Source organism: Nelumbo nucifera, chromosome 5, assembly GCF_055504915.1.
Source record: "Nelumbo nucifera cultivar China Antique chromosome 5, China Antique-T2T, whole genome shotgun sequence".
NCBI lineage: Eukaryota > Viridiplantae > Streptophyta > Magnoliopsida > Proteales > Nelumbonaceae > Nelumbo > Nelumbo nucifera.
Window position 1 is genome coordinate 46614649 of NC_142653.1, and position 288358 is coordinate 46903006.

The 288358-nt window shown below is 37.8% G+C and overlaps 6 protein-coding genes, 2 long non-coding RNA genes and 2 pseudogenes across 15 annotated transcripts; 4 read left to right on the top strand and 6 right to left on the bottom strand.

Annotated features, from left to right (window-relative positions):
- The first annotated feature begins 3449 nt into the window (after nt 1-3449).
- LOC104589333 (uncharacterized) lies at nt 3450-18758 on the top strand. The gene is made up of 3 exons (XR_016075894.1): nt 3450-3607; nt 3695-3864; nt 17965-18758. It is a non-coding gene; the product is annotated as an uncharacterized LOC104589333 (long non-coding RNA).
- Nucleotides 18759-24485: 5727 nt separating this feature from the next.
- On the top strand, nt 24486-30664 carry LOC104589332 (bifunctional dihydroflavonol 4-reductase/flavanone 4-reductase-like). The gene is made up of 6 exons (XM_010247612.3): nt 24486-24720; nt 24831-25000; nt 28142-28336; nt 29182-29341; nt 29490-29682; nt 30210-30664. Exons 1-6 carry the CDS (start codon nt 24597-24599, stop codon nt 30397-30399), a joined length of 1032 nt encoding a protein of 343 aa, XP_010245914.1. The 5' UTR covers nt 24486-24596; the 3' UTR covers nt 30400-30664.
- A 1613-nt stretch (nt 30665-32277) lies between these two features.
- On the bottom strand, nt 32278-43797 carry LOC104589334 (MDIS1-interacting receptor like kinase 2-like). 2 transcript variants are annotated; one of them, XM_010247614.2, is made up of 3 exons: nt 42928-43797; nt 33890-34283; nt 32278-32520 (listed from the first exon to the last, which is right to left on the bottom strand). In XM_010247614.2, the coding sequence occupies exons 1-2, from the start codon at nt 43652-43654 to the stop codon at nt 33913-33915; spliced, it is 1098 nt and encodes a 365-aa protein (XP_010245916.1). In that variant the 5' UTR covers nt 43655-43797; the 3' UTR covers nt 32278-32520; nt 33890-33912. The 2 variants fall into 2 exon arrangements, with proteins under 2 accessions (XP_010245916.1, XP_088744788.1); XM_088888662.1 differs by lacking the exon at nt 32278-32520 and having other exon boundaries at nt 33664-34283.
- A 641-nt stretch (nt 43798-44438) lies between these two features.
- On the top strand, nt 44439-48310 carry LOC148791516 (uncharacterized). Its single transcript, XR_016076021.1, has 2 exons — nt 44439-45145; nt 47278-48310. It is a non-coding gene; the product is annotated as an uncharacterized LOC148791516 (long non-coding RNA).
- A 24201-nt stretch (nt 48311-72511) lies between these two features.
- On the bottom strand, nt 72512-73342 carry LOC148791517 (uncharacterized). Its single transcript, XM_088888208.1, has 2 exons — nt 73196-73342; nt 72512-73063 (listed from the first exon to the last, which is right to left on the bottom strand). Exons 1-2 carry the CDS (start codon nt 73340-73342, stop codon nt 72512-72514), a joined length of 699 nt encoding a protein of 232 aa, XP_088744334.1.
- Nucleotides 73343-75467: 2125 nt separating this feature from the next.
- Nucleotides 75468-143423, top strand: ESP (separase). 6 transcript variants are annotated; one of them, XM_010247615.3, is made up of 29 exons: nt 75468-76242; nt 76367-76544; nt 76660-76767; nt 81567-81725; nt 83288-83793; nt 84136-84244; nt 84393-84518; nt 92332-92622; nt 92711-92830; nt 92927-93148; nt 93827-93937; nt 94051-94191; nt 94313-94681; nt 94781-94870; nt 96485-96751; nt 96838-96961; nt 97140-97573; nt 97653-97848; nt 98100-98337; nt 98596-98698; nt 110717-110842; nt 126623-126823; nt 137151-137206; nt 137333-137559; nt 139298-139556; nt 139836-140232; nt 141335-141574; nt 141806-141893; nt 142525-143423. In XM_010247615.3, the coding sequence occupies exons 1-29, from the start codon at nt 75536-75538 to the stop codon at nt 143037-143039; spliced, it is 6708 nt and encodes a 2235-aa protein (XP_010245917.1). In that variant the 5' UTR covers nt 75468-75535; the 3' UTR covers nt 143040-143423. The 6 variants fall into 6 exon arrangements, with proteins under 6 accessions (XP_010245917.1, XP_010245918.1, XP_010245919.1 ...); XM_010247616.3 differs by having other exon boundaries at nt 83291-83793; XM_010247617.2 differs by having other exon boundaries at nt 81567-81698.
- A 4071-nt stretch (nt 143424-147494) lies between these two features.
- Nucleotides 147495-163020, bottom strand: LOC104589337 (uncharacterized). Of its 2 annotated transcripts, XM_010247619.3 has the most exons (3): nt 162634-163020; nt 158760-158814; nt 147495-148935 (listed from the first exon to the last, which is right to left on the bottom strand). In XM_010247619.3, the coding sequence occupies exon 3, from the start codon at nt 148920-148922 to the stop codon at nt 147858-147860; it is 1065 nt and encodes a 354-aa protein (XP_010245921.1). In that variant the 5' UTR covers nt 148923-148935; nt 158760-158814; nt 162634-163020; the 3' UTR covers nt 147495-147857. The 2 variants fall into 2 exon arrangements, with proteins under 2 accessions (XP_010245921.1, XP_010245923.1); XM_010247621.3 differs by lacking the exon at nt 158760-158814 and having other exon boundaries at nt 162634-162941.
- Nucleotides 163021-180432: 17412 nt separating this feature from the next.
- LOC104589347 (uncharacterized) lies at nt 180433-218101 on the bottom strand. The gene is made up of 9 exons (XM_088888209.1): nt 217124-218101; nt 211931-212089; nt 208923-209771; nt 203300-203470; nt 201375-202569; nt 183821-184800; nt 183437-183598; nt 182469-183314; nt 180433-181939 (listed from the first exon to the last, which is right to left on the bottom strand). The coding sequence occupies exons 1-9, from the start codon at nt 218019-218021 to the stop codon at nt 180741-180743; spliced, it is 6459 nt and encodes a 2152-aa protein (XP_088744335.1). The 5' UTR covers nt 218022-218101; the 3' UTR covers nt 180433-180740.
- Nucleotides 218102-240514: 22413 nt separating this feature from the next.
- LOC148791518 (putative wall-associated receptor kinase-like 16 pseudogene) lies at nt 240515-241364 on the bottom strand (annotated as a pseudogene).
- Nucleotides 241365-264249: 22885 nt separating this feature from the next.
- On the bottom strand, nt 264250-275481 carry LOC148791519 (pentatricopeptide repeat-containing protein At3g21470 pseudogene; annotated as a pseudogene).
- Nucleotides 275482-288358: the final 12877 nt, after the last annotated feature.

The following is a 288358-nucleotide window of genomic DNA, read 5'->3' on the forward strand; positions in this document are numbered from 1 at the left end:
TCAATCAAAACCCACCCATGAATTTTAATAAAGGGTAAATTACAAAGAACCCCCTATACTATGACTGTGAGACAAAAACCCCTTCCGTTAGCCTTCCGTTGAAATCTGTCGTTGCAATATTTTTTAATCCCCATACTACCCTTGTAATACCTGTTCGAAGAAAAACACTGTTCATCTTCTCTGACCTCGCAATACATGAACAGAAACGGTGGTAGCTGTTGTAGTGGCAACGAACTTCCGAAGTCCTCCCTCTCTCTCTCCCCTGGTCTCTCTTCTTCCCCTTCCCCTTTCTCTCCCCAAAAGACCGTGTTTGTATGACAAGAAGGTCTTCTTCTTCAACTCCTTAGATACTACCCACTTCACTGTGTAATGCAACTCGTGAGTTGAAACTGAAACTGACCCTCTTCTGAAGTCCTCCCTCATCACTGGTCCCGTGAGATTATTGTCGTTCAGGAACAACATCCTCAATGAAGGTTGCTAATGGCAGGCGATATCATCCCTGATAATTGTTGCTTCCCTAGGTTGATCACAATAACATTTCTCTGTGAATCGCAAGTAACAAAGACCTAACCATGACATGTGTTATTACCAACCCAAGCTTCCGCGAAGCTCATGGGGCACTTGAAGCCGCCGGCCATAGCGAGCAATACCGTCACCTAAGGATCACAAGGACCAGGCGTTTTACTACAGAAATGATTGCCCGAGCCAAGATTAACCTCCACATTGGACTTGAACTGGGGCAATGGACACTAAAACATATTGCTCGATAATGACATGTGAAGCAAGTTGGGCATCAACATCAATGTCTCGGGCATGACTCCGATGAATCGATTGTCACGGAGCTAAAGATCGAATAGCACTATGCCCTTAGAAAGATCTGGGATCGGACCCGTGAACTTATTTGATTGAGCCACACCTGGGAGATCTACGTCATTGTTCTGAGAACCTCAATAGTTCCAACTAACCCAGATGCCTAATGGTCAAGCCACAGGTTCTGGATCTTAGTACCACCTAAAGAAGGAGGCAGAGGACCCATTAGGCTATTGTAAGTAGGGGTGTCCATGGTTTGGTTAACCGAACTGATGGTGCACGATCTAGATACTCCTAGCTGGAAGATGATCCAATCTCCAGTTGTGCGGCGAGTTGGACCAATCTGCAGAATAGTAGATCAGAGAATCCAGGGTAGCTAACCCAGCAAGGTCGCTCTGATGCTTAAGTCAATACTTATACTATAAATGCGAGCTGAATACTTGAGTGCTTGAATGCTAGTGAGTAAAATAATCACGCGTACCATGTGTCATTGCAGTTGGTGCCTTTATATAGGCATTGTTTGGTATAGGCTTCGCGCACCACATCCAATATTTCTAGGAGGTCGTGCCTTACCGGTCTGAAATCCTCGGAGGTAACTGCTATGCACATTGACCATCCTCCAGAACATTCGGTACGCGGGCCAACTTCAGAGAAACCTAGGAGTGTCGGGGTATGCATGCTGAATTTGTCAGCGAGCACATCTCGCAGGTCCCGCCTGGTCCTCGATTAGGTCGGCAAGCCCTCGAGAGAGATCGTGCCTCACGTCGATGTCACTTCGGCCGGTGACGAGGTGCTATAGGTTGGCCCTGGACGAGGTGCTGCAAGCCGACCTAAGTTGTGGTCGAGGTCGCCAAGTCAGTGATAAAGGCAGGTCGCCAAGTCAGGGCGAAGACAAACTACGATCTAGGACTCCAAATCATCTTTTAGGTGGCATCTGGGTGTCGTCCAACTGTTTCGGGATGCCATGTGTCATGAGGTTATTGGAGGGCCAAATCCGCCCTCATCACGAACCATGGCCCTTTTTTGTAAACCGAACCGATGGTACCGGTTTTACCATTTCACCAAACCGAAACCAAACCGGTACCACCGATTAACTGGTCTACCGGTTCCAATTTTTGATCGGTTCGGTTCTTCAGTTTTTTAGTTTTTTATATTTATAATATATAACATATAAGTATATGTATAATATTATATTATAAATAATAAATGATATGTAATATATTATAAATATTTTAAAAATATATAATATATATAATATATTTATATATAATACATAGAAAATATGTGACATATATTAAAAATATATATAAAATATACATATAAATATATATATCGGTTGATTCGGTTAACCGCCGGTTTATTTTGTAGGTTAACTAAAAACCGAATCAATCCTTTGATTTTTCAAAAAATTTGAACTAAAAATGAACCAATCGGTTCAGTTAACCAAATTTTGCGGTTCGGTTCGGTTTTTCAATTTTTAGGTTTTTCATAGACACCCCTAATTGTAAGATAGCCTGAGAGACAACAAATTCATAAATGAGCCAAAAATGTCTGCTATCATACCCATTATGTTGGCCCTGGTTGCGTAAAATGTGACCAAGGTCGTGGATTGCGCCAAATCAATAGGTATAGACCATGGCGCGAGATCAATGTTGTTATTGATGCTCAACAACTGCAAACTCGTGAGCCCCGTAGAAATGTGTTAGGAATGGAGGTGAATTTATTAGAATTAAGATTAATTTCTATCAAATTTGTGAGGTTGGCTAGAGAAGGCAAGTCACCGGGGATTGCGTTGCCTAACCAGTCTGAAGGGTGCCTAGAAAGCGAAGTGGCGAGCTTTTCCATTATTGCGGCATCATCGACAACGGCTATAGAGATGAGATTGAAGATGGAGAATAGAAGAAAGGGAAGATGAGAAATGTGTTTCCTCCGTCCTCTCATTTCAGAGAGTTGGGAGAGAGAAAGAATGAGAGAGGACGGTGAGGGAGGGGAAAAGAAGAGAAGAAAGGGAAGATGAGAAATGAGTTTCCTCCATCCTCTCATTTGGGAGAGTTGGGAGAGAGAAAGAATGAGGTAGGACGGTGAGGGAGGGGGAAAGAAGAGAAAAAAGGAAAAACAATAAGTTAAACAGGTTTTATGAAAAAAAAGGCAAAAAAGAAAATAGAAAATATTTAATAAGGTATTTTGGTAATTTAATACTTTCCGTCATCTGACTTAACAGGAGTTGTTATCTAACGGTTAAAGTTCAAGGGGTGTTTATAACAAAAAAAAGGTACAGAGGCGACTTTATCACTGACCCCATAATATAAGGGGGGTCTTTGTAATTTATCCTATCCTTTAATAAATAATACTTTATTGACTACCACATTTTATTTATTGGTCAGTTGTTTTTCAAATATCATATATTTTCAATATCATAGTCAAACCCACATGTAAAACAGCTTATCGCATCACATCAAATTAGAATTACTCTCATGTGAATAATGAAGTGTATTAAAGTTTGATTAGTAGGTTAGTAGCTAGGTGGTAATGAAGTTTGTAGAAGTTTGATTGGTAGCTAGGTGGTAAGCTTACCTGCTTATCTTGTAACTAAAATGATCAAGATCAAAATTATTAATTAAGAGCTTTTATATGTCTTTTCAATTTACCTTCTTCCTTCCAAGTTGCAGCCATGGAATGAGAAACAGAACGTGGCAGGGTGTGTGTGACAGGCGCATCTGGTTATACATCGGTTCATGGCTTGTTATGAGGCTTCTCGAGCAGGGTTACATTGTTAGGGCCACTGTGCGCGATCCCAGTTGAGTCGTCTCAAAACCGGTTTCTTCTTTGTTTTCCGTTATTCCATCTTGTTTTGCCATCCCATTCTCAATGAATAATGCTGCAGGCAACATAAACAAAGTGAAGCATCTATTAGATTTCCCAAAAGCTAAGACGCATATGACTCTATGGAAGGCCGATCTTGCCGAAGAGGGAAGCTACAATGAAGCCATCCACGGTTGCACAGGCGTCTTCCATCTCACCACTCCCATCGATTTCGAGTCCAAAGACCCTGAGGTGAGTGCTCTAAGATATGATGAAAACAAGAAAGTATTAATTGCTGAGTTATCGATTATATGATTTCTGTAGTCAATAGAGTTAGAATCATCATAAATGATTCTACTGACTCTAATAGGGAAACTTAAAGTTCAATCCACCTCAGACGGAGTTTTATTAGGTTTTTGAGTTTTATTTACCAACACTATTCCCCTTGAATTTTGATTCATTTTCCTACTTTCCTCAAGTGCAGATTAGGTTTGATTTCAAGGTCTCTGTTACGATCAACAGAAGATCTTACCATCCAACTGATTAACTAACATTTTTCTTGCCAAACATCAGCAAAACTGAACCAGCATTTGCACTCTTATTTGATAGAGTCTTAGGATCCGTTTGGTTTGCAGGAATAAGAGTCTGGAATCGGATTCGGAATGGGCTATTCTGATTACAACTGTTTGGTTGAGCGGAATCGAAATCTCATTTTCATTCCTGTTGGAATGGCATTCCCCATTTGAGGGAATGGCCATTCCCTACCCCTCCCTTGGGAATAAAATCGCATTGCCACTGATTTTAATTCTCATTTCCATATATATATATATATATATAAGAAAAAATATATAAATATATAAACATCTATGTTTTTTGCCAGGACACAGGCTTTGGGCCCGAACTCATGCCGGCCCCCTCCCCCATACTTTCATGCCGTAACGGCATGGCCTGCTGCATTGTATGCCGGTGGTCTACATTCTACAGTATGTTTATATCAGATCCGATAGTCTATTCTACAGGGCCTGGTTAGAACTGGCTCTGCACATTTACATTTTTGTTTGGATAAATTTTAGACTAGACTTGGATTTTACATCTACGAGACCAAGTTCCATCAAGGACCAGGCCCCTTTGTCTATGTTGGGTTAGGTTGAGTTGAAGTCAATCATAAACCAACCCAATGACATGGAGTTTGAATGGGGAGCCAGAACTCCTCTCAACAAAAACCCTTTCAACTTGTTTTAACATGATCTGTATCGAGTCTGGATCACCTGCCAATAAAATACTTTCCAACACCCTACCAATATGATCTGGCACCACACATCTCACACATAGTGCATCCCAGTCTTATGGTGAGGTGCAGTGTTAGATCTTCTTGGTAGGGTGTTGGAATATATTTTGTTGATAGGAAATCCTAATTCATCTATGTCAACACATCTCGTATTGGAATGTGTTGAGACCAAGGTTTTTAAAATCGATTTGGAGAACGAACTGATCAGGGGTCTGATTCCTGGGTCAAAATGGTCCCATCATTCAGACAAAACGGTCAGCCCGTTCTGACAAAAAAATTAAAAAATTAAAAATAAATAAAAAACGATCAAAATTATTTGAACAGTTAATCACCTGGGTCAATGGTTTGTTGACCAAAATCAACAGTTTTTGAGAAAAATCCGATTTTGAAGAAAAACAGAACCAATCACCTAACCGGTTTCCAGTTTTTCCAGTCCAATTTTAAAAATCATGGTTGAGGCGGTTTTTTGTTGAGAGGAGATCCCAACTCCAGATTGGACAATTTATTTCATTTTACCTTTAAAATAATTAAAATAATAGAATTGTTAGGTTTGTCCATGTTTTTCAACGCTGGCCAGATTTTAATTTTATTTTGGGTTGGGGTCGGGGGCTAACCCAGAGTAAGTTGTGCGCAAGGGTATGAATTCTCTTCCTATCTCCTAAACATGCATAGATTATAAATAGAAGACCCAAGCATTTTGAACATGGCCAGATGGCAATTCTATTAATGCCTTCAAATTCAAAATTCAACAATTAAACATAACAAGGAAATCTAAGATTAATCATGGGGTATAAAGCAAACATAGACATTGGAAAGCCAATTCCTTCCACATGGCAGAAATAAGATAGGTGATAAAAGAACAAGATTTACAATTGATCCGATTAAGAAAACCTTTGCCGAGTTTGAGTCTGGTCCTATTCCAAACCAAAAGTATAGAGACTGAACTGGAAAAGGGCTAGTCTAGTTCATCTGACTTACACTTCTATAATACCTAGATAGTAACAACTAATAAGGAATCCATCATCGACTCAGCTGGCAGGACCGGTCAATCCATCATACAACCGGGAATCTGGGTATGTTTAGACCCTAACCCACTTACCTGCTAACAGGTAAGTATTCTTTCTGATCTAATTTAAACCCCTAGACAAGTTTAAAAAGCAAAAAAAAAAAAAAAGAAAAATCGATCAATGACAGTTGAATCATTGACCCATTTGATCAGTTCAACAGATAAATGGTTTTTCCTCTATGATGACATAAGTTCATCCATTAACCCATTAGTAAACATAATTGGTGTTATTTTCTAATCAGAACTCATCTGATGAAATTAAAATTAGTATAAAAGTGAAGCTGCTTTGAGAACCTGATCTTCCATAGGTGATTTTATAGGGCATGAAATAGGTCGGATCTGAGACAAATCCAGCCAAACTCAATCCATATCCTAGATGTAATAGATGTAATAAAAGGATAAGGATGTGGGCTCCGACTCTAGCAGGATCACAAAAGGTGATACATATCTCGTCACTTAATGTGTTCTGGCCAGATCGAGTCGGTGTAAATATTTATTGATGGAATTCAATACCGATTGATTTAAATTGGTTATCGATGTAAAACTCCACTATGAGTGGAATTTATATCAACTTTCGATGTAAAACCATATTCCATCCAAATACCAACAAATACAGATCAGGAATAAAATTTTACACGGATCCGTACTAACATCTAAAACAAGTGCAGCCTAAAAAGGTATTTGGGCTGGTTCAAATGAAAAACATTAGTCCAGCCCAAAAGAGTTGCAGGCCGGATGGGCTGGGCAATCAGAGCTCAGTTAGATAAGGTCACCCATATTTAGAATCCAGATGTTTTAAGAGGATCTATACCCACTAAATGCTAGTATGAAGCAGGGTCAGATCTTGGGTCACCCGATCCATTTCTGGGGCAAAAGTTTTAGCCTTTTAGTCCCTAAACTTGCCTGACCCCAAGTTGTGAGTCTCTCATGACGCTTTATCATCTTGTCTATGTCAGATGTATTTTGCCTCTAAAACATTGGCAGAAAAAGCGGCAATGGAATTTGCTGAACAGAACAATATAGATTTAATCAGTGTCGTACCAACATTTGTGGTTGGGTCATTTATCATGCCATCGATGCCGTCCAGCATGGTCACTGCTCTTGCTTTAATCACTGGCATGTGATATGGTTCCTCGTAGTTACCTCTCTTCTTCCTCCTCCGTTCACAATTCTTCCTTTTAAATATAGTTTTTCTTCATCATGTTTCTTCACAGGAACCGAATCTCATTACTCAATTCTAAAGCAATGTAATTGATGGTGCGTAATCCGGCCGGTCCTATCTGTCAACGATCTTGTCTCGGGCTGGAGCGAAAGGTGCCTGAAACGGTGGAGAAAGCGAGTAATCTCCGGGGAAGAACCCGGTGAGAATGCTCCAAAACTCAAGTTAGTATTTCCTCGAAGGCAAGATAAAAAACCAGATGGCGCAAACTTATCACATACCTCTCTTCTTGAGGGGAAGGGGGCCTTTTATAGCCACTTCGCGTACTCACTCCCAAGTTCCTGTCAGGTCGGGTATCATTACCTCTACCCTTCTGCCAGTTCGGGTGTCATCACCCCTGCTAGGGCAGAACCGCCACTGCTCTCTTTGTCGAAACCGTCTCTGTAACTGGAACTGGCGGTGGCAGGTGGCCGTTGAAGTGTGGCTGTCAAGTGTCAGATCCTAAATCAGTCAGGTGCGCCGCCTCAGGATACAAACTCCTTTGGTGTCAGGTACGGTATGGTTGTTCAGTTCGGCGACCTGGAGACGAAGTGCTGGAGTGGTTTGCGAGGTGAAGTCTTGAGTTCGAATAGAGGTGTGGCCCGAACTGCCCTGGGGCAGGCCAGTTCGGGTTGTTTCCCTTTGTGCTCCTTGTAAGGTTCGGGGTCAAAGGAAGATTTCAGGCTCCTTTTGGGGAGCTCGGACCGCTGGTTCCTCCTTTTGGAGCTCGTGCCTGGGGCGTACTGTCGTGCCGAGCTGTTGCCTCTGCCACGTGTTGAGTGGTTGCGAGGTCGGGCCAAATCTTCCTTCATCAATTGCCACCCACTCCTCGCGCTAAGGGGCTTGCCCTAGTGCGGGGAGTTTGCGAGGTGGTGGGTGGATTTGACCCGTACTTCGGACTGGTGTTACTGATAGCGCGAAGTGCGCGTTCGTCAGGAGTTTTCCGGGTTTCTCGAGTGCCAAAAAGTCAGGAAACATGCCAATCCGTCTATAAATGCTGAAAGACGTGACAACACGCGTTTATTTCAAAATTTAAAAACGCATCGCTGGGAGACGTGACAGCGGACGTTATTTCAAATTTGAAAAATGCGCCGCTGCCGCCTTTAATGCGGGGAGACGTGCATCGGCACTCCTTTAGTTTCAAAAGACGTGCGGCCAGTCACGTCTCGGTCTTAAGAGACGTGCGGCCAGTCACGTCTCGGTCTTAAGAGACGTGCGATCAACACGATCGTGGGCCTTTGGATTTGCCTCGATCAGAACCGTCTGTTTCGGTCACTATGGGTACAAATAGTGGGGGACCCCAGTCGCTTTTCATTGCCATTCTCCTACGTTTTTCTTCTTGAGCTCGCGTCCAAGTTTTAGCTCGCATCCAAGTTTCCGTAGTCCGTTTTCCTTTTTTCTAGGTGAGTCTACTTTCTTCCTGGTATCCTTTTCCTCCCGATGTCTAGCTTGGATAGCTTAGACAGCTCTTCGAGGGGGTCAGATGCAGGTTCTATGAACCGAGTTGTATCCCCCGATAGCCTTAGTGAACCTGAGGTAGAGCCCAAGCTCGAGGAAGAGTTCGAACCCGTAGACCGAATCGCCTCGGGTAGTTTGGCGTCTTCCTCCCGTCAAGGTCAGACGTTAGACAAGTTTGGGCCCTCGACCATGACGCTTGAGGGGCTTTACTCCCTTATCACCCAGTTCAACTTTCCTAGGGAGTACACTTACTTTATACCCTCAGGCGACTTCCCTTGGGAACACGGTCCCGATGAGATCATGATATTCCGGGAGCAGCTCGTCGCTGGGTTGCGCCTACCTTTCCACCCCCTTATCGTCGAGGTTTTGAACCACTTCGGCGTTACCGTCGGCCAGCTTCACCCAAATTCTATTCGTAACTTGGTGGGGACTATCTCCCTCTTTTGCGAACAGATCTTGCCTTTAGACCTGGAGATCTTTTCTTCTATTCTAATGCTTAAGAAGCAAGCGGGTCATACTACCTGTCTCCTCGCCCGGGGTTCAAGCTTTTACACGATCTTCGTAACAAGGTCCCGGCGTGGAAGCAGGACTACTTCGGGGTGCGAAGTGCAATGGGGTGGCCGTTCCAAACCGGGTGGGGGATGACTGCCCCCGATGCCGGTGTCACACTTGATAGGGAGACGGCAAAGGGCCTCCGGGAATGGGCACGGCTTGGACTAAAATGCCACCATTATCTGACAGAGGCCAAGCTCATCGAGGCCGGTTTGAGTTCGGGTAGGTTCCTTGCTCAGAGGCTTGCCTTTTGTTTTGCTTTCCGTTTTTTTGTTTTCCTGATGCCGAGCTCTTTTTGCAGGTGCGGTGGATGCAGAGAAGACTCGCGGTGGGAACCTTTTTCATGTCATGAAGAGGAGGAAGCGAGTCGCCAAGCGGACTCGTGCCGAACTGCCCCGAGATGCGGAGCCCGAGGTACCGGGTTACCCGTCAGTGGATCTGCCCAGGGAGCCTAAGATGGCCCCCCAAGTACAAGAAGTGGCAGGGGCCCCTTACGCCGAGGCTGCTTATACGGGGGCTCCTGCTTACACTGAGTCTGCTTATACGCGAGCTGGGCCTTCAGGCTCGGGAGGCCAAGGCGAGTTCAGGAGCGTGTTGTCGCCGAACCACGCTCTTCAAAAAAGTAGGGAGGCCATTATCCTGAGGAGGTCGCGGCGTGGACCGAGCTTCCTTTGAACAATGTAGCCACGCGTGCTGCCTCTCACATCATGGTGGTAAGTCAGCGACTTCTTGTCGGGCTCCTTGTCATTACCTTTCTTGCTATTGCTCTTTTGAACATTCGTTATTTGTTCTTTTGGTAGGTGAATTCCTCTATCCATGCCTTGGCGACCCAAGCGGAAAGGAGCTCGAGGCGGGCACGAGCTGCCGAAGAGGCTTTCCGCGCTGTCGAGGCGGCTTCTCGGGCTACTGAAGCGGCTTCTCGCGCTGCACAGGCTAGGCTGGCAAGGTCTCAAAGAGACACCGAGGCCATGGGAGTGGTGGTGAAGCATATGGCGGACCTGAGGCTGGACTTGCAGCATCAAGTTGAATACCTTCGAGAGGATATTAGGGAGAGGACAGAGATCTTTTCTCAGGGCATCGAGGATGCCAAGAAGAAGGCCGTCGATGACTATATCGCCTTGCCACGCTTTGATGACCTGATGGTGGGCTCGTACAGAAGGGGCTTTAAACTGAGTCGGTGGATGATCCGAAATACGTACCCCGAGCTCGATATTAGCGCCATAACCACTTCGCGCATTACTCAGGAAATGGCCAATGCTGCTAACGGTGAATCGGATCCTAAGGATGAGGCAGGACCTTCGGGTATCGTTGAAGTGCCTTCTGATGGTGAAGAAGTACCTCCGGGGGCTTGTGAGCTCGCTTCTGTTTTTTTTTTTTGGAAATGTACACAAAGTATTTTGCAATTGAATGATTTTCTTTTGGTTAAGTGTTGGTCACTCTTTCTTCCGAACTGACTGTATTGCCAAACTGACCATATGCCCAATCCGTTTTGCCCGGGATACTGCACTTGTGCTTGCCCATGCCGAGGTCCTTGTTAGCTCGGCATTCTAGCCCTTAGGCTCTGGTAGCGACTTAGTCCACTTCGCTTGGTGATCTTATAGGTAGTATCGTCTCAAGTTAACGACGTTCCACGCTCGGGGTACTTGTTTGCCCTCTAAAGTTTCGAGCTCATATGCCCCCCCGAGCGCTCTCTTTACTCGGTAGGGCCCTTCCCAATTCGGTCCAAGTTTGCCCACGCCGGGCTCGGGTGCCATGATCTTACGGAGAACCAGGTCGCCGATGCGGAAGTTCCGCTTTTTTACTCTAGCTTTGTAGTACCGAGCTACTCTTTGCTGGTAAGCTGCAGTCCGGATGTACGCGAGGTCTCTTACCTCATCCAGTAGGTCGAGGTTGGTACGTAACTCGTCTCCATTTGTTTGATCGCCATATGCTTCTAGTCGCAGTGTAGGTATTTCAATCTCCACCGGGATTACCGCTTTAGTGTCGTAGGTGAGGTTAAAGGGGGTCTCTCTTGTGGCGGTTTTTTCCATAGTTCGGTGAGCCCATAGAACACTTGGTAGCTTGTCCGCCCACAACCCTTTAGCTCGGTCTAGTCGCGCTTTCAGTCCGTGGAGGATAGCTCTGTTCATTACTTTTGCTTAACCGTTTGCCTGCGGGTGCGCGACCGATGTGAAGTTCTGCCGAATCCCCATATCTTGGCACCATTCCTGAAACTTGATGTCCTCGAATTGCTTGCCATTGTCGGAGATCAGTACCCGAGGTAACCCGAAGTGACATACTATGTTTTTCCAAAAGAAGTTCTGTACGTTTCGAGTTGTAACTGTTGCAAGAGGTTCAACTTCTATCCACTTTGTGAAATAATCTACCGCCACCACTATGAACTTCCTCCCACCTGTTGCTGGCGGGAATGGCCCCAGGAGGTCGATGCCCCATTGTGCAAAGGGCCATGGGCTGGTGAGATAGTTGAGGTCGGCGGCAGGCTGATGGTGGATATTGGCATGCTTCTGACATTTGTCGCATTTTCTGACGAGCTCAACAGCCTCTGCCTTCATCGTTGGCTAGTAGTACCCTTGTCGAAGTGCCTTTTGGGCGAGGGCTCTGCCCCCCAAGTGTCCGCTGCACAGACCTTCATGAGTGTCGCAAAGTACGAGCTCGGCTTCGACAGGTCGCAAGCAACGTAGGTAGGGGAGCGTGTAGGACTGTCGGTACAACCGCCCGTCTATTATGACATATTTGGCTACCTAGCGCTGCACCCTTCTGGCTGCATTGCGGTCCGCAGGGAGGGTCCCATCTAGCAAGAAGCTCGCGAGTGGGTCGATCCAGCTCGGCTCTGCTTAAAGGACGGGAGCGACCTCCTCTGCCCCACCGAGAATGCTAGGCCGAGGTAAGTCCTCTATGTACACGGTTCTAATGGCGTTGTGGCTGATACTGGCTAACCGGGACAGGGCATCGGCCTCAGTGTTCTCTGACCTCGGGATTTGCTTGATGAAATGTGACTGGAAGTTGATCAGAGCCTCCTTTACTTTTGCCAAGTAGGCGATCATAGTTAGCTCGCGTGCTTCGTATTCGCCCGTACCCTGGTTGACCACAAGCTGGGAATCGCTGCAGATAACTATGTGTTTTGCTCTTACCTTTTGCGCTAGGTTCAGCCCGGCTATCAATGCCTCATTCTTTGCCTCGTTGTTGGATGCCGTGAACTCAAAGCATAGTGTGTATTCCAATTTCGTGCCACCCGGGCCGTGTAGGACTATTTCAGCTTCGCTGCCCTATTGGTTCGAGGAGCCATCTACGTGAAGGATCCAGGGCTCCCCATCCCAGTTCGCGTTTGGCCTAACTAGGAGAAATGCCACCCTGGCTGCTACTTCACGGGGTTCATACTCTATTGGCTTGGGAGCTCCGGGCTCACCCAAACAGGGGATCTCGGGCTCAATCGGCCTAGGGACTTCGAGGCTGAACGTGCGCTCGACAATAAAATCTGCCAAGGCTTGGGCCTTAATAGCAGTTTGTGGCTTATACTGGAGGTCGTACTCGCTGAGCTCGATGGCCCACTTCGTCAGCCGACCGGAAACCTCGGGCTTGAAAAAGACTTGCCTCAGAGGTTTGTCAGTCAAGACGATGACAGTGTGAGCCTGGAAATGTGGGCGGAGTTTCCGAGCTGCAATTATCAGTGCGTATGCCAGCTTTTCTATCTGCGGGTATCTCGTCTCTGCTCCCTACAGAATTTTACTAACATAATAGATGGGTCGTTGGGCCCGATCTACTTCTTTTACTAGTACCGAACTGACCACCTCGTCGCTTGCCGAGAGGTACAATTCTAAGACATCGCCCTCCTCGGGCCTGTTTAAGATCGGCACACAAGCGAGGTAGTTTTTTAGCTCGTCGAACGCGAGCTGGCAGTCTCGGGTCCATTCGAACCCTTTGCCTTTGATTGCTTTAAAAAAAGGCAGGCAGCGGTCTGCCGACTTGGACATGAAGCGGCTCAAAGCGGCTATGCGGCCGTTTAGCCTCTGAACCTCTTTTACTTTTCAGGGTGGTCTCATATCTAGGATGGCCTTTATCTTGTCCGAGTTGGCCTCAATACCGCGCCGGTTGACGATGTACCCTAGGAACATACCCGAGGTGACACCGAAGACACACTTGTTTGGGTTCAGTTTCATGCTAAATTGACGCAGAATTTGGAAGACAGAATCTAAGTCTTGTATTAATTCCTGTGAAAACTATGTCTTGACGACCATGTCGTATACATAACATTCTATTTTCGTGCCAATTAAGGGCTGAAATAGCTTATTCACAAGTCTTTGGAAGGTCGCCCCAGCATTCTTCAGTCCAAAGGGCATGACCTTGTAGCAGTACAGGCCGAACTCGGTTATGAAGGTGGTTTTTTCCTCATCGGACTGGTCCATCCTGATTTGGTTGTTGCCCGAGTAGGTGTCCAAGAAGCTTAGCAACTCATGTCCCGAGGTCGCGTCCACTAGGCGGTCAATTCTGGGGAGGGGGAAGCAATCTTTCAGGCAAGCTCGGTTCAGGTCGGTGTAGTCGACGCACATGCGCCACTTGCCGTTTGCCTTTTTTACCAGCACTGGGTTGGCTACCCAGCTCGGGTAACGAACTTCCCTTTTGAAGTCTGCTACGAGGAGCTTTTCGACCTCCTCGTCGACCGCCCTCTAGCGCTCTGGGGCTAAGTTGTGTTTCTTCTGTCTAATGGGTCTGACTACAGGGTCAGTATTAAGTTTGTGAGTTATAAGGTTGGGGTCAATACCGGGCATATCGGCCACGGACCATGCAAAAATATCTAAATTTTGAAGTAAGAAACTTACCAGTTTGGATCGTAGAGGTTCTTGGACGGAAGCACCGATCTGTAAAGTCCAAGTTGGGTCTGCAGCTGAAGTTGGGATCGCGACCGTTTCTTCTGTGGGCGCAGCTCGTTCTTCGCCTTGCTCCGTAGGCCGCTCCAGTTCGAAGTCGTCGGCCACCTTGGTTTTTCTCTTTAGGGCGGCAACATAGCACTTGCGGGACTCAAGTTGGTTGCCCCACGCTACCCCCACATCGAAGTCTATAGGAAACTTCATGGCTAAGTAGTAGGTGGAGACCACTGCCCATAGGACATGAGTGATTGGCTGCTTTATTATGGCATTGTATGGAGAGGGGGTTGCGACCACCAGGAAATCGTGGTTGAGTCTGACCGCACAAGGCCACGTGCCGACTTCCACAGGCACTGTTATTTTCCCGAGGGGCCTGACTTCCTCTCCGTTGAAACCCACCAGAGGAGTGTTCGCGGGCTTCAACTCGCTTCTCTGCAACTGAAGCTGGTCAAACGCCAACTTGAAGAGAATGTCCACCGAGCTGCCTGAATCAACAAGTACGCGCCTGACTTCGAAGTCGCTGATCCTCAGCTTTATGACAAGCGCATCATCGTGGGGGTAGTGGACCCCTCGCGCATCGTCTTCCATGAAGGAAATCGGTTCCTCCGTCTTTGGCCTCTTCGGAGGGTTTTGTTCTTCTCGGACAGCTTCGCGAATTGACGTCCAGGCCGCTGCCGAAGTACAACCCGCTACCACCGAACCTCCCACTATCACGTGGATGGTTCCCCGAACTAGCCTCTCTTCCGGAGGCTGTCTTTGCGAAGGTTCGGCCGGCCTGCTGCTGGACTCGGGGGCATCTCAACCGTGCTCCCCCTGCCGACCTATTTTATTATTATTATTATTATTATTATTATTATTATTATTATTATTATTATTATTATTATTATTATTATTATTATGCCATACAAAATTTCTCAAGTACCCGCGACGGATGAGTCCCTCTATCTCGTCCTGGAGATTATTACAATGCTCGGTACTATGACCGTGGTCTCTATGGAAGCTATGTACAAGTTTTTGTTCCTCTCATTTGGGTTCCCTTTTAGGCAAGGTGGCCATTTTACATACGGGGCGTCTTTGATCGTCATCAAGATCTCGGTCCGCTTCATGTTCAAGGGTGTGTAGTCCGCCCGAGCTGCTAAGGGAGCTCGGAACGGATGGCTCGGCTTCGCCTCCCGGGCTAGATCTTTCCTTCTTCTGTCATCTAGGTTGGAGGGCTCACCTTCCCTCTTCCTTTTCTCGATCCCGCTTTCGGTCCTTTGGTTGATCTCCTCCTCGGTTCTCATGAATTTATCCACGAGTTTGAGGAATTCAGCTACGGCCGCGGGCTGGCTAGCTACCATGTGCCACTTGAACTCCATGTGTGTCACTCCTCTCTTGGCTGCCGCAAGCTGCACCATGGGGTCCAGCCGCGGTATCTGCAAGCACGCATCGTTGAACCGCTTGGTGAGGCCCTGGATGGACTCTCCTTCCCTCTGGACTACTCCGAAGATGCTTTCCTCGGTTCTGGGGCACCGCTTGCTGGTAACGAAGTGTGCGGTGAAGACCTGCACGAACTGGGTCCACCTTCTTATTGACTTGGGGGCCAGGTTCCTGTACCAGGTGCGGGCCACCCCCTGAAGGTGGTAGTGAAGGCCACGCACATGCATGATTCACTGGCCCTTGCCAGGTGCATTTGGGACTAGAAGGCATCGACGTGGCCGTTGGGGTCGAATGACCCATCATACTTGTCTAAAGGGGGGAGTTTGAAATCTCTGGGCATGGGGATTGTAAGGAGTTCTGATGAGATGGGGGAAGGGACTGAGAGAATAGGGGCAGCTTTTACCTCGTCCGAGCTTGTCTCTTCTTTACCTCGGAGCTCGGGCAGGACACGGGTGGCAGTTCGGTGACTTCGTCGGCATCTCCGTTGCTGAGTGGGCCTGGTACTGACGCTGTTGGCCTCTGTGTTGCCGAGCTCGATGAGCCCGGACTGTTGGTAGTCCGTCGCTAGGATGCTGAATCGGTTCTCTGTGGGCGGGAGCTCAGACTTGGAGTGTTGAGGTGCTGACTTGGCGAGCGAGGTTCCCGACCCACCAGCGAGCTGCAAGGCGGGGGTGATTTTTCTTTCCCCCTGGCCCGAGGATGAGGCCTGGCTCTTGGGGGGGTTCTGAAGTTGGGAGGCTTCTCCTCAGTGATGGCGTCCGCCCTGAGGGGAGGGCTTAACCGGCTTTGGAGCAGGGTGCCGAGGTGGAAGATGTGGTTGGTTCAGAGGAGGCAGTTGTGGGAATTGCTGCTGATTGTGATACTAAGAGATGTAGTGCAGTACTTGGTGCTACTGGAGCTGATGCTGCTGGAACTGCTGCATTTGGGCTTGCATTGCCCGCATGCACTACATCAAGTCATCAAACTGGTTCTGGCTAGTCGCTAGGGGGACAGCAGTTGGTTCGGTAAATGTTGTCTCGACAGGGAGAGGAAGGGGGACGTTCACAGCGGAACGGTTCACGGGCGCCACTGTTCGTGGCGCATTCAGGCAGGGGATCCCATCCACCGGAAGGGGGATGGTGAACTGTCCGATGCACACCACGGGGACTTGAAGTTGTTCCCCGGGGGCGTTCATCTCCGTGCTACGTCCGGCATTGTTGGAAGAAGTCATGAGTGTTGGGGTTTCTTGGAAAAAGGGGGTTATGAGAGTTTTAGAGGGAGGCTCTTAGAAGCGTTTCCCACAGACGGCGCCAATTGATGGTGCACAATCCGGTCGGTCCTAATTGTCAATGATCTTGCCTCGGGCTGGAGCGAAAGGTGCTTGAAACGGGAGAGAAAGCGAGTAATCTCTGGGGAAGAACCCGGTGAGAATGCTCTGAAGCTCAAGTTAGTATTTCCTCGAAGGCAAGATAAAAAACCAGATGGCGCAAAGTTATCACATACCTCTCTTCTTGGGGGGAAGGGGGCCTTTTATAGCCACTTCGCGCACTCACTTCCAAGCTCCTGTCAAGTCGGGTATCATTACCTCTACCCTTCTGCCAGTTCGGGTGTCATCACCCCTACTGGGGCAAAACCGCCATTGCTCTCTTTGTCGAAGCCGTCTCTGTAACTGGAGCTGGCGGTGGTAGGTGGCCGTTGAAATGCGGCTGTCAAGTGTCAGATCCTAAGTCAGTCAAGTGCGCCGCCTCAGGATACGGACTCCTTTGGTGTCAGGTATAGTACGGTTGTTCAGTTCGGCGACCTAGAGACGAAGTGCTGGAGTGGTGTGCGAGGTGAAGTCTTGAGCTCGGATAGAGGTGTGGCCCGAACTGCCCTGGGGCGGGCCAGTTCAGGTTGTTGCCCTTTGTGCTCCTCGTAAGGTTCGGGGTCAAAGGGAGAGTTCGGGCTCCTTTTGGGGAGCTCGGACCGCTGGTTCCTCCTTTTGGAGCTCGCGCCTGGGGCATACTGTCATGCCGAGCTGTTGCCTCTGCGACGTATTGAGTGGTTACGAGGTTGGGCCAAATCTTCCTTCATCAATAATTATGTGCACCTGGATGACCTCTGCGATGCTCTAATTTATTTGCTTGAGCACACTGAAGCAGTAAAGGGAAGATACATTTGCTCATCTCATGCATCTACTATCACTAGACTTGCAAAAATGTTGAAAGAGAAATTCCCAGAATATGATATCCCAACCAAGTAAGCCACTGGCATTCATCTTCTTCCACATATGAGTAAATCTACTAAACTCTTAATGTATTATCCCAACCAAGTACCACACCAAACTTGAGTTCAAGTGTTAGGTCATGAACTGGGGAAAAGTTCAGCTCAGTTCAGCCTGTTTACACTTTGTAGAGACAAACACGTCATACATATTATATCTACTAAGTTGAACGATCATAGCCATCTCAATTTTTTCTTTGCATATTCTGTTCTATTATGTATGCCCAATTAATTAATGTTGATAATCTCTCATGATAATTATTCACAGATTTAAGGGCGTGGATGAGAGCTTGGAATCTGCCCCTTTATCATCTAATAAACTTTTAGACCTGGGTTTCAAGTACAAGTACAGCTTCGAGGACATGTACAATGGGGCCATTGAATCAGCCAGAGAGAAGAGTCTGATTCCACTTTCCACTGCAAAACAAGGCAAGAGCTGAAGGTGAAATTACAGATGTAAGAATTGGTTTGGTGTGAACCAACTTAATTAAGAAGGGTTTTCAAGAGTTCTTTTCCTTTTCCTTTATGCTGTGTTTGGTTTGAAGGAAAAAGTAGGGAAAGGCAGGGAGACCTTGTATAGGTTTCCCTTCCTTTCCCTACCTTTTCCTTCAAACCAAACATAACCTTAGCCTTATGTTAACAAAAGATACAAACCAGATCTCTATACTCTCTAACGAGTCATTTGGGTGGTATCTACCCATAGGATCCAAATTGAGCTCTACCTTTTGGTGCTATTGGGTGAGCCCCTCGGTTCACAACAAGGCATTCACATTCAAGTCAGAATAAGCTCAAAATTCAGAAATCCATTTGTCGACCATGTTTTATGGTTTGGAAAAGTAAAACAAGCCAGTAGGAATGCGAATGGTATCACTTTATCCAAACTCGAGCGGATTAAGGGTGATCCAAATTTGATCCTTCACAATTGGATCAAATATGGTTCAATTCCATTTAAATATATATGTTTACATGCATTGTTTTAAAAACCAGACAGGATTCATTATTTTTTCATATAATTCAATGGGCATTTTTTTTAATATTTTTAAAAATGGTATAATTTCCAGATTGATATATGAGATATTAAATCTTGTTTTCTCTTTATTAAATAGATCTATATCTAATACTTTTTATAATATAAAATACATTTTAAAAAATGACCAAAAAACAATACCTTCTTCTGTCCATGTGTCAAATTTTAGATACATTATTATTACCATTATCATCATCTAAAATAGTAGCATACAAAATACATACACATCCACCTTAGTTAGTTGAGGGTAGGGATGACAAACGAGAGGGGTATGGGATTGGGCACCCCCTTCCCGTCCCCGATTCAACCCCCATCCGTGACTTGTACTCACCTCGCAACCGATGATCTGGGGATGGATAATCCCCAACATTTCCCCAACTCCAACTTCCTCAAAGTTTTGGGTGTAGAGCCTAATGCCGTTCATTTCACTGTAAAAATAATTTGAAATTATTTCTTTTTCATGCTGATATTTTGAGCTATATTTCTCCTTGTTCTACTACGAAAAACCTTGTTTTCCAACCATTCCTGTCTGTGTTCTTTTGTTTTTTAAAATTAGAAAAAGTTACTCATCCTCCATTAAAATATCATTTTCCAAGAAAATCAATATTTTTACAACCAAATACAGCAGTCCACTCCTAGGCCCTAGCTACAACAAAAGAATCGTCTCATTATCATATTTATTTGAAGATTGAGCTAGCTTCTATTTTGCTTGACCAATGACCAACCATGTCCTGCAACAAATTGTTTCTTTAGTCTTTACTGTGTGGCACCATTTCTGTTTGTTTATAGCTACGATTTGCACTTACCTGATCATACAAGATCTGTACCTTTTCTTCACATTTCCACCCAGCAGACTTCCTATCACACTCCACAAATAACCCCAATTTCTCACAATTTCACAAACAAATAGGACGCATTCAATTCTGAAATAAAAGTAAACCACAATTTCACAAACAAATGGACAATGAGAGTACAAAGAAACACAGGGAAGATGGAAGAACTAAGGAAGACCAGGAAGTCTGCTGCTACAACGACGGCGGCGCCCGGCAGTCGGCAGACGAACGGAGAGCAAACGGAGAGATAAAGAACTGGGCTGTTAGGGTTGTTAGCGTTAGATCTATTACAAACGGAGAGAAGAAGAACTCGGCGGTTCCTCTATGCTACGGCGGTCGGAGGTTCCTCTGTGCTACGGAGGCGGCGGCGGTCGGCGGTCGGCGGACGAATGGAGAGCAAATGGAGAGATGAAGAACTGGGCTGTTAGTGTTAGATCTGTTACAAATGGAGAGAAAAACTCGGCGGTTCCTCTGTGCTACGGTGGCGGCGGCGCCCGACGGCCTGCAGTTATGCAAAGGTTGAAGGAATAGTATAGTGAGACAGTAACCCTAAGTCTCTGTATGTGCGAACTGAGGAAGACAAAATAGGCAGCTTACTCCTAAACCTAATACGTAATACTAATACCTATACCTTAATACATTATATAAGGGTATTAAGGGTATATTTATAATTTACAACCGGGGATTTATAAGTAGACCCCATCCCCGATACAGGGTAAAAGAAAATTCTTCAAACTCGACTCGTATGTATTTGTGATAGGGGAAAATCCGCCCTGTTCGGGGTAGGGCGGGTCGGGTCGGGTCGGGGATCCGGTTTTGTGGGTAAAATTGTCATTCTCATTTGAGAGTGGGAAATGAAGAGGGGGCCACGCTGAATTGGCAACTTATGAGACTTGGGGCTTATTCATTTGCATTGAAGCAAGACATTTGAATGCTTTGAAACTGTAATAATTACTTCTAGAGGTGTATTGGAGTTGGCAAATTTTTTTTTGGTTTTGAAGTCTGAGTATAGTGAATGATATTTAGAAATCTATTTAACCTTAGATATGAGAAAGTTTGTTAAATTATTTAATAAACTAATTAATAATTAATAAATGTAAAATAATTTATAAATAATGGAATTGATAAAAAAAAGTAGAAATAATTAAATATTTTTAAAGAATTGAGCAACTATTAATATTAATAAATATTTAAAATAAACAATTGCACAATTGTTAATTCATTAATTGTGTAACTAATTATTCTTAATTATTATTCATTATTTAATTATAATAGGTATTTTTAAAATAATTATTGATATTAAAACAATTAATTAATAATTAAATATTAAATTATAAATAATTTAATGAATAATAAAATAACTAAATAAGTTATTAAATAATACATAGATAATTAATGAAATAATAACAATTTCTAATTACTACTACTACTACTACTAATACTACTACCACTACTACTACTACTATTATTATTATTATTATTATTATTATTATTAAAAAACAAAAAAAATGAATTATTGGAAAGCAAAAGATAATTGAAACATTAAGTCTGAAGTGCAAAAATGAAACCAAACGCTCTAATTAACATTGAAATCATATGAATGTTTTTCAGCATTCAATGTTAAGAGACAACAAACAAGCCCTTATTAGGAAAGGAATAAGGGAAAAACTCTAAATTTGAGGAATTTGGATCAATTGATCACAACACATTGCTGGCCATGCTCATCCAACCGCACATATGAAACATCGGTTGTGTTATGGTCATCGATGTTCCATATGTGTGGCTTGATGAGCATGGCCAACAATGTGTTGTGGTTAGTAGATCTAGACTCAAATTGGAGGGTTGAATAAGGGAGAAAGGAGATGCCATATGACATTGCCAATTTTATTTTAATAGATACTAATAGCTGGATGTATAATATATACTAATAGATAGATGTGACAAATTTATCAATCCACACTTCCATAGAGTCACTGGTTTCTGTTCTTTTTATGGTAGATAGTCCAATCCTTGTTCAATTTAATTAGTATCAACGGGGACCCATGTGATGCATGGGATTTGTTAAGTTAAAGATAAACAATAGAAATGTGTAAGAGTATACAATTGTTTTATATAATAATTAATAATCATCTATATTTTATATACTACTCTTAATTTTTTTTATAATACAAAAATAACAATAATTAATTTTAGATAGGGTTGTTTATCAAACTTAGGGATGGCTATTTTCCCCATTTGCCCAATCCTCATGGGGATCTGCCTTGAATAGGGTGGGGATGGGGATGATTAATTTCCCCCCTACGGGGACGGAGATGGGGAAATTTTCATCCTTATTGGTGGAGATGGTGCAGGGACGAGGAGAGCACTCCTTGCCCCACGTGGACCCCAATCCCTTCCCCATGGGATCCTTGCTAATATATATGTATATATATGCATACATTTGTATATGTATATATGTTAATATTTTTTAAAAATATGGTTGAATATATTTGAATCTTTTCTAATAGGATTGTAAATTTTAATTATTTTATTTTTTAGTTTTTAAATAAAATAGAAAACAAAAACATTATGGTTGACATTATAAAGAATCACATGGAGTGGGGATTCCCGTGGAGACAGGGATGGGGATAACTTTGTCCTCGTTAGCGGGGATGGGGACAAAGACGTAGATGGGGAGAGGCTCCTCATCCCCACTCCACCCCGTTGCCATTCCAAATCAAACTAATGAAATTGACCAACACGATTTCTAGTATTTCTAGTCGACTTTGATTTCCCAACCCGACTGGGTTGGATCAATTTCACTTTAGCCATTTGTAAACTGACTAAAATTGAACGACCTATATATTAATATTTTTTAATATGGGAAAGCGAAAAAATTCTAATATTTCTTAGGCTAAAATAGTTTTTATCATAAATTTAATTTTTAAAATTATTTTTTAAATAATGCCATTGTATTTTTAATTTTAAATTTAATTTTTTAAGTTTAAATTTTTTAACTGACTGACCAAACCGAAAATTAACCTAAACCGATATAACTTGAGTGACCAACCCCCCAACTTGACCAGGTCGATTTGGTTGGCCAAACAACCTACAATAGAACCAAACCAACCTGTGAACAATAGTTTAATCTCCAATAATTATTAAAAATTTATAGCAAAAATACACAGTAAATTGAATTTTAAAAGCTAAATAATAGTAGCTTAAACCCCAATAATTATTGAAAATTTTCTATTAAATGACAAAAGTAAAATAATTTATACATAACTAGTGAAAATATATTTATAACAAAAAACAATAAACAATTATTGAAATACAATAAATATTAGTTTTAGTATAGATAAATATATAATAAATAAAGATTAAGTTTTAAAATTATTATTAATAAATATTAGTTTTTTGAAAGTTATTTTCTATAATTATTAATAGGTATAAATGAAATGATTTATCTACAATATCATTTATTTATTGAAATAATATCATTACTTAAATTTTAAAATATTAATTATTTTTTGAATTTAATAATCCATAAAATTATAGTACTGCTAAATAATATTTCATTTTTAATGTTAGATTAATATTTCATTTTTAATGTTAGAATTTTATTATTTGAATAAAATTTAGATTGAATAATCCAGAAAAGCATAATTTACATTGTTTGTACATAATTTTGTGATGAATTTTGTAAAAATATATAATTATTAATAATATAAATATTATTAAATCAATTATAATTATTTTTTTGTCTTTTTAATAAATATTTTAAAGTTATTATATAATTTTGTTAGAACATTTAAATAATTCTTAAATTTTTTAATTCAAACTTTCTTTAGACGGATATAGATAAAAAGTGGGGGAGAAGATAAATAAGAATTAAAGATAATTTAGGAGAGAAACTCTATACTAAATTAGAAATAACTTATGAGAAAGTTGGGGATAGTGGGGGAGGTTGTTTAGGAGAAATTTTAGGATACTAAATTATTTAGGCTATTGGAACGTGTGAGAAATAGAAAGATTATTTTTTTTATGGAAAGTAAAATTTCTAATAGGTAGTTTTGAAAATGACATGGATTAAAAAAATTTGAAAATTCAAAAAAGAAGAAACTTCTAAACTTTCTTGTTTTAATATATACTAGCAGGGACTCGTGCGATGCCCGGGATTTGTTAAGGAAAGTTAAACAATACAACACATAAGAGTATACAATTGTTTTATATTTCTAACTTTTTAAATAATGATTAATTATTTATATTTTATAATACTTTTAATAAGTTTTTGCAATACAAAAATAATAATATTTATTTTAACTAAGCTTGTTCATCGAACTGATGAAACCAACCAACTTGAATTGCTCAGTTTCTAATATTTCTTATTGATATTGGGATCAGTTTTGCTATGGCCATTTGTAAATTAACCAAAATCTAATGACCCAATCACAAATATATATTAATATTTTTATATTTTAAATATAATTTTTTAATATTGGAAAGTGAGGAAATTCCCATATTTCTTAGTCTTAAATATTTTATATTATAAATTTATTTTTAATAATGTTAATATAATTTTTAAATTTAAAATTAAGTTTTCAATATAATCTTTTAAACCAATTGAACAAATAAAAAATCAACCCAAACTAATACAACCCAATTTAGTTGGTTTTCACTAATAGTCAATAGATTTCGAGTAACCATTTCCCCAACCCGATTTAATTGATTTTCATTAATAGTCCGTAGATTTCAATAATGATCAGTAATGACCAGTGTATATATATAGATGGATACATATATAGATTGTCTTTTAGTGTAGAGTATCGTACCATGGATAGCTATGTTGTTTAACTTTGTGTAAGTTAATGAGGCCCACGTCATAGTAAAAACGGACCTCAAATGCGTAGGGATATATAAGGATATATAGAAGCTTTAATAATTAAATATTGATCAGACAGAGAGTTGGGACTTGGGTGTGATTGCACTTCATTGTGCTTCTCTATATTGGTATCCTACAAAGAACTTATATCTCTTGTAATTTCCTTCATCTTGTTGGCCATGGAAGCAGAGACTGAACGTGGCACAGTATGTGTAACTGGAGCATCTGGTTACATCGGAGCATGGCTTGTTATGAGGCTTCTCGATCAGGGTTACGTTGTAAAGGCCACCGTGCGCGATCCAAGTTTCGTCTTCAAACCTTAATTTCTTCTTTAATTGTTTTTTATATTTTCATTTCGTGTTACGAGTAATAAGAAATTGATTGTTGCATGGTTTGACACGAGAGTTGTGTAGACAACACAAAGAAGGTGAACCATTTGTTACATTTGCCGAAAGCTAAGACACACTTGACTCTATGGAAGGCCGTCCTTGAGGATGAAGGAAGCTTTGATGAAGCCATCCAAGGTTGCACAGGAGTATTCCATCTCGCCAGTCCCGTGAAAATTGAGTCCGAGGACCCCGAGGTGAGTGAGAGATTTACTACTAAAAGTCTAAAAGTGAGAATGACGATGGACAAAGTAGAAAAGTCCATTTCCATGGTACCAAACCTAAGACCAAGTTGGTCTGTAAATTGGGCTGAATAGATCTGTCCCAAGCCAATTAGTTAAAGCTAGCCCAATAGACCTTGACCTAATTCTAGGTTTTTTTTTTTCGAATGGAACCGTCCTTTGTGGAACAATAGTGGCCTTCGTTTTCCTCTGCGTATCCTCATTCATGGTGTAAATTTCAACTCTAGAGTATGGATTAGGATTACCACCGCACTCGGCCTAAAGATGCATGCACAGAAGGCCTAAGAATTTCCGGCATGGTCATCCAATCATCCATACATTTCTAGACCAAAAAGGTTGGACCTGCCCAAATTAATCCCTCTTTATGGCTTGATAGGGGTATAAACAGTTGAACCGATTAAAAAAACCTTAAACCAACTGTGGGTCTAGATCTGTCTCAAGTTCTCAACCCAAAGTATGGAACTATAGGGTTGGCTGGGCTAGCCCCAATCTGACTTAAACCCCTGTCATAAATGCCCAAATAGCAAAGACATGATCAACTTGGACTCTTTTCGTTTTTCGGTAAATGGGGGTCAGAATTTCTTTCTTTCTTTTTCTTTTTATTTTTGATATGTAAGCAGTAAAATTACTAACAGGAAGAGGATAGAAAGTGTTCTATACAAGCAGCGGATTCACAGAAGATTTATCTAAGTGCATCTGCATGAGCTGGTGTGGGCAGCCCCATTTCGTGTCCTAGGGATAAAATTAAACCGAACGCAACGAAAACAGAGTTTAAAGTTTTAATATCATCCACGCAGATAGAAGAGTTCCAAGAAAGGAAAGGAGAAGCAAAGGAAAATTGTTCAACACATTTTTAGCATCAAACCAAATCAAGTCAAAATAGAATTCCAATTTTTCTGCTTGTTCAACTCCAGAGCCTTTTTGTTCATAGCCAAAACAAAAGCTTCGCATTAACAGGATTTTTTCAAACAAATTTCTCCCTCCCTCTTGCAGAAAAAACGACACATCAACACCACATTGGAAATAGATTGTTCACGGGTCGGGTTGGGTCGATTTATTGATGTTTTTCCAATCGACCCGATTTGGTCAGATTATCTGAAATTAAAATCGAAACCGATTATGTGTTAAATAAAACCGACCTAATTGATTTGAGTTGGTTTGGGTCGGTTTTGGCTCTACTTAGTGGTGACTTAGTTGCTGTACAACTTAACTTAAAGTTAAGTTGTAACTAGGATAGAGACAACTTAATTAAGTAGGAATTAAGTAGGTTGTAACTACTAACTAGGAACTAACTACTAAGTTGGTTCGATTCAGGTCTGTATGAAAACCAAAACCAAACCGAATCATCGGTTTATGATTTTTTATAACCCGAAACCGACCAGTGCTGAAGAAAACCAGGCCTACTCGGGTTGGTCGGTTTGGTCAGGTTAGGTCTTTTTATGAAAAACCCCGATTGGAAAAACGGTGCTCCTGAAAATGCCTATTTGTTTGGAATCGTTTTTCCATAAAAACAGTGCTTTAAGTCACGCCTTGGATATCGGGAAGGCATGGCTTAGATCTCCAAATTTGGCGTTTCCTCGAACTGTAGCTCATTACTGCCAACAGTGACATGAGGTGGCAGTAATAGGGACATGACATAGCACTGGATAATAGGTACCACTACTGAAAACTTTTCCTAGAGCATTGGTCCCAAACATAAAATATTACTGTTGCTCCAGGAAATATCTTACTTGGCAGCAAAATTTCCAAACAAAAAAAAATAATACTTCCAACTCACACATCAATAGAGAAAACAGTGCTGTATCTGTAACATCCACGTCATACATATACTAAAAATTTTAGAAAGATGATAAACACATAAACCAAAGGATAACTCTTCATTTGAAGCAACTCCACCGTCACATTTAACAAGTATTTACATCAAATTAATTAAAAAAGAAGGAACGTTAGGTATGATAGTATATATCATGATTCATAGCTTGACAAGAACCCATGTGACCAACACTAGCTAGTGGGGTCATTCAAATAAGAAATTAGCTATCCTCCTTACCGACAATAAGACCCACTGAACATGAGCATTCTTAATTAAAAAACTAGAGAGCAATGGCAATCCAACAGACTTTGGAATTCAGCTCAGTGGTAGATTGAGAACTATTCAGGATTTTAGAAAGAACATTAACAAAAATAAATAAAATAAACTAAAGCGAATCTAAAACTCCTGATCTCCGGATCTCCTGCCCATAAGAATTTTACCCACGTGTCTATAATATCTTCCTGTGCATTGTATTATATGTAGAAAAATAAGATGTTCTTCATGCATGGCTGTGATGTTATGTTGATAGACATGGACAGAGTTTTTGTGGGCAGAGGTTCGAACTTGATACTACAACCTTGACAAAAGGATAATAACAAAATGAATGAAAGAACAGATTCGAGCTTGAAGTCTGGTTTTTGTGTAAATGAAATTATGTTATTCCTATTGACTAACAATCTTGTGTTCGTTGTTGGTAACGGTATTTGGTGCCATGGTTTTTCGGTAGAAAATGTCCTTGAAAAATGAAGTTAACAAGATAAATTTAATGAAAAAATACAAGTAAACGCATTTACCAAGATAATTGTTACTTAGAAAACACTTACCTGGGTGAGTACATTTAACAAGGTAAGTCAGTTACTAAAATTGAGCAAGGCCTTAGAGTTGATTATTTATGGGAACCTAAGGCTGTATTTAGTTGCACAAATGCATGGGAGTGCAAATGTAAAAAGTGCAAATTCTTGTTTAACCTTGTTTTGGATTTTTCTTTATTCTGCTACATGTCTTAATTTACTTCATCTGTACTGCAATCAAACGAGAAAAGCTAAAATTTGAAATAAAAATAGATCAGAATTTACACTTAAATCATATGCACTGCCATGGTTTTGCATCATTGCAAATTTATTTGCATGGCAACCAAATACACCCTAAGGTTCAATTTGGGAATAATTCAAATACAAACCTTGTATACTGTTTTTTCTGGATCTTGTATTTGCACTCTTCGCAAACCGAAAAGACGATTCTAACTTTGTTACTGCTTTGTAAAATCTGGATGTATTTTGCAGAATGAAGTAATAAAACCAGCCATCAATGGGATTTTGAATGTTATGAGGTCATGTGCCAAGGCAAAAACAGTTAAGAGAATCGTCTTCACTTCATCAATAGCAGCGGTCATGAGGCAAGAACACCCACCTCCCATGTATGATGAGAGCCACTGGAGTGACATAGATTTCGTCAGGAGGACTAAGATGCCTGGATGGGTGAGCATCTCATTTCCTTCAAGCTCTCATAAAAAAATTGACCGACAAGGTCTAAGACTCTAAGTAGGGATTGGTGCTCCCATCAATAGCAGCGGTCTTGGCTCAATTTTGTTTTCCATGGCCCAAAACTCAAAATCAAAAGTTTATTCAAACAAAGCCTAAATCAGGCTGCTCCAAAAAGAATTTCTTTAGTTAATAGGCCATGAAATGGATTGGATCTGAAACGGATCCAACCAATTACAAATCCATATTCATATATGACGAACGAATGCTGCTTGGGATCTATTTGGTTCATGGAATAGGGGTTTTTGGAATCGAACTGTTTAGTTGAGCAGAATCGAAATCCAACTCCCATTCTTGGTGGAACCCCATTTGAGAGAATGACCATTTCCTCCCCCTCCCTTGATAATAAAGATTCATTCCAACCAATTCCGATTTTCATTTGAACAAACAGGCTGGAGAATAGAACATTCCCATTCCGATTCTCACTGCAAATCAATGCATTTTGGGTTCATATCCTGAAGGAAAATGCAAGTACTTGAGTCCACTCAGTCCATTTTACTAATAGTGACAGATGGTCAGATTTATTTTCAAATGTGGATCTTTGAGAGAATGACCCCATCAAAAACAGGTCAACTCAAACCATTTTACGCCAGTGGGGTCATTTCTTTCTGCCTGTTTATTGTTAATTTTCTGCATATAAGACTCAGTTTGGAAAGCGTATAAATACAAATATATAAAATATAAGGTTTTACACTCTACCTATTTGTATTTGTACTCCCTAAGTTCATTTCTAAAGCAAAGTTTAGGTCAATTACAAGTTCAGATGTATTTTCCATGTTCAGATGTATTTTGCCTCTAAAACATTGGCGGAAAAAGCAGCTTGGGAATTTGCTGAGCAAAACAATATAGATCTGATCAGCGTCATAGTAGCCCTTGTGGTTGGGCCAGTTATCGTGCCATGGATGCCAACCGGCATCGCCTTGGCATTTGCTCTGATCACTGGTATGGTTTGTTGTCACCATGAAACATCTTCTTCCCCATTTTCTTCTTCTTTGTTGTCATATGTATAATTCATTGTTACTATTATTATCGGTATATTCTTCTCTTCCTCTTTTCAGCTGTGTAGTTTGCTCATCACAATTCTTCACAGGGACTGAATGTCATTACCCACTTTTAAAGAAATGCTCTTTCGTTCATCCGGATGACCTTTGTAATGCTCTTGTTTACTTGCTTGAGCACCCTGAAGTGAAGGGAAGATATATTTGCTCATCTCACGATTCTACCATAAGTGGACTTGCAAAAATGCTGAAAGAGAAATTTCCAGAATACTATATCCCATCCAAGTAAGTCCTTGATATCTTTTTATACATAGCATGCCTGGCTGGAATATGAGACAATATTCTATATAACTCTAACTTATCATCAATATAAAGACACAGATAGGGCTATAAAATGGCCCAAGCTTTGAGTCTGAATTTGAGCTCATTTGGCTAAACAAACATGAATCAAATTTGAGTGGACTTAGCTAGCTTATATATTATGAGAAATATGATTAGTACTTACAGAAGGTGTTTTTCCCTTTTCTTTTAATTTATATTAATTATGGGCCTCAGAACATGGGCTCTAAATTTGGGGATCAATGGTCCAAACATCCAAATACATAAGCTACTCTTATGGAGTTTGGCACAGCTATATGCGCCAAAAATTTAGTTAGTTGAATTATCAAAAGCCATCTAATTTTATCTTCTGTGTGCTCCTTATTGGTATGAGCTCTATTGAATTTTACATGTTGCTGAGCTTTATTTTAGTGTTTTACCAAAAAAAAAAAAACTTTTAGTGTTATTATTCTAATAAGATGATTATTTTACAGGTTTGAGGATGTGGATGAAAGCTTGGAAGTTGTTCCTTTCTCATCTAAAAAGCTTCAGGACCTAGGTTTCAAGTACAAGTACAATTTAGAAGACATGTACATTGGGGCTATTCAATCGGCCAGAGAGAAGGATTTGATTCCACTTTCCACTACAAAACATACCAAGGACAGTGGACCTGTAGATGAATAAAATTAAAAATAAGAAAACCATTTGAATCAACAAAATTGAGAAGGGTTGTTATTGTGTGTGCTTTTCCTTGTTGTACCTTTTTTCTCCTTGAAGTCAAAGATCAAAATTATTAAGGCCTAATACAATTTCATTCGGACTGGTGAAGAAATATAGGAGTGCAAATGAATTGAATGCAATTTCTGATTTATTTTATTTTGAATTTTACTTTTTGTTTAATTGAAATGTAAACTGAATATATTGTAAAATCTAAAGCAAAATAAAACCTCAAGTAAAAGTGAACTAGAATTTACACTCTCATTGCAAACAAATGGAGCCCAAATAGAATAAAACATGCAAATTTTGTTCCTTGTTTAGACTTTTCTGGATTTTAGGCTGTGAAACCATAGATTCTACCATGGTTGTGAGATTGACGGGTGTGAAACAGAAGATTATGCTCTCCGGGAGTTTCAGTATCAACAACAGGCTCCAAGTTGGCTTGGTGCCCTCTTCTTTAACCAACACAACCCAACGTGAATCAAGACAAGCCATGTGTGATTCTATGACCATGACTTCTCTTACCCATAAGTTCACTTATTGCTGGAAGTTTGTGCCCCGATTCAGAGAAGGAAGATCTTGCCATTAGTTGGAATAAGTGTTTTATTCCCGATCGAGTTGATATTTTCCATAGAAAGGTATCTAACCTTTCTATGTCCAATTCATAAAAATATGGGTGTCAATGGACCAGATTTGGGTTGGATTCTGTCCAAATCAAAATCTATTCATATTAAATCTGGATGGACTGGACGGAGCAATATGATATATTAGATTGGACCTGGTCCATCCATAATAAATTTATATTAGATTAAACCAATATCTGATCCATTGATAGAAGATAAGAATATAGATGTCAATAGACCAGGTTTAAGTTGAACCAATCTAAATTAACAGAAATTTGAACAGATTGAACTGGACCGGATTGAACCAAATCCAATCCAATTGACACCCCGACATAAAAGGGTGAAATTGGGCTTTTCAAATATTATAACAGTCATGTCACATGTAAATAGAATGTGACAAAAGATAATGGGAGGGAGGTATTTGTCCTATTGTTAAAATCTACAAGGCAGTTTAAGCAATTTATTAAACCATAGAGGTATACTATACGTCAAAAACCTCAGGGATAGTTTAAATAATTTTCTTTTATTTTCGGATCTGGCAATAAGTAAAAACAATTTACATTAGAGAACACCTCCTTATTAAACCAATGACCTAGTAGTGGAGATGGTCACAAGGCATCCTACCCTTGACCCCTCCATTTAGCATAAAGAAGGCATATGAGATCAAACCGCAGATCCATAGGTTCTCTACGGTATGACCCATGGTTTTTAAAAACGACCTGGAGACCAAACCGGTCAGGGGTTCGGTTACCAGGTTGAACGGTCTTACCTAACAAAAAAATTAAAAAATAAAAAACGGTAAAAACCATTCGAACGGTTAATCACCCGGGTCGGCGGTTTGCTGACCAAAATCTACGGTTCTGGGCAAATTTTGGATTTTGGGGAAAACCAAAACCAGTCACCTGACTGATTCCCAGTTTTTTCAATCCGACTGTCCAGTCCGATTTGATTTTAAAAACCATGGTATGGCCAATGAGCTTCAGGTGCACCTTGCTCTACCCGCAACCCCCGGTTCCTCTACACCCAAAAAAAGGAATTTAATGATAATATGAAATGCTCTTCTAGGGTTTCAGGGTTTCATAGTTCACGCTCCAATTAATGTTTCCCTTTTTTGATAAATGAAAAATACTATTAGCAGAAAAGCAAGAAACAAATTGTTCAATACACATTAGGGGGCTGCTTCATTCTATAAAATTAACATCCAAAAACTTCATCATTTGAGCAACTGTATGAACAGCCCTATTAAAGTGAGATAACAGAGTTTGTACACAAAAAGTCTACAATAATCTTTGCATTTGAGAGAATACATAGAAGTCCACCCAGCTTCATGAATAAAGATTTATTAGTGTTGAAAATACAAAAACCACAGGAGATACCAGCATTTGGGATTACTCCCCATCACATTTACAAATAACTTTGAAAAGGACCAAAAGAAGGGTCACTGGGGTTGTGTCTAATTGGTTACCTGTGGATCATAGGAGAAGAAACATCAGCAGTGACATTTAGAGCAACTTCCTAAATAAAGCAGTTGATTGAATTCAACTCCACCAAAACAGAAGGAGAATTCTGATTAAGAAATACGTCATTTCGGGTAGACCAAATAAGGTAAAAGCCAAAAGTTAACCAGCTTAAAACACAAGTTAGACTCCTATTATTACTGGAATCATCTAGAATATATTAAATAAAATCACCAATAGAATGAAATTGGCGGTCTACAAATCTAAAACCTTAGGGTGAAGCAAACACCACAACCTTGACAAAGGGACAAGTCACAAAAGGATGCAAGAGATTATCATCCTTTGTCCCACAAAGAGAACAAATAGGATCCACTACAAGAAATATGACCTTTAGCCACGGTTTTGTTCGTAGCTAAAGGTTAAAAAAGTTACGGACAGAAAACCATAACTTATGTTCACGTGGTTATAACTTACAGCTACGATTCAATTAATCTATGGTTATAATCCCTCTATAGCTACGGTATTTATCCATAGCTAAAGGGCAAATGAAAATCATATGAACCTTTAGCCACGGGTTGAACCGTAGCTAAAAAATGTATATAACTACGGTTTTTAAATTGTCCTTAGTTATAATATCCAAATCTATAACCATGGATTTTTATAAAACCATAACTATAATTCTTCTATTTATAGCTACGATTTACTACAAAACCATAGCTAAATGTACTAATCTATAATCACGGTTTTTTTACTAAAACCCAAGTTAAATACTCTAACCTACAACTACAGTTTTTTGACAAACCGTGGCTAAAAGATGCAATATATGCCCACAACTTTTAGCAGCACATTTGTACAACTTTTAGCGACAGAAACCTGATCATTTTATTTTTGTCAAATTCCGTCAGTATAACCACTAAAAAAAGATTTGCCAAAAATGCAATTATTGTATCTTTGTAAAAGAAGCTAAGGCAACATTTATATGTGCAAGCAACATGGTTACTTTATTTATCTTTTGATAATTAGCTTTTTTACTTTTTTTATAGAGAGGTAAAAATAGATAAAGTTTTATAATTTTGTTCTTGCCTAGATATCAAAACAAAAAGACAACATATCAAAAAGAAAAACAAGTGGATCCCCTTATTGCTAAGACATCAAGCAAGAAACAAAATCTTGAATAGTAGATGATAATATCAAAACAGTGATGGGACAATAAGCAAGTCGTTTTCTGACATAACAAACAATACAACTCAGACATATACAAATATATAAGCCGTCGTTATAGGTAATGACGCATGCTAACCAGTGAGAGAAAGTCATTTTCAATTAAATGCCTTTTTCTTTTATAGGTCAATACTTAATACACGGTATGGTGAATACCTTGATGGAAACGGCACAATTGATTAAGTCAAGTCTTGTGCAGGATCCATTAGATGCCACAGTGAAATTGTATCAATCGGCTGAGGTAACGGAGGCTTGCGATTGAGTAGGTCCTGAGACACTCGTTGCATTGTTGGTCGCGACCGTGGGTTAGAGTTTAAGCATGATAGTGCTAGCTTCACAATTGAAATAACATCCTGTGCAATGAGTTCACCAGCGGGAGGTGAGAGACGTGGGTCAAATACATCCTTTAGAAGTAAAGCTTTTGTATCTGGCGATGCCAATTGTTTTGAGATGAAATCTCGTGGATGCCTCCCCATTATTGCTTCAAGAGCCACGACCCCAAAGCTATATACATCACACTGTTCATTCACTACTGTCGTGTAGGCAAGTTCTACGAAACAAGTGCAAATTGAAAGGCATGAGAGAGAGAAATTGTTCTATTGAATCCAACTAGTCGGATACTTTTTCTTAAGAAACAAAAACAAGGATAAATATACAGTGACAATACAATGACAATGACAAGGATAAATATATGTAATACTTTTTTTTTAAGAAAAAAAAAATTTCAGTGTTCTAAATATTATTACACCCCGAATAATAGTACTACTTTAACCCTTGTGTATCTCTAGTACTACTCTCATTGTGTAGCCTTTCAAAGGAAATAAAAAAAAAAAAAGCCCATAACACCCATATTAGGCGTATCAGTGATAAAATACATGACCATGGCCACGTGCATGGGCAATGCAAGACCTCGAGTTAAGTGGGCTCTAGCGATAGACCTACTCATATGATAACTCTTGAGAGACCAGATCTCATGGACTCTAAGGATAACTCTCTCACCTAGACTCTATCCTATCTAAGATAACTTTGTTTGTGCTTAAAACTCTATCTACTGTAGATCTTATCCCTTATAAAAGTATGATGTAACTATAACTCTTTCTTTGTAAGTATAACTGGGCATCGGTCATATGGTTTATTAGTTGATCAAACCATTCTTCATCTTCTCTCTGTTTTATTCTTTATTTTAAATTTTATCTTGGTATCAGGGCCATGTCAACTGAAACCGGTTTTGTCCACTGGAAACAGTTCGCTCCCTTCAATCCAGAATGTTACCCATTATTTGCCAATCAAACTTGGCAACGACAACTACCTGTTGCGGCGTGCTCATTTCCTACCTATTTTGCGACACCATCATCTTAATGGATCACATCAAAGGAAAGAAGCCACCTCCTGAAGTGATTCCGGATCTAGCTAGCACAGGAACAATTCTCAATCCCGAATTCGAAAAGTGTATGGACTTGGACCAACTCGTGTTAAGTTGGTTAATCTCCTCTCTTACAGGAGTGATGGTTCAAGTAGTAGGTTTGTCAACTGTGGTCGAGGTATGGACTACTCTTGCTCAAGTAGTAAGTTATTTCACAAAGATCTAGATTATTCCATGCTCCGCTGTTTTGGGTGTGCTTGTTATCCTCTCTTGCGTTCATACAATAAGAATAAGTTTATGTTTCAATTTCTACAGTGCTTATTCATTAGATACAGCGGTTCTCACAAGGGCAATAAGTGTCTTCATGTTACTACAGGGCGTATCTTCATTGCTCTTCATGTTGTATATGATGAAACTTTGTTCCCGAGAATTGATCAAACCTCCACTGGTTGTGACTCTCCTTCTTCAACTGGCGTATACATATCTACACCAATCCCACGACAGCCTATGTGTTCACATACTATCTCTCCTAAACAAATTTCTAGTTCAGCCCCTGCCTCTCCGGGACCACCTGAACAACTTCCATCACCCTTGTCCTTTGACTCCACCCCGGGTGCCTCACCTCTCCCTCATCTGAATGACCAGCACGATGTCAGAGTATTCAGGAACTTTTGGATCACATCAAACCAATGTTGCCACCAATTCGTTCTCACTCAATGTGACTAGGTCAATGGATGGTACTCTTCCTCGCTCTCATACTGCTACAAGGTACCCCATCCCGTCTACTCTTATGACTCTCCTCTCCAATGAAGAATGGGAACCTCGATCGTTTTTCTAGGCAGCAAAGTCTGAACATTGGTGTGAGGTGATACTAAAAGAATACAGGGCCCTAATTAACAATGGCACTTGAGAGTTAGTGTTGTATAATCTCTCAAAGGACATTGTTGGGACCAAATGGATATACAAAATCAAGAAGAAAGTTGATGGTTCTCTTGACTGTTACAAAGCCTGCCTAGTTGCCCAAGGATTTCATCAAGTTCCTAGCCTTGACTACTTTGACACTTTCAGCCCTGTTGTAAAGGTAGTTACCAGTCGTATCATGCTTGCCCTTGCAATTTCTCATCATTAGCCAATACACCACTTGGATATTAACAATGCTTTTCTTCATGGAGTGCTTGATGAAGACATCTATGTTCATCAACCCAAGGGTTTTATCGATCCATCATGACCCACTCATGTCTGCAAATTGTGCAATTATCTCTATGGACTCAAACATGCACACCGGGCATGGTATTCTCGCTTAAGTGCTACTCTTCTTCAAATGGGTTTTCGAAATTCCACAACTGATTCATCACTGTTCATTTTCAACACCAGTGATATAGTAACGCTCCTACTCATATATGTTGATGATATCATCCTCACTGGAAATTCCTCCTCTGCCTTAGCTCAATTTCTTGAATCGCTATCTGTAATCTCTCCTGTGGAAGATTTGGGACCACTACACTACTTTTTGGGAATTGAAGTAACCTCCTCCTCAGGCGTTTTATCTCCCTCAACAGAGATATGTCCTCGAGTTGCTGCACAAATTTGGAACGAGTTAAACCCATTTCCTCGCCCATGGTTGTCTCTTGCAGATTCTCTCAGGACTCCAGCACTACATTGCCAATCCAACCGAGTACCGGAGTATCGTAGGAGCTCTTCAATATGTAACCATCACCCAGCCAGACATTTCCTTTGTTGTCAACAAAGTTTGCCAGTTTCTTCATTCCCCCACTAATGAATACTGGGCAGCCCATACCCAACCTTGTTAGCCTATCCATCATGTTCCATCTGTGCAACCCCGATCCATCATGTTAACCAGTGCCTTGCAGCAAGCCCATGTCAACCAATCAGTCCAAACTAAGTACATGCGGACAACAGATTTTTCCAACCCAATGCTAACCCACTCTTTAGTCCATATAACCCTGGGTGGGAAAATCAGCCCAATTTCACTTACAGGGCCCAAGCCCAAGAAACCCCCCTACCAGATATGCACTCTCAATGGTCTGAAGGCCAGACCCACTGGGAGTACAATGATTACCCTAGGACTCAACCAGCTCAACCATGTCAAACCTACACACAGTCCCAGCAGTACCATTCATCTAACTCCATGGCCCAGCAGTTTCAGAGGCCACAAGGGTAGACCCAATTCCAACAGATGTATCTTAGGAACCAACCGACCCAACTGTATCAAGCTTACCCTCAACCTCCTCAGACCCGTATAGTAGATGACCAATTCATGCAACTTCAACAGCTGGTCCTAAATCAACAACAGTCCATCAATAAATTAGAGAGCCAAATAGGACGGCTAACCGAAGCCAAGGTGAGGAGAGAAGTAGGGCAAATATCGAATCAACCGGTTGCGACTCCCATAAATTATCCACTGGGTTTTCCTCCACAACAAATTCAACCACCTCCTAAGAACCCTCAGCTTGAAAAATGCAAAAATTGTTACAATCTTAAGGAGTGGGAGGATGTTAGAAGACCCATGTGAGAAAAAGAGAGTAAATGAAGAAGAAAATGAGCAGGAAGACCCTAAGTTTGGGGGAGAAGAAAAAGAACCTTTAGTGAACCAACCCGTAGTTCCCTTTCCAACTGCACTCACAGTCAAGCCGATGTGAAAGAACAAAGAGACGCGCAACGAGGAGAGTCAAGAAGTCCATATTAACTTCCCTATCCTCGACACAATCCAACATATCCCAGCCTATGCCAAGTTTTTAAAAGAGTTGTGTACTCAAATTATGGAGCCACGATTGGCCCCACAAAGAATAATGCTCTCGACAGATGTTAGTGCAGCTCTCTCCTAAACCACTTTCCCCGAAAAATGAAAGACCTTAGTGCACCTCTCATAATCTGTGTCATCTTTGGAATCACCTTTGATCGGGCCTTATTGGACCTAGGGGTTAGTATAAATATCCTTCTATCCATTCATGACAGGTTCAGGATCGGCAAGTTAGAACCTACCCCGGTAATTCTGCAACTCGTTGATTGGTCAGTCAAGACTCCTTGAAGTGTTATTGAGGGCGTCATTGTTAGGGTAGAGGGTTGTCACTTCCTAGTGGATTTTATCATCCCAGACATAACCCTAACTGAGGAACTGAACCACATCCCAATAATCTTAAGATGTCTGTTTCTAGCAACGGCCAATGCAGACACTAACTGTAAATCAGGAAAAATGGACATTTCATTAGGGGAGCAGAAAGTACAGTTAGATATAGTGGACAATCTTTTAGTGCCTCTAAGTATCAAAACCTAGGGGAAGATGACTGCAAGGTAGATATAGTGGACAATCTTTTAGATGCCATACCTACCCCTTGATTAGCCCAATCTGAGCCCTGTATGTGTGAGGAAGAAAGCGAGTCTGGGAATATAGATGAGAAAAGTGTGTGAATGTGTCCGGCTGAAGACATTAAACTTAGCGCTGGTTGGGAGGCAACCCAACGTAGTTTTTAATACTTCTGCTGTTAGGATTTGAGTTTTTCTTTTCTTGATTTGAGACCAGTTGGCAGACCTTAAACCCTTAGGAAAACCCTATTTATTGTTCCCTTTGGCCCAAATCCTATTTGCAACATCCTAGCCATGCCATTAGGGACAATGGCATTTAAGTTAGGGGTGAGGAAAGAGAGAGAGAAAAATTGGAAAAAAAAATTGAAACTAAGCCTTTATTTATGTAGAATTAAAATTTCACTGAAATTTTTAAAATTTTCAATTAAAAGAGATTCCCAAACAGAAAAAGTTGAGGAAAATGATAAAAGAATATTGCATTTTGTAGAAATTAGTAGCAAGTGATAGGAGTAAAAATTGGTCTTATTTGAATATTGTCGAAACCGTTTAGAAATTGGAAAATACTCCCAAGTTTACCCCTGCCAAGCTAAGAAGAGAAAGATTGAAAAATTAGACAAAAATTCTTCAAAATTGTTAGAAACAGTGGACTACCCAGAACAATGTTTGCAAAATAAAGAAAAAAAAGAGAAAAAAAAATGAATAAAAAGTCAATGGATACCGTAGACTTAGTAACCAAGTCTCTTCACCTAAGTCAAGTGTCGAGATTCACATCAAACGGAAAAGGGAATGCCAAAAACACTTACCTAACACTTAGTAAACGGGTCTTTTCACCTAAGGCAAGTGTCAGGATTCACGTAAAACGATGAAAGGTAACAATGAAAATAAGTTCAGGGGTAGAAATCCACTGTTAGAAATAATAAAAAGAATACTTGTCTGATTTTAAAATCAATCTCAGTTTATCAAGGCAGTCAGCAAATGGAAGGGTAAATAAGATTTTTAAGCCATGTTTTTGTAATATTCAAAATAAGACAGTTTTACCCCTAAAGCCCAATATCAATCTATATAGAGTTTGAGAATGCCGGAATCAAGATGCTTGATTAATTCTATTACAGATGATCTTGAGATGGGAAAGATTTATATACTCAATGTAATTTTAGGGTTGCATTGCTAAGGGACTAGCAATGGTTAAGTTGGGGGGGTGTGATAACCCTGCATTTTGATGCCTTAAGGGCATCAATTCAGGGGTATTTTCAACCTTAGAATAGTCAAGATGTGTCTTTTTCTCAGTTAAATGCAATGTTGTGGCCCCCACAGGTCTCTGTGCAAATTCTAGGGAAAACTAGGAAGTTTCCATGGCTGAAATGCAGATATTGGAAAGATGGTGTGAAGTCCAATTGAGAGAGGGGGTGTTTTTGTGAAAAACTAAAAGTAGGAGGGTGCCTCCTACATGCTAAACCCAATTTGGCTCCCCTTATTAGCATGCTCCCCATGACTTAGCAAACCCTAGGGCACGTTTTAACCCATTCTTTTCACTCTTAACAAACCCTAGCCACCCCTAATTGCTAAACCCTTACCTTTCATCCCTTCTAATCTCCACCACCCATTGTAGGGTACTCTCTTTTTAGCATTCTAACCCTAGGAGCCACCTATTCTACTAATCCTCACCATTCAGCTCCCCACCATTAAATCTCAGCCACTCCCTCCATCTTATATCTCAGTTGTTCAATTTAGGGCACTGCATATTCTTTTAATCTTAACCCTTCAACCCTAGATGTTCTAATCTACAACCTCCATTTTTGGGTGCCCAAATCTTAGCCCTACATAATAATGGGTTCCCTCGCCTTCCATCTTTAGCCATAGGATCACCCCAAAACCATCTTAGCCATCCATTAGAAACCCTAGGGCATCCCTAACTTTGCTATATCCTAGCTACTGCCCCCCATCTTTATCTTTATTTCCAGTTGTGTCTACCATTCTCTATAAAAATGGTCCTAGGGGCCCTATAGAAGGGGTTGGTCAATTCACCCAGTTAACAAGGCTAAGGTTTCTTGAGGAGTTCAAGGGTTGTAGAAGGGGAGGACTCCCAGATCTTGTCAGGAGGGGTTCCTGCAAGATGTTCAATCAATCTGCAACTACCGCCACTAGATCTGATCAACCACTCTTTTATTTTCTGTTATTTTTATTTTTGCATTCTTTTAGATTTAATTCTTATTCATTTCTCTATTTTGCAGATCTGATTTCGTCTGATTCAAGGCTAAGGTGCCTCGAGGGGTTCGAGGGTTGTAGAAAGGAAGGACGCCCGATTCTTGTCAGGAGGGGTTCCTGCAAGCTGTCTAGCCAATGTGCATCTATTGCCAATCGATCCGCATTCTAGATCAACTTGGTTTATGTCTTTTATTTCTTTTGTTGATTTCTGCACTGCGTTAAATTCTAAATTTTAGTTATTGTTTTGTTTAATTCTGAATCATTTAATTTCAGCAATAATAGATTTTATTTTCTTATTTTCTGCAATTCTCAATTATATTTGATGTAACCGTTTCTGCTCACGTACCAATTTTTGTGATGTATCAATCTTTTTGGCTAAGCACCTCGTCATTTGACCTACTCCCAGGAGAGGATGGTGGAGCTCCCTGGTGGTGAGCTACTTGGTGACGAGCTCCCTGGTGGTGAGCTACCTGGTGACAAGCTCCCTGGTGGTGAGCTACCTGGTGACAAGCTCCCTGGTGGTGAGCTACCTGGTGACGATCTCCCTGATGGTGAGCTACCTGGTGACGAGCTCCCTGGTGGTGAGCTACCTGGTGACGAGCTCCCTGGTGGTGAGCTACCTGGTGACGAGCTCCCTGGTGGTGAGCTACCTGGTGACGAGCTCCCTGGTGGTGAGCTACCTGGTGACGAGCTCCCTGGTGATGAGCTACCTGGTGACGAGCTCCCTGGTGGTGAGTAACCTGGATGGACTCGTCATTTGACCTGCTCCTAGGCGGCCTGTAACTCAGAGGGTGGTGGAGCTCCCTGGTGTAGCGCAACCTGACTACCCTCTGCATGAGGTGATCTCCTCTCCTTTGTAGGCGGCGAGAGCTGAGAGACCTGCGAGAACTCCATCTTTTCCTCCTCTTTGTAGGTGGCGGGAACTGAGGAACCTACTAGAACTGAATCAGAGGACCCGGGGGTATTTACCCGACGGGGACTCTCCGATGCCTAAGTTAGCATTCTGATTGCAAAGAGCTTGGAGAGAAATGAGAGATCTAGAGAGCAGGGATTACCTCCATTTTTCCACTTTCCCCCTTTTGTCTTTGGGGTTCGGAATCCTTATATAGCGGTGTCTAGTCAAATCAGGCGTAACCGCCTCTGTCATGTCAGGCATAACCGCCTCTGTCTCTCTGTCGTAGCCGTTACTGCCAGAGCTGAGGTGGCGGGTGCAGCCAGCTATTGCAGGGTACGGCTCTGCCAGGCAACAAACAGCTCTCAGGGATGGCAGGCACAGCGCCGCCTGGCGAGAGACGTGGGCGCAGGTCTCCGAATCTGTCAGGCAGGAGATCTTCCTGCGATACGCCGAGCTGCCCCTAAGTGGCGAGCTACCTATGCCGAGCTGCCTGTAAGTGTCGAGCTCTTCCTAAGACACCAGGCTGCTTATGGAGTGGTCGGCTGCCTGTGGCGAGCTGCCTATGCCGAGCTGCCCCTAAGTGGCAAGCTCTTCGTAAGACGCCAGACTGCTTGTAAGTGGCGAGCTCTTCGTAAGACGCTAGGCTGCCTGTAAGTGCCAAGCTGCCCCTAAGTGGCGAGCTCTTCGTAAGACGCCAAGTTGCCTGTAAATGCCAAGCTGCCCCTAAGTAGCGAGCTCTTCGTAAGACGTCAGGCTGCCTGTAAGTGCCGAATTGCCCCTAAGTGGCAAGCTACCTAGTTGTCAAGAGGCTGCACTTAGTTGGCATGAGGTGCCAGGTATCATATTTTCACTAGAGGGCCAAATCCGCCCTCATCAGTATTCTCTTGTCCAAATCTAAGTACATATTATTTTTTTTCCTCGCTTCCCTATGATTACGACCCATTATCATCCTTTTACTATGTTAGTAATTGTTTGAGAATTAGAAAAAAATTTATAAATATTAAACTGGTGTTCCGAAGTGGTTAACAACACACTTTCGAACACACCAATCTTATCCCTTGTGAAAGTATGATGTAACTGTAACTCTTTCTCTATAAATATAACTAGACATCGGTCATATGGTTTATCAGTTGACCGAACCATTCTTCATCTTCTCTCTGTTTTTATTCTTTATTTTAAATTCTATCTTACAGGAAGGGAAATGACCTGACCCTTAAAGATACACCAGAGAAAACAAATTTCTATGATATAATTAATTCCAACTCATGACCTATTGATAAGGTAAGTTATTGTCTTATTACCTATTTACCACTAATCTATTTTGTCAAAATGGAAATTCCAAATATCTGTAGTTACCTTGAAAAATCTGTAAAAAGAGAAAATTAAAGCAAGCAAGAGTAAACTTACCTGGAGCAACATACCCACATGTGCCTAAGAACATAGTCTGATTTGAAGAATGAGGATATAGTAGTTTAGCAGTTTCGAAGTCTGAGAGACAAGCCTTGAATTCTGAGTCTAGAAGAATACTGTTGCTAGTTAAGTCTCTGTGAATTATTGGGGGCGTGCAATCATGATGCAAGTAAGATAGAGCATGAGCTACCCCTTTGACGATGTTTACTCGCTTATTCCAATCCAATTCTGCAGCTTTCTCTTGATTTCTCAATATCTGATATAAGCTTCCTCTTTCCATGTACTCATAAACAAAGAACATGCATCTTCGATGGAAACAAAAACCGAAGAGTTTCACGATGTTTCGGTGCCGTACTTTTGCTAATACCTGGAACTCATGCTTCAAAGTTTCTACGTAAGCCGAAACCATTCCTTCCCAGAGGTGAAGTTTCTTTAAGGCTACTACTTGTCCGGCAGGAAGCTGTGCCTTGTAGATACTCCCATAACCTCCTTTTGCAATACAATATTTGATGTCAAAATTCTCTGTGGCTTTAATGATGTCTTCATATGCAATATATCCGTCATAGTTCCATATAGAGAAAAGATCTCCATTTTTTTCTCTTCTTTCCTCGGTTTTTGATTTCCTCAACTTCCTTCTGCCAAGGAAGCAAAACCCAACAATTAGAAACGCAACAAATATGATGCCGAAGAGGGAAAAACTAATAGAGATGATGATGGTGTTCATTGGTATTGGCACTTGAATAATGGCCTGGTCACCTTTTACACCCAGTTGTGTTTGGATCGGAAGGAAAAGAGGAGGACGGAGACGACGAAGAAGAAATAGGAACGAAGGTGGGTATTCCTACCGGGAACTTGAGATAGGAACGTGAGTGGTGCAAAACTATATAATTTATTTTGATTATATTTGAAGTCAATTCCCAAAGTCTTCTTCAACTCTGCCTTTAAAAGAAATTCCCAAAGCTTTCTATACACCTAAGCGTTCAACATGCAGCTGTCCCAAATCGAAGTATTTGAAGTTAATGTCGGCAAATATTTGAAGTCAATGCCCAAAGTATTCTCTTTTTGTCCGATTTACAGTGTCTCTCCCAAATGCACATCTTATAGACGGGACAGGTCGGAGAGAATGGCGCATTAACAGGGACAAGTTTTCTTTTTTTCTTATTTTTGATTTTTAATTATTTTGATACAAATAATACAGTTATTTGGCTGGGACTGCTCACTCATTGTGTCTACCTAACGTGCCTATTACATCCGCATCCAACTTATGTCAACTACCATTTAGAAATAGAAATTTCAAATAATGGATGGGAAACCAAAATTACAGTTAGCTACAGCCAATAAATATAAAATTTGTTTCAACTCCTCCCCATAGGTCAGCAAAAAAATTGTAAGTTTTCTTATCCGTTATACCCCTAAACCCCAAAAAAGAGAAATTATATTCATAAAAGCTCTCGGCATTGAAGTTCTGTTTAGGAATGGCAATGGGGCGGGGTGGGGATCGTCCCCATGAAAATCCCCATCCCTATTTTTGTTTCCGTCCTTACTAATGGAGATAAGGTTATTTCCATTCTCGTTCTCATGGGGATCTCCATTATCGTGGGAATCTCCATTTCCCGTGATTTTTATAATATTAATCATTTTGTTTTTGTTTTTTATTTTATTTAAAAAATAAAAATAAAATAATTAAACTTTAGAAGAAAAGATTCAAATGTATTCAACCATATTTTTTAAAATATTAATATATAGATGTATGTGCACATAACATATGCATACATATTAGTGGGAATCTGACAGAGCGGGGAGTTCTCTCCCCGTCCCTGTCCCATCCCCGCTGACAGGGATGAAAATTTTTCCATCCCCATCCCCGCAGGAGAAAATCATCCCCATCCCCACTCCATTCAGGACGAATCCCTACTAGGGAAAATTGCCATTCCGTTCATAAACATAACTGCCTTCTTCCCCATCTCGTCAGGTAGAGATTCAGACCGTTTTCTAAGGAATAGCTGACCGAAGAAACCACAATTATCTTTTCTTCGATTCCGAATCCTTTACTATCATCTCGCTTCCCTGAAGTCCTATCATTTGGTAATGTGATCAGAAGATGTTGATATATATATGGGTGTCGGGCTTGCTTTTGAGGTTTGTCTTCCCTTTATTACAGTGCTTCGTGTCAGCTCCGGTGGAATTCGATATGGGTGTCGAGCTTGCTTTTGAGGTTTGTCTTCTTTCTCACTAATTTGCTCTTTTTTTCTGTGGGTTCTGCTGCATATATATTTTGTAGAATTTGGGGTTTTTTCCGATTATTGTGGATAGTCGTTCGTTGCTGATCTGATCTATGGTCTCTGGTTTCTGATCCTAGATCACTGACTCCTCTTCTTTGATAGTGTTTTTGTGAGCTTGAGCCTAATAGTGATTCTGAAAGAACTATGCGTTTTAGGTGGATTGAATTGAATTGGAATGTTTAATTGAACCGGAATGACTTCAATTAAAATGGATTTTGATTGTATAACAAGCTGATTGTGAAAATTGGCATTCAATTATAGATTTCTTTCGTCTCAAAACTCTCTGAAGCTGCCTCATCATTGCTTGTAATTATTTTGTTTCCCATCTTCACGTTTCTGATTCATTTCAGTTTCTTAATTGTTCTCCGAGGTGAGGAATTATCTTTAGAACTAACTAAACGCGTATTATATGATACATAATCTAAACTGTCATTGCTGATATGGCAATTTTTTGAAAACCATTGTTCCATCCATGAAAATCATATATTTATTTTCCTCTATCTTGGTATGCCTAAATTCCGAGAGGAGTGAACTTGTTTCAGTTGTATGCTAGAGCAGCAACGCTTTGGAGTTTTTGGTATGAAAGAAACTCGTGTATATTGGACAATATGAAACTTGAAGTGAACACTCTCATTGACCTGAAAAAGGTGAGTGGCACATTAGGTTTTTATGAGGGATGAATTTAATGGTGCTCCAATGGACTCTTTATTGAGGGGCTGGCAGGTAGCGGCTGCTTTGGCCTCACGTAAGTAGTAGGTGATGCTTAATCGTCTTCCTAGGAGTAGGAAAAGTAAGATGGGCACTCTCCTAGAAACCTAAGCCAATCAGTAGTGGGAAATGTTTTTAGTTACCATGTACTTAGCTTCTATGACCCAGTTTGTGAAGGAAATTAGGAGATCTTTTAAGGGCTAAACTTGCTCTCTTACTAAGGTGATGGTGTGTAATCTGGATGTTCTTAGTTGGAGGGCAGTTTAGACGGTAATCTGCTTTGTGGGTTGGTCAAACTGCAAAAGAAGAAGGTTCAGAGGACCCAGGGTGGTTTATCCTGTGTGGGTTACTTCTACAGGTCGGATCATTATGAGCTGCTTGCACATAAAGTACTAACTTAAGCATTGAAGCACCCACACCGGATAAGTCACCCCAAGTCCTCTGAGCCTTCTTCTTTTACAATTCGACCAGCAAACAAAATGGACCGACCTCTTAAGTATGGACTTCAATGAGAGAAGTAAAAGCACCGTTAACTTTTAACGGTTTGTTTACATGGACTTAAATGTTAGCAAAGATCCTAGTCGATGCCCTAGTAAGGAAGAGGTTATAAGGTTTGATATGGTATGGGATGCGGTGGGGGACCTGGCCTGGGGGCTAATTCAAGTAGTCTATGCAATGGTACTTAGCAAATGTTTTGTCACTTGGCAGTGTAATACTTTTTCCTTGTAGTCATTTTCAGTATGTTGGGTTTTCTACATTTTCATTATATGAATAAAATTTCTTAATTGCTGCTGATGATTAAAAAAGAAATGAAAAGAACAATTTTTTTATAGTAAATCAAGGAAATATTGTTAAAATAAAAACGGTTAGTACTGAATGTAGGGTGATGACCTGGCACCATAGAACAAAGAATGTACAAAAACTTCGAACACATCTATCTAAAACAGAAATTCCAACCTAACTCGTGTTTGTTCTGAAAACTCAAACCAAAAGAAGTTTTATCTAATCGTGAGAATTCTGGTAACACCAGCACCCAATCAACTTATCACAATCTGTCCATATTTCTTGTCTTGTCTTTGAAGAGTCTTCTATTTCTTTCTTTCCAGATTCCTCAACAAATTGAAAATGGGGTATAGCACCAAAAGATCTTTAGTTTTTGTTTCCTTTGAACTATTATTTAATTATAAAGTGCTTTTATTTTGGTGAATACCCTGTATTATATAGTTTATTGTTGGGAGATGATTTCTTGATTTTGCTGAGTGATAATTGAATTTTGACATTTTTATATGAAATTGAAATGGTACATTGTTTTCGGATTGTCTCTTGTGCTAACGTTAAGGTGTTAAATTCTTGGTAGAAATGTTAGGTGACAAAGTTGGGACAAGGTGCTTCACGAAACGATCTAGGGAGATGTTGAATAGCTTGTCTCTAAGTTTGGAGCACAAGAGGCTCCAACAGACTCCCTTTGGACACTTCTTGGATTTGCCACATGTGACTGTAGAGATGCCCTTCTGAGTTATCTAGTAAAATCATGGAATTCGACTAGCCATTGCTTTATAGTTGATGAAAAGATTGTGCAATTCAGCAAGGCCCAAGCATTCCGACACCTTTCGGCCACCAAACACACAACCTCCTACTGCCACTAACCTACCAAGCATCCCAATACCTTCCAACCGCCCGTCGACCCAATGGCCTGAACTGACAATGGGAAACGGTGGTTCTACAAAAGTACCATTTTCCACCGTCGGCCTTCCCCGTTGGCCTGGGGTGTCTCTGAATCCCACATGATGAAATGGAAGAATCACCTAGAGGCCGCTCTAGCCGGTACTGAGGGGTTCGGTGGCCACCAAACCCACACCTTCCTATTTCCACTGATTCATCGAGCATCCCAACACCTTCTAGTCGTCCATCAGCCCAACGGCCCAAACCGACAGTGGTTCTGCAAAATGACAGTTTCCCATCGTCGGCCCTTCCCATTGGCTCGGGGTGTCTCCGCCATCTTTGTGGACATCCAGTAGACCTCTCCCCACCCTATGGAGGTGGTACCGCCACTCATCTACCTAGGTTCACCAATTGGCTGATCCGGTAGGTGTGGAGGGATGCAATGGTCACCATATCCACACCCTCCTACTGCCATTGACCTACCAAGCATCCTAACACCTTTTGGTCGCCCCTTGGCCTAATGAACCAGACCATCGGTGGGAACCGATGGTTCTATAAAAGCACTATTTCCCACCATTGGCCTTCATCGTGGGCCTAGGCTTCTCTGCCTCTTGTGAGAATGTTTATTCGATGGATATACAAATATTTCTTAGTAAACAAAAAAAAAATCTTGTAAGCAATTATATTTATATATTTATATTTAAAAGTCCAACATAACTACAATAAAATGCCAAAATAGTTTGCCAACATGAAAACAAAAGGGGGGAGTCTTCTAACACAATCGTAAAAACATTGAACCAACGTATTCACCACTTACGATAAACTATTTCCACAAGACCAGCAGGAGAATAATAACAAAAGGAACAAAAACAAGTTGCCTGTAGCCATACATTCAATAACTAACTCATGAGCTAGTTTCATGGACTCAATCTGTCTTATGCAAATTTCAATTGCTCTCTCCACATTTCTAAGGCTTTCCAAAACATTTGCAATCGCTAGAAGAATCACTTTTAATCGTTGGGCCATCTAGCACCTGGTCCTACAAGTGCAATACATGTGACTTACAATGCCTTATATCAATGTTAACAAATAATATCGTCCCACTAAAAATACTATCTCAGATTTTAATCAACAACTATAAAACAACTTCTATGGGTTATTTCGGCTTATTAAAATTCGAATGATGCATTTCCATTTGCAATAGCAATACTTAGTATTATACTACAAACTATTGGGGGATTGATTCCCAACACTCTGTTAGTTATTCATACATACAAATGTTCAATAATCCACGGTAATGACATCCATATCGTAATCAACATTGAACAATTCATTTGCATTAGCACTGAACTAAGCAACATTAAAAAATTCATTTATAGAGGTCTTTACAGCACTCAACCAAGGAGAAAACAATGTAACAAAGTAAATTGCTTGCGTCGAGAAGCATCAACAAACAAGGATTCCGATCTTCAGTGTGCCGCAAATTACCAAGATTCAATGAGGGAGTTGAACGGTCAATCACCGACACTGATTGAGAACAACGCATAAGAGTGCAACGAGTTGGGAAAGGCTTCGCACGGGTGGCCAGTGGGATGCTAAAGCATCGGAGTTAGCTAGAAACATAGGGGCATCCAAGTGGAGTGAGTCGGAAACACAGGAAACACAAGGCCTCCAAGTCAGTTGAACGTAGGGGGCTTGAGAAGCCTTCCAACAGCTGTTAAACCCAGCTTCGAGCTTCCTTCAACAGTCAATGCAGAGTGCCTCTGACGGCCGGTGTATAATAAACCAGCCCTCGAACTTCCTTTGAATGGTGAATATAGAGTGCCGTCGACGGCCAGTGACCGGTGAACACAAGGGGCTCTGAAAATCTTTCAAACGGTCAAAACTTTAAGAAAAGGGATTCTACTTCTTTTTTGAGAGAAGGGAGAGAATGAATTTCTTCTTCTTTTCCGGTCAAAACTTTGAGGGAAGGGAGGAACTTTTGGAGAAAGGAATCTCCTCTGAAAAATCCTCCAACGTCTGAAATGGGGAAAAAGACGGTCGGGAGCGAACAGAGAAATCTTACGTTCGAAATGGGAAAGAAGACAAAACGGTCGGGATCTCTATAGGATGAGATGGGTAAGAAGACGGTCACGTTTTCGAATAGAACTTCAAGGCCCAGAGCTTTTTAGAACAGAACTTCTTCTTTTTTGGGGTCCAGGGGTATAACGGGTAAAAAACTTACAATTTTTTTACTGACGTAAGGGGACGAGGAGTTGAAACCAATTTTATACTTGTTGGGAGTTGACCGTAGTTTCGATTTCCGTACCATGCTAACATGCTAGTTGAGATTTCAATTTTGAGGGGAAATTACCATGCTATTTGAGATTTCAATTTCTAGGGGCGCTGATCGAATAAACCCCTTTTTGTTTAAATACTTTCTATATTTTGTAGACCCCTATCAAGTAGGTATTTTTTTTCTTTTGAATAAGTTTAGTACATCTTGCTATAAAAATGTCTCCGCCATTCACATGGGACCTTTTTTTTTTACCATCCACCATTGTTTTAGCAACTGCGGTTCAGCTCTGATGGACAATGTCTGAAATGCCTTTTCAGGCCTTCAACAAACAAACGGCCTCCTCTCTTGTAAATTGGGTAAGTGTTTGTCACGTAGTACTTCACAACCGTTAGCCTAGAGTTATAAGTGATTTATTATAATTTTTTTTTAAATACAAAAAAAGGGATATAGGCCGATTAGGCATTTAAAATGATTTATATTAATATTATAAATATATTTATAATGATAATTGTATGACCTCTCAAAAATTAATCAGCTTTTTCAAATTTTAATTTGCCATGTGATTAGGACAATTCAAAACCACACAAGCGATTCAAGAAACTCCGCCTTTTTCGAATTCCAAGACTAATCATTATAAAAATGTTTTTTAAGAATCGGAAATGCCAAATGCAATTTTCTAGTCGATTCTATTTATTTGCTAGTTTAGCACATATGACACATCAACAAAAGCGGAACAGTTGTAAAATGCATTGTTGCCAAACACCAACTAGGTTGTTAACAACAATCAACAAGCCTGTCAACGGAGCAGAAGACAAGGAACTAAGCCTGATTCCTTATTGATCAATGAGAGTCTTCAGGTGATGGAGGTTTAAAAGTTACCAATGAAGTCAAAGTTGTTAACTGAGTACCTAGAAGGGGGACAATATCTATAAAAGAGAGGTTAGAAGAGTCTGGCTTCAATCCAGGCACCTTTAGTCAGAGCACCATCTGCGCATGCGTCCTCCAATTCGTGATAACCTTTGAAGCATGTGGGGGATGCTTCACACCATTAGCTTGCAGGTTGCAAGCAAAACCCATTTTTTCGAGTCCCCTCCTCTCCTCTCCCTTAAGTGTCGCAGGGACTTGTTATCTTCTCCCTCTCTCTCCCCCCATCCACCTGACGGAGACTTAACAACCATTACCGCCGGCGACAAACAACCATCACCGGCGGTGGGATCAACCTCAGGTATTGTCTTCTTTGCATCTCTTCTTTTTCTATGAAAACTAATGCTACACGATCTCAAATCACCCTTCATCAAAAACTAACCTTAATCGGTTTGGATGGCAGCCATCATCACCAAATACCGGCATCCAACAAGCATTACTAGCGACTGGAGGTCTTAGGTATTGGTTGTTAATGTACATTAACAAGGATGGAGGAATTCTTTGGCAAGAATTCAGTGATGAATCGATTGTTTAGCGAGGGGATGACAAATCAAACGAGTTTGATGGCGAAAGTGTTGTTGAAGGGCTGCAAGAAGGCGCACATCTTGATGGAGTAGGGTCCCTAATTGACATGGGCAGGTGTACTAGGGTAGCTGTGTATGCCATCACTAAGTCGTTCCCAGTATAAAATGTGTGGTGCTTGATCTGCCCCAAGTAGTAGCCAATGCGCCCGAACTGACTTGGATTGAAGGTGATATGTTTGTATCCATTCCGAAAATGGATGTGGTGTTCATGAAGGTGAGAGTGAGTAAATGTGTGATCAACAAATGAATCCACAATCAATGTTTTAAATTCCTTATCAATACCCTATGCTTTTGCTCAAGTGACAATTTGGTCCCCGAATTTTAACATGCGACAATTTAGTACCCAAACTTTCAAATGTGACAATCCAGTACCCGAACCTTCAAAATATGACAATCAAATACCTGTCGTTAACCATTATATTAATTAGCCGTTAAGTGACATTTGAAAAGTCAAGAATGTCATCTAATTCTCTTTATCAACCATTCAAACATTGACAATAAAATGAATAGTCCCAAATTCTAGATTCTTCTAAATAATCACCAACTTTTTTGAATAGAAGAGGCTAGGATTTAGGACTATTCAATTTTTTGTCAATATTTGGATGGTTGATAAAGAGAATTAGATGGCATTCAAAGGATATTTTTTGACTTTTCAAATGTCACAATAGCTGATTAATGAACTGGTTAATGACAGGTATTGGATCTTTCACATTTTGAAAGTTTGGGTATTGGATTGTCACATTTTAAAAGAAAGTCTAGATACTAGATTGTCACATTTTAAAGTTCGGGGACCAAACTGTTACTCGAGCCAAAGTACAGGGTGCTGATCGGGAATTTTCCTTTTTTTTATTGAGCTAGATGATCACCGCTCATTAGTTAATAAGTCTATTTTGTTATTAATTTGTATAATGGTTGCTCGATCAGCCGGTCCTACACGACTGTGGAGACGAAAACTGCGTGAAGATTCTGAAGATATGCAAGGAGGCCATATCGAAGAGTAAGGTTGTACATGTGCCACTCATTTGTTGCAAAGATGTACATGTGCCACTCATTTGTTGATATATATTTTGAAAATACACCATCTCACCTTGGTTTGTGAAATTGCAAAGATGTACATGTGCCACTCATTTGTTGGAGATTGGCCTAAACCTCTTCTTATCTCATTATAGTTGATGGGCTCAATTTGCCTAAAATGCTTCAGCATCAACAATGGTATTTGTATTCTAAGCTTTAACCTGTGTACTTCTAGTGGACTCAACATGTTCTAATCCATCATGAGACTCTACTTGGTAGATACTTTTAATGCTCAACGTTATTGACTTGCTCATCACCATCTTCGGTAGGATTGCAATTTAGGTACCAGACTTAAAGAATTTACACATCAGGCTTGGGCTAAGCACATTCAAATTTTAAAAAATGCTCAACCAAATCATGTTAGTATCAGGTTGACCCATATTTCTAGCCTCCAAGTTCTTTGATAGCCATGTAACATCTATATAACAATGCTAATGGTTATCATATAGGGCTGCAATTGGATTGGAGTATTGGATGAAACTGGATATAAATCAAATTTGGATTCAATAGGATATCGAATAGCATTATTAAATCAAACTACTAAAAGTGATCAATGTCATAATTATTAATAAATGAAATAAATCTAATTCGAATTTGTATATTATGAACAAAATATATTGAAAATAAGTTTTAGAAAAATTGAACCAATGACCCTTTACTAAAATCAAAACATTCAAACCAACTTTATTTATAGATGGAATATGAATTTCGAGTATATGTAAGCAAGGTTTTAAAACGCGATCCGAAAATGGAACCGCTTTGATCATTGGTTCCCAGGACAGCAGTTTGACCATTCAAGTCGAACAATTGAAGTGGTTTGACTTTAAAAATTTAGTATATTAGGGTTTCTCTATTCTTTTATAAGAAAAGAGAGAGGAGTTAAAGGTGGTTGTTGGGTGAGAAAAGAAGAAAGGAAAGAAATGAACAAGGGAAGGAAGGAAGGAAGGAAGGAAGGAAGAAGACGACAAAGAAGAAGAATAACTCGTTCACTTGTGATGGTGTTGGCAATTTGTTTATCAGATCCGAGATCTCATCTTTCTCTTTCTCTGGTATCTGTGTTCTCACCACTTTCTCTCTTTAATCTCTTTCTCTCTCTTAGATCTCAGATCTGAGATCATGTATGTCTTTCCCCTATATCCAGTATTTTCTTTCTTCTTTGTTAAAACCTTAAAAGAATTAAATGTTTTTTATCAAACCACAAACCAATGGTCAAGTCAAACGGTTTAGCAGTTCAATCATTCGGGTTAGCAGTTCTCTAACGAATTCAACGGGTTTTTTTTCAAACTAATGTCAATAACGACATAATTGTGCATAACATGTTAAACCTGCCATTTTTTCCATATCATAGAGTTTTTGTAATATGTGTAATGGGGGGGTTTATGAATGACAAGAAAGGACTTTTGGATTTTATATTTGTAATAGTCTTTTTTTTTTATTTTGTTGTTGTTGCAATTAGTAAAGTGGGTTTGGTTAAAAAGCCAATTGAAGTAGAGCTCATAAGAGATTTTAAAGTTTTGTCATTTAGTTATTAGAGAGGATGGCAATAGTTAATAGTTGTTTCCAATACAAAAGTGATGGTAGAGGCATTGAATGGCAATGAGCCATCGATATCTTGGTGTTTTGGTTATTACATAGATAAAATTAGGAAGTTTAACAAACAGTTTTCTTTTGTCACTTTTGTTTGCAACTCTCAACCTTTTACTAAACCTATACATATTATAATATTTATACCCTTGAAGGTTAGACTTTTAAATGAATGTTGTATAATGAGAAACCCCTTGCTTGTAAGGCTATAAATGAATTGTATTCGTATCAGATTGAAAAAATCCAAATCCAATCCGATTATTGAAAACTTGCGTCGGAATCTAATAATAAATTTGAATAAGTGAGAAACTTTTATTCAATTATGCCTAGTTAAAGGTGTATATATGTGCACATTACAGGATCTCTCAAAAGGAAGGATATCAAAGGCAAAATAAAGAAAAGGGAATTATGTATAAAATAAAAAAAAAGAAATATATTACTATAGAAATACCATGATTGTCACTTTGGGGTTGTGATTAGTCTCCAATACTCCCCCTCAAGTTGGAGTGTGTATGCCAAGAACACCCAACTTGCGAATGATAGATAAGAATTGCAGTGTGCAAAGGGGTTTTGTGAAGACATCAACAAGTTGTTCATTGGATGGAAGATGGGCAGTTTTAATAATCTCTTTTTGTAATTTCTCATGAAGCATATGTCAATCAATCTCAATGTGTTTCGTACAATCGTGAAAAACTAGATTTTCTATAATGTGTAGGGAAGCCTTATTATCACAAAACATAATGACAGGGTGGCCATGAGATACACACAAATCTCTTAGGAGTTGGAGTAGCTAGGTGATTTCAAAGAATGCATATGCCATTACACAGTATTCAGCTTCAGCAGATGGATGTGCTACAATATTTTGTTTCTTGGCCTTCCATGATATGAGAGAGTTGCCTAATAGAATACATTATCCAGTGATAGAGCATCTAGTATCTTTGCAACTAGCCTAATCTAAATCACAAAATGATTGCAATTGTATGATGTTATTTGATGATAAAAGTATTCCTTACCCATGAGTTTGCTTGATATACCAAAGGAGACGATGAACTGCATCTAGATGGGCTTGACAAGGATCATCCATAAATTGAGTAAGAACTTGAACTAAGAATGCAATATTTGGTCGATTAGTGGTGAGATAGAGCAGATGTTCAATTAAGTGACAATATTGAGAAGGATCTGAAACAGAGGTCTCATCATTCCTAGAGAGCTTAAGGTAATGATCCATAGGTGTAGTTGTTGGGTGAGAGCCAAGAATATCAGCATCTTCAAGTTATTCAAGAGAATATTTTCATTAGGCAAGATAAATGCCCTTCTTGGAATGGGCAACTTCGATTCCCAAAAAAATATTTAAGTGGACCAAGATCCTTAAATGTGAATTTGGAATTGAGGTGGTTCTTTAGAGAAGATATGGTGGACATGTCATTTCCAGCAATGATAGTGTCATCCACATAAACTAATACTATGGTGACAATGGATCCCATGCAACATACAAATAGTGAGTAGCCAGTAGGGGTGTCCATGAAAAACCAAAAAACTGAACCAAATTGAGAAAATCGAATCGCAGAATGCAGTTAACCAAACCAATCAGTTCGGTTTCAATTTGGAATTTTTGAAAAACCGAAGGACCAGTTTGGTTTTTGATTAACCTACAAAAAAATCAGCGGTTAACTGAACCGACTGGTATATATATTCATATGTATATTTTATATATGTTTTTAATATATGTCACATATTTTCTATATATTATATATAAATATATATTCATTATATATATATATAAATATACTTATATTATATTTATAATAATCTATTTATAAATATATTATATATTTTTAAAATATTTATAATATATTATATATCATTTATTATTTATAATATAATACTATATATATTTATATAATATATACTATAAATATAAAAAACTGAAGCACCAAACCAATCAAAAACCAAAACTAGTAGACCAGTTAACTGGTGGTACCGGTTCGGTTTTGGTTTAGAGAAATGGAAAACCGATACCATCGGTTCGGTTTGCAAAATATGCCCATGGTTCAGTTAACTGAATCGTGGACACCCCTAGTAGTCAGATTTGGCTTGGACGAGATTGTCAGAGAAGGTATCAAACATTGTCGAGAGCCTTGTTTGAAACCATACAATGATTTGTCAACTTAAACACTTGATTCTCCACTTGAGTATGGAAACCAAAAGGCAAAGACATAAAATTCTTCCTCCAAATGTCCATGAAGGAAGGCATTGTTGACATCAAGTTGATGTAGATGCCAATTATTAATTGCTATCACAACTAGTAAAACCCGTACTGTAGTGAGCTTTTCCACAGGAGCGAAAGTATCATGATAATCAACACCTTCTTGTTGGTTGTACCCTTTTTCTACCAAATGTGCTTTGTAACACTCTATTGTTCCATCTAGATTATATTTCACCTTATAAACCCATTTGCATCTGACAGTTTGCTTGCCAAGAGGGATAGTGGTGAGAGTCCATGTGTTATTATCTTCAACTGCTTGTATTTTTCTGAACATCTCATTACATTATTTTGGATCTTGAGAGCCTGCTTATAAGCCCTAGGCTCAAAAAACATATGAGATGGCTATGGAAAAAGCTCGATGAGAAAATGATAATTGACCATATGACAAAGCATTAGAGAGAAGATATTTACTTACAATGGATGAAGATGATGAAGGAATAGATGAATTACTCATGGTCATACCACAATGATATGCCTCAAGGTAGCGGGGAGGATAAGAAACATGGGTGGTATGACGAGGATATGGGAAAAGAGATGGTGGTTGTGAAAGATTTGTCCCATGAGTTTCTTGAGGAGGATTCAAGGGTGGTATCGGCTAGTTCAACAATAGGCATTGGCAAAACAAGAGATATAGTTGTTTAGAATTCTTATATTGGTCAAATGGAAAAATGTCCTCATGAAAAACAACATCATGTCATAGCATGGTGAAATTGGATTCATGATCAAAATACCCTCTTTAACCCTTTTAATCATAAGGATAACTAATGCATATACAAGGCTTAGCACGTGGTGCAAATTTATGGCATGGTTCAGTATGAGTGGGAACAGCATAGACGTCCAAAAACTCTAAGGTGAATATATCGAGGTAGCTGCCCAAAAAGTTTTTCATAGGGTGTTTTTCCAAAGAGAACAAGTGTAGGGGTTCGGTTAATTAAGTTTGTAGCTGTAAAAACAAAACCTCCCCAAAAGTTGATAGGTAAATTTGCTTGGAAAAAAAGAGCTCGAGCAACATTGAGTATGTGTCTATGTTTTCTCTCTACTACTCCATTTTGTTGTAGAGTTGCAACACAACTATTTTGATGTAAAATCCCATGTGAATGAAAGAAAGTCGCCATGCTAAACTCAATACCATTATCACTACGAATGCTTTCAAATTTGGTTTAAACCAAATTGATAAAAGATTATAATAGATAACTTGTTTTAGCATTGTGTGCCATTAAATAAACCCACGTGCAGTTTGTAAAATCATTGATAATGGTTAAAAAATATCGTGTGCCAGTAATTAAGGGAGTTTGATATCCACCCATATGTCATAATGAATTAATTCAAAAGGTGCAAAGGTAGATATTGTGCTAGTGGGAAATGAAAGTCTAGCTTGTTTTACAAAAGTACAAATAGAACAATGTTGAACATTTGAAATAGAAAGGTTGGGTACTATACTATTAAGAAAAGATAAACATTTATTTGAAAGGTAACCTAACCGCTTATGCCAAACTTCATAAGAAGATAATGATGTAATAGAATTACAAATATTAGAACCCTTAGTAATTTATTCCTTGGGAGCAAAGTAGTATAAGCCATTATGTTCTTCACCCACTCCAATCATAATCTTCGAAGATGGGTCCTAAAATACACATCGGTGGTGTGTAAAAGTTAATGAGAAATTGAGTAATGAGGTGAATTTGCTAATGGAAATAAGATTGAAATGAAATGAAAGAACACACAAAATATCATAAAAATAATGGAAGGAGATAAACGAATAGTCCCAATATGGCTAACTTTAGCATAGGTCCTATTTGGCAATTTAATGTTGTTATTATCATTCTTAGGTAGTGAGATGGAATCTAAAAGAGAGGGGGAATGTACTATGTGATTTGTTGCACCACTGTCAAGAATCCAAGGAACTTTGGAGGATGTCAAGTTAAGAGAAATACTGGAACTTTGGAGGATGTCAAGTTAAGAGAAATACTTAACAGATTAATACTAGGACTTTCATTACTTCCATGTGGCATGTTGTCTTTATGAGCACTAGTTGTTGCAACATTGTGTTGCCTTTCTTCTTGTAGCACTAAAGAAAAAGGCTTTGTTGATGGCTGGCAAGGGATCCATGAGGAGTATTTGACTACGTATAGCTGAGTAGGAATTATTAAGGGAGCATTTGAAAACTCTTTTTAGACGTCTAACGTCTAAAATACTTGTTTTTCAGATAATAGGCTCATTTGGAACTTGATCTAATTATGAATCTAAAACACCATTTCAAATTTGAAATTGAAAGAGGTCGGTCAATCTCTTAACATGGTCAGATGCTTTTAGACCACGTTGAAAGAAAAAAAAAATAGGCATACTACAATTTTGTAGGACTCATGATGTCCCTCATTTAACCCAATGATCAGTGCATTCGAGCTCTTCAACTAGAAGAAGAAAAGAGCTCATCGTTGTCAAGCATTCTCTCATAGGTACGTTCCTCAACTCAAATCTCCATTTTCTACTTCCTGTTCTTCAACTCAATCTCCTCTCTCTCTCTCTCTCTCCATTTTCTCTCCTCTCTTTCTCTCAGCAACATCCTCAACCACCACTCAACTTCTTCCACCACTTTAACTCGTTGCAACGGTGGTTTTGAATCAACCAGCAGTAACATCCCTCTCTATAATTTCTCTCTCCCGAACCAATCGTTGTGAACAAAGCATCGCCAACTCATCATTCTCTCCTTCCCTTCCTTCTCCCCCTCCCACTCTCTCCATTTCCATTCTTCTCTTTCTCTTGGCAACATCCTCAACACCACTCAACCTCTTCTACTGCCACAACAAGTTGCAACGACGATTTAGAATCAACCAGCGACCACATCCCTCTTCGTAATTCCTCTCCCTCGAACTAGTCATTGTGAACAAAGCATCACCGACTCATAATTCTCTCCTTCCGTTTCTTCCCCCTTCCTCTCTCTCTCTCTCTCTCTCCTATCTTCTCCCCACCACCGCTGCAACTCTCAGTAGTGGAAATCCTATCTTTGCTAATTATTAAATATTTTTAATAATTTTATTCTTATTTTAATAAATTATTTTTTATTTTATAAATTATATTTGTATTAATTATTAATTATTTTAATTTTTATTAATTATTAAATATTTTTCATTGCTTCATAGACTTTATTACTATTTTCGTTATTATTTTAACTCTTAATAATTTATTTTTAACTTATAAATTTATATGTATTTTTTCATTTTTATTCTTATTTTAATAAATTATTTTTTATGTTTTATAATTTACTTATATTTTTCAATATTATTTTGATCTTAATAAATTATTTTTTATGAAATAATACAATTTGAACTCAAAATTATCAAATAGTCTATTTTATAGGTAAAATAGTAAAATCAGGGAATTTCAGATGTTGAAGGGTTGATTCAACACAAACAACCCTATCTATTCAGAGCCTCTAAAAAGTAGAAAAGCATATATGCCTCTTTTCAAATTCCAAACACTTTTAATATCTTTTTAACTTTTCAGATTTATCAAACACCACCTAAGTTCCATTAAGAACTGCACGATCTTCCCTTGATCTTGGTATTACCGAAGTACTTTAATGGCTCCGCAACTACATTCGAGCATAGATCCAAGTGTTACAAGCGAGCTCTCCTCTAAATCTTCCCATATTCCATGAGCATTTTGAGCATAAATCACATTGTGGCAATTTCTTTGGATAATGACTGTAATATCCATGAACTTACCATATTATTTCAATGTGACCACTGAATAAGTGAGAGAGAGAGAGAGAAAAAAAACGAAACAGAGTTGCTTGGCTTAATGAAAGACTACTCTAATACCACAATAAAATTGAACAAGTGAGAAACTTCTATTCAATTACGCTTGGTTAGAGGTGTACATATATACACATTACAGGATCTCTCAAAAGGAAGGAGATCAAATATAGAATAAAGAAAAGGAAATTATGCAAAAAATAAAAAAAAAGGAAACATATTACTATACAAATCCCATGATTCGGTGTAGGATTGTGATTAGTCTCCAATATCTAATTCAACTATTGAAAACTTGCATTTGAATCCAATAGGATTTGGTTTTAATCTAAGTCTACAAAACGTTTTTTAATTTTCAACTTTTATTTTTAATGAATTAATATAAATATAATATGTTGAATTTATTATATATAAATTCATATAAATATAATTTATAAAAATATTTTTAATTTTAAATATAATTATATGTTTTATATATTAAAACCAATAAATAATTAGATTCAAATTTTAATCCGGGATTAGATGGAGTGAAATCTGTATTTGATTCAATTAATAATCAAATGAAAATTGCAAAATCCAAATTATAGATGTGTTCAATTTTTTTCTATAATTTGCTATATTCCTATGTGCATAAAAATAACTCTAATATTCCACACTTGTGTTTTTATTTAATACAACAAATATTTGATATTATACATGTGTCCTTTTACGAAATATATGTATTTTTTGTGTTTTTATCTTTTATTAATTTTTATTATTTAATTATGACATTAAAGATCAACACATTTGACCCAAAAGTAGAACTATTAATCTCTATCAAATAGGAAAATAATTTCAGCCGTTTGGCAAGTCTTTTTGAAAGATCTTTTGGAGGATCTAATAGCCAAAAGATGTAGTGGGCTTTTACATAAAGATCTTGGCAGCCCACAACCTGTTTGGTTGGAGGTGCATCTTTCTGGGGCCATGTCTTTTGACAGCTAGTTCTTTTCCCAACCAAATAGGAAAAGACAAAAATGCAATTTGCAAAAAGACACACCATATGTGGCTTTCATTTTTGTTAGTTTTAGATTATGTATTTCATTTTTATTGTCAAGAAAATAATTTTTGTTTATTACCTGTTATGTAGGAGAGAAGAATGGAAGAAGAGAGAAAAGAGAGAGAGAAGAAGAGAGAAGAGAGAACTGAGAGCAAAAGATACTGCTGGCGACGCAACTTTTTTAATATATATACTAGGGCGACAACAACTAAAATAAAAAGAGTAAAAGTACAATAGTACCCCTACGGTACTATACATAGGAAAAATAATAGTTATTAACACTCCCCCTCAAGTTGGGACATAGATGTCAATCATGCCCAACTTGTCACATAAATCATGATGTCGTCAGTGGTGTAGTCCTTTTGTAAAGATGTCTGCAAGTTGATCCTCAGAGTTGACATAGGGAGTACACACTTCCCCTGTCATAACATTCTCTCTAATAAAATGCTTGTCGACTTCGATGTGTTTACTTCTACCATGTAGCATAGGGTTAACAACAATGTTTATGGCTGCTTTATTATCACAGAATAGGGTCATAGGTCTATCCACTGGAAAACCCAACTCACTCAACAAATTCTTTATCCACATAATTTCAGCCACTCCATGAGCCATTGCTCGATATTCAGCTTCAGCACTGGATTTAGCTACCACACTTTGCTTTTTGCTTCTCCAGGTAACTAGATTTCTTCCTATGAAGGTATAGTAGCCACTAGTTGACTTTATGTCATTTAGGGATCCTGCTCAATTTGCATTAGTATACACTTCAACTTTCAAATGTTCGTGCCTTTGAAACAACAAGCCAGCACCTGGAAACCTTTTAAGGTATCAGAGGATTCTTTCTGCTACTTCAAGATGAGTGGTCATAGGGGCATGCATGAACTGGCTAAGGACACCAACTACATAAGCAATGTATGGGCAGGTCATACAAAGATATAACAATCTCCCTATAAGTCTCTGAAACTGTTTCACATCCTTAATAGGTTCACCTTGGCTGTCACCTAATTTATGGTTAGGATCAATAGGGGAATCAACTGGTTTCACTCCCATTTTTCCTATATCCTGGAGTAAATCTAGGACATACTTCCTTTGGGAAATGAAGATACCCCTTTTTGAATGGGCAACTTCAATTCCTAGGAAGTATCTTAGAGGACCTAGGTTCTTTACTTCAAATTGTATAGCAAGAAAACTCTTCAACTTTTGGATTTCCTCCTTCCAGTCGCCAGCAATAATTATATCATCAACATATACTATCAAAGCAGCAATTTTACCTTCACCGCTTTTAACAAACAATGTGTGATCAGATTGACATTTCTTGTATCCTTTCTGTTGAACCAGGCTCTCGGTGATTGTTTCAGCCCGTATAAAGACTTCTTCAACCTACACACCTTTTGTTCATTGCCTTGAGCCTGAAAACCAAGGGGTTGTATCAAGTAAACTTCCACTTCAAGGTCACCATTCAAGAATGCGTTCTTGATATCAAGCTGATGTAGATCCCAGTCAAGATTAGCAGCAAGAGAGAATAGAACTCTAATGGAGTTCATCTTGGTAACAGGTGCAAAAGTCTCTACATAATCAGCTCCGTACACTTGTGTAAACCCCTTTGCCACTAAGCAAGCTTTATACCTCTCCATTGTGCCATCAGCCCTATATTTGACTGTGAACACCTCTTTACATCCAACTGGATCATTTCCCTTAGGAAGATCTATAAGTTGCCATGTGCCATTTTTATGAAGGGCATTAATTTCTTCCTTCATAGCATCTGTCCATTCAGGTACTGAAAGAGCTTCTACCACATTCTCACGGATAGGGACACTGTCATTGGATGTGAGAAAGGCTCGAAAAGAGGGTGAAATATTTTTATAGGAAACAAAATGGGAAATGAAGTGTTTAGTGGTGCACGATCTAACACCTTTCCTGTGAGCAATAGGAAGGTCAAGGTCATTAGCAACAGTGGTATTAATTGCAATGGGGTCAGGGACATCAATGGGAACCAAGATAACTGAGTGAGTATGATCCACCCCCAAAGAGTTTAATGGCATTGGAGGTGCAACTTCTGGATTCTCCACAGCTCTTGAATTTTGTTGGCCTTTGTGACGACGAAAGAAGACACGAAAAGGAGGAGGATCGGGAAGAGGAGAGAGCTGAAGCAGTTTCTCCTCATTCCTACTCTCCCCCTGAGGAGAAATAGGGAAAAAAGGCTCACTCTCAAAGAAAGAGACATCCATGGAAACATAGAATTTTCGAGAAACAGGATCAAAACAACGGTATCCCATTTGAGTAAAGGAGTACCCCAGGAATATGCAAAGAATAACACGAGGATCCAATTTTCCATGAGTGGGTGACAAATTTTGGACAAAGCAATGACAACCAAACACACGAGGAGGAATGGGAAGAAGGGGGGCTTTAGGAAAGAGAAGCTATTGTGGGGCTTTGCACTCTAACCAACAAGAGGGCATACGATTGATGAAGTAGATAGCACAAAGGACAACCTCAAGCCAAAAGCGTTTTAGGACATTCATATGGAGTAGTAAACCCGGGCCACTTCAAGGAGGTGTCAGTTCTTTCTTTCAGCAACACCATTTTGTTGTGGTGTTCGGGCACAAGAGCTACGATGAAGTGAACCACGTGACGCAAAAAAATCTGTAAGATCACTATGAAAATACTCTTTAGCATTATCTGACTGAAAATTTTGGATTTCAGTTCGAAATTGGGTGAAGACCATCCACTGAAAATCTTGGATAATTTTTGGTACTTCATCCTTGATCCGCATGGGATATACCCATGTATATCTAGAATAATCATCGATAATGGTAATAAAATACTTGTAGACATTCTCAGATGGTAAAATAACAGGGCCCCACACATCAGAATGAACAATGTGAAAAGGAAATTTAGATTTATTATTTTTTGAAAGAAAATGAGTTCTACACTGCTTACTCAATTGACAAGTTTGATAAGAGAAATCTAAAACGAACACTAACTTAAACAATTCTAGAAACACCACTTTCAAAGACTCAAAAGATAAATAACCAAAACGACAGTGCCATAAAAAAACTTGACTCTTACAGGACTGACTTTTAAACTCTGTGACTTAAAGACCAATAGCCTTATTCTCCGGCATGCAAAGTCCATCAACTATACATCCTCTACCAATCGTCCTCCCCAAGGCCAGATCCTGGATCACACAATAAGAAGGGAAAAAGGTCACTGAGCAATTTAAGGAATTAGTAATACTACTAACAGAGAACAAATTAATGGGAAATTTCAGAACATGTAAAACATCAGAGAGGGTAAGGCCAAGAGGGAGATAAATGGTTCCTTGACCAGCTATGGTAGTGTATGATCCATCAGCTAGTCTTACCTTGTCTCTTCCAGAAAGAAAGTGATAGGTTTGAAAGTAAGAGGATGTATCAGTCATGTGTTTTGATGCTTCAGAATCAATAATCTAAGGAGTGTCAGGGTTATGAGAAGCAACATGGAAAGTTGTGGCAAAGTTACCTGATGTAGACGCAAATGAAGTTGAGGAAGGAGCATCCATGTGACGAATTGCTCTACCATAGAGCTCTAAATGGTCACGAAAGGGATTTATAATATCCTCCCTTAGGTCAGATCCAGATGGATGTGTTTGAGTCACAGTATGAATGGGGGGCTGATTTTCCTGAGTAGCCATGTTTGCCATAGTGTGTTTTCTTGTACCTTGTTGTCCTGACTTTTTATTCATATATGAACATTGCTTCTTATTCATATCTTGAGCCCATTTCGGCTTCCCATGAAGATCCCAGCATATGTCTCGGGTGTGTCAGGGTTTCTAGCAATGAGTACACCACAATTTGTCCTTGTCATCCATCTTTTTCTGAAGATCCCCCTTCTTAGAAGTATTTCCCCCACCGGTAGTAACGTTCTCTTTCGCTACCAACACAACTGTATCTCCTCCAGAACTGTTCATAAAATTCCTTCTGATTGTACAAGAGCATAAATTTCCTGAACTGATGGAAGATCCTTACTACCTAGGATCTGGACTCTGATAGATTCATATGTAGGGTTCAAACCATGTAAGAAAGCAAACACTCTCTATTGGGAGGTGAGTTTTTTGTATAGTTTTGCATTTTCATCACACTTCCAGTCCACACTCTGATAATGATCTAACTCCTTCCAAACAGAGGTCAAGTCTGAGTAGTACACAGATAGACACCTCTCCCCCTGTTTACAAGTAGACGATTCTGCCTATAGTTGGTAGATTTTTGCATAGTGTCGCAATTTCAAATATGTTAATTTTGTTTGTTCCCAGATCTCATTTGTCGTTTCAACCCACATGAAATTCCTTCTTATTTGAGGTTGCATAGAAACCAAAAGCCAATACATTACCATGTTGTTTTCCTGGTTCCATCTGTCATATTCAGCACTCCCAGAATGTGGTTCTTTGATTCTCCCACTAATATAACCTATCTTTCCCTTGTAGTGATGTACAACTTGATCCCTTTTGACCACTCTAAATAATTTAAACCATCAAGAGGAATAACAGCCATGGAAAGGATAGGTCCACACCCCCATTCATTCCATTCAGCATCGAGGAAACACTGGATGTAGCAGAATCTTCACCACTCATGATTTCATATTCAAAAACAACTCTTAAATGGGGTACACAGCCTTAAAGAAATTCAACACTGAGGGGTAACGAAAAAATTTTTGTTTTCTTTAGAAACACACCTTTTGTAAAAAACACAGGTTCTGTTACAGCACTAACAGGTCCTCCCTTGACTTACAAGTTCAACACAAGTGTTGCCATAGTGCATACAGGTCATCTCTTGACCTACGCATCAACAGGACTGCTATTACAACAAGTACTAGTCACTTTTAACCTTCAGTTCACCATAAAAGTTGTTGTTGTAGCACACAGAAAAGGTCCTCATGACCTACAGCTTCACAGGGATTAGTCGACCCCACAAAAAAGGAAAGAAAGAGGTGTTGATCACCTCACATCCAATCGGTAGACCTAGTACAGGTTTTGCCCTAGCACACGACCAGAAAAAAAGGTAAGAGAGAGAGAGAGAGAGAAAAGTTACTTCAGTGTGTGAGATCTTCAATCAGCCGAACAACAGATGAGGGCGGCAGATCTGGAAATCTGGTGCAAAGAAGAAAAAAACTGTTCACTCGACTTCTCCTTTCAAATCTGATAGTCTGGCTCTGATACCATGTTATGCAGGAGAGAAGAATGGAAGAAGAGACAAAAGAGAGAGAGAAGAAGAGAGAAGAGAGAACTGAGAGCAAAAGATACTGTTGGCGACACAGCTTTTTTAATATATATACTAAGGTGACAACAACTAAAATAAAAAGAGTGAAAGTACAATAGTACCCCTACGGTACTATACATAGGAAAAATAACATCTATTAACTTTACCCTTATTTTTTAATTTGATTAATAAAGTTATCATAAATATGTCCATTTTTTTGTAATTTTCTATTTTAAAAGTTGTATTATCTAACTATGATTTCATGGGTTAACCAATTTGATTTAATTGGTTGAATTGCTTAGTTACCACTTGATTAAAGAATGGTCTCGCTTATGAGTTAGTTTTAAATTACAAGGGTTTATATTGTTAAAAGTATTAAAAATAGATATAATTAATATAATTTATTAGTGAAAAAACAACTCAAATATAAGATTTAATAAAGGAGAATATGACTTAATACCTTAATATAATACTTAATGAGAGGGGATTAAATGAAGTGAAAAGTAATAGTTGAAATTATGTTTTCAACCCTCACAATTAGTGATAGACTAAATTCACAAATATGGGTATTTTAGTTAAGAAAAGTTACACACCCTCATTCATTTAATAATAGTACAAATGATTAGTGCAATTTCAACCATCTTAATTAAAGTTTTATTAAAGTACAAAATTATTCCTTAGATAATTCAAGTTGAAAGGGCAAATTTTATCTAATGAGAGAGAGAGAGAGGGATTTCTAGATTCACAAGGTCCTAACTATTGATAAGAAGAATTGAATCCCTCACATATGGGATTGTTTGAAATGTGTCAAACATAGAAGTTCTTTATTATTTTTTTTTGGTAAAGACAGAATTTCTTTGTCTATGTGCAGGGCAATGAAGAGATCGAACAATCCAAATTTTTGTAGAAGTATGGACCTCAAGTTACAAGAGGAGAGCCAAAAAAAGTTTCAGCAGGAGACCTTAATACATGATTATCTCATTCGCATGCCTCTTTCTTTCAATTTTTGTTTTCACTTGCATTGGTCAATCATACATAGGATGTACTTAAAACTCAGGGTCATGGATGGGGAGTATGGCCCCCACCCTGAACACACTCTGTTGCCATTCCTAACTACATCAAATGGGGGAGGAGGCATTTGTTGCACTATTCTATGTAATGCACATTGATAAGGAAAAAAAAGGTGAAACACTCTTTTTCTAAGCATTCTGATTGGGGAAAAATTTAATAATAAAAATAAGGGCTAATTACTAAAAATACCCCTATGATTTCACTAGACTACTTAAAATAATCTTGTGGTTTCCAAAACTACTTAAATATGCCTTGTTAAAGCATTTAACTATTAAAATTGATAGAAATTTAAAGAAAATATCCTTAAATGTTTTTTAATTTATCAAAATATGCAATTCTTTAGTAGGACAAAATATGCATTTGACTGGGATGCAAAATTGCAAATGTGAAATCAAGGTTTTTAAAACCAAATCGAATAATGAACCAGTTAGGGGTCCGGTTCCCAAGTCGAGCGATCCGACTGTTCGAACCGAACGGATGGCCCATTATGACAAAAAAATTAAAAAATTAAAAACAGGCAAAAATGTTAGACGGTTCAAATGGTTTGAACGGTTAGACCACCCGAGTCAGTGGTTTGTTGACCAAATCAACGATTTTTAGTGAAATAACAGTTCTCGATTTTTCCAGTTTGACTGTCTGGTCAAGTCCAGTTTTCAAAACCTTGTGTGAAATGCCTCAACTCATTATTAACTTGGACAATTAAACCGTTCAAACCATCTCCCAACCTTGTTTTTTGGGTCTAGTTTTCCTAAAACCTAAGATTTGACCAAAAAACATTAACTTGGTAAAACCCTATTTTGACCTGGGCAATTAAACCATTGACCCATTCAACTGAGTCAATAGGTAAAAAGTTACACACCACATGTGTATGAAAACTTCTGGAGTCCACAACTTTGTGCTTAGTTGTCCAATTTGGGTGATTCTTTTATTTTGGGTAAATTTTTCAAGATCTATGCATTTCTAAGGAGCCGATGGCACCTTGTCCCACTATTTTTGCAAAAAAAAAACCTTTTTTGGCCTCAAAATCCCATAAAATAATATATGCAAATATACATATATTACATTTAGAATGTAACTACATTATTTAATTGATGAAATACATGTTTATATATATACATACATACATGCATACATCCAAGGGCCAAAAACAGCTCAGCCTCCAAGTGTACAACCCCCTCCAAAAAATATACTAATAAGAAGAAAAAGACAACAACAAAATGATAAATTATATGAACTCACAAAAGTTGGCTCAATCATGTGTAGCCAAAGAGTTCAAATTCAAGCTCCAATGATTAATCATTCAACATTTTTGCAAGTCTAATGATAATAGAACTCCGAGGTGAGCAAATGTATCTACCCTTTGACTCAGGGTGTTCAAGCAAGTATATTAGAACATTACAAAGGTCTGGGTACACAAAATTGGCTTGCTTTATAAATTGGGTAATTAGATTCAGTCCCTTGAAGAAACATAGTAAAGAAATTTTGGGTCCGTTTGGATTGCAGTTGGAATCGGAATTAGAATGGTCTATTCTTATAGTTTATTTGATTCAGACAGGAATGAGAATAAGAATTGGAATCAACAAAAATGAGATTTCATTCTCAAGGGAGGGGCAGGGAATGACCATTCCGTCAAATGGGGAAATACCATTCCAGCAAGAATAAGAATGTGATTCCAATTTCATCCAACCAAACAGTTGGAATAGAAAATAACCCATTCCAATGTTGTGAGTCAGAACTTGAACCGAACAAGCTTAAAAACAAACTGGAATGATTCAACTTTATTGATCAACAACTTTGGCTAATAAATAGCCTTTACAATAACTAATTGAGAGAAAAAATAGCCGATGTTTTACACTAACGGATAAAGAACAGAGAAAGAGTCAAAGTTGGAAACTACCTACTTAATAGGGATTTATTAAACAGAACGAATCTAAACAATAATGAAATTTAAACCTTGACACCCTCCCTTAAACTAACTGCTAACAGCAATTAGTTTACATCTGGAACTTCACAAACACCCATGAGCTTCCTCAGCTTCAAAAACGTGTCAATCTTGAGAGGCTTAGTCATCATGTTTGCAATCTAATCTTGTGTGCCACAATGAACTAACTCCACTACTCCTTCTTTAGTAAGATCATGCAAAAAATGAAAGCGAACATCTATGTGTTTGCTTTGTCCATGCATTACTGGATTCTTTGATAATTTAATTGTTGAGCTATTGTCACAAAACACAGTAGTACAATTACCTTGTGTATGACTGAGTTTCTCCAAGATTCTCCTCATCCAAACAGCTTCACATGTACAGGATGTTGCGGCTATGAACTCAGCTTCAATTGTGGAGAGTGAAACAATAGGCTGTTTTTTTTAGGCCCAAGACACAGCCCCAAAACTCAACATGAATACATACCCCGATGTGCTTTTCCTATCCTCCAAATCACCGGCATAGTCACTATCAGTAAAAGCAACCAGTTTATCACTCCCTCCCTTCTTGTAGAAGATCCCAAGATTTGTTGTGCCTTGCAAATATCTTAACACCCTCTTTGCAATCTATAAGTGAAGCTCAGTTGGCTGCTCCATGTATCTACTAATTAAACTTACTACAAACATCAGGTCAGGTCGAGTTGCTGTTAGATACATGAGACTCCCTACTACTTGCTTGAAGAATGTTGCATCAACTTTGACTCCATTTTCGTCTTTGAAGACTTTAAAACCTGGAACAATCGGATTATAGACAAAATTGCTTTCCTCCATCCCAAATCTTTTCAGCACATTTAAAACATATTTCTTTTGTCTGATATAAATGCCATCAGTCTTTTGCAATACTTCAACTCCAAGAAAATACCTCATCTTTCCCAAATCAGTCATATCAAATTCACGCATCATAGAGCTCTTGAACTCATAAAACATTGATTCATCATTTCCAGTAAAAATGAGGTCATCAACATACAAACTCACAATTAAAATTTTACCTCCTTTGCTTGTTTTGACGAACAAGGTATGCTCACTATGGCACCTCTCAAAGCCTTCATTCACAAGGTGTGCTTCTATACGACTAAACCAAGCTCGTGGAGCTTGTTTGAGTCTGTATAAGGCTTTCTTCAGTTTGTATACCTTGTGTGGATTGTCCTTCTGCTCATAGCCTCTTGGTTGCTCAACAAACACCTCTTCACTTAGTTCTCCATGGAGAAAGACTGATTTCACATCAAGTTGGTAAATCGTCCAACTCTTTTGAGCTGCAAGAGCAGTAATTATTCGAACTGTATCCATCCTTGCCATTGGCGCAAACACCTCTGTGTAATCAACTCCATGTTGTTGTGTATAGCCTTTTGCTACAAGGCGTGCTTTGTACTTGTCTACATTTCCATGTTCATTAAGCTTTGTTTTGTAAATCCACTTGACACCAATCTTCTTTGCACCTGCAGGTAAGTCGGTTAGCACCCAAGTATCATTCTTTTCTATGGATTTTATTTCAGAATCCATAGCAGTTCTCCACTTTGCACTTTTCACAGCCTCTTCAAAATAAAGAGGATCTGCAGATGCAAACAATGCTAAATTGGTCTCATCTTCTTCTTCAGACAGACCCTCACCCGTTTCATAATCTCTCATCCAAACAGGTGGCCTCCTAACTCTCCCTTCAATGGAACTAAGTGAACCCTCTTCTTCTACCAGATTTGGAGAATCAGCTGCAACCTCTTCAGCACTACTTCCATCTTCAATCTCGGCCTCATCTTCATTATTTGCAGCAGCATTTTTCTCATTGTCTCCCCATTCCAACACAGCTACCACCTGTTCTTCATAGCTCTTATCCCAATCCCAAGATTTTTCTTCTTCGAAAACTACATCCCTGCTAATTACAATCTTCTTGGCTATTGGATCATAGAGCCTATAAGCTTTAGATTCTTCACTAACTCCCAACAACACACAAGTGAAACTTTTGTCTTTCAACTTGGTTCTCTTGACATCAGGTACATGAACATGTGAGATACAACCAAACACTCGAAAATGTTCAACCGAAGGCTTGACTCCACTCCAACTTCCTCCGGAGTTATGTTCTTCACTGCTAGAGTAGGACTTCGATTTAGAATATGCACTATCCAATTCACAACTTCTGGCCAAAAAGTCTTTGGAGTTTTCTTCTCCGAAAGCATACTTCGAACCATGTTCATGATGGCCCGGTTCTTCCTCTCTGCAACTCCGTTCTGTTGCGGAGTGTAAGCTGCTGTCAATTGCCTCTTGATGCCATTTTCTTTACAAAATTCATCAAATTCCTGTGAAGTGAACTTACCCCCTCGATCAGTACGCAAACACTTAATATATGAACCTGTTTCCTTCTCAAAACAACTTTTATATTGTTTAAAGATAACTAAAGCTTCAGATTTTTCGACCAAGAAGTAAATCCATACCTTTCGACTAAAATCATCAATGAAGCTAATTAGGTACCTCTTTTTTCTATTTGAGATTGGTGTGATAGGGCCACATATGTCAGCATGGATGAGTTGAAGTTTCGAAGATGCTCTCCAAGTGTTTTTCTTTGGAATTGGATCTCTATGCTGCTTTCCAACCATGCAATCAGTGCACACAATTTTTGAGGCCTCGAATTGTGGTAGTCCATTCACCATCTTTTTGTTTTGAAGAGTCCTCAATCCTTTATGACTCAAGGTCCATATCGGCAGTGCCAGAGATGTGATAAGTCTTGTGTGGCTGTGTGAAAGCAAGCTGGTTTCTTTGGTTGCGACGCAACCAACAAGGTAAACATTCTATTGGCAGACATCTCTGCTTAAATTATCAAGCCCTTCTCAGGATGATAGACTTTACACTTGCCGTGTTGAATAAGAATTGCTAAACCTTTCTCCTGCAGCTGCCCAATGCTCAATAAATTGTTCTTCAGTTCAGGCACATAAAATACCTCAGTGACTATATGATTGAGTCCATTCATTTTCAGCTTTATATTACCCTTCCCCATCACTGTCATTTTTGAGTTATTTCCCAACTTCACCATTTGCCTGAAGCTTTCAGTAAAGTCGCAGAAGAGAGCTTTGTCTCCACACATATGGTTATACAGCCCGAATCTAAGAACCAAACATCCTCCCTTTTTGCTTCATTTGTTTCAACATAGGACATTAACAACATCACTTCTTCTTCTCCTCAGCATAATTGGCCTCTCTGTCCCAACTTGGGCATTCATATTGAAAATGTCCAAGTTTGTGACACTTGTAGCATTCTATAGTAGCTTTGTTAAAGGATTGGCGTCCTCTGCCTCTGCCTCTTCCTCGAAAGGATCCGCGACCACGACCTCTTCCCCATGTACTTTCTTCATGAGTTACCTTTAGTGCCTGCTCTTCTCCTTTGTGCCTATGGAACTTCTGCTTGTGAACAATTAAGGAACTTTGCAGTTCATCAATTGATAGGCGATCAATGTCCTTTGACTCTTCAATTGAGCAAACAATATAATTGAATTTTTCGCTTAATGATCGAAGTATCTTTTCTACTATTGTAACATCTCTCATTTGTTCACCATGAACTCTCATCTTATTGGCAACAAACATCACTCTTGAGAAATAATCAGAGACACCTTCACCAGATTTCATTTCAAGAGTTTCAAACTCTTTGCGAAGAGCTTGAAGAATGGATCGTTTCACCCTTTCATTGCCCTCATACTTCTTCTTCATAGAATCCCATATCTGTTTGGATGTGTTCTTCTGTAGGATGGTTTATAGGATAGTTCGATCGATGGCTTGAAACAGATAATTTTTCACCTTCAAGTCTTTCAGCTTCATCTTATCAAGCTTCTTCTATTGCGCCTCTGTCAATACTATTCTGCTTTCTGGCTCAACATAACCAGTCTCCACAAGGCTCCAGTACTCCTTGGATCTTAAAAAGTTTTCCATCAACATGCTCCAATGATCGTAATGACCATCAAAGCGAGGAATAGCGGGTTGCACAAAATTTCCTTCAGTCATCATCTCTCTTGTTGCTGCAAATCACAAAGGCTGCTGCTTTGTTTCTTCAAACCCAGTGGTGGCTCTGATACTAGAATGTTGTGAGCCAGAACTTGAATCGAACAAGCTTAAAAACAAACTGGAATGATTCAACTTTATTGATCAACAACTTTGGCTAATAAATAGCCTTTACAATAACTAATTGAGAGAAAAAACAGCCGATGTTTTACACTAACGGATAAAGAACAGAGAAAGAGTCAAAGCTGGGCAACATCGATAGCATGATAAGCGGCCAAACAAGTGTTGGTATGACGCTGGCTGATTAGATTTATATTATTCTGTTCAGCAAATACCATTGCTGCCTTTTCTGGTAATGGTTTAGAGGCAAAATACATGTAAACATATACATGATGAAGCATTATAGATGTTTGGGAGACTCACAACTTGGGGTCGGCCAAGTTCAGAGACATAATGACTTTTGCTTTAAAAATGGGCTTTACATGCAGAAAAATTAGAAAAATTAATAAACAAACTGCAAAAAAGATGATAAACAAAGTCACTAAGACATGAAACAGATCAGGAGACCCAAAATCTGAATTCCAGATCTCCTGCATACAAGAACTTTGCCCACATCTATTCACAGCACATTACCCCCGTGAATTGAGAACATCTCTCATGCATAATACTATGTAAGATAATGAAATGTTCCCTATGTATGACTGTAATATTATATGGGTAGATGTAGGCAAGAGATCCAGACTCTGACCCAGTATTTAGCTGGTTTGGTTCCTCATAAATGTTTGGATTCCAAATAGGGTTCATCATATCTAATTGGGCTTATATTGCCCAGCCCATCTGGATTCGAGTTTCTTGACCTTGACACAAGTTTTTCATTTGAACCTAGCCCCGCCCATGCAGGCCATATTTGGGCATGGATACCATTGTCCAAATATTTCCTTTGGGATATGACCTGTAATCAGGCTCACATCCGGATACGGATCGAATTTGGCAGGATTTGTTCCAGATCTAACCTCTTTCATGCCCTATATAAATCACCGAAGGAAGAATGTTTTTAGAAAGCTTGTATTTCAGTGGTCAGGCTGAAGATCAGGTTCTCAAATCAGCTTGATTTATATGACATTCTAATCTGATCATACGAGTGCTGGTTAATAAAACATATGACAATTAGGGGTGCAGCTTGGGTTGGATTTGTTAAAATTTGAATGGAGGGGTGTCAGTTGGATTGGATTAGGTCCAATCCAATCCAATGTGAGTCTATTATAAATGGACCAGGCCTAATCTAATTCAATGAATGTTTTAGACCATTTTGGACTGGTCCAATTCAATGTTTGGACCGTCTAATCTGTTCAAATTTGTTTTAGTTTAGATTAATTTAAAATCAAACCTGATCGATTGATACTTGTATTGTTATCTTCTATTAATGGACCGGATATTGGCTCAATCCAACCCAATCCAATAATCATGCATTCAACCATTGGGCCATGACATGTGTTTTAACAATAAAATAATATATAATTATATTCTATATATAATACATGTATATATGTATTATTTTATACTTAATTTATTATTATAACTTATATTTATAAAAAATTTAAAATATGGAATTTGAGGCCAAATGTGTATTCTTTTGACACAAATAGCATGGCAAGATGCCCTTTTAACACGACACAGAGATCTCAAAAAATTACCCCAAATCTATATAAAGATCATCCCAATTGGACGAGTGAGCACAAACAACAAAGTCATGGCCTTCATAAGTTTTAAACTCATGAATCGTGACCCAGTGGTTAGATCGATCATCAATGGTCCAACCACTCGAGTTAGATTGTTTTGTCCAAATCAATGGATTTTAGTCAAAACCTTGGGTTTTAATTCGCAAAACCAATCTGTAAACATGATCGAAAGACAGTTGAGCAGTTCGATCTTCCGGATTAACGGTGGATTGAAAACATTTCTGGTCGAGGTTCAGCCATTGCCTGCCACACGGTTCGGGTCGATTTGTCCGATCCGCTCCGATACGTTCGACATCCGGTCGAGCCGTTGAGGTTTTGAGACGTTGACGAAGGCAGACACACAATCATTCCAAAACCGTGCTGCTTTAAATCACATGGCGGGTGACATTCGCGCCCTTGTGTTCTTTTCTCATTTCCCTCTCCACATTCCTCAGTTCTGCATCTCGCACTGGGCACCATGGATTCCTCCACCGAGTCTTCTCTAATCGCAGCGTTAGAGAACTCGGATTACAGAGGCATTCATCGGCGGTTCTCAGATTACTTAAAACCCTTTGCAGACTTCATTGTTCTTAACGAAGATGCAGATTCGAAGAAGCCGAAGAAGACCCAGAAGAGCAAGAAGAAGACGGAGCCTGATTGGACTCAAATCCGTCCTCTCGCAAAGAAGTTTCTCCCCTTCCTCAATCGCTCACTTTCTCTCTTACCGAAACGCCTCTCGGAGTCACCGAAACCGGGCTGCGGCGAAGAGGATGAAAGGGCCCAAGAACTGTTCGATACTTACAAGCTCTGTCTGGATTGCTTGTCGTGCCTCTCTTCACAATTGTCGTGTAAACCCTACTCTATGCATTGCCAGAGGATTCGATTGGTGCACTGCTTTGAGGCTTGGGGGCGGTTTGGAGAAGCTGAATGTGAAGTGCGTGTCATTCTTGAGAGCCTCCGATCAATTAGTTTGGCCCCTTCTGGTTCTAAACCAGCGAAGGGTAAGAAGAACGAAGATGGGCTTTTGCCGGATATGACGAAGGAAAATGCTGATCCTGACCTTGCTTTGTTGCTTGTGGAGGTAGTTGCAACTCTTGTTAAGTGTACTTTCATGAGTAAGAGCAAAGACGGCGGAGCTTATCGAAGTGTTCTCAGTTTGTTGGATCAGCTCGGGCCATGGTTCAGGTGTGAATTTGGTCTTTGTCAAGTCCTTACTTTTGTTTGTACCCTACACAGTTGAGTTTGTTTCTAACATTGTTAAATCTGTGGTGATGTAACTTATTGAAATGTTTCCATACGAAAATTGTAGGGTTCTTGATGCTAAGGTATTTGAAAGGTTACACGGCTTGCTTGTGACCAATCTCAACAAGTGCCTGCTCTTCATGGTAGGGGAATCTACATGTTTTGATGGGGACTTGTTAAATTCTTTCTGTATGATAACATTGACCGAGTTCTTGAAATCATCTATGAAGGATCAATTTGTAAAGGTTTGTGTTCACTCAACCCTCATCCACTTAACTAGAATTTTCTTTTATTTTAATTATTTCTTTCTCTACTGCGTCATTCTACAAAGCCTATAAAATTGAAACGTCCAATATGCAGTTTGCCCGCAGGATTTGTTCATCTCTATTCTTACATCCGGAGAGTGGAGTTCCAGTCATCATTGACATATTAAGATGTGCCCTGATTTCTATTTCTTGTGAATGCAAGGTATTTGCACATTTATTTCATTCTTCTAAACCCCCTTTTTTTTTGCTAAAATCGTTCACTATTTTTTTTTAACATAAGGTATTTTTAAAAAGATAAGAAACTAAAAATAAATTATAAAACCAATTTTTTAAGTAGGAAATAAGAATATAACATTTTTTTATAAGAAAAAATTTACAACTGCCTAGCAGCCCAATGGTGACAACATCACCATAACATTTTACTTATTGGATCTTATGGATCTGTCCCAAGTTTTACATATTTACAACTCCCGACAGAATATTTGGTTTCTGTTTACAGCCTCTTTAGCCAAAGGTATTAGCAAACCAATTTGCTGATCTATGCACCCAAGAGTATGTAATGCTTTCATTCCTTTTGCTGCTTTAATTTCACCCACGGTATTCCTTTTTTATTGAAAACAGGTAAAGTATAATGACATTAAAAGGAAGAAAAGAGAACAAAACCATATACAAGAAGATGCTGTACACATGGATTTACAAAACACTGTCCAAGCAATCCTATACTCCCCAGCCCTGCTTTACAAAAAGATATTCTCATGTGCAAAAAGTGTTGTAATTTCTATCCTTGAACAATTTGTTTACAGAGAGAGCCAAGACATCATTTTGCCCACTATTCTCTGAATATCATATAATCTTTGAGCAACTCCACCATAACCTCTACTTCCCAATCATTTAAAAGTCTCCTGAACTGAGGAACCCACACCACACTGCCCTTTTGCACCTGCACATTTTCTGCCACACTTGATTCTTTGTTTACTGCCACCTCAAAAAGAGCAGGAAAACACTCCTTCAGCAGTCTGTCTTCACACCGCATGTCTTCCCAGAATTTTACCCTGAGGCCATCACCGGTTTTAAATCTTACTCCTTTTAAGAAAAGGGTAACGGGCTTTCTCAAAGCCTCTCCATAAGGAGCATCCATAATTTTGATTTAGGCTTCCTGGCTCCCAGCCTGAAATGCTGACACTGTACTTAGCTGCAACCACTCTTATCCAGAATCCTCCCTGAGTGTTTCCATACCTCCAATACCACTCGCCCAATGCCCAAAGCTCAGGGGGAGAGCATTGAGCCCATGAGTCCACAAAATAATATGATTTAGGTCCAAGTCATTTGCAACACTATTTGATATATTCCTACTATGGCCTGTATTTTCTAGCCAACAAGCAGCCTGATTTCCTTCATGGCCAAGTTTGCGAATAACCAACCTCCATTTCAGTTTCTTCCCTTATCCTCATTCATTCACCACCCTCTTGTATCTGCTGCTTGCTGCAGTTTTGTGAGCTGTCTTATCCATCCAGCATTCTGCAATGTTGACTGAGGTTCTTTGCAGCTTACCTATTTAAATCATATCATTAGCTCATTGCCTACTTTACATTTTCTTGTAATCTCTTTAAAGAATGCCATGGTTACTTAGGGATGACAACATACATATTCACCTTATTGTCACCTACTTAGAATTTAATTTATTGCAATCAAATGTCTAGAAGAGGACAAAACCTAGATATGGCTAAAGAAGGGCTGTTTTGTAAAGTAGATCTAGAGAAGGTGTATGATCATTTGAACATGGATTTCCTAGATTACATACTTGGTGGTATGCACTTTGGCAGAAAATGGAGAAATTGGATGAGAGTATGAGTATCAACTTTAGGGGCCATTACTTGGTGTAATGGTAAACCCTCAGAGTATCAACTCTGAGAGTGTCCACTTTGTTCAAAAAATTCCAAAGGTTAGGATTATATCAACTTTGGGACCAACATTGGGCAATGGTCTTTTTTTATGTGTATCAACTCCAAAATTTTCAATCCCATTAAGGCTGCATTTGGCATTCCTTATTTTAATGACTTATCTCCTTTTTGCAGTTAAAATGTCCCTATGAATACCGAGTTTTTAACTGCAAAAAGGAGATAAGTCCTTAAAATAAGGAATGACAAATGCAGTCTAAAGGGGGAATTAACTGGATTATTTAATAGCTCTAGAGGGCTCAAACAAGAGACCCTCTGTCATCATTGTCGTTCGTTTGTGCAATGGAAGAACTGTCCCTCATGACAAAGAGCAGTGGAGAGTGGGGCTCTACAAGGCATTGAGGTAAACGAACAAGGCAAAATGGTGATCTTATTACAATACGCTGATGACAGGCAAAATGGTTTGAAGTAGTGTCTGGTTTGAGGGTGAATCTGAGCAAAAGTGAAATCATTCCCGTAGGCAAGGTGGAAAAACATTGAAGAACTTGCTGGCATTCTTGGATGTAAATTCTGAAATCTTCCCACCACATATTTGGGTTTATTTCTGGGTGCCAGATGTGTAGCAAAAGGCATTTGGGACCCGGTGATAGAAAGAATGAGTAGGAAGCTGGCAATTTGGAAGTGCAAATACTTATCAGTTAGGGCAAAGAAAACTCTACCAAAGAGTACCCTTTCCCAACTACCCACTTCTTATTATTATTCCCAATACCAGCAGCAGTTGCAGACAAATTTGAGAAAATTCACGGGGATTTCCTTTTGGAGAGGACGGCAGGATAGAGACAAAATACAGCTTGTATAGTGGGATCTAGTTTGCTTGCCTCAAACAGTGGGGGGCTTAGGGATTTAGAAAGTGAAGGGGATGGATATTGCACTTATTCTAAAATGGTTTTGGATATTCTGTACTCATCCAAACCTCCTCTGGAGACAGATTGTTTTGGAGAACTTTAGGGCTAGAAACTTTAATTAGGATCCAGGTATCAATGAAGGTCCCTATGGCTGTTCTATCTGAATTTCACAATAAATTTCTTCCACATACTGTTTGGAGGTGGGTATTGGGGACAGAGTCTATTTTTGGAGAGATATATGGTGTGATGATGGAGCTTTGGTGGAGAGATTCCCTTCCCTATTTGTTCTAGCCGAAAATAGAGATTCTAGAGTGGTTGATGCTTATGAAACCAAAGGTGGATTGACCTGGCACCCATCTCTAAGACGGAATCTAAACTCAGCCTACTTAACTTAACACGTCCAAATCCAGATCAGGAGGATGCAAGGTGCTGGAGGTGGGAAAAATCTGGATTTTTCTCTGTTAAATCATGTTACAAGCAGTTGATCAGCACTCAGAAGGGGCATAAACATACAATCTGAAACCTGTATGCTGTGTTTATCTGACAGAGAAACCACAAACCATCTGTTACTGCAATATCCGGTGGTTAGAGGAATATACTCTCACTTTTGCAGCTTGATCAACCTCATCTGACAGCTGGTGCCTTCTGGAGAGGGTAGCAGCCACAGGACATTTGAGTTCCTGGATAGTGAAGGGCCTAAGCAAATAAGGGAGTAAATTATGGGGTACCATACCTGCAGCAGTTACCTGGTGTATTTGGAAGGAGATGAATCCGAGAATATTTGAGGCAAAAAGCTGTTCAGTTGATGTAGCAGATGCGTTAGCCAAACAAGGGGTGGGGAGAGACTCATTGTTCTGGGTGCAATTGTTAAGGGATCTGGTTATTTGGGGGACATATAAGAGGTTTTATGTCTCACAGTCTCTCTGTATTTAATATCTTGTACTTTCATTCGTAATTAATAAAATGCTGTTATCGATAAAAAAAGCTATTCAGTTGATGAAATCTTTTAAGTGATACTTGGTGAGTTGGTGTCACTTACTCTTTGTTGGCTGCAACAGATCTTTTAAGAGGCATTCCCCATTAAAACTATTATGATCCTGCTATTTTGTTTTTGTAAAAGTTGGCAGGAGAGCTTATGTACAGTGGCTCACTGTACATGCATTTACTTGTACATCTTTATATTAGTTAAAGCAATACAAAGCTTTACCTTTTGCTCAAAAACATAGCTAAAAATCATTTTGTTTACAAATCCAAACCACCTTAGACAAAAAACCAAGAATACGTAATATGCTTTTCTACTCAACTAAGTTATATTACTTAGTTTGGAGGTTGCACCTTGCGCCTCTTTGTGGGGAATTGTATGATGAATACTTGGTTCTTTATTTAATAAAATTTTCGTTATCATTATCTATCAAAAAAATATGACTCAACCAAGTTAATCCTATTGCTTGAATCAAAGTATAATGGCTGACTATTTGATTTCATCACTTACACTCCTCAATCCATTGTTTGTAGTTCCTATTTCCTAAGTATTTTTTACTGGAAGACATTGTGATGACATGTCTTGTAAAATGAGGAAGGCACTGATATAATGGTGTGGGGAAATTGAAATTCTTTGGTACATTTTATACTTTTATTTCTATATCATTTCTAAGTTGTTTCCTATCTATCGACCATGCAAGAAATAACATGATTATGAAATTCTTTACCATGTTTTATTTCCACGTCATCTCTGAGTTGCTTCCTACCTGTTAGACATGCAACAATAAACATGATTATGATATACACAACGTTCGAAATATCGATACCCCCGATACACATGTACATGCCTATTGGGTGAGTCAAAACTATATACTTTTTATTTTTTGCTTGACGAACTGACAGGGGGACCTGTTACATCGTCTATTATAACTTAAAAACAACAAAATCTATAAAAGCCTTTTATTAATGTATCAATGACAAAAAGATACTATATGATATTCCTGGAATGGGGTGTATCATACCAATATTTCGAACCCTGGATAAACATGGTTTCAGTCATCTAGGTAACACTTGTACTTAAATACCAAAGGCTAAATCTAGTGTTATCTGGATGGAAAGTCTTTTATTTCAATACTATAACTTGAAAAGCAATTATGCTTACTTTTTATTTCATTAATGTGTGCAATGGAGTATGACATTTATTTGTTTCATGGCAGGTGGCTATGGTGTGCAGTGTAAATGAGTTTCTTGATCTAGCATGTTATTGTGCCAACAAATGTAGAACTGCAAATATCAATACAGACAAAGTTGCAACACTTTTTAATGAAGTTGCAAGTGAACTCCATCATGTATATGATTATCCACCTGAATACCAAGTAATCCTGTGTGTGTGCGTCTGTGGGTACAGATTGGCTGCTAGAATCATTTCTGACAAAGGAATCATCCATATAGGTTGAACCTCCACTTGTTCCCTTCATCCTCTGTTCATGGGGCAAATTGCTGCCCAAAAGCCATTGCCAGTTATCCAAACTATGCCCTTTTCTCTTGGCAGTTTTTGAATTAAAAATTTTAAAGCTTAGATGGCTAAAACATGATTCACAATTTGATTGTATAAATGTTATGTTTAAATCTTTTAGTTAAAAAATATCACAATTTCTATTTGAATTTTACAATTCAATTTGCAAATCTTAAGATTTGTTTCAGCAATTTGAATAAATTCAATTGGGACCTAGTTCTTTACTTGCTATCTTTTTTTTTTTTGGTTTTATTTTTAAGGGTCTTTAGTTTTAAAGTCCTTACTAGAAGGATTTATTTATATTATTTAATACCTATTTGGAAACCTTATTGAGTTCATTTTCCATCATAAGCTAATTAAAGAGCCATTATATGTGGATTGATTGACTTTCAAGTAAACTTGATTATATCATCATAAGCTAATTAAAGAGCCAGTGTACAAGTAGTAAACTCTGTTGTATAAAATACATGTATGGTAGATATGCATAAAGCACATATTGTATCATCTTATGCTTGATTATATATACTTTAATTTTTCAATAAATTTCAAACAACAGAAACAATCGAGGATTTATGATAAGATTCACAATTTCATTCAGCTTTCTCTACAGTTTATAAATTATAATACAACTATTATTTCCATAACATTGCTTGGGGGAAGCTTGAAAAATTGGTGCATAGGGATGATGTAGACTGGGAAGTGAACGCATTGCTAATAACTAAACCCTTTTTCTTTTGGAGGCTTTTGAATTAAAAAAAATGAAAGAAAGAACAGTTAATATCAGCTGGGGAAGCTCTAAAAGGTGGTGTACAGGGCTGATCTGGGTGACATGGGCTTTGCAAGTGAAAGCATGGCCAGTCCCAAGATTCCTTTATCAGACATAGGATTTGAATTGACTGCATTATCTCTCCAAATGTCAGAAGTAGGGAAGTCTTCTTCCCTGCCAGCTGACCTATATTAGTGTGGAGAAGGATATAGCCTATTTAGATAATCAATTTACTAAGGTATTCTCTGTATTAGCCTTGTGTTTTTTGTCTGGTCCCTTTCCGTTGATGTTTCTATAACCCAAAATTTGCTGCAGGTTTCCTCGAGTGATTTTAGCTGTTAAAAGCTTCTTTGTTAATTAAAAAAATTTCTGGGACAAGGACCTTTTGTTTGTTTACATGGTTGGGACTTCTGCTCTGAAACTTGCTCATGAATAGAATTTGGAGAAAGGGAATAAATGGAGTCCTTCTTGGCCCTCATCCTTGACACTGATACTACATGCAAGATCCATGGATCTTTTTGCAAAATGATTTGTTTAGCAAGCCTTTGCCTCTTTACACATACACACATGGATGCACACATACAGTTTGTAAAATGTGATAATCTTTCTGCTAATGTCTTTTCCTTATGCTAAATTATAACCAATAAATTGTTCAGCAGGATTTGACACCAGTTGATTTGATTCTGAAACTCTATGCTGCCGGATTGTTCATTTCAAGCAATGATGTTCATTCAAGGGGTGGTGGAACTTCAATCACTGAAAGTTCAAAGGAAGAATTTGCAATTAGGTTATTGTTTGGAAATGAGGACAATCTACAACACCTGGATTCTTTGCTTCATTCATTAGAAAGCCACTTTTTCCCTGCTAGTAGTGAGAATGGTATATCCTATAGTGGTGGAGAAATGGACCCAAGGGGCATATCTTGCCTAACCATGGATTCTATGTTTGATATCTCTAAAACTTGCAAGCATAAGCATGGAGTAGCTTCTTTGCTATCCTACTTAAATGCCTTGGAATTTCTATGTCAGCCATTTTCTGAATTAGTAAATACAGCAAAGAAACATATACTTGCAGAGTCAGAAGTTGTTTTCTGTTCTACTAAAAACAGTTATATTCAGGATGTGTTTCATCAATTCTGCAATGTGTTTTTCATTTGTTTCAGGTAAGCCAGTTGGGTACTTTTCCCCTTCCAACCCTTTTCCGTCCTTTCCCAATATATGTGCCATTCATGCAGCTTGATTTCTATATTATAACTGAATTTCATTCTGCTACATGGATCTTGTTCCACTGTTCAAGTCTATCTTGAAACAATGGATCTTGATCCATGTGGGAAGATTTGAGAGAAAATATATACTATTGTGAGCCTGACATAAGCACTCTCCTTGATCTGGGATTAGTACTACCAGAAAATGCTAAAAGATAGGCAGTGGTGGGTGAACAAGTACATAAACGTAAAAAAAAAAAAACATTTTAGATATTTTGCTAATGACATGTCTTGATGCAGATGCACATCAGAGAAGGAGAGAGACAGGTTTAATGATTCTCGCAAAACATTGCTACATGTAGCAGTGGCAGCTCTTACAGTCTCCCTTGGAATGAAGAAAAGTGTCCAGGTTATTCTCATTTCCTGATATTGAAATAACAAATTTCCTTTTTTATTTCATTATATGTTGGCTTTTGATTCCCTTGGGCTGATACTATTAAAAGAAAAATAGCAGTGTTGTTTCTTTTATGGCTAAACAATTTTATTTGTTATTTCAGAGGAGTGTTGATTGCATTGATCACATTATTTCAAATGGTTGGGTTCAATATCAAGAGCTAAAGTTTCTTGTCGCTGCTCTCTATAATGTTGCTGTAATTTTGTACAGATCTAAACAAGTAAAGGAGGTATTTTTCTTAACAGACTTGAGATATATCTTGGATTTTGGTATGTTTTACATATTATTAGGAGATGCTTGGTTTATTTTATGTTACTAAATTGGTATTTAATTTTGTCTCTATGATGATTGCCTTAATTGTCAACTACTTTATGGCATTTAGATTGTTGATTCCCTTGGGAGGGAAATGTCCTCTTATTAGATTTTTTTTGAACACTAAACACCTCATGTGATTTTCTTGGCAACTACCATCTTATTTGCATGTTTGGTTTGAACATGTCTGTTTCTTTAGAAGGTAGCCTATTGATTCTTTTTTGCTTCTTTAGTTTCACTAGGAAAGAATTTAAAGGAAGGTCTTTCAGAAGATGCAACTGGAGGAGATATTTTTGGAAATAACCTTAAAGATACTTGATGTACTAGATCTAGATGTACTTTTTTTTGGTTTCTGTAGAGCATAAATAATAGTGGTGCCTTCTGGCATATTAGGTGAAACCTTACCAAGAAAACATCCGGAAAAGGATGCCATCCAATAAAAGGATTACAGTCAGTAAAGTACATTCAACTCCTCTATTAGCAAATGTTTTTGGCTATCATTCATGGGAATTTTGAAGTAAATCAAGATAAGATTGATCTACTAGAAAATTTCGGTTTTAGATAAAGATGGGACAACATCCAGTTAATTATAGGTGCTCCTTTGATTGGCAGTCTGACTAGGGAGATTTTGGGTAAAGAACTCCATTCTAAAGCACAGTAACATTGATGGAGTGGAAAGATAAAACCGGAATCATACAACTGTTTTGATATGGTTGGGATAACGTTTTGTCGAATTTGAGTATTCCAAGGAACCGTAACTTTGACTTTCTAAGCTTCATAAAATTCTACTCAACCTGTGATGTAGGACCAACTCAGTTCTAGTCCTTAGAGAATGTTGACTGGTCTAGTCCTTTGATTAGAATTTTATGGTTGTTGATGGTTGTAATGTCTTCTTGAAGGAATAAGAGAGAAAATAGGGACACAAAGAAGAGAGAAAATACATGGAATCACTCACAGGGTGCCTAGAATACTCTAGGGCATAGGAATCACTCACCATAGTTAGCATAAGCTGAAGAAAACTCAATAAACTTCATTTCTCTGTGTAAAACCAGGGGCAGAGCCAGGGGTGGCGGAGGGGAGCCATGGCCCCCCTATTCCTTCAAAATTCCCTTTAAATCTATTTAAGTTCCACTTGTATTTTAGCCCCTTTACTCATGTTTCCTAGCTTTTGCCCCCCCTATCCATGTTTTCTAGGTTTTGGCCCCCTCAATAAAAAATCCTAGCTCCGCCCCTGTGTAAAACGTCCATAGTCCATACATATTTATAGACTCTAAAGTCATAATAATCCTAGGAGTCAAACCATTAAACTTATAATGGTCCTAGGAGTCAAATTGTTAGACTCAATAATCCTAGTAGAACTCAAACTAAGCTGTCATATCCTACTTAGTGTTTTAAAAGCGCAAGGCGCAAAAAAGGTGCAGGGGTCAATTTGCGCCTGAGGCGCAAGGTGCATGCCTTTTTAAGCAAGGCGCAAAAATTATACAAAATGCTAAAAAATAAAAAGTCAGAAAATAAAAAAAGCCAAAAAATTAAAAAAAAGCAAAAAAAATAAAAAAATATTAAACATAATATTAATAAAAACATAAACTTAAATTTTCAAATAAATGTTTTAAAAAACCTATTGTCTAAAATTAAAATACATAAACATAACATGTAAAGCATATTCAAATGAGAATTTAAAAATAAAATCAAACATCTAAAACATTTTCAAGCATTTAAAACCCACAATCTCTCTTTTTTTCTCAATTGCATTACTTCAAGTAGCTAATGTGATGTAAAACGTATTACATTCCTGATTCTACGAGCCGCGTTTGTGCCATGCCCCTTGAGGTAAGCCCAAACAAGTCTATGTTTGGGTCTTAAATTCTTAGTTCTCACTCAAAAAATAATGATTTTATAGTTTTAATTGCTTTTTAAGATGATGTTTTATTAGGTTGAATGAATGAACAACATTACCAAATAGGGGGTGGCACGGGGGTCTGGGGCGGAGCCCCTGGTCCAGCCGCTAGACTCAAAAAATGCAAAAAAGTGTCAAATTTTCAAAAGGCGCATGCCTGCGCCTAGGACTTGGGCGAGGTGCCTACCCTAAAATGCGCCTCGCCTGTGCACCTAGGCATGCCTCAGGTGCGCCTTTTAAATCACTAATCCTACTTATGTAATGACTCTGAAATTTTATACATAAACAAACTATACTACACAAATTAAACCCTTTCAATGGACCCCACAAAATAATTGCAAAATGACAAAAATACCCCTACTGTCCAAAAATATAAAAATACATAAAATTCCATAAAAATCCAAATTTGACCCTCTAACTCCTGCATCAACTTGTCTATGCAAGTGCCCTGATTCCTGTAAGTGATGTGGCCATAAAGCCCTTGTTTCAGTGATTTAAAAGGTACGCGTAGGCACATAAGTGAGGCGCATTTTAGGGTATGTGCCTCGCCTAGGTCCTAGATGCATCCCTTTCAAAAGGCGCATGCCTAGTGTGCCTAGGCATGCGCCTTGCGCCTCAACCCAGGCGTGTGCCTTTTTAAAATTATGTGCCTTTTACTGTTCTTTTTTTTGAGCCTAATGGCTGGGCTAGGGGCTCTGCCCTTGGACCCCCGACCACGCCCCTTGAGGCATGCCCAAACAAGTTCATGTTAGGGTCTTAAATTCTTATTTCTCACATAAAAATAATGATTTTATAACTTTAATTGCCTTTTAAGAAGATATTTTATTGGGATGAATGAATGAACAACATTAGCAAATAGGGGGTTCTCGAGGGGCATGGTACAAAGGTGACTCATAGAATCAAGAATACAATATGTTTTACATCACATTAGCTACTTGAAGTAATGCAATTGAAGAAAAAAGAGATTGTGGGTTTTACATTTTTGAAAATGCTTTATATGTTTGCTTTTATTTTTAAATTTTCATTTGAATATGCTTTACATGTTATGTTTATGCATTTTAATTTTAGATAACAGGTTTTTAAAACATTTATTTTAAAATTTAAGTTTATATTTTTTATTAACATTATGTTTAATATTTCTTAATTTTTTTGCATTTTTTAATTTTTTTGGCATTTGTTTTGAACTTTTTTGCATTCTTTTTGATTTTTACTTTTTTTTTTTGTATTTTTTGTGGCTTGCTTCAAAAAGGTGTGTGCCTCGCCTTGCCCCTTGTGTCTCAGGCACAAATAGGCCCTTCCGCTTTTTTTGCATCTTGCGCTTTTAAAACACTGCCTTGTTTCTCCTGCTACTAAGGTTGATGGTTTTTTTTCCTTTGTTGAATCTTATTCCAGTCACTACATTTCTGCATCCAATGTCTTGATGGTTCTCACTCTGGACAGCTGTTGCTTTGGTGGTAGGTAGCCCTTTCTCTCTAGTGGCATTTACTCTACTCCAGGTAGCCTTCTTGGATTTTCCATGCCAGATCTTACTCTGCTCTAGGTAGCCCTTTTTGTGATTCAAACTTGAGGCACGGTCATAGGTTTTTATGCCAATTGTTACATATTTGACCAACATGCCAAAAGCCTTAAGACTGTTGGAACATGTTAAACCAAGCTGTTTAACCTTTAGGTACGTAACACAATAGTCTGTTAATTCTCTAGCATGGAAAGGAATGGTAAGCTCTGATTTGGAATGGAGAGCACTAGGACCAGGGTTACACATGCAAAGACTTGTATTTTTACTTTTCACTTTGGCATGTTAGCTTGAGATGTTGTATTTGTTTCTTCCAATTTTGCTCTCTTGAGCTGTAAGTATTATTGCCTTTTCATCAGTAATCAATAAATCCCGTTTAATTGTTGTTAATGATAAGGAAAGTTATTAGAGGAAATAATGAAAAACACGACATGAACTAGTTCAACTAATGGTACCATTGTAGCATAAATGTTGACAATCTCAGCTATCTTTTAGTTTTTAATTTTTAGGTTCTTTTGGTATATTTTTGTTTTTTTTTTTCATTTTGCTATTGTTCTTGGTCAGTTTTTGTTCAGTTTAGTTTTTCTGGTGTGTCCGATCTCCTCTTGTGAGTCTTGTTAGTTTTATCTCCCTATTCTAAACTTTTTCTTCCTCTTGAATTCCTATTAGCACTAGCAGATATGACCTTTTTACTATAAATACTTAATTTTGGTCTTACTATAAATAGTAATATTGTAGATGACTATAAATAATTTCATTTTTTCCCAAAATTGTTAATTATTTCCATTCTTAGATTGTTTGAGTTTTAGAGGATTTTTGAAGATTCTTTTTCAGGATTTTTTGTGCATAGTAAAGTATCCTAGAGATATTGTCCAAAAATTCCAAGAAAATTAGAGACTTGCTTCAATTTTGATCATGATTATTCTCTAAAAGATGTGCCATGAAAGTGTATTTGAAAGTTAGGACTTCCATCCAAGGTGATGTTTTTTACTTGGGCTGCAATCCTGAATAGTATCCAAACCGTTGATAATTTAATGGTCAGGGGAATGGTGATGGTGCACTAATGCTCTCTATGTGAGAATTAGTGGGAATCAATCAGACACTTGCTGCTCCATTGCCCATATTCATTTTGTATGTGGGTTCAATTTGTCAAACTTTTTGGCAAGGTTTGATGATACAGGAACAGCCCAAGAAACCTGTGAAACCATAGCTGACTTGGAGGTGGATGCCCAGCAAACTCAAGCCCATAAGGTCCTCCGATGAAGCTGCGATACAGTTACAAATGAGGTGTTTTGCATGTATTTTGCATGTATTTTGCATTGCAATACAGTGTCTTGCACCTTGCCATATGGACAACTTGGGTGGTGCAATGTTTCAGGGGCCAAGTTTGCCATATTGCAAAATATATCTTGTTCAAATCTCAATAGTTCTTTCCATATTCTCAAAATATAGAATCTTCTACAAATTTGGAAAGAAAGTATTCCAACACTTGAAAGAGAGATCTGGCCGCATCATCAATTTAGCAAGAGAATTGTGAGAGGTATGACTAGTTGGCAATAATCTCATAACTTGGACAAGAAGATACAGCTCATCTAGTTGTTTTAAAATGCAGAGGCGTAATGCGAAGCATTCCACTACCCGGAGGCGTGAGGCGTAGTTTAGAATGTAAGCGGCGTAAGCCTCTTCAAGAGGAGGGGGATGGGGAAGAAGAGGAAGGAGGATCTCCTTTTTCTTTATTTTTAATAAAAAAATTTTTATATTAAGAAGAATGAAGATGCATAACACTAGCTGAAAGGGGGGGGGGTCTTGTTGAAGCGGAGCAAGACTCCCCTAGAACAAAAAAACCAAATTGGGCTGCATTGAAAAGGGACTGGGAGGTCTGGGGGGCAAAGCCCCTGGCCCACTTTCTTTCCCCTTATCTTTCCTTCCCTTCCCTTTTCTTTTCTTTCTTTTTCTTTCCCTTCCCTTTCTTTCCTTTCCTTTCTTTTTTTTTTTGTTTTTTGTGTCTTTTTATATGAAGTGTGTGTGAGGTGCATGAGGCATATGCCTCTAGCACGTCTCATGAAAAATGTGTATGAGGTGTATGCCATAGAGGTGTCAACACCTTTGGCATATGCCTCGGGGCGTTTTGGGGTTGTCTTTCCTAGAGGCATGCCTCCAGCCATACGCTTTTCACACCTTTTAAAACACTGTATTTGAGTATCCCTATAGTGTTTTTGGGGCGACTTATTGGTTTTTGGCTGATAGTTGGTCGAGATACTATTCATTCTTTAATTGCTTGGGTTCAGATTTTTTTAGAAATAATTGAAGGTTGGTTGGTCTCAAGAAAGGAGTATTGAAACTTTGCCAAAAAAAGTGAGAAGAATTAGAGAGCTTTTCTGTTCAGCATATTGGGTGAAATGTACTGTAGTACAAAGGTTCTAGTATACTTGGATTTTTCTGGAGTGACTGGTTTGGATTCTTGAGGTTTCTAAGGCCTTTGGAGTGAGTGCCTCTTATTTCTCTAGTTTCTAAAAGTCCTTGTAGGGGTGATCTTTTGTACCTTGTGTTTGAGACTGTAGTTATCTTCTGAATACTGATTTGTAGAGTTTGATTCTATTTTTGATTGTATAATTGTCAAAGCTTGATATGGATTCCATTGGAGTGATTATTAGGACAGTCTTGTTTTATGTGCTTCTAGGAAGAGTTCAAATATCCAATTGAATGCAGGAGGAAAATCAGATCTGACATTTAGAAGTGTAAGACCATGTGACTGGTCATCACACATTGCTAGTAGTGTGATGGGACAATGGCATAGCAACATGAATTCAAGTGATTGCAACTCACCCACGTTGATTTGTGATGGATGGGGGAATGATTCATTAATTTTGAGCTTATTTGTTTTGGTTGAAGATCCTTGGTGATGCACGCTGTTGACTTGTTGAAGTGTTTCCAACAGAAAGATTCATGATTTTGCTTGGCTATTGGGCTGATTCTGATCATAGGAGTACTTTGGTTATGCTAAGTGTTACATGTGGGGTCTAGCCTGTTAATTTGATTTGTCTATTTTTGGGTTAGTTGTTTTTAAAATTTCAGTTATTGGTTAAGTAGTGTAAGAGTTCTTTTTATTTATTTTTTATTTTTTAAGTTGTTGTGAGTGGTAAATCGTACCTTTGGGTTTTCATAGTCTAGGAAAGAGTTTGACTGATCCTAGACAGTTTGTATGTTTGAGTGAAGCTGCAAAGAGTGTGCCTAATGAATTTGGGAGATTATTTTCTTCTTGTGTCACTGTAGGTATTGATTGACAAAGTTCTAGAGTGATTCTAGGAACCTTATGAGTGATTCCTAATTTTTTTCTTATGCTTTTTCTTTCTTTTCTTGTCTTCTTTCTAAGTTTCCTAAGTAGCCAACAGCTATCAAAGATGGACAAAACAATCAGAAACCATCATTGAACACAAAATAAGGGATGATTCAATTTATCTTGGGTAGGCCAAGAAAAAAAAGAGATCTCGGGTAGTTTTTCTTTCAATTTTCTTCAATGCTCAATTTTACACTCTCTTTAGAGAGAAACTTCTCACTCTGAATCATCCCTAGAAAACTTTGGTTGAGCTAGGTTTTGTTCAGCTACCCCCATATTTTATGTATCTGTTCATCCCATTTAAACAGTTTCTAAAATTCCCTCTAGAACCATAGTTTTCAAAAGTTTATAACTTTGAAACAATCTACGAATCTCCAAATCCAATTTTCAACTTCAGTTTGCCACCTCAAAGGCTCCTTTAAAAGAGTTTAAAGAAATACCATTTCAATCTTAAGATACTGAATTTTTTTGTCTCTTTCTAAAAATTTGTACATATTGCAGGAGTTTCATCCTTAATTGCTATCATACAGCTCTATAGCCCTGGACCTACCTTCATTCACCTTCCCTAGACTTGTGCCTAGCCTTCAAACCTAAGCCTTCAACTTTGCATTATTGGAACTTTTTTCCACTTTTCTTTATTATTAATTAATAAAATGTGATGAATTAATAAAAACATTATTTTCTTTTAGTTTCCTATAAGTTTGTTACCAGTTCAGCCTTGGATCATATGAATCCTAGTTAGTAGAGTTATTTATCTGGAAAATACTTTGAGGGAGGAGAATTTTCCTGAACCCCCTGAACTGGTGAGACATATTATCAATACTTTTCTGCTCATGCAAATGGGTTTAAGTTTCATCCTGCGCTCTATCTTATGTGTTTATTGCTAAATATATATTAAAAGCTCTCAAAGTGATGTTCTGTTATTAAATCTTCTTGTATTTAACATATTTACTGTTTATTCATGTATTATTCATTCCTCACAGGCTTTAGTGGCTTTGAGGTTATGCTGTAGAGCTTCTTGGACTTGTGTCTCATGCCTTTGCCATAAATTTATGGGGAAACAAGAGGGTTCTCATGACTTATCAGAAGATGCAGTTAAAGATTTTGTGAATGAGACATGTGCAAAAAGTGCTTTTCTTCTAGATGTTCTTTATCAATGTGGCAGTCCTGATGTGGATGAGAGCATTGTTGATAGTCTTCTGAATTGGTCTATTGCTGGGAATTTGCTTAAAGGGTTGAATGGTCCCATGTCTTTGGTGAAGCAATGGGTTAAGGTATGATTAGTGATGCTTCCTGCTAATTTTCACTTATTGCATATTTTGTACTGTTCTATCTGAACTTTTTTTTTTTTCTTGATTCCAGATAATATGCAAAGACTATAAGGGTGTTGATATGGAGGATCATGTCCCAACCCTTTACTCTTTGCTTTCAAAGTCTTCTCCGACATGGTCAAAAAGGACAGTTGGTGTCATTTTAGAACAGGTTTTTATTTTCATTCTACAAGTTACCAGTCGATGCTCACTTCTTGTCAGACATAAGTTCTCAAGCGATTTTCTTTTATAATTGAATTGGGTGTAGGAGCTTTTAGCATATGAAGAAATGATGGCACAACTTCCAAATTTATGCCAGAGAATGCAACTGGAAATAATGAATACTCTCCTGTTAGATGTATACGTTACAAAGGAGAATTGGTTACAGAAGTCTAGGATTTTTATTAGAAAAGGAGGGGCTTTTAGGGCTCAGGGAATTGAATACCTGGACAGCTGCATTCAATGTTTGTCAGAGGCTATATGTATTCTTGTAAGCTATTTCTTTCTTATTTTTCTATACTTTGTTATGTAGGTTATTTAAATTGAGAACTGACAATTAGGGCTGCAAATGAATTCGATTTTTTCCAATTTGAAACTGATTCTTTTCAGTTGGATTCGGTTAGCCATAGTTGATATCAAATTGGATCTGAAAATGTGATCTGTTTATTAATCATATCAAGTTCAGATATTACTTGATCTGATTCTGATCTGATCCAATTATATTTTACATCTGCAAAATATTATTTTTTAGCATTAAAATTCTTTAGAATTAAGTGAATATTGAGGTTTAGATAAACTTATCTTTTTGTTTGTAATATATTGTTAGCAAATAAAAGCCTATTCATGGACCTCACCTAATAGCTTAACTGTTTAGGTTGAACCGTTCCTTGAGATATAGATTGTTCTGCATTTAATTTTGTAAGTTTATGGTAATTTTGTATGAACTTATTAATATTTTAATCAATATGTAAATGAAATGTATACAAATCTGTATTTTATATATCTGTTGGATATCGAATCAAATTTGGGCCTCTTGGATTCTTATCAGATCTCATCAGATATACCCCTATCCAAATGCGATTCAAATTTGCAGCCCTACTGACATTACAAGATCCTTGTGTGTTTTTGAAGTTGGTTTGTCTTTGACATGTGGAATTTATTGAAACAGAATGACATATCTCGTGAGCCTTCCAGCAGTAGTTGTTCAGTACATCATCAATTAGCTATTGCATATAGCTTGCGTGCATTGTGTACCCAGGAGACTGAACCCAACTCAAAGGTGATAATGTGCTATGGCCCGTAGAGAAATGAGCTTGTGTTTTTCTTTATCAGATTTGATATTGACACCATTCCTTTTGTTTTCTATACTTTGTGGGATTCTTTTCCAAGCAGCTAATCTTGCATGATATTCATCATGCAGTAAAGTTATGGTTGGGTATAATCACTCAGGACTGTTGGTCTAATCATTGTGAGTTTGTAACCGAGAATTTGATAACTTTGTTGTATCGAATTGCTGATCTATTGTTGTTGAAGGTGAGTTTTATTATCATTACTAGGTATAGTAGATTCCATGCATGTGTATTATGCTGGGAATCTTTCTCTATAATGACTTTGTTTTCTGATTGTGATCAATTTCTTTGTTGTATAACTGTAGGGCTCCATGCAGTTTCAGTGTGACATCTATAAGCTGATCATCATACTATTGAAACGAAAAAATGTGTCACTAGAGAAGAGCTTTTCCATGCTATGGGCTAATAGGAGGCTTGCCCATGCCCTTTGCATATCACCAGTTGATGAAGCTTTCATTGTTGACTTCACAGAGCAATATGGTGTTCATTGTAACTCCATAGATTTCTGGATAAGTTGTTTAAAGGAATCTAAACCTCTTCTAATTGGATTTCAGCAGAAATTTTCACTTTCTTCTTCCATTTTTCCACTAAGAAGTCATCATCCTAAAAGTTATTTAGGTATTGAGCTCACCCTTGATGAAGTAAAAGAGGTCGTTTCAGATCTTATGTCAAGAGTAAGCTCCACCAAAGTAGCTCAGCTAGATCATTAGCTTATGGGTATTAGGCCACAGTCCTATATGTTTGATTAACTTTGGTGTTCTACCTTATGATAGGTTCCAGTACCCAAACATTCAGCTTTTCTTGCTGGTTATCTTTGTTATGATTTGGCTGAAAGATTAATTTCAAGTGGCCGGCTACTAGAGGTAACTTACATTACTTTTATATATCGATTCTGTACTAACCCAAGTAATTGTGTTTGAGACTTTAAGCTCTGAGCTGCTGGTGTCATACCATAAAGAATTAAATGTCCACCTTTAAAGTGGTAAAACCCTTGTCTGTTGGACTCTGGAATCCTGCTCTTATAAGTTACAACTATCATTAGTTTAGTGATGGATTTTAATTGTACTTTATTTTAAAGTATAATGTACAGTAGGGTCCTTTATTTTATAAATATTTTTATAAATAACATATAATCTAACAAAATCTTAAGGAAACATCTTGGTTCCAGGGTTTATAACTTGTATTCTCTAACATCTACTGACTAATAAGTCTTTAAGATTTCTTTTGCATATGATTAGATATTAGAATGTATTTTTAGTATATCCATATGATATTTGTAATATATACCTTATTTATTTACTCATCCATATAATATGGTTTTATTTGATCAAAATGAAACCCTTAAACAAAATTTACCAATTTTTATAGAATGCCATATCATCCATTTTTCCTGGTAATTGGCACTATAAAATAATAAGAGAGGTTTAATAGACAAATCATTTTCCTTATATACTTCTTTCATTCTCAGCCATAAGAGTGAAAAAGATGTGTGAAATATCATGTACTTCATAGTAGTCTGGTACCATTAGTCAAACTACCATTGCCTACTTCTCTATTTCTATTTGTTGGTTGTAGCTGCTATTATTTATATTATTTTGGTCATTCATTCTAATAATTTGCAATTTTTGTTGTCTTTGGATAAGCCAAAACCTAAACTAAGAATTTTCTTTTCTCTTGATGCTTTTGGCCTTTCGTTTGTATTTTTCATCTTGAAATCAATATTAGTGTTTTGAAAAGAAAAGTAAAGTGTTTCTTTTAATTCTGAGTGGGGGATGCCTACTGGAAAGCAAAACTAACTTTTTTAGAAGTTCAACATGACACAAAAATTAAAAAAAACAAGATTGCATGCATAAGAATGCTCCAAATAGATTTTTTTTATGGTAATCACTTAAACTAATAATCTCTAATAACTAATAAAATGTCTTTCCACCACGATTATTATTAAACAACCAACTTTATTTTGAAGAGTTTACTGAGTTGACAGGCAGTAGTCTGACAAAATTGCTCTAATTTGTAAGGTCATGGATACTGGTGGAAGTATCCCATTTGCCATGACTGTATCATACTTCCATTTCTAGTTTTTGATTCTAAGTTTCATTTCAGAATACTTATACAAGTGTTTATGCTACAAGTGTCCATACAGTATCTGGTGTATCATTGGGTATATTGTGTCTGACATCAGAACCTTAGGCATGCACAGGTGTTTAGGAATCATAAATGACTGACTTTGGAACACTACAGACAAGTAAAAACTATTGGTTAAAGAATTCCTTGGAAAAATGATTTTAGAATGTTTATTTAAATGTAAGATATAAATTTTCTGGCTTTTTTGGGTACTATAATTGATAAACACAATTTATTTCTTTTTCCTTGCTGTCTTAATAAACAGAAATGAAAATGTCTCATTTCTACATACTATTTGCATTTTCTCCCTATTGGCATCTGTCCTTTTCTAATGAGTTTTTGCTGCTGCTTAGGCTCTTTCATATGCAAGAGAGGCTCGCTCCTTACGTAGTAAACTCTTAAAAGAGAAATTTATTTATTCCATTGAACAAACCAGAAACTGTAGTGAAAGTGGGGAAGCCACTGAATGCCATAAGTATGGTCATTTTAATCTGGCCATATTGGGATCTGTTGCTACTGAAGTTTGGCCAGGCGTAACTAACTCCGAGTCATGGGATATGGAAGACTGTATTCTTAGTCCATGGAATGTGCTTCAATGTTATCTAGAGAGCACTTTGCAGGTTTATTTCATCATCTTTAACTGCTTGATTTACAGAGTGAACTAGAATTCAGTCTTCTTTCATCTAACTGCTTGTATTATGCATAGGTTGGAGTTATCTATGAAGCAATTGGTAATGGAGCTGAGGCTGAAGCTCTTTTACTTGGAGGGAAGAGTATCTCATGTATTCAAGGCTTACAACTTTTTAATATTGCCTTTTCATCTACATTGGGTATGCCAATTAACCTCTCTCTATGATACATGCAACCCCCTTACCCCAGCCACCACCACCACCACCACCACCACCACCACCACCAGTAGCATGACCAATGAAAATAATTCTTGATTTCACCTCCAGAAAAAAGATCTTGTGAGTTGATAGCTCATAATTTACTTTTTATGTTCCTCAGGGAAAATATACCATAATAAGAAACATTGGGATCTAGCAGAAAATGAATTGAACATTTGTAAGCAAACATTGGTGGATGTAAGTACAACTATTTCATGCAAACAGTGCAAGTTGGCCTTGGAAGTTTCAATTGATCAACAAATTGCAGATTTAACTAGAAGCCGATTTAGCTGCACCGAACAGAGTTCATTGAAGAGCTTAACTTTTGCAATAGACCTGTACAAATCATCCCTAGAAAAAATTAATCCTTCTGAGTGGGAAAACTCTCTTAGTATTCCTGTGAATATAAGCACTGTTGAAGCCGGGGGATCAAGAGAAGTGGAAGTCAGGAAGCCTAGAAAGCCTAAGAATGCATCAAAACATACATCAAAGGAGCAAACTAAAGCTGATCATAATCCAAGGATAACTCGCTCCAGAAAGCAGTCTTCTGGTAATGTAAGTGCAGTTCTAACCTGAACTTACTCAATATTCAAGTGGCAATCATGTATTTGGTTGTTCCAATACTGTTATGCAGGGAGGATTGGTCATGCAACAGGAAACAATGTCAGTTGCTCATTATGGATGTGAAGAATCATGCTTTTGTGACAAAGCAAATTGTTGGACATGTTTTCTCATGAAAGTTATGGAAGATGGGTCAATGAAGGATTTCATTTCTACAAAATGGGAGCTTCACAACAGGCGGCTTTCAATAAGGTTACTCATTGGAATTGGTATGGAGAAACAGATTCTGACTTTGTTCTACTTGAGAATCTAAAACAAGTAAATGACCGCTACATGTTGGCTTTTTGGGGCTCCAGTGGATTTACCATCTAAGGATATTCTTTGCAAAATATGGAGATGCTTTTCTTTTCTAGTTAGATAAGCTAGGATTTTGCTTACTAAAAAACATTCTAGAATTGCACTGGATATTGTTGTCAAGATTGATACACATTTTACTTTGTTGGATTTGCTGTTTTTTTAGGAAAATGCATAGGAATACATGGTGAAATTCATAAGGTACATGAAATATTTTGGCAATGCATCTCGGCACTGTCCAATGCAAAGAAATATTCTCATAGTTATGCTGGTATTCCACATACCATTTTGCTTGAATTCATTGATATTGGAAGACCAGGTGACATATTCGCCATTGAACGTGCTACAATTTTGTACAACATCTGTTGGTTTTCTTTGAAGAACTATCAATTAAAGGATACCAGGTATTCTGCAACTTTTTTTTTTTTTCTATTGTTTGTTTTTATGTGCATGTGAGTAATGGTGACTTTTTGTTACCTTTTTAAAAGGTAATGATATGTTGAAGGCAGGCCTTTGACGTAGGTCTCAGGCAGATGTTACATTTTCAATACTATTATTTATCTTTATTTGAACTTAAATATTTCTTTAAAATAATATATTTAGGGGTTGATACTGACAGAAGTGGCTGAACTGAATGTCGTTTTTTTTTTAAACTTTGCAAGGGTCACCTGTTGTGATATGTCCCAAATTCAGATTTCAAGGATCGTTTCTTGGTTGATGCAAGCTTTTATTCTCTGCCGGGAGCTACCATTGCTTTTTCAGAAGGTTTTTTATTCTTTGTCTGGCCTGGTTCTTGTCATTTGTGATTCATTCCACTTCTATATTAGGTTTATTTCATGATAATGAATATGATACTCCGCTTCTCTATTTACCTTTGATGCTCATAGTTAGATTTTGATTATTTTCACTTGACTAGTTCCTTTGATATTTGGGGCATTTTCTGAGTGGAGAGTTGTGAATTCCTATTAGGGCCATAGCGGGGAGTGCAAGTCTACTAAATTTAAAACTCTTTCCCTCTATTGAAATACAAGCAATTTTCAGCTTAGTGGTAGTCATAGTTGTCAAGGTGATGCCTAGGCAACAAGGTGCCCTTGGAGGCTCACCTTGCCTAATCAGCAAGCAGTTTTGTATGTTGTGTTACAAAATACTTTTATATTCTTATTTTTTTTGAGATTATAATTATAAAATAGTAATTATTAAACTAAAATATTCATTTTGTGTGTTTATATATTAATTTCTTTTTATTATTTTCTTATTTGTTAGTGTTGAATCAACACAAACATAGCTAACTGTTATATTGAACCCTCAAAGACTTAAAAAGCCGAACCAATAAGCAAGGAAGAACTTAAAACTTTGTCTAATCAACACACATTCTCTTCTTTTACTTCTTCCACCTATTCTTTTCTTATTTTCTTATAAAAAAAATAGGGGTTCAGCCCCTATATTTTTTGAATTTTCTTTTCTTTTTCTTCTTATGAAATTTGTTGATTTTCTATGCTTCAACATGAACTTTATACTTTTCTTATGAAAATTATGGATAATTAAGGAAATATGGTTATGGAATCTAGGGAACTACCCTAGGATACATGTTTTGAACTTCAAAAAATTCATCGCCAAGGCGACAAGGGGCCTCTATTCCATATACATACACACACACACACACACACACACACACACACACACACACACACACACATATATATATATATATATAAACAAACAATTTCTTCTTTCTTATCTTATACTCTCTTTTCTCCATAAATAAGATGGTATTAGAGCAGTGATCTTCATGTAGAGTTCTTCCAGGTATAACTCATGCAGATCTAGGATTCATGGCCTAAATTGAGTGTTGAAGAGGCTGATCAAATCATTATATGTTGTCTGGTTTTATATGGCTCTTGGAGAACTAAATGAAGGTTAGTTGAAGCTCAAGAATGGTTTGTAGGTTTTCCTTAAAATCAAGAAAAACAAGAGAATCTTTTACTTCAACATTATATGGTGCAATCTGCTGCAATGCTCAGGTATTTCTAGCATTCTTTCATTAATGTAGAGTGGGTGATTTGGTTGGAATTGGTTTCTAGGGGGTTTTCATTAAGCATCAACTTGTTTTCCAGTTTCTTCTAGTAACTATTTTTAGTAGAGGAGCTTCTGTACACCCAATGAATAGAGGTACTTTTTAGATTTGTAAATCGGCATTTGGATTGATGCTATTATATTTTGAGCTTTTTAGAAGGATGGATTTGTTATGAATCCTTTAGGAGTGATTTAAGCAAAATATGAATCCCAACTTTGGCTTTAGTGGTTTTAGGTATAGTTTTAGCATCCAACTAGCCAATGTCAAATTCAGTTGGAATAATCATCTATAGTGGGCATAGTCTGTCTATAATGTATATGTATATTTGAGGGTGTAGAAGCTAGGGTACCTTACAAGCTTCAAGGATATGAGTGCTTAGTAGCCTCCTTTATATGAATTATGGATTCAGGTAGCTTCCTTTTTCCAGGTTTGATAGGTTTATGAATGCTTAGTAGAAATGTGTATTTTTTTAATCATAGTTTTCTTGATCTACGTAGACACATATGGAAGTGAAACTAGCTCACACCATTGTTAGTCCAAGCTACAAGATTAATGTTAAAGTTGGAAAAATCCAAAAACAATCAATACACGGTTTCATCAAGCTAGGTACTGATACGCTTCCATATTAGTGTGTATTAAAATGTGATATGACCCGATATATAGGCATATTGTGTTGATACACATGGCTTATGCGATACGAACCTAGTCATAGTGTATCTTAAATGCATAACCATGGATATGGATATGATACGCCTCATATTGAGAGTACCGTATTTGTACTTTAAAGCTTGAACGAACCAGGTCAATTAAGGTAGATAAAATAAACTATTTTATAATTTGCAGTTTTTATTAAATTTTTTGGGGGAAATTAAATCTTAAATTATTCATTTCAATTTTTGTAATCATAATCTTTTATTTTCTATTAATTTTGTTGAGAAAATTTATTTATTTAGTATTTTTATATAACTGTTTTTCAAATAATAAGTTTGTTTGAATTTTTAACATATAAGTATGTGTAAAATAAAACATATAAATCATTTAATGTAGATAATATATATTATTTTTATAACTTTTAGTTTTTATTAAAATTTGGGGGAAAGTTAAATCTTAAATTATTTATTTCAATTTTTATAATAATAATTTTTAATTTTTATTAATGTTGAAAAACAATTCAAAAGCAATCAATATACAATTTCATCAAACTAGTCACTGATATTCTTCTGTTTGTGGTTTATCCCGTATCCATGAACATGGATATGGATATGATATGCCTTGTATCGGGAGTAATGTATCTGTACTTTAAACCTTGGTTTAGAATCCTTCGCATGATTCCTTTGATGTGATGAAGAAGCTTAGGAGCCTACTGACTCAACTTGAAAAATCCGGGTCCTCCACCTCAGCTTGCTCTAGTAATCCTTATAATGTTGCTAAATTAGGTATTGTACTTGCTTGTCAATCTTCTTTTCCTAGTTCCTAGATTGTGGACTCTAGAGCTATTGGTAACGTGACTAGTATGTCTTCTCACTTCACCTGTTATAAACTAGCTCCAAAGAAAGGTAAGATCATTGTAGTTGATGGATCTCATACTCCAATCTCGAGTCTAGGTGAAGTCAAGTTCACTCACTTGTAATCTTTTCATGAGCTCTGTCCTTCATGTTCTTCGGTTGCACAAAAATATTTTATCTATTAGTTGTCTTAACAAATCCCATAATTGTTTAGTGATATTTTTTTTCTTCACATTGTATTTTTTAGGACATGAGCATAGGGAGGACGACTAGAACTAGAGAAGCTGATAGAGTTTACCTTTTTATCATGCCCCTGAGCAAGGATTATTGTGTTAGATCGAATCATGTCGAAGTGAAAATTTGAGTCTTTTGAAGTTGTGGCATTGCCATCTTGGTCATGTGTCCTTTTGAGTCTATAAAGTTTTTAATCCAAACTTGTGTTAGTCTGTGTCCAACTTGAGTTTGTAATGTGAAGTTTGTAATCTTTCAAAGCAATGTAGAACTACGTATTTTGCAAGTGAGAGAGAAAATGGTGTTGCTTTCAATTTGATACATATTGATGTTTGGGGCCCATATTCTATTTCTTGTATGTGCGTCTATAAATACTTTTTCATGTTCATTGATGATTACTCTCGATACAATGTAATGTGAAGTTTGTAAGTTTGTAATGTGTTTGTTCATTGCAAGTTTGTAATCTTTCAAAGCAATGTAGAACTACATATTTTGCAAGTGATAGAGAAAATGATGTTGCTTTCAATTTGATACATATTGATGTTTGGGGCCCATATTCTATTTCTTGTATGTGCGGCTATAAATACTTTTTCATGTTCATTGATGATTACTCTCGATACACTTGCTTTATCTAATGAAGAGTAGGGATGAAGTTCCCTCCATTGTTCAAAACTTCTTCAGGATGGTGGAAGCTTAGATTGATAAGAAAATCAAGATAATAAGTTTAACAATGCTAAGGAGTGCATTGAAAAGCATCTATGACTCATTCTTTTTTTTTGATCAGTAACAAGATGCTTTATTAATCATAATAAAATTTGTGAAACCTTAAGTACAAAAAAGGGGAGGTAAACTATCTTAACTCCCCCACAATAAGGAACAAAGAAGAAAGCTAAAAATTAGCCCAAAACATAGATTCCTTAAGTGCCCCTTGCTTGGCTAACCCATCAGCCATTGAATTAGCGCTTCTCTTTATCCAACTGTATTTCACCTCAATATCCCTACTCAGTCATTTAAATTTTTTCTTTTCATTTCTGTAGCCCTACAAACCATTGTTGTCTTCCTTCAGCCACCTAATCACCACCTCTAAGTCCCCTTCAATGACCAAACATCGAATATTTAATTCTCTTGCTCTTTGGATTTTTTCCAGAATTGCTAGAATCTCAGCCCTAAGTGAGTCACCCTCTCCAATTGGGCTTGAGAAAATAGCAATAATAATCCCAACCTCATTCCTGAACACTCTCCCAATCCCAAAAGACCCAGGATTCCTTAAGCTACTACCATCAAAATTCAGTTTTATGAATCCTGAAGGAGGGGGGGGGGACCAAGAAGGTCTAGAGGTCCTCTTACATTGGGCCAAGGTAGCTATTTCTTTCCACTTTCTCAATATGTTAGCCATGGAAAAATCTGAGAATAGTTCCACAGATTTCAGCCAGTAAGTTACCCTTAAGTGTATCAATTCTGAGTTCTCCATGGTTATTTGCTTGTCTGAAAAAAGTTGTGAGTTTCTCTCTTCCCATATGGACCAACACATTGCCGCCCTAATGCTTCTCCACATGACCTTCCCTCTTTTCTTAGGCCATCTTGAGGACAAAGGAGAGAACAAGCTTTGCACACTTATGGGGGGATTCCAAGTACATCCAAAAAGGGAAAACACCCACTCCCAAATAGTTTTAGTAATCGGACAAGCAACCTTAAGGTGCTAACCTGTTTCCCCATCAGCTTTCCAAAGAACATACCTATTGGGAAGTAAACAGGAATTGGGTCTCTTTCTTTGAAGCAAGTCATTTGTGTTTATTTTTCCAGTAAAGTTTCCCAACAAAAACTACCAACCCGAGGAGGAATGGGTTTGCTCCAAATCTCTTTAATAGGAAAGGACAACCCAAAGGGAGTAGGAGGTTGGACCAAAGTCTCAAAAAATGATGCACAAGAAAAGGAACCAGAGGAGGAGGGGTCCAAATTCTGGAGTCATCCTTACTTAGGTCCAAGAAAACATTTTCAAGGATGGATAGCAAAGACGAAATACAACCCATTTATTTATCCCTGATTGTTGTTCTCAACCCTAGATTCCACCCAAAACTGGAAGTAGAATAAAAAAGAACTAAGAAAGAAGAAATGGGTTCATTTTTCAAATCTGACAAAGCATACAAGGAGGGAAATTGGTCCATCAGGGATGAATCCCTAACCCAAGGTTGCTCCCAAAATTTTATAAGATTACCAGAGTTCAATTCATACCTTATCCAAGGGGAGAAAACTGGAAGCAAACCATGAATGGCTTTCCAAGGGGAAGCAACTGTAACCCTTACCAAGATTCCTAGATCCCAGTCATTGTCTTCCAACCCATGTATGCTAGCCACTATCTTCGTCCATAATTTGTCCCTTTCCATTGGAAACCTCCATAACCATTTCCCCATCAATGCCATATTTCTTTTCTTGATATTCCTAATTCCAAGCCCTTCTAACTTCTTACTTCTAGTTACCACCTCCCAACTCACCCTGTGATCTTTCTTCTCCTCTCCTGGTTCCCACAAGAAATCCCTCATTAACTTTTCCATCCTATTCGAGACCTTTGTGGGAATCTTAAACACGGACAGAAAGTAAACAGGAAGGTTAGCTAGGGTAGGCCTAATCAAAGTGATTCTCCCCCCTAGTGAGATTCCTCCAGGAAGCAAGCCTTTTATCAAATCTTTCCAATATTGGGTTCCAGAAGCTGTCCTCCATGGGATTATCTCCTAAGGGGAGGCCCAAGTAAGTCAAAGGCCATTCTGAATTTGCACACCCTAACAAACCTGCATATTCACTTACTTCCCTCTCCTCCAAATTCACTCACCATACAACTCTTATCAAAGTTCACTTTGAGATTAGACATTTGCTCGAATAGTTGTATTGCCAATTTCAAATTCCCTATCCAATTTATGTCCCCACCTTCATAGAGTAGAATTGTGTCGTCTGCAAATTGTAAGTGTGTAAGTGGTACCTGCTCTCTTCCTACTCTCCATCCGTTTACTAAGTTCTTCAAGTCAGCTCTATGAATCAGTCTCCCTAAAACATCTGCAATCAGAGTGAATAGGAAGGGGGAAAGTGGATCTCCTTGTCTTATTCCCCTCAAGGCAGGAAAGAAATCCGTCAAATCCCTCACAGTTCCATTCACCAAGATAGAATAGTGGCAGCTCCTAACACATCCCCAAATCCATTTACACCATGTTTCCAAAGCCAAAATTTCTCATCACCTCCACCAAGAAGGACCAATCAACTAGGTCATAACCCTTCTCTAAGTCTAATTTGCAAACCACACCCTTCTTGGATTTTCTAAAACTTTCCTGACTCTCATTTGCAATCAAAATTTGATCAGTGATCTGCCTCCCCTTCACAAAAGCTCCTTGATTGGTTGTAATAATGGTGGGAAGAACTTTCTTTACCCTTAGAGACGACACTTTTGCAATTATCTTGTACAGACTATTCACCAAACTGATAGGTCTAAAATCCTTTGGTTGTGAAGCCTCTTTCTTTTTTGGGATCAAAGCAATAAAAGTGGAGTTTAGACCGCGATTAATTATTCCCCTTCTGTGAAACTCCTCAAAGGCCCGCACAATATCTTGCTTCACGATATCCCAGCAGTGCTGATAAAATGCCATTCTGAACCCATCTGGGCCTGGAGCTTTTGTCCTATCCATCGAAAACATTGCTTCCTTTATCTCTTCTAGATCAAAATTCTTCTCTAACCCCTCCTTGTCCGTTCCACTTAGAGTAGGCCAATCCAGCCCCTCCAGCCAAACCCTCTCATGTACCGGCCTTCTAAAAATAGCTTTAAAATGATTTACAAAGGCCTTTGCTATTTCTGACTGGTTGGAAATGATTGCACCTTCAACTTCCAATTTTGAAATGAAATTCTTCCTTCTACCATTTGCCATTGAATGGAAAAACCTCATGTTTCTATCTTCCTCCTTTAACCATTTACATCTAGATTTCTATCTCCAGCTTATTTCCTCCTGAAACAAGAGATCTTCCATTTGCCTCCTCACACTCCATCTCAGCTCCTTGTCTTCTTCTCTAAAAGATCCCCTTTCTTCCTTCAAATCCAATTCCTTTATTTGCTCCATCAAATTCTGCTTTCTCTCCTCCAATCTATTTGATAGTTGCTCTCTTCCTCACACTACCCAACCCCCGCACATTTCAACTTAGGATTCTCATTTCAACTTTAGGAATCAACCCTAACCCCACTAGAGATTTATTTAATCCCTTTCCTTCTCTCCCCTCTCACCCCAAACTTCCTATCCCCCTCAATGTCTCTTTTTAACCTCTCGACTTCACTCAGTTTTCTTTTTTTAATCTTACTCTCCCCCTTCTTTTTTTTTTTGTAGAAAAGCTTTTAGATCATTTGGATTCTTCAGTTTACACCCTAGCTTTCCAACAAATTCTGCTATTGAATCCTCCTTACTAGTCTCCCCTCTTTTACTATCTTTGTGCTCTCCACTCCTAGCCATCTCCTCAACTCTGCCCTCAAACTCCCCGCTACAAACCATTTCTATCCCATTTGTAACCTTCCTCTTTAGTTCATTTATTTCAACTTCACCCATTATACTTTCAATGATTCCCCAAATTCTTTTATCCCTCCAAGTTTCCTCCACCCTCTCCTTCCTTTCCATCTCCCCCCGATGTCTCCTTGTGGCCTTCTGATCATGGGCTTCTGACTCCAAACTAGGAAGGGCATTTGGAACAATGGACACAAGAACACCATCAGTATCAAAAACTGAATGTATATAGTTGACGGAGTTACCTGAGCTCGACTGAGAATTTAGAGCAAGGTGCATAGGAGGACAGATGGTTGTCAAACCCAGTAAGGAATAGTTGGAGTTTCCTGTCTCCTTGTTTTGGACGGAAATATTCCTTGTCATTTAATTCACACAAAAAGCGCTTCTCTTACCCGAATGTTTACCTCTCTGTGGTGTATCTCTGCTCAGTTTTGGGTTAACGTGAGCTAATGCCTTCTCGGTTTCTTTCCTAGCACTAAGGCTCATAGTTTTCAAGGTGCCAAGGCGAGGCTAGGCGACTGGGGGTGCCTAGTCGCCTAGTCGTCTAGGCGATGAATTTTTTTATGTTAAAAAATAGATCCTAGGGTAGTTCCCTAGGTACCATAACCATATTTCTTTAATAATTATTCATGGTTTTCATAAAGAAAAGTATAAATTTCATATTAAAGTATAGAAAATCAACATATTCATGAGAAGAAAAGGAAGAAGGAAAATAAAATTCAAAAAATATAGGGGCTGAACCCTTATTTTTGTTATAGGAAAAGAAGAAAATAAAAAGTATTGGTAGTAGAAGAAGAAGAAGAAGAAGAAGAAGAAGAAGAAGAAGAAGAAGAAGTAGAAGCAGAATATATGGAAGAGGAAAATGTGCTGATTAGATAAAATTTTTAGTTCTTCCTTACTTATTGGTTCAGGTTTTTAAGTCTTTGAGGGTTCAATACAGCATTTAGCAATGTTTGTGTTGATTAAACCCTAATAAATAAGAAAATAATAAAAAGAAAGTAGTATGTAAACACACAAAATGATTATTTTAGTTTAATAATGTCTATTTTATAATTATAATCTCAAAAAAGAATGAACCAAAAAGTATTTTATAGTAGGAAGTAGAAAACTGTTATGCGATTGAGCGAGGCGAGCCTCAAAGGTCGCCTTGTCGCCTAGGCGTTGCCTTGACAACTATGCTAAGGCTTGGTGAAGGCTTATCCACTTGTGGGCATTGGATTTGCCCCCCATCTATTTGAGCTGTTCTGTTGGTGATTTCCGTCTTGTTCTTCCGTACTTCCGCGATCTCCTTTTGTGTGCCCTCCCAATCTCCAAGAAATAGACACTCCAGATTTAGTCTCCCTGTTTTGATCTTCTTGGAGTTCTTCATCTTCCAAACTCCCTAGGCTTGAGGTCTCTCCTGAACTCTCCTCCTCATCTTTGTTCTCCGAACTGTAGCTTAACCAACCTTTATCTTCCTCTTCCCTTTCTTCTGTTCTGTCCCTCAAGTAGTGCGGATTAGGGCGATCTATTGCACAAGAAGCTTGTTCGTCAACACCCCGCTGAGAGACCCATCTCAGAGATCTGGGTTCTCTTTCTGTTCGCCACCTCTGTACCAGGTTCATTTCAGCCGCGCCTATCTTGGAAGATGATAGATGGGAATCATCTACCATCTCCCTCTCCCTCACCCGACCCACGTGACAACTTAAAAAGTCACATGGCCTGCTATGAACCTCCTGTGGTCTAGTAGTTGGCTCGCCCCTTCTTCTGGCCGGCTCAGATATCTATGACTCATTCTTGAAGAAAAAGGAACAATTCATCAGGCTCATATTTCCATACTTTGCAAAAGGTGTGGTAGAGAGAAAACATAGACATGGTTGAAGTTGCCAAAGAGCTACTTTTATAGACGCACGTGCCTACTCATTTCTTGGGAGATGCAGTTAAAGCAATAATGTATCTCATTAATGGACTTCCTTCATGGATTCCTCACCTTTAGTTTCCTCATCAATATCTTTTCCCTAATGGTCTCATCTTCTGTCTTCCTCTTAGTCTTTGGTTGTAGTTGTTTTGTGTAGGAAATTGTGGACCCCACATTAGTATTCGTGTGACACCTTGGGATGTACTTAGATTTAATCAGCTTTCCTAGTAGGATTAGTTTCTTTTTATTTTATCTTATCTAGGATTAGTTTTAATTTTAATCTTATCTTATCTTGCCATGTAAGCATTGAGTTATTTTACAATTAGGAAATTATGTATATAAATTAAGGGGTGGGGCGGCTGTTTCAATACACCAACCACTCTCTTCTTTCTAAAACCTCTCCACAAGTTCTCCCTCTTCATCTCTCTTCTTTTTCTTCTCCTCTTCTCTCTTCCTTTCTTTATTTTCTGTTCAAAACCTAGGAGATATTTGTAGTCTTGTACGACTACTTGGTATCAGAGCAAGATCTAGGGCTTCTCATGTGAGTTTGATCCAGCTGACCACATGAGAAATGCTTAGGGATGGAAGAATAGAAAGATCAGTTCTTTGGCTGATTCTTGGAGGTTATCTATAGCAGCAGGCCAAAGATTGGATCGATCCTTGATAACTAGGAAGAATCAGAGAAAGATAAGAGGATCAAGATCAGGTGGCTATCAGAATTTCAGAGGAATTTTGGTTTGAGATCAGCCTTTTTTCTTTTCAACACTGGAAGAGACGATCAGAATTTCAGAAGTTCTTTGATAAAAAAAAAAAAAAAAAAGTGTTTCAGAATTCCTTGGTAAGATTTCAATCTTTCTTAAGATTGGCAGCAAGAATAACTTGATCTAAGAGGTACGGTTAGAAAATTTTCTCCTTTCTATATTTCTTTTGGGGTTTAAGAGAAAACCCTCGGGATTCAGGACTGTTATTATTTCAGGGAGGTAATCAGATTTGTCTCCCTCGATTTAAAGTTATTCTTTACTCTTTGGAAGACCCAGTAGAGCTGTTTCACCAGGACTGTTACAGCTGAATTAGTTTTTTTTTTTCTGTTATCAGTCTTGAGACCCAGTAGGCCGATTACCACAGTAATTAGAAAGGTTTCTTTTACTGAATCAGAATTCTTCTAGTCCAACTACTAGTTACGGACCCAGTAGGCCAACTGGTATAATAATTAGGAAGTGCCCTTTAATTAACTCCTAAGAATGGAGTTTAAGAGCCAAGGAGAGGGTGTTTTTAGGACTGGTTTAGGTGGCATGACTGAAAACACCTTCCAGATTACAACTGTAAAGTTTGATGGTTCAAACTACTTAGAGTGGGCCGAATTAGCCATGATGGCCATTGGGGGAAGAGGAAAGCTGAACTATTTGTTGGGAGATGTGAAGGAACCAACTAAGGAGGATCCCACTTATGCTAAGTGGATTCAGGAAAATTATTAGCCGAAATTACTTATGGGCAAAAACAACTAAAGAAATATGGGATGTTGTGAAAGAAACCTACTCTTAGCCCCTTAATGTTGCTAGGGCTTATGAGTTGAAATGTGAGGTTAAAAATCACAAACAAGATCTCTGTTTATTTTTCAACCCTAAAATCTCTATGGCATGGGATTGACCACCTTAAGACAATTGAATGGGAGAGTCAGAAAGATGCACAGACTTACAGAAAGCAAGTTGAAACTAACAGAGTATTTGAGTTCCTGGCTGGCCTAAATTCTGAGTATGATATTGTTAGACAGCAGCTATTAACAAGAGAAAGTGTGACCCTGTCTCAAGCCTATTCCCTAGTGCACAACGAAGAAACTAGGAGAAAGGTTATGTTACAGCAGCAACCTTTCGAATCTGCCCTGGCAGCAATTAAGCCCAAGCCCGGGGGAGAAAAGGAAAGGGATATGAAGAAAGAGGCTAAAAAGGACTTAGTTTGTGAACATTGCAAGAATTCTAAACACACTAAAGACACTTGTTGGAAGCTGCATCCACATCTAGTTCCAGCAAAACTCAGAAACCAAAAGGGGAATGCCAATATGGCTGTCAACACTGATAGTGCAGCCTCAACGGCCTCAAGAGGCACTCCTCTAGACACCCTAGTTGCTGTCCGAGCTGCTCTGACACAATTGGAAAGTGAAGTCAGTAACGCAGTATCATCTCCTCATTCATCATCAGCTCCTTCAACATCATCCTTTGCTCAATTAGGTAATTGGGCCTTAGCTTATCATGCTTCAGCTCCAGGTAATACAGAACATTATTGGATAATAGATTCAGGAGCATCTAACCATATGACTGGCTTGCCATCACTTTTCTCTATCTATCATTTTTCTTCTAGTAAAGACAAAGTATCCATGATGGATCCCTTGTTCCTATTTCTGGCAAAGGGGACATCAAGTCGTCTGATTCAATTTCCCTATCCTCCGTCCTGCATGTTCCTAAGCTTAATACTAACTTGCTTTCAATTAGTAACATTACAAAAAAACAGAATTGTTCAGTAACCTTTTTTCCTGATCGATGTGTTTTTCAGGATTTGGAAACAAGGAAGGTGATTGGGACTGCCCGTGAGACAAATGGAATCTACCTACTTGGAGGAAGTGCTCATCAGGAAGATAGTGAAACTAAGAAATCCTTTGTTTCTCAGTCTGTTGATAAGGTGATGCTTTGGCATAATAGGATGGGCCATTTATCCTTTTAGGCTTTGAAAAGTTTGTTTCCTAGTATATTTGAATCTGTCCAGATGACAAGTTTGAAATGTGAAAGTTGTGAGTTTGCAGAACATTGCAGGACTACCTATTCATTAAGTAATAATAGAAGCGATATTCCTTTTGAAATTGTGCATACTGATGTTTGGGGACCCTATCATAACACTGCCATGGGAGGGTACAGATATTTCCTATTATTTGTTGCTGGTTATACTCAATTTTCTTGGGTTTACCTTATGCATTTTGAGATGAGTTCTAGCATTAACCCGGATCTTTCATCAAATGATTTTAACCCAATTTGGGGTCAAAATTAAAATTTTTAGATCCGATAATGCAAAAGAATATTTTTCAAACCCATTAGCCTCTTACATGCTTGATCATGGGATTATCCATCAGAGACCTGCCCACATACACCACAGCAGAATAGAGTTGCTGAATGAAAGAATAGATACATATTGGAGGTAGCTAGGGGCATTATGTTTACCTTAAATGTGCCTATATGTTTTTGGGGGGATGTCATTCTTACAACAGTTTATCTTATCAATTGGATTCCCTCATGGGTTCTTGACATGAAAACTCCATTCACCCTTTTATACCCTAATAAAGAATTGTTTACCATTCTCCTCAAAACAATAACCCTTTTGTGTAGAGGCATATCCCAAAAACACACACTTATGAGCCTTAGATTCAAATTTATGCCTTTGGTGACTATGAATATGCACATAACAAGTACTCCCAAAGACACGGAGAGGGAGAGAAAAGAGATCCTCATCTGGGAAGAGAAGACTAAAGGGGGTTTTAAAGCCAAGGACCCTGGAGGGCATACGGTTGATTAGGTAGGTAGCAGTATGAACAACATCTCCCCAAAACCTTACAGGAACATGGGATGCAAATAAAAGGGATCTGGTAACCTCAACCACATGTCTGTTCTTTCTTTCCGCCACCCCGTTTTGTTGTGGAGTGTAGGAACAAGAACTTTGATGAATAACCCCAAAAGTTTCAAGATAGGTGGAGAGGGTTTTCTCAAAATACTCCTTAGCATTGTCAGAGTGGAATATTTTGATACGGGTATTAAACTGGGTGAGGATGAGTTCATGAAAATTTTTCACAATAATTGGTACTTCATCTCGGGATTTCATGAGATAAATCCAAGTATAACGAGAATAATCATCAATAAAAAGGATAAAATACCTGTAGCCCCCCATGGTTGGCATGTGATATGGCCCCCACACATCAGAGTTAACAATATGGAAAGGAGAAACAGATCTTTTATTATTGATTGAATAGGAATGTCTACAATGCTTTGCTAGCTCACATGACTCACAATGAAGACTAGATAAAGACACTCCTTTAAACATATCTGGGAACAGATGACTTAAAGCAGAAAAAGACAAATGACCAAACCGAAAATGACATAACAAAATTTTGTTAACAGACTCTGACACAACTGACTCTAAAGCAACTCCATGAGGTGGTCCCAAGGCTTGATTTGGTGTGTCCAACAGGTATATTCCGTTCGCCTCATGGCCACTTCAATCGTCTTCTGAGACTGCAAGTTTTGAAAAACACAATGAGTGGAAAAGAAGGTTATGCTGCAGTTCATGGACTTTGTTAAGCTACTAATAGATAAAAGGTTTGTGTTAAGCTTAGGAACATGGAGAACAGAAGATAAGAACAAGGTGTCAGAGGTCTTTATATCTCCTTTACCAGAGATAGGGGCAAGTGACCCATCGGGAAGGGATATTTTCTCTTTCTCAGAGAGGAGATGATATGAACAAAAAAGGTTAGATAGGCTGGTCATATGGTCTGATGCACCAGAATCTATAATCCAAGGGAGTTTATGATTACCTGAAACTGAAGCATGATTTGTTGAGGCATATGTACCTGAGTGAGCAAAAGTCGATGAAGAGGATGTACTGTTGGAAGGGTTGGCTGAAGAAACTGTAGCTTCCAGGTGATTTAGGAGCCTCCCATACTTCTCAAAGTCTAACTTCATTGCAGCCAACTGCTCAATGGTTGATGTTTTCTCACTCTCCTTACTTCCCCCTTCAGGTACTGTAGCACCATTAGCAGTCTTGGGTTTTCCCGCTTGACTGCCCTTCTTAGGATTGCTCTTAAACCTCTCAGGGAGTAGTCCAGGGTGAAGTTTCCAGCAGGTGTCCTTGGTATGCTGTGGTTTCTTGCAATATTCACACACCTACTCCCCCTTTTCAGTAGGCCCCTTAGATTTCATTCTCGCATGTGCAAAGTGTTCTGTAGGTGGACTCTGCAACTGAACTTGTCGTCTACTTTCCTCACTACTTATCATGGCATATGCTGTGATAGAGTAACCTCATCTCTGGCCAAAATATTCTGTCTGATAATATCAAACTCAGAGTTGAGTCCAGTGAGAAACTCGAACACCCTATTTTTCTCCACCAGCTTTCTATACATTTCAGCATCCTTTTTACTCTCCCATACCACATCTCTGGCCAAAATATTCTGTCTGATAATATCAAACTCAGAGTTGAGTCCAGTGAGAAACTCGAACACCCTATTTTTCTCCACCAGCTTTCTATACATTTCAGCATCCTTTTTACTCTCCCATACCACAGTTTCCATAACATCAATTTCCTGCCATAGGGATTTTAGTATAGAATAGTAGATTGCTACACTCTTCTCCCCCTGTCACAGGTTCTTTACATCACTTTTCAATTTGTATGCACGGGCTACATTTAGTTTCTGTGAATAAGTCTCAGTTACACTGTCCCATATCTCCTTAGCAGAAGACATCCAGAGATAGTGCTGGCTTATATGAGGTTGCATAGAGTTAACTAACCATCCTATAACTGTATAGTTCTCTTGCATCCGTCTCTCAAATTCAGGATCTGTCTCTTCGGGTTTCACCTTGCTGTCTGTGAGATACCCGAGTTTTCCTCTACTACAAACATAAATTTTTATAGACTATGCCCAGGCAAGATAGTTCGTCCCATCTAGCTTAATTGTGGTAACACCAGTCAAAACGGAATCTACTGGAGCAGGTCCAGAAATCGGCACCTACTTGAACTCACTTCCGTATGTCTCCATTAATCAAACAGAAATGAAAGAACTGAAATTTTAACTATGCAAACTTATTTGAAGTCAAACCAGAAATAGTGTGCTTGAAGAACTAGGGTTTTGCTCCGTCCAACAGATGGGAGGAAGAGAGAAGATGGTGCCGCACCAACCAGACTAACCCAAACTCTTCCTAACCTGAACCGCCCTCCTTTAGCAGTCACAAGACACCTTCCAAGCACAGAGCGCCACACCCAAGCTTCACCTTTCCTGGTAACCTCGAAAATCTCTAGTTGGCTAGGGTTTCGGGCAGCAGCAAAACAACATCACTTCTTGGCAAAATTCGGCCAGAACTTAAATCTCCAAACCCTTCTACCAACTAGGCAAGTGATTCTCTATACTATAGAGAACCTATCTCTCCATACACTCTTGATTTTAGAGTGTACAGGAACGAAGAAAAAGGAAGAAAGAAGAATTGTACTCGCTCTGATACCAAGATGTGAATTAGTCTTCTAATATCAGATTTAAAATCAGTAATTAACAGTGCAAATGAGATCTGAATAATAGTGCAAGAGCTGTGTATGTTGAAGAGAAGAGGTAAGAGAAGAAGAAGTCGAATAATTCACCCTTCTCCTCTAACCCTATTTTATTAATCTCTAAAAATTAATGATGACAAGTATGCCCTTAAGTGGGTGGCCAGCTTGGCAATTAGATAAAGAGAATAAAACAAGAACAAATAGCATGCTCATTAAGTGAGGCCCATCAACATAAAATAAAAGATAAAAATAAAGGATATCACACAAGCAGCTGTTAGGGCCAATTCGGCCTAGTCTCTTTACAGACCTATGCAAGTTGGGAATGACAAATATCTACTCCCAACTTGAGGGGGAGTGTAGGAAATTGTGGACCCCACATTAGTATTCGTGTGACACCCTTGGATGTACTTAGATTTAATCAACTTTCTTAGTAGGATTAGTTTCTTTTTATTCTATCTTATCTAGGATTAGTTTTAATTTTAATCTTATCTTATCTTGCCATGTAAGCATTGAGTTATTTTACAATTAGGAAACTATGTATATAAATTAAGGGGTGGGGTGGCTGTTTCAATACACCAACCACTCTCTTGTTTCTAAAACCTCTCAATGAGTTCTCTTCATATCTCTTCTTTTTCTTCTCCTCTTTTCTCTTCCTTTCTTTATTTTCTGTTCAAAACCTAAGAGATATTTGTAGTCTTGTACGACTACTTTTTGTTCATGATTTGAGTCCCTGTCGCCTCAAACTTGACCCTAAGTCTATCAAGTGTGTTTTTTTGGGTTACTCTTCAGATCGAAAGGGGTACAAGTGCTTTGATCCTCACTCTAGCCGATGGTATTTGTGTAAGGATGTTAAATTTCTTGAATCTACTACTATTTTTTAGTCACCTCATCCCTTTCTTCAAAGGGAGAGTGTCTGTGAAGACTAGTCTCCATTTTGTCTTCTTATTCCTGCCTCTATGGATATTCCTAGTTCATCTTCCTCTCTTCTCACTTGTAGTGATAGGATTCCTGCTCCCCCTCCTCTATTCCTTGGCAATGGTCCTAGCAATAGTGGTTCATAAGGTGCAAAAGGAAGGTTACTCATGAGGTTGAATGTCCATGGCAATCTGATCACCTAGCTCTAGTTAATCCTAAAAGCAACCTTAAACCTGGAATTCCTGTTGACTCTAAGCTTCCTATTCCCACTTTTATAGAGCCTAATACCTCACAATGTGACCTTGACTTTCCCATTGCAGTTCAAAAAGGAAATAGGAAATGCACTGCCTATCCAATCACTATGTTTCTTATGATACCTGTTAAGATGTGTCGAATAGGGGTAGTTTAGTCTTCTTCTGTTTATTAAGTAACTTGCTTATGTGGCTGTGTTATTAGAGTTACTCTGCCCCACACTTAAGTAAGGGCATTTCTGTCTTTGTAAACATGATTAGAAGCTAATATAAATTAAGGGGGTCGACTGAATGGGTTAACCATCAGATTTTCGATTGACCCCTCTTCTTCTCTTCCTCTTCTTCTTCTTCTTCTTCTTCTTCTTCTTCTTCTTCTTCTTCTCTTCCTGTTCGGACTACTGTAGCAGCAGTCGAAATATGGTATCAGAGCAAGGTTCCTGATCTAAGTCAGTTGGTAAAGCACCTCAGTGTTGTTCGTGACTCTTTACTTTCGTTTCTGGTCAGTCGATGGAGAGGACTGGTTCGCCCTAGGTCAGAAACATTACAGCTTGTCTCTCTGCTGCGCATAACTCTCTTCAACAAGGAAAGTAACTTCAGCAGTGAATGGTTGATTGATATTCTCAAAGGAAGGTCGGTTCTCTCTTCTTCTAGTGTTACTTATATTTCTGGGTAGAAACCCTACAAGAAGCTGTTAGTATTGAGTAGAACCTAGAGAACTAGGTTCATTGTTGCCCTAGGTAGGGCTGTGTGTGCAGTAGCCGAATGGTGTTAGGGCTGCTGTAAGTGGCTGAGTGGTGTAAGGTAGAATGCAGTGAACTTGCCGAACTCCTTGTGGTTGTGTAATGCCCTCTTAAGTGTGTTGAACAAGTCTGAACTGGGTGCAGCAGATTTGGCTGTGTTGTGGTGCTTGAGTGGTTGTAAGAGGGCCTCTACTTGTGATTAATGAATGGTAAACTGATTCTTATGTGGGACGTAAGTGTGTGAAGTCAGCAGTAGTGTGAATAAGAACAAGTGTGTGCTTCCACTGTGGTGTTTAGAGACTGCAATAGGTGCTGAAATATCAAACTGTGAACAACATCAATCAGCTTGTAGCTGAGAAGTAAAGTTAGAGACAACTGTGAAAGAGTACAATGGCAGCAATAGGAGATGGCTACAATGATCAGAAACCTAGTGTAGTAATTTCCTCCGACTACCTAGGGGTACAAATGACCTCAATTAAGCTAAATGGAGAGAACTATGTTCCATGGGTTAAATCAGTGGAAGTTTTTCTCAAGGCAAAGAAGAAAGTAAAGCATGTAAGAGATGAGAAGCCACCGGTTGACTCTCCAGGGTTTGATGATTGGGAACAAGAAGATGCTCAAATCATGACTTGGCTGTGGAATAGTATGGAACCCAAAATCAGTGCCAACTTCATGTTCCTTGATACGGCTAAGGATATATGGGAGCATGCTAAGAAGCTATATTCTGGACAAGACAACACAACAAGAGTATATCAGCTGTATCAGGAGTACTTTGATCTACAACAAGGAACCAAAACACTAGAAGAGTACTATGCCTGCATGAAGAATATAAGGAATGAACTCAATGTCTATCATCCCCTTACTTCAGATATTCAAGTTCAGCAACAGCAAAAGGAGCAACTTGATGTTACAAGATTTTGTGGGGTTGAAGTCAGAATATGAACCAATTAGAACTCATATATTGGGGGGCTCTACTCTTCCATCACTTGAGGAAGTATTCTCAAGACTTCGTAGAATTTCTTTGGGCCAGACAGAGAACCCCACACAGTATGATAGATCAGCACTTGTGATAGCTAGAGGTGGTAGACATAGTACAAGAGGGGGAGGTCATTCCAGAGGGGGCCGTGGCAATTCCATGATTGGTCGGGGTGGCCGTGATTCAGGGGGAGGCCGTGGTAGAGGAAAAAATAATTCTACAAGGAAATGTACTCATTGTGGTAGGGATGGACACACAGTGAATTTCTGTTATGACCTACATGGCCCTCCCTCTAAATGGGCTAATCATGCTGTAGCAGGCGAGGTTGCTATTAGTGACAGTAAACTGGCAGACCGAACACCTCCCACATCTACATCTACATCTACTTCTGGGAGGGAGATGGTGAGTGTTCCGCGTGATGAGTATGAACGGTTCCTTCAAACTACTTCACAGCATACCACTGCCACATATGCCCAATCAGGTATTGCTTGCATGTCATCTAAAACTCCTTCCTGGATTATTGACTCTGGAGCCTCAGATCATATGACCAGGACTCCAGGTGTGTTCTCTTCTCTTTCTGAAACCTCCACATCACAAACTGTTACACTTGCCAATGGGTCCTCATCTCCCATTTGTGGTGTTGGTAATGTTGACTTGGTTTCTGTCCCCTTATCATCTGTTTTATATGTACCTAAGTTTCCATTCAATCTTATGTCTGTTAGTAAAATAACCAAAGCTCTTAACTGTTCTGTTACCTTCTTTCCTTCCACTTGTGTTTTTCAGGATCTCAAGACGGGGAAGAAGATTGGTGGGGGGCATGAAGCTGGTGGATTGTATTACTTTGACGGCGGTGGATCTTCAATTGCACTTCAGACCTCCCTTACTCCTCTACAATGGCATTGTCGACTGGGACATCCATCTCTCAAGGTTCTCAAGATGTTGGTTCCATCATTGAGTCAGTTGTCAGTTTTACAATGTGAGTCATGTCAGTTTGGTAAACACCGTCGTGTGTCCTTTAGTCCGAGAGTTGAGAGTCGCATGTTGAGTCCTTTTTCTTTGGTTCATTCAGATGTTTGGGGTCCAATCAAAATTGAGTCTTACAATGGGTACAAGTATTTTGTCTCCTTTATTGATGATTGTTCAAGAATAACATGGATTTACTTAATGAAAGAAAGAAGTGAATTATTTTCCATTTTTCAAAAATTTCATGCTGAAATACGTACACAATTTGGTGTTCCAATCAAAGTTCTCCGTTCAGATAATGGTCGTGAATATTTTCTTACTGCATTTCAACAGTATTTAGAACAGCATGGCATTATTCATTAGACATCATGTGCTTTCACCCCTCAACAAAATGGGGTGGCTGAACGGAAGAATCGTCATCTTCTTGAAATTGCTCGGTCTATGCTTCACCACATGAATGTTCCTAAACGGTTTTGGAGTGATGCTGTACTCACTGCATGTTTTCTCATTAATCGGATACCCTCTTTTATTCTTCATGGTCGGTCACCCTTCTCCATCTTGTTTCCCACTTTATCTCCGTTTCCATTAACTCCTCGTGTCTTTGGTTGTGTGTGCTTTGTTCATAATCTGAGTCCTGGAATAGACAAGCTAGATGCACGCTCAATTAAATGTGTCTTCCTTGGCTACTCTCGGACTCAAAAAAGGGTACAAGTGTTATAATCCCATTGCCCGAAAGTTCTATGTCTGCCCTGATGTCACCTTTTTTGAGTCTGTTCCCTTCTTCTCCCGTCCTGAAGCACCCTTGTCCTCACCCTTACCTCCTCTTCCTCTTCCTGTCAGTGATTCAGTTCCAGAGGCTGTTGTTGGAGTAGACTCATCTCCTCATCCAGTGCAGGTCACCACTGAATGACCATCGATCCGACAAGTGTATACACGTCGAACGACACCGGCCCCTCCTCCTACTTCTACCTCGTCTGCGGATCCTCTCATGGCTCCTATTGCTGAACCTTCAGATCTTGACCTACCCATTGCCTTACGGAAAGGTAAACGTAGTTCTACACTCCATCCCATTTCCAATTTTGTTTCATTATCTCGTCTTTCTACCTCACATCGCCAGTTTGTTTCACTTTTGTCTTCTATTTCCATACCTAACAATGTTCAAGAAGCTCTTAGTTCACCTGGATGGCGGCGGGCAATGGAGGAGGAACTTTTTGCTCTTCAACATACTCAAACGTGGGAACTCACTACTCTCCCACTTGGGAAGCATGCTGTGGGCTGTAAATGGGTGTATACTGTGAAATACTTGCCAGATGGTAGTGTGGAGCGTCTGAAGGCCAGACTTGTTGCTAAAGGTTACTCATAGTCGTATGGTGTGGACTATATGGAGACATTCTCTCCGGTGGCTAAAATTGGTTCCGTTCGTGTTCTAATTTCTTTGGCAGTTATGTATGATTGGCCTCTCCTTCAACTTGACATAAAGAATGCCTTCCTTCATGGTGATCTAGAGGAGGAGGTATATATGGAGCAACCACCTGGGTTTGTTGCTCAGGGGGAGGGTGGTAAGGTGTGCAAGCTGAAGAAGTATTTGAAGAGTTTTGGAATGAAGCAATGCCAGGTTGATCACTCCGTGTTCAGCTATGACTCAGAAGCTGGGAAGATTTTATTAGTGGTCTATGTGGATGATATTGTCATCACTGGTAGTGATAAATTGGGGATTGGCAAACTAAAGGCATTTCTGCAAAATCATTTTCAAACAAAGGACCTTGGAACATTAAAGTATTTCTTGGGAATTGAGGTTGCCAGGTCAAAACAAGGTGTGAATCTGTGTCAAAGGAAATATGTCCTTGATCTATTGGAAGAAACAGGACTGTTAGGTGCAAAACCGGCTGAGACCCCTATGGAACCAAATGTTAAGTTGAGCAGTGATACAGGAGAAGTATTTGAAGATCCTGGAAGGTATAGACGACTAGTGGGAAAGCTGAACTATCTGACTATCACGAGACCCGACATCTCCTTTGCAGTCAGTGTGGTGAGCCAATTCATGCAGAACCCTCGTATACCTCACTAGGATGCAGTCCTTAGAATTGTGAGGTATCTGAAAGGAGCTCCAGGCCGTGGGCTATTGTATAAACCAGGAGGAAAACTTGAAGTAGTTGGGTATACAGATGCAGACTGGGCAGGCTCAGTGAGTGACAGAAGATCTACTACAGGCTATTGCACATTTCTGGGAGGAAACCTTGTGACATGGAAGAGTAAAAAGCAGACGGCTGTAGCCAGAAGTAGTGTTGAAGCCGAATATAGGGCCATGGCTCACACTACCTGTGAATTAGTGTGGCTGAGGAATCTTCTACAAGAAATTGGGTTTCACATGGATAAACCTATGAAATTGTACTGTGACAACCAAGCTGCACTCCATATCTCTTCCAATCCTGTCTTTCATGAGAGAACAAAGCACATAGAGGTTGATTGCCACTTTGTGAGAGAGAAGGTTCTTGCCGGAGAGATAAATACAGAACATGTGAGCTCCAATGACCAGTGGGCAGACTTGTTTACAAAAGCTCTAAGCTCAGGGAAAGTAAACTATCTATGTAACAAGCTGGGATTATATGACATATATTCTCCAGCTTGAGGGGGAGTGTTAAGATGTGTCGAATAGGGGTAGTTTAGTCTTCTTCTGTTTATTAAGTAACTTGCTTATGTGGCTGTGTTATTAGAGTTACTCTGCCCCACACTTAAGTAAGGGCATTTCTGTCTTTGTAAACATGATTAGAAGCTAATATAGATTAAGGGGGTCGACTGAATGGGTTAACCATCAGATTTTCGACTGACCCCTCTTCTTCTCTTCCTCTTCTTCTTCTTCTTCTTCTCCTCTTCCTGTTCGGACTACTGTAGCAGTAGTCGAAACAATACCCTTTCACCTTCCTGCTATATTTATGTTTCTGCCATTTACTTTATTTCAATTCCTCGTAATGCTACAAATGAAGTGCAGTCCCCTTAGGCTTTGTTTGGTTTGTGGGATGGGGATGAGAAAAAGGGAATATTCCAAAAATATTCCTTTTTCTCATATTTGGTTTGAGGGTAAGAGGGGGATGGGGTGAGAAAAGTGTGGGATATTAGATCCCAAAACCGTGCGACCCTTACCCGTTCGAACCTAGAAACAGAGCAGCAGCAGCGGCACCCCCTCTCAGTCACTCCCTTCCTCCCTCTCTCCTCTCTTCTTCTCTTTCTTCTTCTGGGTTCGCAAACAGATCTAAGTTCTGCCATGGTAGAACTCAGATCTGGGTGCGCAGACACAGATCGGAGACACTCCCTTCCTCCCTCTCTCCTCTTTTCTTCTCTTTCTTCTTCTGGGTTCACAGACACAGATCTGGGTTCGTAGACACAAATCTAAGTTCTGCCATGGTAGAACTTAGATCTGGGTTCGCAGACACAGATCGAAGACACTCCCTTCTTCCCTCTCTCCTCTCTTCTTCTCTTTCTTCTTTTGGGTTCGTAGATACAGTTGCAGACACAGATCTGGGTTTGCAGACATTGTGTTTTCTTCTCCCTCACCTTCTCTTCTCTTCTCCTTGAAACAATGTTTTCTTATTATTTTCTCATGTATAAAACCAAACAATGGAAGAGTAGATTTTTACACTTTTCCATCCCATCCCATCCCATTTTTTCCCATCCCACCTAAATCTTCCCACAAACCAAACGGAGCCTTAGTGGAAAGATGTTATGAATCAAGAAATGGAGGTCTTCATAAAGAACCAAGCCTGGGAGATTGTTCCACTTCCTAAGGGTAAGGTCCCAATGGGTTGAAAGTGGATGTATATTGCTATACACTTGGCAGATGGCTTAATTGAAAGATACAAAGCTACGTTGGTGGTAGAAGGATATATCGAAACAAATGGGATTGATTATTTAGGAGAGCTTTGCACCTGTAGCCAAAATGAATTCTATCCAAATGATTGTCTCTTGCTGCTTATTATTCATGGTGTCTATACTAGATGAATGTGAAGAATGCCTTCCTCAATGGAGATCTTTAAGAGAGGGTATACATGGATCTTCCCCCAAGGGTAAACTTCTCTGACAGTGAGGGAAGGTTTGCCATCTGAACAAATCCCTTTATGGGCTCAAGTAGTCTCCTAGAGCTTGATTTGATAGATTCAGAAATGTTGTTCTTAAAATTGGGTCCACTCAATCACATGTAGTTCACACTCTTTTCATAAGAAGAGTTAATGACTTAGTGACTCTACTGATAGTATATGTTGATGACATTCCTATCATTGGAGATGATAACACTGGAATAGTCCAACTAAAGTCATTTATTGCTTCTGAATTTGAGATCAAAGATCTTGGGAATCTAAGATACTTTTTCTGGAATAGAAGTGGCAAGTTCAAAAGGAAGGGATCTTCATTTTGTAGAGAAGTTGGCAAGTTAGGATGCAAACCAGTTGAAACTCGTATTGATCCCAATCATAAATTAAATGCTGATGACAGATACATTCTTCTAGAAATGGTGCCTATCAGAGACTAGTTGGTCAACTTCTCTACTTGTGCTTCTTGACCAGACCTGATATATCCTATGCCATATATAAGGTGAGTCAATATATGCATGACCCAAAACTTCACATATGCAAGCAATTAATAGGATCCTTGCCTACTTAAAGGGGCCCCAAGCAAAGGAATGTTATACTCCAACCATGGGCATCTCAAAGTTGAGGCTTATACTAATGCTACTGATTGGGCAGGCTCTGTGGATGATAGGAGATCCACCTTTGGTTATTGTGCATTGGTGGGAGGTAGTGTTGTGTCTTGGAGAACTATAAAGGAATTAGTTGTAGCTCAATTTAGTGTAGAAGCAGAATATAGGGCTATGGCTCATGGTGTATTAGAATTATATAGAATCCAAGCTGAAGTTCTAACGAGACTGTATTGTGATAATCAAGCTGCTATAAACCTTGCACATAATCCAGTTCAACATGATCATACAGAATGCATTGAGGTTGATAGACACTTCATTAGAGAAAGGATAGATGGTGGAGAAATATGTGTGCCTTTTGTCAAGTCAAAAGATCAACTTGCTAATTGTCTGACCAAGGGCTTCCACAAGCTGAAGCTTGAAAGAAACCTAGGCAAGCTGGGCATGATAGATATCTATGCTCAGCTCGAGGGGGAGTATTGAGATTATGAATGTGATTTTTCTTTACTAAGTTAAATGAAAACATTTTGGTGTGAATAGTAACACACCCTATTCTTTCGATACCTCTTCTTCTTCTTCCTATACTCTTCATTCCAACTATCTCCTTCTGTGAAGGCAGATGAACAGTTGGTGGGTGTTTTTGCTAAAGGAGTCTAGAAATTCAAGCTGAATTGTACTCTAGGCAAACTGGGTATGGTTAGCATCTATGCTCATCTTGAGAGGGATTGTTGAAATACGAGTATTTTTTTAGTTCAGTAGTGCTCGAGTTGTAATAGGAGTTTAGTGTTTATTTATCACCTATATCTCTTTCAGTGTTTTAAATAGCCTTTGTTTATAAGGCTGTTATAGTGAGTTATACAACCAGATATTAGTCAATTGCTATAGTTATAAAGCAGTTTATATATATGGAATAGAGGCTTATGCCTCATAATTTTGGCTTTCCTCCAAACAGTACTGTTTCTTTTTTCTTTTCCTTCTTTGCTTCCTTTTAGTCAATATATTTACATGCTAAAACAGATGGGAAAGAAACAAATCCTGCAACAATGACATTTACTTTTTCTCATTACAAAAGAAACCTAGATTTAATCTTGATAATAAGGAACTGAAAGTGCTAATGCCAAGAGATGGTGAAAGATTCTCAGCCCCAAGCATGTATAAGTTCAAAAACTTACTACAGTGAATACTTCTTAGGATTGTCAATGGGTCAGTTCTGCCTGACTGCCCGAACTGAACTGAACTGAACTGATTATGTTGGTTCTGGTTCCATGATTTTGTCCCGATTAATAATCGGGTTGGTTCTGGTTCTTGCTTGTCCAGAATCGATTAGGACCCTAATCGATTATTGTATGAAATATATATATAATGTTTTCCTAACTTTACTATATTTCATGTCTGAAATGGTAAATTTGATAGATAATGAATTTAAATAAATAAATATAGCTTTCAGAATAATCGGATCTATTGGATTAGACCTGATCGGACCTGATTTTTAATTGGGATGGTTCTGGGTTCACTCTTTTGTGCTGATTAATAATCGGTTTAGGACAGGTTCTACCTAGAACCAACCCAGATCCAACTGTCGGCAGCCCTAATATGCTGAGAATCATCACCTATGACAAATATTTTCTCCATCAAGGATCAAACATGTGATTCAGATCAATGAGTTTCAGACCAAGGAGAGGTTAAGGAATACCTGAATATGATGGAGATCACCATAAGTGCAGTACCTAGCTGTGAAGTTCATGCCCAAGTCTCTTAATGCTTCTCACCAAATTGATGTGAGAGTTGAAGATGGCACAACCTCCCCTCGATCCAAGTTACTCTCCTCTTGAAACCAGCAACTAATTGCAGCAATGGCACCGCCTCTTATGTTAATTCTCCACCAAATAGGCAAATATGTAGCACCTGAAGGTTTAGGTCTGGCTGCAACATTGGAAGAAGATATAGTCCAAAAACCCTAGAATCTAGAGAGCATGTAGTCTTTGCAAAGCTGAATATTAGAGTTTGAGAGTTAATGCAAGTGTGTTAGAGCTGGTTGATCTCCAGGTATTTATAGTGTAGGGAGACCTAATTGAATTTCTCAATGTCTCCCAACCAGATTAGGTGAGACATGCTAATAAGTTTGTTTCAATTCAGCCTTGAATTCGACTAGTCAATCCAATCAAGTCCTAATCACATTAGAACTCTTCAAAATAGGGCTCCCCAGTCCTAATTAGGGATGGCAATTTTCCCCATCCCCGACGGGGACCCGACTTCCCCAACCCAATGGAGTCAGGGATGGGGATTGTTTTGGCGGGGCAGGGACAGGGACGGAGATTAATAGGAATCCCCAATCGGGGTCAGGGTCAAGGATGGGGATTGAGGTCCCCGCCCCGTCTCGAACCCGATTATATATTAAATGTTATTTATATTAAATATATATATATTATATTATTTCTATATATCAAAACACATTTAAAACATTATTTACAATTAAATTTTTTATTTATTTTAAGTAAATTTATTTTTCAGAAAAAATACTGTTATCTAAAAAATTTCGAGGATCGGGGATGGATGACAAATTTTATTCCTGATGGGGATCGGGGACGGGGAATATGATACCCCCCCGTTGCCATTCCTAGTCCTAATAAATTTCTTTTTTCTTTCAAGTGGAATGTGAGAAGGAGAGTCTTGTGTGGCATGGGACCCACAAGCCTCTAATTCAAACAAACCAAGAGTTCTTCCTTTCAAAATGGAGGTGGGACCCATCTAGGCCTCTAAGTTGGCTCATATATGTCAATCAGAACCAATCCAAGTTCTACCACCCAAAGTACTTGGGTCTATTGGTTCAAATTGGATTATGTTCATCAGGTTAACAAGCTTAATTGAACATTTGTAGTACAGTCTATCTGCCATTAATTGAACATTTGTCTAGATACTGTTCTAATTTCTCAAACATACCTATGTATTGACCTCAAAAGAACCTCACTGGTTGGCATATCAGAAGGAGACAAGTCTGATATTCGTCAAAGTACCAATATCAAGTCTTGGGACTACATGCAACTATCCAATTGCTCCACCAATCAAAAGGTCTAGGAGCACATTGGATATAGTCCGGTTCAATGTTTCATAAACACTTATAATTTGGATCTGAACCCTAGCAGCAGAGACACACTGCTCCACCCTTAGGCGGTACAAGTATGTCAACCTTGTCAGGATAAACTACCTTGGTTAATCCATTTGTTGAGAACATTTAGTTTGCATATTGAGTATTTAGTCTCATAACATAGTCCTAAAATGCAGGTCGAGGGTATAACATAGAAACACACCACAGTGACACACATAACTACACTAGAAACTCAAACGTTATGCATAATAAAGTAGTTTACAAGAAATGTTGGACTTCTGGGGGCATAATTATCTAACAGTACCTTATGTTCCAGAAGGAGTGACAAATTATAAGATGAAATTCTGAATTAAGGGCAAGAATACCAAAATGGAGATTTTGGACTGTTTTATTTTGATATCCTTTTACTCTTTGATCTTGTTTAACTTTTTAGTATGTATTGCTCTTTATTACCAATTATAAGAAAAACAGTTAAACTGAAATGTAAATTGTTGAGTTTTAACTGTGTAATGATACTGAAACAGGTATCTAGGTTGCTTGCTGCAATATTTTTACTTTCTACCTCAGGTGGGCTCTTTTATTTCCCTTTTTGTTCTGGCAAATCTCTCTCTAGAAGTCATTGGGCAGCATATTTTCATCAAGCTTCACTTGGTACACATCTCAACTACCTGTTTTTTTCAAGTATGAGTGCAAAACTTAAGGGCCAAAACTTTGTAAATTCTCAGGTATGCCTTTCCATATTTATTTTGAAATGTTTTGCATGCACTGTTTAGGGAAACCACCTAATAATTTCTGTGCTCGAAAAGTAATTTGAGGATTTATTTTTATTGTGTTAGGTTTTATGTCATTCTGATTTGTATATAGTCATCTTTAGAGTGTTGTCTTCTGTTTTGTTATTGCAACAGTACCAATATATTACTAAGATGACTTAGTTCCATTCTCTTAAACTGATATTCCAGGCTCTGGTGTGCTAGAAAAATAATTTTGGCTTCTGTTTTGTTATTATAAAAGTACTAAATATCACTAAGATGACTTAGTGTTGTCTTCTTAAATTGATACTCCAGGCTCTGCTGTTTCAGGAATTCCTAATATGCCACAATGATATTCAAACTCTTGTACAAACTCTCCAAACATGATTGTATGATTGTTTATATTTAATTCTTATCAGAATAATTTCTTTGTTAAAAAGGGCATCCCAGTGCATGAGGCTCCCGCAAATGCAGGGTCTGGGGAGGGAGAGATATGTGCAGCCTTACCCCTGCACATATAGAGAGGCTGTTTCCAAGATTTGAACCCTGGTCACCCAGGTTGCAATGGAGCAAGTGAGCAACCCAACCATTGCGCCAAGGCCCACCCTTGGAATAATTTCTTTGTTATTGATAAAATTTAGAGGCTAGGGACCTAGTATTCTAACTGAACATATTCTATCAAATGCTAAAGTGAAGAACGATGTTGGGTGTGAAGGAGAAATCCATCATATGGATGGACGAACCATGCAGGGTGGCTGGTGAAATTTCAAAAATTTATTTTCTCTCTTCTGTGAATCGTATTCATAGTTTTAGAAAAACTGCATTTTTCAAGGATCGTTCTTGAACCAAACCGGACCAGATCTGAAACCAAAAGAAAGGGAAAGCAATGCCTGATATGGAATCCACACATGTAGCTCCCAAAGTAGGTGTTCATGCCCAAAGAAGGTACCAAAACCCGCTTCCACTGAAGATGGCGCTACTTGACATGAAGCAGGTTCAGTAATGCAGTCCTTAAGCAAGAACTGCAATCCAATGGCTTGGGTCGAGTAAGGGAGGTGAGCACGAGCTAGATCTGATTTTTCTTCCAAAAATCAGAATCAGAATTGATCTTTATCAGTTCAAGAATGGAGAATCGAATAGGGTATGTATGGCGGCAAGAGTAGAAGGAGAGGGGGAGAGTTGAGAGCAGTATTGTGTGTCTTGGAGCAATTCGCCCTCTCCTATTTATAGATCTTAAAGAGCTGATCTCCTAATCTAATTAGGAATTCCTTAATCCAAATCTTTCTCTTTAAGTGGATAAGACTTATCCTCTTATCCTTATCTGCTGATCCAAACCCATATCCACACCCAAATTCGCCCATGATGATTAATCCAATTAATCTTTGGGCTTTAGGCCCATTAAGTAAATGGCTCACGTCCCTGATTAATTGTTGGCCAACTTGGCTCTCTTTGTATGGTGTGGGACTCTAACATTGATCTCACAAAAGCCATTCGGGTTCAACCCCTGAGTCCATCAGTATGGGCTCTTAATGGGCCCAACATTTACACTAAATGGTCATTGAGTCCAACCATCTTATGAAGGCCCAAGGACAATTGTCTTAAGTGAGATTAGCCCATTAGGTATAATAGCCCTAAATGGTCTTTTACACTTAACCTCTTAGCCCTTAATGATCAAATACTACTCGACAAGAGACGACCTCTCCCTCGGCTACAAGGTAAAGTGTTGCACTCTCTGCTCAGATGGATCCCAGGAATTAAAACCTTTTGCAAACCCTTTCATAAAACATAATTTATACATATATATATATATATATATATATATATATATATATATATATATGTATTCATATAAATATATTTTGCAAAAACAAATCTCAAATACAGTTGAAATCGACTACCGACAGTTTTGGTTTCCATCAGAGAGAGTGCAACCCCTGATCATTCACTTTGTCTGACAAAGGGACTGATCCTATCACTATGATCACCCACTTGAGTGAATTCTCAGACTGCCCCAACATACCCAGGTTTTGACCCCCGAAGGGTTTCATTGATTGGCATATCAAAGACAACTTAATCTGACACCCAATGCAGTACCATAATCGAGTCTAAGGGTTGGATGTAACTTTCTAGTTTTGCCCACCAGTCTCCAAGGTCCAGGGCATAATTGGAAAATGGTCCGGGTTTAGTGTTTCAAGCAAATACACACTACATGTGTTCCGGGTCTAACCCTGACAGCTGAGACAAGCTACCCCAACCGACTTGGCAGCACATTCGTGTCAGCCTTTGCAGGATAAACCTCCCCAAGTCTATCCAATGGTTGAGAACATTCTAAACTAACACGAGTCTCATAAGTGTCTAGTTTAAGGGTAATTACACAGAAACACACCAAATATAACATGAATCAATTATATACTTTTATTCATTTACAATAAATATATATGTACATGAATCTAATTGGAGCTAAGGGGCATACACTGTCTAACAGGGTGAACTTTTGAAGGCCCACCTGGGCTTAAGCAAAAACATGTTGATAGGGACTGGGAGAACAATAGTGAAAAAATATAAACTAATTAAAGATTTAAAAGCTATGTAAGGGAGAGTAATAATGTTGGAAAGACTCAAATAAAGTGGCAATCGACTTCAATACATTAGTGCATTCATTGAAGATTAGATTTAGGGCAATATTAATTGTATTCGTACCAGCATAGAGAGGTATTGGGTTAGAGATTGTAACACATAAGTCATGAAGTAGACCTCACAACCAAATAATTTCGCTCATAGTTGTCAAGGCGACGCCTAGGCGATAAGGCATTCTTGCAGGGTTGCCTCGCCCAAACGCCTGCATATTTATATGTAAGACACCACACAATATTTAAAATTTTTATTTTATGTTATTAATAGTAGTACAACGGATATTACTAGACTAAATTATTCATATTGTGGATTTATAGTATTAATATTTGTTATTCTTATACTAGTTTCCTTTTGTTATTTTCTTATTTGTTTGGGTTCAATCGTGACACAAGTCAGTGACATAGTCTTGAACCCTTTAGGACTTTAAACCAGACTTGATAACTGAAAAATAACTTGAAGATTTTATCCAATTGACACACAAAAACAATCAATAGGACTTCTTCTTCTTCCTAAGACCAAAATAAGGGCTCAACCCTTATGTTTTGTATGTTTATTTCCTTACTTATTTTTCTACTCATAAATATCTTCACTTTCTATCTATTGATATGGGGTTTATACTTATTTGATGAGAATTATGGTGATTATTAGTTAAAGATCACTACTTATTACTATGAAACCTAGGGATCTACCCTAGGATTTATATTTTTTTATTTTCTAAAACTCATCACCTAGGAGAAGCCTAGGTGCCAAGGCTCTCCCCTATTGCCTAGCTTTGCCTTGGTGCCTTGAAAACTATGGTTTCACTATAAGTTTATGATATAGCATGATATTCAGTTTTAGTAGAAGACTAGGAGATAGTATTTGCACTTTCAAGAGATGAGGGAATCTTCGAGAACATACCATCCAATAATAGACCGATATTTGATGAGTATATGAGCAACTAACTCAATAGAAACATTTCAACTTTTAAATCTCCATTGGATCATTTCTAGTGACAACCATGCCATCAACATATACAAACAATGTTGTTAAGTTCCCTCCAATGTTTTTATGGAACAGTGTGCGATGAGAACTGCTTTGTTGGTATCCTATAGTATCGTTGCCTTGCACAATCTCTTAAATCAGGCCCTTGACAATTGTTTAAGTACATACAAGGCCCTCTTTAATTTATACACCTTTTCCTTTATGTAATACCTTGGAGGAGGCTCTATGTAGACTTTCTCTTGCTGGTCTCCATTCAAAAAGGCATCCTCAACATCCAACTGATGTAGTTCCCAGAAAAAATTTGCTGCTAGGGAGAGTAACATCCATATGATATTTAGATAAGCCGTTGGGGTAAATGTCTCCTAATCTACACCCTTCTTTTGAGTGAACCCCTTTGCAACTAGTCTAGCTTTGTATCTATCTATAGAGCCATCATCCTTGTGTTTGACCATATAGATGCACTTACACCCCACAATGCTTTTCCCTTCTGGTAGATCCACTAGCTCCCGAGTGTTTTCCTTCAATAAGGCTCTCATTTCCTCATTTATATTTTCCCTCCAGTTGGGATCAACAATTGCCTTTGAGTACTTGGAAGGGGTGGAGACAGAAGTCAAGGCAGTAATAAAAGTGTGATAGACAAAGAGAAGGCAATGGTAAAAGTGTGATAGGCAGGAGACAAGTGAGAATATGAAACAAATTTATCTATAGGATGAAGAATACATGAATGTCCATGTTTTTGCAAGGCAATAAGATCTGAATCAAGACTAGTGGAATCAGTAGTGTGAACAATACCTTGGTGGATTCAAAATCTCCCAATTGATTGTAGTCATCAGTCAGCATGTTCCTCTTTCTTGTCTTTGATAAACACTTGCTCTCTTTCATTTCCAGGGCTAGGAATATTTGCTCCAATGATAGGTGTAGTACCAACAAGAGTCCCATTTGGATTAGCAAACTCAATAGGTCCAATAAGAAGGGAAGAAGTATGTGAGGAAGTATGATTGGGAGGAGCAATTGGAAGAGAGGGATCGAGAGCAAAAACAAGGATTAACCCTAGTGGAGATCTCTTCCACTCCACTAGTCTCCCCTTGAAGAGAATTTTGATAGGGCTCAAAAAACGGTTGTGACTCACAAAACGTGGCATCTTTAGTAATGAACTTTCTCCCAGTATGTGAGGAAGTATGATCGGGAGGAGCAATTGGAAGAGAGGGATCAAGAGCAAAGACAAGGATTAACCCTAGTGGAGATCTCTTCCACTCCACTAGTCTCCCCTTGAAGAGAATTTTGATAGGGCTCAAAAAACGGTTGTGACTCACAAAACGTGGCATCTTTAGTAATGAACTTTCTCCCAGTATGTGAGGAAGTATGATCGGGAGGAGCAATTGGAAGAGAGGGATCAAGAGCAAAGACAAGGATTAACCCTAGTGGAGATCTCTTCCACTCCACTAGTCTCCCCTTGAAGAGAATTTTGATAGGGCTCAAAAAACGGTTGTGACTCACAAAACGTGGCATCTTTAGTAATGAACTTCTCCCAGTAGTTGGATCAAGACACTTGCCTCCCTTTTGTTAGGAGAGTTTCCCAAAAACACCCTACAGATTGCCTTAGGGTCCAACTTAGTCCTTTTAGGAACATACACAACCAAAAACCTTTGGAGGTAAAGAAAACACAGGTTAATGTAGACAGAGAACAAGCAAGGGGATTTTCATACCCATTACCTTGGATGACATCCTGTTAATCAGATACAATGTTGTGAGCATTACATGAGGCCAAAACTTCTTGGGAACCTTGCTTTGGAACAATAAAGCACGAGTCATTCCATTAAATGTCTATACTTTCTCTCTATTTTTCTGTAGAGTATAAATGAAAGAAGATTGGTGTAAAGTCCCTTCATCTTCAAAGAATGAGTTCAGAGATTCTTGATGTATTCAGTTGCATTGTTTGTGAAGGACTACACACATTGGAATGAACTAAATCAAAAGGAACTTTTACGTCATTATTGGAACTTGAATAGTTTGCTTTTACAATGCTTAAACAACTAACACACATCACAGAAAATGACTTTCAGTTGATTCTTTTTTGAACTTTGGAAATAAGACACTTAACAAGAGAAAAGACAAATGACTCAATCTGGCATGCCGGAGATAAATTGTGGTACTAAACTCCTTGCAGTTACTACACTGACTAGTTAATACTTTAAGAGTTAAAACTGATATTTTCATTGACATAGTAGAGACAACCAGCTTCATGACCACTCCCAATCGTTTGTTTTGTCAGCCAGTTCTGGAAGACACAATGGGAAGGGAAGGTTTGTTTTGGACTTTGTTGTAATTGAACCCTTGGGGAGGGTTAAGAGAATTTACCTCTCTCCATGTCTTTTTTGTATATGTTTCTAATCTTTAATAAAGTTCAGTTATTGATAAAGGAAAAAAGAAGACGAGGAAGCAATAGAAGATTGATTTAATCGAACCATAGCCCGATTTAGAATATTTACCTCTTTTATAGTGAAATTGGGGAAGCAATTGGAAGGAGCAATTAGAATATTTACCTCTTTTACCTCCATCAACCATATTTGAGCTTGCTACATGCCCATGGGATCCCAAGCCCTTATTCGGTTTCTTATGATCTTATCTTTCCTAAGGGCTGCTGGTTTCAAATGGATGTAAAATCCAACATATATCCTTAATGTATTTCTCCCCTCCATAGTGTGAACACTTAAGATTTTTCTTCTCTCTCCTTATGCGTCCTCTCTAAGTAACTAAAAATCATTTATATTAAGAAGAACGAAGATGCATAACACTAGCTGAAAGGGGGATTTCATTTTTCTTTCCCCTTTTCTTTCCTTCCCTTCCCTTCCCTTCTCTTTTCTTTCTTTTCTCTTTTTTCCTTCTCTTTCTTTCTTTTGTTTATTTTCCTTTCATTTCCATTCTTTTCTTTTTCCTTTCTTTTCTTTTGTCTTTTTGTATGAGGTGTCGTGAGGCACATGAGGTGTACGCCTCTAGCATGCCTTGTGCAAAAGGCATCTGAGGTGTATGCCTCAGAGGTATCATTTCCTTTGGCATATACCTTGGGGTGTTTTGGGGGTGCTTCTCTTGGAGGCATGCCTCTAGTTGTACACCTCCCACGCCTTTTAAAACATTGGCTAAAGCAAGGACAAGATTTAAAATGTAGATGCCATTGGAAATGTTGGTCATTCAAATATAAGAAACATGTTGGAAATATCATATGGAAATATTATAAAAATTATAGACATGGTGGAAACATTGTAAAATATTCAAAATATAGAATGATGTTTTATGAAATGATAAAGGAAGCATAGGTAAACCTTTTTAAATTATTATCTTGATCCAAATCATTAAACAAAGCAAAGAAACTAAGGTTATAGACAAAAGAAAACATTTTGAGGTTGCTCTATAGACCTTAAGATTTAGAGATTAATGATAGAATGAGTTACAACAAAATTTGAACTCATAGAAAATGTACATGGTTGTAATAGATCAATCAAAGAATCTATTACACAAACAAAAACTAATATTTAACTTCATGTTTGAAATGAATATTGAGCTAACTCAAAGTGGTAATCATGAAGTTAGGTGGACAATAGCATTGTTAACCCACACATCTACAATGTTGTCACCAACTTATGTTATAGAATTATTTCTTCTACTCTACATAGTGTTGGTAGTGTTCATTGGGAATATGTTGATTCCAATAAAATTTCATGTCACTACCCATGGAAGTGAAAATGAAAATATGTAGAAATGTTAAGGAAATTAGGAACATTTTAAACCATGAACAAGGGTTGAATGTTCAATCTCTTGTGTGGGAGCATCCACCTTCATTTCTTTCCTCCTACTCTCCTCATTTCTAATCAGATATAACACATGTTGTAGGTTGGGAAGTTCATCCCTTCCCAAAATCTGAGGTCAAATGCCATCATATAAAGAGTCTAGCCTGGTAAGAAACTTGAACACCTCCTTTCAATCTGTTTTTGATACATCTCCTTGTCCTCAGATTATTTTTAGTCTATGATTTCATGATGATCAAGTTCCTCCCATAGCCCCTCTAGAGTAGCAAAATATGTTGCAACTGATATATTTCCTTGAGTTGAAGTGACAATATCTTGAGTCAATCTATACACCCTTGCATTGTTCTTCCTTTGTCCATAAGTGTTGAATATTTTTTTCCCAAATCATATGAGGTATAGGATAGTGCTAAACTGTCTTCGCAATCTTGGGTGTCATGGAAGACAACAGCCTGTTACAGACCCAGATAGGGCGTAACAAAGATTTTGTCTGCTTCGAGGGAGACGAACACCTCCAAGAGATAAAAATCTCAATTAACAAGATAATTCTCTTTGCATTCCCTTTGTTTTCTGTTTTTGGGGAGCTAAGTTATTTTATCTCCCCCTTTGTATCCTTATTCCTTCTCTTCTTTTAATTTAATGAAGTTGGTGTTATTGATAAAAAAAGAAACAAGATAATTCTCATCATAATGCTCATTAAGAGGAAGATTACAACTTAAATAGACTCTTGGATAATAACTGACTCCTAAAAACTTGGCTCCTAAAATTAAGCAACAACTTGACCACTTATCCCAACCACTTTCCACAATCCTAGACTCACCTATGACTTTTAACAGACTCCAATTAGATAGCTATCTACAAAAGTATCAACAACCGAACCTTATCCACCCCAAAGACTCTAGATTTCTTATTTTTGGCCCATGGGCCCATTAGTAGGTCTGTGACACAACCATGACATAGCAGTAGCATTTTCCCTATGCCATTTCCCATATTCTTGTGTCTCAATCTTCAGTTCTTTAACCTGTCCATTGATATACCCCAGTATTCCATGATTTGTGATATGGAGTTTTGCTGAAATAGACCATTCTTTGAAATTGTATTCATCCAACGTCACACTTGTGATTTGAAGACTAGGGAAACTAGGATGCTCTATGTTCAAGAAGTTCTCACTTGCCCTGTTCTCTTTGGAAGACACCTCAGCAGTAATGTACTCCTTCATGGGTAAGCAAGGAAGACTCTACTCTTTCAGTCCAAGTATTAACAGAGTAATCAGCTTACAGTAAGTGAGAGAGAAAACAGTGAAAGAAGCCCTTGAATAACAACCTCCCTCAGTTCAAATCTGATTAAAAAACCTGACTGTAGTCCCTTCACTGTCGATTCCCAGAAAGCTTCTTGAACTGCTTGGGTTTAACATTTCAGCATCTAGACCTGCAGAAAACAGGTCACACTAATAGCCGTTTTGACTACTTTGGTTTGTGCACTAACAGTCCATAGGCAACCAACTTAGGGTCTCCTTGGTCAGCAATGGCAAGGCAGAACCCTAGAAAAGAGAAACCCTAGTAAGCTATGACCAGAGTTAGGGTTTAAGAAGAAATGAAAAGTGAACAGTGAAAAGGAGAAGAAGAAGAAGAAGATGGAAGAAGGGACAAAAAGGTATGCAGGATTGCAGGACCTAGGACAGATTTAGTGCTCTGATACCACGAAAACCTTTTGCTCTAGGTTAGAGAAGAGAAGGAGAAGAATGAAGAGAAATGGGTGGCTACTTATCTCTGTCCGGCCCAGAATTGTTATTTATATGAAAGTTCAATAGTTACATAAGTGACAAAACTTACCCTTAATGGGTGGCAGCTGGTAAAGGTTTGAAATACATAACAAGCCTAGGCCCATACAGTCCAACAAAAGAAAAAAAAAACATCACAGAGAAATAAAGGGACCCAAATCCACATTTGTAGGTCTCACAATGCTAGGGGTGGAAATGAATCGAGCCTTTCATGAGCTATTCGAGCTCGGCTCGTGAAAAGCTTGATTCAACTTGGTCTAAACAGAGCTTCGAGCTGAACTTGAGCCCAATATATAGGCTTGTTTTCTAATCGAGCTGAGCTCGAGCTAAAATAGTATACATATAAAAAATAATATATATATCAATATATAAATAAAAAATAAAATATTACATATATAATATTTTTAGTTTTTATATATAAAATAAAAAAAATATTTTTTTATATTATAATTTTTTAATTTTATAGGAAGCTTGACTCACAATTAAGCTTGAGCTTACAAGCTTTTGAGTTGATCCGAACTCGAGCTCAACTCTCTAGCTCAAACTAAGCTCGAGCCTCATGGTTTTATGGCTAGCTGATCTCGAATAGCCAAATATCCAGCTCAGCTTGGCTCGTACCCACCCTTACACAACACTTAAATGTCACAATACAAACACCGGCAACTAAGCAGAGTAATCAGGTGAATACTCTATAATGACCAGAGATCTGATCGAAAGAAAAGGCAGTTAACGTCTTCAAGCTTAGGGTGCACTACCATCCAATTGAATATGATAGAACCAATATTAGCAATGATTGTCTTTTTATTTCCTTCAATCATGTTCTTCTCTTTCCAAATCTCTTTCCAAATAACCAAATAAATTGCAAAAGATTTATATTTCCAAATAAATTTCCTCAAATGTTATGCAAAACATGTATTATCTTGATACCATACCAACGGCTATTGCTATGGTATTTCTCTTCTCCGAATGTCTTAGCTTGGTAACAATTCGAAGTTGCCGTGGTCTACTGATATGCATTTTTTTTTCCTTCATTGTCACATTGTTATCAGTTGATAGGCATATATAATTATTTGTATTTGATCATCACTTTTTTTATGCTTAGCAGGTTTCAAATGTTATTGGATCAACATCCACCATAACTGAGACCTGCAATTTGCACAGGTATTTAATTGCTTGACCTGCAGAATGAAAAGTAGCACACTGAAAAAACTGTTTTGGCTAAAATGTTTGTTTCCTTCTTTCATTGTTCTTGTTTTGTTTTATTTTATTTTTCTGTTGATACTACAGAGTTGCACCAGAAAAAGTTGAGGATCTTGAAGAATTTGTTACAGGCTTTTTTGTAAGCCTTCCTACAACTACAGTCATCTGTATAAGTTTGCTTGGAGGTGGCTGTGCTAGTCTGCTTAGAGGAATGCTGAATTGTCCGTCCTCACTTCCATGGATGCTACTATCACGCTTAAATTCAAAGAGACGACCTATTGTCACTCTTTTGCCTTTGAATTTAGTTCTTCAAGGTGCTATATGTTTTCTTTAGAACAAGTTTGGATTGTTCTAAACTTTGTTCAACATTGTTCAGTTTGGAAAGGGAACATACATACATTACTTGCAACTAACTAATTTTTCTTTTGGTTTAATCAGTGATTTAAAAGGCGCACCTAGGTGGACAGGCAAAGCACATTTTAGGGTATGTGCCTCACCTAGGTCCTAGGTGCACCACTTTCAAAAGGTGTGTGCCTGGTGCACCTAGGCATGTGCCTTGCGCTTCAGCCCAGGCATGCGCCTTTTGAAAAATTGTGCATTTTTTCTGTTCTTTTGTGCTTAGCAGCTCGGCCAGGGGCTCTGCCCCCGGATTCACTCACTGAAGCTCTAAAACCCCTTTTTATATGGATTAAGAATTTAAGACCCTGATATGGACATGTTTGGGCTTGCCTCAAGGGGCTTGGTATAAAGGTAGCTCATAGAATCAGGAATGCATAATGTTTAACATCACGTTAGCTATTTGAAGTAATGCAATTGGAAAAAAAAATAAAGAGATTAAGAGTTTACATGCTTGAATATGTTTTATATGCTATGCTTGATTTTATTTTTAAATTTTCATTTTAAATATGTTTTACATGTTATGTTTATGTATTTTAACATTTTTAATATTATGCATTTTTTTAATTTTTTAGTGTGTTTTACATTTGTGTGCCTTTGTTCAAAAAGGTGCTCTCCTTGCCTTGCGCCTCGCACCTTGGGCCCAAAATGGCCCTTGCATTTTTTTTTGTGCCTTGTGCTTTTAAAACACTAGGTTTAAGAAGGGTTTCTTTTTTTATTTTCTTTTAGGTAAAACTCTCTAGTGTTTATGGTTGCATCATGCATGTAGTTTAAAAAAATTGATACCATAAACCTTTTGAAAAATGAATGGGTAGAAATCAATAGCTTGAAGAATATCGTGATAGCATCATCACGAACTTTTTGAGAATGCATCCAAGGAAGAACTTCAGCACCTTAGGATGACGTGTGTTGTGGTGATTTATCCAATCTTGATCATAACAAAAGTACACTTCAAAACATTAGGAGATATAGGGATATGAGACCGCCAAGGAAAATAAGATTCGGGGATCTGAAGCTAAACACCTAGAATGCCATTTGGTTGGTGAGAGATGATAATGTGAACACAATCAGGATAAAAAGATTTTTGGAACATTTTTACCAAACCAGCTGTGTGCCTAAGCAAACTGGTTTAGGCAGATTTCCTGGTGCTGTGTGCCTAAACAAGCTATCTGGTCTTCCTTCTGTTATCTTTGGCCTTAAAATGACCATAAACATCATGAGAAGTAGGTAGCTCATGTTAATGAAGTACTTGAATCTTATTGAAACTTCAGATTAAGACCAAGCAGAAACTGAACAAAAATTACATATGCTCCGTTCTCATTCTTTAAGTTTACATCCACATGGCTAATGGGCCATCAAAGTCATTATATAAAATGTTATTAACAATAATAATCTTTTTGACCATTTTCCATAGGTTTATAATGTTAAAGTTCAACAAAATATGGGCCATTCTATTAGTTAAAATTTTCTATAGATGTATCTGCAAGTTTTTGTTTCTCTGTCTGGTCAAGTCAGGCTCCTACACATGCATCGGATTCTCGTTCTTATGTCCATGTCCTTGTAGTGTTGCTACATAATACTGGGCATGTGTATGTATTTCATTATTGTTGTACATAAGCTTCACGGCTACTAAAGCATTTTGCTTCTTTTCTTCAGAATCTTTGGATGATGTTGATGATGATGATGATGCAATATTTAGAAGAGGTTCCATCTCTGAGGAGAATGGATCCAGTAAAAAGTGGTCTTGTCCATGGGGCTACACAGTGGTGGATGATGTAGCTCCACTGTTCAAATCAATATTGGAGGAGAATTACCTATCTTCCTCAGTCTCTCCCCTAGATGATACACAAAAGAACAGGTTGCTCTGGTGGACACGTAGAAAGAAGCTTGATTATCGCCTGGGGAAATTGTTGAGGTAAGCCTCTCACTCTCAGCGTGTCTGTCAGCAATGGCATGTGAACAGGTATACATGTAGGAATGGTAGAGCCACTTCTGCAGAATTCATTGTGCTTCAATTTTTCTGACATAACATACATCCTCATCCTCCCTCATCCATGATAATTAACCTAATTGCAACTTGGTTGTTCAGTTTCTTGCCATGTAAATTTTTCACATAGTTAACTACATTTGGAAAACATTATTGAGGAATAAAAAGTCAAAATCCATTGATATGATGTAATCTTCATGCATCCAGGGATATAGAAGATTCTTGGTTGGGTCCCTGGAAATGTTTACTTTTGGGGGAACACTCAGAGTGCAAACACTTGGAGTCGGTGCTTCAGAAGCTGATGGATGATTTAAAACATAAAAGCGAAGACGATGCACATGAGAATCTTCTGAGAGTTATTTTTGGAGGTGCTGTATCTGTCTCTGAAGCAGATGAATATGTTTCTCAGTTACTGCACAAATGCTACTCAGGCAGCAGTAGATGTTGTGGAGGGGAAAAGTGTTCTGCCTTTTCCATCACTTGTGATGGAATAGAAAGTTTGTCTAGCAAGGCTCAACAACTGATTCTTGAAGTTGCCAGTGGGCTAGAGTGCAAATGTGGCAACAGAGAACCTGTAATTTTGGTTCTGGATTCGGAAATTCAGGTGAGGTTTTTGAAATTTCCATCACTCGTTATGTATATTGAAAACTAAGCTTTTTTTTTCTATTTTTGGGCTGATTATATTAATGGGCATTGAAATATTTCACTGCACCATCCAATCAAGTAGGAATTGCAACGAGAGGTTTGATTTCCATATAGTCTTAACAAATTATGTTGTTTGACTCTGTCAGAACTTCAAATTAACCTTACCATGTTCTTTAAGTGGGGTATGGAGCTGATATAGGGTGGGGAGTGAACACATGGTCATCCAGAGGAGCTCCTACTCAGTGGATGATGCAGATCAGACACAAGGTTCTTTCATTTAGCTGAAATAGGAAGGATCATCTAGCTTGTTGTTATTATTCTTATCATCATTATCATGCCCAGCCAATTTAAGTTTCAATATATCCAATATCTCAAAAGCATGGCTCAGGTGTGCCTAGACTCACTGGTGAAGCTTAGTGGGCAAGCCTCACTTCAACCCAAGTGCACCTTACCTTTAATGGTCTGATGAATATTACCTTAAATATGTTGTTAACAGGTGGGTTTGCTACATTGTAGAGTTCAACTATGATGTTTAGAGCTTAAAGAGATTAATGTACAAAGGATTTAGACCTACAGAACTAAAACTTTTGTGTTAATAACATGACACTCAAATCAATTAAACTAATAGGCTTCAGAAATATTTTTCTAGACTAAGACTTCTATATTCTTATATGATACGATTTTTTTCCTAAAGTGGCACTTCACTTTGTTAAGATGCACACCTCACTTTGCACCTTGCACAAACATACCCTTTAATCATGCTTCTTGTACTGAGAAAATAGCATTGAACAAAGAAGATATTTCAACACATTGATCCAGGCTGAAGGGAAAGTGTCTCTTAGGAGAGCTCTATTTGTACCAGAAAATAGCATAGAATTTGTAAATGTGGATGATGTCAGGAACCAAACTGGCAAAAAAAAGGCTGAACTTACAGTTGGCCTGATTTTACAGTTGAAACTTTCATCATACCTTTGCTGAAGTAATGATTGATATGTGCCTTGAGTGCTTTATTCATGATTAATTTCATCCAAGTCGGCTAATGCACTGATGATTGAAAACAGATGCTTCCATGGGAAAATATACCAATACTAAGAAAGCAAGAGGTCTACCGCATGCCATCTGTGGGAAGCATATTTGCAACACTCAGCAAAAGCTTCCACCCTCAAGAACAAATCGGGAAGGTTGTGGCTGCTTTTCCCTCAATAGACCCCCTAGACGCATTTTATTTGTTGAATCCTAGTGGTGACCTCAGCCACACACAAGTTGAGTTTGAGGACTGGTTTAAAAATCAAAAGCTGAAGGTAATTTTACACCTTTTGTTTCCTAAAAATTCAGGTGTATATATATGCAAGCTTTCTAAATTATGGCACATGCTCATCTGGACTTTGTGCTATGGCAATTTAGGATTACCTGACCCTTCAAATAAGAACTTCTATGAATAGTATACACATTTTTCATCTGTCATTTGCATCCAAAGGCTTCCATTTTATATTTATTTGACCATTAGAAACGTTAATTGCTTTGTGATCCAGGGGAAAGCTGGAACTGCTCCCGCAGCTGAAGAGTTGATGGTCGCTCTAAAGAACCATGACCTATTTATATACTTCGGTCATGGAAGCGGTATGCTTGACTTAAAACTACTTGCTTGTTGTTACCATTATTACCATGCTTATTTGTTATTCTTTTCAAAGTAAAAGAATAACTGCTATTCATGTTGTTCCTGCTGTTGCTGTTGTTGTTATGGATAGGATTTCCTGTGTACACTTAAAAGGAAAGGTATTCGCATTGGTCATTATCCATTGAACACTAACAAAAGCCCAACTTATGGAGTCAGTTTTCTTGAGTTATTTTTTTATCATTCTTGTAGCCCATTTAAGTGAGTTTTAAAATATAACCATTTCATTTTATTCGTTTTCTTAGCATTTTATGATCCAAACTATCATCATATAACATGACTCCCTTTTTGGTTGTCTATAAGAAAATGGAAGAGACATCATTGAAAAATCCTTAAATGATTTCATTCTAGTATTTATTTACAATGAGGAATGGCTCCAATTTGTATGATGAAAGTTTTTGTCCTAAATGCAGATGAAAATTCACAATATAATTACTTCTTTTCACATGACATCCAAATAGGCTATTATCCCCTCTCCTTGCATTGTTAGCCTGTTGCAGCTAGCACTATACCTACATGCTGTTGTTCCTCCTTTCCAGTATTAGTTGATTGAGTTGTTTACATTTGATGGTACAGGGACACAGTATATATCTGGACATGAGATTCAGAAACTGGAAAGATGTGCTGCTACTGTTCTAATGGGCTGCAGTAGTGGCTCCCTCTCTCTCATGGGGTGTTATACACCACAGGGTGCTCCTCTCTCATACCTGTTAGCTGGTTCCCCTGCCATTGTTGCTAATCTATGGGAAGTGACCGACAAGGATATTGACCGGTTTGGTAGAGCCATGCTTGCCGCTTGGTTGCAAGAACGATCTACTTCCTCTATTGATTGTGGCCAATGTAATTTAGTATCAAATGAATTTGGGTCCCTCAGAATAAGCAGAACAATGGAAAATTCAAAGAAAGGCAGAAGAAAGAAGTTACAAGAAGCTCCATCTAGTGATACATGTAAGGATTGTTCTGGACAAAGACCTAAGATTGGATCATTCATGAGTCAAGCCCGAGAGGCTTGCACACTGCCATTCTTGATTGGGGCGTCTCCTGTATGTTATGGTGTCCCAACAGCTATTGGGAAAAAGAAGGATCTGTAAAAATACAGAGGTATTTCCTGAGCTTTGTTTGGTAAAGGATTTGCATGTCATTCACCCTTGGCCTTGTACCAAAGGATATCATCGATAGTCCTGGTTCTTCACAGCATGTGATCCTGTATAGTCCTGGTTCCTGTTACATCTTGCAGCTCGTGTGTATATGTTTTTTTCTTTCATGACCCTACTTGTTTATATTCATCCACCTAAATTCCTCATAAGCCCCTTTACTATCTTGTCGTCTCCCCTTCAAGGTGCGGTTCCTGGTCACATATGGCATGCCTATGCAACTGCTATCTTGTTCGCAAGAGTCTAAAAGGTACCAGATAAATGATTGTTGTACACCTAATGTCAATAAAAAGAAACTAAAGAATTCTTTTATTTTTTCTAGCATGTTCTCTTACAATTATTCTTGTCCATTATTCGTAAGGTTTTAAAAACCGGACTGGACGCAGAACCGTTTTGGGATGGTTCCCAGGTTGAACAGTCCGATCGTTCGGTATGAACGGATGACCTGTTTTGATTTAAAATATAAAAAAGCGGCCAAAAACTGGTTTTTGGGTTAACGGATCAACTGACTGGGTCAGTGGGTTGCTGACCAAATCAATGGTTTTTGGCCCATGAGTGGTTTTAGGGTGAAGCAGACCGATTGCCTGAATAGTTCATGGGTCAACCGGTTCGATCATCCAGTCTGGTCCAGTTTTCAAAACCATGATTATTTGTTCTGTTGTATGTGCTATTGTGTTCTTAAATCTTGAAAACTTTAGGTTTATTGGTAAATCTTGGATCATTTTCATCTTGATATCAACTGGTTTCAGCGTTAGTTAAGTTCTCACTAGGTGTAGTCTCTCTATTGAAAATGTTCATACAAGTTGATTTAGGCTCTCGAACTGGTAGTCACTCAAGTTGTTTCAACCCAAATTTTAGTGAGATGGAACTTGATGAGGTGATAACTTTGAAAATGGGCTTCTCTCAAATATTTATGATGCGTCCATTGACTCATACAAGTGTTTTCTAGGTGTCGAAAATGGGCTTCTCTCAACTATTTATGATGTGATAACTCTGAACTACTATCAGATGAGCAGAATTCACTTTCGTCATAGTTGAAAATTCTTACTCAATCGAATTCTGCCTAAGGTTCAAAGTATCGGAAACGCAAGGTGTATCAGAAAGGTAATTTTAAGAGACATACCGAGATATGCTTTGGAAACGTATAGATACAGACGAAACATCAAGATACACTTGTATGCATTAGAAAATCCAAAAAAAAATCCTTAAAAATATGAACAATAATAAAAATGAGTTTTATGTGAGTATAACTAATTTATTTAAACATAAAAAGCATTCTTTAATGATTTATACAAAGTATCGGGATATAATTAGTAACCATTGAAAAATAATAGAACTAAAATGTTTGTATATATACTAATATTTATTATATATAGAATTAGATAATATTTATTATCTATACAAGTTAATATATACCTTAATTTTTAATAAATCAATATAACTTGTATTCATTTTATTATTATATAAATATTAATAATCAAATTTATAGCATTTGTCGGGAAACATCCACCAAGGCAAGAAAGATTAAGTATAAAAAACGTCTTTTTAATAAGTAATTAATGTTGGCATAATGGTCAATTAATTATTGTTATAAGCAAATGACTTCGGTTCGAAACTTGTTACAATTGGTTTGTGATTTTTAACAAGTTATTTCACTTAAATAACATTAATGACATTATTAAATGCTGCAATTAAAGGTAACTTAAATGAGCATTTAATTAAATTATATTAGCATTTAGTGACCGGCCAATACGTCGAAATTTAAAACCTTGATTCTGCCGCATTACTCAAGCTTAGGAGAATCTCGAACTTAACTTTTAAGAGTGTGGAACATGACATGGCAAAATTTGATTGCTTATATCAAATAACCTGGGACTTGCAGCCAAAATGAATTCGCAATAACAACTGTGCTGAATGACCGTAATGCCCTACACAGTTACCTGTTGCACATACGCACAGTTACAGACATGATCTGGGTAACTGGGTCCCGTTCTCCTGGGTGGCACGTTGGTCTGTCCTATTGGACCTGTTCTAAGACGTCTCGTTTTCTGGTATTAGATTTTAACAACATCCAACTGGGTATATCCAAAATCGAAAGTCAGGTCGTTTAGTTGAGCATCGTTGGTTCATATCAAATCTGGTGGTGGTTTAGTCGAACATATCATCAGGTCAGTTCTTACCCAGGTCTGATGGGATGGGTCCAGGTCCGATTGGATCACAAGAGCATCTATTACTTGAGGTCCGTATCATGCATAGGTGATATGATCATATGAAAATTGAGGATGGCCCTTTTATGGGGATTGATGCTAAATTTTAAATTTGCAACCTCAAGGTTAAGAGTTAACACAATTTGAAGAGACTTGTATGCTTGCAAAACACTACAATATGGTAGACAGAATAATGCTTTTAGCGATTTCTATTGATCAATCAATCCAAAACGTTTCAGATATAAACAATGGTAACGAACAAAGGTCACTTAAATGTAACAAATCCATCAGTTAGAATTAAACAACTCTTGCTATATACATACTAGCGGAGGGGCCCTGCCGTTGCGGCTTGTGAAAGGTAAATTATTATATAGGAAAAAAAATTGTGAAAGGTAAATTTTTTAATTAAAAGTTTACTGGAAAAAAGATCTATTTAAAATAATAAAAATTTATGGATAATAATATATTTAATTTAATAAAATAAAACAATAAATATATATTCATGGCTATCGGGCAATAGAAAGAAAGAGGGAGAGATGACTTTTGTCATTGTATTTTTGTTTTATATAGTGGAATAATTGTAAATAGTTAAATAATAATTAATTTAATTTAATAGATAAATAAATTTATAAAATAAATGAGATAAATAGACAATCAAGTGAGAAAGTAAATATATATAAATATATACATGATTCTATGCCTTACTTTGTAGCAATAATAACTAATTAAATAATTTAGCAAAATAAGTAAATAAATAATAAAGCTTTATGTGCCTTGAGTGCTTTATAAAAACATGGTTTAGCCCAGTTCATGGCCCAATAATAATTATAATATATATAATTTTATTTTCAATTGTATACATCAAAATTCATATAAAATAAAATTTTAAGATCTTTTTTAATTTTTTGTCTATTTATTTTAATTTATATTAAAATTTTCATTATTTTTTTCAAAATAAAAAAATATATATGGCCTAGCCTAAGACTTGGCCCATGGCACAGCACAAGCTCGCATGGGCTTGGGCCATATATTATATATAATAACTATATACTATATAATTTTATTTTCAATTTTATATTGCATATATAAACAATTGTATACATCAAAATTCATATAAAATAAAACTTTAATATCTTTTTAATTTTTTATCTATTTTTTAATTTATGTTAAGTCTTGGCCTAAAACTTGGCCCGCGGACCAGTCCAGCCCACGACATGACACAAGCCTATGCAGTCTTGGGTCGAGGGCTGTGCCAGGCTGACTCCTTAAAATATTTCAAGGGAGGGAAGCACAGTCCACACGACACAGCCCAACATGGTCCGATTGTAAATAAAATAAGAGATAAAGACAATTTTTAACAAATATGAAAAAAGTATAAATTTAGTGGCATTATTGTAAATAGTTAAAAGTGGCATGCATAAAATAATACATTACTATCAACATACCAGACTTCCAACTAACTTCAGAGTTGCATTTAAAATGCACATCAACATATTATTACAAATTAATATGCATAAAACATCCAAAATTAAAATATTAATGGTAAACCTACAGTGGATTAATGTGCATAAATATTAAATAATATATCATAAATTTATAATTTGCACATTGGAGTAAAAGAAACAGTAAATCAACTTATATGCGAATATTTATTTCATGTAAATAGGGGAATTAAATATACACAGTTCATTATATTTTAACTAAATTTAAAAGCATACAGTTTCATACAAAATTTATTTACATCAAAATTTATCCATGCATCGGTTGGATACGGAAGAAAACTTTAAAAGCCTCATGCAGTGGGATTCAGTTAAAAGTATTTTGCCCTTCGGCCCAACACCGAGAAACCAATATATATATATATATATATATATATATATTGTATTGATAATCTGAACCTTGGCTTGGCTGCATGCCCTGCATCCTCAACAAGTATAATCTCCGAAATGCTGTCATCCGGTTGTATGTCCAAATTGATGTATAATTACTAATTAAATTTTACAACTTGGGTGAAAAGGGTTCATATCTTGGAAACATTTCTGTATGTGCAAGGGTAAGAGTAAGACTGAATATATCTGTCCCTCCACAGATCCCACATTGGTGAGAGACTCGTTCACTGGATTGCCCCTTCTTTTACTAGTTAAAGATTAATAAAATCAATAATCCCAGAACGAAAAAGAACAAATTTGGAAAGTTTAAGATAATATTTTTGACAAAAGCCCTAACGAAACAATGTAGCAATTGGAAATTCCCCTTGTATCAAGAGCTTCTTCTAAAGAACAGAAAAGGAAATGTTACAAACACAACATTTAAAAAAAAAAAGAAATCACTTTTTTTCCTTTTTCCCAATTTTACTAGTCATTTTATCACATGACTATTCCACATAAATAAATGAGGCATAACCATGCACTTATGTAGGGAACAAGACAGTCAATTGCCTTGATCCATCAACTAAAAACCTAACATCCCATTCCCCTATTCCCAACCCAAATAATGCTCCAAACCAACAAGCCCCAGGGAACCCCCACCACCCCCAGTCATCTCTCGCTCAGGTAATATCTATAACTGCCCTTCTTCGGTTTCTACGGTTCAGCCTCCTCTCTGATCTACCCAGCTCCACCACTCTCCTTCGACGGCGATCAACTGGTAAGTCATCATCATTGCCATCAGTTGTGCTGATTGAACTACCACCAGCTGTGACATGAGGAATTCCACCACGGCCATCTTCATCCAATGAACGATGAAGACCCCTGTCAAGCCGCCTCAACCTTGTACTAAAACTGACACCATCTCCTGCTTGGTGCCTCAAGAAAAAGACAAAATTGAATAAGTTGTCATTGTAGTGCAACCCATAATTCCCATCATCCTCATCAGCATCCCCATCATCTGTATCAAAGCCATAATGGTTCCCTTCTATCACATAATCTCCAAGGACCATTGCCCCCGGCATTGATGACCTTATTGTGCTAATCACGTCATCACGCTCTCTCTCACGCTCAAGTCTTCTCCATTTCTGCTCAAGTATGGGATCTACTTCACGAGGTCGTGCAGATGGATGGACTGCCCTAACGTGTTTTCTGAGCTCTTTGTATGTTCCTATGAATGAACAGTTATCCTGCATACAGCTTCTCTTTTTGTTATTGAGATATTCACGTGCAGCTTCAACCACTGTCCATCCTTTCACCTGGCCCCGGCAGAGAGGGCATGAAAGCTCCACTACTTCAGACTTCTCATTAGGCCAATCCGGATTCAAACCAACAGTGTGGTTAGTTGAACCATGCCATGCTTGCCCATGAGGAGGTGACATTACTTTGGTGTAGGCTTTCTTGAACTGATCAAGGCAATTGGAATAGCGATAGCTGGTACCACACATGTATGGACGGCAGCCCTTGTCATGTGAGGAACAGAGGAGGAGAACAGCATTATGAGGATACTCCATGCAGACCGAACAGGTTGCATCCTCCCAGTCTTTCTTCTCCAAGACATTGCAGCCTTTCTGTTTTTGGTTGATTTCCTTCTCCCTTACCTCCCGCTGGCAAGATGGCAATGGATATGGATTTGACCTGTATTGGCGGGAAGCAAGTCTACGACGACCCCTGGAACTCCTTGCCATCTCCAAGCTACTCCTGATAGGCAAAGACATTCCACAAGTTAGGCTTGATCAGGACAGATAAAAATAAGTGCCGCCGAATAAGTGGTAAAAATATAAAAAAAAAAAGAAGATAAATAAATCAGAAAAATATATATACAAGGTGCAAACTAGAAATTAAAAACAATTCTGCATCTTCCACTTGAATTTTTAACACAAAACTCTTTGAGCTTCCTCTTTTTACTCCATGGCAAGTAGAAAGAAACTTGAAGAAAAGGAGTAAATATGCAACTTCAAAAACCCCGATTGAGTAAATATGTAACCTCAAAAGTCCAGACTATCTGGTATATAATTAAAAAATGTCTATTATTAATTCACTAATTTACTTGACAGGCAACTACACAAGAAGCTGGCACAAACACTACGTAAGTATTGATACCAAATTAATTTAGTCCAATTCATTTTAGTTGTTTGAGCACCACAACAAGCATATGCTCATTATTACATGCAACAGTACTCAGAAAAACTCGAGGGAAGGCAGAAGCATGAGAAGAGCACTACAGTAGGATTGGCTACTTTTGTTTTTTCGATAATAAACAGTAGGCTTTGCTACCATTGGTGCAAAACTAGAAATCCTGAAGTGATGCTTCTCCTGAAAGACTCAAATGATGTGTCAATGGTTTTCCCAGGCGCCACATAAGTTAGATGTCACCTAGAGAAATAGTACAAAGATGTCCATTAATAATTTAGGCAGTCACCTAGACAACTAAAATCCAAATTTAACTGACTGCAACAAGAATATTTTTTTTGCTAGGTCAGCATTAGGACTGCAATGGTATTAATTATTTTTACTTTATTTAAATTCAATCTGTTTATAATTGGATCAAGTAAGGATTCACCCTGATCAAGCAATAACATCCAATATTTCATTTTTTTATACCAAATAATACTCAATCCAATGATCTTTAAATATATGCTTATATTAATATGTAAATATTAGTAAAGTTGGTTTCAATGTTATATGCTTACGAGTTCATAGGTCACATAGAAGTTATTTTCAAGTCATTTTATTCTTGATATACAATACCAAAGTACTTTCTATTAATTTTATTAATGATAAATAATATTCTGATAATTTTTAGTATAATTTATTAATGGCATCCAATATCCGAACCAATTAGAGTCAAATATAAATCAGAAAGATAAGATTCAATTCCACACCAAATATCAACAGATCAAATTTGGATCCAGGTAAACACCATTTGATCCAACATTTTTTTGCTTCATTGATCTAGTACATTTACAGCGCTAGTTGACATTATCATCAACTTAAAATAGCAATTCTGTTGTGTAGAGTATTAGGCAAGGCTTATTAACAACTTTTTTTTTGGAAAAGGTAAAGTAATATTTATTGAGAAAGAAATGCACACAAGAGGCTGAGATCAGTCCCTGAACAGGCTGACTGATCTATTCAGCAATTACATAAGCCATCAAGACAAAGAAAAAAGTACATCTGACACATTACAGTTTCTAAAATCTGCCGCCACAGACAACCAAGAAATCAGCTTGCTCACTAACTTCTGAGCTAAGTGCTCCAGACTTAGAAACTTATTACTGAACACCCTTCTATTCTTCTCGGTCCAGATACACCGAATTACAGCACTTGGAATCATCTTCCATAAAGTCTTCTTTTTCTTGCTCAAGCCCACGACATGCCAGCCACATAACAGCTCTTTTACCGACCTCGGCATCACCCAACAAACTTTCAAGGAGCTGAGGAAGTGGTTCCACAGCTGAGCAGAGAATGGGCAGTGAATACACAAATGATCAGTAGATTCAGCACTGCACCCACACAAGCTGCAAGATAGGTCCGAAATCTGAAATCCCCTGCTCACAAGGTTCTCCTTGGAAAGGCATTTATTAAGAGCCATAGTCCGAACAAGGAAACTGGCTTTAGTCGGACTAATGGGATTCCACACTTGCTGAACTGGGAAATCAGGAACACCCCTCCTACCAAGCATAGCAGCCAAATATTTAACTGAAAACATCCCATCAGAATTCCATGTCCAAAGCTACTTATCCTCTGAGCTATAATCCAACTCTTGAAACTGGAGACAGGTCAGGAGATTCACTGCCTCATCGACTTCCCAATCAAAGAGATTTCTTCGAAAAGAGGGAGTCCAAAGAACTGAACAACCAGAAGTACTATAGCACCCAGCAACTGAGGCCTCTTGGTCTGAAGCACACTGGAAGAGGAGTGGGAAGGACTCAGCAAGAGGAGCATCTGTGCACCAAGAGTCCTTCCAGAATTTGGTCCTATTACCATTACCAGCCCTGATTGAGATCCCCCTGGCCAGATCTGGAAAATGCTTCATTATCCCTTTCCACAGTGAGATACCCCAGTTAGGAGGGGGATCCCTAGTTCTCCGATTGCCCCAACTCACACCATATTTGCTGGCAATAAGAGACCTCCACCAAGCATCAGATTCAACAGCAAATCTCCAAATCCATTTACATAGAACGGCAGAGTTAAATGGTTTCAGCTTCCTTATACCTAACCCCCCTTCAGATTTGGGGAGACAAACTTGTTCCCAACTCACCAAGTGCACTTTTTTTCTCCTCCTCCCAGCCTCTCTAAAGAAATTTCCTTTGATGCTTTTCAATCTGATTTGCAACCTTCCTAGGAATGGAAAACAGAGATAGAAAGTAGATACGCAGATTGCAGGTACTCTTAATCAGTCACCCTCCCCCCAAAAGATAGATATTTAGCCTTCCAAGAAGTCACCTTCCTTTCCAATCTCTCAATAACTGGGTCCCAGATAGCAGAGGAACCACCACTCACCCCAAGTGAGAGACCCAAATATTTGACTGGAAGAGATGCAATCTGACAAACCAGAATACCAGCACACTCAGCTAAATTGGAAACCTGTCCAACTGGGATAAGTTGGCTCTTATTCCAACTAACTCTCAGACCTGTAATCACTTCAAACCAAGAGAGAATCCCAAGGATTAACACCACCTGAGAGGGGGACGCCTCCACAAAACAGAATGTATCATCTACAAATTGAAGAATATTCACTCTCACCCCCCGGCACCATTGCAAAACCTTCCCATTCCCCTAACATAGCAGCCTTCTTACAAAAAAAAAAAAGAGTGATGATCTCCACAACACATAAATAGGAGAGGAGATAGAGGGTCTCCCTGCCTAAGACCCCTGGAATTATCAAAGAAACCTGCAGACTGTCCATTTACCAAGATTGAGAACTTTGGGTAAGAGATACAGACTTTAATCCAATTCCTCCATTTCTACCCAAAATTCATCTAAAGAAGCACAAGGTCTACACATCTTCAGTTAACATGATCATAGGCCTTCTCTGTATCAAGTTTACAAATCAAACCTGGAGAACCTTCTTTTTTCCTAGAATGAATGAGCTCATTTGTAATAAGAATTGAATCTAGCATCTGCCTACCCGGAATAAAAGCACTTTGGTTATTTGAGACAACAATACCAAGAACTACTTTCAATCTTTCAACAAGAACTTTAGCTAGGATTTTGTAGAAGCTATGTAGCAGACTAATCGGCCGGAAATCCTTAACATTCACTGCACCCTCAATCTTTGGAATGAGGGTAATAAAGGTAGTATTCAGACTTCTCTGCAATGAACCCACCCCTCTCAAAAAAGTCCTAGAAAACATTCAAGATATCCTTTCTCACAACAACCTAGCATTTAATGTAGAGAAGATTTGTAAGACCATTAGGCCCTGGAGACTTCTCATCAGCCAACAACTTGATAGCTTCTTTAATTTCCTTCTTAGAAAAAGTTCTCTCAATGAATGAAGACTGCTCATCACTCAACTGGTTAAAAGAAAGGAATCTAGGAAAAGGTCTGAAGGACCAAGATTCCTTATACAGCTTCTTGTAAAAGCTAGTTGCCACAAGCTTCATATTAGTCTCAGTAATACCCACCCTGCCCTCTCCCTCCAGCCTGGTAATTACAGAAGCTCTAGCTTTGGCATTTGCCATTTTGTGGAAATAATGTGTATTCCTATCCCCCTCTTTCAGCCAAGCCACTTTGGCTCTTTGCCTCCATTTAATTCCTTCTGCCACTGCCAATTTGTCAAGCTTCAACTTAACCTGGAATCTTTTTAATCTAAGCTCCTCAGCAATAGGGCCTAATTCTTCACCTGTGTCAATCTCCTTTATGGACTCCAGAGAGCCTTCTTCTCAGTATCCAGACTCAAACTTTTCTCCAATTTCCAAATCTTTAGTCTTGCTTTAATGGCCTCCAATTTCTTTGCTAAGATGAATGAACTAGTACCCCCCACCTGCAAATCCTCCCAAACAGACTTCAACAAAGGAACAAGAGAATCGTCCTCAAACCAAGCATTCTCTAATTTGAAAGGAACTTTTGCTCTCACTCTAACACCACAAGCCAACTGAATAGGAATATGGTCTGACAACAGTCTTGGAAGGGCAATCTGCTTAAACTCCAGGAAAATATCTTCCCAGTTAGAAGTAACCAGAAACCTATCAAGTCTCACTAGAGTAGGAAGGTCTTGATTGTTGGTCCAAGTTAACCTGTTGCCATGAAGGGGTAAATCTTAAAGTTCAAATCTGTTGATAAAATCAGCAAATTGCACCATATCCGAGCTTCTCTCATCCCCAGAAAGAGTGACATTAAAGTCCCCACCAATGACCCAAGGAAAAGCAAGACTTCGACTACCTACAGCCAATTCCTCCCAAACCTCCTCCCTCCGGCTTCGGTCATTAGGGCCATACACATTAGTAATTTGACACACATTACCATCTGCGAGTTTCAAGACAAGGGAAATTGAAAAGTTTCCTATCTGATGAGAAATCAAGTTGCAAACTGTCAGGTCCCACATACTCAGTAACTCACCTACACTACCAGCTGTCGGCTTTGACCTCCACCTAACCTCCCCCTCCTCCTCCCCCTAGATACTTTTAACCACTTCAACCTCCATAGTTTCCAATTTAGTTTCTTGAATCAAAACCAGTTCTAAACCTGAATTTTTCAGAGAATCACATACTACAAGCCTCCTTCTCCCCGATCCCAACCCCCTAACATTCCAAGATAATATCTTGACTCCATAAACAAACTAAAATTAACAGAACACTTGGCACTTAAGCCTTTCTCCCCCCTCAAACTCCCCTCACTACTGCTTGCTTTTCTCATTAAGGCTCCACGTCAAACGTAGAAATTCTCTACTTCTTTTAGATTTATTACCCCCTTCTTTACTGCAGCTTTCCCCCTAGCCAACAAACACATTCTTTTCTCCACCCCCTCCAAGTACTTGATTGTTTCCTCTTCCAAACATTCTAGCGAGATCCCTAGAAACTTTCCCAATCCCAACAACTTAGAAGAAACCCATGAAGAACCAGAAGCACTTTCAAGCTGCTCCCCTACCAGATTCGGCTGATCCAATAACATATTGCTGATCTTTTGAGGTGCCCAACCAAGGCAGCACCCCTATCAGTTACACTGAAAGAGCTACCTTCCACCTCTGACCCAGCACCCTCAAGAACACCTCCACCACCTAATACTTGAGAATATGCGGCCACCATCACTAATGGATCCACCTCCAACAGATCCTCTTCCTCTCTCAGACCACAAGCTGGTTGGACTTTAACTGAACCTCGTCTTCCAAAGCAGTCGATTGGGACGGTAAAGACTTCACAACCCGTTGGGGTCCAAAATTCCCCCTCCACCCTTCTTCTCCCTACGTGAAGCAATCCCCCTTCGATCCTGAGAATCCCAAGCCTCCCTAGTACCCATACCCTGATGACAACATCCAACCGGAGGACTGAAATCTGGAGACATATTCGCCCATCTAGCAAAGGGGGGACTGAGCTCATTATAACCATTGAGCCTAGGCCCAATTTCCAGGTTGAAAGATTGAAGAGCCAGCTGGGTTGGGTAAAGCACTCAAGGCCCAGAATCTTCATCCAAAGTACCATGGTCCCCTTGAGACCCAATTGGGGGAGGCTGGCTGATGACTCACTGGTGCAGGATCTCTTCCCTAGGTGCCAGTTGGAGCTCAGCAAGACACTCTCTAATTAAGTCTTTAATGGCTTCAGCTCCCAAAACATACCCACTGCCCCCCATATTTAAATTTCGAATCTCCTTCACAGCTGGACCCTAGGTGAGCCCATCTGGACCATTCAAAGTTGCCAAGATAAGAAGGCTCAAATGATCTCCCAAACTTGCGTCATATTCTCTATCATCAGCTGTCATAGAAGCACCTCGCGTCACAGTCTTCTTGTATCGCATTGTTTCAGAAACACAGGGGAGCTCACTTTTGCCACAATCTTCCAGGACCAAGGTTTTGGAGAAGTCTGAACACTCCTTGTCTTCCTTCTGGACATCACAAGACGGCTCTTCTCCACCTCTCCATCTTTGAACAGACGGTAGAACTTCTTGCCAAATCTGAATAGTGAAGACCACTTCCCCCACCACCACTTCAACCTTGTTCGGGATTTGGTTCCCCCTGCAAATCTTCATTCTTACCCACTCACAGATCGCAATCTCCAACGGGGAATCGTCCGTCTCTATGAAACCCCCGCAAGCATCCCTGATAGCCCTTATGACACTTGGGCACCAGAGCAGGAGTGGAAGGCCGAAAACCCTAATCCAGCACGACCCCAGGTCCTCTCCAATATCGAAAGGGTAAGGGTAATGACATTCCGCACTTACCCCCCACCAGTCCAGCAAAAGGGGGTTCCTCCCCAACTGCCAAGGACCTTGCCTTAGAACCAATTCTGCACCAGCTCTTGACGGATAGATAAAGAGGAAAAGTCCGTCCGCCATTTTCTTCACTCTCACACCCCCCACCTCCCTCTAGAAACTATTTGCCCACCTCTCTACCTCCCTAATCTCCTCCCCCCAATGAAACCTACCCACCAAACAGTTCCTCAAAACTCTCTTCTCACATTCACCCCCTGAGGATCCGTAGCAACCACCCTTTTACCATTAACCCATTTCACCTCCAACCCCCCAAGAGCAGGCCAAACCCCCGCAACCACCACTTCACTGTAAGAAAGATTGCGCCTAGCCCTTCCTTCCATCTCTAGTCTGCGATACCAGTTGGAGGCTTCCCATCTTCGCTTCCCTCCACCTGATCTACTGTAAGAGACTCTACGCTCCATCAAAACTTCAGACAAAATACCCTTCACCAGCAAGACAACATGATCCCTGCTATGATTTCCACCGCTGGTTCGATTCTCACCGCCCAAAATTTCCACTGTCCGTTAAGGTGACTACTAACTAGGGAGACACTAGATGCTTCTTATTGGCTTGGCACCATTAATTTTAAAGTTTTTGCTCTTTTTTCCCATCTTCAATTTTGGAGGAGAAGCTGCTATAGTCTTTTATACTTTACCTTTTAGGAGGAAGAGTCTTTAAGATTTCCTTTTTTTCCAAAGTTTGCTAGCATCCTATTAAATAATTCATTTTTTACTTTTGGAAAACAAGACTAAAAGAATTAAAGTTTTGCTATATGATGAACAACAAAAAATGTAAGAGAACAAGCTTATTAACTAAACAATGTGTTCACCTATGTTCCTGGACATCATGTAGGTGCCAAGCCAATGAGAAGCATCTAGGGTCTCTCTAGTCAGTGATCATCTTAACAGACAGTGGTCCCAAAATCTAAATACCTGTGGTTTCACACACTTGTGGGCAAACAACCCAAATGATGGGCCTTGAGACTTGCAAAAGAGTTCCTTTGCCAATAAGGACTTTATATTCATAATGAAGGCAAAAGATTTTTTGAGGGGGTAAAAAATTGTTTTTGGGCCTTGAGACGTACAAAACAATTCCTTTGCCAATACTGATTTTATTCATAATGAATGTAAAAGATTTTTGAGAGGCAAGAAATTGTTTTTCGACCATTAAGTACATTCTTGCCAACCTGAGAAGTGCATTCTAGGCTAGACTGTAAAATGAGAAGATCAAGATGGTAGATCCCAAAAATAGGAAAATACAAAACCCAGTAGAAAGACAGAGTAAGCACTCAAAAAGAATCAAATATTTATGGTGAAGAGGAAAAGGGGAAAAACCGAATCCATGTTTGTAAATATCAATTTCCTTAAGAGTATAATAGAAGACTCAAGAAAAGAACATATGAACAAAGACAAAAGTCAACAAGCAATCTTTAATCATAATCTCATAATTGAGTAAAGAGTGACTAAATCACTAAGGGGTGTTTAGTACTAGGTCTTCACAAAATGTGGTGTTTTTTAATCCACTAGACCTTTCTCTGTGGTGTGGATCCATTGTCAACAAATTTTTCAATAAAATGTCTTGGTCATTTAATGCAATACATAATAATGATTGAATCGACCATGGAGTTGACCAAACCATAAGATTTTGGTGTGGAAGAGAAATTGTAATATTTTGTCTTTCAAAACCATCTAGAGATGGTTTGAAAATGTGCCACACCCCTAAAAGAACACCTAATGGGTGTGGCACATTTAGAACCAAGTCCATGGAACATCCACAATACCGAACACCCCCTAAATAAAAATATGTAACAGACATATGGACCATTTCAACTTGACTTTGGGGCCATTTAAGTAGGTAGGTAATTCAGTAATTTGTCAAAGAATAAAAACATTGCATTTTTTCGCATATCAATTGAGAAAGTTACTGAGTTGATGGAAGTGGTCAAGTCTGTTTTTTTTTTATTTTTTAAGAAAAGGTCTACTGTCCCTGTTATGGTTTCTATTTTTGTTTTTAAGTTAAAGAATCATGTTATTTTAGAACTCATGTTTGTAATCATTAGCTTTAGAATTTGTTTCTATTCATAAGTTCATGTCAATCTTGGATATGTCAAAGAATTATTTTTATGAGAGATTTCTGGAAACTTTACTTCATTTTGAATTCATTCCATCTACAGGTATGACTAAAAGCTATTTGGTTGTGTTTAGATTAGGGAAATCAGTATACATAAAACCCAAAAAAAAGTAAGGAAGAGGGGTGTGACTCTATGTATGCTTTTAATTCCATATTTTGTATTTCCTATTGCTTTTTCCTAGTTTCTACTAGAGATTGATCCCCAAAGTTGTCATATATCATTTAGGTATTAAAGCCCTATAGCAGCCGAGACACCAAGATGGCACTCCTGTGGAACCTCATTTAGCCTGAGACCAGGTGCCTTGAAATCAGCACCCAAGATCCTTACCTCACTGAAACTATATTCCTTGTCTAATTCTTTAGTTTTCTTCTTCTAATATGTATATAAGCATAATATTTTAACTCTTATATAAAGTCATGCACATTTACATATATACATAATTAATTAACTGTTTAATCAATCAGAATTTCCACAGGTCTTGAAATGAAGCATTTCAAGCTAGTCATTGAAAACAAAATACAGTAGATAACAATGGATCCTGGATTCTCCAGATGAGAAACTAAACTAGAACCATAACTTACTCAAGACAGCATGTGAATATTAACATAGAAAGCTGGAAAAACCATCATCATTATCAACATCTAAGCCTTATCCCAAACTACACATGGTAACATATCTTTATTTTTTTTTATAAAGATAAAATGAGGATAAAATCAAATGAAGATTAGCAAATCCAGATTACTGAAACAGATAAAGGGCAGAGTTTAAAGTGAATATCAAATTATTCAATAGACACAACCTAACAGAGTCAGAGTTGAACTTGAAAGTAAATCCTAGAGGAAATTATAAGGGTCACAAGAATCTTAGGAAGTTTTTGAGGACTGAAATGAACAAAGCATCATATTATTTCTGACAATTTCCAAATAAAAAAAGAATTGTAAAGGTCCTCTTCATGCATGACAATCTATATAAGTATGATAATACCTGAAAAGCAAAGAAACTCTCTGATATGAAATCCTCAATGTGTTTCCCAAGCAAACTGACAGATAAAATAGCAAAAGAAACTTTAATCTAAGAATATGTGCTTAGTATAAATAATTTATACCCAGAATGCATCAAAAGCTACAAAGCTATTCATCCTTGACATTAAAACATAAGGAATAGAGCACATGAAACCATATAACAGATGCTCATAAGGACTAGACTAATAATCGTATTGTAAAAATACTCCACTGATAATAGATCTTTGGGAGGTCTATTTTCATTTTGAATTAAATTTCAAGCTTTCAAGCATGGATTTGTAACTCCACCCCCTTAACAACCTCAACAGAAACCATGTACATAAATGACATGACAAATCCAGCCTATCCACTTGATAAGGTGATCCTCTGAACAAGCAAGCTATTGTGGCCAGATTTTTTTTTGGAAGATAAATAAAAAATACACTTTATTAAGGGAAAGATTAAAGAGGATACATCAGGGTGATAAGACATCACCCATCAAACAACAGTACCACACTCACATCTAATCCCTTAGGCATAAGGTGATCAACCCTTCAAATAAACATGACATCCTGAAAAGTTCCATTCCAATAACCACTACCAAAACCCAAATCAAATATCACAAAAACCCCTACCACAGAACATGAAAATAATCAAACAAAAATGCAAATCCATCCAACCCACACATCCCCTACCTTAATACAATGGAAAAAACGCCCTGGTCCCACAAACCATTTCCGCTGAGAGGCAAATCTCCTACTTTATCCATTTTCTAAGCACATCCGTTGTCTAAGAAAGAGCTCTCACTTCTTATCTGAGAGACTTTCTGTAACTTCTTCCCCTTCTTTTTTAGCCCTGTGCCCAGATAATGGATACCAAGCATAGACATGGATACAGGAATTAGGGATACAACCCTCCATCTCCTAAAATCTCATATCGGCTACTGGTATGGGTATTTCATATTTATGATCATATCAAATTTTAATATCTAGTTTTTGAAGCTAAATTTCATTTCTCAAGACTTACGTCTCACCAAATTTAATTAAATCTTTAACATGTACACAATTTTTTGTTAAGACATTGTCATCATCATCATCTCAGCCTTGTCCCAACTATGTCTATATGCAGTCGGCTACATGAATCTTGTTTTTCCATTCCATTCTGTTAAGGCATATCATTGTTTTTACCACCATATCATATTACATATTTTAACAATACAATTCATATTATAGAGTACATTCAGAAATGCCCATAGAGCATCTAGTGTCATATCAGTTACATATCATGTCCAATACTAGTACATCCAGAAATGCCCATAGAGCATCTAGTGTCATATCAGTTACATATCAGTTACATATCAAACCTTAAAAATCATCAGCTGTTGTTCTTGTTCCCCAAGAAGTGACCATGATTGAAGTGTAGATTTACACAAATAAAAAGAAAGAATAAGATGCCACATGATAGTGAGTTACTTAGCTGAAACTTAGCACATGGGTGGAAGCTAATACATGGAGAACCATTTTCATATATCAAGTAAAACTCTTCATTATTAGGTGAAAAGGGGAAAGTACATAGGTACAAAATAAACCAAACCTCCATCGTAGATAAACTACCAAAAACAGAAAATACCAAACTAAAAGTTCCAAAACTTAACGGTCAATTTGTTGAGTTCATTATTTTGATAGTGGGGTATTATTTTTTTCAATGAATGATAGTGAGGTATTAATTATACTATTATATCCAATGAAGGGGGGTGATACCCTATATATGTTTAACTTACAATCTTTATTTTGCAAACATAGAAAGATAGTCTTTACAAGAGCTTTTACTCTGTTTTTAAAACTTACTTCATTCACAAATTATTTTGATCTATGAATACAAGATGTTGTGCAAGTATCTATAGGGCCTAGATTATCAGCAGGTTCTCAAAGAAAACTGAAGGTCCCCTTGTTTTGTGGCAATTCCATATTAGCACACTATTGATTGGGAAAAGACCTAAGAGAACTCTTCCATTGTTCTTCTATTTTATGCTTTGTTCTATTTTAAATACCATCAGCACCCACATAATACCACAAGTGCTTAAAGCATTTGGCATGAATGTGATAACAAACTAAAAATAAAAGTGGTGTTGCTTAAAACACTACACTGTCTTCCAGTTGACTGCATCATGGATATTGACTGCTAGTTAGTGAAGCAGTCACTGTGGCCCTAAGTGCTTTGATGAACTAATCCCAAGTACAAAATATCTGAACTTTCTCCAAAGACTAGTCAAAAGGCATTTTCACATCTTTAAAACCAACTAAGATCTTTACACTGCTATCCACTAAAGGGGTAAACCACATCCAGACTTGCTAATCCTATTCCTATTCCTATGCACCAAGGGAAACACCCAATATCTTAATAATATCCAAAGGGATCATTTTAATCTGGATTCCTACTCCTGCAACTGCCACAATCTTATTGAATTCTCAAGTCTCTGCACTTCGGAATTCATTTGCAGTCTTCTCCGAAAATATTTTACAAAGCCATATTAAAAGAAAATTGATGTTTTATAGTTTTTTAATAGGCGGGATAGATCATAAACACTGGTAGTTGTAGTTCACTCTTCTTTCTTGATAAATTTCTAGTACCAGGGGATGACAAAAATGGAGCTTTTATCAGGAAAAAACCATGTGTGTGAACTTTTCACAAACAAGATGGGGTCATTCCATCAATCAAGAATGGTTTCTTAAGTGCATAAATGTCAGGATGCTGGATGCCACAAAAGATAATAAATCCATGAATGTGGGACAGTGGAAAAAAACACAATTTTCCTGTTCTTGGACCTAGTCCACAAAGAAAACAGATTCAATAGTAAGAAGACAAAAAGAAATGGGACAGAATCATTCCCACATTAACCCAAGTTCACAAAAGAGCACACTAACACTCTTCCTTATAGTAATTAGAAAGTAACATCAGAACAGACTAGGAAAAAATGTTCAAACTGCTTTATGTTTATTTGTTCATTTCTCCTTGGTGGGAGTGGGGAAGTTGGGAGAAATGCCATAAAATAGTGATAAATTCAGGGTCCAGTCCAAATTCCTGGGCTTCCGTGTGAACAAATCAGAGTTCAACTGAATGCCCAGTTCTTCCATTAGTAGCTCCTACTTCCCTCTATCCCCAAAACCTGATCCATGTGCAGAAACGAATTCCCACTAACAGCAGCCATTATAACTTAGAAGAATTCAAATGATAAACAAGAAAAGAAGATTACCATCCTGAAACAAAATCTAATTCAACCACCAAAAAGCAACCCACCTACCTCGTAGTTCGAGCAACTCCAGATCCAAGATAATTTGGTCACAAAGACATAGATGCACCCATCCCAGGATCCCCTTTAATAAAATTCAAGCCCCAAACTTCCGACAAACCAAAATGAATCGCTTCAAGAAATTCCAACCAACGTGCAAGATAAAGGACCACACAGGGAGACCGTCGGAAATAGAAATGAAAGTATGAAGCTACACAATTAAAATTTCCACCAGATTCCACGGAACCAGGCATTAATTAAATCACAATCACATGGGAAATCGAACCTTACCCAGCTAGGATTTATCATTAAAGATTCCAAACTTCTCAAACAAACAACAAAAAGAAATACTAAATCTTTCTTAAAATAAAAAAGTCAGAATTGATCAATCAAATCTCAAACTTCATTCAATCGACAACAAATGCACATGAAGATCCTTAAACAAAACAAGCCAAACAAAAACATCATGAAATCGATTAAAATTTCGAATTTTCGAGCAAGCTAAAAATGGAAATGGCGTTGAAACCCTAGAGAAAGGAACTGAGAGACAAACCGGAGTCGGGCATACCTGAAGAATCATCCGAAAAATGTAGCGGCGTCGATGGATGAATGGATTTTGATAGGGGATAGGGTTCTGGAGAGCGAGAGATCGTGAGTTGAGGACCTCAAAACAGTTAGATCGAGGTGGAAGAGTTATGGGCGGGAGACGAGCATCCGATCTCCCTTGTGTTCGCGAAGGTTGCGTTGCGTGCTTCGGTTTGGTTTTTCTTTCTTTTCGGGTTTGGGATAAAAATGAAACAAAGAAAGAGAGCGCGAGAAAAAATGAGAGAGAGAGAGGGTGGGGGGACTGAAGGGTCGTGGATACGTTTTATGATTCCATTTCTCGGATGGATCGAGCGACTCGTCATATTAACGCCACCTGACGAGATGGACTTCAGGAGAGAGAGAGAGAGGGAGAGGGATTGAGCGTGTATTGGTGGCTCCGTGATTCTTCTAACGTGCACATGGAGCGTACCAGATGCAAAGTTGCGTACAAAAACACTCATATGAGTTATGACTTATGAGAATGCTTTTAAAATTGACACGTGGAATGATGAGGGCTGACATGAGTCACGCTAATGTCTAACCAGTAACACTCTGCCACCTGTTATTGTGAGGTTGGGATCTCATATGAGTCACGCTTATCTTGATTGAGCTTGTGTGCTAGATGTATGATAATTTTCCCATCAGAGAAGATGGGATCTCACATCTCAGATCTCAGTCTTTCATAGCCTGGTTGGTGGAATATTTTATTGAGCATGGCCGTTAAATTAAATAGAATAGAATGGTTTTAGGGGAATATAGACTGATCATAGGCGTTACTTCAGATATTTGGGAAAACTGGGAAAGAGTTCGTCAATGAGAAGGCAGATGGTTTTGTCGTTGGTACCCAATAGGCCCACAGGATGTTGGTGGACCAGGGCAGAGGATCTAGTGTACAATGGAGCGCCTAGGGACCCAGTTGCAAAAGGCCCATTTACTAGTCCGCATGCAACGTCCGAGTATTTGCACCCATGGGCCCAAAACAATGACATCCGTAAAAGATGAAATCCCATCATCCATGGGTGGAGGCCCTTGAGGATGCGATGGTGCCAAATGGTTCGGTTGCCAAAGGAGAAATACCAACCTATATTTGCTAGGACAGTGTCGTAGCCCCACCTTCAATTAGATGAAATGATTTCTTGTTGGGGCTAATGCAGTATATCTAAGTTTATGATTTTCTATTTTATATTTTAGCCCCACGCTAAGATAGCCTTATATGGAGAAATATTAGGTAGGGTAATTCACATGTTTGGGATAGAACAATTCACCTCTCCTGCACTATGCTCCACACAACTTTTTATACATCAAATCAGAAGGTGTTATGTCATCATGGTAATATGTGTAAATCTCACATCTGCAACCCAATTTCCCTTGTCTCCCAGTGAACGCATAGACCGATGTTGAAATTGAGTGGCAAACCTTCAATTGAGTTTACTTGCGCAAAGAGAAACTGTAATTGAATCTATGTCTCCAAATGTGTGATGAAGCTTTCAAGGGCTTACAATCCCATAGAGACTTTTTGTCCTTCTACAACAAGTCTTCCGTTTTGCCTTTACCTTAGGGACATGGATTTTTGCAGCATATTTGGATCTACCATCGGAGCTTTAAATCGTACCCTTTGGAGGGTCTTTGTTGAGATAAAGAGCCTTTCTCAGCACCTCAAGTTTCATGCAACAATACAATCACCTGTTACTAGGATCCCCACCATTTTTCTTCCATGATTCAACTTTCAACATCATAAACAATTTGAAAACCATGAATAATAACCGATAGAGAAAAAATGTCCAACAATTAATTGATTTTTGTATTGATTCGGATGTATCAGAAAACCTAAATTAATCTTTCAGTTTCATCATTTGGACATCTTGAACACGAATAAAGGGGGTATAGTCTGTTGTAAAAATAATAAAGGAGGCAGAATGAAACTTATCGGTAATCACTTTTCAAACAGAATTTGCAGTGCTGTGATGTTGTTGCAGAATCTCAGAACTGGGAATTGCAGGGAGAAGGAGGGTTGAGTCATTACACTTGTTCACTCTCCTTAAAACCACATTTTCCCCCTATGATGCAGTTGGGTGATCGCAAATCGGTCGCTAAGATAAAACAGCCCACAAGCTACTGGTAAGCGTGCACTCACTTACCAGACCTCTACGAACCATAGAAGACTGATGCTCAGATACATAGAGAAGACAAAGAGTCGAAAACGTGATTGATAAAAACTAGGTTGTCCAACACTCCTTTTATAAAGTGTTCTCAGATTTGAATGGACACAAAGGTGTCCTTTCAGACAGGAGCCTCTTTAGAACAGTTCACCTGTTCGAAGAGGCACAAAGAGGAAGAGACACGAACAAGGAAAGAGAAAACATTTTAAAACATTAAGTTTGAAATTCGAATAGACACCTGTTTGAATGGACACAAAACTGTTTAATTCGGAAATCAAATCCGGTTAAAAGCAAAAAAAATGATTCAGTGTAAAACGCGTGCGTACCCATGCTCACGCCCATGCCTAGACCCAGCCCGGCCCAGCTCAGCACGCACGTGTGAAAAGCACCCCCAACCCCCCCTCACATGCATGGAATATCTATAGTGCTCTCCTCCTATGGGTCCTTACCCTTAGAGAGAGCAAAACTACAAATATACTCTACTTCCACTCCTTTCCCAAGCAATGTGGGACAAGGAGTCTTCCCATGCACTCAAGAGTGGGAAGAGGAAAAGTCAAACACAAGAGAGGGAGTAGAGAGATTTTTGAAAATTTGAATCTCCCTCCAACAATCCCCCATAAGATTCAAAATTACAAGAAGATTGAACAATCTGAGCATCATTGTGAGAAAAGTATTCATGGTGATTGATGAAAGAGAATTTGGCCCAACCTCCTAACAGGGAGACACGTGGACGTGACTCCGCATAAGAAACAACTCGACGTGATCACATGTGGACGTGACTCAACACAGGTGACAACTCAGCATAAGTTAGCTCACTACAAAGCGAGCTCGGGTACGCTAGTGCCCCAAACTAAAGTCACTTCGGGCTAAGATCGTCTCGGTGTCAGATCGCGACCAGGATAACGGAACCAAGTTTGTTATAGATCGAGCCCGGACAGATGTAACCACTTCAGTCAGGACTACTTCGGGACAAATATACCTCAGCATAAGATCACACCAGGATCACCTCGGCCCAAGGGCATTTCGGCATTCATGTCAGGGGTGGACCTAAACACGAGCTTGAGAAGCTTGCTATCAAGCAGCCCGGTATCCTACAGTAGCTCGCCTACCATTCAGACCTCCGCATGGCAACCTTGAGGAACACTCCCCCGTACTCTGTATCCCGCAGGACCGTACTTTATAACGGTAACATTAGTTCACCAACTCCCCGTTCTGACGGGAAGTAACAGTGTTACCGTTTGGCGGCGTTTCAACCACCTAACATGCGACAGGTCCCACCACAGTAGGGATTCAGTGACCGTTCCACCAACCCACCTGGGCCACAGTGTATAAAGACCCTGCCCCCTAGGGGCGAAGGTACGTTCTATTATTATTGTTGTGTGTGTAATCTTCACTCTCTAGCTCTCTCACTGTTATCATCTTCAAGCTCTCTATACTATCACTATGCTCTAACTTAGCCATTGGAGTAGCCTCGCCAGGTGAGCCACCCCGGGATCTCTGACTCATTTCTTTCAGGAACCCCGTTCTCATCATTGCTGGCAACCAGATCGTATCCAACAAAGAGTAGCTGGATTACGCCACATCAATTGGCACCATCTGTGGGAAATTGTTACAAAAAGCCTTTCTATCTCCATTCCAAAACCCTAAAAACTCAAAAACCAAACCCATGGCTTCTTCTAGCAACGCCGGACAACACAGAGAAGCAAACGTCTCCGGGGGGCAGCCTCAGTTCCCAACCGTCTGTTTAGGCCAGTTCACCATACCGCTCCCCGCGGGTGGGATCCCAACACCTGTTGTAGCTCAACCATCTGAGCCTGTAAACGCCCCACTTCCCCTTGTAGTGGGTGCAACCTCCGTTGAACCATCCATAGTTCCCCCTGGAGTAGGACAAAACCGACTAAGCGACCTGGTATACTACGTACGGGCTATTCAAGCCCAAATGTAGTAGGTCCAACAGTTCCAGCAGTACCAACAACAAGTTCTGCATCACATGTACCAGCAGTAGTTCCCGCCGTTGTAGCAGAACCAGCAACCTACCCCACCTCAGTGTCCAATCACCCCGAGCAAGCCTCGCCACCAAAGCAGTCGTCCTGGTCGGGGGGAGACCTCCCAGGTCTCATCTCGCGGTAGGAGAGAAAGACAAGTCCCTCCCATTTCTCAACAAAAAAGCAGGTCGAGAGATACTCGGCCCACCAGAATCAGTCCACCTCGACCTTCACAACCTAAAGGCACTCTTGCAGGAAACCGATTCGAAGTCCTAACTGAGAACTCCAGGCAAGACATTTCAGTCCGTAGTAGTCGGCAGTCCGAATCGCTTCCGACCAAAGCACCATTTGGCAGTGCAGAGGTCAGCAGCACCGCTGCGGAACCAGTTGAGCAGCAGCAAAGGAGGCATGCTGGAGCACCTCGAGCGGTAAATCCCGGCCAGCTCGCGCGACCTAGCCGACCTGAGCAGACTAGAGGTATGGCTCCCATTGCACAAACAGAGCCGAGCTGGATTGACCCACTCGCGAGCTACCTACTTCACGGAACCCGACCTACAGATCGCAATGCAGCCAGAATGGTAGAATGACAGACAACCAAGTATGTCATGATAGACAAACGATTGTACCAAAGATCCTACACGCTCCCCTACTTGCATTGTTTGCGACCTTCAGAGGCTGAGCTCGTCCTCCACGACACCCATGAAGGCCTATGCCGCGGACACTTGGGGGGAAGGGCTCTCGCCCAGAAAGCGCTACGGCAAGGATACTACTGGCCTACGATGAAGGCAGACGCGCTCGAGCTTGTTAAGAAATGTGACAAATGTTAGAGGTGTACGCCAACATCCATCACCAACCTGCTGCTGACCTGAAGTACCACACCAGCCCATGGCCCTTCGCATAGTGGGGGATCGACATCCTTGGACCATTCCCGCCAGCGGCAGGACGTAGGAAATTCTTAGTTGTAGCAGTGGATTAATTCACAAAGTGGGTAGAAGCGGAACCCCTAGCAACAATCATAGCTCGAACCGTGCAAAACTTCTTTTGGAAGAGCATAGTATGCCGCTTCGGACTGTCTCGAGTGCTCATTTTTGACAATGGTAAGCATTTTGAAGATATCAAGTTCCAGAACTGGTGTGCTAAAATGGGAACCGCGGACTGAAAGCCCGCTTATCTCGAGCTAAGGGGCTATGGATAGAAGAGTTGCCCAGCGTACTATGGGCTTACCAAATTACCGTCAAGACTGCCATAGGGGAAACCCCCTTTAACCTCACCTATGGCACGGAAGCGGTAATCCCAGCCGAGATCGAGGTACCTACACTACGTCTGGAAGCCTATGACGAGGAAGGAAACGGTGACGAGCTCCGCACCAACCTCGACCTAGTAAGAGAAGTACGGGATCTCGCGTACATCCAGACCGCAAACTACCAGCAAAAAGTAGCTCGGTATTATAACGCCCGAGTCAGGAAGTGACACTTCTGTGTTGGGGACTCGGTCCTCCAGAAAGTTATGGTACTAGAGCCCGGTGTAGGCAAGCTCGGACCAAACTAGGAAGGTCCCTACCGAGTAAAGCGGATACTCAGGGAAGGTACATACGAGCTCGAAACCCTAGAAGAAAAGCAAGTACCTCGGGCATGGAACATCAGCAACCTAAGGCGATACTACCTCTGATTACGAATTGAAAAGGCACCAGCCTTAGAAACAAGTAAGTAAGCTCTAACTCTCAAATTGTGATTTCTAGCTCACAGTCTACTATGAGAGTACTAACTTAGCCAACGGAGTGACCTCGCCGGGTTAGTCACCTCGGGTCCTCTGACATTTAGTTCCTTACAGGTCTCCAAGGAGCAACTAAATTCAAGAGCGGACTACGGGTCCCTCCCAAAGCCTAAGGGCCATAAGAAGACCCAGTTGCCACTTCGGCATGGGTGAAGTTTAGGAACGGACTACGAGTCCCTCCCAAAGCCTAAGGGCCACATTACTGCTTAAGACCCAGTCGCTTCTTCAGCATGGGTAAAGTTCAGGAGTGGACTATGGGTCCCTCCCAAAGCCTAAGGGCCACATTACTGCTTAAGACCCAGTCACTTCTTCAGCATGGGCAAAGTTCAGGAGTGGACTACGGGTCCCTCCCAAAGCCTAATGGCCACATTACTGCTTAAGACCCAGTTGCCACTTCGGCATGGGTGAAGTTCAAGAGTGGACTACGGGTCCCTCCTAAAGCCTAACGGACATAAGAAGACCCAGTTGCCACTTCGGCATGGGTGAAATTCAGGAGCGGACTACGGGTCCCTTCCAAAGCCTAAGGGCCACAAAAAGACCCCAGTTGCCACTTCGGCATGGCTGAAGTTTAGGAGAAGACTACGGGTCCCTCCCAAAGCCTAAGGGCTACAAGAAGACCCCAGTTGCCACTTCGGCATGGGTGAAGTTCAATAGCAGACTACGGGTCCCTCCCAAAGCCTAAGGGCCACAAGAAGATCCCAGTTGCCACTTCGGCATGGGTGAAGTTCAGGAGCGGACTACGGGTCCCTCCCAAAGCCTAAGGGCCACAAGAAGACCCAATTGTCACTCCGGCGTGGGCAAAGTTCGGGAGCAGACTATGGGTCCCTCCCAAAGCCTAAGGGCCACAAAATGCTGAACTGACAAGAACCTAGGCGCTGCATAAGACCTGGTTACCTCGTTGGCATAAGTAAGCTACCTCTAACACCTAAGGAAAAGACAGCTCGGGTATAAACCCTAAGATGTCTACTCCACCCCTGTTACCCTTACTCATTACCAAGCTTGGTAACTCAATAGTTCGGGGTAACCTGCACAGTGGAGACCGGCTCTACAACTGAGACTTTAGGTGAAAGATCGGCCTTCTGGCGCGGTCTCTTCGCAGCCTTCTTCTTCCCCTTCTAGGAGCTCCTCAAGAGGCTTTCGGCATTGACCGGCATGGTAGCTGCAAAAAACAAAAGGTAAGATTAGCCATGAACTAATCGAATCTTAAAAAGGTAAAAGCCCAAGGCGACCTACCAGGACTCAAGCCGGCCTGCATGAGCTTGTCTTCAGCAAGGTAGTCCGAGCAAATGAAGCCGAGCTCCACTCAAGACTTGAGCATCTCCCTTGTCTTCAAGCCCAGTCTAACACCAGGAACCTGAATCGCCGGCCTCCAATGGGTTGGGAAAGGCCACCCCTTGGGGCAATGGACCACAAAGTAATCCCGTTTCCAGGCCGGGATCCTGTTGGGGAGTTCATGCAATAGCTTGTAGCCCGGGCGAGGAGATAGGTAATAGGTTCTCCTATGCTTGAGAAGAGCACAGGAAGAATTTTTCTTGATTGACAAAATGGTGAAAAAGATATCGAGGTCGAGGGGAAGACAATACTCATAAAAAAGCGAAATGGTCCCTACTACATTACGGATGGAGTTCGGGTGTAACTGGTCTATGGTGATATCAAAAGACTTCAGGACCTCTATGATTAGGGGATGTAAAGGAAGGCGAAGGCTAGCCACGAGCTGCTCTTCAAAAATCACGATCTCGTTAGATCGTGTTCCCAAGTGAAGTTACCTGAGGGGAGACTGTAGGAGAACTCTCTCGAGAGGTTGTACCGGCGAACTAAGGCCTGAAGCCGGTCCAAAGTCATTGTCGAAGGGCCAAAGTTGTCTAGCACCCGACCTTGGTGAGAAGTGGATGCCAGACTACCCGAGGCCTCTCACGCTTCCCGAGGTGCCTGTACCTCGGGAAGGCCACGGACTTCCTCTAAGCCCGGGGTAGCCCCATCTTAGCTACCGACCTGGGCCGAGGTACCCGCCTCGGCCTCATCAAGAAGACTATCGAAACTAGAAGTAGACATGGAACTGAACGGAACTGAAATGAAAAGCGAAGGGAGACTCACCAAAGAGAGATGGCCGAATTAGAAGAAAATGGCGAACTAGAAAACCCGAGCTAAAGAAGCCAAAGCGCGACCTCAGATCGAAGACTAATAAGATTGTGGCGAAGGAAATGAGTCTCGGGTCTCCCTATTTATAGCCACTGTATCGGAGAAGCAACAATCAAGATTAAAGCAATCCGACAGCTCCTGAGAAAACCGGTTGCATGACCCTCGAGATAAAAAATAGTTTAGCGTGTTTTTTGGCGTCCGCCGAGCCTATAGACCGCTTGACATCCGTGCGTAAACCGCACGCGATCCTTCTGACAGCAGCTAGACTTCGAGCCAAATCCACTTGGCACATCGTGAACTCTTCAAACCAAGTCAAGACCCCTAGCTCGAGGAGTGGGGGCAATTGATGAAGGATAATTTGGCCTGACCTCCAAACAGGGAGACACATGGACGTAACTCCGCATAAGCGACAACTCGACGTGATCAGATCGGCACATGAACGTGACTCAACACAGGTGACAACTCAGCATAAGTCAGCTCCTTACAAAGCGAGCTTGGGTACGCTAGTGCCCCGAACTAAAGTCACTTCGGGCTAAGATCGTCCCGGTGTCAGATCGCGACCAGGATAACGAAACCAAGTTCATTACAGATCGAGCCCGAACAGATGTAACCACTTCGGTCAGGACTCTTTCGAGACAAATATACCTCAACACAAGATCGCACCGGGATCACCTCGGCCTAAGGGCACTTCGGCATTCATGTTAGGGGCGGACCTAAGCACGAGCTCGAGAAGCTCGCTACCAATTAACTCGCTATCAAGCAGCCGGGTATCCTACAAGTAGTTCGCCTACCATTCAGACCTCCGCATGGAAACCTCGAGGAACACACCCCCGTACTCTGTATCCCGCAAGACCGTACTTTATAACGGTAACATTAGTTCACCAACTTCCCGTTCTGACGGGAAGTGATAGTGTTATCGTTTGGCGGTGTTTCAACCACCTAACATGCGACAAGTCCCATCATAGTAGAGATTCAGTGACCGTTCCACCAACCCTCTTGGGCCACAGTGTATAAGGACCCCGCCCCCCAGGGGCGAAGGTACGTTCTATTATTATTGTTGTGTGTGTAATGTTCACTCTCTAGCTCTCTCATTGTTATCATCTTCAAGCTCTCTATACTATCACTATGCTCTAACTTAGCCATTGGAGTATCCTCGCCGGGTGAGCCACCCTGGGATCTCTGACTCATTTCTTTCAGGAACCTCGTTCTCATCGTTGCTGGCAGACAGATCGTATCTAGTAGAGAGTAGCTGGATTATGCCACATCAGTGATGTCTTTTGGACTTCATTCAACACTTAGGTATGACAGGCTATGTTATAGAGTACGGGTGGAGTCGGACTCCTTCAACCTTTCCTCTTTGTCATAACTAGCTAACTGGCCAACCAACTCAACTCATAAGTTCTTTAGTAGTTATTTTGTTTTAGAAGTGGCCACACTTCACACTCACTTAGGTCAGTTATTAGCGTGCACTGCACACACCATTCTTAACTAATTAAGAGCCTCATCCTCAACCTCTTCAAATTGCAGTAAGCACTATCTTACCTTGGTACTTGAAATGGGACACAAGTTGATAGTGCTTTCTCAAGTCATTTAGCAATTCATTTTTACCAATTCAACCTAATTCCAGGGATCTCCTTTCACATAGGTTGGGTATCCATCACTAATGACTTTGTAACGGGCTTCAGCCCCATTCCTACCAATGCCATATAAACCACCTTATAAGTTTGTGGTTTGGTTAACGAATCTGCAAGGTTCTTTTCAAACATTGCAAAATCTAGAGTGGTTGTACCTTCGCTTAGGTATTGTCTTAGTAGGTTACGCTTTAAGTGGATGTGCTTTCTTTTATCATTGTACGTCGTGTTCTTAGATCTGGCTATCGCTGCTTGGCTGTTACAATGAAGAGATATGGATGGAACTAGCCGTGGCCAAAGTAGTATATCTACTAGTAAGTTCCTTATCCATTCTACCTTGGACCTTGCCAATTCTAGTGCAATAAACTCAGCCTCCATTATTGAACTTGTGTTGAATGACTGTTTTACCGATTTCCATGATACTGCTCCTCTACTTAGAGTAAACACATATCCACTAGTGGAAGTACAATCCTTTGAATATGAAATCCAATTTGCATTAGTAAAGCCCTCTAAAACAGGAGGAAAAATTAAGTAGTATAAACCAAAATTAATGGTTCCTTTTAAATATTTTAATAATCTTATTAGAGTTTTCTAATGTTCATTTTTGGGATTATAAGTATGCTGACTTAATTTTCCCATAGCTATAGCTATGTCTGGTCTTGTACAGTTTATTAAATAAGACATAGATCCAATTATACTTGCATACTCCTTTTGTGAAACAGGTTCCCCTACATGTTTCCTTAAGTGAATACTACAGTCAAGAGGTGTTTTAACCGGTTTACAATCATAGTGTCCAAATTTCCTAAGAATACACAGATCATGACTCCTTTATTATTTTCAAATTTGCTATAAACACATCTATCAGAATCATTTCTACTATGTCCATTAGTTACTAACACATTATCAATTTTTTTATGCCATTGTTTGAGAACTTGTTTTAAGCCATATAGAGACTTGATTAATTTACATACTTTATTTTTTTGTCCTGGCATTATGAAGCCTTCAGGTTGCTTAATATATATTTCTTCTTCTAATTCCCCATTTAAAAAAGTTGTTTTTAAATCCATTTGATGAACTACTAGTTTGTAAATGAATGCTATAGCAAACAAAATTCTAATTTTTATTAATCTTGCAACTAGGGAATAGGTGTCAAAGAAGTCTACATCTTTGTTTTGTCTGAACCCTTTAGCAACTAACATGTCCTTGAATTTATTTATTGTATTATTTGGTTTTAGTTGTTTCTTAAAAATTCACTTACAATCCAATGTCTTAGTTATAGGTGGGAAATCTATAAGTACCCAAGTGTGGTTAATGACTAAAGAGTCTTTCATTTTTTATGGCTTCTTTCCAAAATACTGCATCCTAATAGGTTACTACGTCTTTGTCTACTAGAAATGTGAACATTCTGTCACCCAACTTTATTTCTCTTCTTTGTCTTTTACTTTTCCTAAATCTAGTTTTTGCTTAAGTGAAATACTGACTCCTTGAGCACTCACTTGTTCTTGGTTTCTAATTTGGTATTGGGAAGGCTCTTTATTTATTGTTTCTTTTCTCCAAGGTAATATGTGCTCAAAGAACTCTGCATCTTAGGACTCTATTATTGTGTTATTTTCAACAACATTATCAATTATTTTAATTACAAGGAACCGATAAGTTGCAATGTTTTGTTTTCAGTTTCTCTTTGGATATTTTTATGAGGTTTCATAGTGAACTTTTCTTCTACACATACTTGGCATTTTTCATTTGTAAAATTAGTAGGAATGTTCAAAACTCCTAATTTACATAATCATTTTAAATAAGGAGCACTATGATGTCCTAGTTTAGCATGCCAAATATCAAAAGATTCAATAATATAAGCAGAAGAAGAAGTAGTTTTATTCATAATAATATCAGAAACATTCAGTACAAACAATCCTCTAACATTATATCATTTTCCAATAAAAACATTATTCTTAGTTAACATGGCCTTGTTTGCTTCAAATGTGAGATTCAGTCCCACTTTGTTGAGGAGTTCTCCTAATACCAAGTTCCGTCGGATCTCCGGCACATGCAGCACATCATTCAACATTAGAATTTTTCCTAAAGTTAATTTCAGGAGCACATTTCCTTTGTCGATGACCTTCGAAGTCTGTGAGTTTCCCATGAAGACTTGCTCTCCTTCAGACTGAGTTGTATACTCATAGAAGGAACTGCAGTCCCCACAGATGTGCTTGGTAGCATCAGTGTCTAGTACCCACTCTTTCGGCTTCTCATGTAAGTTTACCTTAGTTACCATGGCTACGATAACATCCTTAGTCAAATTGATTTTCGGTTTCCTAGAGTCCTTCTTTTGGTATTGGTAGTCATTCTTATAATGTCCGGGTTTGCCACATACATAGCAATTTCCTTTCTTTGTTTGCTTCTTGAATTTTTTATCATTTTTCACATTTAGATTCTTTTTGAATTTTATAGTCTTTTCCTCCACCAGATTGGTTTTGGAAAACTAGTCTTCATCTTTCTTTCTATTCTTTTCTTTTATCTTAATTCGGACCACTACTTGGTCCAAAGTAGTGTCCTTTCTCTTATGCTTAATACTAGTCTTGAAATCATTCCATGTATGTGGTAGTTTCTCTATGAGGGAACCAACAATGAATTCATCTAGCAGTATCATGCCTTATTTTGCTAGTTCCCCCACAAGAACTTGAAACTCATCTATTTGGGCAAATAAGTCCATGTTTTCTTTCATGGTGAAGTGCAAGAAGTTCGCAATTACATACTTCTTATTTCCGACATTTTCTAGAGCATACTTATTGTCCAATGCATTCTAGATTTCATAGACTTAATTGTAGGAAGAATAAACATTATACAGTTCATTGGACATGCAATTTAGAATATGGTTGGTGCAGAGGTGGTCGGCTATAGTCCAATGTTCTACAACAACAGAACGGGTTGGTTCCTCCATGTTTGATGGGTTTGGTTCAGTCAAAGCAAAGGCTACCCTTAACTATTTTAAAGCAAAAAGCAAGTGTTGTCTCCAATGCTTGTAGTTGGTTCTATTGAAAGGTTCAATCTTAGAGAAGTCGGGAACTATTGACAGTATCTGGTTCCTCATGAAGGGGTTAGTAGGGATAGGTTCCATAAATGCAGTTTTAAGATTGTTGCAAAAATAATAAAGAAGGCATAATGGAACTTATCGGTAATCACTTTCAAAACAGAACTTGCAGTGCTGTGATGTTGTTATAGAAACTCGGAACTGGGAATTGCAAGGAGAAGGAGGGCTGAGTTGTGCCACTTGGTCAGTCTCCTTAAAACCACATTTGCCCCCTATGATGCAACCGGGTGATCGCAAATCGGTCACTAAGATAAAACAGCCCACAAGCTATTGGTAGGTGTGCACTCGCTTACTGGACCTCTGTGAACCAAAGAAGACTGATGCTTAGATTTGCAGAAAAGACAAAGTAAAAAATGTGATTGATAAAAACTGGACCATCCAACACTCCTTTTATAGAGTGTTCTCAGATCTGAAAATCTGTACGCGCATGAAAAGCACCCCCAACCCCCCTCACCTGCATGAAATATCTATAGTACTCTCCTCCTATGGGTATCTACCCATAGAGAGAGCAAAACTACAAATATACTCTACTTCCACTCCTTTCCCAAGCAATATGGAACAATGAGTCTTCCCATGCACTCAAGAGTGGGAAAAGGAAAAGTCAAACACAAGGGAGGGAGGTCTCTCCCTGAAAGTAAAAACCTTACATTAATACTACCAATGATTTAGTTGGTCATTTCCCGTCGATGGCGTTAAAATTATCTAGTCTCTACCTATAACATTGTGACCTTGCCATTTTGATTTGGAAGAGATCAAAGGAAAAATAAATGTCTTGTCTTGTATTTGAAAAGGAGAAGAATAGTCAGGAGTTCGTTGAACTTGGATTTGAACCAAGGAGGAAGAAGATTTCCTTTCTCATAAACCTTTTCCCTACCTTTTATTTGATTTAAAATTAATATGAATTTAATATGTTAAAAATGGGATGGGATGAAACGTCCGTTAATCCCACTTCCACATGTGAGATTTGCACATGTTGCGGTCTTCACATGACACCCTTTAATTTGATGTGCAGGAGATTCAAATTCGTAAGGAGTAAGTGAAATATCTCTCATTCTCATTATAAATATACCTGAAATTGCATGTGACATTCTTAGATGTCAACTCAAGGACGCTCTTGAAGCTTTGGCCATCCCACACTCCACTTTTGATCTAGTGGGTGTTTGGCATTGATGCCATTTTTTAAGAAAACGGTGCCATGTAGGCACCACATTAGAGAAAGTGGTATTTCAAACAACGCCATCTTCTTTGGTACTGTTTTTCCAGAGAAAATGTTACTATAGACCATGCCTTGGAAATCGGGAAAATGTGATCCGAAGCAACGCCAAATTCAATGTTTTCTGAGAAAACATCATGTTGCTGCCAACAATATAGTGATGTGGTATCATCCTGGATGTTGGGTAATATAGATCAATGTTGAAAGCATTACTGCCAGCACTAGTACCAAACAGAATTAGTGATGTTTTCTCAAAAAGTGCCTATGTGGCAGCACCGGTTCCAAACAAAAAATAAGAAAAAATGGTACTTACAACTCCACATGCTTAACATTATTTTTATGAGAAAACGGTGTAAGGTTCCCAGCACCGATGCCAAACACCTACCTAGTTTGTTCTACAAGCATGTAGAAAGGTAGTAACAGGTGTTCCATGCATGGTCATCAAAGCTGTGTTTGGTTTGAAGGAAAAAGTAGGGAAAAGAAGGAAAAAGTACGGAAACCTTTACAAACCTTATATAGATTTTTCTACCTTTCCCTTCCTTTTCCTACCTTTTCTTTCAAACCAAACATAGCCCAAGAGGCTGGAACCGAGAGAGACAGTCGCAAGGACTCAATGTCAAGCTATTGCAAACATTCAAGTTCCCATATAATCCGTAGGCATGACACAGATTTTCAAGACAAAGACCAAAACATATTCCAGTTGTTAGTTTGCATCGACCATGTGTACTACTTCAACTAGCCAAAGTAATCGATGGAAAGCCATGTAAGCCTGAACCTAACCTGATTTTTAGGTCTATTGAAAATCACTATTTAATTTTCCGTGTTTGTTGCATATAAATGATGAAAAAAACAAATAATTTTCAAAAAAGTTGACACTAATTGTTGGAAATAGGTCCTAATTCTTGCAATTTCTCAACTGGTGCGGCTCCATGCAATGCATCAGAAAACCCATTGTCCTATATGATGATGGAAAGAATTAAAAGGAAATGTAAATCTTACAAAAATAAAAATAATGAAAGAAATCATAATTAATGCCCAAGTCAACAATAATATATTTCAAACATAATGAACTTATATACAGGGATAGGTTGTTATCAAACTAAATAGTAAATACACCCAAAAATCCAAATTCTAGAATTAAATAGAGAAATGAATGTACCCTAGGAATTTTAGTTAATTGGATAAAGAATTAAATGTCAAATAGATCCAAATTTGAGATATTTTGATTTTTTTTTTTCAAAATCCAATCCAAGTTGAAAGAGGACTTGAGTTCTATTTAGGTATTGAGTATAAAAAAGAAAAAGAAATAGAAGACCTATTGAAAAATACGCATTGAAGAGTACCTCCTCTATCCAATTTATATTTTCTTACTCATCCTCTAATTTGGATTTTCCCCACCCTTATTCTAAACAACAAATTTTTGATATAATAGATGCTTTGCTTTCAAAAAAAAATCCTTAACTCTGAATTAAACTATTATCCTTGTCAAATTAGAGTTTGTGGAAATAAAGAAAGCAAATGAGTAAATAAAAAATAATAAAAATAATCATATAAAAAATAACAAAAGTAGAAAACAAAAAACATAAATGCGAAAAAATAGTCATTCAAATACAAATAATCATTGGAAACAAAAAGGTATAAAAAGAAAATGAATAAATGATAAAAAATATGGTAAATATTCATTTGAATTGATAGTAAATACTTAGTTTTGTTAATTCTTTAATTGTAATTAATGCTTATATTTTAAAAAATAGCAAAAATAAAATACAATTGAAACTAATAATAGGTTGAATTAATAAAATACTTTAAAATAATAAAATAAAAAAATATCAAAAATTAATACAAATTTTGTCTAACAATACATAACCAAAAAATAATGTTTGGCCGGGTTGAAATCGGTCTGCCTCATCCCAACTAAGAATGTTACAAGGCTTCTTCATCTCAATTGCAAAGCTTGTTCATGGCATGGGCCCTACTAGTTAATAATATGGTATGGTTTTGGGCCTATTAGAATTAGATTTTTCTAGTTCGTTATCAAGTTAGGAATATTTTTGTATTTATTTTACCCAAATCAGACCCATCAACTATGAAATGTAAAAGTGACTTTCAAAATACTATGAAATGTAAAAGCATGGAACTAGGAAAGAACTGCATCACACGCATGGTGGGTCCCAGTGTTTTTGTAGGTCCCAGTTTTATGGTGAGATGAGCAGTCACATATCATGTTGGAACTGTGTTGGGACAATTTTTGTTGTGACTAGATCTTAGTTCCATTTTATTTGTTCTTATTGAAATATGTAAAAGAGCCTTTTTTTGGGGGTATTCTAGTCAATAAACACTCTAATATTGTCATTCATGGGCAAATTGCAAAATTTATTGTGTTTGAAAGCATGATAACACCATCTTCGGTTTCTTTACATCAAACCAATAGAAGGGGTCTTTTTATATAATTTCTCAAAATGTTGAGGAAGAATTTGAGAGGTCAAAATATAGAGTAGATTAAAGAATTTGTTAGAAAATACATGGGAACTTTAAGGCTGCATTTGGAATCAGTGTAAAACGTTATTGGTATAAAAATACACTGATAACATTTTACACTGAACCGTGAAAGTGACAGTTGCTTTTCGAAAAATGCAATGGGTGGAAGAGTGCAAAGTTTTACATCGATAAAGCTTTATGCTTGATGAGGTTTTACATCGATTATCGATGTAAAACTTTATGCTTGATGAGGTTTTACATCAATTATTGATGTAAAATTCCACTCCATCCAAACACACGCAAAAGTAAGGAGTTTTATGTCGATCATAATTACACGCTCCTTCCAAACGCCTATAAAACCGAAATGATGTAAATTTTACATCAGTTCTTGATTTACATCGCTTCCAAATGCAGCCTAAGTAACTTACCGATATAATTATATAGATATATAATTGTTCATGCATTAGATAAATAATTATATGTTGTACACACATATAATTATTTATATATGTATTATGTATTTCTTATATTTTATTAATTTTATTTTCTATTTATAATATCATTGATTGATTCATTTGACCTAGATGGTTGAATCACTAACTTGCTGCCCAGAGGAAAAATTTGGCGTATTGTATTGTATCTTTGGGGTCCTAATACACCTATTTATAGGTGCTTTGGGAATCCTCTTTTTTAATAAAAAAATATACATAAAACATCCCCAAAAACCAATTTTTTGGAAAAAACTAAAAAAAAGTATAAACACGCATGCTTTTTAGTACTGATATGTCTCTGCCAATATACAAGGGCGTATTGATACTTTGAACCATGATTTCTATTATAACTACATTTGGCCTGACATTAGTGGTATGCTAAATGTATGCGGTGAATAATCTAATAATATTTATCATAGATGAGGTAAAACATTCATCGTGGTGCATTTTAGGACAAAAGTAACTAATAGTCTCGTACCATAAGGCTCAGTTTGTAAAGAGTATAAATACAAATATGTATAATACAAATAGGCTCAGTTTGGAAAGAGTACAAATACATATTTATAGAGTGTAAAACCTTGTATTTTGTATTATTTTATATGTATTTACACTGTACATATGAAGATGATTACTAATGTGAACTAAGTAAATAAATGTAGAAAAAAAAGAAGAAAAAGTAGAGATTCAAGGAAAGCTTTTGGAATATCTCAACTCTATTTAAAATTACATTGGACTATATATAAATAGGAATCATAATTATCCATGCAATCACTCAATTCGTTATCAATAATGATTTGAAAGCTAGTTAGTACTGATATCTATTGTACCATAATACTCATGGGTCTTAAGACGAAGCCTAATCCAATCTATCATTAAGCTCATTGCTAATGATGCTTTTCTAACCAAATAAACACAAGCAATTTAGCAAACGGCCATGGGCCTCAATAAATATGGAGGTATTTCTCGTAGCATCCAAATACATAGCTTATTCTACAAACATAAAACGCATAGTTTATTGTCCTACTATTGTTCTTTTTGTTAGAAGATCTATGAGAACATTATTTTCAAATACCATGGACTTATAAAAGATAAGAAATATTTACTTACCTTAAGAGATGTGTTGGATCATCTCAACGGGGGAAATCCATTGATAACATTACATCTGTCTCCGAATTATACTGCCCAGATGCTTCACTTGGATAAAGGCTTAGTGATGTTGGATAGAGGTATGAAGGTTCATATAATAAGCTCTTGTTTTCTTCTTCTATCGGTTGAACCCATGGGTGTTTCTCTGACCTTCTCAATCCTTCTAGCTCCATTGCCACTTCTTTCGTAGTGGGCCTTTCTTCACTCTTCACATTAAGGCATCTTTTTGCAAGTTCAGCAACAACAAGAAGATTTTCTGTCTTTCCTTTATCTACAAATCGATTTTCAATAAGTTGAAAGAGAAGATTCTCTTTCATTAATGAAAGAAAATATGTGGCTAGGTTTCTTTGTTCTTGTGATCTTTCAAAAGAAAAAGGTTTTTCAGCTGTTAAGAGCTCAACAAGAACAACACCAAAGCTATAAACATCACTTTTCTCTGTTAACTGACTGGTATGAAAATACTCTGGATCTAAATACCCCAAGGTCCCTTGAACCAATGTGGTTATTTGGGTTTGATCCATGGGAACTAACTTTGAAGCTCCAAAATCAGATATCTTTGCTGTATAGTTATCATCTAATAATATATTTGTGGATTTGATATCTCTATGAATGATTGGTGTGGAAATTCCAGAGTGTAGATAGGCAAGTGCAGTAGCAGTTTCTGTTGCAATCCTCAACCGGTCTTCCCATGAGAGTAAGGAGATGCCATTTGTTTTATGAATGTGGCGGAAAAGGGTTCCATTGGAGACATATTCATAAACTAGTAAAGGAACTTCAGTCTCTAAACAACATCCCAAGAGCTTCACCACGTTTCGATGGTTAACTTGAGAAAGAATGATAACTTCATTTATAAATTGTTCAATTTGACTCTCATCCATGATTCTAGACCTTTTGATGGCAACAACTCGATGATCAAGTAGAGTTCCTTTATATACTATGCCTTGACCACCTCGTCCTATGATGCATTCTTCATTATAATTGTTGGTTGCCAACTTTAGCTCTTCAGTTGTAAAGATCTTTAAGAATTCTGAACCCCTTCCATTTAAAGATATTTGTTGTTGCAAAAATAGGCCACCATTTTGTCGAAAGAATTTCTCTTTTAACTTCATGAGTTCTCTTTTCTTTATGATGAAGTATAACCAAGAGACACCAATGAATAAAAATAGAATCCCAAAGCCTATACCTATAACAAAAATCAATTACTTGTCAATAAAGTTGTTATAGAAGCAGTGAAGAAAATTGTAAAATGCATGTCAAAGTTATTTTCAGATTGTGATTTTAAAGGAGAATCATTTCCAAAATTTATTAATAGAAAAGTTTACCATAAAGGTCAATTGTGAATATTATTCCTTCTAGTAAGTTTCTATGACACAAAATTATGTTTTTATCGGATTAGGCTTTTGTCAAAAGTTGTATGGGCCTGGGCCTAGGCCTGGAGTCTCGAGCACAAAACAGTGTAAAATACTCACTTGGATAAACTCAAGTTGCATCCCTAGTTATAGATCAGGCCTGAGCCGGCCTTTGGGCAATTGGGCCTATGCCATTAAGGCTTAGTTACAGAAGAGTGCAATTGCAATATGTTCAGTACAAAAATTTTGTACAAGACTATAAGGTATTTCTAAACCTTGTATTTGTAAATAAGAAGCCTACTAACCCCATTAAGATGCCCTATCTTATAAAGCCAAAAAGAGAATCAAGTGACGAATTCATACCTCGGCAACCATCAGGGAGATAAGGATTCCCCTCGTAACCTTGCTTGCAATGACAAAGATATCCAGGCCCATTTTTGGCGTTGGCGCAGTAGGTGCTGCTCCCACACGCATAATCGGATGCTCGACTTTGTGCTTCCTTGCAAGAGTTACTGCTACGAATTGCCCAGTCGAGTTTTATTGGAACGAACATCCCAATGTTGACAAGTTCTACCTCATTTCTTCTATTCCATAGATCGGTCGAATGTGATTCGAACCAGTCTTGGTCGGACAGAAACGCAAAGCTGCATCTGCTGATTTTTGAAGTGTAGGCGTAGGTGATTCCTTCGACATAGGTTGAAAGGTTTAGATTAAACGTACTCAGATCCTCTGGTATCACGGTCTGGCAGCACCCAATGCCATCACAAGATATCTTCGTCAATTTTGTAGCAGATGGACAAAATGAAATGCATCCACCTTGGAATATAATGCCGTTAAAGTCAGACATGATTCCCAGTGTGTTACATCCGATAACGGTGAATTTGTTTAGGGTGTTGGAGATCCTGTATCCCTCCGGCAGTGTCATATATGTGTTGTAACCTTCTGAGGTTTGGTTTTCCCCCATGTAACAGGAGATAGCAGACCACATGGATAGCGTCAGTTGGCCTTGTAATAATATGTTCGAGACCAACAGTGTAGAGCTGCCCAAAAGCTCCAGTTGGGGAGGGTCAACGGCGGTGTTACAGAGCAACACAAATTCATTTCTGAAACAGGTTGGATCATCTCCCTTTAGACCAAAGGGATATGGAATGCTAATATTCCCACATTTGTTCCGGCATCCCGGCTTTGTCTCTGATGATGTCAATGTTGCTGTCTCCGCAGATTATGGCAAGTGAATTTTTAACTAATATAGGAAACTGAAACTGGGAAGGTTTCATGATCATCTTCATCAATTTAAAATTTGAAACAAAGAAAAAAGAACAAATTCATACCTTGGCATCCTTCAGGGAGATAAGGATCTCCTTGGTAACCTTCCATACAGTGGCAAAGATGTCCTGGACCGGTGTTGGAGTAAGAGCAGTAAGTGTTGTTTCCGCATGCATAATTGGTGCTTCCTTTCTCACAGCTTTTGTTTACAATTGACCAGTCGTGTACTAAGCACCCAGAATTAAGGTTTTCTTAGAGTCATTTCTCAAATTAAACAACAAGTAATGAATGAAGTACTCGGAAGGACGCTTTCGTCCGTCCTGGATTAATGATCAAAATAAACTCCATATACAACGGCCAATCTAGAGAAGAAGCTAGCGTATAATTAACTTATTAAAGATATCTTCTGTATTGAGAAACAAAAGGAAGCCATTCAAAAGAATTTATACCTTGGCATCCATTGGCAAGATAAGGATTCCCGTGGAAACCTTGCAAACAATGACAGAGATATCCAGGTCCATTAGTGGAGTTAGTGCAGTAGGTGTTGTTCCCGCAGGCGTAATCAGTCACTCCTCTTTGTGCTTGCTCACAGTAAGTATTGCTTCGAATTGCCCAGTCAAGTGTAATTCGACTGAGTCTCCCCCTTAGATTGTCTTTCACATTGTTTCTTTCATTCCAGAGGTTGAAAGTATCTAAATCGCCCCAGTTCTCGTCGTACAGAAAGGCATACCCACATTTGCTGAAGTTTAGAGCATAGATGGCCTCGTAATAGTTTCTAATTTTCATAGAAAATGAACTAAGGTTTGCTGCTATTGTGCTCTGGCAGCATCCATAGCCATTGCAAGATAAATTCGTGAGTTTCGTATCGTCCAAGCAGTATGAAGAGCATTGGCCATAGGACGACGAGACGTTATACTCAGTCAATACGCCACCAATCGCACAACCGAGAGTCATGAATTTGTTTTTGGTGTCCGAGACCCTGTACGCCTTTGAAAGATTAAAATATGAGATTTTTGGCGTGAAGTTTCCGCTTTCCTCCGCGTAACAGATCACAGACATCCAAGAGACGGTCTGCAGTTGTCCTTTCAAAGAGATGTTATAAACAGGCAGACCCTTGAAGGTCTGTAGGGGTGTGTCACTAGTGCCACTGCAGAAGAACTGAAAGTCTTTATTCAGGAAACAGTCGGGATTATCACCAATGCCAAACGGGTACGGGATGCTGAGGTTTCCACATTTATCCTGGCAGCCGAGCTTTGTCAGAGGCAACGTCGACAACGCTGCCACTGCTACTGCCACCTTCATCATTAGAAGCAGCCGTAGGAGGAGATGAAGCAAAATAGGCCAACACATGATTGTATGATATTTGGGAGTTAAAGGCATCCTGAAAGCTAGTGAAGGGGCCAAGGGAAACAGGGGGCTGCTAATACAGCTTCAAGTCACCGTGAATTGTCGGGTACGTTTCATTGACTTTGCCTGAGTCGTTACCTAATGGCGTTCGACAGGAGACCAGATGAAGCCGAACTAATGGCTGTTCCTAACAACTAGTCCAATGCAAAAAAGAGAATAAGAAGTAAATGTTGACTGCATGAATAGGACCATTTTTGGTCCTCCACTCAGAAAACACCAGGTCGTCATAACGTCCAAAAATCTGTCATAGTCGAAAGACAAAAATGATGGAAAATTTTGCCTGGTTGGAAAAAGCAGACATATTGTTGAGCTTCCTGCACATTTCACATTTCAAGGTTACGTAGCCAGGTATGCACCACCAGATGCCAACTCCTGGCTCTCTCCATCAATATATATGAATAAATCTTGCATGGGAACAAAAAATGGAGATGTCAAGGTAAGTTATGAAAAGGGCATAATTCTGAGGTTTAATATTCTCATCAGATTTATAGATGTTTTGTAAAATATTCACTCCTAGTGCTCAGATGTCTCAGTTCCCCGTTCATGGTGTCGTGGGTGGTTATTATTGGTTAAACAGCCCCTAATGCAGCCATCAAACGCAATGCATCCAAATGGGCTGAGCTCACAAGTAGAAAATTGTGTGGGTCAGGGATGCTGGACAACATGGTTGGTATATTTGCTACAATAGTGTGGTAGCCTTCGCTGAGACAACTAAATCAAAGTCTTGATTTTCTTTTATGACTGTTAGCGAGATGAAGTGACTTTTCGGTGGGGTCGACCTAAGGCCTTTGAGTTTCTGTTTTAGCCCTGCGATGCGGGAGTCTAGATCTGCGCCCCACAATGTTTCACACAGTACATCCAAGTCGTGTATTTAAAATATTTCCTAATCACATCATTGTTTCTGTATTATCATTTGGAGATATTTTCAATAGTGGGAATGTGTTGTAGAACGTTGTGGGGCGCAGATCTGAAGTGGTACGGTGTGGTAGAAAAAATGAATTCTGGTTTTAAAAGACAGTAAGCAATGTTTAATTTTACCTGCAGGTTAATCTGAGCCAACGATTTTGTCTATAAGGTGCTCCCATAGAAGGTTAGAAACCACACGACGGATGACACTTGGTGGTCGCTCGGTTTATCTCTAAGATTATTAGGGCTAAATTGCTGATACCTCCCCTAAAGTTTATGGTTGTTGTCGAAATCTCCCTTGAAGTTTGATAATTGCAATCACCTCTCTTAAACTTTATAACATAGTTGCAAGTAGACCACCCTTTTGTCACAATCCTCTAACAAGAGGCACAAAAATATCCAGAATATCCATGTAAATTTGAAAAAAAAAATCAATTTCAGAAAATAGATTGGAAGGGTTTGTGCTAACAATTTATATGAAGAGAAAGTAATTGCATCTGTATTTTGGGCATTTTCATTTTCTATACTTCTTTTTTAGAGGATTCTAACAAAGGGAGTCTACTTGCAACTACGTCAAAAGTTCAGGGGAGGTTTCAACAATTTACCCAATTATTATTTAAGGAAAATTCCACTTTGGAACCCTGAACATTGGGAGTAGTGTCAAGTTAGTATTCAAACTTTCAAACATGTCACTGTAATACCTAAACTTTAAAAAAGTGTCAAGTTAGTCCCTACTGTTAACCAAGTGTCAGTTATCTGTTGAAAATGTCAAAATTACCCTTCAAAGGAAGACATTGTTCATTGTCTTCTACCTTAAGATTGAACCGGTTAAGGTGTTTGAGATTCTAGACTAATGAAGCCATTGTCTTCAACCTTTAGATCTGAAACATATTCTTGTCTAGTTATTTCTTTGCTTTCAGTTATTGTTTCCCTTTATCACATTTCATGTTTTTTTCTCTTTTTCTTTGAAGATAACTGGTTCAGTCTCAAGGTAGAAGACAATGAACAGTATCTTCTTTTGAAGGGTAGTTTTGACATTTTTAACAGATAACTGATGGTCAATTAATGATAGAACCAACTTGACACTTTTTGAAAGTTTAGGTACTACAGTGATACGTTTGAAAGTTCGGGTACTAACTTGGCATTACCCCCAAAGTTCAGGGTACTAAAATAGAATTTTCCTATTATTTTTGTCATGTTTTGTACACCGAAGATTTAGGTTAATTTAGTACAAAAGGAGAGAGAGATGAATTAAAATTTTGGAATGGTCACGGTAATGTACGAGGCTAGTCACACAAACATGGCAATTCAGTTTTGATCTCCAATCCACAAGAACCCTATCCAAGCCTCACTACAGCTATACATTGACATCTCCTACATTCGCATATTACCCTATGGGGAGATGTCCCGTGAGTAGGAGATCTAAATTGCAATTATGAGTCTCAATCTGTCAACTTCAAAAATTGTGCTCTCAAAACACGGCATCCAGCTGTACATTTTAATTGTCCGATTCATACTTGCATCTTAATGATAGTGGTGCACATTAGTCATGATCTTGTCATTGTCTTTGAAACCTGTAATTTTCTTCCTTGATCTAAATCTCCTTCCTCTTCAGCTCATCATTTTCATGTCTCGTACCGGAAAGAAGATTCAAGCTGAAAATATCTACCCTCTCACTCTATCGAGGGACTTAGTAAAATTTCATTTTCTTATATTATCGAAAAGAGATATTATCTATATCTATATTATTATTAAAAGTGTAAATGAGGTTTAAATTTTGGATTTTTCATTAAAATACCCCTGCTTTTTAATTTGTTCCCTTCTTTATTATGAGGGAAAACACATAATTTGAATTATTAATTTTATTAAAATCATTCTATTATCTTATTTGTGAATTTGATCACTCCCTAACTGTGAGTAGAAAATGTAATGTAAATTACAACTATTATTTTTTATTTCATTCAATTTCCTCTTATTAAAGAGTTAACTCTCATTCTTTTTCTTTAGATGCTTTATTTGAAGTATTTTTTTATTTCTCACCAGTAAATTTTATTAATTAAATTTATATCCAACATGGAAAGCAAATATAGAGGGTATTGAATATAGAAATTATGTTACCTAGCTTGAATTGTTCAAAAATAATTGAATCTACAACTCGTTAGCATAAAAAACCGAAAGAACGACAAATGTTGATGGAAAAAATAAACTTTCACTCCTTTGGTTGGTTGATAGAAGAGCCATGATCCACGTCATAGCCATCTTCCACAGCAGAAGTTTAAAGTTCTAATGTTAATATGGGTGACGTCTTTTATCCACCTTTGGAAGGAGCTATCCCTCCTTTATGGAAAGAGAAAAGGTAATACTGTTGATCATCATGAGGTACCCAGAATGTATGTTGGATATGTTAAGGGATAGAGGTGAAATGAGAAAAAAGATGGCTGATCTAACAGACTTGTGTTTGTTCTCTGAGTCGTAGAAACAATTAAGGTGCACATGGGTTGTCTCTTCAACACTTATTTTCGTCTACAGACTACAGTAACGTTTCCAAAACGAAAATGTACAAAATATTTTATGAAACGACTAAGATGGCTTGTTTCTTTGTCTAATATTTATAGGTGCACATGGGTTCTCAGATTTATAGATGCATGTTTTGTAAAATATTCACTCCTAGTGCTCAGATTACTTGTTTCTTTGTCTAATATTTAACAACCATTTAGTTCTGTGTTCAAAGTTTGAAAAGGTGAGATTGAAGAAACCAAAACCAGAATCAAGGGAACTAGGCAATAGACATATGGCTGGGATTGATCCAGCTTACTACGGTCACCGTTTAATTAGCAAGTCAACTAATTTAATGACTCTATCTCCATCATCTTAAATTCAGAACAGTAAGTCAATGAACTATCGCGTCGTTTCTTTCCTTGTCTTGATTGAACGAGCAATTTGCCATACTAATAAACTGAGCATTATGGACTTTGCTTCTGGTTCAGTGCAGTAGCAACCGTATTACACATCTTGTATGCGGCGGTAGATCGATTTCAAAAATTTTGTATCTTGTTGATAAACAGTCTACTAGAAGCTGGTGGGTCACGGTTTAACTCTTACTCGGTCTGGTTCGAATGATTTGATTAATGGGGTGTTATTAATAATACACAGTAGTGGTGGCAAAACAAAGAAATAGTTCACATTTTTTTTACAACATTTTACATATTGCTAACAGGTCACTAGTTCTCTTTGATCAATAACATTTTCCGAAGATAAAATTTGATCAATTAATTTAATAGATATATTTCTTATTTTTTTTTAATTTCTCTATTATATCTTATGAAATTTCTTCAATTAAACCAAAATATAGGTAGGCGATCCAATGTGAACTGTTTGTTTGTTTTGTTTTGTTTTGTTTTGTTTTTTGTGTTCAGTCGTTCTAAAAATAATTTGAAAATGATTGGTATTTTCGTTTTAAAACAAAACAAAGTTCAATAATGCTTTTTTATTTTTTCTTATATGGTTATTTAAAAAACAAATAAAAACAAAAAATTCCATAGAACATTCCCTGTGTCTTGTCTATCCTCCCTCTCGCTTTCTATACACTAAAGAGAAGAGAGAGATGAAAGAGGATACATAGAAAAATTGAATGTACTAAAATTTGGTGGGCATGGAGCTCATGGTATTGTAAAGATGTAGGAAGATGTCGACATTAACAACCAAATAATTCTAATAATAAGGCTTCATGTCACAATTATAATTTCGTGTGTAGCAGGGGCTGGGCTGCAAGGGTAATATGATTTTAAAGCAATTTATTTTTGGAGAAGTAGGGACAGGCCCGATGCAGATTTCTGATTTTCACTGCATAGTTATAAACATTCAAAAGGTCAACAATTCACTCTATGCACCGATGCCGTCGATGAATTGGCATCAATTCCAAGTTAGCACCTACCCCAACAGTATTTTGTGCCTATAAATTCTGACCCTAGACTGAACTGTCTTTCTCCCATTTATTTATTTTTTTGGTCCAAAGATTCCAAAATCATTATCTATCCCATCATGGTTCGCATTCAATTCTAAATATCTACAAGAAGATTTATCTTTATTTTTTTGAAAGCTATTCACTTACCGGGTAACTCATAAAATTCCATAAATCTCTCTCGGTTCTGAATCACACCTCTCTTGGTGGTATTATGATTAGAGTTTGAGTCAGCTATCAATAGAAGCTTAGATATCCATAAAGCATCACCTTCAATAACAACTGGGTTGAAAGAGAATTCCTTTGTAAAAAAGAAAGCCATAAAAGAAGGCCTAACCTTCAGTTTCAACAGAAGATAACTTATGCAGAGGAATAGTGTGGGAAAAAAGATGATTTCCTCTATTATCAAGGGCTACCATGTTAGACAGTGTGTATATCCTCAACTCCAATTGATGTATTATATATAATTTTACTATAAATAACAAGATATTTATTTCATGTGTCATTGGGTTGTTTCTTAAATTACCCTTGGTTCATATAAGTATTATGTATGAGACCACATAATTAATTTAATATGTGATTAAATCATCACATATACTTAATTAGAAAAGTCTATTCTTACAAGGTTTTCATTCTCACACTGCTCAAGATCGTAGAGCAGTGGGTCTTAGCTGCTTAAGTTGTGATCTAAGGTATGAGGGTGAGTGTTTACAAAAAAATATTGAATTAGATCAAACCCAACATGTTATTTGACTTTATGATAGGTGGAATAATTGGTTGTTGATCTTAGTCTCTAGACTTGATATTGATATTGAATTGAGTATCAAACTTGCCTCTCTTTGATATACCAAACAGTTAGATCTTTCTGGGGTCAAATATCTAAGTATATCAAGGCATTCAAGGGTGGTATGTCAATTGATGATTAATGTGATAAGTTCTTCTACTATGTCAAGACATAGGGAATACTTTGTAAAACTTTCTCCTTGGACTCTTGAATCTATTGGCAATAGGATTATCTAAATCCTCAATGAAAGATCCAAGTGGTATTAGAAATTGGACACCGTGTCATAAGGACAAATAGGGAAGAAGTGCTTCCCTTAATGTAATTTCAAGTATTTTTATTAGAGAAATTAATTGCAAGTGATTAATTGGGTTGCATTATCTTGATTATCATATAGTGGGATGAACCAATGGATTTGGGCCTTTAGGATGGTAAGGTTGAAAGTAATTTAAGTGTTTAAACACTTTATGGGTCTCATTACTTAAGTTCATATTAGCATTGGTCGAATTAGCCTATGAAGCTAATGAGAATTTAAGTTGTGGGTTCTACACCATACAAGCTGTAATTTTCTAATTGAATAAGATTTCTTTTAGAATTATTAGTGTTAATGGCTAGTTAGAAGTCTCACATTAGAGAATTGGGATATTCTGCCAATAAAACACGTTCCAACACTCTACCAACATGATCTAACACCTTACATCTCACCATAAGATTGGAACCACCATAAAAGTGGAACCTGGCATGTATGAGATGTGTGGTGTGATATCATGTTGGTAGAGGGTTAAAATGTGTTTCGCTGGCAGGTGATCCAAGCTCCACATTAGAGTCTTAGTCAAAACTATGTGCTAAAAAATCTAATGAGACTAGGATTTGACTAATTAGACTAGTTAAATGGATTCCAATATAATAGTTGATTTAAGAGAGTTGATCTCTCTGATCTTATCCTAAATAAGCTAGCATTGATCTCCTTACTCAGAATGGTGTTGCAAAAAGCTTGTTCTCTAGTTAAGATTGTAGTTGGATCGAAAGGGTTATGCTCAAATAGCAACTTAATTATTCCTGGCCCACCAAATAAACCATAGAATAATAACCCTAAGAATATAGCAATTCTTATCCCACCACACCTGAAGCCACCAATCAAAGGCCTATAACCATGGGAGTCCATATTGATGCTACAAACTAAGCCAAGCCAAATATGTTTAATGACATGAAAATAGAGTAAAATGTGTTCAATAGTTTCATCCTTAACAAAGGGAGCAACATTTATCAATTAGTAGCCATATTGTCAGAATCTGTTGGTTCTTCACTTGCAAGAAACTTGAGTCCTAATGTAGTGGTATAGTTGTTGTGGGGAGTATGAATCCAAGCAAGTTTATTTGTGATATTAGCCTAAAGGATTAAAGTATCAGTATCAGGTATCATATGAATAATTCCGATAAGATACACTTTGGAAATGCATGGATACAGACGAAAAATAAGAAAAAAAATGGATATGGTAGGGAAATGCATACAAATTCTATAAATATATTAATAACACTAAATTTAAGACCAAAACCGTCATATATAGTATATAAATATATTATAATGATATATGTATATTAATAATGATATATGAAGAAATATATTATAATTAATATACTGGGATGCAAAGGTATCATATAATTTTATTTATAATGCATCAATCAAGAGTCTAAGACACTAAACATATGCACCTATTGTATTTTAATTTTTATGAGCATCGGAAAATGACTCACTTGGGCTGGTTTGGAGTTACCACCCATTTTTGTTTAATAGTGATTTTAGAGCCAGAGGCATTAACTACATTAGTCCAGGTAAGACTTGGATGGGAGAGGGAAGGGGTTAGGCACCCCTCTCCCAGGTCTAATAGGTGGAACCCACATGGTGTATAAACAAACATAGAACAAATAGTCAATTCCTTTACTAATTACTAAGAGCATATTACTAACGGAGAGAAAGTTTAACAAGCTAAGAGCAAATCAACATAAAATAATCCATCCTAACACTTTTATTTATCATCTGTTATTATTATTTTCTTACCACCCGTTTTTCATCTTTTTATTTATTTATTTTTGGATAAATCTCTTAAACAATCCCTATTGTTTAGCAAATCGACATGCGGTATCCTTACTATTTAGCTATTGTCTTGTAGTACCCTTAAGTTTTCTGAAAATTGTCATTGTCGTTAAGTGCTAACGAAAGGAAATGAAATGTCAAATTTACCCCTCTAAACCCATCTACTGCTACTAGGATCAGGCTTGATGAAGGCGAAACCGGTGATGCCACACCGCTGGAGAAGACGAAACTGATGATGCCACCACCGACGCATCAAAGAGACTAAGAACGCTTGGCGAAGGAGCGAGAGGAGATACTAAACGCCAACTGTGGTGACAAATCTGCTAGGAACTTCACCGGAAAAGAAATGAAGAAGGCAGCTAATAAGTTCTCTAAGGACCGGTTGCTTGGCGTCGTTGGCTATGGAGAGGTCTACAAGGGTGTCCTCGAGGATGGCACCATCGTTGCCATCAAGTGCGCCAAGCTCGGAACACCAAGGGTACAAATCAGGTGAACCATCATAGCCCGTTTAACTACTTGGATGCTGTGTTGAGCTAGAACAACCCCTCATGGTCTATGAATACATCCCCAATGGGACCCTTTATAAGCATCTACATGGTCTTCATCCTGGCAGGTAGTCAAAGCTCACCTGGCACCGGCAGCTCAACATTGCTCTTTCTGTTTTTCTCAATAAAACAAGGGCTCCACTCCTTTCTCTTTTGTTTTTAATGTTAATTCAGGGGCGGAGCTCCATTCTTCTTTTTCTTCTTCTTTCTGTACAACTTGCACAAAAACAAGGGATCTGTCTGTGAATGCCACCACCTCTTGGCTCTAGCAGCTAGCCATGGCTCTAGCAGCTAGCCAAAGCCCATGGGGCTCCACCCTTTCACTTTTATTTTTGATGTGCATGGGTCTTGTTTGCCTTGCTATTTCGCTTTATCACATTTTTTCCCTTAACGAGACCAATTTTGTTGGCAGCTCTATGTTAGGAGAGAGGAATTATATGACATTTGAAAAGTTTTTTTTTTTTTTTTTTCAGAAACATTTTGAAAAGAACAAAAGTGATCCATTTCCATGGGAGGGGGTTATGTGGAAGGACTCTCCGATTAGGAATGAGAGGACACCATTTACAAGAAATGGAGATAAACAGACCATCCAATTAATCCCATTCAATTAATCCATTTCCAGTCAAGATAAATCTTCCTAATAACGTGAGCCTAAAGTTAATGCAAAAGCAATGTCGATCGAATCACACACTTCCAGTCTTCTCCGAATCAATCATTCATGGCACCAAATCCATTGCCCTTGGATGAGTGGTTGTTCATTATTACAGGGACCAATTAGTTGGACATTTATTATTTTTATTGATTTCATATTGTTACAGGGCCTAAGTCATTTTCAATTAGTTGGACATTTATTATTACAGGGCCTAAGTCATTTTCAATTGGACATTTATTATTTTTATTTTATATTGTATCTAATTCTTTTTAACTATTTTGAAATTGAATTTAGTTCTTGATTTATGTATTGCCTTTTTTTTTGTTGATTTCATATATTTTACAATCTACTTCTATACGTATGAAATCAATTTAAGCTTGGTGGCATTCTCACTGGGTTATTTGGACTTAGAAGTTTTGGATTTTATGGGCAAAGATTCTATCTTGGGTGCCTAGGGTTCAACTAAGCTATGGGCATCAATGAATACGACTAGGTCCTTTCTCGGTGCATTAAGCGACAAGGTGATCCTAGTTGTGATGGTGGCCGGCTCCATCTTTCACACCACTTTTTTTCTCTATGACACGTGCAACTACAATGTAAGTATATAGAATGGATGAAACTTAAAAAATAATTATAATTATTCTTATTATTTTTAGAAAATTTATATTAATGTTTACTACTTTTACTAATTTTATCATTTTAAATGAAATTGAAACGATTTTAAATTAATAAAAAATAATTTGAAAAGTAATTAATAACATTTTTATGTTTATTGATAATTTTGTATTAATGCATATTAAATTTTATTATTATTATTTTTTTTAAAAATGTCCAAAGGCTGATCCATTCAACAATTATTCAATAACATCAGATTTCAAAGAAGGAATCAGAAAAATTATCATCTTAATTAGTTAGTTAACTAATTGAGTTATGAATTAAGCTATCAGTTGTTAATTAATTAAGTTAATAAGTTGATTTTTAATATTTTCCCATCCCCGTCCCCGTTGGGGGGAAATCATCTCCATCCTCACCAGGTCCCTGCAAGAATTAGGGAAATGAGAAAAATTGCTATCCTTAATCCCACATCCTTTTAATTTGTTGTCTTATTAGTGATAGTGGCTTCTCTTCGATAGTTCCATTGGCTCTAGTTAGTGTCGTATATATATATATATATATATATATATATATATTTATATTTATAAATAAAAAGAAGAAACTTTCACTAAAAACAAGAAGAAACAGATTGAGGCTGCTTCAGTAAACAAACTTTGAATCCAAACCTTTAGCTACGTAAGCAAGTTCATGAGCAGCCCACTCATTGTCGTACTTGTCAATTTAAAAAAGAAAAATGTAATGGCGTAGCAAGGGGAAAGGTAAGTACACCGGTAAAAGGACGATCATCATGGTCTAGGTCAAGATTTTATAGGGTATCAACATCATTAAGGCCTGTTTGGACCTAGCCTGACCCATAGCTCGGGCCTGATATTACATGTTTGGGCCCAGTCCTGGGTTGGACCAAGTTGGACATCCAAGCTAGCCCATATGAACATATGTTTTAAAACTAAAATTTAATTTGACTTTATGTTCATATTTACAAAAGAGTCTTCGACAATGATGCTGTTAAGACATGGATACTAGAGAAACCTAGAGGCACTCAACTGGTATCATAGAAAAAGTTGCTAATCAGGTGGTGCTTTTCATAATTCATGGGGGTGTTTCGATTGGTCAAGACTCTTCCAATACCATATTTTTCTGCTATCATTGATTTTCCCTACAAAAAAATATATTTAAAAGTTATTTGTGTATATATTAATATATAATACTATTTATACATGCCATGCATACTACATTTAGGTAAATATATATTTACTAAAATATTATACCATCTGGGTAAGATACTACATTTTTACCACAAAAATGTAAATTTATATATATCTAAGACGTAAGATATAATACTATAAGCTTATGGCAAGCTCAAAGAATGAGTCACCATCTATATTTTAGAGGATATGGCCCTTATCTTAGTCACGAAGAAAATGACTTTGTTTTTGGAATAGGGACTTCATTTCCCATGGGAAGGGGCACTCGACCAAAGATTTTATATTTAAATAGATTAGGAGAATGAAGGTATTAGGCACTCCTCTCTCAAAGTTTCTGTAACAGCCCAAAAATGAAGGTATTAGGCACTCCTTCCTCCACACCCCTACTCTTAAGGAGGCTTACCCCTCCTTGTGTTTGGGGTTGATCATTACCAATGATGAGTCTATACATGCATTTTTTTTTCAGTTGAAGTGACTCCCTTATGTAAATAAGTGACAACTCATCTTTCTCATCAATTTCTATTGATCAACCCCAAAAGGTTACATAAGAAACTCGAATGGTACCCAACACAACTAAATAATGCAGCATAGTAATTTTCAATGCAAGATAGAAAGAAAGAAATAGAAAGTACAGACCATGGGAGAAACTTGGTTAGCAATATAGCAAGCCATTCAAGTCTATCTTGTGACATCCATTGTGAATCACAGCAGTTGGACTGAGTTTCTTTCTTTTTCTTCTTTCTGTTATTGGTAATTGAAATATCAACATAGGACTACTTTCAATCTGATCACAAATCCCCAACCTCAATGAGTACTCGATAATTATACAAGGGATTCCACCGACTACAAATAGGTCTTTTTGCATAGAAACAAGGTGGATCTAATGTGATGTTATGGGCTGATTTTGCTGATTTGGGTGTGCATTGGAAGGTGAGTTGGTAAGATGGCAAGTGCTAGGTCCTCTGAGAAATACATGTATGGCATGAGTCATCACCATCTAATATACATACCTGCATATCCAGCATATATACATGCAGAATATAAAAAAAATTAACATTGTGATTTGAGAAAAAAATATGGTTTGCTTTGAGAAAATATGGTCAAAAGTTGAAGATTTGTAGATAAGATAGCCATTGTGTTACCAATGAGAAATGGTGGACCCAAGGCATGTATGAATAATGAATGGGACATGGCCCATCTAGAAGCAAGTTCAATCCTGAATTTGGTTTCTATTGGTTCTTGTCTAAAAAATCAAAAGAGGAAACTAACACTTGAGTAGATGTTAACCAGATCTGATACCAATCCATGTTCTATGATCAGGCATAGAAGGTTGGACATGAACCCCACTTAGGAGTCTCAACAATTGTGAATAGGCATCCACCTCCCAATTGTTCAGGTTGCACCTGAACTGAGGACACCGGGAGATGTCTGCCTCTGAAAATCAAAACAATCTCAAACAGTAACACCCTTATTGGTCATATGTGTCAAACTTTTGGCTTAAATCTGTTGATCTTGCACTGTACTGTGTGCTTACCTGTTAAAGTAGTGAATAGAAAAGAATAACTTTCCCCTTACCTTTAAAGAGATGACAATTCTTAGATCCTTTGTAGAAGGGTTCAGATTTTATAGTTATTAGCCTAATTTAGAATAACCTACCCCTTACCTAACCCAAAATTCTTTGCTATTGCTATATAATTTTGATACTTGTTAATATTAAAATGCTCTTTCATGGTTTTCATATTGATGTTTAAAAAAAACTTGTTTTCTGAATCAGCAGAGATCGTGAACCAATCTGTTGCACTATCCATTGAAACTGGATATGTCTATGTTTCTTTATCAATCTGATAATTTTCCAATGGTCATGTAGTGTAAATTTTGCATGAGGAAGAATAATCATTTTATGGATAATTTCCAACCTTTTCTCTTGCTTCTATACACACTTCCAATCCTGAATTGTATTTTTCTGCTTCTTTTTGGTAATAATAAGATAATTTCTTTGCGTCTATTGTGTCCATCATGTGATTGGTTACATGTCTCGGTGGATTTAGTTCATCTGTCAATAACACTACAACATCTTTCTCCATTTCCTTATTCATGTTAAGGTCATGCTTACCACAATCTGTACAAGAGGGTAGGAAAATATGATGCAACAGAGCATAGCTTGAAAGTAGGATAGGCACACCCTGATGCATGCATATAATGTTGGAAGGTTTGGAAACATGTTATCATCGTTCCAACCAGCCCATAGGAAGGTTCTCATCTTCTTTTCTAGTTGCTTTGCATCTGAAAAGGGATTTGAAGTAGTGATAAATAATAAATTTGGAAGGGATGATAAGACACTTGTTATCATGTGAACCTCTAAAGGGGGTTTATTTGAGGTTAGCAAGCTCCCTTGAGAAGGTGAAGAATGTTAAGATTTTATAGCAAGTGTAGGGGGTCTTCTCCAACCTGAATTGCTTTCTTTGTTGCCCATCTTGATTTTGATTCCCTTGGATTTTTTTCTAGGGTAATTCTTGGATGCACTTGGATCTCACACTGCATGGGTTAAATCAATGGTAAGTGTAAATGCATATAAACCTCTTACATTATTTAATTTATATAGCTAATTATTTATATCAATGCTTATGTATTCAATTTTGAACTTGACAGACCGAAATTATGATCCAAATTGAAGGTCTTGAGTATAATGCACGTGCATATAAGCTAATGTTTAGATGCAATGAGGATAATTTCGTTAATTATGTTTTCTTTTTTGGTGATGAAAAAAATTTATTAAATGTGTATATTGAACAAATACTACTATAGATATTTTGTATAAATTTGTACAGGTTTTATCATAAAAGAACAGGTGAAATTAATTATTTTTGTAATGGCATTCCTTTAAAATTTAAATGAGAAATAAACTTGTAGCAACGGTTTTATCACACCGTTGCTAAAAGTGCCATACAGCAACAATTTTAGAATGGTTATATTTTGTAACGACCATTCTACGACATCGGTTTTTGACCATGACCATTGCTATAAGAATTTTATAGCAACCATTAATGCAAAAAACTGTGGCAATACAAAAGAATAGCTAATACTTGTAGCGATAGTTTTACTTAAAACCGTTGCTATTTCTACTTATTCATCAATAAACCATATTCTATAGCCACGACTAAAACCGTTGCTATAGCAATTTGTAGCAATGGTATAAAATAAATCTATTGCAATAAAATTTTTAATTAGCAACGGTTAAAATCATGGCTATACGTACATTTATAGCCACGATGTACAATATCCATGGCTATAGGTTTTAGCCACGCCAATATCCGCCACCGACAAAAAAACGTGGCTAAATCGTTGCTATAGCCTTTAGCAACAGTTTTTTGTATCTTTTTGCAACGGTTTTGTTCATTGCTAAAGCTGATTTTTCCTATAGTGATAATCAGTCTATTAAGGCTGTTAATACTGGAGTTTCATTATTTATCAATTACCAAGAAACTCCCATACTTGTTCAAATCAGCTTGGCTGATAGAGTGCATTAAGGAACACATCATGGTTTTGGAATTCTTTGAGCATTCATGCATTTAGTGCCCTCCACAACTGGTATTCTGTTACTTGACCTTGAGGATCAACCATCCAAAACCAAATTCTGTTGCTAAGGTAAGAATCATGCAACATATAATTAGATGGTTAAAGATTTTTTGTTTTTGAAAAATTATAGTTATTAATGTGATGATTTTTTTGCTTTTTGTTATATTATTTTTTTTCTTGCAGGTTGTAGAAGAAAAAAAAAATGTAGATGGTGTCGAGTTTAACTACTTCTCTTCTTTTCTTAGAGTAGGAAGTGAATTGCTTTTTGTATTCTTTATTCCATGTGTTTTTATAAATGGATTGTTATATTTTTTAATTTGTATCAAATAATATGAAATAATATTTATAAACAATCAATATCTTTCAATAGATATGTCAATGAATTGTTTAAATAAAAATTTAAATGTTTTTATATAGATCTACATAAGCTTTACATATGATAAAATAGTTTTTTAAAATACAAGTAAATGATCTTTAGAGACGGTCGCAAGTGCTACTAAAAGCATAACTAAGATTCTTGAAATTATTTTTAGAGGCAAATAAATTTGCCTCAATAAATTTAATTAAAATACCTCTAAAAATATACATTCGGTGGCATTTATACATGCCTCTATATAATGATTTTGGCAATAATTTTTTAGAGACATGATTATGTGATTCAATATCTTATTTTTGGAGGCACTTATCAGATGTGTCTCTAATTATTAGTCAAGTACCTCTATAACATTTAGACGCTATGCTTTTAGAGGCAATCACCTAAGTGCCTCTTATTCTTTATAGAGGCATTCTAAGTGCCTCTTATTCTAACATTTAGTGCATGATGTGATTCTAGAACATCAAAACCACCGCCCACTTTAGATCAATAGTTCAAATTAAGAAATCCCAAATATTTGTAGAAGGTGGTTTTCCATGCACACACTTCCCAACACACTCATGACCTTTGGCATTTGGAAGACCTCGTGACTTAGTGATAATGCCATTAATTAATTTCTTGCTTGTGTATCTTCATTGGTTGAAGAATTGGGAGATGGACAATCATCTTCATCTATTTATTTGTTTTTGAGAGTGTAGTAAAAAAAGGGTATATGAACTGTTAGAAACTCTCTCGAGTGTGTAATCCGTGTAAATTGCTATGTGAAGGTTATCCTCAATGTTTTGCTATAGAGAGGAGAAGACACTATATCTTCTTGTTGTAATCCCACCTTTGAAACATATGCCCCGTTCGCTTTTCGGTAAACCACTTACCCGGGTAAGTCTTTCCTGGGGAACACTTACCAAAATAATTACATTTACTCATATTCTTTTATTTCCCATGTAAATAAGGCAATCACCATCTTAACCATAAAAATTCTATTATTAAACGGCACATTTTTTTTGTCCCATCCAAGTATTGGCAACTTTCCCTTAAATGAGAAAGTTAATTTACCCACCTATGAGATACCTAGAAAAATAAACTTTCATTGGTCCCCACATAAATCTGAAAAATGAACATGTGTTTCTTGGTCAATGGGAATCAAAATCCTATTATCTAACTTTCCCCCCTCTCAAAATTAATCCAAAAAAAGAAGGCCCCCATAGTGGAAAGTTTTCTTGGACCAATGTCTTGTGGTTTTTACCTATCTTTCTGAAGGGTTTTTCACATTAGGAATTGTATGTGCTTCTTTTAGCTTGTTTAGGGTTTCTTGCCTTTGTTTCACTTAATATTTTCTCTCAATCTCACCTTGCGTATTTCACAACTTGGGCATCACACCCTTTCAACAAATTTGAATGAATTTAAGAATATTCCAAATAAAATAGATATCATAAATAGCTTATATGGGCAATATAGACAAACTGCTTCTTTTGCTTATAAAATGTCCCTTCTAATGCACGAAATCTATTCATTATAAAAATTAGTTCCTATTGTAATATTGTGTAACAATTTAGTTACATCCCATTGACCATTCGTTATGTACATTCTAGTCTTTAAAAACCGGATGTGCCCAAGCACGCTATTTTTATTTAGTTCTTGTAATTTTCTTGCTATATTTGAAATGGCCGTTGTAGCTGGCTATGATAAATTGAATAATCATGCTTATGATAAATCAATTGTCTCTGTTAATAAAAAGATATAATAAATGTTTCAACATGTGATAAAAGAGATTGTTCTCTACTTGAATACATAACGTACTATTTAAAAGTCATAAACATAAAAAAAAGCATGAAGAAATGAAGCATTAACATATATAGAACAACATGATTGATTTGACAAACCATTTCACCGAGGAAAATTCGTTGACAAAATCATATCATTCTGCAAACTATATTGCCCAGATGCATCACCAAGGGATTGGTTTGTTTCTATAAGATAGAAATCTGATGATTCACAAAGTGAATTTGAACTCGCTTCTTGTTTTGTTTGAACCCCTGAGTGTTTCCTTAACCCTCTTAATCCTCCTAGCTCCTCCGCCACTTCTTTCATAGTGGGCCTTTCTTCACCCTTTACATTAAGGCATCTCTTTGCAAGTTCTGCAACCGCCACAAGTTGTTCAATAATTTCATCATTCACAACTCGATTATCAATGATTTGGAAGAGTTGATTGTCTTCCATCAAGGAAATAAAATATGTAGCTAGGTTTCTTTGTTCCTCTACTTTTTCAAAAGAAACTGGCCTTTCCCCTGTTAAGATCTCTGCGAGGACTACTCCAAAGCTGTAAACATCACTTTTCTCTGTCAATCTACTGGTATAAAAGTACTCTGGGTCCAAATACCCTAAGGTCCCTTGAACCAGTGTAGTGACTTGAGTTTGATCAACAGGAAGTAATCGGGAAGTTCCAAAGTCAGAGACTTTTGCTGTATAATTACCATCTAATAGTATATTTGCTGATTTGAGATCTCTGTGAACAATCGGTGTAGAAGCTGCAGAGTGTAGATAGGCAACTGCACTAGCAGTCTGCGTGACGATCCTAACGCGATCTTCCCAAGAAAGCAAGGAGCTGTAGTTCTTTTTATTGATATGCTGGTAAAGGGTTCCATTTGAGACATATTCATACACTAACAAAGGAACTTCAGTCTCTAGACAACATCCCAAGAGCTTCACAACGTTTCGATGGTTAACTTGGCTAAGAATAACAACCTCGTTAATAAATTGCTCAATTTGGCTCTCATCCACTATTTTAGATTTTTTAATGGCTACTACTCGTTGATCAGGTAGAATGCCTTTATATACTATACCTTGACCACCTCGACCAAGGATGCAATTTTCATCATAATTCTTTGTTGCAAACTCTAGTTCTGGAGCTGTAAAGATCTTTAGAGCCTCATAACCAACTTCATGTGAAGATAATTGTTGCCGTAAAAGCAAACCACCATTTTTCTCAAAGAACTTCTCTCTTAACTTCACGAGTCTTCTTTGGGTTATGATAAAGTGTAGCCATGAAATGCTGATGAGTAAAAGTAAAATCCCAAGGCCTACACCTGCATGGGGTATATCAAGATATTACTTGGAAGAAATGTTATAAAAGTAGGAAAAAAGTATGCATATATAGAATAATCATTATTATATTATATGTCAGAAAGAATTTGGTCTTTTGAGTATAATAATAGAAATTCCTAGCATGACTGATATATAAGCCAGAGATTCTGCTTTGTGGATGTCCATAATTAATTCCTTACTTATCTTTTTTCTTTTTTGTCCTTTGCATGAACTCGTATAATTTTTTGGTAGCTAATGCCACAGTATTACATTTTTTAATGACATATTACATCGAATACAAACAAAATAGATGCCAATTTGTTTTTCTTATCTCTTTCCCAACTATCCCTAACTCATTATTCTTAATTTATTAATAACAAAATACCAGTATAGATATATTAAATGCTGCACCTTGTTAGTAAAGTGGGACACGTACGATTTATCTGTATTCTAACGCATAACATAAGGGCTTCATGGCTAATAAAAATCTGAGTATTTTGCCTAGTGCCTAATGAAGGACAGGGTAGACTGATGTGAAACCTGCAACTATATCAAGCTGTTTATTGTTGTATTGATGCAAACACAAACAGCTAAATCATTCTTTGTTTGGTTTATATGCCGCCTCTAACCTTGATGCAAAGTACAAAAAACAACAAAATTCATGGCACATGTATAAAATAACAGGATGGAAATTAAATTAAATATGATTTGAAACTCAATAAGGAGATTTACCTAGAGTGACCTTAATTAATTGAAAGGCCTTGTTCTTTTTAGTGCAACCATTTCCATCTTTTCTGCCATCTCCATAACTATCCTTCGGACAAGAGCAATAATAAGATCCATTTGTGTTAGTACAGATAACTTCACAAATAGTCTTCCCTGATTCCTCGCACTCATTTACATCTGGTAAATATATTAACAAGATAAAATATTACCTTAAGCATTATATGTATCATAAATTGAAAATAAAGTCGAAATGTAACTCACTTTTTTAATAGAAATTTAACTCACTTGTTTAGACCACATTTTCATATTGGTTATTGAATTTGATGATATTTCAATTCAGTCATCAGCTAATTGAAGGAGAGCATGGGTTGATTCAGTTCAATTCTAAGGCAACTTGGACCCATTTTTGGAACCAGAACTTATCTGTCAATATCTGTCCCAAGGTTGTTTTCTGGCCTTGGTAATTTCGAGGTTGGTTCCAGTTCTACCCATGGGAAATGTTCCTTATAATAATAATAATAATAAAAATAATAATAATAATTATTTAAAAACGTTTAGACTTCAATTTCAATGATGATAATATAATTTATAGTTCAAAATGTATCATTATGATTAAAATTTGATAAATATTATTGTCACGAACCCAATGGATTAACCGGTTTACTCCAACAGATAATAATAATAGTAATTATTATTATTATTATTATAAAAAAAATCATAAAAGCTTTTAGACTTCAGTTTCAATGATGATAATATAATATATAGTTCAAAATGTGTCATTATGTTTAAAATTTTATAAATATTGTCACGAGCCCAATGGATTAACCGGTTCACTCCAACTGATTTTCACATCAGCCTGGTGCATTCATGGGCATAGTTGGACTTCAGAGGACTTCTTCTCTTACTTTGGTTTGATGTTAGAGTGTTTTACGTAAATTTCCTAGAGAATAGCTCTAGTTTCTGAGAATAAGGAAAGGATTCTACACTAGTTGAATTTTCGTTGGTTTTTCTCATTATTTTTCTCGAAGTACTTAGTAATCACTTTATGTTCTTCTCTGAAGTAGTTGAACTGATCAACGATCTTTCAAGTTCCAAAAACACTTGAATTGGAGGGTGGGTTTCGTCAAACTAATCAATTATCCTTTCTGAAAAAGAAAAATAGGGAAGAAGAATACTTCTCCTTCACTAGCGGTAAAGACTAGCTTTGGCTCATGACAAATTAGTATTAAAGACATATATGGATCCTAACTATGAGAAACATTTCTCTTAGATTGAGGGATGCGTTAGATTCTTAGTGTCTATCCATGAATAGTTAATGAAGAAGATGAACTGGCTGAGAGTACTAATGATGTGATCTTGGCCTTACGTGTTTTGATAATAACAAGTTCATTGAAAGTATTAATGATGTGGCTAAGTATGCAGCCATTTTAAGTAATCTTCTTTGAGCCTCAATCATGTAAATGTAAGAAATCCACTAAAGATGAAGTGGAACTTCTACCTAATCAATTGCCTAAGCTTCATGGTCTCATCACCACCATCAACTTTCTCTAGTGATGATGATCCAACAACATTTAAACATGACAAGGCTACTAAAAGAACTAGAAGATTTGGATTTATTCAAATGGCTATCTTCTAGAATAACTCTTCAAGGAGAAAGGCAACCTTAGAGACCAATGGATAGAATAGTTTTGGTTGCTAGGCTTTCCTAGACTTCAATAAGTGATTATAATCTTAAAAATATATTTTGAAATCCAATGGAAGAGATTCCAAACCTTAGGATAAATTTTCCAAGGTTTTTAAGTGTAGGGTAATTTGTTAGGAAAGATTGTCCAAGTTCTATAGTGTAGTCGATTACTTAGAAATATATAGATGTCATTTGGCAGGCCTTTTTCAAAAGATCTTCTGGTAGATCTGGAAAACAAAAGACAATGTGAGTTTTTGCATTTACATCTTAGAAGCTTGAATACTATTTGGTTAAGGCACATCTTTCCACATGTCTTTCCATGAGAATATGAATTGAAAAAAGGCGAAAAGCTTCATTTGGAGCTTCCCAAAAATAATCTAAAATAGGTTTCCCACATCTTTTTGAGGCAAGGTTTGGTGTCTAGATCTTCTTCCAACCAAATAGGAAAAGACAAAAACTTGGGCTACCAGTCTTCTAAATAACCGACAACACAATGTATGAGGGTGGCCTTACATAAGTACACAATTCGACCAACCCAGGGATTGAATTTAAGTGTTAATTAAATTTAAGTGTTAATCATTTTCGCACAATAACAAAATTAATGTGCACCACTAAGGGATGAATATCCTAGAAACCAAACGTGAATCCAATTAAGCATGTCCTTGAATAAGATTAAACATGAGCATAATAAGTGAACATTCTAGAAAAGAAAATGAATCCACTAAGCACATTCAAGGACGAAAATAAACATGTGATTTAAATGACTAAAACAAAAGGGTGAAATTGGAGATAACAATTAACAAGAAAATTCTAAAATGATGAAAAGTTAGCTCACCTAAAATCTATAAATAGGGGCCCTCATGCCCATCTTGGGACCTTGGAAGCACTCTTGCTCCATCATCTTGATTTTAACCCATTTTCTCTCTTTCTTCTTCATCCATATGGGTATTTTTCCATCTTCTATGCAATCACGTACTGTTTTCTCTCTTATCACTAGAATTCCAACTCTTGTGAATTACATTGGCCCAATCCCTCACCGGAGGATATATAGGCAGCCCCTCCAGGGGTCTAACCACTACTTTCTCTTCCTTCTTTTTTCTCTCTTCTTCGTTCCGCAAAAGCTAATTTGGTTGCCTCTCTCATTGTTATTTATACTTTAGGGTAAAATATAACCCCCCGAGTTTTCTAACAATCTTATGAAATCTCTAGACTGTGGTTCCCACTTGCTTATCACCTAAAAGGAAACTAGAAAATGAAAAGAAAAAAGTAAGAAAGAAAGAAAATGAAGAAGAAAGAGAGAGAAAGAAGAAAAAAAGAGATGGGAAATTAAGAAAATGTGAAAAATAAATAAAACAGAACAAAAGGAGAAAAAATGAATGATGATTGGTTAGCTCAATTGAGACAGAGAAGTGGAAAAAATAGGGATAGGAGAGTGGTTTGCTTCGGTTACCACTTCAAGGGTAAATCTAGTACTTTAAGACAATTAATGTATTATGTTAGGGTTTTCGGCCAGAAAAAACTAATAAGAGTTAGGGAGGTATATGCATCATTTTTCAAAACTATAGGGGAGGATTCTATTCATATCAAAACATAGGGGAGATTTATATGATTGCTAGAAAACTCAAGGGAGGTTTTGTATTTTACCCTATACTTTAAGTAAAACATAAGTATAATGACTGGTATACCCTTACAGGGTGGTTAACATAAAAACACAATAAAGAAAACAAAAATGGGTAGATTAAATAGTTCTGAGAAATGGTTGTTAAATTACTTAAATAGTAAAAGGGTCGCTTAGAACAATTTAATAGGCATCTGCATGAAGTCTCTAGACTATGGTTCCTATTTGCTTGTCACCTAAAATGAAACTAGAAAATTAAAAGAAAAAAGTAAGAAAGAAAGAAAATGAAGAAGAAAGAGAGAGAAAGAAGAATAAAAGAGATGGGAAATTAAGAAAATGTGAAAAATAAATAAAACAGAACAAAAGGAGAGAAATTGAGTGATGATTGGTTAGCTCAATTAAGACAGAGAGGTGGAAAAAATAGGGGTAGGAGAGTAGTTTACTTCGGTTACCACTTCAAGGAATCTGATATTTTAAGAACATTAATGTATTACATCAGGGTTTTTGGCTAGAAAAACTAATAAGAGTTAGAGAGGTATATGCACCATTTTCAAAACTATAAGGGAGGATTCTATTCATATCAAAACACAAGGGAGATTTATAAGATTGTTAGAAAACTCAGGGGATGTTTTGTATTTTACCGTATACTTTAAAGAAAACATGTATAATGACTAATATGCCCTTATAGGGTGGTTAACATAAAAACACAATAAAGAAAACAAAAATGGGTAGATTAAATAGTTCTGAGAAATGGTTGTTAAATTACTTAAATAGTAAAAGGATCGCTTAGAACCATTTAATAGGCATCTGCATGAAGTCTCTAGACTATGGTTCCTATTTGCTTGTCACCTAAAACGAAACTAGAAAATTAAAAGAAAAAAGTAAGAAAGAAAGAAAATGAAGAAGAAAGAGAGAGAAAGAAGAATAAAAGAGATGGGAAATTAAGAAAATGTGAAAAATAAATAAAACAGAACAAAAGGAGAGAAATTGAGTGATGATTGGTTAGCTCAATTAAGACAGAAAGGTGGAAAAAATAGGGGTAGGAGAGTAGTTTACTTCGGTTACCACTTCAAGGAATCTGATATTTTAAGAACACTAATCTATTACATCAGGGTTTTCGGCTAGAAAAACTAATAAGAGTTAGGGAGGTATATGCACCATTTTCAAAACTATAAGGGAGGATTCTATTCATATCAAAACACAAGGGAGATTTATAAGATTGTTAGAAAACTCAGGGGATGTTTTGTATTTTACCCTATACTTTAAAGAAAACATGTATAATGACTAATATGCCCTTACAGGGTGGTTAACATAAAAACACAATAAAGAAAACAAAAATGGGTAGATTAAATAGTTATGAGAAATGGTTGTTAAATTACTTAAATAGTAAAAGGGTCGCTTAGAACCATTTAATAGGCATCTGCATGAAGTCTCTAGACTATGGTTCCTATTTGCTTGTCACCTAAAACGAAACTAGAAAATTAAAAGAAAAAAGTAAGAAAGAAAGAAAATGAAGAAGAGAGAGAAAGAAGAATAAAAGAGATGGGAAATTAAGAAAATGTGAAAAATAAATAAAACAAAACAAAAGGAGAAAAAATGAGTGACGATTGGTTAGCTCAATTGGGAGAGAGAAGTGGAAAAAATAGGGGTAGGAGAGTGGTTTTCTTCGGTTACCACTTCAAGGGTAAATCTGATATTTTAAGAAAATTAATGAATTACGTTAGGGTTTTTGGCCAAAAAAAACTAATAAGAATTAGGGAGGTATATACACCATTTTTCAATAGTATAAGGGAGGATCCTATTCATATCAAAACATAGGGGAAATTTATAAGATTGTTAGAAAACTCAGGGGAGGTTTTTGTATTTTATCCTATACCGAAAGTAAAAATATAAGTAAAATGATCGATATGCCTTTATAGGGTGGTTAACATAAAAACATAATAAAGAACACAAAAAACACTATCTAAAGACTCAAAATATATGCTATGGCCCCCACTCCTTGATGCAACAATGAGTGAATACATAATAGCTATGTGACACATGTTCCAGTTATTTTATTATCTTTGTCAAAATAAATAAAAATAAAAAACAACACAAGATGAAAACGTAAAAGAATCCAAACTCCTAACACGTTTAAGTTTTCCTTTTTCATTGTTTTTTTTATTATTTTGACAAAGATAATAAAATAATGGATAATTTCTGTCTAATGAAGCAAAAATGTTTGGATAAGAAACACATTAACTGAAACATGTGTCAGACCAGTTTGTACCTTTCCATCAAAGGAAATAAAAAATAAAATTAAATGAAAGTAACAAGTAAATTCGTACCTTGGCATCCATTGGGGAGATAAGGATTCCCTTTATAACCTTTAAGACAATGACAAAGATATCCAAGTCCATTTGCGGAGTCATGACAGTAGGAGTTCCTCCCGCAAGCATAGTCTGTGGCTGTTCTTTGTGCTTCATTGCAAGTGTTGTTTCTAATTGCCCAGTCAAGTACTATCTCAGTTCTGATCCCAACGTTCATAAGGTATTCGACATCATTTCTTAAACTCCATAAGAAGGATGCATTTGAACTGAACCATTCTTGGTCAGAAAGAAAAGCATAGCTACATTTGCTGATATTCCAGGCGTTGCTGGTTGTGTCGCTGTAGTTTTCAAGCCGTAGAAGAAATGTATCAAGATCCTTTGGTATCGCTGTCTGGCAGCATCCAATGCCATCACAAGATGACCCCGTAACTTCTATAGCAGAAGGACAGAATGAAATGCACCCACTCTGGACCTTCGTATAATTGGAATCAGACATGAGAGCAAGTGTGTCACAACCCATAGCCGTGAATTTATTTCTTGTGCTAGAGAATCTGTATACACTTGGCAATACGATGCCTATGCTGTACTCCGAGAATTGGTCTTCTCCCAAGGAACAGTAAACAGCAGCCCACATGGAAAACTTCAGTTGGCCTTGTAGTGATATGTCCAAAACATACTTATTGCCATACTCTCTGAAATTATTCCCATACATCTCCAGCTGAGGAGGGTCAGTGGCTTCGTTGCAAAACAACTTAAACTCATCTCTGAAGCAAGTTGGATCATCTCCTACCAAGCCAAACGGATATGGGATGCTAACGCTCCCGCATTTATTCCGACACCCGGGCTTTGTATCTAACGATGACAACGCTGTAATTGCCATCATCGTTTTTTAGCTGCTGTTGTAACAGAAGCAAACCGAAGCGTTTCCCTAGTTTACTTTATGTTGTACCATATTACTACAATACTGGCGGGGACCCGTGCGGTGCACGGGAAAAGCGAAATACAATTTTTGATAAATTATTGTAATTTATTTAATTTTATGTAATTTATTTAGTTTTATCTTATTTGATAATTTGAAGTATTTATCATCCTAAATTCTATTAATTTTTGGAATTTAGTGGTTATTTTTGCAAATTTATATTAATTTCTGGTAATTTATTTATATGCTAATTTCTTGGTAAATAGATACTAATGTATTATGTCACCTCACAAGGTAGTCTTATGTGATTTCCTTAGATCTGTTACAAATACCACTGAAAAAGTGGCGTGTACCCACTTTCTCGCAAATGATTCGATTTCGTGATATAATTTCTAAATGTGTACTTATTAACTTGGTTACCACGAGCCTAAATATACATGGTGCAACCCTCGGCATATATTTTTTTTAAATTAATTTTCTCATAATCTTTGGCATGTATGTATTAAGGCCTTGTTATAAGTGAATTTATACATTTTTTACCTTGGAAATAGGTATCACTCGGAGATGGGTATCACTTATTCGACTGATATCAAAAAAATTTACTTTTTTGATCTTTACATAAATCTGAAATAAAAATATAGAATTCTTAATCAATAGAAACCAAAATTCCATGGGAAAATGCCCAAGATAATTTATTTGAAAAATGTGAGTTTGTAAAACGGTCTCTAAAAAATTCTTGTGGCTGTGATATGCACACCATCAAGAGAAATATTATCCACCTTGAGAAACAATTGGCTCTGCTGCTGCAGAACTCATCATGGCTGAGTAGGGAGTAATTATATTGGAGATAATGAGCCTGGGTCCAATGCAAATATGATGGGATTGCAATACACGATTTTTTCATGTTCTTGCTTCTAAGAGGAAAAAACGAAATAGTATTACTGAAACATAATGATGGATCGTGGATTTCAACCTTGGAACTAATTTCATCTATGTTATCTCAATATTTTGAAGAGCTCTCCACTATTTCTAATCTTTTTCATAATTCTTCATCTGATGCTAACATTGAACTCCTTTAAGGTCCCATGTCCAGATGGTATACAAGTATGTGTGTATCAGAGGTGATAAAACACTACTTGTGATTTTTTTTTTTTTTTGATGATATCTAGTAATTCAGGTTAAGCATATTTCACTTAGGACTGCAAATAGATTGGATCAAATATGTTATTGGATATCGGATTCAAACGGTTTTCCCGTTTGAGTTGAACAATCTACCCATTCCGACAAAAAAATAAAAAAATTTTAAAAAAGTTAAAAAATTAAAAATTGGTCAAAACCGTCTGAACGGTTAACTGGCCGGTTCAGCGGTTTGTTGACTAAAATCAATGGTTTTGAAAAAAAATGAAACTGGTTTCCAATTTTTTCAGTCTGGTCATCCAGTCTGATCCGATTTTGAAAACCATGAAAATATATGTCTGAAGATTTAAAAGACTTTAGACCAATTGGTTAAAACAAAGTTCAAAGTAGATACAGTGTGATACGCCGATAGGGCATATCAGCCTGTAGTAGCTCTTTTTCTAAGTTTTATTTATTTTTTTAAATATCAATTCAGATAGGTCGATTTAAGTACCGGTTACCCCCTTGAGCCAGCCCTGATTCGATACAACTCTATAAAGATGTACCGAAAAGAGATAAATACAATACATATCGACTGATACGGGCCCATACATAACAATTTTTTAAACCTTTGGATTAAGCAACATTCTTTACAAGGTAGATTGCTTTTACCTCATGGTGTGCCTGGGGATGCGGGTCTGCTTTGAAAAACCCAGGCCTCTACATCCTTATAATATATTCAAAACATAAAACAAATATTTTCAAAGATTCCAACCTTAAAATTATCAAATAGCTTCATTAGATAGATATGCTTTTTTCTTCTTTTGTCTTTTGTGCAGACAGATCTTGAAAAGCACAAAAGTTGCTTTCGATATTTTAGAGTTCAGATTTATTAAGCACCACTAAAGCATATTTTATAGCATATGTCTTATTTTGTAATTTCCCATTTAAAGTTAAAATAAAAGAAAATCATTTTAAAGCAAATTCATACCTTGGCACCCATCAGGGAGATAAGGATTTCCAGTATAACCTTCCATGCAGTGGCAATGATATCCGGTACTTTGATTGAAATTAGAGCAGTAAGTATTGTTTCCACATGCATAATTATCTCCTTTATCACATGTCTTCCTTTCAATGGACGAGCCAGTTGCTTCATGTAAAATAAATAAGTTTTCTCAAAATAATTTTAAATTAAATAAACGAAAATTTGTGTGGTTAGTATCATTTAGACAATACAACTGTATAAGCTAGATAAAGAATGGGCACTTCATTTCTTGTGTGTTTATTAGGACCAATGTTTTTAACCCGCCCTTGACTCTCAACAGTCAAACTGTCACGGATTAAGATTTTGGGTATGGTTTTCCTAAAATCCGACTTTTGGTAAAACATCATTCGATTAGGCATTCATTCATTGACTTGTTTAACTTAGGGTCCGTTTGGTTTATAGTTAGAATCGGAATCGAAAATCTTTAGAATCGGAATTGAATTGGTCCATTCCTATAGTCTGTTTGGTTCAAATAAGAATGAGAATGGAAATTAAAATCAGCAAGAATTGGATTTCAATTTCACAGGAGGGCAGGGAATAGCCATTCCCTCAAATGGGGGAATGTCATTCCAGTAGGAATGGAAATGGGATTCCGATTCCGCCCAACCAAACAATTGGAATCGAAATAGCCCATTCTAATTTTGATTCCAGACCCCTATTCCTGCAAACCAAACGGACCCTAATGTATGAGCAGTATTGTTTAAACCATAATTTTGTTCTTAGCTATCCAATTGGGGTGATCTTTATATTGATTTGGAGTAATTTTTTGAATTTTACCTGTCTTAAGGAGCCAAATGTACATTTTGTTGATCCTACGTATTTCAATGATAACAAATCCATTGAGAGTGTGCTAATGGTTTGTACTAAGTATGGAACTATTCCCATTGAGCTAAAAATGAATAACAAATGTTAAATGAAACAAAGGCAATATGAAACATTGGGCTATTGTCAATCTTTGATGAATTTCTCTAGAAAAAAAAAGTCATAGGCTATGTTTAGTTCACTACTCTAGGCCTCATTTTTTTAATTTTTTTCATTCTAAGCAAAAATGGACAAGAATTACTAACATTAGAGTGTTTGGTTAAAAAATTCTTCCCATGGGTTTCATTATTTTTAAAATGAAAAATCAACCTATAGTACAAAATTTGACACATCTTGCAACATGAAAAATAATCATGCCACATCTTACTCATTGTTATTCTTTAAAGAAACTCTATATCATTGGTTGTTAATCACCATCTTAGGTTTACGAAACCACCAACATAATTGTTTATTGGTGGACTATCAGGAAAATTTATGTTAAAGGGCATTGGTCGCCGACCATCCATTGGAAAACATTTATGCGACTATTTTGGAAACCTAGGTTAGCAGTTTATGACTGCTAACACAATGTTGATTAAGAATAAAAATAAGCAACATTAGGCACTCACCACTTTGAAAAGAATTCATTTTTAAGATAAAAGTGTTTGGTTCACAGTAATATTTTCTCATTCTACTCATTTTTACCCATTCCTATCCATTTTATAATTTTATCTTGGGTAAGAATGAAAACAAAAATGAGAATTGAACCAAATATGACCTTAGCTACCATTACATGAAAGAAGAAGAACAAAATTGAAGTCCAAGAATCTTTTACTATAATATATCTTGTCTTTGACTTATTATAATTCAAAAGCTTGGAGTGCACACAATAAGCTTAATGCTGACAAATCTTAGTAAACTAGAACCTTAGAGACTAATGGTTAGAATATGTCTAGTTCTTAGGTGTTCTTGAATTTAAAATTTTGCTTATTAGAAGCCTAAGGGATAAATTTTTTGACAATTGAGAAGAATATATGCAAGGTTCTAAGGTTTTGACTAGTAAGGAGTCAACCGCCCAACATGATGAGCCAACTACCTTTGATAGTTGAGACATGTATTAAGAGGACAATGTTGATGAGTCGACTACTCATTCTAAAGAGTTGACCACCTAAAGTGTTGAGTTGACTACCCTTCATTGCAAAGAGTTGTGGTCAAGTCATTAGTTATCTAATAGAGTGGGATTAGTCAACTAATAGAGAAAAAAGAATGCCACCCATAACTAGTAGTGAACAAGTAGTGAAAATTTAACCTTTTGAAGGCTAAATGGTTAGTTAATTCATTTCATATGCCATATATATTTTAGGGATAAGTTAACATTGCTAAGAATGGCTTGAAGCAAACTCAATGACACTCTAGTAGTCATAAGGTCTTAACATCTATAAAATAATATTTGTGATGATCCTATGTGTTTTGATGATAACAAACTCATTGATAGTACTAAATGTATATCTAAATATGCAGTTAACCTTTATTAAACTTCTCTATGTCAAAAATGTATTAAAGATAGAATGCCATAAAAGATGAAGTGGAAGCTTTGTGGTGTTGGTTGTTTGCAATTCAAAGTTGTCAACACCACCACCACCACCACCACCACCACCATCATCATCATCATCATCATCATCGTCACTCATACAAGGAAAATCCAAGCAATTCAATCATCAAAACTAATGAAGAACTTAAATGTTCTTGAAGCTACTCAAAGAACACTTAAATGTTCTTGAAGCTACTCAAAGAACATTTGATTCAAATTCGGAATTACATTTAACAACATTACATCAAAACTAATGAAGAACTTAAATGTTCTTGAAGCTACTCAAACAACATTTTATGGTGCACTTACTAGATGCTTTATAGGATAGAACTCAGCCAATCAACCTTAGAAACCATAAACTCAAATATAAAAATCAAGAAAATACATGTGTATACACCTCTTTTTGTACCCTTTAGTCTTTCTGCATCACTTCAAACTTCAAGCATGGTTCAACTAACCTCTCATATTCAATGAAGTATTAAATAGTGTTATTACCAAAAGTTAATAAATACCGTTAGTAAATTATCAAAAATTAATAAACATTGTTATTAATTAACTCATTAACAACATTTTATAGAAATTGAAAACTCTTTATCTAATTTCTATAAAATTCGGAATTACATTTAACAATTACCAAAAAGTATAAAATTTATTTATTGTTGTTATTATAATTAATAACCAAATACAAATGAGAGAACAAAATATTATAATGTTAGAAAATGAAATTATTAATTAATTTATATTGAAAAATAAAAGATAAATTATTTAATAATAATTTAAAATAATTCAATAAATCCACATAGTTATACAAATGTAATAAAATTTTCAAAAATATTCATAAAACTACATTTTTGTAAAATAAAATTTTTGAAATTAAAATATATAAAGTATGTGAAAGTTTATTTAAAATGCAATAAATAATTATTGAAAATTATTAGAATATTTTGGAAATTTTAGGAAAATTTATTACATTTGATAGATTTTGGAAAACCATTGAAAATTTATGTAATTCTCATTGCAAATTATTGAAAATTATTAAAGATAAATGACTATGGGAAATGGAAAACTATAATTTTAATAAATAATTACACAAGTTATTAAGAAAAATTAGTATAATATGGGAAAAAGGAAATTATTGGCTAGTTTATATTAAAAATTATAAGATAGATTAGTATAATTCTATTACTATTTAAAAAGAAAGTAAATTATTTAATAAAAATTTAAATAAATTTGAATATATTTTCAAAATTACACACGCACAATAAATTTTCTAATATTTTCATGAAATTACATTTTTGAATATTAAAGACAATTTAGTGTACTTTTAGAAATTTACCATGTGGTTGATACTCAATACATCCTTTTGATCACTTTTATCATCAAATTGAATATTGGGTTGACGAGGACAGTGTTTTCAAAACTGGATCAAACCAGATGGTTAGACCGAAAAAATTGGGAACCAAACACTGTTTTACCTCAAAACCGTTTTTTGTCCAAAAACTACTTATTTCATTAGTGAACCACTGAATTGGGTAGTAGAATCGTCAACCCAGATAACAGTTTTGGCCTTTTTTTGTTTTTCTAATTTTTTTGTTAAAATGGGTCATCGTTTGACCTTAGAATGGTTCCGTATCCGAACTAATTTTAAAAACCTTGGACAGGGAGTGGGTGTCTTGCCTTGAGTTTGGCTTGGTGTGTGGCATGGCCTGGCCCAAGGCCCAACCCAATGGATCAGCCCAACCCACGGCACAACATGGGCCTGTATGGGCTCAAGTCGTGGGCCGTGTCGAACCGCCCCCCCACCCCAAATTATCCTAGATGAGGGAGGCACGGCCTGAGATGCCTCGTGGTCTAGCATGGGACAACTCGCACTTTATTTAGGCCACATGTGGGTCGTGTTGTGCTAATCCAATACGACCAAATTTACACCTCTACTTAAACTTGCTCAATATTGGGGATGGGGTAGGGAAATTTGAGGATTCTCTATCATTGATGCGGAGTGGGGTGCCTTGCCCCTGAACTCACTCGACATTGAGGAGTGGTTACCTTGCCCTGAACTTGCATGACATTGGAGACGGGGCAAGGATGGTGTGCCCTATTCTGAACTCACCCCGTTGTTATTCCTATATAATTGTTAATTGTTAGTGAAATTAATAAAAATGTTAACTTTTATAATTATTTTTATTTATTTAAAATTAATCAAAACTTCATTTGAAAATAATAAAAAGAATAAAAATTCTTATAATTACTACAAATTATTAATAAAACTAAATTTATTAAAAAATATTTATTTATATTCAATTAACAATAATTATTCTTTTATAAATCAACACAAAATGAAAAATAAAATTATTAAGTCTTTCAGATTTTACCGTATGCACGGGTCCCTGCTAGTTAATTAGTAAAGAAAAGAAAAAAGATATAATGTACAGGGGAGGGGCTCAATGGAAGAAGCCTAAGGACAAGAGAATCCCGGAAAGAACTCAATTAACCAAATCGAATCCCAATTCAGTTCCAACAGGCCAAGCCAACACTAGTCCAACACAACAAACACATATCGCCCCAAAGAAGGAACCAGCAGATCAAAGCCGATAAAAGTAAAACGACAAAAAATCAGAAAACCAAAGGGCTTGTGCTTTTGAGTTTTGAAAGCACAAATCCTAAAACATATTCAAATGTAATTCTTGAATTGATCAATTAGTCATCTTTTCTTCTTAATTTAAAATTCTTGATTTGTGGATTCATACCTTGACATCCATTCGGGAGATAAGGATTCCCATAGTAGCCTTCCATGCAATGGCAAAGATATCCACGACCATTTGTGGAATTAGCACAATAGGTGTTCTTTCCGCAAGCGTAACCACTCGTTCTTGCTTGTGCTTCCTCGCAAGTCAGATTTCTAATTGCCCAATCGAGTACTAATGGACTTCTGATCCCAGTTTGTAGTAGGGACTCCACATTGTTTCTCATATTCCAAAGGTCAGACACATGTGAAGTTATCCAATCCTGGTCCGATAATAGGGAAATCGCGCATCTGCTGATATTCCAGGTATGGTTGAAGTTGTTAGAATTCAGTATGTAGGAATAGTAGGAATTGATATCCTTCGGTATTGAGGTCTGGCAGCATCCAAGACCAGCGCAAGGTAAACCCGTCACTTTGGTGTCGTGCACACACTCTGAAATGCAATCGACGTGGAGCACGAGAAAATCATTAGGGTCAACGACAAAGCCATACATGTCGCAACCGATTGTCGTGTACCTGTTTCTTGAATCAGAGACCCTGTACGCATTTGGAAGTTTGAGAGTTGTCTCATTCGCTATCAAAACTTGGCCCAGCCCCATGAAACAAAGAACACTTGCTCCAATGGTGGTCGTCAGTTGGCCTTCAAGCGATATGTTCAAGACGGGCAGATCATCTTTTGTCTGCAGTGGAGTCTGATTCGTTGTATTGCATATCAACTTGAAGTCTTCGTCCAAGAAACAGTTTGGATCCTCTCCAACTCCAAACGGGTATGGGATGCCGAGGTTTCCGCACTTCTCCTGGCAACCAGGCTTTGTCTGGGAAATTTTCGACGCTTCCGCTGCCGCCTCCTCAGTCATCAAAAGTTGCAGTAAGATCAGTTGAAGCAACATCAGCCAAAGCATCTCCTTCTTCCCTCTTTCTTTTCTTCCGTGTAATTGTTTGATAAGAAGATAATTGGACAGAAGGAATGGTGAACCCTATCTTTCTATCGTTAAGTGATTTAAGTTTGTTGAATTCAAATATTTATAGATTTCATCAATACTAACAATAATAAATAATTATTTTCTATTAATATTTAAGCAATTTTTATTTTACTTTATTATACTTTTAATTAATTTTTCATACTTTTTAATGGATGCACCCTTTCTCTACCCGATCACAACCGGCTTTAAATACGTTGTTGACTTCTTAGGCCAATTCTCTATTTAGCCCATAAATGATAATATGAAAATATGGAGATATTTTCAAACGTACAGCTGTAATGAGGCGTGATTGCGTGAATAGGTATAGCCGTATAGGTAGGAGACCTAAATTCGTTTTGTAACAGATGGATCAAGCATCCCAATGGGCCCATCCATTACTATTCCATTTGAGTTCCCAAACTCCACATGTCCGATAGTGTTCTCTTGGTCTTATATCTCCGGGTCTTGATTTAACTGCATTCCTTCTTAGCATTTTCATCACATCTCAATATTATCACTCACCACCTATCTTCTATCTTCTAGTGAATAGGATGAGTTAGTCTGGTTTTAACCTTTTTTTTTTTTTTTACCTTTAATGTTGCTTGATTCATCATCTCCTTCTTATATTTTTTATGTTTCCAGCAATGATGGATTGGAGGTTTGTTGCTTATAGTAAATTTCACCCTAAAATCAAATTGAAATTCCTTTTACTTCTGTAAATAAAACTGATAGAAATAACTCAATTTAGACTTCAAACTCTAAAAGAGAGATCAAATTAATGTTGAAACGCAAAAGGAGACCAGTTTATAAAGGGTATGTATGTATTATACGTGTGTATATGTATGTATGTATGTATTTCTACTCATTATTTTTTTATAAAGGGTAAATTATAAATTACCACCCCATACTATGGTATATTAACACAAAAACCCTATAAACTTTCATATTCCAATACTTTGCCCACTCCCTGTTAAATGGAATAATAAAGAATGTTAATTTACTAAAGTTCCCTTTCAGGATTCATATGGGCAAAGGATGTCGTATCAAAAATGAAAAGGATGAACAGGGCAAAGCAACTAATATCACTTTCATCAACAATGTATTCATGATTAAACTGATTTATGCTTGAAAAGGATAAATAAATCACTTTCATCACTTTCATCAACTAATATCACTTTCATCAACAATGTATTCATGATCAAACCTGAATAGGGCTGCAGGTGGATCGGATTATTTAAGACATTTCCTGTTTAGTCATAAAATAAGATTCATGTTTTAACTGAATATTGCTTGAACTGCTCGTTAAAAATTAGGATCAACTTTAATTGATTTGGGGTTTAAATTCCTAGTTATGCTATATATATATTTTTTCCAGGGGTGGAGCTAGGATTTTTTATTGAGGGGAGATAAAACGTAATAAATATGGATAGGGGGCCAAAAGATGGGAAACATAGATAGGAGGGGCAAAATATACGTGAGATTTAAATAGCTAGTATGTGGATTTTTAAGGCATGGGGGGGGGGGGGGGGGCATGGCTCCCCTTTGCCACCCTTGGCTCCGCCTCTATTTGTTTTCTATATTTAGTTTTTAAAATTTATTCTAATTTTATATAGATTATTGATACGTTAATGGAATCAGATTCAAATTAGATAACTCTATATGTAAACAAGGTTCTAAATATCGATACGCCCGAAACGCCCGTATGGGCGCATCGGGCGGTATTGATAGTGTTTTTTTACTTTTTTTTAATTTTTTTCAAAACCAGTTCAGGGGCCGGTGTAAGGCTCCTCCACCCCCTGAACTGGTCAGAACCCCAATACACCCTCTATAGGGGTGTATCGGGGTGCTCTCGATATGATACGTATTGGCCACGATGGCTTTCCTAGAACCATGCTTTATCATAGTTTTGAAACCTCTCCTAAATCGTGCTGTTATTGGCCACATCCGATGGCTTTCCTATGTTTTTATGCTTAAGGGGCATTTTTGTCCCACTCAAGTGTTAGAAACTTCCCCCAGGTGGGAAAGGTATTTATCCACCTAGAAGATGGGTATCGCTTACCCGAGTAAGTGGTATCTAGGAAAATAAACTTAACCTGATCCCCACATTAATTTGAAGAAAGAACATGGGATTTTTCGTCAATGGGGAACCAAAATCCCATTGACCTACTTTCCTCCTCTCAAAATCCAAAAAAAGAATGCCCCTAAAGGATAAAAATATAAGAATATTTTGACCTCTTAACCTCAAAAACCACCAACCATTCATGACCAAATGTGTTGGTTTTGTGAGAACTATTGATTGCTAGCATTGTTTCGATGGCAGACCACTCTTTTCTGTTGTACCCACTATAGGTAGGCCCCTGTTTGCATTGTGGTTGCTAAGTCGAGCAACTATTGCAGAAAATCTAGGTGAAGGAGCTGTAATAATGTCAGATTCTGGATACTTTGACAGTCCGACCAAGATCCAACCCAAAAGTCATTTACTTCCCTTTTCCAGAAATTATGCCATTAGTAATTCTCCCTAATAATTAATTCATTGTAATTTATGAGGACCCTCTCTAATGACATCTACTTTTGGCTATTGTTACTATATTCTGTTTGTTGATGATTTTAGTTGTTATAGTTGGATTTTTCCTCTCACTTGCAAATCTGAGGCCTTTGCTATGAATAAGGTTTGTTAGTTCATGCAAAACCCTACTATTGTTCACTGGGCTGATGCAAAGAGGATTCTTCAATACCTCAAAGTAACAATCATGTATGGTTTGCTTCTTCAACCATGCCCTACATTCTTTCTTGTTGCTTACTCTGATGCTTATTGGGGTAGTTGTCTCATGGATCATCGCTCTTAGAGTGGTTATTGTGTGTTTCTTGGTTTTAATTTAATTTCTTGGAGCTCCAAAAAACAACCCACAGTGGCTCACTCTAGTATTGACTCAAAACATTGCAGCTTAGCCTCCGCACCTGCTGAGGTTTTGTGGCTTCATGTGCTCCTCCAAGAAATGAGTATCTCTCTCTCTCTGCAACTCTTTTGATATGGCGTGACAATATGGGGTCTAAATTTATTGCTAATAATCCAGCACTTCATTCTCATTCTAAACACATCGAGTTGGATATTCACTTCATCTGGGAAAAGGTTGCAACGAAGCTTCTTGATGTTCGGTACATACCCTCGGCTAATCAGATAGCAAACATTCTCACCAAGCCCCTTGGTTTTATGCAATTTGAGGTTCTTCATCACCAGTTCACCGTTTCTCCCTCAACTGCGCTTGAGGGGGGTGTAAGCGATAACGTGCATGGCACATGCATGTATCCGGTGCATGACGCATGCACCCAAGACTCCTACTTCATTTCATCTTGTAAACTCCTATTCATTCTTATACTGTAAATATCTCTCCTACTGTACGTCCTTCTTGTAGATAATCTTTATCCCTGTTGATTATCTTTGTAAAGGATAAACCTATCCTAGTAAGATAAGGATTATCCTAATTAGGATTACATCTAACCTATCCTAATTCAGATAGAACTTTACTATTCTTATACTCTATATATAAACCATCAAGGAGAGTCGAATATCATTGATTTGACCATTGTTCTCAATTCTCTCTCTCTCTCTCTTATTACTCTCATATTAAACAGTCAATTATTTAAATATTCCATCTCATGTATTTAATAATTAGCTCATAATTAAAACTATCCAATCAAAGAAGTTATTGAAAAATATTTTATATTTATTTTGGAAACTATTTAATATTTTAATAAGTATTTTGTAATTATCCATTATTATAATTTAAATAAAAAATTATTAAATAACCCTTTATTTCAACATTCTATTTCACTTATTTAATATTTACAAATATTCAATCAAATAATCTACCAAAAATTATTTAATAATTATTTTGGGAAAATCATAATTTACAAATTAATAAATAATTATTAAAAATTCCAAAAAATAATCTACCACAACATAATAAATAGTCCATTATTTACTAACTTTCACATAATTAATAAATTTCCAAACTTTCATCCAATTATTTCTGTAATTTTTAAATAACTATGATTAAATTAATTATTTTAGTTTAACAATTATTGATTATATTTTTGAAATTAATTATTTATTGCTAAGTGTATAATTATAATCAGTGTAATTTACTGTAATTTTTATTGGATAATGTAATTACTAGTTTATATATTATATTTTCAGAAACCCTTTTATTACTTTTCATTGGACAATAAAAGAAAATTTAAAACAATCTTGGAAAATATTGGAAATTTTATTACTATAGTTAATAACCAAATGCAAATGGGGAAATAAAATATTATAATGTTGGAAAAGGAAATTATTGATTAATTTATATTGGAAAATGAAAGAAAAATTAGTGTAATTTTGTAAGTAATCTATTTGATAAAAATAAATATTTAAAATAATTTTCAATAAATCTCCTTAATTACATAAATGTAATAAATTCTACAAAAAATGCATAAACTATATTTTCTTAAAATAACATTTTGAAAAAAGATATATTATTGTACTCTTGAAAAAATTTGGTAACTCTATTTATATGTAGTAAATAATTATTAAAAATTATTGGAATATTTTGGAAATTTTAGGAAAATTTATTACATTTGGCAGATTTTGGAAAATTACTGAAAATTTGTGTGCTTTTATTGTAAATTATTGAAAATTATTAAAGATAAATGAGTGCGGAAAAAGAAAAACTATAATTAAACAAAAAATTAGATAAATTATTTTCGTTTTAAGGATAAATCAGTATAATATTGGAAAAGAAATTATCGATTAGCTTATATTAGAAAATATAAGATAAATTAGTGTAAGTCAATAAGTTTGAAAATTAAACAAAAGCAATAAATTTTCCAATCCAAAATTTTCATAAAATTATCTTTTTGAAAAATAAAGATAATTTAATGTATTTTTGGATATTTACCATGTGGGTGGTAGAAAATATATTTTTTATATCTTTTTTGTCATCAAATTGGACATTTGGATTTTTCCGTGCATTGCAGGGATCCTCACTAGTCACTTTTCTAAAACAAAATGTAAATGAATCACATTCAAATCCATCTTTACAACTATCAAATATCGAATCAAATTGGGATCACTCATTTCTTGTTGCATTGGATGCAGAGAAACCCCTATCTAATTTCATATAATCAGTTTATAGCCGTAAGTCTACTAAGCCTCAATTAATGAGGTTGGTTCTGGGGACTAGCTAATACTTACAAGACGTGTGTTTACTTGAGGCTGGATCTGGGTCTACCCCGACCAAGATCCTAACCCAATCCCTTGGCAACAGCTCTATGTTAGGAGAGAGGAATTATATGACATTTGAAAAGTTTTTTTTTTTTTCAGTAACATTTTGAAAAGAAAAAAAGTGATCCATTTCCATGGGAGGGGGTTATGTGGAAGGACTCTCCGATAAGGAATGAGAGGACACCATTTCCAAGAAATGGAAATAAACAGACCATGCAATTAATCCCTTCCAGATAAGGTAGAGAGAGACGGAGGGGACCAATGGAAATTAAAAGAACCGGCCCAAGACAGAAATTTTAAAAGACAAGAAGACTTGACTGGGAGATTTTGAATCTTCCTAATAACGTGAGCCTAAAGTTAATGCAAAAGCAAAGTCGATCGAATCACACACTTCCAGGCTTCTCCGAGTCAATCATTCATGGCACCAAATCCATTGACCTTGGATGGGTGGTTGTTCATTATTACAGACCAATTACTTGGACATTTATTATTTTTATTGATTTCATATTGTTACAGGGCCTAAGTCATTTTCAATTAGTTGGACATTTATTGTTACAGGGCCTAAGTCATTTTCAATTGGACATTTATTATTTTTATTTTATATTGTATCTAATTCTTTTTAACTATTTTGAAATTTAATTTAGTTCTAGATTTATGTATTGCCTTTTTTTTTTGTTGATTTCATATATTTTACAATCTACGTCTATACGAATGAAATCAATTTGAGCTTGGTGGCATTCTCACTGGGTTATTTGGACTCAGAAGTTTTGGATTTTATGGCAAAGATTCTATCTTCGGTGCCTAGGGTTCAACTAAGCTATGGGCTTCAATGAATACGACTAGGTCCTTTCTCGGTGCATTAAGCGACAAGATGATCCTAGTTGTGATGGTGGCCGGCTCCATCTTTCACACCACTTTCATTCTCTATGACATGTACAACTACAATGCAAGTATATAGAATGGATGAAACTTAAAAAATAATAATAATTATTCTTATTATCTTTGGAAAATTTATATTAATGTTGACTACTTTTACTAATTTTGTCATTTTAAATTAATAAAAAAATAATTTGAAAAGTAATTAATAACATTTTTATGTTTATTGACAAGTTTGTATTAATGCATATTAAATTTTGTTATTATTTTTTTTTTTGAAAATGCCCAAAGGCTGATCCATTCAACAATTACTCAGTAATATCAGATTTCAAAGAAGGAATCAGAAAAGTTATCATCTTAATTAGTTAATTAACTAATTGAGTTATAAATTAAGCTATCAGTTGTTAATTAATTAAGTTAATAAGTTGATTTTTAGTATTTCCCCATCCCCATCCCTGTTGGAGGGAAATCATCTCCATCCTCACCATGTCCCTGCAAGAATTGGGGAAATGAGGAAAACTGCTATCCTTAATCCCACATCCTTTTAATTTGTTTCTTATTAGTGATAGTGGCTTCTCTTCGATAGTTCCATTGGCTCTAGTTAGTGTCGTATATATATATATATTGATAAATAAAAGAAGAAACTTTCACTAAAAACATGAAGAAACAGATTGTTCTATACAAGGAGGCTGCTTCAGTAAACAAACTTTGAATCCAAACCTTTAGCTACATAAGCAAGTTCATGAGCAGCCCACTCATTGTCGTACTTGTCAATTTATATAAAAAAGAAAAATGTAATGGCGGGGCAAGGGGAAAGGTAAGTACACCGGTAAAAGGACGATCAGCATGGTCTAGGTCAAGATTTTATAGGGTATCAACACCATTAAGGCCTGCTTGGACCTAGCCTGACCCATAGCTCGGGCCTGCTGTTACCTGTTTGGGCCCAGTCCTAAGTTGGGCCAAGTTGGACATCCAAGCTGGCCCATATGGCTATATGTTTTAAAACTAAAAATTTAATTTAACTTTATGTTCATATTTACAAAAAAGACTATGCTGGAAAGACATGGATACCAGAGAAACCTAGAGGCAATCAAATGGTATCATAGAAAAAGTTGCTAATCAGATGGTGCTTTTCATAATTCATGGGGTTGCTTTGATTGGTCAAGAATCTTCCAGTACCATGCTTTTATGGTACCATTGATTTTTCCTACAAAAAAAATATATTTAAAAAGTTATTTGTGTATATATTAATACATAATACTATTTATACATGCCATGCATACTACAATTATATAAAAATATATTTACTAAAATGTTATACCATCTGGGTAAGATACTACAATTTTACAACACAAATGTAAGTTTATATAAATGTAGTATGCTTGGCATGTATCTAATACTATATGTGAGCTCCAATAAGCTTATGGCAAGCTCAAAGAATGAGTCACCACCCATATATTACAGGATATGGCCCTTATCATAGTCGCAAAGAAAATGACTTTGTTTTTGGAATAGGGACTTCATTTCCCATGGGAAGGGGCACTCAACCAAAGATTTTATATTCAAATGGATTAGGAGAATGAAAGTGTTAGGCACCCCTCTCTCCAAATTTCTGTAACAGCCCAAGATGGGAGTTCCTTAAGCTTAATTTCTAATGAAGACCAGTTAAATAGTAAGGACTTAGAATTCTGTGAAAAGTTCTCCTAACTTCTTCCAAAACTGGTTTGAGGAGATACCATCAGACATTAGGTACTAATTTCACTAAAAGCCTCTCCTCTCTACCTCTTTATCCCAGTCTAGAAGAAGTTGGAAATGTAAATTTTCTAAGTTTATACAACTTCAAACAACCTAGAGCTAAAGTGAAACAAGAATTATGAACTTTATGAGCTCAGAGGTTAGCTGAGAGCCGTTTATGAGCTAAGAGGTAAACTGAGAGGCTTACCTCTCATGTGTAATCTTGGCAAGGATTTTCCAATAGTGGAAGCTAGTTGAAATGGTGTTTGAACAAGTTCTTGAGCTAGTAGAGTGGTTCTAGTCGACCCTTTAATATTAAGAAGAATTTGAGACTATTAAAGGCCCAAAGAGCTTGTGCAAACCTCAAGTATGAAACACTATGGGCGGATTTGAAGTTTAAGACTTGAATACCTGGGGATTTCTTGTAAATGAGGCCTCTATAGAGGCTAGGAATGCTTCTAAAGAAAGGGAGGAAAACTAGAGCTAAACTTACCTACTTACAAATCTTGGGTTTCAAGAGTGTGCTTTCATTTCATGAATGTGGTAAGGATTTTCAAAGGAAAGGGTTTATAGTGCCTCACCCTCTTAAGGTCCCAGATTGGGATAGATGAAGGAGTTATTTAATTTGGTGCATCAAAAAAGATATTTTCTAGTTTAATAATCAAATAGGTGAATTAGGTCATGAAATTTGACATGCAAGAGGCTTCCAGGTATATAAACATAGTGGTAAGGTCTAATTGGTTAATTGAGGTTTGGATAATGGATATCTATTGTTGACAAGTTATAATCAATAAGATTTTAAAAAATAAAATCTTAACTTGATAATGGATCCAACAAGGGGATCTTGGGGTGAAATTTGGTGGGTATGTATTTTTAAATATCTTAATTCCAATGAAAGAGACAAATATTTAATAAGAAGTATAGATTCAATGATTTGGTTCAAGTCAAGCTTTTGGCTTATGGTTCATTAACTAATGAGAAGGCTTAAAATGGAACCTTGCTTGTTTTGTAAGAAAATGAAAGAATTTAAGGTTGAAATTTGATGAATATATTATTTTGAGGATTGTGGAGTTAGTGAGAGGGTTTGGTTGCTTGGGTTAAATTTTCTTGTGTGATTTAATCTTGAGCATCAAATTAGAACCTTTGTTGTTTGGACAATCAAACAAAAAAATTTAGTCACAAAATTCAATATGCAACTAAGGTTTAGTTTCCTAAGTCTAGGGATTGTAGTTGATTGGGGTATAAAAGCCTATATAGTGTCAAATATTAATCTGAATGTTCTAGTTAAGTAGAGGTTAAGTTTATTAATTAGTCATTTAATGTGTAGATTGTGCTATAAAGAGGAAATCATGGGTTTTGGCATGTTGCAGGTTTATTAGTTACGCTTTTAAGTTTTGTGGTCTCAAAAGAGGATATGAAGAGGTAGGGTGAAGGGACCAAACAAAAATTGGATTTTGATCTTGATGTAACAAGTTATTGAACAATAATGAGAAAGAATCATATAGGAATTTCTATGAGGAACAAGAAGATGGAAGAGAAATTTTGCTACTAGAATTTTAATCAAGGTTGTGATTGATGTACTGTAATGTCTTTGCTTTATAAGGCATAATACAAGACTTTGAAGTCAAATGCAACAACCATGGCTTTAATTTGAATATTTAAAGATCTCTTTCCCCCTTTTCTCTTTCAAATTATAACCAAGATATCCTTATGTATTTAGTTTGAATGATTATTTTCCTATTTTATTATTCTGGAGGTTGAATAATGGATGCTCATTAATTTTGCCCTTCTGATGATTTTTATTCTGAAAATTTTTGTCTCTTAAGTTAGTTATTTGATGAGTTTGACCTTTGACAATTTTGATGATTTAATTCTCTCTTTTTTAATAATTTTGATAATTTTTTATTTTTGTTATTTGATGTGTTCAATATTTAATGGTTTGATGGTTTGACGAATTATTATTACTTGGAAACTTGATTTGAAGATGAATTTTGATGCTTTTGATAGTTTTGACAATCTTTAATTTTTGATGTTTGATAAGTTGCAATGAATTTGATTTGATATGATTTAAGAAACCTAGTTCTTATGATGAATTTTGTTCTTGATAACTTTGACAAATTTGGTTTTTGACATTTAATGATCTAATAATTCCATGACTGTTTGACCTTGAGGATGTATTTTGATAATTTTCTTTTTTATTTTTGACATTTGATAGGTGCTTTTAATAGTTTTAACAATTTTTTTAATATTTTATGAGTTGCATTGCATTTGATCAAACTTGATTTTAATGATTTAATAGACTTGATTTTGATGATAAATTTACCAATTTCGATTTTTGATATTTAACGATTTGATTTGATACTTCAACCTTTTTATGAATGAGGAATTCATTTCTTGATAAATTTAACTATTTTGCTTTTTAATGATTTGATCTTTGATGAATTTTGATCACATAACAAACTTTGTGATGAAGAGTTTGATTCATGATAAATTTGATCATTTTGATTTTTGATTCTTCATGATTTGATCTTTTATAAATTTTGATCGCTTAATTTTGATGGAGTTTGATCCTTGATTATTTTGACAATTTTGATTTTTAATATTTGATGATTTGACGAACCTTTATGCATTTGATATTTTATCTGGATTAAAATGAATAATGACGCAGGTTAATAATTCTTTTGCATGGAAAAAGGTGCATAAGCCTGAAAAGAGTGATGGCTTGTAGGGAAGATAACAAAGTTAAGGTTAACTTTGCCCCGTCGTGAGCCCTTAGATACCATTGGTATGACCTTTGTTTGTCAATAATTCATGAAATTGGGAGGTGCATCAAGTTGTGAAGGGAGGTTTTTCATGGAAAAAGAAAATTTGCTCTCATGCAATGAGAGGAAAAGAACATAACGAGGACTCGTTATGGTACATGATTGAGGGCCTCTTATCCAAGTTATTTTTTTTACCTGTTTTTCCCTTTGTAACCCAATTAAGGTTTTCACCAAGTATGGGTGTTGCCTAATTGTTGGGCAGTAGAGCCATTATTGGTTTAAATCCAAGCAAGCAAAATTTGATCTAGTCATGACCTGATGCTTTTATTCAGAGCACCCTTTTAGGTTTTCACTCTGCTCTTTCAAGCCATGTGATTATTTGTGTTATTTCTCTCCACTCGTTCTTTCTCACATCACTATCACAAAAGGGTGGGGAGAAGCTTTCCTTATCATCTGATTTCATGCCCTTATTTGTATCATTAATCATAAAGGCCTTAAAACTAGTAATGCGGTACGAGATTCAGACCAACTAAGTAAATATTTACAAAGTTGGTTTTTGAAAACCCATCTTAGTACATATAAGAAGAGGATGATGCAGTAGAAGAGAAGGCCAATAAGTTCTTTGCAAGTTAGGACCATTCCAAGACACATAAGAATTAGAGATGATGCCACCAACCCAACTTAATAAATATTTACCGATATAGCATCGTCATAAAATTTATATCCTAGTTTGTTTTTACCAAGTTAGCATTGTACTGGGACTTCGAATTTATATTCAATTAGGATTTTCTTTGAATGGTTTTAGTAGGATTCTATTAAGGAGTATTTTTTTAGATTATGATTGCTTAATTAAGACTTTTTTTTGAGAAGTTTTAATAAGATTATACTATGGAGTTTTTCAGATTAGGATTAGAGCCATAAGGGTGTATGCCTATATAAAGAGTAGATAGGGGAAGGATAAGATATTTTTAATATTGAAATTTCTCTTAATTATTCAATGAAAAGTTTTTCTTCCTTGTAGTTTGACTTCTACTATTTTCTTTGAAGCTTTTTCCAACGTGTTTCGTTTCCATACTACACCAATTAAGATGAAATGTAGAAAATGTTCAAGGGTAAAGTTAGGTAGTGATATAGCCTGGATAATTTATTAAGGCCCCTTTTGTTTATAGGAATAGGGGTCTAGAATCGGAATCAAAATAGGTTATTCCAATTCCAACTATTTGGTTGGCCGGAATTAGAATCCCACTCACATTCCTACTGGAATGGAATTCTCCCATTTAAGGGAATGGCCAATCCTTACCTCTTCCTTAGGAATGAAATCCCATTCTCATAGATTCTAATTCCTATTCTCATTCCTGTTCAAATTGAAAAGACTACCGAAATATACCATTCTAAATCTGATTCCAAAGGATTTTGATTCTAACTAGAAACCAAATGGACCCTAAGAGTTATTAGGATACTAAAATCGTCAAAATCCCTTTTCCCCCTTTTGTTTGCTATTTTGATCTTTGTTTTTATTATTCTTTTTCTTGGTTTTTTTCTTTTCTTCAGTTTTCTTAATCATTTTTTGTTCCCTTTTATTCTCCTCTTGTCCTTCATTTATTTTGTCCTAACTTTAAGGATTTTCAACATCCGGAAGTTGTGACATACAAATGAGATGGCCAAAAGTTTTCTTACTAGAAATTTATTACTATGGCATAGGACAAGAGGAATGGTAAAAATATCTGCCAAAGGTTTCCTCCCTTCATTTTAGAGATAACAATTTGTACATGGAATGGATAATAGTTTAAGCATAGTACTTTTTCACTTGATCTAAGTTAATCAGCTTTGGTCTGTCTCCATTATCCATTCTACTGAGTATTAGTGCTTATACAAATAACCTCTTCTTGATAATATAAGGCCTTCATAAGCGGGAGTGAACTTGCCCCTTGTTTTTGGCTGATTGGGAATGGTTATTCTCACAACTAATTCCCCTGGTTGTATGTCTCGAGGGCATACCCTCTTGTCAAAGATCATGTCATTTTCCCCTAATATGATTAAATGTAGGTCATAGCCTTTAGCCTTGATTCATTTAGTAATGCCAATTGCTTATTACATGCTTGGGCCCATTCTGTCTCCAGGATCTATGATTCTAAGTTCACATTCAAAGATGGCATTTCAATTTCAATATAAATAACTACTTCCATGCAATAAACCAAAGAGTAAGGTTTTGCCCCAGTTGATGTTTTAACTAACGTGTGGTAGGCTAAAAGTGCATACAACAACCTATCTTGCCAAGACTTATAAGGGAGAAATCATTTTAGAAAATTTTAAATGTTCTTATTTGTAACCTCTACAACTCTATTTATTTTTGGTCAGTAAGGGGACAAGCGGATTTGCTTAATCTTGAATTGTTTGTAAAAGGTTGACTTCTTTTCTAGTTAAATTTATTCCATTATCTAAGATAATGTCACGAGGTTCTGCATACCTTGCAAGGATATTATTCTTGATGAATTGGATGGTCTAGGTCATTGTTGGGCATGCTACAGAGATTGGTTTCACCAGTTAGACAATGTATACCCTTAACTCCAATCGGATTGATGTACATTATTGACATTTATTGTAAATGAATAAACTACATAATTAGTTTATGTTATTTTGGTGTGTTTCTGTGTAATACCCTTAAACTAGACACTTAAAAGACTCATGTTAGTTTAGAATCTTCATAGCCATTGGATAGACCTAGGGAGGTTTATCCTGCCAAGGCTAACACTAATGTGTTGCCAAGTCAGTTATAGTGGTTTGTCTCAATTGCCAAAGTAAAAGCTGAAGCACATGTAGTGTGGGTTTGATTGAAACCTTGAACCAAGCCATTTTCTAATTATTTCCTAGACCTTGGAGACAGATGGGCAAAACTGGAAAGTTATATTTAACCCCTAGACTCAATTATAGTTTTGTATTAGGTGTTAGATTTGACTGTCTTTAATGTGCCAATCAGTGAGATCCTTAGTAGGGGTCAAAACCTGAGTATGTTGGGATAGTTTGAGAATTCACGTGAGTAGGTGATCATAGTGATAGAATCAGCCCCTTTGTTGGACAAAGTGAATGATCGAGGAATGCACTCTCTTTGGTAGAAACTTAAACTATTAGTAGTTGATTTTAAACTTGTTAAGATTTGATTTTGCAAAATATATTTATATAGAGGCATACATATATATTATGGTTTCACAAAATATTTGCAAAATGATTTTAATTGCCAAGATCCATGTGAGCAGGGAGTGCAACACTATACCTTGCAGCCGAGGGAAAGGTCTTCTCTTGTTGGGTAGTGTTTGATCATTATGGGTTGAGATATTAAGTGTAAGACCATTTAGTGTTTTTATCTAATGGGATAATCTTATATAAGTCCATAGTCCCTGAGCCTTCATAAGGTGGTTGGGCCCAGGGACCATTTAGTGTAAATGTTGGGCCTGGTAAGAGCCCATAATGATGGGTTAAGGGGTTCATTGTCTTTAGTAGTAAATTTGACTAGGCCTTATAACCAAGGCTAGGCTGAACCAATGTGGCTTTTGTGAAAATCAATGATAGGGTCCCACGTTATACAAAGAGAGCCAAAATAGCTAGCATTTAAAAGGGAAAATGAGCCATATGAATTAATGGGCCTAAAGCCCAGTTTGAACTAGGTTTAAGTGATTTAATTAAATGGGGTGAATTAGGTTTATAATCTGATTAGGATCCACAAGAGGATAAGATATGTCTTATCCACTTAAGAATCCAAGTCCAAATATCAAATTGGAATGAAGAAACTCATTCCTAATTGGATTAGGAAGTTGATCCAAAGAAGGTCATAAATAAGGGGGTGAATTCCTTAGTTTAATACATTTAGCATTCTGCAGTTTTCTTCCATAGCTCTTGCCATTCCTACCTAGTTCAATCTCCATTTTTGGAACCGATCAGGATTTGGTCTTGATATTATTTCTTGGTAGAAGAAACAATCCAAAGTCATGCTCACACCCTGCATGATTCTTGCTGAAGAATTAGGGCTCTTCTTGAAGAACCTCCTTACTAATCCTACCTCACCATAAGCTATGCCATCTTCAGTGGAGTCAGGTTTTGGTGACCTGTTTGGGTGTGAACACCTACATTGGGAGTTACTTACGTTAATTTTGTATCAAGTATATCCCTCTCCCTCTCTCGGTTTCATATTTGGTCTAGTTTGTTTCAAGAATGAACCTTAAAAAATGCAATTTTTTTTTTTTAAATCAGGGAATAGGATTCTTGAAAGGGAGAAAGAAATTTTTGAAAATTTGCCCAACCGCCATGCATAGTTCGGCCATTCATATGATGGATGTCCCTTCCCTTCAGTTGTATCTGAGCCAGGATCAAGTCTTAAACCAAATCTAGACCAGATTTGAACCTATGCAAATGGTCAGAAATTGTTCTACCCGATTTGTGCAAGTTTACTATTTTTTGAGAAATCGGTTCTTAATAATGGGTGTATGATCTATAACTTAATTCTTTATATATCTACAGTAATTATAGAATTGTTCTATATTTATTTCTTGAATTATGGGTTGTTCGTATGGTAGTGATCAAAATCTTTATTGGCACCAAGATTTATGCACCCTGTATTTTTCTATTCTATTATTTTGGTTTGTAAATAATTTTCTTTTATTTTCTAGACAAAATGTATAGGATTTGATCTGATGTAATTAATAGAAAATTAGGTTTTTTCTACTTTTTCATTGGAAGAAAAGCTGGTTTGCATGGAGGGGAAGAAGACCTTCGTAGATACAAGATTTGCAATCTACAATTTGTAGAAACCGAACCTCCTATCTATGACTAACTTTTTTCTTACAGGTTTGCAGCCACACAAGCAACGGTCTGTTGATGTTTCATGCTGATTCTTGATTGTCTTTATCAATTGTAATTAATTTTAGATCATCTTCTTGAATTGGATCTTGGAATGGACACCAAACCCTAGGCCGGTTTGACCCAAGATTGGTCCAAACTGATTGGATTGAACCTGTGGTTCAATCGGGGTCTGTTCTCAGCCCCAAATTCTGATTTAGGCCAGGGGTTTGATGGCCCATTACACGATGCAATTGGGACCACCTTGTAAAACCCAGTTTTGTTAAGTTAAAACTTCATTAGCCCTAATTTAGCATAAATGCTATATGGGTCGAACTACCTTTTGCAGTTTAGCCCATATACCTAGATAATGTTATATGATAATATTATGGGCTTTAATGGGCTGATATTGATTTAACTTAATTAATTTAGGGTTTTATAGTTGATTTAAATTGATTGGATAAATTATGTGATTATTTAATGCATGTGATGTGTGATGTGTGATGTGTGATGTGTGATGTGTGATGTGCTACGTACATGGGCCATAAGCACTTGACCCATGTTCATTCGATAGTGGCTCTCTACGCATACCATGGCTGAATTAACATCATTGTCATGGTGTCCTAAAGATTATTGGATGATCTCCCTTTTGATGGACCCCAGATTAGCTTCCTTCCCAAGAGGAACCGTGTGAAACCATAGTCGTTTTAGGTCCATTTGAATATGATTTTAAGAAAGTCAGTAGGAACCACTTTGGTTTGACCTAAATCAAATCTAAGGACATAACAACTTGTTCCCTCCAAATTTATATAAGTGCATGTGATAGGGAGATTCATATGATCTCTCTAAAGGCTTTTCATCATTAGCATGAGAATGAGTTTATTAGTAATGAGGAGATGCACCATAAAATTAGGGTATCCATTTGGTAGTGAGTTTATTTGATTGGTTCATAAGATGATAGGGACATCATAGACCAATGTGGGAGGGGCCTATCCTAAAATGGAAAACTCTCTCATGGTACCTTAGCGTTCACAAATATAACGGGTCTGCACTTATTGGATAGAAAGGTTTAACCTATAATGGCAATGAACCTTTTCTGACAGAGGCCAAAGGGAAAACTCAAAGGATGAGTGAATATGATCCTTCACAGAAAGTAGTGGGGTTTTGCAACTGAAACAGTTGGCTCTATGTAGTATATGTGACTTCCCACATTTCCAAAGACATAACCACATCTGTCTCTGAGATGGGAGCAAAATCTCATAGATGAAAAAATGGAAATGAAACATAGATTAAAAGTCATTTCTATGTAAATAACATGAACCAATTAGGTTGTACACTAATAATTTGCTCTGCCTTTTATTAGAAATGGCAAATGGATAGTTCTCCAAACTATTCGACGATAATAATTTTAAGGACCTAAACTTTGCTAACTAATTCCGTAACTTATGCTTGTGTTAACGTCAAAGAAATTGGACAATGTAGCCAAAAACCTGCACTAGAACATCTGGGTGATAGGTCTTCCAAGGCACGAAAGAAAGAGTATCAAGAATGGGAAAGAAGAACTCTCCTGCCTAGTGCTTTATCATAGCCTCCTTAGACAATTTGATTAGATCGAAGTGTGCAAGTATATCCTAGATAGTCTAAGGACAATGTATGAATAACAGAATCGTTCTAGTTGATAGAAGGTCCCAATGATGTTTATGGCCACAAAAATTATTGAGAACCAATAGGTTCATGACCATTGTCTAAAGATGATGGGTTATATCAATAAAATGGAGGCTCTCGGTTCCAGGCTTGGTCATGCCACCAAAATTGATGCTGTCCTAAATACCTTGCCTCCCTCCTTCAATCAATTCATGATAAAGTATAACATGAATAAGCTAAATGTTAGCCTTTAGGAACTTAGCAATATGTTATAGAGAGCTGAAAAACTAATTAAGAAGGACAAACTGATAGTCGTGCTTGTTGAAAGTGGCAAAGAGGAAGCCTTAGAAAAAGGTTAGCAAGCCTAAAAAGCAAAAAAAGGACAAGCCATCATATGCCTGCCACTTTTGCAAATAGATCAACCATTGGAAGAGGAATTGTCTTTACTATCCAGAGACTAAGAAGTAAGGTAATTTTGAATCTTTTGTCATAGAGACCAATTTGTTGGTCACTTCTGCATCCTGGTGTATTGACTTTGGGGCTTTTACTCATGCATGTAACACGTTGCAAAAGTTTAAGACAAGCAGAAGGTTAAGTGACGGAGAAGTAATACTCTATTAGGGGACTTCTATAACAGTTGTAGCTACCGCTATAGGAACTATAGAGTTAATTTTCAAAGAAGGCATTATTATACTAAAAGTTATCTTTATGTATCAATATTAAGAAGAAATTCGATTTCAATTTCAAAGTTGTGCAAAGATGGTTATTCTATTTTGTTTAGTAATACTATTACTATTAAACCGAACAACAAATTCCTTGCTCATGAAGAATTTGAGAATTATTTCTTTGTTCTCCATCCTTCTCTGGAAATAAACATAACTGAAACTACACTGGAAATAATCCCAAGAAAAGAACTCGTGATACAATTAATCCCACATGCCTATGACATTACTGACTTACCCACATTAATATAGATCGTATCACAAGGTTGATAAATGATGGTCTTTTGGATTTTCTAATTATAGAAGCTCCTCCAACTTGTGAACCTTGCCTTCAAGGTAAGATGACAAAATGACCATTTATGGGTAAGCCTAAAAGATCTATAGGCATTATTGTCCTGATACATACTGATGTATGTGATTCTATGAATGTTATGACATGTAACTAGTGTATGTATTTTATAACATTTACCGATGATTTTTCACGGTATGGTTACATGTACCTAATGAGACATAAGTCTGAATCTTTTAAAAAGTTCAGACAAGAAGTCGAGAAACAGTTGGGAAGACAAATTAAGACTCTTTGATCAGATCGAGGAGGCAAATACCTATTTGACGAATTCAATGACTAATTAAAGGAAAATGGGATTATATCATAACTAGCTCCTCCTACAATACTATAATTAAATGGTATATTGGAGAGGAGAAATCGAACTCTATTAGATATGGTCCGTTCACTTCTTATCCACTTAGATTTACCTGTATATTTTTTGGGTTTTGCATTAGAGATTGTGATTTACATGCTGAACCGGGTTCCAACCAAATATGTTCCTCAGACTCTATATGAGTTATAGACCGGTAAAAACCAAGTGTAAGATACTTGAAGATTTAGGGATGTCTGACACATGTTAAAAAAACAAGTGTTGACAAATTAAAACCCAAAACCAGTCATTGCCTATTTGTAGGATACCCCAAAAGCTCTAAAGGTTACTTTTTCTATGATTCAAAAGAGCAAAATGTGTTTTGTAATCGAAATTATTACTTCCTAAAGGAAGATTACATCTTGGATAATCATAATCAGAAAGTTGTTCTTAATAAGGAGAGCCTAGGGGTAGTAGGAGATGTCCTACAAGCTTCAAATTATAAACAACCTAGAATGACTACCCGGGTATCCAGGCCTCCAATTCGTTATGGCTATAATCAAGAAAGTTACTTGATGGAGGCCACAATAAGTGAGGAGAATCCCATGACTTATATGAAATATATGTTGGACATGGATTCTTTGAAGTGGGTAGATACAATAAAACCCGAGATGGACTCGATAGAGACCAACAAGGTCTGGACTCTTTTAGACCCTCTTCCTAAGGTGAAAGCAACTGGTTGCAAATGAAACTACAAGAGGAAGAAGGGCCTTGATGGTAACATTACCACCTATAAAGCTTGTCTTGTGGTGAAAGGGTACAATCAGAAAGAGGGAATCAACTATGAGGAAACCATTTCGCTAATAGTCATGCTCAAGTCCATTAGTATCCTACTAGTTGTAGCAACACACCATGATTATGAAATTTGGCAGATGGATGTCAAAATCACGTTCCTAAATAGAGATCTCACTGAAAATATTTACATACAACAACCACAAGGGTTCATAGCTGCAGGTCAATAATACATGGTGTATAAACTTAATCGATCAATATATGACTTTCACAATAATTCTCCATGAAAGATCTTAAAGAAACCTCCTATATCTTGGGTCTTCGACTGTATAGAAATTGATTGAAAAGAATAATAGGATTATCCTAGCCTACTTATATAGACAAAATTGTCAAGAGATACAGTATGGAGAAATCTAAGAAAGAAAATGTTCATTTTAGCCACGGAGTCATTCTTTCCAAGGGTATGTCTTTGAAGACTCCCAAGGAGATTGAGAGCATGAGAGAGGTTCCTTATGCCTCAACCCTAGGGAGCATCGTGTATGCCATGCTGTACACTCAGCTAGACATTGCTTAGGCAATGAGTGTAGTAAGTAGATACCAGTTAAACCCAGGATAGGAGCACTGGACAGTTGTGAAAAACATACTCAAATACCTTTGAAGGATAAAAAGAGATTTATTTGATATTCAATGGTAGTTCATTACAGATCATTAGGTATACTGATACCAACTTCCAATCATACCCAGATGATAAAAAGTCTATATCTGGTTACATCTTTACGATGGGGTCCTGTAAAGTAAGTAAAATAGTCCACAACCCAAGTCATGCACATTACCGTAAGTGGGACTGCCTAATGGATGAAGTTATTCATATAGCAATTAGGAGTTGTTCCGTCCAACACATCACCCATTCCATTGTTGTGCGACAACATAGGATCTACAAAAGATTGTTGTTGGAGGAGATATCTCGATTCAGAAGGTAGCATCAATAGAGAATGTGACAGACCCATTGATTAAGCGACTAATATAGAAAGTATTTGAGAAACATGTGAAAAGTATGAGACTCCAGTTTGTACCCGATTAGACCTAATTGCGAGTGGAAGCTATTAGATAGTGTATGCCCTTAGCTCCAATCAAATTGATGTACATTATTTACATTTTTTTGTAAATATATAAACTACATAATTGATTTATGTTATTATGGCGTGTTTCTGTGTAATATCCTTAACTAGACATATAATAGACTCGTGTTAGTTTAGAATCTTCACAACCATTGGATAGACTTGGGGAGGTTTATCTTGGCAAGGCTGATACAAATGTGATGGCAAGTTAGTTGGGGTGGCTTATATTAACTGCTAGGGTGAGACCTAATGCACATCTAGTGTGGGTTTGCTTGAAACCTTAAACTGGACCATTTTCCATATAGATTAATTTAATTTTTCAGCAACATAATAAAATATTAATATTTACGTTAAAATTTAAATATTGAAATAAGATGAATAAAAAATATGTAAAATAAAAAAATAAATAATACGTTAAGACAAATAATAACTTTTATATTTAATTGAAAATATTTTTATAATTATAAATAATATTTTAAGATTGTAACTATAAAATCTATCTTCCTAACCATGGTATATATTGGGCTCCACACATCGCTATTTTGTATTGACATTGAAACACTACTGTGTTCGCACTTTAGCATGTGAAGATGACTCTAATAGATTGAAAAAGTATCCCAATTTGTTTAGTTACTTGTTCGAATAAATCTTGACTGATCTGGTTTGGTTTGCCAAATCTATTATATAAATTTTTAGAAAATATTTCATGAAATTAAATATTAGAAACATTATTAATTTCACTATTAATAAACATGCTTTTTTTTAAACATTAATTTTACTTTTAATTAAAATTTCAATAAATAATTTTCTATTATATTTTTAGAAAAATTAAAATTTTCTAAAAGTATTTATTTTTGTGAACATAAATTATCTCCTCTATATTATAACTTCTTTGTGATGAACTCAATTTTTTGAAGCATCATGTAGTTGATCAAATGAATCAAATTGGTTCCCCAACTTTGGTAGTTTCTTGAGAAAAAAATAAAAAACAAAAGAAGAAGAAGAAATGAACTTGGAGCCATAAATCGCTATGCATCGAGAAGATGATGTGGGTATGGTTATTTGAATACTTGAAAATTGTTCAACCTTCTAGTTTTAAATACCATTTCATACCTAACTAGACTAATCTTGTTTGACCAATTTGACCTGGTTATGCAATTCTGAAAACGAAAAGAGTAGGGTCAGGTTATTTCAATACCCAAAAACCATCCACTTACTAGCTTTAATTGCTGGTTCATATTGATCTAGACTGATCTAGTTTGATCAATTGGATCTGGTTATGCAATTTTGAAAGCAAAAAGAGCAAATAAGGAAAATATTTTTACTTCAGTATATAGAATATAAATTGTAGAAATTCCACTAAATTGTAGAAATTCCACATGGACTAAATTGTAGAAATTCCACTAAACCTCTTTCCTCTCAAAGTTTACTTTTAGTTACTTCAGCATCTGCTGTTAGTTTGGAAGGAATAGAAATGCAAATATATAGAATATAAAACCTTATATTTTATATACATATTTGTATTTATGCTCTTTTCAAACTAATTAGCCTTTCTGACAATCTGACGGTTCAACATTTCCTATTTCATTTTGGAGAGGGTGTTACGAATAACTCTCTTTCAACATAAAGATAACACATATATACTCACGATTTTGTTGTATTATATTCAAATTTAAACTCTATATGGTTGTACTCACTTACATTTGGGAAAATTCACCCAAAACTCTGAGTTGTTTCACCCTCACATCAAATCTCAACTTAAAATAGATAAAATATAGAGGTAATAGATAAAAGAGAAGAGGTAAAATAAATCGTTTTATTAAAGTAGACACAAGGAAAGGTAAAATTCTCATTGATATTTTGGTAATAACGTGGAGATAAAAAATTTATTAAAGTAGTCACATGCCTTTGATATTATAATATGGAAATGGATCTTGTTATTTTGTCCATATACATAACTTCTTGTTCTGAATTTAATAAATATAGGAGCACATTATTTTCAAATACCATGAACATAGAAAAAGAACATTATCCTTACGGGACACCATATCTTAGCGAGGGAAATTCATTGACAATATCATATCTTTTACCAAAGTAGGTTGGTTAGATGTATCACCATCACCACCATGATATAGTTCTAAGGGTTTAGATAATAAGCTCACACTCTCTTCTTCCATTGGTTGAATCCATGGATGGTTTTTCGACTTTCTCAATCTTTGTAGCTCCATTGCAACTTCTTCCATAGTGGGCCTTTCTTCACCTTTTATACTGAGGCATCTTTTTGCTAGCTCAGCAACTACACAAAGTTCATCAACATTTTTCTCATCCACAAATCGATTTTCAATCATCTCGAAGAGACAATTTTCTTTCATTGATGAAATGAAATATGTAGCCAAGTTTCTTTGCTCTTGTGATCTTTCAAAACAAAGAGGTTTCTTACTTGTTAAGAGCTCTATAAGAACTACTCCAAAGCTATAAACATCGCTCTTCTCTGTTAATTGACTTGTGTGGAAATACTCTGGGTCCAAATAACCCAATGTCCCTTGAACCAATGTGGTTATTTGACTTTGATTCATAGGAAGTAACCTTGAGACTCCAAAATCAGATATTTTTGCTGTATAATTTTCATCTATGAATGATTGGTGTAGAAACTGTAGAGTGAAGATAGGCAAGTGCACTGGCAGTTTCTGTTGCAATTCTTAATCGGTCTTCCCATGAAAGCAAGATGCCATTGTTTTGATGAATATGGTAAAAAAGGGTTCCATTAGAAACATATTCATAAACTAACAAAGGTACTTCGATCTCCAAGCAGCATCCCAAAAGCTTTACCACATTTCTGTGGTTAATTTGAGTGAGAATGAGAACCTCATTTATGAATTGCTCATTTTGGCTCTGATCCATTATTCTTGACATTTTAATGGCAAAAGCTTGATGATTAGGTAAGATACCTTTGTATACTATACCTTGTCCTCCACGGCCTATGATACATTCTTCATTAAAGTTATTGGTTGCCAATTTTAATATCATTTTTTTTACTTCATTCCTCTTTCAGTAACATATCCTCTCCTACCACCTAAGTATGTCCGAGTTGGCTGCCTAATCCTCTCGATCCCTTTCATGCTGCTGATTCTATATAGGGAAAGATCATTTCTACGTTGTTACCTATCTCCCATTGTCATCCCGGTTCCTCTTTTTTTTTTTATTCTTACTCTTTTACAAGAATGATCTGGGTGGTTATAGTCGGTGTATCTAAAATCTTTTGTCAGGAGGAAATTGAGCTCAAACACGACCACCAGTGTGCCTGAAATCTTTTGTCAGGAGGAAATTAAACACACACACGATTGGGCCAATTGTTAGACAAAATAAAACAGATCTGGGTAGACTTCCGGACTGACGAATCAATTCAACAGAGCTCCGTCATCGGTTCCAATGATTTCCCAGACTCTGGTCATTCATCATAAAACATAGGTAGAATGAAACAAGGAAACAAGAGAGCCATATAAAAAAAGAAACATAGAGGCATATCATTACGATAATGATAGGAATGGAGTAAGTCAAACAAAATCAATTAGTTAAACACTGGTAATGATATATGAAACAGACTTCTACGGATTACCTTACATGATTAACTTCTGTGTAAGTAGAATAAAACAAGAGAAACTCATTGAGGAACAATCAGAAATTACAGCTAGAGAATTGTAAATCAATCTGCTGAGTGAAGAAATGACTAAACATAAAAAATCAACAATTGGGAGAAGAAAATATGAACCTAAAGGCATAAGCTCTAGTTGTGTTTTATCTGTTATAGAAGTTGGTTCGATGGTTATACCCATCACCAATATAGACGAAGGATTCAGTACAGTACCAACTCACATCGGAAGTCTCAGTAACAGAAAAATGAAAATAGTAATAAGAAGAAAGAAGAAACGAACACCTTCGAAGTAAAAATAAAAAGTAAAATAAAATAAAACCAAGAACAGATCATGACAACAAGATTAAACTGAATGCAAATGATGAAAAAGGTGCTACAGAAAAAACACTCCCATCTTGCTTTTTACAGAGACAACTCAACACGGTCCATTGTCGTCTCTGATCTGCGATCGAATATTGCATCTGAGGAAGGGAGGGTAGGTTAAAACTAAGAGAAGAGTAAGGGATTACCAGAGTAAATTACTTCGACACGAACGAGTATTTTGGCCTGAAATCGGCTGGTGCTACTGGCAATGGCTAGCTTATTTCAGTGTCACACTATGTTTGAGGAATTAGTGCTAACGACGAAAAACTGATGAGGAAGACTTGATACCTCCTGAGAGATGATGTTGAGTCACTGAAAAGAGAGAGTCATGAGAAGACCCTGTCGTTTTTTATTCACTGCCATTGTGATGAGTGAAGTAGGGGATGGACAGCTTCTTCCCCCTTCCGAGCCCTCCCCCTCAATTCTCCTCCTTGTTTTTCTGCCAAAAATGAAGCACCCAACACCTCTTTTTAAAGAGCGTCCAAGGACAGCTTCATGAATTTTTGAAAAACTAGGGTGAAATTGCTGGTTTTGGGTATGCGAGTCAAAGAGGGATTAATGGGTTAAACCGGGGTTTGGTGCAATAATGGGTGGCTCTGGTTTAAAGAAAAGTGGAGGATTGAGATTGGTTCGACCAAAAAGAGGTTTTTGTGCTAGTAAACTAGCAAGCTTGATGGAAATGGAATATTTTCTGATGGATGGGTAAATTGGAGGTGTTTTTGGTGAAAATTGGTAGGGTGAGGTTTTTGGAGGTCCTGAGCCATTTAGTGGGGTTGGATTGGGCCATATAGGCCCAGATCGGACAAATTTGGAAAAAGGCTTGATTCAACTAATCTAGGGATTCGAAACAGAATCTAGGTATGATCAATGGGAATACAAGGTTTGCTTTGGATGAAATTTCTTAGGGTAGGGTTTTTGGGTAGTCTGAGATGATTGGTAAAATCAGATTGGTTAAATGCGTTCCGATCAAAAGGACTTGGGATTTGGCTGATATAGAGCCTTGAAACAGAATCTTGGTATGGCAAAAGGTAAATGAGGGGTATTTTGGGGAAAATTGGCAAAGTGATGTTTTGGAGTGTTCGGAATCTGATGGTGATGTCTGATTAGTCTTGGGGGTCAAGATCGTAGGAATTTAGGTTAATGGGATATTTTAGAACGAAATCTTTGTTTAATGGGAAAACAAATGGGGGAATCTAGCTTTGAAACTTTGTGGGTAGGTGTTTTGATGTGTTCAAAGTTTAATGGTGTGATTTGATCAGTTCATATGTATCAAGATCAAGGGGATTTGGGTTCTGAATGTTTAGGTTAATGAGATTGGCTGAAATGGAATCTTCGTTTGATGAAGGGGTAAATGGAAGAATCTTGAGTTGAAATTTTATAGGTAGGTATTTTAGGAGGTCTTAGATCTGATGCTTATGTCTAATTTGATGGTTGAGGTATAAGTGGGGGTCAATCGGGGCCATCGGATAGGTGTCAAACAAGTTTGATGGAGGATTTAAGGGTTTTTTGGGAGGAACTCGGGTTTCTTAGGTTTTAGGTGTTTCGGAGAGGTCCGAAGGGTTTGATAGGGTGTTTGGGGTGAATTAAAGGTTCAGATGATGAACTGAGTAAAAATCAGGTGCTAACATTGATTATACAAGAATGACGTGGGTTTATTTTATGTATGAAAGGTCAAGAGTCTTTAAGATTTTTAAAAGGTTCAAGAATTTTGTTGAAAAACAAAGTGGCCAAAGCATAAAGGTGATCAAAAGTGATAGAGGAAAAGAATATACTTCTTATGAATTTGACAAGTTTTGCAAAGATGAAGTCTTGGAGCATTACTTGACCATCGCCTATGCTCCAAAGCCTAGTGGAGTTTCAGAAAGGAAGAATAGAATAGTAATGAAGATGGAAAGATCAATGCTCTTGGAACAAGGCATGCCTAAGATTTTTTGGGCAGAAGCAATATATATTGCAGTTCATCTACTTAATAAATGTCCAAAAAGAGCTATAGAAAACAAGACTCCTATATAAGCTTGGAGCAGAAGCAAGCCGTCGGCACAACACTTGAGAGTTTTTTTATGCATTTGCTATCTTCGCATTCCAGTGGGAAAAAGGAGCAAGCTAGAAGATAAGACAAAAAAGGGAATATTCCTAGGATATAGTATGCAATCAAAAGACTATAGAATTTATAGCCTAAAGAGCAAGAAGCTAATTATTAGTCGAGATTTGAGATGTAGAGTTTGATGAGAAAGCTACATGGAACTGGAAAGAAGAAAAAGTAGAGATACATAACATCATGGTACAAAAAGTACAAAAAATAAGGCCTTTTATTAATGAATGAGAAGAAGGATAAAAAAGTCCTCAATCTACAACATCACCATCAACTCCATCATTAGCCACAATAGAAGAAAAACAAGAAGAGTTATCTCTAGAATTGCCACCAAGAAGGATGAGGCCACTTAGTGTTCGATAGTTTTGTATGCCCTTAGCTCCAATCAGTTTTGATGTACTTTTGACATTTAGTGTAAATGAATAAAGTGCATTTTTTATTCATGTTGTCTGGTATGTTTCTGTGTAAGACCCTTAAACTGGACACTTAATGAGACTTGTGTTAGTTTAGAATGTTCACAGCCGTTGGATAAGTCTGGGGAGATTTATCCTACTAAGGCTGACACTAGTGTGCTACCAAGTGTTGGGGTGGCCTGTCTCAGCTGCCAGGGTGAGACCCAAAGCACATGTAGTATAGGATTTCTTGAATCTTTGAATCGGACCAGATTTCCAGAATTACCCTGACATTGGTGATTGATGGGCAAAACTGGAAAGTTACACCGGACCCCTAGACTCGATTATGATACTGCACTAGGTGTCGGATTGGGTTGTCTTTGATATGCCAATCAGTGAGATCCTTAGTGGGGGTCAAAACCTGGGTATGTTGGGACAGTCTGAGAATTCATCTGAGTGGGTGATCATAGTGACAGGATCAACCTCTTTGTCGGACAAAGGTAATGATCGGGGATGCACTCTCTCTGATTGAAACAAAACTACCGGCAATTGATTTCAATCGTTGGAATTTAGTTTTGCAAAATTTATATATAAGATATATAGATATATATGGTTTCAAAATTTTTTCAAATAGTTTTAATTCCCGGGATCCATATGACCAGAGAGTGCAATACTGTTCCTTGTAGCCGAGGGAGAGGTCCTCTCTTGTCGGACAGTGTTTGATCATTATGGGCTGAGAGGTTAAGTGTAAGGCCATTTAGGGTTATACCTGATGGGCTAATCTTGCATCTGCTCACAGTCCCTGGGTTTTTATAAGATGGCTTGACACAGGGACCACTTAGTGTAAGTGTTGGGCACATAGAGTCCATGTGATGGGCTTTGGGGGTTCACTGGGCTCTCCAGTGAATTCGGCTATGCCTTGTAACAAAGGCTGGGCTGAACCCATGTGGCTGATGTGTAGATCAATGCTTGGGTCCCACGCTATACAAAGAAGCCCAACTGGGCAGTAGTTTGGAAGCCTGTTGAGCACTTAATACATATTGGGCCTAAAGCCCATATCGAACTAGCTGATTTAATTACCCACTTAAAGGGTCAGATTTGAGATTAGGGCAAGCCAAAGGATTGGGTCTTGACCCTATCCATTCTTGGAGGCCAAAATTCAAATAAAGATTTGAATCTGGTAACCTTCTGATGAGATCAGGAGTGGGCTGACCTAATCCGCAGATAGGCTTAAGATAATTCCCTATCCAAATACAGATTTGGATTGGGATAACTCCTAATATGATTAGGAGGTTTCTTAATCACTAAGAAAGAGGAGAAACCCTAATCTTGAATTACAAGAATTCGAACCAAGGGTTTAGTAGAAAAATCCTCCTGCCAACTTCATCTCTAGAGTTCTCCTCCAGCCGCCGCCATTCACTACCTGGTTCGATCTCTCTGAGAGGGAAAGATCAAGAAGGTGTTCTTGATATCTGTCTTTGCTGAAAGGCTGATTGTGTATGGTGCTCTTTGCTTCAATCGAATTCTTGTGAAGAATTTGGTTTGTAGGATGAACACTGCTGGTTCTATTCCAGTATCACTGCGTCATCTTCAGTGGGAGCAGATCTTGGGAGTATTCTTTGGGCGTGAACACCAATGTTGGGAGATATTGACTCTCCGTATCAGGTATAACCCGTCCCTTTCTCTTTGGTTCAGATCTGGTTCGGCCTTGGTTCGATTATATCCTTGAAAATTGTATTCTAAAATCAGGGAATATGATTCCCAGTTGGAAGGGAGGAGAGAAAATTTTTGAAATTCGCCCACCCTGTTCCGCTGCATTCTTGGCATCCATACGATGGATCTCTCCTTCCTTTCAGTGGTATCAGAGCATAGGTTTGAATCTTGAACCAAGAAAATCAGATCTGAACCTGCGCAAATAGGTAGAAGTTGTTCTACCTGGATTTGCGCAGATTGTTGTTTTTATTCCAAGGAATTGTTTCTGGATATGGGCGATTGATCTGAAATTAATTTTTGTTAAATCTGAAATTTATTTGGAACTGTTCTTAATTTATTTCTTGATTTAAATGGGCAGTTCGTACATGGAGACCGAAGTGCAGATTTGGCGCACATAGTCTACGCAATCTTTTTTGCAGTTTCTATTCTATTCGGTCTGTAAAATATTTTTTTTTTATTTTTCTAGACTGAATGTATAGGATTCAATCAAGAATGTAATTAATTAATAGAAATTAGGTTTCTGTAATTTTTTATTTTCTTGATTAAAGATGGTGGTGGCGCTGGAGATTTGCAGATCGTGTTATCGCATTCTGCGTTTTGCAGTTTATGAAATTGCAACCCTTGATTACTAACCTCTATTTTGCAGGTGGTACGAATAGTCCATATCTGATTTGTGATTGTCTAAAATCATAAATATTAATTTCATATCTTTCTTGAATTGTTTCTTGAATTAAAAAATGGTTTTGGACCATTTTCGGACCAGATTGGACCAAAGCTGTTTGGACCGAATCTAGGGATCGAACGGGGCTATTCTCAGCCCTGATTTCTCCCACTTTTAGGTCTGAAACTAATCTTTAATTGGAAGAACCAATTCGGCCCAACCTGTAAAGCCTAGTTTTAAAGAGTTAAAACTGCAAAAGCCAATTTTGTGTAAAAGCTATATGGGCCGAACTGCTAACTGCTATTTAGCCCATATACCTAGATAATGTTAATTGTTAATATTATGGATTATAAATGGGCTTATTAATGGGCTTTACAGAAAGTAATTGATTGGATCAATTCTTCCATTACATGCGATGTGTGGATGTTTGATGTGCTGCGACCATGGGCCATTTACCAAAGCTTTAGCTCCTCCTCAATTTCATTTGATGCTGTCCAAGTTGGGCCTGATGGATTTCCATCATAGTCCAACTTGAGGGGGGGATGTACAATACCTGTATATTCTTCCTGCATATTCAGTGCTGCTCACAGCTCATTACAGCTCACCATTTATCTAGTTATTAGTTTTATATTATTCTTTTATTTTATAGGGTGAGGTGACAAGTTGGTTAGAGAGTTTGTTTTTTCTAGATCATTCTTTTTTGTCAGCTTGTATATATATGTAGTGAGAAGGACCATCGCTATTCATTAGCTTCTGAAATAATATTTTACAGAGCTTTTCCTTCATCTCTGTGAATGATTGGTATAGAAGCTGCAGAGTGTAGATAGGAAAATGCACTAGCAGTTTCCATTGCAATCCTCAGTCAATCATCCCAAGAAATTTCTCAATTTGACTACCATCCATGATTTTGGACATTTTAATAGCAACAACTTGATGATTAGGTAAAATGCCTTTATATACCGTATAGGCATTCTTCCTTATAAATTTTTGTCGCCAACATTAGCTCTTTCGCTGAAAATACTTCGAAGAGATTTAAACCTCCATTTGAAGATAATTGTTGTTGCAAAAGCAAGCCTCGATTTTGTTCAAATTGCTTCTTTTAATCTCATGAATTTTCATTTCCTTATGATGAAATATAACCAAGAGATACAAATGAGTATAAACAAGATGTCAAAGATTATAACTGCATTGATCATTAATTAACAAATTTGTTATAGCTGAGAAAGGAATCATATAATATCATCCTTATATTTTAATTTTTAGAAGGCACATGATTTTACAAATGAACTAAAAGCATGACCTTCAAGATGAAAAGAAAATGAAACTTTGCATAAAGGTACAAGGATCCATGCAAGTTTCTTTTACCCTCTATAAATTCCACAAATGGAAGTAAGTAATACATAAAATTTAGGTTTAATGTTCATGTATATATACTCCTTCGCTAGCTAGATAGTCAACTTAACATTTTCTTTTTTTCCTTTTTGTATTTGTTTACAATGAGGTTTTCGGATAATTTTGATTTAGCAAATCTGTCCACGTCATAACTCCTCACCTGGCTCCAAACCAGAAAACCCTTTTCTAATTTTCTATCTTTTCTACTAATAATTAAGCATGTGCGTTGTATGTGAAAATTTTAAATTATAATAACAGTTATTATTATTGTTCTTCTTCTTCTTCTTCTTCTTCTTCTTCTTCTTCTTCTTCTTATTATTATTATTATTATTATTATTATTATTATTATTATTATTATTATTATTATTAAATTTTGTATTATATTTTCATTATTGATAAAATGATTTCTTATGTATAATACTTATTTTTATTGAATATAATAAATGTATAATATTAGATATGTATCCAAAATTTTTCCTATTTTTTATTTTTGTAATTTGTTATATTTTCTATTTTAAAAAATTATATTATTTGACTATGCTTAAAGTTCAGGCCCACCATTTGGCTGAAGTTTGGGTCATTCTTTGTATTAACACCCAAAGGCTGGTTCCGCTAGGAACCATTTGGCACAGGCTTAAGCCCTTATTCAGGCTGGTTCTGAATATATTAGGCATGTTAGGTAAGCATAATGAGTGAGCATGTAATAGCTATGTGATATATGTCTCAGTTACTGTACTTTTCATTCAAACGTTTTTTGTTCTGTTAGACAAAAATTATCCATTATTTTTTATCTTTATCAAAATAATTAAAAATAAAAACAATGAAAAAGGAAAATGTAAACGTGTTGGGAGTTGTGACTCATTTGCATTTTCTTTTTTCATTGTTTTAATTTTTAATTATTTTTAAAAAGATAATAAAATAATAGATAATTTTTGTCTAACGGATCAAAAACGTTTGAATGAAAAATACAGTAACTATTATGCGCTCACTCATTGTGGCTACCTAACGTGCCTACTACATCCGGACCCAAGCCAGCCCACTATAAATGGGAAGCCTATGCTTAAACTTCTTACAAATTATATAGTGGAGTCTCCTTCTAGTACAGGTGCAGCGTCGGGTTTAGCTTCAAAAATCCCTTCCTTTGTTGACTATTCCAGATAGCATGTGCACGCCCATCTCAGTAGAGGAAGCGGTCCCTCTGAAGACAGGCATGGCAGACAGGCCTGCAGACCCTAGGAGCATCGCTAACCGTGTTCGGAAGGCTAATGTGCTTTGGGAGAATGGTTGGGGTCTCGTTTGATTTTGGCCTAGAAGAGCAGGCTCGTGAGTGGTTTAAGGATAGAGAAATCAAAACGGTTTCTGTGCATCCTTCAGCCTCGGTTTGTAATTTGGTTTCTGAAAGTGAGTTTGATTCAGATAGCAGTGATTCTGATTCATCTTCTGGCAGCTTGGATTACCTTCCAGGCAGTAGAAAATCGAAGTCTCTCGAGCAGCTGTATGATGTAAAAGCAGTAAAGCATCCTAGTGGCATGAAAGAGACTCAAAGTTCGCGGAGTGTAAGGAGAAGAGGTAGAGGTAGAACGGTGGTTTTTGCTTAGTTTTGCAGGGGAGTCTCAGTCTCGAGTGACTAAACTATACAACTCTCTCAGTCCCAATCATCCTATTCGATGCAACTGAACCAGCAACAATGATATAAAAAACAACCGTGGCAATATTAATATTTTTAGCAATAAATTTATCTAAAACTGTTACTACTACTAATTATTCATCTATTCCCCATATTTTCTAGCTATAGTTTTGGTTGTGGTACTATCAACCTATGGCAAAGGTTCAGCAAAAACCTTTATAATGGATTGTACATTTAGCTACAGGCAAATTCATTGCTATATCAAGTTGTAGCAACGATACAAAATAACACCGTTGCAATTAGCAATGGGAAAATCATAGCTATGCATATATTTTTATCTACAGTGTACAATATCTGTCGCTATCTACACTGTACAATATCTGTTGCTATAATTTTTAGCCATGAACATCACTAAACTATTGCTATACCTTTTAGCGATGGTTTTATCTATTGCTAAAACTAATTTTTCTTATAGTGTACAAGATGTCACATAGTGCAATATGCTCTAATCGTTCTTTGTAGTTGTTTTCTGCAACAGCATGTCTACTATGTTAGTAAAGGCAGAGACGAGGTACTCAGAGATCGAAAATCTACCTTACGCATTAGTTATTGTGGCCCGGAAGCTCCATCCGTACTTTTAGGCTTATACTGTCGTCATCCTAACTAACAAACCCCTGAGGTAGGTCTTGCTCAAACCCGAGGTCTCTGGTAGGTTGACAAAGTGGGCCATCGAGTTCAGCGAGTACGATATTCAATACAAGTCGCGAACTGCTATCAAGGTTCAAGCATTAGGAGATTTTGTTGCAGAATGCACTTTCAGCTCTGAAGTTCCCAAGCTGGTTGAGCCCGGGGTTCTAAGGCCGGTTGAGCTTGAGCACTGTGAAGTAATGATCAACGCGGCATCCCTCCTAGTAAGGCCAAGCGCGAACTGGGACGAGGAGCCTTGGATCCTTCACGTGGATGCTCGTTAAACCAACAGAGCAGCGGAGCTGGAATAGTTTTGCATGGGCCAAGCGGTGTGAAACTGGATTATGTGCTACGTTTCAAGTTCGCGGTGTCCTACAATGAAGCGGAGTACGTGGCATTAATAGCCGGCCTAGCTCTAGCTAGGGAAGTGAAGGCTAAGCACATTGTTGTCTGTAGTGACTCTCAGCTCATAGTCAACCAAGTCATGGGCGAATACAAAGCCCGCGAACCATAGTCAAAGAAGCACTGCTCAATTTCTGGTCCCACTTCGTCAAACGAATACCGAGGTCAGAGAACGCTAATGCTGAGCCCTGTCTAGGCTGGCCAGCACAAGTGACAATACCAAGAGGACTGTTGATGAGAATAAAATTTGTTATGTTTTTATCCCTCAATATTCCGTATTTTATACTTAATTGGTACCTAATTGGACTCATTACTCTTGTATATCGATTCAGGGCAAGCAAGAAGGCAATTGGAAGAAAACAAGTCTAATCGGATGATTTTGCACAGTTTCAGCACTGTTCAGTGATCTGGGCATAACTCCCAATTCCGGACTCTGATTTGGATAATTCAAGAAGCACTGAAAAGATAAGGAAAAGGCTCACAACTTTTATGTTTTGGGTTTTCACAGATTCGGTCTTCATCAAAGACGAAATCGAGCCCAAAATCGGAGTAATTTCATAGTAAGGCCCATTTCACAGCTGAAGCCCATTTCGTTGAAGAGCCTTGAAGCAACCCGAATTGTTAAAGAAGCCCAGCTTGACTTCAAGAACCAAGAGTCCCATTAGAATAGAATTTGAATGTAATCTCAAGAAAGAGAGTTTTATCAGATTTAAATTTTTAATTGTAATCCTAGATAGATAGGAGATTGAGATAAGAGTTAGGATATGATAAGTTCAAATCAGACTAGGACTTTACAGTTTTGAGGATAATCTCCTAAAGGGAGTTGGAAAACAGCCCTCTCCCTAAATCTATATAAACGGGGGGCGGACTAGCACCCAGGGCATCAACTCCTTCAAGAGAGCTTCAGCCTTCAGAGAGAGACATCAGCAACCAAGGAGGAAGAAGTAGAGTTTGACCCTCCCTCTCTCATCTGGAAGTTGCGATTTCATTATGAAGTGTCTGTAAATCTTTGTTTCTGGTTGAAGGGTTAGGGAAGTTTTGACTCTTTAACATTGTGAGATCTAATTGATTTTTATTTCAGTTCATTGTTTATGGGTATTCATATGTTTTCTGCGATTAACTGTGAGGATTATTTTTATTGATTAAGTAAGAAGGGCCCCTTGCTCATTCAATGGAAATAATCTATGGCCGATTGAACCTCCAGTTTCGTATATGATTGGTATGTTCGATCATGGTGGCAACTAACAGAAATTGATTGCAAAAAAGTTTTCGATCTATGTTAGGAAAATGTATAATCTGGTTTAAACGGTCCGAGCTTGTGAGATCGCTGACCAAAATTAGGTCTCTCCCCTCTTAATGCTATTAATAGATTAAATCCTAAGAGCTTGTTTAGGACTGTCTATTAATAAGAGAAGCAACCAAAGAGCTTGTTTTGGTTGTCGAATAATACGAGTAGAGGTTGGTTGTTAGAGCTTGTTAATAGCTATAACCAATTTATTCGTAAACATATGAACCTATCCTTGCATCGATGATCAATGATAAGAATCAAGGCTGAACTTGTCCCTTCAACCGGAAGCTATCTCCCATCAATTTGATCTTTGCTTTCTGTTATTTTCTGCTATTTTCTTATTTTCCTTAGCTTTACAACCTCCCTTAGTTCGTTTACTTGGAAATAAATCCACCCAATCTCTGTGGAGACGACCTTGCTCATCACTATCTACAAATTATTAAACCAGAGCAAGACTATTTATCTTTGGTTGGATTCGACACCCACCAACTATGTATATAGAGAACTTGTCTCGGCCTAGTGTTCTTGGGGGGGCAGAGGAGACTGCTCCTATTGTTCAAGCAGAGCCGAGCTAGATTGATCCACTCACGAGCTTCCTGCTACACAGGACCCTCCCTATAGATTGTAATACTGCCAGAAGGGTAGAGCGTCAGGCGGCCAAATACGTCATGATAAACGAATGGCTGTACCAAAGATCTTACACGCTCCCCTACCTGCGCTACTTGTGACCTTTCGAGGCCGAATACTCATGAGGGCCTGTGCGGTAGACACTTGGGAGGCAGGGCTCTCACCCAAAAGGCACTACGACAGGAGTACTACTGGCCAACGATGAAGGTAGATGCGATCGAGCTCGTTAGAAAATGTGACATGTGTCAGAAGCACGCCAACATCCACCACCAGCCCGCCGCCGATCTAAAATAACTTACCAACCCATGGCCCTTCACACAGTGGGGAACCGACATACTCGGTCCATTCCCACCAGCGACGGGGCAGAGAAGGTTCTTAGTAGTGGCAATCGATTATTTTACCAAGTGGGTTGAAGTCGAGCCCCTCGTGAAGATCACAGCTCGGAATGTGCAGAACTTCTAGAGGAGTATAGTGTGCCACTTCGGACTACCCCGAGTGCTGATCTCCGACAATGGTAAGCAGTTTGAAGACATTAAATTCTAGAATTGGTGCAAAGACATGGGGATACAGCAAAATCTCACCTCGGTGGCACACCCTTAAGCCAACGGCTAAGCGAAAGTCACGAACAGAGCCATCCTTCATGGACTGAAGGCGCGCCTAGACCGAGCTAAGGGGTTATGGGTAGATGAGCTACCCGGTGTACTATGGGCTTATAGGACTACGGCGAAGACTGCGACAGGCGAGACTCCCTTTAACCTCACCTACGGCACCGAGGCAGTCATCCCTACCGAGATCGAGGTCCCCACCCTATGTCTAGAAGCGTACGACGATAAGGCAAATGAGGATGAGCTGCACACCAACCTCGACCTATTTGACGAGGTACGGGACCTCGCATACATTAGGACCGCGGCCTACTAGTAGAGGGTAGCTCGGTACTACAACGCCAGAGTCAAGAAGTGGAACCTCTATGTCGGAGACCTGGTTCTTTGTAAGATTATGGTACCTGAGCCCGGTGTTGGTAAGCTTGGCCCAAATTGGGAGGGACCCTACTGAGTAAAACAGGTACTCGGGGAAGGAACGTATGAGCTCGAAGCCCTATAAGGGAAACAAGTACCTCGAGCATGGAATATTATCAACTTGAGGCAATACTACCTATAACTACCAAGCTAAGTGGACTGTAAGTCAGTCCAAGAGCCTAAGGGTCAAAGTGTCGAGCAAATGGGAGACCTTGGCATCATATAAGAGCTAACTGCTTCAGCATGTGTAATGCCAAAGGCACGGGTAGCTCGGGTGAGAACCAAACCTCAATAATTAACTCAGGCGAGGATAGGTCGGGCATACGACCTACTATGTTACTCACATCAGTGTACATTGTGAAACAACCCCTACTAAGTACTAGGAGATAGTTCGGGGTGACACTAGTTGAAGGATCCTACTTCGGGCACTTAACTCTAATTAGTTTGGATAAGATGCACTTCGGTAAAGGATCAAAATGCACAACACTTTGCAAAAAAGGATATTTCATTCATTAAGTTTCTTTACAATGAGCACGTTTTGTACGATACAAAAAAAAAAAAAGAAAACCGAGCTCGCAGCCTCAATATGTAGGGACTGCCCGAACTACTTTGGGGACCCATCCTCTCTACTCGGGGCCTCAACGGGAGCTTCCTCTTCGCCACCCTCCTCTTCGGAGTTCGGGTCTTCAGTGGCCTGGTTGGCGATCTCCCTGGTGATTTGCGAGGTGGTGATGGCGCTCACGTCCAGTTGCGGGAACTCGCACCTGATGAGGAACCGGCTTAGCTTGAAGCCCTTGTGGTAGGCCTCTTCTAGCACCTCGTCGAATTCGTTCAACCTAACGTAGTCTTGGACGGATTTGACTTTGGTCTCCTCAATGGCTTGGGTGAAGATCTTGGTTGTTCCTTCACATCGGCCTGAAGATTCTCCACCTTGCGCTCTAGGGCCACCCGACTTGCTTTCAAGGTAGCCACCTCCCGCTCCAAGGACACCTTGTCCGCCCTTAGAGAGACCGCCTCCTGCTCTAGAGACACCTTGTTTTTCTTCAAGGTGTCCACCTCATGCAACAACCCCTCCTTCTTGGCCATCATTGCCTCGATATAAGTCCTTTGAACTTGGGCGCCGCTCTCCAACTTGTGAATTTAGCCATAGGCTAGTCTCAGCTCGGTATGGGCTGCGCGAGCTGACTCTTCAGTAGCTAAAGCCCGCTTTAGATGCCTGTCGGACAAGAGGGTCAAGGCGTGCACGGCGGATTTCACCTGCAAAAAAGAAGTCAGTCAGCACCATCAAAAATCGCAAAAAGGAAGGGGAGAGAGGGAAGAAACAATATGCACCACAATGGAGTGGGTAGATGCCCGAGCTTCAAGCTGGGCAGGCATGAGATCGGCCCAGTCGGCAACCTCCTCGGCATAGACGGACCCCTTGCTCTTTCGGAGGGTGCACCGTGGGACAAGAATGCTCCGGACAGCCCCCATCACTCCCCGAGTTGGAGATGGTTGTCTCTGACATAGGGGCAAGCTCAGAGGCAGGTTCTGGATTTGAAGCTGCCTCGTGCTCGGGCTCCATTGCTGTCTCAGGCTCCCGAATTGACAGATTATCTAGCTCCAAGTCAATGATTGGAGCCTCAGACACCTCGAGCTCAGGAGCCTTTGGGGAAACGGTGCGAGCTTTTTTGGCAGCTCGCTTCTTCCTCTTCATTTTGTCGTAGAGGTTCCCTGCCTGGAGCTTGTTCACCCTAAGATTGTCTTCCATAAGCCTTGCAAATAGAAGCTCGGCATTAGAAATTGTTAAAAAGAACTTTTGAATGAATTCAAGCTAAGTAAAAAATGACCTACTAGGACTCAGGCCGGCTTGTACTAGCTTGCCCTCAGCAATAAAGTTTCTGTAGTCGAACCCGAGCTCTGCCCAAGATTGGAGTGTCTCCCTTGTCTCCTTGTCTAGCCTGACTCCGGTGTCTTGGATGACCACCCTCCACTGGGTAAGGAAGGGCCATCGTTCGGGACTTTGAACTACGAAGTAGTCCTGCTTCTAGGCCGGGACCTTGCTCGGGAGCTTATGCATGAGCTTGAAGCCCGAACGAGGGGAAAGATAGTAAGCCTGCCTGTGCTCTGGGAGAACTCCGGTGTGCTTCTTGATGGATAGGATCGAAGAGAAGATATCCTGGTCCAAGGGAGGGTGTAGTCAAAACAAAGGGAGATCGTCTCGACCACATTGCGTATCGAGTTCGAGTGGAGCTGGTCAATGGTGACATTGAAGTGGTTTAAAACTTCAATGGTGAGAGGGTGGAGGGGAAGACAAAGCCCGACTACGACCTACTCCCTGAAAAGCAGGATCTCGTCAAGACTATAGGTGTACTCCCGGGGCAGGTTGTATTGAAGGATGAGAGACCGAAGTCTCTCCAAGGTCATGGTAGAGGGACTGAACTTGTTTGGCATCCGACCTCGGTGAGAGGTGGATGCCTGATGGCTAGAGGCCTCCCGTGCCTTGTGGGACTAGACCTCGGTTGCGTCACCCTGAGCCTAGGTACCTACCTCGGGCTTGTCTAAAAGATTGTCAAAACTAGACATCCCGAACAGAAGAAGTGAACTAAAAGGAAGCTAGGGGAGGACTCACCAAAAGAATGCAACCGAAGTAAGGGACTTGACGAACTAGGAACCCGAGCTGGGGACCTTTAGGCGCGAGCTCAAGATGAACACTAAGTGAACTTGTGGCAGAAAATGACCCAGGACCCCCACTATTTATAGGTTCTATATTCGGGCATCAATCGTCAGGATCAAGATGATCCGACAGCTCTCAAGAAAACCGGCTACACGACCCCTGAGGTGAAAATAATTTAGTGCATTTCTTTGACGTCTGCGGAGTCTATAATCTTGTGGCATCCGCGCGTGAGCTGTACACGACTCAGGTCACCCTTGATTGAGCCACGCAGTGAACTGGTCTGACCAATGAGTTGCCTAGCTGGACAGCCCGAACTCCGAGCCTAATCCACCCGTCATTCCGTGAACTCCCCGCACTGGGTCAAGACCCCTAGCACAGGGAGTGGGGGGCAATTGATGGAGGCTGATTTGGCCCGACCTCATAATTAGGGGACACTTGGACATGGTAGCATGATAGACTGGCCGCAACTCGGCGTAATGGGCTCGTTGGGGCCCCGCCTGACAGTTCGGTACAAGTGGCAGTTCGGTATAAGCGACAGCTCGATACAGGGTGGTATTCCAATCACTCCGATCTAAAGCTCCCCCGAGTTGGGTCCACCCCGAGCTAAGGCTCTCCTGGGCTGGATCTACCCCGAGGTAAGAATACTTCGGTAACAAGTCACAAGATCGACACCTATATGTGAGCGATAACTCAGGAATGACAATTCGGATTAGATAGTTCGAGTATCCCAACCTGCCGACCTGATAGCTACCCTTAACAGCTTCCCAATCTTGCAGGACTACACTTCATAACACCGAGCATTACCTCCCCGCCCGGTCCGAACGGAAGTGATTAACGTTAGTGGATAACGTTTACCCCTAAGTGGCGCACTCCATCATAGCAGTGATTTTGGGACCGTTCCACAAAGACCGCGAGGATCCCATTAAATAAAGGCCCTCCTTTTAGAGCCCCAAGGTATTGCTTTATCCGCACTCTTATCTCTCTGCATTTCTCATACTTCTTTGCTAAAGATCTAACTTGATCGTCGGAGTATTCCGGCTGGGTGAGCTCCCCGGGAATTCTTCATTGCCTTGTTCATCTCAAGTGTTGTCCGTCGCCAGATAGGAGCCAAGCCACCGCCAGCTAGGAGTGACCGGATCGTGCTACATCAATTACAATTATCAAACTTCAAGAAAAGTTTCAACATTAACCAAAAACCTCAGGGAGGTTTCAGCAATTTACCCTAAAAATAAAGAAATGTCAACAAGGTAAAATTAAATAATTGATAATTTACATATTCATTTATAAAGAATATGTTGGGGTCAAGTTGGGCAATGATGTCAGTACCTAGTTGTCACTTTTGTTTTTCTGGCTGCAACTCATTAGTCATTAGATATCTATTCTGGGAAGCTTTTAGTAATAAAATAAAATTTATTAAAATGAAAAAAAAACAAGAAAGAGCTATACGAATAACAAAACAATAAAACCAGCCAAACAATAACAAAACAAACGAAAATCTTCATAAAGTTTTGTTCAGCACTATTATGGCCATGTGCTTCTTTCCTGGTTTCATGAACAATCCTGAGAGCAAACCCAAACTCTCATGAGAAGTAACACCACTTTTATGTTCAAATAGGTGAAGTTACACTATGTGTTCCATTATTTGACACATTTCAGAACTTCATTAAGAGTTTAACTCAACCTCTCTCATCATAACGGATAGCACTGTTTATATTGTGATGGGAAATTTCTCAATGTTAGTGCTAACACTCACATTGCTATAAATTGTTGTTACCCATTAAACCCAATACTAATGGTTTTTTAGTTCAGGTTGGATTACCATTACAGGTGACTAAGTAAAGGGTTTTAATCCCATCTCTTTAGTTGTCATTCTTACCAATTCTCTGGCCAAGCCCTTGGTAAGAGGATCAGCCAAGTTTTTACTTGACCTCACATAGGTTATAGAGATGACTCCATCTTGAATTAGTTGCCTAACAAATTCATGTCTCAGACTTATATGTCTAGACTTACCATTGTAGGTACCACTGTAGGCTCTTGACAAAGTTGTCTCACTATCACAGTAAATGGAAATTGGAGGCATAGGACTAGGCCAAAGTTTTATATCCAATAATAAGTTCCTAATCCATTCAGCCTCTTTTCCAACAACCGCTAAGGCTATGAATTCGGATTCCATGGTCGAGTGAGATATACAAGTTTGTCTCTTGGATGCCCAAGAGATCGCACCCCCACAAAGAACGAAAATCAATCCAGAGGTGAACTTGTTATCTCCATTACTGTTAATCCAACTTGCATCAGTGTACCCTACTAGTACAGCTGGATAATCACAGTAAAATAAGCCAAGTTCCAATGTTCTCTTGAGATACCCAAGAACTCTCCCAATTGCCTTCCAGTGCTCTGCACTGGGATTACTTGTAAACCGACTAAGTTTACTTACTACAAATGCAATATCAGGTCTGGTACAAAGCATAGCATACATCAAGCTTCCTACTGCAATAGCATACTCAAGTTGTGCAATTGCTCTACCAGTATTTTCTACTAGTTTTATATTAGAATCATATGGGGTGCTATATTCTTTAAACCCTAAATGCTTAAATTTCTCAAGTACTTTCTCGATATAATGTGATTAGCTTAATGCATAGCACCTACTGTGCTTTTTAACTTTTATTCCCAATATGATATCTACTTCTCCTAAATCTTTAATCTTGAAGACAGAGGATAAGTAGTTTTTTTGTTTCATTTATGCCAACCATATTTGTACCCACAATAAGCATACCATCAATATAAAGACATACAATTACTCCATAATTCTCAGTGAATTTTGAGTAAATGCATCTATTAGCACTACTATGTTTAAAACCAAAAGCTAGAATGCAAGAATCAAATTTCTCATGCTACTGTTTAGGTGTTTGTTTTAATCCATATAGTGATTTAACCAATTTACAGACTTTCTTCTCATTTCCAGGAAGAATAAATCCTTCCAGTTGTTCCATATAAACCTCTTCATTTGAATCACCATTTAAGAAAGCAGTTTTAACATCCATTTGGTGAACAGATAAGTGATAAATGGATGCTAATGCTATGAGTGTACTAATAGAAGTTGTTCTAGCCACTGGTGCATAGGTGTCAAAGTAATCAATCCCTTCCTTTTGACTAAATCCTTTGGCCACCAATCTAGCCTTAAAAGTTTGTACAGTTCTATCAGTGTTGTATTTTCTTCTAAACACCCATTTACATTTTATTGGTTTTGATCCTGTAGGCAAGTCTACTAGTACCCTTGTGTTATTTGACATTATTGAATCCATTTCATTATTTATAACTTCCTTCCAAAATGCAGCATTTCTAGAGGTCATGGCCTCACTGTAGATTTTTGGATCATTTTCAATGTTCAGGACAATGGGTATCTTATTCAAAATCTTCTCTCTGTCAGCCTCATCCAAAAATACAATTGATTGAGTAGAGATAAAATCTGAACCTAAGTGTTTCTCTGTTCTTTGTCTTTGACTTCTTCTAGTTCCTATTATAGGTATTACCATTGTGTCATTTATTCTTTCAATCTCATTATTAACAAAAGGTATTGAGAACTGAGTTTCTCTTTCAGGTTCTCTGTCATTTTCTGTAGATTCAGAACACAGTTTATTTTCAAAGAATTCAATATCTCTAGTTACAATTATTATGTTGCACTCTAAGTCTAGAAGCTTATAAGCTTTGCTATGTTCTGCATATCCAACAAACATACCTCTCTTTGTTCTAAGTCCTAACTTGGTTCTTTTAGGATCTGGAACTCTATAATATGCTAAGCACCCCCACACTTTTAGGTATGCTAAATTAGGTTTTCTTCCTGTCCATAATTCATATGGGCATTTGTTATTAATTCTACAAACAATTCTGTTATGTAAATGACAGGCTGTTAGGAGTGTTTCTCCCCACAGGTTTAAGGGTGCATTAGTTTTTAATAACATGCAATTTATCATTTCTATAAGTGTTCTATTTTTTCTTTCTGCCAGGCCATTCTGTTGAGGGGTATAGGGAGCAGAACACTGACGTACTATTCCAAATTCTTCATAGAAAGAATTAAACTCATTTTTAAAGTATTCAGCACCCCTATCACTTCTAAGGATTTTAATTTTCTTTTATAGTTGATTTTCAACTTCAGTCTTATACAATTTAAACATATCAAAGGCTTCGTCCTTAGTTCTCATAAGGTAGACAAAAGTGTACCTAGAAAAGTCATCTATGAATGTTATAAAATATCTCTTACCTCCTTTATTTACTACACCATTGAGTTCACAGATGTTAGAATGAATTAGTTCTAGAAATTGAGAATTTCTCTCAACACTAGGGAAAGGTTTCTTAGCCATTTTAGGTTTTACACATATATCACATTTTTCAGTTGATTCATTACTGTAAGCAATCATACCAAGTTTGCTCATGTTCTTTATGGATTTGAAATTCAAATGTGCTAATCTATCATGCCATAAAGAGAAAGAATCAACAATATAAGCAGAAACTTTTTCTTCATTAATACTTAATTTAAACATACCATTACAATCATATCCCTTTCCAACAAATATCCCATTCTTGGATAGGATTAGTTTGTCGGACTCAAAGACAACTTTAAATCCCCTCTTACAAACAACATTTACTGAGACCAAGTTCTTTTTAATATTAGGAGCATTGAGAACATTCAGGAGAGTCAGTGTCTTTCCAAAGGTGAAGTTCAACTCTGCGCTGCCTCTTCCAGCAACTTTGGCACATGTTTGGTTTCCCATCTATACCTCCTGGCCATCAGTCATTTCTTCATATGTCTTGAACAAGGACTTGTCCTTACAAACGTGGACTGTGGCGCCTGAATCAAACCACCATTTAGAAGACAATTCTGCCATATTGACTTCAATAATCATGGCCATTAAATTGTCTTCTACCATGTTTGCAGACTTGGTTCCGCCTTTCCGATGTTGGCAGACTCGGGCATGTGCCCCTTCTTTCCACAAACATAGTAGGATCCTTTCTTATTATTACTCTTCTTGAAGTTCCCATCCTTCTTCTTTACTTGTAATATAGGGTTAGTCTTCTTTGATTCGTTTTCCACAAAATTGACATTAGAGTTCAGCATACCAGACAGGGTCTTATCCCTACTATCACTAATTCGAGACTCTTCTTCAATACGAAGGTTTTGCTAAATTTGCTCTAAGGTAAGTTCTTCAGCCTTGTGCAGAAGCTTCTTCCTGTAATCCTTCTAAGTGGGTGGAAGTTTGGCAATGATTGCTCCCATTTGGAAAGATTCAGGAAGGATGATGTCAAGGGATCGAATTTTGTTGACTATCACCTGTTGTTCATGAACTTGCTCTAGTATGGGTTTATGGTCGTTCATGGTGAAGTCAAAGTATTCTACAATAAGATATTTATTCGTACCTACTTCTTGAACCTTGTATTTAAATTCCAGGGCCTTCCCGATTTCTTTTGGAGATGTAAGTTCCTTGTAGAAGTTGTAGAGTCAGTCTAATAAGGCATTCAGTATGTGTCCTCGGCACAAATGTGAGTCATATTCTTGTTTTGCTCTTTCCTTCTTTAGTTTTTTGGAGTTTTTGTCAGTGGGTTCAGGAAGTGCTTGCAGATTCGGGTCCAAGAGATAGTATAGTTTTAGTGTGGTCAGAAAGAAGATCATCTTGTCATGCCACCAACTAAAGTTTGTTCCATCGAACTGGTCTAATCGAACAAGATCTTGGTTCATCATCTTGATTGAAGTGATACTTGCTTCTGCCTCCATTGCAGAATAATGTTCTAAAATTGTTGGAGATATGGGGTCACTATAACTTTGGAGGAGAAGCTTTGAAGCGCATCTGAAGACACTGTCTTTAGAACGTTATATGCCCCCACTTAGTTTCACTGAGTTTGCTGTTGGATTACAGGCAAATCCGTTCCCAAGATACAACAGAGCCTTGGGCGAGAATTTGCTACCAGCAAAGTAGAAGAATCTCTGAAGAAACCTTCTGTGAGACTATAGCAGACCGGACTGAGAAAGAGAGAGAGAGAGAGAATGAATTTCAAAATTGTGTGTTTTTGGAGTATGATTCATGCTTCTTAAATAGTTTATGAAGAGGTATGAAGAAAAGGTAGGTGCTAGTTCAAAGAAGGCACCTTGAATAGTTACAATTTCAAACATTTTGACTATTTAAAAAGTAGTTAACAGTTAATGACTGTTAACTTTGAATTGTGCCTCTTGATCATACCTGATCGAATCGTGATCGTTGATCTCATCAACGGTGATCAACGGTCAGCATCGCACCAAAACATTGTGCCTCTTGATCACCCCCTGTTTTTTAGACTTGATCAACTACCTCTAATTCTGGTAGCTCAGCACCATTATCTAATTAATCCTCCTCTCCTATATGGTGATTAACGTAGGGGTGGCAATTGGGTGGGTTTGGGCTTTGGTTGAGTTTCTTACCATCGCCATAAGTACCCTTTGGACAAGAGCAATTGTATGATCTAATTGTATTAGTGCAAGTTCCTATGCAAGGATAATTATTTGGATCATTGCACTCATTTACATCTGGAAAGAGAAAGACAATAATCAAAGCATTAGCAAAAATATTATAAGTGTTACAACTTTCACAAAAATCCAAAAGCATCAGTAAATTAGAAAAAATGTGTTCGCATATTTCGAAGACCTTCTCAAATCACAGATTCATATTGATTCTTGGATTTATTAGTAACGTTTTAATCGTCGTTATAAAATGAACGTAGTACTAATTAAGCAAGGGTAATGGCATGTAGACTTTGGAGGGAGTGGAGTAAAACTGAAATGATTCAAGTGACAGTATTAATGGCTAAACAGAATGGCTAAACATGATTCATATAACTGATCCAGTGAAATTGAGATAAGGCTTAGATGATGATGAGTCAAATAGAAAAGTATTAAATTAAATGAGAAGGTTAAATTATTCGATTATAACAGGAATCATTAGAATCTCATGGAAATAATATCATATTTATCAGCACCATGTTTATATTTTGATGACTAAAATTTATGATTCATGTATAACAGGAATCATTATGGTCCCCTCCCTGCTATCGTGGTATGGGTTCTCCCCCATATCACAATCGACAAAAGCCCAGTAGAAGAAAGTTAATTCGCCATGTAGTGATATGTTCAACACAATTTTATCACTATACTCATCACTGTCAGGGCCATACATCATCAGTTGCGGACGATGGTCAGTGGCTGTATTGCACAACAACTAATTCATCTCTATAACAGCTTGGATCATCTCCAACGAGGCCAAACAGGTATGGAATGCTAACATTTCCGCATTTTCTTTGACAATCTAGCTGCTTTATCTCTGGAGATTTTGGTAAAGCAATCGTCATCATCATCAGCTGTTATAAAATTAGGTAAAGGAAAACAGCCAATGCATTTTTTCCGTTTTTTTTTTCAAGAGGTATTAATATTTTTTTTCCCAGCAATCCAAGTCTACAGTTCTAGACTTTATACATTAACTCCTTGCAGTTTCTACAGACACACCACCATATATGGTTTGGCATCGATCCCTTTCATGAACCCCATGTCCTTCCACGTAAACTCTAATCCCATCACTGGTGACCTTTACTGCCACAAAACCCTCCTTCGAAATGCCTAAATCTGCCATGAAGAGGTATTCAGTCTAACGAGAAGGTCCTATTCCAGGACCAAGCATATTGGGAGAGGATGATAAGGATGGAGGTGAAAACTTATAACTATTGACTCTATATATATATATATATATATATATATATATAGAAAATTAAAATTTGTAGGAGTAAATATATGAATTATCTAAAGAGATCTACTACCGGCGGTTCAAACTGGATATATTGTCCCTCTATTTCTTGCACCATGGGGTGGTTTAATCAGAAGTCTCTAATTGCCCCAATTGTACTAAATTTCCTATTACAGTTTTGAAGAAAACGCCAATTATCATAAATGAACACATACCTTGGCATCCAATGGGGAGATAAGGATTCCCATTGTATCCTTTCATACAATGGCAAACGTATCCACGGTGGTTGATGAGCATCAAGTGATATGTTGAGAATGTTGTGGTCTTTCCCCGGATCATCGCCATACAAAGTCAATTTTGGAGGGAAGATGGCAGTGTTGCATAACAACTTGAAGTCATCATGTTTGTAACAGGTTGGATCATCTCCAACTAGACCAAAGGGATATGGGATGCTAATATTTCCGCATTTTCTTTGGCAGCCAACTCTTGTACCTGGCGATGTCAAAATTATTATTGTTATCATCTAGAATTCTAAATTGGGCCGTGCCGCCCGTGGTCTGGCACGACTTTGGACTAGCTCTTACTGGCATAGTAAGACAGTACATACGCCATGTCAGACCCGATATAATGGTCCGTGCTGTGCTGCGCCTGGGGTTCAAAGTCCACGGGCCAGCACGGCACAGCACGACCAAGCAAGTAGTGCCACCCGCGGTTTGTATGTCTGCACTGCCCAGCACGGTCCAATTTTATTATAGTATATAATATATTAATAAAATAAAGAATTTTTTTAATTTTATTATACTAATTTATTTAATTATTGTATATATAAGCAATTGTAAACAATAAAATTCATATAAAATTAAAATTTTAAGTTATTTTTTCAATTTTCTTAAATAAATAGGCAAAAATAGCTTTGGCCCAGTCCTTGGCCTGACTTAGGCTAAGGCTTGGCACACAGCACGACACGGGCCCACCCGGGCTTGTGCTGCAGCATGGTCCAATTTCATAGGAGAGGGTGGCACGACCCACACTTTGCGCGAACCACTTGCAAGCCGTGCCTACACCTCTATCATCTCAAGTAAGGATGTAGTCCTCACATAACCATCCTTAAGAAGAGGTGAGGAATCAATAAATACATTTCAAGTTCAACACAACATATTAAATATAAGAAATCACATTTGCTTCTCAAACAAAAATGTCAAAGCCTTTAATTTATTGAAAGGGAGAATTCCTGATAAGTACCCTGCACTTTGGGTATAGTGCTACTTTGGTCCCTGAATTTTAAAATGCAATAACTCAATACCTAGACTTTCAAAATTTATCTGTCAAGTTCTAGTTGGTCCATTAATTATTTGTTAAGTGGCATTTCAAAAGACACAAATTCCCTTCAAGTGTTGTCTAATTTTCTTTATCAACCCTTCAAACCTTGATAAAAAAAAATGAAGAGTCCCGAATCTTTGCCTCTTTTATTCAAGAAAGTTGGGGTCACGAGAATGCCCACTAAGATGTGACTCCAACTTTCTCTAATAGAAGATGCAAGGATTTGAGACTGTTCATTTTTAATCAATGTTTGGAAGATTGATAAAGAGAATTTGATAACACTTTAAGGGTATTTGTGTTGTTTCAATTGCCACTTAACGAATGATTAATGATAGAGATTGGATTGACATGTTTTGAAAGTTTGAATATTTAATTTTCGCATTTTAAAATTCAGGATCAAAGTGGCACTAGACCCAAAATAGAGAATTTTCCCTAAATTAAAGGGATAACTTGAGTTAAACGCCCCCTTAGGCCATTGTACAGTTTGGTTCAGCGTCGAATGGAAAAGATTCCCAATTTAGGGGATGGTGTTTATAGGGAGGGCTGGGATATATATATTTCGGCAATAGGTGGTGACGTCTAGAATAATATAAGATGATTACCATTATATAACCCTAATTCAATAGTGAAATTTGAAGCAAAATTGGAAGAAGGGTGAAAGTCATACCTTGGCATCCATGGGGATGTAAGCATTCCCATGATAGCCTTGCATGCATTGGCAAATATATCCAAAGCTGTTGTTGGAGATAGAGCAGTTGGTGTTATCCCCGCATTTATAATTCCTACTTCCTTTCTCACATGTCTTTTTTGCGTTTGATCCGCCCACTTCTATGCATGCAAATTAATATTTCTTAAATTAAAATCTGTTTATTTTTCATATTAAGAGGAAATGGGGCGTGGTGGGGACGGGGAGTCACTCTCCATCCCCTCCCCGTCCTCTTGGAGGACAAGGTTATCCCCATCTCCATGGGGTTCTCATGATTTTTTATATTATTAAGCATTTTGTTTTTGTTTTTTTATTTTATTTAAAAAATTAAAAATAAAATAGTTAAAATTTACAATCATATTAAAAAAGATTCAACCATATTTTTAAAAATATAAAATACCCACATGCATACATATATAAAATATATTAGCAGAGATCCCTAGGGGCCGGGGATCGATTGGGGTCCCCGTGGGGCAGGGAATGCACTCCCCATCCCTATCAAAATGGATGAAAATTTTTCCATCCCCATTCTTGTAGGGAGAAAATCATCCCTATCCCCACTTCATTCAGAGAGAGTCCCCATGGGAATTGGGGAAATGAGAAAAATTGCCATCCCTAAGCTAAATGTAAGTCCTAGTTATCTCTCCCTCTCTCTTCAAGAGAAAGAAAATTTTATTAAGATGAAAGGAAAAAGGGGGAAAAGAATAATACAAATGGGTCAAAGCCCGAGGCTCACTCAAGAACCCAGAACGGAACACACTACTAACCAAAACAAACTGACAACAACAACAAACCAGGAAGGACAATAAAACATTGCTGCAGAAAGCCACATAACCAAAGGAAAATCAAAAAGACCAACAAAGACAGTGATAGACGCATGGCCCATGCAGGTGTGTGACGTGGCGTAGGAAGAAGAGCAGTAGATTTCCTCCCTTTTCTCTTCATTTTCTTGTTAGTTTATTTCTTTTCTATTTCCTTGTAACCTGTACATAGGAATAGGTCAATAAAGCCAAGGTGTTGGCCTTAGGAAGTAGTCAATTTGGTTAAGTAGTTATTACTTAAGAATAGGTCAAGTTGTTAGTAGTTAAGTAGTTATGTTCCTATGGTTTAGGAATAGGCTAACTACTAGAGAAGCTAATCCCTTAATCAGTGGCTATGTTAGTGGAAAGAATTTGAGAATTTTCTATATTTAAACACCACCCATCCAACATGGGAGGGGAGTTGGAAGTTAATAAAATCTTGTGGTCTTATTCTCACCCTAAGAAGAATACTCTATCACTCTAGCTTTGACTAGGACCTATCATTGGTATCAGAGCTAGGCACCATGGCTACTAACAAGGAGAGAATTGAGAGCTTAGAGGCTGAACTTGGAGGCGGGAGTAGCTGATAAGTTCCATCAGCTAGAAGATGCCATCAACAAATTATCGGAAGCTCTCTTCTCTCCAACCGTGCTACATCGACTGCCAACAGCCTTGAATTTAAGGCAAACTCTCCTACCGGGCGTTCTCACAACATGAGAAAAGAATCTCGAGACAAGTCCGAAGTGGGATGATAACTGCTCTCTTCCAAACTAGCCAAATTGGAGTTTCCTCGATTTGCGGGAGATGACCCCACCGAATGGTTCACAAGAGTAGTTCAATTTTTTGAATACCAAGGCACTCTTGAATCTCACAAGGTGTCCTTGGCTTCTTTCCATTTGAAAGGCGAGGCTAATCAATGGTGGCAATGGTTGAGAATATCCTATAAGGAAAAAGGCAAAGAGGTGACATGGGAAAATTTTCAAGAGGAACTTTGGGCAAGATTTGGTCCTACCGAATGTGAAGACTTTGATGAAGCATTGTCAAAGATTACACAGGTGGGCTCCTTACGTAATTATCAAAAAGAGTTCGAACGACTAGGAAATCGGGTACAAGGGTGGACTCAAAAGGCATTGGTAGGCAACTTTATGGGAGGTCTTAAAATTGAAATAGCAGATGGGATTCAGATGTTTAAGCCAAAATCCTTGAACGCTACATGTCAATTCAATAGGACCACTATCGACTCTTCTCCAACGAAACTGAAGTCTGCTCCACCAATGAAATGACTCACTTGGACGGAGATGTAAAGGAGGCGTGCTCAAGGCCTTTGTTTTAATTGCGATGAAAAATTTGTACTGGGGCACAAATGCAAAGGGCCGCAGTTGCTGTTGCTTGAAGGAAATTATGACGAAAGTGAGACAGATGACGAAGAGGGAGCTCACACCAACCTTCGACGAGCTATGGAACAGATACATCAAATTGGACCTTGAGGACAAGGTTCCTCTGAAAGACGGGGGCAATGATAGACGCATGGCCCATGCAGGTGTGTGACGTGGCGTAGGGAGAAGAGCAACAGATTTCCTCTATTTTCTCTTCATTTTTCTTGTTAGTTTATTTCTGTTCTATTTCCTTGTAACCTATACATAGGAATAGGTCAATAAAGCAAGGTGTTGGCCTTAGGAAGTAGTCAATTTGGTTAAGTAGTTATTACTTAAGAATATGTCAAGTTGTTAGTGGTTAAGTAGTTATGTTCCTATGGCTTAGGGATAGACTAACTACTAGAGAAGCTAATCCCTTAATTAGTGGCTATGTTAGTGGAAGGAAGTTGAGAATTTTCTATATTTAAACACCACCCATCCAACATGGGAGGGGAGTTAGAAGTTAATAAAATCTTGTGGTCTTATTCTCTCCCTAAGCAGAATACTCTATCACTCTAGCTTTGACTGGGACCTATATACAGCCAACCTCAAAACTCTTTAACTGACCTAAGGCCCAAAAACTAAGTGGGACAGAGTGACAACTTACCTCTTCCTCCTCTTCCTTAACCCCTAATTGCCTTCCATCCTCTTAGATCTTCCTTAACTGAATCATCCACATCAAATTCAACAAGCCTTCTTATCTTTCTACATCCTAGAAATCCCCCAAACTTGTATTATATTAACAACCACTTAAGGCTGTTTGGTATCCCACTTTTAAAATCACTTATTATGTTTTTAAGCACTTATTGGGGTGGGAATGTTTGGTAAGCTATTTTCCCCATAAGTGCTTATATTGATACAAATGACAATTTTAGCCCTCACTTCACTTATACATATAAACAATGCTTTTCACATGTCACACTATACATTTCAACTGAGAATCCACATTGACCCACACGTGAATCACCATGTGAACTCAATTAATAACAATAATAATAATAATCATAATAATTGATGATGCAAGTTTTGGCAGTTCCTGACTGGCCGGTGACTCGGATGCTAATTGATAGTGTGCGATCCGAGCGTTCTCTGGTCATCTGGCGACTTCTTGGTGGCTGGTGACTCAGAGGCCGAAGTGGAGGATTTCCACCAGATAAAGACTTGGATGTCGAGCTAACTAGGCTAAGCTAGGGGGTAGATCGGGTGCTGACCTAAGTTGATTGTCGAGTTGTGTAGCTCTTCAGAGAAACTTGCAAGGAATTAATGTCTGAGTGTCTGGGTTGCTTTACCCGTGGTGGGCACTCCGATGCTTAAGTTAGTACTCGGTTGTGCAAGCTGAAAGTATGTATACTAGTAGGCTCGTGAACAAGTAATTGTGCATACCCTGTTCCTTGATGTCTAAAGTCCTTATATAGTTGAGTTGTCGTCGATCCCACGTACCACACCCAAGATTTCCGGGAGGTCGTGCCTAACCGGTCAGAGATCCACAGAGGTAATCGCCATACACGTTGACCATCCTCTGGAATATCCGGTATGCGGGCCAACTTCCTAGAGACCTGGGGGTATCAGCATATGCATGCCAAATTTGTTGGCGAGCACATTTCGCAGGTCACTACCTGGTCCTCAGTCAGGTCGACAAGCCCTCGAGGGAGGTCGTTCCTCGCATCGAGGTCACTTCGGCCAGTGGCGAGGAGCTATAGGTCAGCCCTGAACGAGGTGCTCCTAGCTGACCTAAGTTGTGGTCGAAGTCGCTAGGTCGGAGTAAAAACGAACCACGATCTGGGACTCCAAATCATCACTTAGGTGGTATTTATGTGTCATTCAGTAGTTCTAAGATGCCATGTGTCACGATGTCATTGGAGGGCCACATCCGCCCTTCATCAATTGCCCCCCACTCCCAAGCTGAGAGTACCTAGGCGAAGGAAGTAGATAGTTCCTTTGGCCTGGAATGACTGTTTGATGAACTCATAGTCGTAAGCATAGGTCTGATTTGCTTCTCAGGTTAGAAGAATCCAAGTGTTAGCAGCCTTACACAGGACCTCGTCGTCTTGATTATCGTGGCACGAGAGCGATCTCATCTGCTCGAGGAAAGGTGGAGAAGATACACGAGGACATCTACCTTATAAGGGATGTGACCATCAAGGGATCTTGCAATCCGACATATTACCTCAAGAGTGGAGCTCATTGGGTCACCCTCAAGAAGGGGTTCTATGTGACTGCTTTATCAGGTTGCTCCACCTAAGTAGACTCTAACGTAGCGTCTTTCAAACTGGTTCTGAAAGAGTATCCAGCGAGTTTGACACAAAGACTAAACCGAGGTGAAAGAGTATCTTGCTTTATCAGGCAACTGAGTCTTATGTGGTGCCGAGGTCTAATAAGCTCGCAACTAGATTGCCCAAGCCGAGGAGGCGATTGGGTCTTATATGGTGTCGAGATCTTTTATCAGTTCGGCACCTTAGCTCTTAGGCTCTAAGAGCGACTTGTGGTCCACTCTACTTATCCTTGATCTTGCCCATGCCAAAGAGTCAATTGCGTCACATGTGGTGCCGAGGTCTTTTATTATCTCGGCGCCCTAGCCCTTAGGATATGAGAGCAACTCGCCGTCAACTCTCCTTATCCTTGATCTTGCCCACATCGAAGAGGCAAATGGGTCTCATGCGGTGTTGAGGTCTTTTATCAGCTTGGCACCCTAGCCCTTAGGCTCTAGGAGTGACTCACAGTCCATTCTCCTTATCCTTGATCTTGCCCATGCCAAAGAGGTGACTGGGTCTCACGTGGTGCTGAGGTTTTTTATCAATTGGGCATCCTAGCCCTTAGGCTCTAGGAGCGACTCATGGTCCACTCTCCAAAATATTATTTAGCCAATGTGCGCATTAACCTTTCCGCCTAAAAAGGTGATCGTTCTATAGTAACTTCCTATATGGCTGCTTCTAAATTGTCTCGTGGGATTATCTTCCTGGGTGAGTGCTTGCAAGACCACAACTATGCACTTCGGACCCCCTTGTGAGGGTTGTTGATACATAAACATGTTATTGGTGTGAGTCAGCAATTCGAGGCCACAACTACACTGCATCAGCCTTGTAGTGACGTCGGTCATCCACCCCTACAAGAAGCCACTAGGAGCTCGACCCGCGGGAGAAGCACTATTGACTTTAGGTCACCAGCTCGCATGGGAGCCTTGGAAGGCTCGACCTACAAGGGCGTCCATGTAATCCATTGGCCGCCTACTCCCATGGGATCTAGGAAGTGCTCGACTTGTAGAAGCAAACTTGCGAAACTAAGCAGAAGAGGCTTCATTCGGTTTAACCGTTGTTGAGTATAAACATAGAATGAGCTGAGGTCGGTGGGGCTTCTTTACAATCTATTGGCTGTCAAACACCGCGGGAACTATGGAGGGCTCGACCTGTAGGGGCAGCCTCACTCCAAGGTGCTTGTCGCCAAACTACTGGTTGTCGAGGTCATTATGTTGTTTACATCGGGCTTCTCCCATTCTCAGATTTGGAAATTATTCCTTCATTTCATAGAACCGCCACGCTTCAATCCTGGTGGGAACCATTGTTGACTCTACCGCGAGGAGAGGGGTGTTCACAAGCCATAGCGGTGTGTTTACATAAGATACTAGGAGTGATGACTTTGGCTTGGTTGCTACTGATTGTAATAGGGTGGGTCTCAAGGTTCATCATGGACGCCTTTGCCCCTCAGTAATTGATTATTGATTCATGATGTTGGTACTGGTCAAAAATGCCTTTGAGTTCATAAAAATGGAAATTAGAGAGTGAAAACTTAAATCTTTAAAAGGTGAGATCTTAACTTTCTAGAAGATGAGCATTTAGTTTTCTAGAAGACGAGAACTTAGCTTTTTGTAGCATCTCTCACAGATGATGCTAGTTGATGATGCAAGTTTTGGCAGTTCCCAGCTGGCCGGTGACTTCGATGCTAATTGACGTTGTGCAATCTGAGTGCTCTCTAGTCATCTGGCTACTTCTTGGTGGTGGGTGACTCAAAGGCCGAAGTGGAGGATTTATGTTGGATGAAGACTTGGAAGCCGAGCTGGCTAGACTAAGCTAGGGGTAGATCGGGTGCTGAGCTAAGTTGATTATCAAGCTGCATAGCTCTTTGGAGAAACCTGCAAGGAATCAATGTTAGAGTGCCTGGGTTGCTTTACCCGGGGTGGATATTGCGATTCCTAGGTTAGTACTAGGTTGTGCAAGTTGAAAATATGTATACTAGTTGGCTAGTGAACAAGTAATTGTGCGTACCCTGTTCTTGACGTCAGAAGCCCTTATATAGTTGAGTTGTCATCGATCTCACGCACTACACCCAAGATTTTTGGGATGTCGTGCCTAACCGGTCCGAGATCTTTGGAGGTAATGGCCATGCATTCTCTAGAATATCCAGTACGTGGGCCAAATTCCTAGAAACCTGGGAGTGTCGGCATATGCATGCCGAATTTGTTGGTCAGCACATCTCACAGGTCACCGCCTAGTCCTCGCGTTGAGGTCACTTTGACCAATGACGAGGTGCTACAGGTAAGCCCTGAATGAGGTGCTCTTAGCTGACCTAAGTTGTGGTAAAAGTCACTAGGTCGGAGCGCAAATGAACCACGATCTGGAACTCAAAATCATCACTTAGGTGGTGTCTATGTGTCATTCAATTGTTCTAAGATGCCATTTGTCATGATGTCATTGGAGGGCCTAATTTGCCCTTCATCAATAATAATAAATAATAATCATAATAATAAAATAATAATAATAAATAATAAATAATAATAATAACTATTTGGCACTTCAATGAAACCCCATCCCTAAAAGTCATTCTTGCATTATGCAAGTCACCGCATTTTGCATACATGTCAACTGGTTAGGTTTGATATTGCTACAATTTACAAGATTATGGATTTCTTTTTCGTGATCCAAAGAACCATTTTGTGCACAAGCTGATAATGCACTTGCTACTGTAACTTCATCAGGCTTAAATCCCTCGGACTGCATCTTAGCGAGAGCCTCTAGAGCTTCTTCGCAATATCAATTCTGTGCATATCCAGCAATCAATGAATTCCAGTTCACCAAATTCTTGACTGGAATGCGATCAAAGATCTCTCTCGCCTCCTTGACGTTACTCTTCTTGTAGTAACCAGCAATTATTGACTACCAGGAATAGCAGTTCCGCTGTGGCATCTCCTCGAATAGCTGCCTTGCCGTCTTCAACTGCCCAATCCTCACATATCCATCGATCATCACAGTCCATGTCACTAGATTCCTCATCTCATGTGGAGAGCAATTGAATAAACGCCTAGCAGCAATAATAACCCCATTCCTTGCATATCCATCAATCATCTCTGCCCATGTAACTTCCGTCTTCTCTAGCATCCGTTCAAAACTAAATGATGCAGAACCCATGTCACCATTCCTTGAGCACCCTCTTATCATTGCATTACATGTCACCAAATTCCTATCAGGCATTTCATCAAATACCCTGTGGGAACCAACTATGTCGCGGCATTTTGAATACATGCTAACCAATGAAGTCCCTATCCCCACATCTGAATCCACCCCAATTGTGATCGACTCAGCATGGAAAGCTTTCCCGGCAGAGACCCACAAGCCTTGAGTAGTAGAGGAATAACACCATAATGGTGGATTCCTTTTGCAGAGAATTTGGATGTAAAGAAGAAGAGCTTCTTCCGGGGCTCCTTGAGAGAGGTACCTTTTTATGACATGAGACCAAGATCCATTAGTTGCTGCCGAGAGGAGAGAGATTTCTTGAGAGGAGAGAGGTTTCTTGCTGCCACTACCCTGTTTTCCATCTCAAGGTGGGAGACGATGAACAGTGACTTCCCTTTCTCCCACAAGGCCACAACCTCCGTTCTCCACTGTTCCATTGTCTATCAGCAACAAAAAGAAATATATTATAGTTAATTATAATTTCATTAAAAATCTCATTCTTAACTATAATTTAGAAATTATAATTCTTAAAGTTTAATGTTTTATGGGATGAGAAAGACCCAACTCTCCTATCCAACCATAAAATATGCATTGGCAAAACTTCGATGTGAAAATATAAATAATAATTATTTATTATTCATTTTCAAAAGTTATAAAAAATAAATAAACATTATATAATATATTCAAAAATTAGTTATTAAAGAAGAAATTTCGATTGCTTTGTGGATATGTTAGATCATCGATAGATTTATAATACATTCAATCATTGTAATCAAATGATAAAATTTAATTAATTAATTAATTTTTAATTGGTCTGATAGATCATCCATAGAATTATAATATATTCAATTGTTGTGATCAAATGATAAAATATAATTTATTATTATTAATTTTTTTAATTTTAAAAATATTCAATTATTCTATGGATATGATAGTTAAATCCATAGGCTCGATATACCTTCAATACACACCAATATGCCACTAATAGGATACAATACACTTCATATCGGACATATCATATCAAAAATTTAAACAGGGGTTCTCGTTCAACTTGGAAACATAACAATGTCAAAAACAACTCTATCAGAACTAAAGAACAAGCTAGAAAACAAAACTTTTGGAATAGGAAAAATCTTCGTGTCACATGTCTCACTGTCCTCTAAAATTTCAGGTTCAAAATAGGAAGGCGCACATCCTACTTGGATTTGAGCCGTTTGGGATCTCTCACAAAAGCAGGGGAAGAAACTCTCGGTTTACAGCCCAGGGTCAGAATTTATTGGCTCAAAGTACATTTGGGGTAAGTGCTAGCTTGAAATTGATGCCAATCTATGGATGGATATGAGTGCATAGAGTATCTTTTTTTGACATTTTGAATGTTTGTAACTCTGCAGTGGAAATCAGAATTCTGAATTGAACCTGTCCGTACTTCTCCATAATAATAATAATAATAATAAGGCCTGATAAAACCAAGATACTGTTATGAGTGGGGTGCTCATGAAAAAATTAAAAAAAAAATTGAAAGACTTAAACCTCCCTTCAAATTTCTATTAAATACTAAACTTCCCATGTCCTTTTAACAAACACTAAGAGACCTCCCCCATAAATTTATTCCTAACAGAATCATCAAAAGAACTTTTTATCATTACTAATTTTTTAAAATTTTAAAACAGTGGAATAGTTTCTTTGTCCATTCCGTTATCTTCTGTGGTGGCCTATGCTTCCTCAAGTTTTCTTGTTGATTTACTGGTTTTTTCCATTGATCGGCCTCTCTTATCTTCTCTCGCTAACGTGTGCATTAATCTCCCCGACTCTGCATTGTTTGTTCTGTCTCTTCATTTGTCTCTTGTAGACGTCTCTGCACTTGCTAATGTATTGAAGGATGTAGCTTGCAGATCAAACTCTTGCCCTTATTTCTGCAAATCTGTGTTCCCCATAATATGAGCAGCAATATTTATGACTACGACTGGTTTTCTGTTTATCACTTTCTTTCAACTTCCAGGATGTTTTTTGCGCCTGATTGATGAATACCTCAAGGCTCGATTTGAAAGTAGAAATGTAAATATGTACGGTACAAATACATACAAAACAATACAAAATATAATATTTTGCACTCTACATGTTTGAATTTATACTCTTTCCAAACTAAGCCCAAAAATCAATGGACCTAATAAGTTTCCAACTCTGCCTCAACCCCCTTAATCGCTCTGTAATATGTATCATGGTTTTTAAAAACGAACAGTGACCGAACCGGTCAGGGGTCCAGTTACCGGTTTGAACGGTCCGGCCGTTCGACTTGAATGGCTGGTCTGTTCTGACAAAAAAAAAAAAAAGTTTAATAAAAATATTGGAGAACGGGCAAAACCGTTTGAATAGTTCGAACGATTAACCAGCCGATTCAGAGGTTTGCTGACCAAAATCAATGGTTTTAGGAAAAAAAGCGATTTTGGAGGAAAACGGAACCCCGGTTTTTCCAGTCCGACCATCCAGTCCAATCCGATTTTAAAAACAGTGATATATATAATGCTAGCAAGGAAAAGAAGTTTGCTGCATTGAATAATATTTTTTTTAATTTTTCATAGCATCATAGAAACGTTATTGAAAAAGGTGGAGAAGAGTTTGAGACTGACAAATTAAATTGAATTCAGTTTAGATGATGAACATGCAACTCTACTTACGGAATTGGATGCAATACAAAGCTAAAATAACATTCAATGGGTCCCCCCTCCATTTGTTTTTGCCCAAACAAGAAAAAAATGAAAAAGATTATAAAGAAACAAAGGAAAAGAAAAATTAAATGCATCTCACTTCAGAGAATGAATTCTCTCCAAATGGATGTGAAATATTTACAAGAATTTAAATTAGGGTTAGTTAGGCTTAACTAGCAGAACATTCATGATTGGTCACTATATTGCAGTTGATATATCAAATGGTTTAATGGTTGCATAAATTGATTAAGGCTAGTTTTCCATAAATCGGTTTCTTTCAGCTGTTAGGAGTTTTTGGGCATGGTTGATCAAATAGTTCAATATCTCATAAATCAGTTGAAATTTTCCCAACTACCCGAACCTTAAAGGGGCAAAATTGGATTTTTAACAAATTTCATCCACATTTGATGTTATATGCAAACGGATCTTCACTGATCATCATCTGACAAGAGAGGTCTTAGTCCATTTTCAAAAGTAAGGTTTAGTATTTAGGAGAAACATGGAGGAAGTTTTTAAGTATTTTACCCCAAGGAAAAGACCAAATTGAAAATCCGTAAAAAAAAAAAAAAATTGATTAATAGGAGCATTCAGTATGTATAACTTCCACAGTACAAATTCTGGAGTCCATAAATTTGCACTCGATTATCAGAGTGATCTTTATGTTGATTTTCGATATCCTTTCAAGATTCTTGTGAAGGCGCTTTGCTTTTCTATTTTTACTAAAAAAAGATCGTTTTCAACCTCAAATCCCAATTCTTAGCACATTTTATAAATAAAAAATAAAGACAAATAAAAATATAAATTAGACATAAAACAATACAAATATACATTATATGTAGAATGTAATTATATGTTACATTTTCTTAAAACATGGATTTATATTATATATATTTTTATACATAAAAACCAAAAACTGAACCAATCATCTGATTAACCTATTGATTCAGTCTATTTCAATTTGGCACCATGCAAAATCGGAAGGTACCAATTTGGTTAAAATATGTGCTCACTGTTTGGTTAACCGAACTATGAACACCCCTAACTATGGGTTGATTTAACAAACAGCAAGGACGCTTACTTTCAATCTAAACAGCAACAAGACCAACATAGCTCAACCAAAATCAAAATGATCAAATTTCTAAATTTCTTCCTATTGTAAATTTAGTAAAGGGAGAATGGAACTTATTGTTTTCTAAATTTCTTCCTATTCTAAATCAAAGGTCCTTCCACTACTATTGACCACTAGCTTTAGTAAATTTGGAATAAATTAGGGATATCTTGACTAGAAAAGGATTGTCAGGGGCTCTAGATTTCTCTACTCAGTTTTTGGTGCTTATGCCAGCAAATCCCCTAGAGGCTCCCCTATCTATTTGAAGGAGGCCCAATGCCAAAAATCTTCACTCACCATTTAAGATATCTTTCAAAATTTTCAATTTCATCTAAAGCCCGATAGGTTTAGCTGAATGAAATAGTTGTTCATTAATATTAATTTAGAAATTAGAACCACTAATAATAATAATACTCACAGTAATCATAAAATAAAATACATGGGGCACAACATAATTTTTCACTAGCGTGATGTATTATCATCGGTTCCACTGCCCACTACATGGCTAATGCCTTTAGCTAATCGAAATTCGTCAAAACTAGAGACCATGGCAACAAAGAAAGGTTCCTACCGTTGAGCTACAGTGGATTAAGATTAAGCACCCTCATGGCTTTCAGCTCAGATTCAAAGACTAAAAGTCAATGTCGCACTTGAACATTTTTGGTCACCGAAGGCAAGTGTCTTCTCCATGTCACCTTAGTCCAACGACTTAGTTCAAAAGAAAGATGCGGACCCTCGATTTTTTTTGACACTGTTGTAACCATGCTTCCTGTTTTGGTACATTGACACTCGGGTGATCATTAAATTAGAGCTACAAATCACCTTATTAACTAACCCTACGTCAACACAGTTGAAAAGCAAAAGGTGGGCCAGTCGGTGGCCCACCGAGCTGTGCCCACCATTCTATTTGGTGGCGGTGGCACACCATTTGTAAATCACACCATTTGTAAATCACTGATTGTGGTTTGTTTAACTATGAAGAAAATTTTTAAAACACCCCATTATACCTCTAAGTTCAAGTGTAAATAGGGGTCCCTCTTATGTTAGTTCATCATATACTCCATTCCATTTCAGTGTATAGTGTATATAGTGTGTTGAGAGGAGTATTGAGTGTCGGATACAAGTGTGATTCCGGTAAGACCATCTTTGTATCTTCTCCTGTTTATAGTAAGAAGGAAGCTCCGAATTGCTGTCCGTGGCCCTAAGCAATTTTGTCGAACCACGTAAATCTAGTGTTTTCTCTTCTTTCTTTCTTTATTACTATTTGCTTTTATTTTATTTCTGTGCATGTACAGATTACATTATTTCTGTTGTGCAATTCCAACAATTGGTATCAAAGCCACACGGTACTATTCTAGGATTTTGCCAAAATCTGTATTTGCTGTTCCGGTATTGCACGTGTTGAATATAGCGAGTTCAAGCTCTACCCGGTTCGATATACCGAAATCCAACGGATCCAACTATGCAATTTGGAAGCTGAAGATGCATGCTGTGTTGGTGAAAGAAGATTGTGCAATTGCCTTTGAAGGAAAAGAGAATAAGCCTACTGATATGAAATACGAAGATTTTGAGAAGAAAAACCAGATAGCCATGGCTGATATTCTTCTTGCTTTAGAAGATTCAGTTTTATTCGACGTGTCCGAGGGAACCATTGCCAAAGGTTTATGGGACAAGTTGCAGAATCTCTACGAGGGAAAATCGATGTCCAACAAAATCTTTCTCCGACGATAACTCTACAATTTGAGGATGAAGGACGGAGCCTCTTTGCAAGTACACTTGAATGAGTTCAACACTCTAGTAAGCAAATTAGCAGCTATAGAGGTACGTATTGATGACGAAGAAAAGGTTGCTCTTTTGCTTTGTTCTATGCCAGACTCTTGGGATAGTTTGATAATGAATTTGAGCAATACTAAAGATCTGTCATTAGAATCTACTATTTCTATGTTGCTTATGGAAGAATCTCGTAGAAAAGTTGGTTAGAATTCTTTAGCTGACGCAATGATGGTACGAGGTAGATCAAATGAGGGAAATTGCTCTATCAAAAATCAAACGAGATCCAAGTCAAGAGGCAATAAGAAAGGACTCAAGTGTTGGAATTGTGATAAGAAGGGGCACCTTCGAAAAGATTGTCGACAATCCAAAGAAGAGCAAAATCGGCCCAACTCTGACAAAGATCTGGCTTCAAACAATTCCCAAGGAAACATCGCAGAAGGAAGTGATTCATCAGAAGATGGTGAGGTATTGTCTATTGATTCTTGTGAAAATTTAAAGCATAACTGGATATTAGATTCTGGTGCTTATTTCCATATGACGCCATGCAGAGATTGGTTCTACACATACCAATCGTGCGATGGTGGGACTATTTACATGGTCGATAATAGCACATGCAAAATAGTGGGAATTGGAGACGTTAGAATTACTATGTTTGACAGCACCACTCGTACAATCTCTGGTGTACGGTATGTTCCTGAACTACAAAAGAGTCTCCTATCACTGGGAAAGTTTGATGAAGACGACTATAAGTTTTCTGGAGAAAAGGGCCAATTGAAAATCAGTAAAGGAGCTATGGTAATTGCAAAAGGCAAATTACAAGGGAGGCTATACCACTTGATTGGGGATACCATGGTCGGCGATGCCATCGTTGCAAATGCTATGACCGATTCCGTCATGATTTGGCACAAATGTTTGGGTCATATGAGCAAACAAGGACTTAAGGTACTTCTTGATCAAAATCTACTAATTTGAATTTCTCTGAAGATTGTTTATTTAGGAAACACCACAAAACTAGTTTTCCCAAGTCTAAAGCTAGGAGTAAAGACGTATTAGATCTAATACATTCTGATACGTGGGAAGCTATTACAAAATCTCTTGGAAGTTCATTATACATTGTCTCTTTTATTGATGATTTCTCCAAAAAAGTATGGGTATATTTACTCCAACGGAAGAGTGATACTTTTTCCTATTTCAAGAAGTTCAAAGCTCTAGTTGAAAATCAGAAAGGGAAAAGAATTAAGTGTTTGGGAATCGACAATGGGAAAGAATATACCTCGAAAGAATTTGAAGATTTTTGCAATGAGCACGGCATTCTGAGACAGTATACGGTTCCACAAACTCCACAACAAAACGGAATTGCTAAACGGATGAATCATACACTTATGGATCGAGCTAGAAGCATGTTGAGTGCAGCTGGGCTGGAGTAGTACTTTTGGGCAGAAGCAGTCAATATGGCATGTTACCTACTAAATCGCTCTCCCACTATAGCACTTGATTGCAAAATTCCAAAAGAGGTATGGTCAGGAAACCCTGTTGATTATTCTTTCCTACATACTTTTGGTTGTGATGCTTATGTTTGGATTCCTAAGGAGCAAAGGACCAAGCTAGAGGCAAGGTCTAAAAAATGTGTATTTTTCTTGGCTAAGCAGAAGGTACAAAGGGATACAGATTGTAGGATCCTATAACCCACAATATAGTTGTTAGTCGAGATGTTGTCTTCAATGAAGATTTGATGCAGAAAGAATCAAGCTCTAAGACAGCAGAGAAAGTTGAAGTGGAATCTTTTCAAAAGATTTAAGACCAACAAATTGATACAACTGTTGATGTACCTGAAGAGTATGTTGAAAATTTTGAAGGAGAGACTCACGGTGATCAAGGTCGATTGAGGAGAGCTACAAGACCTCCTGTCTGGCTTTAAGATTATGTAACAGCTTATGCTTGCATTACAGAAGAGCATGAACCTTGTTCATACCAGGAAGCATGCAAATGTCCAAATGCTCATCATTGGCAAATGACAATGGAGGAAGAAATGGAAGCTCTAAAGAAAAATAAAACTTGGGACTTAGTCAAACTACCTAAGAATCGAAAGGCCATTGGATGTAGATGGGTGTATAAACTCAAAAATGATATTAGCGGGAATATCAAAATATATAATGCTCAACTAGTTATAAAAGGATATGCTCAGAAATCAGGTATCGACTTCAACGGAATATTTTCTCCTGTTGTTTGATTAAGTACTATTCGTATTCTATTGAGTATGGCTGCAGTACTTGACTTGGAGCTGGAGCAGTTAGATGTTAAAACTGCATTCTTACATGGTAATCTTGAAGAAGAGATTTATATGACTCAACCTGAAGGCTTTGTCGAGGTCGACAAAAAGGATCTGGTTTGTCAGATGACCAAATCACTTTACGGTCTAAAATAGGCGACAAGGTGTTGGTATAAGCGATTTGATTCCTTCATTGTAAGCTTGGGCTTTAGCAAATGCGAAGTAGATCATTGTGCCTACATATACTTTGGTAATGATCACTTTATCATTTTGCTGTTATATGTTGATGACATGCTAGTTGTAGGTACATAAAGGAAGTATCTCAACACTGAAAGCTCGTTTAGCTAGGGAGTTTGACATGAAGGATCTGGTGGTGGTTAACTAGATTCTTGGGATGACGGTATATAGGGACAGAAAGAACAGGAAAGTCTGGATAACTCAAAAGAGTTATGTTCAAAGGGTCTTGCGGTGCTTCAACATGCAAGATTCCAAACCAGTCAGTATCCCATTTTCTATTGGTTGCAAGTTATCTTCGGAACAATCACCTAGCACTGAAGCTGAGAAGATAGATATGTCCCACATACCATATTCATCAACAGTAGGGAGCCTTATGTTTTCCATGGTGTGCACCAGACTAGACATTGCACAAGCAGTGGGAGCAGTCAATAAGTTTATGGCAAATCCAAGAAGAGATCATTAGACTACGGTGAAGAGAATCCTTCGGTATTTGAAGGGTATTTCTGAAATCTCTATTTGTTATAGTGGCCAAAGCTTAAAACTAGTTGGTTATGTGGATGCAGACTATGCAGGAAATCGCGATAATAGAAAATCAACTACTGGTTATGTGTTTTCTTTAGCTAATGGTGCAGTGAGCTGGGCATCAAAATTGCAATCTATAGTAGCCTTATCTACAACAAAAGCAGAATATATGTCAGCTACACAAGTATGCAAAGAAAGTATTTGGCTAAAGAGGTTGCTTGAAGTATTCCACATCAAGAAAGAAGTGGTAACTATTCATTGTAACAATCAAAGCACATTACACTTAGCAAGAAATCCTGTCTTTCATGTACGGACTAAACACATTGATGTACAGTACCACTTTGTTCGTAAGGTAGTTGAAGATGGGTAGATCTCGTCACAAAAAATTCACACTAACAACAACATTGCTGATATATTGACAAAGTCGGTGATGAGAGAGAAGTTCATCTAGTGCAGAACTTCTCTGAGACTTGAAGCCACATAGCAAGAGATGATTGACATCTATTCTCGAGCGAGTTTTTTCACTATGAAAATTGTCTTCAAGTGGGAGAATGTTGAAAAGCAAAAGGTGGGCCAGTCGGTGGCCCACCGAAATTGTAATCGGTGGCCCACCAAGCTATGCCCATTGTTTTATTTGGTGGCACACCAAATAGAATAGTGGCACACCATTTGCAAACCACTGATTGTGGTTTGCTTAACTATGAAGAAAATTTTTAAAAAACCCCATTATACCCCTAAGCTCAAGTATAAATAGGGGTCCCTCCTATGTTAGTTCATCATATACTCCATTTCATTTCAGTGTATAGTGTATACAGTGTGTTGAGAGGAGTATTGAGTTTGGGTGTATTGGGTGTCGGGTACAGGTGTGATTCCAGTAAGGCCATCTTTGTATTTTCTCCTGTTTATAATAAATTAATTATTGTGGTAAATGAATTTATTGCCTTACGATTTGTTTTACTTCAGTATATTCATTTTAGTAAAGTATTCTCAAATATTCACATGTGTTTTATAAAATGTTTGATTGGCAGGGGCAATTTTAGTCCCACATAGTATGGCCAATTTCCCCCCTCCAAGGAAAAATAACTTATTCACTTGGTGAATAGGTTTTTGGGCAGATTGCCAAAGAACTTATCAGAGCGACCCACACAACAAAAACTGAATACAAAAATTTTGATCAACTTTCTCATTGACCAATGCTCTCCCCCTCCCCCACCAAAAAAATAATAAAAAATTACCAAAAGCGAAGCAGGTCACATATTTCTCCAAGACGTAGCAATAGGTGGTGTCGTCTATGCAGTAACATAAGATGCCTACCCTTATTTCCTACTTAATAATTGTAAAATTAGGAAGATAAGGATTCCTATGAAAACCTTGGATACATTGGCAAATGTATCCAGGGCTGTCTTTGGAGATGGAGCAGTTGGTGTAATTCCCGCATGCGTAATTTTTCCTTTCTTTCTTACATGTCTTGTTTGCATTAGACCCGTCCAATAGTATACATGCAGACAAGTTAAGATTTAATTGTTAAAATGAAGTCTTTTCTTTCAGAGGCATTATTTATGATCGAGGAAAGTAAGGTATGATATTAAACGAACTTTGACCAATCAACACTACCTACTCTACTTATGATACTGGATGTTTGGTTATCAAGCGTTTCCGGTATAGCAGTCTTTTTAAGAAGAAACAGAAAATTCAATACCAGATCACTTTCATTGTGGGCAAATCTTCATCCGCAAGAAAATAAAGTGTTTTGGTGAGCCTGTATTGTGTAGCCAGCTTTGAGTATTGGTTACACTGATTAGCTACTGATGGCACCCACAATTTCTGGATAGAAAGCTGGAAAGGAAGGTCTTGGGGACCCAAAGTCAGCCAGTGAGCCCTACCAATTATACCTTCATAGGTAGAAGATCAACCTATTCTGAAATCTCCTAGGCATGGATGTAGATGTAGACCCTAAATCAAAGTAGCATTCTCTGGTGCCTTCAAATTTCAAAAAAAAAAAAAAACAAAAAAACAAAAAATGTAGACCATCATTTTCCATCTAAAGTAGTAAGACTTAATATATACAATTGAATTGGCGAGAAGGAATGGGAAATGAATTCTTCTTCCCCTCTTATTCCAGTACATGAAAAAAAGTTGAATGAAATCCCGGTAACTACAAGAGTTTCTGACAGTTTATATTTTATACATCAATATGTATAGAGCTTTTCAATAAGTGGCCATCTTCCATATATCTTGACACAGCAGAGAAGCTAAGAAATTAAGAGCATTTCATTTTAACAATCCTCCATTCTTTTGAAGCTAAGAATAAGAGTATGACAAAGTAAAGAAAAAATGTGGCATGATTAATACAACAGCATCTTTATTTGATTTAAAAGAATCACCTGTCATTTAAAACCCCATCAAATTTGAGATTCTAACCCAAATACAATTATCATTTTTTTGTTCAGCCTTCTTGATCTACCCCCGTCAAACCCTTGATCTACCCCCGTCAAAACCCCATCAAACCGAATTCTTTATTTAATTCTTAATAATGTGGTGATTCAAAAGAAAAGAAAGAAAGAAAGAAAGAAAGAAAAGAAGTGGGCCGATCAGATTAAAATCTTTTGGTAATTTTGTATGGAGAAACTAATTTGATCTGATGCTATTTTTTCTTTCTAATAATGAACGGCACCAAACGATCTTCAACAAGAAAAACTCTAAATATGTAATTATTTCTAACCCTGATCCAACACCAGTACAGTATGCAAATCTGAATCTCACTACCCGCAAATCTAAACTTACCAAAAACCAAAAGCCAGGGGAAAAGAACTTGATAAAACAAAGTAGAGAAACATAAACAAACACTACCAAACAATAGCTACTCAACTCGAGCTTCTTCTGATAACCAAATAAAAGGGGCAGGGTGGAGAGCAACGGGATCAGCTATTGTTTCAGCAGTCTGGGAAGAGAGGAACACTAGGATCTTCCAAGGAAAAGGAAAATCAAAGGATGAATTGGTAGAAAAACATAACCACCGATTTCTTAAATTGGCTGAAAACATTGGATCTGTTCAAGGCTTTTACAGTAGATGACTGAGGTTGGAGTACAGTAGCAGGCTCCTCTTCCTCATTCCCACTATTCATGTAAGCTGATCTCCTCCTCAACAGAATAAAGCTAAATTTTGGTGGTAGTTCTGTAGGTAACCCTGGTCTCCAACCACCTTGATGATTGAATCCTTCCCAAAAATTTTGACCTTTGTCTCATCCCCTCCTCCTAGAGAGAACGCCTTTATACCTCTGACATGTACTCAAATCAACTAAGTTTTGTCCCTATTATATGGGGTCAACTACATTGGATCTGTTCTGTCATTCTACTATGTTCAGTGCTATATTTACTGTTAAGTTGTGGTCCATTAAATCATTTCTCTACTTCAACCCATGTCCTTTTTGGTCTGCTCTTCAGCTTTTTCTAGACACTCCAACTTGTAAAAATCACTCACTGGTGCTGTAAGCAGTTTACAACACAGACATGGTACTCAATTTGAAGTCTGCATATGAATTGTTGTTGTTGTTGATAAGCAACAGAAGTGATTGTATTAATAAATTTAAAATCTCCTGATGGCCCAATTCATGAGTGACATGCTAGATAATACACAAGATGCAAGACAAAATCAAGGAAATTACAAATTTACTCATAGCATAGGTAATCCCCATTCTAGACTCTCCTTTACAACCCCCAATCAAGTACTTAGCTCATTGCAACATAACTTCAAAAGGTCACAACCTGGTTTTTTTGACACAAACCTTCATTATTCTGTTTTATTATTTGGTTGTAGAAGACAATAAGGCAGTTCATATCAGATATCCTATTACAACCTGTCCGACTTGAGTTCAAACCTCATTCTTGTTGCCAACGAGTTCTAAAAGCTAACAATGCAAAGCTACCTGGGTAAAGCAACAAACCAAAACCTATCATGCTACAGTCTCAAATTGATGACAGTAGACCAATTCATCAAAGTAGTTCAAGTCAAGTGATAGTGAAACCTCTGTTCTACTCAACTAGCATGCAACAAATCAAGATTGGTGCCATGGGATTAATGCTAACATGAAATCATCTGTTCTACTCAACTAAAATGCTAAATTAATGCTAACCTGAAATACTCTCTATTTTATCAAACTCAAAAAGGGGGATAGACTGATGTTGCCATGGGATTATGTAGATACAAGCAAACTCAAAGAAGATAAACTGACCCAAGTTCTTATTTTGATAATGGGATCTTCACCCATCTTGAAGGGAAGAAAAAAAATGTTTAGGGAACACAGAAGAAGATTTCTCTTGCAAATTCTCGTTAAAAAGTAGGATATACTCAAATACACCACAGAATTCACATCAGCACCCCACAGGCTCATCTCAGTGTGCATTGGGAACATCTCTTCTACTTGTCGTTGAAAGATTGATGTTTTCAATACACGGTTGGAATGTGCTGTGGGGCATGTCCTGTGGGGCCCCGAGTTTCCAGAATGCAGTCCTAAGAATAATTCAACACTGTAAGGGTGTTAGGTGGGGCAGGGGCTGAAGTGGAAGATAGGGCGGCCAAGCATGCCTTCCTGGAAGTTACCCATAACCTGAAGGACCAGATTACCCATTTTGATAAGCACCGGATTGGTGCCATTTTCTTATTTTGACAAGGACCAGATTGGTGCCTTCTTAAAAATCTACTCAAACCACTGACCCCAAATTATCTCAAGGACCAGAAATCTAGTTAAGGATTTAGAAAATTAAAACATGGAGGGTACTCATTCAAATTTGCCACAGCTGGGCATGATAATCTGGAATAAAATTATTCAAATTTAGAAAGAATTTAATCTGGAATAAAATTAAAACCAGTTTGACTTAAATCAAAACAAATAGGAATTGCTAGACTTGGTTCAACAACTTCTGAGTTCAAAGGCAGAATATGAATAATAAAGTTTTTAAGGAGGGAGTGACGGATAATAAATAGGAACAATAAAGTCTTTCAGTTCAAAACAACCAGTGAGTAAGACTTTAAGGAGGGAGTGAGGGATAATAAAGTCTCAGTTAAGCAACCTCTGAGTTCAAAGGCATCTTGATGGGTGATCTTCAAATGAACTTGTTAGAGATCCTGCGTTCATCTCCTAGACCATTAAGTATTATTACCAGAAGCTGTCCTATACCAGAAGTGTTGGAGTTGAAAGTAAGTTTTGATGGTAGTGCCATTGGTAACCCCGTTTCAACGGTATTCGAAAATCCAATTTCGAATTCGAT

Bases quoted from the DNA above. Each gene is read 5' to 3' on its own strand.
- LOC104589332 (XM_010247612.3), top strand. From the start codon at position 24,597: ATGGAAGCAGAGACTGAACGTGGCACAGTATGTGTAACTGGAGCATCT. The intron at 24,721-24,830 runs GTTTCGTCTTCA...AGAGTTGTGTAG, and splicing joins GGCCACCGTGCGCGATCCAA to ACAACACAAAGAAGGTGAAC. The intron at 29,683-30,209 runs GTAAGTCCTTGA...ATTATTTTACAG, and splicing joins GAATACTATATCCCATCCAA to GTTTGAGGATGTGGATGAAA.
- LOC104589334 (XM_010247614.2), bottom strand. From the start codon at position 43,654: ATGAACACCATCATCATCTCTATTAGTTTTTCCCTCTTCGGCATCATA. The intron at 34,284-42,927 runs GTAAGTTTACTC...CTTGTTTCGTAG, and splicing joins ATGTGGGTATGTTGCTCCAG to AACTTGCCTACACGACAGTA.
- LOC148791517 (XM_088888208.1), bottom strand. From the start codon at position 73,342: ATGACTGAAGGAAATTTTGTGCAACCCGCTATTCCTCGCTTTGATGGT. The intron at 73,064-73,195 runs GTATTGACAGAG...ACATCCAAACAG, and splicing joins TTGAGCCAGAAAGCAGAATA to ATATGGGATTCTATGAAGAA.
- ESP (XM_010247615.3), top strand. From the start codon at position 75,536: ATGGATTCCTCCACCGAGTCTTCTCTAATCGCAGCGTTAGAGAACTCG. The intron at 94,192-94,312 runs GTGAGTTTTATT...GTATAACTGTAG, and splicing joins CTGATCTATTGTTGTTGAAG to GGCTCCATGCAGTTTCAGTG. The intron at 139,557-139,835 runs GTAAGCCTCTCA...TCATGCATCCAG, and splicing joins CGCCTGGGGAAATTGTTGAG to GGATATAGAAGATTCTTGGT.
- LOC104589337 (XM_010247619.3), bottom strand. From the start codon at position 148,922: ATGGCAAGGAGTTCCAGGGGTCGTCGTAGACTTGCTTCCCGCCAATAC.
- LOC104589347 (XM_088888209.1), bottom strand. From the start codon at position 218,021: ATGCTTTGGCTGATGTTGCTTCAACTGATCTTACTGCAACTTTTGATG. The intron at 202,570-203,299 runs GTAAATCTCCTT...TACCCCATGCAG, and splicing joins ATTAATTAAGGTCACTCTAG to GTGTAGGCCTTGGGATTTTA. The intron at 183,599-183,820 runs GTATAAATTCTT...CTGGGTGCTTAG, and splicing joins TCTTGCCAATGGATGCCAAG to TACACGACTGGTCAATTGTA.